This window comes from Thermobia domestica, chromosome 13, assembly GCF_964235325.1.
Source record: "Thermobia domestica chromosome 13, izTheDome1.hap1.1, whole genome shotgun sequence".
NCBI classification, from domain to species: domain Eukaryota; kingdom Metazoa; phylum Arthropoda; class Insecta; order Zygentoma; family Lepismatidae; genus Thermobia; species Thermobia domestica.
This window is the reverse complement of record NC_137466.1, coordinates 86,408,395-86,652,187: the sequence shown is the minus strand read 5'-3', so window position 1 is coordinate 86,652,187 and position 243,793 is coordinate 86,408,395. Positions and strand designations below refer to the sequence as shown.

Below are 243,793 nucleotides of genomic sequence, written 5' to 3'. Positions count from 1 at the left end.
CAACCCTGACATCCCTTGCCATTCCAACATTATGTCATAACCCCGACTGCCAAAAAAGAAGGAAAATAAACAATACAACTGTTCAATAAAATTTCCATTAAAATGACACATGTGCTACTTACTCACTAATGCAGGTAAATGTCATTAAGTGTTTTAAAATACTCAATGTTATTATGAAAGTTGTATTTTATTATTTAGGCCTAGACATATTTAAATACACTCTATACCTCCGTGTGCGGGGGCTGATGGTGGAAGACGGAACACCAACATTCACCTGTACTTGAGCGTGGTGGGGGAAAAAACTTCTTCTTTTTCCTATCCTTTTATGTGAAACAGAGAATAGTCCTAATATGTACCCATATATTTGTTATTCACCTTTTGTCGTTACAAGAGGTCTTACAGAGCTTTTACCTCCAACTGTATGAAGACTATTCTGTACTTCCATGTGATGTTCTGGTAGCTCTATCTCCTAAACCCCTGGAGCTTCGCACCTAAAACTTCACTGAAATACTGATCACATTTAGTACTACTTTCTCATATGTGTCTCAGTCAGCAACTCGATTCACCCAAACGTAAGGTTTACTTGTTAGTGAACCATCCTAACCCTTCTCCTTCCCTGCAGGTTAAGTATCAAAAAACATTGTAACACGTTTTTAATTATTTTAAATGAAAAGTCTTAATACCGCATTTCATGTCTCTAACCTTAAGAGATTCTGAGATATGGACATCTTATAATAATAATAATAATAATAATAATAATAATAATAATAATAATAATAATAATAATAATAATAATAATAATAATAATAATAATAATAATAATAATAATAATAATAATTGTAATTCCCACCACTTTTCCTTCCACAAACTTTTCTTCTCGGTCACGGATCAAAAACTACTGAAATATGTGTCTAATTATTTTAAATGGAAAATCCATTTACCAAATTTAATGTTTCTAACCTTTAGAAATTCCAAGATATGGACTTTCTACTATAATAATTGCCACCACTATTTCTCGTTGAATTTCCAAAAATTCCTTATTAGTGATATCCCACGTCACAAATTTTATGCACTGCCAAAATTTTTAATTTTTTAGCTAGGGTGGTTTGGCTAAGGCGTTGATCAGTCAGTCAGTCAGTCATACAAAGATAGGTATTTTACATATAAAAATTAAGGTAAGTAAAGGTTGTTAGGTTTGCGAATTTAATTATAACATTAATCGTACATACAGCTAAATAATTCTCTTTTTACGAGACCTTGATATTCAGAATAACTTGAATCACTCTTTCTATTCCAGTCTTTTCTGTGACCAGTTATTGATTTTAGTTCTTGGTCCACAGTTTACTATATTTGGAGTAGAGCTGTTCACAATATTTCGCGTGAGGACTTCTCTCATCCGTTAGACAAGGAATGGACCTTGTTGGTTGTGCACTAGACTTTTTTGTTTTTGAGAAAAATACTTATATTAACCAATTTTAGAATATGTAATCACTACCTTACAATGTCAACGGCATTTAAATTTCTAGTATAATATTTATTTCGTTCCAATAATTCTCATAAAAATGGAATTTGTTAGTTTAACATTGAAAGCTGAATTATTTTAACTACAAAATGCTTCAGATTTTTTAAAAAATGTATTTCTCTTCGCGTGACTGTGGAATATTTAATCATTATATTCATAAATGCGTATTAAATATTCCCATCCTTGAGGCTTTAGTTCCCAAATACCTTTGTCGTGATGTGTTTGCTTCTTCTTTAGCCACTTGTTGAAATCACCTGTTTAAGATAAGTTCTTGCGAAGAGATCGATGGCTCTTAGCAGAATATTTCTATTCACATCGTTCTGAAATTCTAAAAATAATTGTACTGTTCATTAATACAATGTATAAAATGTAATGGTGTAGGAAAACAAACCTAATATATATACATTACTGGGCATTAAAAATAATTATACCACCAAGAAGGAGATGAGGTGACAGCAGCAAATATGGCTATATGCTAATCATAAATGCCCAGAATGACTGCAATACGTTATTGGGATTAGTACTTAGAGCTGTGTATATTTGTTTATATGTTAATTGTAAATACTTGAAAGTGGGAACTTTGTTTTAACAAAATACTATTAACCGTTATCTTTGTGTCAGCATTTCTTATGGGAAACCTAATAAAGATATTTAACATTGCACAGGTTACTCTTCGATTCATAGTGACTTGAGAAATTTAACTTAAATTTCTAATCACACAATACTATTATACGAAAATTGCAAACAACAAGAAAGATGTGTGTCAGTGGACCACAAATTCATTACATTAGTATTCAGAAATGATTACTATTTCAGAACTGTACATCACGAACCTTGATGTATCACTATGGCGTAAAGCTTGCACGTGCTAGTGTCGAAACATCTATACATCCTGTGACACTGAATCAAACAGGTGTTCCATGTGTTTCTCATGAATACGCAAAGGGAATTTTAGGTTCTAACCCCTTGAAGCAAGATGTTATGCAAAAAATAAACATTCATCATATCGTAATATAACTCCCCGATTTTAGAATTCGTTTAAATGTTTTTTTTTTTTTTTTTTTTTTTTTTGTAATTTTAAATTTTGAAAAAGTAAATAAATAAAATAAAATAAAGGTAAGACAGATTGAATGAAGCAACATACGGATAAATCAAGTTTTTCCCATGTTTTGCACTCGACTCATTCTGTCTTTTCATTTTATTTATTTACCGGTATTATTTTAAATAGGAATTTTCAACAATAAATATCAAGCTAAGCTCAACAATTCTAACTAATCTCTAGGCAACATAAACTCATAGCAAAATCAAAAATTTTGCTAAAACAATCAGTTCAATGTTCAATTGAGGCACCAACACAGACAGAAAATACGAAAATCAGCTTTGGCGTCCATACGCTGAATATTTCCATGGAAACCGCTGGACGAAACCGATCGCGACCCGCGAAGATGGATCGGAAAAAATACTGACAATCGACCAATATCGAATAAGGTATAGCACGAGGGAACTCTCGGCAATTATATCACCGTTGCTTCTTTCGTTAGTGTTTCAAATCGACTCCGCTCCAGGATATTTACAGAACAATTTTCATTACGACCTCCAGGATGTTAGAAGTCCTTAGTTCGAGTCACGGAATTTGCACACCTCTCTTTTGATGCTCAACTCTCAGTCTTTTTGCAGTGACGCTGAGAGCTCGGGACACCGCCAGACTGCAAAGAAGGACCAAGTGATCCACTTTCGCCTCTTTGCTAGCCTATGGATGTCTAGCACCTCTGGACTTTCACAGTGCAACACCGATTAGAATTGTGGATGGCTGTAACTTGGACTATGACAGTGTTCAGTGAATTTAATACATTTATGTGCGTACTATTTACTTGACCACGGAACGGAATACTGCGATACACGTGAGTAAGCAAAGCAACTTAATACACATTGTACTGCCATTTCCTGATCGTCTTAACTTTAAGTTCCCTAAACTATGTTCGAATTCTCTCGAAGGAAATTGTTAAGTTTAGACTATTTATCTTAAAAATCTCTTGATATGGGTCATTCCATGTCAAATTAAATAGAGCACTGTGCTTCAATGTCTCAGATTCTCTTAAATTTTTTTCATTCATACATACCAATGAAATTATGCTAAATTAATTTTTTCCGATTTCTTTTGGATGAGAAATAGCCCGGGGAGAAATTTTTGAAAAATGTGAATTTTGCTTCAATTTCATTTTCCGGCACTCAGCATCATGGAACTAAAATTACTATAACTTCCCTATTTTTGAAGTTATTGGGCTCATCCTGGTGTCAAATGAAAGCTTAATTTTTGCTCTTTCTGTAGATCTTAAGTAATCTTGCAGAAAGTTACACTGTCAAACATTAATGGGCATACAAAGCAAATTTTAGGGGTTTTTACAAATTGTGCCGTTGCTCAAAAGTTACAACTAAGAAACTTTTGAAACTTTTTTTGTACATTCAGCTTAACACGTAAATCGTATGGTTAAAAAAATAAAGAGGGTGTTTTTCGTATTTTTGTAATTATTATTTTTTATATATTTTACATGTACGGAAATATATAGTTTTAAGTTTTGTTACAAATTGTCATTGCTCGTAAGTTACAACTACGAAACTTTTGAAACTTTTTAAATAGAACCATCTTAGCACATACATGATATGGTTAAAAAATAAAAAGGATGCTTTTGGTATTATTATTATTATTATTATTATTATTATTAATATTATTATTGTTATTGTTATTATTATTGGTATTTAACATGTATGGAAATATACAGTTTTAAGTTTTGTTACAAATTGTGTCATTGCTCGTAAATTACAACTGTGAAACTTTTGAAACCTTTTTTATAGGATTATTTTAGCACATACATGATATCGTTAAAAATAAAAAGTGTGCTTTTGATATTTTTGTAATTATTATTTTGTACGTCAGAGTGCAATTCATGAATAGCTCTGGGCCTTCTATACTCTACTGACCAGAAAATGAAGACTTTTGTTGGATACCTTTTGAAAATATCATCAGGGAAGTTCTGTTCCATCTCTTACAAGCCAATCAGCCCGGACTGACGAAACTCAAAGCAAAATTAAAAGAAGACATATTATCTTCAATGAAAAGAATGAGCTGTGAAATATAGGACACAACATTTTGTATGCATATCTATGTAATTCTTAGAAGTATTACTGGTATGTATGTTTATTGTTTTCATCTATGTACATAGTCTATTATTTCTTATTTCTGTTGATAGGGTTTGTAAACATCACTCAACCCCTTACATTGCTAGGCCTATATTTTCCATTCACAAACCGCAAGATTATTACAAATAAACGTATCAATTTTTGTTATTTAATCATATCTAGTAAGTGCAAACTAATCCTATAAAAAGTTACAAAAGTTTGATAGTTGTAAGCGATGGTACAATTGGGAAAAAAGTTGAAAGTCATAAAGTACAAAAATATAATATTATGGTAATATCAAAACTACACATTACACCAGTTCTATTTTTAAGCATACCTAATATTTACTAAGATGATTATTAGAAAAAAATTTAAAGTGTAACAGTTGTCACTTCAGAGTAGGGATGGCCAAAATTTTCCGAAATTGGAAATTTCACTTTCCGGAATTTTTCCGAATTCCAGATTTTTCCGAAATCGGAATTTTTCCGAATTCCGAAACTTTTCCGATTTTACTTTTCGGAATCCGGAAAGTAAAAATTCCGGAATTGGCCATCACTATTTCAGAGGAAAGGCATAATCTGTTAACAGTAAATAAGTATATTTCTGTACATTTAAAACACAAATAATAATAATAATAATTGCAAAAATACCAAAAGCACTCTTTTTATTTTTTAACCATATCATGTGTGATAAAATGATTCTATAAAAAGAAGCTTCAAAAGTGTCATAGTTCTAACTTATGAGCAATGACACAATTTGTAACAAAACTTAAAACTGTATATTTCCGTACACGTAAAATTTAAAAAAAAAAAAAAAAAATACAAAAATACCAAAAGCACCCTTTTTATCTTTTAATCATATCATTTATGTGCTAAGATAATTCTATTTAAAAAGTTTCAAAAGTTTCATGGGTGTAACTTTTGAGCAACGGCATAATTTGCAAAAAAAAACCTAAAATTTGCTTTGTATGCCCATTAATGTTTGGCAGTGTAACTTTCTGCAAGGTTACTGAAGATATACGGAAATAGCAAAAGTTAAGCTTTCATTTGACACCTGGATGAGCCCAATAACTTAAAAAATAAGGGAGTTATGGTAATTTTAGTTTCATGATGCTGAGTGCCGGAAAGTGAAATTGAAGCAAAATTCACATTTTTCAAAAATTTCTCCCCGGCCCATTTCTCATCCAAAAATCGGAAAAAATTAATTTAGCATAATTACATTGGTATTAATGTGTGAATAAAATTTGAAGAGAATCTGAGACATTGAAGCACAGTGCTCTAGGTGATTTGACATGGAATGACCCCATATATTAAATTGCGTAATCACTCGGGAGCCAGCCATTACATACCTCCTTCTAGTGGGGCCTACTGATTCGATACCTAATCATGTGTTTAGAGTTATTTGAATACTATTTTAGCCATTTCTGTCCTTCTAATCATTTCAAATCTCTTAGCCCGGTAACGATACTGATACTAACAGATTTTGGTCGGGGTCTTTTACCTCTCTTCTTAAGATAAAGGAAAACGTAGGAGAGAAAGCGCCCCATGTGGTGGAGGCTTACCGAATTGATACGCACCACAATCCTCCCGTGATTATGTGTTCAATGTGCTAAAGCTTTACAGATTTTCATTCTTCTGAAATTGATTCCTAGCACCCACGGAAGCCATTCTATATAGTACTTGCACTGTGCCAACCAGAAAGATATTGGTTCTCACCCTCTTCCGCTTTGCGTACATGGATTCTGATGCACCGTTTTTGAAAGAGTTTCGCTTCACGACAATTGTCGGTGATTGCTATCCTTTATATGTAAATACAAGTATTTAGTTGGCGATGTGCATTCTATGTAATTAAATGATACGCCATTGACACTATGAATAGTATAGATTAGGAGTTCTAGTTTTATCCTTAAATACTGGTACCAAAAAAAAAAAAAAAAACACTGAAACACGTATTTAATTATTTTAAATGAAAGTTCCAATTACCAAATTTTATGTGTCTAACCTTAAAGGATTCCGAGATATTGACGCATTATTATAATAACTGTAACCCCCATTTCACCTCACCCCCTTCCACGTCAAATTTCCAAAAATTCTTACTTAGCGGTGTTGAATGCTATTTCTCTCGCCGCATTTCCAAAGTACAGTTATCATTTCGTAATATTAATCGAGATAAACTTATTTTTCCCCTATTCTACGTAAGATGAGCCTAAAATTTCAAGCTTCAAAATTTCGCAACAGCCCATTACTGCAAAAATATTAAGATTCCGAATATGTTTATGTATATACATACGTATGCGTTCTCTTAAGAGATTGTAATATTTGATATGTCGCTCAAGGGAGATGTCCTTCAAAGAATTTCCAGTAACAGAAGGACTGTTTACAATTGCCTCTCACTTAACGCAGTGTAATTTTTTGTACGAATTCCATTCCTTTGCATCAACGCTGTAGTAGCTTTACACTCACACACCCATTCCTGGGGCAACCACCAGGAAGGATCAGCTCCCTTATTACTTCCAAAATGTTCTCATCTAGAAGGCAAATTCATCTAAAGAAATGACATCTCTCCTTCCACTTTTAGTTTTTAGCACACGAGTACCTCATTAGACAGCTATTTTATATACGTAGATGTTTATAGGCGAGTATTGAGAACATCCTTCGGGGATCTACGAGTATCATTTTTCTCTTTCTTGCGGTACATGCAACCGAAGCGAGAATATCCGAGCGAAGGAATGTTAACATGCACTGCTTCTTTTAAGGCCATACTTCTTTTCTTATTAAGTAATGAAAACTATGTAAAACTGATTTGTTTTTCCCCCGATGGAATATTTCTTGAAAATCTACTTCTTCATCTGTCTCGTGTCGAGTCCAGTAATCCTAACATCTGAAGCTGTGTAAGGGAAATTGGAATGTTTAGTATTGAGAACACAAAGATAAATATGGACTCCCTCGTGGCTACATGGGAAGCGCGGGATGCCCAGGTTCGATATCCGGTGAAAGTTCATGTAATACGAATCTTACATTAAGTCCCAGATCTACATCTCATACAGTCTCACTAGGGAAGTACTAGAAGTGGTACGCGGGGATCTGCATGTGTTATATATCGTTGGAAAGGTCACAACAAGTACACCTCACATGTGAAATATCTCGCTTGAATGGGGTCTGTATTGGGCGTGGCGAACAGTTGAAGATCAGAACAAAGTACTCTCCGAAATACCAGAAACCGTGAACAAAATAGGAAGTTATAATGTAATTCTTTTGAGACATTGTGTATATATAGGTTTAAAAGGTAGCTGAATACGAATCTGACATTAAATGTTTACAAATCAAAATGGCGGACATAAATTACAAAACAACAAGCTATAGATATGAAATTGGGTTGCTAGTTTGAATCGGATACCAAAAGTGTAAAATTCAAAATGACTGATAAAACATGACGGACAAAATGTTAAAAAAAAAAAAAAAAAAAACGCTATGGAACTGAAAGCAGGTAGGTAGAGGTTTTCGTGATCGCTGAGTACGAATTCAGTGTTAAAAGTGTAAAATGCAATATGACGGACCCAATGTGGCGGATGAAAAGTGCAATACACACACACACACACACACACATATGTTATTCTTACACATGTAGTAGAAAATACCTATAGTAGATAACGGGGCAAGTAGGGACAGGTGATCTTTTACATTAAACAGAGAGCATGTTTTGCTATACAATCATGCCAAAATTGAGGCACGGAATGCAGAACAGGTTTTGTTACTCACATGAAAGTTTAATGATACGAACAAATTGCAATTATAGAGAATAATTATTTTACTACCAAATCCCTTCCTTGCCTCTGAAGAAATAGCGGGAATCGGCATGTATTATATATCGTTGAAAAGCTTGCATCGAGTACATTTTACATCTGTAACATCTTGCTTGAATGCCGCCTGGGGGGTACGTTGCGATTATTTGCAGATATCATCAAGATCCGAACAATAACAGTGAAAAGTACGCGTTGGAGTTTGAAACATCGTTAAGCTTCCAGAACTGTCTTTCCGGTTTAAAATTATGCCCGTGTATACTTGTAAGTCATGTGTATGACAAATATCCACTCTCATGTGTAGGGATGGTACCGACATCGAGACTAGTCTCAATTTTGTCTTTGTCTCGTCTCTAATTCGATATCGAGATGTGCTTTTCCAAATCGAGACGGAGTCCAGGCTCGTTTCAATACACATTCTGTACTGTTGCACTTTTTATCCACTATATTGGACCGTCATATTGCATTTTGCACTTTTAACATTGGATTCGTACTCCGCGACCATGAAAACTTCTACCTACCCCTTTCAGTTCCATAGCAATGTTTTGCATATTGTCCGCCATTTTGAATTTTACACTTTTGGTATCCGATTCATACACAGCAACATTTAATATCTCTATATACCCAATTTCAGATCCATAGCTTTTTTTTTTTTTTTTTTTTTTGTAATTTGTGTCCGCCATGTTGGACCCGCCATTTTGATTTGTAAACATTTGATGTCAGATTCGTACTCAGCTACCTTTTAAACCTATGTATACAACGTCTCAAAACAATTACATCATAACTTCGTATTTTCTGGTATTTCCGAGCGTGCCTTATTCTGATCTTCAAATGTTCGCCACGCCCCCTACAGGCCCCATTCAAGCGAGATATTTCACATGTAAGGTATACTTGGTGTGACCTTTCCAACGATATATAACACATGCAGATCCCCGCGTACACTTCTAGTACTTCCCTAGTCAGTGCTGAACGGGACACTAAATTCGAAATCAATCAACAAAGAATGATAAATATAATAAAAGATAAGTGGAAATAATCAGTGGAATAAAATATGAGACTTGAGAAAAAAAACTACATGTAAACGTCGTTTGCCTATGACCAAAGGTGCCTACTTTAACATAAACTTATTCAACCTCACTCTGACGACATAACTACGACATCGAGCTAAATCGACCTTACACTCATATCATTTCGCTATCACGCTCACATCACCAGTTTGACATCACGTTCGCTCAATTTCATCCTCACGCCATTTGGAAATCACGCTCACATTATTTTGACATCGCGCTTAGTCGACCTTACATCCATTAACATCTTTCCGACATCACAATCACTCAAGCTCACGCTCACAACACCATTTCACCATTACAGTTACTGGACCCCACACACACAACATCATTTAGACATCACTCTCACAACATTCTTTGGTCATCACGCTCTCTGAACCTTACACACACTGTGTGTGGTTGAAATCGGGTGAGCGTGAGATTTGAACTCGTGAACAACGACCTCATGTGTTCGGACACCTTCGCCTACGATAGAACCAATATGATGCGATTGGAATCGTCTGCGCGTTATTTTTTTCTACGGATCTGAAAGTAGGTCGCTAATTTGAAGAAGAGCACACACTGGGAGTGATAAAAAGCGAAGCTTTGAGGAGAATATTTGGTACAGGTCCGTAGCAAGAACATTAAGACAGGGGGATAACTTGAATTCACTTTATAGCTTCTTTATATATATATATTAAAGCATGCCTACTTGCACAAGACAAAACCATGTGTAACTTTCATCAATAGAAAAAAGAAATAAATTAGCACAATAAATAAAATACTAATTAAGACAAAACACTTGAATTTGCTAAAGCAATAAATAATTAAATCAATTTGTCCTTCAGCATTGCAAAGGATCGTTGTTAAGTCAAAGACAGAAGCATCCACAATAAAACAACTGAAATATGCAAAGTTGCAAAAAATTGTCCTTCGTGTAATTATTCTTCTTCTGTCTAAGACTGAACATTAATTGAATTAATCATTGCGAAAAGGCCATATGTCCATCCCCACCACATTTTCATTTTAGTGCAAAGTCGAGATGTAAGAAGAAATGCGCATCCCCTGTGAAAAGACGAATTGTATGGGACATTGTTGCATATCCTACACTGTTACCTCAATATAATCGATGCCACTGTACACGTCGATTTTGGTTTGGTGGATATATGGCCTTTTCGAAGTAAACACAGTCGATACACTTGTTATTGACTATTGTGTTTTATTAAAAAAAAAATACCGTTTAAATTCCTACGCATTACGCGCCTATAGTGTTATTAATATAAAGGACTTCAAAAACTTTACTTACGTTTTCTGTCTTCAATTTTCTGTTCTGAATTGACATTCAAAAAATGCACAACGTACATGTTACACCACAGGAAACCAAATCACGCTCGAAAACAACAGATATGCCTCCTATGCATTGGCACATTGCAGAGTGCCGCCACGTGCTTAGTTTTTGTGCTGTAAACAGTTGAAAAACAAACGGCGTTATTGTATCCCTGGCGTTATTGTAGCCAGTTACCCTATATTTATTTATTTTTTTTTAAATATAATTCAAAATTTGACTTACTATAACCCTCAAACCGAAAGCCTATGCACTGTATTATGTATTCCACACGCTCACACAAGCACGAATCAAATTAACAATAAAATTAACTCTTGACACTTTCTCCAGTCAGATAAACAATGAACCGAAAATACTAAAATGTTAAATTATTTTCTCTGTTTCGCCTCACAATCAAATTTGAACTTTTATTTTATTAATTTATTTATTTTGCTTGCAGCTTATGAGAATTTCTTGAATATTTTATTTTTTCTGGACGTATTTATTTGTCTGAACCAGCGTCATTTTAGATTTTGTCATTGGTGAGGCAAGATTGTCCATCGATATCATAAGTGTTTCACATTTATATTACTATGTTAGTATACAGGGTGTTTCAAAACAACACCGACAACGTTTGGGAGATGATTCCTGATACCAAGATTAAACAAATAGTATAGACCAACTTGGGTGCACAAATGCTTCCTTTCGGAGTTATAGGCTGCCGAAAACATGGAAAAATGAACTTTAGAGGCCCATGGCTCCAAAACTATGGGACCTACAGTAGTCGGATCAAGACTTCACTTAGGAACTAGTATGAGCTCTAACCAAATATCCAACTTTCAGAATCCTAGGAACTATTTTTAGGGAGGGAGTTTGGCTACGGGCATATAATCTGAAGTACTCACAAACTACCTCTATAAAAATAGTTGCGGAAGTACCACAGGATTCTGAAAGTCGGATATTTGGATAGGGCACATACCAGTTCCTAAGTGAAGTCTTGACCCGACTATGATAGGTTCCATAGTTTTGGAGCTATGGACCTTCAAAGTTAAGTTTTTCGTGTTTTCGGCAGTCTCCGAAAGGAAGCATTTGTGCACCCAGGTTGGTCTATACTTTTTGTTCTATCTTGGTGTCAGGAATTACCTTCCAAACGTTGTCGGTGTTGTTTCGAAACACCCTGTACAATTGGTTAAAAAGCATGGTCCCTCCCTTGACCCCTCCTAATGAAACTCCTAATTTCTCTAAATTTCAGAGTGGGCTGAAGGTGGTCGCAAGGGAGCCTAAGCTGCCTTCGCTAACTTTTCTAGTTCATTCAGAGATGTAAAGGTTGTAGTATGCTTTATTTCTTTACTTTTTGTATGAAAAAAATCAGCAGAGTAGCTTTCTAAACAGCTTGCTCAGACGATTTTCTCGAAAACGACTCTAGTGCTTTTGTTTCTATCCCATAGATAATTACAGTAAAACCTGTCTTCAACGGACCCTTTATTAAACGGAAAACTGTCTTAAACGGAAATATTTCACGGTCCCATGAATTTTGGAGAACAAAACGTGTAAAAGTCACTTCATTAAGCGGAAACTGTGTTACGCGGACAACGGAAAGAAAAATAAACATTTAACAGAAAATTCTGAGTTCCGGACTACAGCGTTTAGACATTCTGTGAGACACATACATTACACTGTCTGCGATAAAATGTTCGTTCTTTTGCTAAATATTTCTGGACAGTGTTGACCTTCCCCAACCACTACTCATATTCACCCCCACAAATTGTCCTTAATCCCCGCAACTTAATCAAGAATCATACGGAATGTCGGAAAGAAGAAAACAAGATAGAGGAAGAAGAGTAATACGATATTGAGTTCGAAGAAGAGTGTAAAATAAATACATATCAAGATGCTCTCAGAAGTTTAAAGGAACTGCAAAAATTTTGCTTTACGGAAAAATGATTCTGATTCACTTACTATAATTTTTCAGGCTAAAGTATATGCGGAAAGTCAAACAGCCAAAAAATAAAGAAAACGTGTGCATAGTATATTTTGTATTCATTTTAATTTTTTGTGTATTTATTCGTAGAAGAAAGAAGTACTGTAATCGAACAATGTACATACAGCAATATATTTTCTCAGTATGCCCCTTTATAAGCATGTATTTTTTTTTTTAAGAAAAAGAAAGAAAGAAAGGAAAGATCTACCTCCACTAAGCGGAAACCTGACTTTAACGGAAATTTTTGCAAGTCCCGCTCGATTCCGTTAAAGACAGGTTTCACTGTATTTGTTTTACTTCCGTACAATATGTCTCATAATTCACTTAAAAAGAGCGAAAAAGAGAGAGAGAAAACTTAAGAAAAGATAGTTTACTGGTGGTAATAAGATTCTATAGAAGCTGTCAAGCATTGCCAGTGCTCCACGTAGTTCTTCCCTTGTTGCGACAGCGCTAGAAGGGATAACACATACCATAGAAGTGATAACACCATCTACTCATCCATACATTAGGTACTGTACGTAGTTGCGAAACGGCAGCAAGTTTGTTGAGTGTGCCACACCATAGCCAGCAAAAATTTATTCATCAGATCTAGTAATTGTTACCGTACCATTGTTCCAATATAAGGTGAGCGAGTTGTAAGAAAAAGAGTAACAACATTATCATTACATTAGTTTCAAACACACTTCATTCAAATCTTTCCTCTTATAATAGTTAAAATTGGGAGAGTAGGCCAGTTTGAACTGCCAGAAGCTTTGCATTCACTGTAGGATCGGATTTTAAAAAAAGTAGAAGTGCCATCTGTACCAGGAGAAGGAACTTGGTTTGTATGACATGATATTTTCTCAATTAATATTGAAACAAGAAATAATAGTATACTTCTGCCACTTCCGGTTTTAATAGAGAGATTGGAGTGGAGCTGGAATATATCATCATCATCATCATCATCATCATCATCATCATCATAGGCATTCTGCCTTTATTGGCAGGTCACTTGCCGCAGCTGAGAGGCTTCCATGCTCCACGGTCCTCCGCTAATTTCTTCGTCTTCGCGTATGATCTTGCTGTTTTTATATTATCCATTAATTGTAGTCTCCTTCGCCCCCTCCCTCTTTTTCCCCTCCACCATACCCTCTAGCTCGTCTCCTCATGATACAATCTCTTCTTAGGCAATGTCCCAACCAGTTTTTCTTCCTCTTCCTAATAATATCTAAAAGTGTTTTTTTCTCACCCACCATTTCTAACAGTCTCTCATTCGTTTTCCGCTCGACCCAACTAATTCTTTCCATTCTTCTCCACACCCACATTTCGAAGGCTTCCAGTCGATTTTCATCACCTTTACGTAATGTCTACGTTTCCGCCCCATACAGTACACCACTCCACACGAAGCATTTTATGAGTCTTTTTCTCAACTCTTTATTCAAAGTCCCACAAAACAGACTTTTCTTCCTCCTAAAGGCTTCTTTCGCCATTCCTATTCTTGCTTTTATTTCACGTTCGCACTTCATGTGGAATATATTGTTGACACATTTTATTGATTTTAGAAAGCTGTATCTCGCTACCTATTATTGTTTTTACTCAACGCGATCAACGTTAAAATAGGGAGTGGTTATTTTTGCTACTTATGGCTTGAATAGAAGTCAAAAGCTCTGTATTCACTTGTTTGATAAAATCGCACAGCTAATCAACTTTCTGTAGTTGCAACTAATTCGAAGCTAGTAAGCCGAATCATATCGATGAATTGTGTTCAATTATTTCAACCAAAATTGAATGCTTCTTGTCGATTCAAAATGACTGGCAATTCTAAAAGTGTCTAAGCGGAAAGTAATTGGAACAATTTGCTGTGTTGTAACAGAATAATTAAGGGGCGAAATCAATATACCAGTGACAAGAGAAAATAAAATAGTGTTGGGTAAGAGAATGTATATTAAAGATACAGTATTTAAGAGCATCATATAATCTGGTGAAATAATTTTCAGTAGAGGATCCTTGTGTAGGTTTAATCACTAGTCATGGTTTCACAGTGATAACTCTAAACTTGTAAACATAAAATACACATTCCCTACATAATAGAGAAATACTCCGCTGGTTGAAATTAATATGTTACACAGTTGTATTTCCCGTCTCCTTTACCTAACCGGCATAATCGTGGGACGTAAAACTCAGATTTCATTTCGTTTTTTTTTTTTAACAGTTGTCTTTCATATGACACTCATCTTAACCATACTATACCACTTATAACATAAAATACTGCTTATCTATTGAAAAATGTTCCGCCAGTGGAAATCAATATCCTATTAATCTTCTTTCATTTATACTCAACTTATTTTAACGATAAAATTATCATTTTCATGAAGTCTAGTGTAAACTTGCACTATACCATGTATTAAGAAATCATTAAATAATGAAAAATCTTATGATTTTTTTTTCAAATTGACATCATTTCGTAAAATTGCAAAGTTCTTTGGTAGGATGATCATTAGTAAGTAGAAACCGTGCAGTTCCAAATTAGATATACATGGGTCAATCCATGCAAAGTGATCGAGAAAAAAGAAAATTTGCCGCTCGACCTTTTCAAAAAAATCTAATTCTTTCATGAATGTTTAACCTATATCAGGGTACTTCAAAAAACACAGTTAATTATTTTTTACAACATCGCATGGCGACGCAGTTGCCTCCATTTTGCGTTTTTTTTTTTTTCGATTTTAGGCATTTACGTTGTTTTGAATATCTCAACATTTATTTGTCCTACCAAATTGAAAACTGCTGGGCTTCTCCAACTCGTGCAGAGCTAAAACTTTTATCTCTTAACATTTTTGCCTAAAACCACTTGAAGGGAGTGAAATCAGGGTTTACAGTAGCAACATTTTTGGACATTGAAAATATATTTGGGAAGAAACAACTGACGTAGAGGTCTGAATTTATGTGTGTATGTAGTCCGGGGTCATAAGTTAATATACAAAAATTTACAGACCTATAGCTTCTCCCAAGGGCCTGAAAAAATCGTAAAGTTGGGGAATTATGCCAATTTAGCATGTTTCATTGTACAATATCTCCAATGGGCCTGGATGAAAAAATCTGAAATTTTGGGAATACTTAGTCCTTTAGTATACACTATTACACACAACAAAGCGTGTTTTGTGTTTTTGAGCAGAAGGGGGTCAAAGTATTAAGTAATAACGTTCATACTCTAGTACAGCGTTTCCCAACCTTTCTCAACTCGCGGCACATTGCAGGTGTAACTTGAATTCTCGCGGCACACTCATATAGATATTATTATTATTATTATTTTATTACTTGTAAATATAAAATACAGTGGTATTTTTTTTCTGTGATTACTGATATCCTTTTCACAGAGAAGAAAGCTCGATCAGTGGTTTTACCCCGTGGTAAATAATTATGCTTATTTTTCATTCTAATTTAAAAATAGAAAACAATTGCAATGAAATAAAAAGAACTCATGTTTTTAAAAATATGCTTTCTTTTTCGAAAACTGTATCCAACCTTTTACTAAGAACGAAGATCACTAAATAAGGAACTAACAAACAAATCTCTTTTACTTTTAAAACACAGATGTAGGTAATTTGTATGCATGTTTGCATTGCAAAAGGATTGAATGATATTTTAAAATTTCAAGTTACGAAATAGTCTGCAACAATAATAAAGCGATAATGGTCATAACAATAATAAATACTTTTTTTTCAACATTAAAAATGTACAGAAAAGTAATTCAGCATGAAACAAAATTGTAGATTTATAGTAGAGGTTCATGTGAAATACAAATATACATTGTTTCCAATGTCTTGCAATTTGATTGCTATAGAATTAATAATTTTGTTTGGATCTCCTCGCGGCACAACAGCGGCCCATTCGCGGCACACCAGTGTGCCGCGTCATACCGGTTGGAAAACGCTGCTCTAGTAGGTGTTTTGTTCATAAATTCAACTGAAAATTTATTGTGAAGTAAAATAAAGTATGTTGAATGGTTAGTCCAGTCAAGGCTCTCAAGCTCGTTTCTTTTCTCTAGCTGTAACACTGTCGTATCACACCCACAGTATCACTGATGAAGAATCCCGCTATCAGCAGAAGGCGAGGAAAGAAAAATGCACACTTGAGAAAAAAGTCCTTAAGTACTCCTTGCTCTTGCTGTTTGCTATATCAATGATATTCAATCATGTCTATTCTTGTTTTAGCTGTCAGCTCATGCAGGAGATTGTTGTCCTTTCGTTTGATCTACATTCCCAAGTCAGTGTTCAGAGCGAGTAAGTAATCACAGACTTGGGAATATAGATCCAACGAAAGGACAACAGTTTTTTTCAGGCCCTTGGGAGGAGCTATATGTCTGTAAATTTTTGTATATTAACTTACGACCCCGCACTACGATAAATCCAGACCTCTACGTCAGTTATTTCCTCTTCGCGAACATATTTTCAATGTCCAAAAATGTTGCTACTGTAGACCCTGATTTCACCCCCTTCAAGTGGTTTTAGGAAAAAATGTTAAGAGATCAAATTTTAGCTCTGCACGAGTTCGAGAAGTCTAGCAATTTTTAATTTGGTAGGGCAAATACATGCTGAGATATTCAAAACAACGTAAACGCCTAAAATCGAGAAAAAGCAAAATGGCGCCAGCCGTTGTGTAGCCATGGGAAATTATAGAAAATAATTAATTGTGGTTTTGAAGTACCCTGATATAGGATAAACATTTATGAAAAAAATAGATTTTTTGGAGATGGTGGAGCGGCACATGCTTGATCACTTAGAATGGATTGGCTCACATACTTAGAATCATAATATATTCATTTCTTTCAACAGTCGATACGTCTGGAAAATGGCGAATCAATTACGAATACTGCGTCATCATCTGAATGCAATGTGTGAAGTGCTATGAATTCCTGTTGCTATAGAGATTTAAAGAAAAATAGGTAGATCTCTTGCAAATATTTGCCAAGGTGAGAGATAAGATTTGAATTCGTTACTACACTTTGTACCTGTTTTATAAAGCAATATCTTGAATGTTTAGAGCATGGTTACATCACATGATATTAGAAATTAAATGATAAAGTAGTTACGAAGAATTCATAATAGAATTGTACACTAGATTTAATTCGTTTTATCCTTGAAAGCGTGTTAAAAGTGAAATGTTATCTTGTATTAATAAAAAGACAATCACGCCAGAGTCAATCAATATCAGAGTAATTTGTTCAAGTACAAGCGTACCGATAAGTTATCAGTAAACAATGGTCAATATGTTAATGGTATGCCGTTAATCGTATGTGTTGATCGTTTTATATATCATTGATGACGTGCAAGGAACGGTATATATATATATATATATACAATAAGGTATGCTTACCGTTATGTTTATTGGGCCGTAATAAGTCAAAGCTATAGAACTCTAGGCAAAATGGGTGTAAACCCATTAAATGTCATTCGTCTACTTGCCGCCAATTTTGCTATGGTAAACATACCAGAACCACCTCCAAACGGGGCAGAGACATACGTTGCAAACTATCTCCGGGAATTGATCAAGGACGCTGCAGATAGAGCCATGCGAATATATAACAAAGCCGTTACTGTACACTTTAACTTGGATGAGGATGCCATCACCGACTTTGGAAAATTGGATGAAACTTACGACGAATATGTGCGAAGGAGAGCATCGGGAACCTGCAGTGATATGAGTGGCAAGTCTGTGGACTTGGAATACAAGAAGAAACAGTTGAATTATGGAAGAGTGGAAAATGAAAGAGATTGTCGTTCCAGTTCGTTATGCGAAACTACAAGAGAGTACTGTAAATTCCTGAAAATAGTCTCACTGTTGGGTTAACCAAGTCTCTTCACCGCTGGAACACGCAAAAACAAATTGCGTGAGGTGTCGCTTATTGTGCTTCAAAACTTTCAAACAACCGTCGGTGCACATTTACCGCTGCATGACGTAGACTTGCAGCATTGGACTCTCCAGGCAAGTCAGCAGCGTAACCTCGCTTCGTTTACGGCCTCAAAAACGTGGTAGTGGGCATTTAAGCTGGTGCATAATAATGCTTCACGTAAAGTGACCAAACTTATAGCTAAATTCCCACTGTGAGTTGCTAGTTATGGCCTTGCTAAAAGATGTCATATTGCCCTATGTTCACATTTTAGAGTGGTGTTTAGCACCTTTCATTCCGCACTTTGGCCGATCTAAAAACACGTATGTTCTACTTTTGATTCCTTTATTCACTTCAGGAGTTTCAAGCAAATTCCCATTCTGCGTTGCTAGTTATGGCCTTGCTCAAATATATCATATTGCTCTATGTTCGCAATTTAGGGATTGTTTATCCCCTTCAACCCCCACGTTGGCCGATATTAAAAAAATATATATGTCCTACTTTTGATTCCTTTGTTACTGCAGGAGTTTTAAGCAAATCGACATTGTGCGTTGCTAGTTATGGCTTTGCTAAAAGGTGCCACATTGCCCTATGTTCGTTCTTTAGAGTTATGTTTACCCCCCTTCATTCCCCACGTTGGCCGATCTAAAAAAAAACACGTATGTCATACTTTTGATTCCTTTATACACTCCAGGTATTTCAAACAAATTTCCATTGTGTGTTGCTAGTTATGGCCTTGCTAAAAAGTATCATATTGCCATATCTTCGCACTTTAGGCGGTGTTTATCCCCTTCAACCCCACGTTGGCCGATATTAAAAAAAAAACACACATGTCCTACTTTTGATTCCTTTATTCAGTCCAGGAGTTTCAAGTAAATCGAAGTGTGACACTTGGAAAACCCTGCTGATAAGTATAAACTCCCCATAAGAGAAAGAGAGAGAGAGATTATATATATTCTTAGGACAATAAGTCAAAAGCAAAAAACAAAAAAAAAAAAATTTAGCTATCTGCTTATTGCTTTAGTTGTATGTAGATCAGTATTGAAACTGGAATTTCTAGTGGATTTCTTGCATTACAGGCTTTATTATAGGGTTAACGATAGCGATAAAATGTATTCTTGAAACATTTGATCAACCAAACGAAACCGCTTCTCGCTATCTATTACTATTTTTGTTCTATAGTGATCAATGTTAAAATCGGAAATGCTTGATTTCTACCCCTTCGGGTGGATGGACCACCTCCATGAACAAACTTAATCCCTGGGGCCGCGGTGGCTCAGTGGTAGAGCGTTCACCTCTGGTGCATGGAATCGCGGGTTCAAACCCTACTCCCACCAAGTGAACTTTGTGGTGGACAAACACAGTGTGCGTGGGTTTCCTCCTGGTTCTCCCGTTTTCACCATTTCATTCATTTCTCATTATCACCGTCTCCTTTAGCCTAACCGGCATAACCGTGTGACGTAATACCCAAAAATTTCATTTCATTTTCAAACTTAATCCTTTACTTTTGATCCTTAACATCCTGTCCAAAATTAATAGTGATCCATCAAGTAGTTCTTGACATTATTGTTCTCCCTGATGGACTTCCGCACGGGGTAGAATGAATACAGAAAAGAATTTTGATGAACCAAACTCCATTAAAAATTTGTAGTTAGTTTTGCGAGTTATTGTCGGGCACCACAAACTCGCACCCTTTTGCGTACGTAGTTGCTGTTTCGAAGTGCGAAGACACCAATAATCCGGAGGTTGAGCTCTGTAACTCTGGTTTTCGCAGAAACAGCTCTAATGATTTTTTCATATTTCATAACTGAATATTTAATTAATTTGAAAAGTGCAACGAATCATTCGTATAGTTCAAAGATGTTTATTTACGAATCCTATTATTTTGCATGTTTCCTTTTGTTTAGAAAGAAGGCTGTTCTACTGATTTCTCTTTAGGACGAAATTTTATGAAATCATCTATTAAAATTTTCTTTGTATTTCATAAACAATTCAGTTACAGCTCTATATTATCGTATGTTTCTATTGAACAAAAGGGAGGAAGAAAAATTAGAGCTTATAATCCTCAAGATAGACGAAGAGTAATTGTAATTTAATTCTTAAAATATATAGTTGAACCTAAAATACCTGTCTGCTGGTAAAATGTCTTCCAGTTGGCAACGTTAATATGATAATGGAGAGGTTGATATGCTTCCATATATACTGTTTTGAAGTGTTCGCTTACCTATGGCATTTTGTCTTTCCACCGGAGGTTGTTTTCTACATATGAGGACTAGAACTCTCCACAGTTTCACGATAGCGCTCATTCCACTGGAGAAAATTTTCTTTGTATATCAATACGCATTCCAGAGGCCGAAAAGGCCGTAAGGAGCCAGATGTACTCCTTACGAGAAGAGCTACGGTGTTTCAGAAGTCCAAAGGCGCTGGTATTTTGACTCTTCTCTGACGGAAGAGCTATAGTTGTGGTCCTAGCTTCCATTCGTTTGTAAAATGCTAGTGGCAATTTAGTTGTGTGCTTGGATACCTTCCCTGACGTAGTTCTATCCCGATAATGAGCGTTCCATACATTGTGGAAATTTCCTTGTAAATATCCTCCAAAACACGTTCCTGATAATTCCGAGCATTGATCTGCATCTTGTTAGAAACGTGGCGTAATTTTAATGTTCCCTATAACAAAGTTCCAGACACAACTATGAAAACACGTGGATAACTTTCGATGTACTGACAAACGAAGTTGCTTCAAGGCTGTACATCGACACTTCAATACGTAACTGCTCGAATCTTTCAGTCAGTCAATTTCAAATTTATTTATCTTCTCTAGTGGAAAAAGGTATTAGATGTGGGGTATATTGACTAGAGTTTGCTCTTATGGCTTGTTTCAAGTGGTGAAGGGGAAAGAAGGCAGAGGTTACTGGATGTGGAGTCTTCCCGATGTTCGGAAATACACAAGTTGGATGGTCCTTTTAAGAACCGCGTGGCTGTCCAGTCTTCCTTCAAGAAAAACAACGTAGAGCACAGCAGAAATCTGCCAAGAATCAACCAGCCAACTCAAGTAAAACTACATCTTCTAACCTCACCTCTTCCAAGGACTTTCCACCACTTCCAGCAAAAGTTCCTCCAACATCTCAAAGGCCAACTACCCGTCAAGACTCAATCGCTGACAGCAACTCATCATCACCATCCGAGCAGACAAATTCTACCTCTGACTCTCCCTCAGAGATGACTAACACGTTAAAAGAAGTTCTTCAACTATTTAAGGATCTTAATCTTAAAAAGATATTCACAAAAATCAGGACCGGCCTGCAGAAAATCCGAACCACCTCCGATCACTTTGAGAAACTTACCATAGTTGCTGAAATCCTCATGGACATCCTTGACAATGGCAGCGACTAATTCAGTAAGGCATCACCTGAGGATAGCGTATTGGAACGCCGAAGGAATCAGAACACAAACTATGGAATTCTCCAAATTCTTAACCTACCATCAGGTTGACATCGCTCTTCTACAGGAAACTTTTCTAACACCGGCAATCCAATTTAAAGTCAGGAACTACACCGTCATCCGCACGGATCGACCAACTCCTAAAGGCGGCACGGCCATTCTTCTCAAGCATCACATTCCATATGAAGAAGTTCCCGCTCCACTCCTGGACACCCTGGAAGTTACAATAATAAAAATACTTACGCCTCAAGATCCACTCTTCCTAGTATCTGCCTATAAATCACCGCCCAAGAAGCTCAACGTTGCAGACCTACAAAAACTCCGACAACTGGGGCATCACGTATTAATCGCTGGCGATCTTAATGCAAAACACCATTCCTGGAACTCCAGGGTGAGGAATAGGACAGGAATTACCTTAGAAGCGAACCTTCACCACCTTGATCTTCTCGCCACAGCTCCAACTGAACCGACCCATTTTCCACGATACCTAGGCAATCCGGATATATTGGACATGGTACTAACAGCCAATGTAACAATCACATCAGCTCCAACTTCCATCTCCGAACTAAACTCAGATCACAATCCAGTTCTATTGGAAATCCAGCATACTCACGCTCCACCAACCAGACGTCTCCCACTCATCACTACAGTCAACTGGGATGAATACCGACAACTGCTCCACGATACTCTCGACACCCGTATTCCAGTTTCTTCACCTGCGCTCATTGACCAAGCGGTTCAACAACTTACGTCTTCAATCAACAGCGTCTACATACGTTCAACTCACAAGACCACCTCTGCTGATCAACCTTCGACTTCACCTGACGAACAACGAACACGGGCTTTACTTTTCCTGAAGAACTGGGCACGTCACCAATGGCAGCGTTTGCGTCATCCAGTCTACAAACATATTTACAACCGTCTACAACAGAAAATCAAGAAACGACTTCTACGCCTACACTACCAACAATGGGATGACAAACTCAAATCTCTTCCTTCAGCATCCAAGGACTTCTGGAGACTGACTCGTGCTCTCACGAAATCCAAATTCCAGCACGTCCAACCGCTTCATGGCCCGAACGGCTTAGTCTTCGACCATCAGGATAAAGCACAGGTCTTTGCCCTACAACTCTACGACCAATTTCAACCCAACGCTGATCCGGCAGATGAACGTACCATCCGACAAGTTCGCCGCTTCCTTCATCAACCATTGCCTGCCCTCCCTCTTCCAGCGCATCAACTATGTACTCCCAGGGAAGTCACTCATATACTGAAGCGCCTCAACCCAACGAAGGCCGCCGGTCCTGATCACATAGCTGCAGCAGCTCTCAAAAATGCTCCACGGAAGTTAGCCATCATACTGTGCAGGATTTTTAACGCCATGCTCCTCACAGGCCACTTTCCTCCATCCTGGAAAATCGCAACCATCTGCATGATACCGAAACCAGGGAAGAATCAGTTATTCCCTCAAAATTACCGGCCAATCAGCCTCCTTTCTCACTTAAGTAAGATAATAGAACGCCTTCTATATGCAAGATTACTCAAATTCACTCAGGATAACCACCTTCTTCCCAATCATCAATTTGGCTTTCAGCCAATGTTCAGCACCACAGCACAGCTTACGAGAGTAGTGGAACAACTTATCCAGAATCTCAACAATCGCTCTCCGTCCATAGCAGTGTTTATTGATGTGGAGAAAGCATTTGACCGCGTATGGCATGGCGGCCTCCTCTACAAGCTTCACCACCTGGGATTTCCCTCATATTACCTTGCACTTGTGGACTCCTTCCTTCATGACCGCAGATTCCAAGTCCGATATCAATCCTCAATATCATCAGTCTACACCATAGAAGCAGGCGTCCCTCAAGGATCATGTTTATCACCACTACTTTATTTACTATATACTGCTGATCTTCCGACAACAGCACACACCACCATCGCCACTTTTGCAGATGATACTGCCTTCATCGCATCAAACAGAAATCTCCGTTTTACGACCTTATGGATGCAACGCCAGCTGGATCTTCTTGCTGCCTGGACGACCAAATGGCGCATCAAGATTAACCCTGATAAAACGCTTGTCCTATACTTCTCTAAATCTCAGCGACCACCTCCTCTCCAACTTTTCTTTGATAATCATCAACTACCTCAAGCCAACCAAGTCCGGTACCTAGGAATCACGTTGGATCGAAAACTCACATTTAAACAGCACATTCATCAAGTCACCGGCAAAGCACAACAGAGACTTCAAGAATTGACATGCTTGCTACGTTCCTCTAGTTTTCCACTGGAAACCAAAATCCTTATCTACAAGCAACTCATCCGACCGATGCTCCTATATGCTCATCCTGCCTGGCAACATGCCGCCAAGATGCATAGACGCAAATTACAGATTCTCCAAAACCAGGCCATCAGACTCATCACTGGCCACAGTCGAGATACCTCGATCCTGCAGCTTCATGAAGATACGGGACTACCTTATCTGCAAGATCTGATGACTGTCTACTCACGAAAGTTCTGGTTCCAACTACAGGCTTCACCTCATGCTTCCCTCAACAACATTGGCACCATTCCAGCTACTCGACACATTTATGCTCGTCCTCAACCTCCAAATTAACTTGGGCATTATCAACTAGAAGCTATGCATTCCAGTCAACGTCTCAAGATCTAAAACCTGAACCTGACTATACTCACTAAACAAAAAAAAAAAAAAAAAAAAAATTCGTGGTGGAAGTCGCGACGGTTGCACTTCCCTTTTCACATCCTATGCACTCCAACTCAAATGCTCTTACTTTACATACGAGGCAGGGGTTTCCGACGAAACCCGGTACTCACGCACTCACTTTGTCAAATACTGTCAGGTCAGGTCAGGGATATTTTTTGATTGTGATAAAAACTCTTCTGACTGAAGTTGAAACTATTGGATACGTAAGGGAAGCAAGAGTTTCTAAGATTGTGTTTTTTTCTGTGTTGGAGTTGGAAGCTGATGCAATAACCTCCGTTGTTTGTAGTATGATCCTCAATTGTGAGTGGAATTTTTTCTTGTGTCAGTACAAAATAGCCTGATGGTATAAGTGGACATCATCCGGAAAGGTTGACGTAGTAAGATCGAGGTTGTGCAGGCGATGATCTACTCGACGCCGGAATTGGCAATGTATTCTGCAATAAAGTACATGGTCTAGATGATAAACTTCTTGGTGTGTGATATGATCATCAGCCTGTTTTTGTTCTTGACGTGATGCTTTAAGCTGACTTCTAAAGTAAAGTACGATCTGGTGCATTAGTTTGGTCTACTTCGGGCACTGTAGTAGAATTCTGAGGTTGTTGACTTTTGTGCCTCTGAAAAGGACCTCTTTGATTCTGTGCTGGTTGTATAATGCAGCATCTAAAAATACTCTAGGAGTCTTGGAGAGTTGACATTTCAAATGTCTTAGTGGTCACCTGCTTGTGCCAATCCGGTGATAGCTGCACGTAGCACGAACATTTTTGATGAGCCTTCGGTCGCAAGGGAAATCGTTGAGCTCACAACATCTGTAGCAGACCGGTTTGCTATCGCATTGAGAGGTCAGAGGACCATATTGACATTATATCCAGCATAGTTTAGATTGAGGAGTACTAAGTGCAGATAATTTGTGATGTTTCCCGTTGACTGTATATTCATAACCAATAAGAGTGGTGACTTGGTTTGGATTGTCAGTGAAGAGCCGCAGTAGTTTTGTTGGATCTTGAAATGACATGATTAGAGTCCCATTCTGAGAGTGAATGCCCTGTAGCCGGAGTTGTTCCCATGTTACTTCAATTGATACTGTTGTTCCCATGTTAGTTCAATTGATACTGTTGTTCCCCTGTTAGTTCAATTGATACTGTAGGGTCAACACCTTCAATTACGCAAGTGAAGGTACCATGCTTTTTCTTATGACAATTTGATGTTAGGTCCTGTCCTGCTTGATCCGTCCGAATGACCTAGAAGTCAAATTCAATACTTTGAGAGTGGACAACAAAAGTAGTTGAAAATGAAATGAAATCTTTAAGTTTTACGCCCTACGATTATGCCGGTTAGGCTAAAGGAGACGGTGATGATGAGAGATGAGCGAAATGGTGGAATGAAGAAAGTGGGAGGAAACGGGAGAACCCCGAAAAAACCCACGAGCACGGTATTTGTCCAGCACAAAGTTCCCACGATGCGAGCTGAGATCGAACCAGGGACCCCAAGCACCGGAGGTGAACGCTCTACCATTGAGCCACCGCACCCTCACAAAAGTAGTTGAGTCTTCGCTATATCTTGAAATGTAATTCCCGAGAATTCTGAATGATAAAATATATACTCCATGGGAAAACCGCAGGTTCTTTGTAAAACAAGATGTAAGTGCTGATTCTGTTACCATATGTGAATTCATATGCTTTACGCAAACAGTGCAGTATTTTCGCTCCGTACGGCTACTAGTAGTTTGAGTCTCAGTAACATGTTGTGAAGATATTATGCTTTCCGAGATCTTCTGGAAGATATGATGCGGAGTATGTAACTCCAGTGAAATTACAAGTTTCGTCTTTTTCGGGATTTTCCCTTTCGCTGACCGTTTTTCTTAACCATTTTGCTGATTGAAAGAATAACGTTCATTTACTTGAACATCCCACTGCGGATTCGTCAAATCGAACCTTTTCATAATCGTCAAATATATCTACATCTCGTCTGCGGGGATCACAAACTTTCAACGATCGCCTACGAAGTGGTGCTCGTACAGAGTAGTTGGTTCTCAGATGTACGACATGCTAAGCTTTCACAACATAGAAATTCGCTTTACAGACCTCCATGAGACGTAGTGTTTTGTGAATGGCATAGTGACAGATTGGCTGGAACACACGGAAGTGGGTACCATTGTGTATGAATTCTTCGATACCCTCAAATGTCTTAATTCCACATACTGGTGTTGCCTGCTTCACTAGCATCAGTTTCTTATATGGCTTGGTTGGTGATATAACAAACCCGTTTCTTGGCACTGTTTAAGTATGCTGCAGTAACTGAAATGTGCATCGGAAAGTGCTGCAATGTAGCTTTCCCAGATTTGATTCACTTTCGGCGCCATTTGAATTTGCAGCTAACATGTCGTGAATACTACTTTGTCGTCTACAGACTACTTTGTTAGCGATATATCACATACTACTGCTTCGTTGTGCATTTTTCACGTTCTTGCGCTGCCCCTTTAATGTGAAGCCGAAGAAAATATCGTACATTATTAGTTCTTATTGTATCTAGTCCTTGTGCTAGACAAGTTTTCAGTCTTAACTATTAAGTTGAATGAGGTTATGAAATAGATGAATTAACTGTAAGATTCATCCACCATCGTTCATCATTACGTATCATTTTATAACTCTTTATATTAAAATTACTATATTATAAAACAGTTATTTATAATAAAAATCAGTGACGGGTTATTGAAATCTAAGTCTGCTCCTGAAAATATAGAACTTCAATTGAGGTTAAGAAGAAATGGAAATAAAAATGAACAAAAGAAGAGTAATTCATTACAATCAAGGATGTTATAAATAGAGGATCTGCCCATATGTATCTATTAAATCTGCCCATCCTATTAAATCGGTGAAGCCAAAAAGCAACCGAGCATCGGCACGTCTGATTGGCTACTCTCGTTTCTACCATCGTCTGATTGGCTACTTTCGTTTCCGCCATGATTGTTGGCTCAAAACATTGCGAACCTATTGTGCGGAGTGGGCAGAGTAGGAGTGGCGAAACTGTGATGTATGGATTCAAAATTTTGTTGTAAGAGCAGATCCTCTATTTTATAAGCTCCTTGATTAAAATAGTACTTGAAAGAAGACTCTTTCACAGAAGTAATGCTCCTGGAAGTAGAAACTAAATACATGGTTCTGATTGGTTGACGTTATCCATTTCTCGTCACGTAGCGTACATAGAGCAGAAATCTAACGCTTGCTATTCTCGGCCTTCGTGGTCCAGCGTAAGTTATTAGCGCGCCAGGTTAGTAATGGCAAAAGCTTTTGGCATGGGTTCAAACTCGGCCCAAGGACTTTTTTATTCTTTAAATTTTCATAACAATCTTTCATTTAAATAAGATGAAAATAGCAAAAAGTTATTTACTTACGTTACGCTATACGGATCCATAGTATAAGTAGTAACAGTAGAAGGAGGAGGAGGAGGAGGAGAAGGAATAGGAGTAGCAGGAGTAATAGTAATAGTACTAGTAGTAGTACAACGATATTGTCTATCTTTGTAAATACTTTCTGAGTATTGTTTATAGTTATGGGCAAGAGTGTTATGTTCAAGGCACAAGCACTTAAGAAGAAGAAGAAGGAAGATATAAAGATATAATTTATATGTTTGTATCTAATTAAAATATTTGATAATTTGGTTGTTATGACGACTTATTTATCTTTTTGATGTTGTCATGGCAATGTAGAAAGAATAGAACGAAGTATCATATTGTGTAGATTGATTGTATGAAATGGTAATGTAACAATACGATATATTTTGAAAGTAAATACATATCCAAAAGTGAATAACTGTGTTATGCAATTCAGGATAATTTCGTGATCCGTATAAAATATACATTAATAATGAGGGAAAGTAACGTAACGAAAATAATTAACGTTACAATAGGAACAGATTAGAGCCCTGAAGGGTTCGTTTTCTTCCGTCTTGACCTCTATGATATAAATTTAACCTCAGCTGCTTCCTTGTGACCAACTTAAAACAGCTGGCTAGGGTAGCACTTAAAACAGCTGATTAGTGTTGCGCGCGAAAAAAAAAAATACTTCCAGGAGTATTACTCTTCCAAAAGGGTCGCCTTGAAAGAATCGAAAGACTATCTATTATATTGAGACTGAGTGGGGGCATAGTTTACACTGTGATGGTGATCATTTCCCAATTAATTTTACAACTAATTTATTTTCTTATTCAGATTTAGAAATACAATTAGGATTTAAGTCGAAATTACAAAAGATAAATGGAAAATTAAATTGAAATCAATACAAATATATAATTGAAAAAGTTTCTAGTTCCTTATCGGAATATATAAATAATCATCCTTCACAAATATTCTCTTTCATTAACAGTTTCAACGCTTACCAACTCTACTGCAGTTGCACATTTTCAACATTCGAAAAAAGAAAGACCAAATTAAGTAAAAACCCGTATGGTGGAATCATTTGTCAACAAAGCATAAACATTACGCAAAAGGTTTTTCACACTTTTGTTAATAATCCATAGAATAATACAAAGCACTAGAGAGAGAATTGGCACTAAGTTTGAGATAAACTTTCCCCTAGAACTTCACGTCAGCGAACTCTGGAGTTTTTGGGAACAGTACACAAAATATATATCTAATTCGGATAGACCTTTATATCTTCGCAAGTTAAATTGGATAGACGAATTTCATCAAAACTTATCGCCACCTTTTGTTAATAATTCACGTCTTCTATTACAGAAAAAAAAAACTTTTACATAATCAAAACCCTGTTTTAGAACAAGATTTTACAATGGGAGAATTACAAATTATAATTTAAAATATAACAAAATCAACTTCACTGGGATAGATGGTACAGGGGTGCCCACAAGGGGGGGGGCTATGATGCAAACTGCGTCATTGAAATATTTGGGGGGGTTAGAAACCTATATAAATATGTTTGAGGGGGGTGTAAAAATAAATCGAAAAGAATTTTTTCATGGAAGAACACCTACGGATAGACAATTGGGGGGGGGGTTGCGTCGTGGATATAAGGGGGACACTACTGAGATGGTATAACATTCCCACCACAAAAATTTATCAATAAGATGTCTCAAAATACTTCTACAATATTTTAATAACATATGGAATATCAGTGTTATTCCATTAGAATGGAAAAAGTTATTAGTTATCCAAATCCCAAAAACAAAATAGTCTGTTGGCATAGCAGAGAATTTTCACCCGATTTCATTACTTCATGCGCATATAATTTTTTTGAAAATCTCATACCCAATCGTTTAAATCGGTTTTTAGGATTCAATCAAATTCTGCATAACAACATCACTGGTTTCAGAAGAAAGAAAAAAAAAAAACATTTCCACCTTTGATGCTTTAGCTTCAGTAATATTTAGGCCTATATCTATTATGCTTTTTATACAAGACCATATATTTTAGCAATTATCATTGACATACAAAAAGCATATGACTCAGTAATTTTGGAAATACTCATCAACAAATTAGATAATTTAAATATACCAGGTATAATTATTCGCATAATACATAATACATTAATTAATAGAAAAATTTATATAAAAATGCCGATTCTTATAATATTTATCGTACCATATCATTAGGTCTCCACCGAGGTAGCAAATTAAATCCCAAATTTTTCAACATATATATCAATGATTTATTTAAACTAAACACTGTATCAATTCAATTAGTTTCATTTGCGGACTATATATTAATGCATACGCTGGCAACTAACTTGGAGATTGTAAAAAAGAAGCTAGAACTTTTCCTTCAATCAGTATCTCATTGGATTCAACAAAATGGACGACAAATAAATTTAAAAAAAAAAAAAAGTTTATCATTTTTCATGAAGGAGATCTGTATCTATAACAACAATTAATATTCAAAATATTCAATTATCGAACAAATCTCATATCAAACATTTATGATTATTTCTAGAAAAAAATGAACTGGAATCAACATTTACGTTACCTTTCGAAGGAAGCTATTCAATTTTTAAGACTTTTTCAGTGCATAGCATCTAATAAATATAGTATCAATCCTTTTAGTCTAATAGCTATCCTAAAACAAAGTGTAATGGCTAAGTTTATGTATGAAGGAATGTTGTATTCTAACAATACAAATCAATTTTATAAACGATTAGAAAACATCATCTATGATTTACTTGAAATTATTTTTTCACAACCAAGATTTTGTCCAAAGCAAGTAATTTTAGAACAAACCAATTCACCACCATTAATTCTCTTTTTGAAAGATCTCCTGAAAGATTCAATTTATCAAGATTTAGTCGCACTTTTTCACTAATGATTAGTAAGGTACAATATACTGAAAACTTATTTAATAATATAAAAAATGATATACTTCAATAACCGACCGTAGATATAACATATTTTTTTCATGTATTTGTACAGATTCTATCAGCGTGCACCAAACATTGAAAAATACTCATTGGAATGAAAAAGTTACTTGGGCCATTTTAAACATAAAATATCTCCTTCAAACACTACATGACAAGAATTGCATCATATAGTTCTTTTTTATGCGCTCTCACGTTGGTGTAGAATATGGGGATCATATTGATCATGATGCTAAAGCTGCGAGTAAAGAAGGAAAATCATGATATAAAAAATCCTTTTCGAAATAATTACTATATCACAGACAGGCACTTTCTAATTGCAATATATCGCTGGCAACAAAATAACAAGTCGAATCCAAACCAATCTTACTGGAAAATAATAGCAAAGCATTCCCATAAACCCAGGGATTTTATAAATCATTGGTCAAGAAAAGAAATAATCACACATTATAGAATCCTTTTTGGTACCGCGCTTACTCCAGTTAAATTATTCCAGATCAAGAGAAACGATACTTACCACTATTGGTGTGATAAGGGCATAATCACCTTTTATTTGATGTAGCTATTTACAACACCAGGGATTAATAGCTATTTCTTCAAAAGTTAAATCAAATTCTTGGCTTGGGTCCATTTTCTTATAAATATATCATGGCAAGCTATAATTGGAAAGCAATTCGTAGTATGATTCAATTTCTTCCCCTCAATGGCATAAGCTTATAAAAAATGAATTAATAGAAATAACCTATTAAAAACATAAAAAGGAATATTAATTCTTTGAATAAAAAATCCTTGTTATGTTCAATACTGTTGAAGACAATTCTGTACCAAGGTAGAAAATCTGATAAATATGTCTAAGTGAGTTACCCGAAATATTCCTTCACCAGAAGATTGGAATCTAAGTGAAAATAATTGTTTGATACTGCCTAATAAATTCAACACTTATAGCCTACTAAGACTATTTCTAAGTCGGAGGCAATCCCTTTAACACTGTTAATAGTGAAGAAGAAAGACGAAGAATCAAAAGATATTTTGAAATCTATGACACCCATGATGTAAAAGTGAAAAATACAATTCTTTTGTATCAGAAATAATGGAGAATAACAATAGGGTAATTAATTAGTGCGTAGGCAAAGTTTAAGGCAATAGTAGACTTGATTGACCAAATATTATAATTCTTTCATGATCTCGGGATAATTTTGGAACTGGGGGACCACAATCAGATAAAATCACCATGTTTACAGGAGAAATGAATTGATGTTACATAATTGTAATTACTAAGTACTAACCTAACCTAGCCTAAACCGTCAGAAACGCAGAAAATATAGGAAGATAATACAAATTTTAAGCAAAGAATCTCGCTCCCAAATCCAAATATCCTAAACTAAACTAACCAAACTAACCTATCCTACCTAAACCATCATAAAATACAGCAAGAAAGCACGAAATTTAAGCAAAGAATTTTGGCCCCCCAGTTCTAAAAATATGCCCTTGATCTCTATTCTTCCGTAAAACACTGCATTGACCGACATAACATTACATTTATTAAGAACATATCAAGCTCAGGGAGAGTATTTCAAACATGGCTATGCACACAATGTTTAACAAAAATTGTCTTTAAACTCGAGTACTATTAGGCACTTTTTGTTTCTACTAGGTATAGGTGAAGTTTAGGTCACTGGCTCTGAATATGTATAATTTGAATATAAAACTGACATACGACTCGTATAAACTCATATTCTATTAGTGCTAGTGACTTTCCATTTTGCTAAGTATCTATCCACTAGGGGATTTGCTTCACAACGTGTTTGAAAACGTAGCAGCTGGAGTGGCCTATAGGGAACTGAGTCAAACAAATAGCACAGGAGGTTAGGCATTGAAAGCATTGAGGCTGAAATATTGGGGCATTGGGTCTTTTCCTTAGGTATATTGAACACTTTTAAAATTCAGAGAAAAATTCATTAAAATATTCGTATTATAAAAACAAAACATTTTAATCTGTGCGTAATGGTAATTACTAATAGTTAACAATATTTCTAATGGGTGTCGCTATCTGCCTGTCTTCCTGATCCCAATAGATAAGCTAGCTGCAGCGAGTGGGATGCTTGGGAGAAACAATGACTTCACTTGAACTATTTTTAGTCATTGCTGTTTGTTGTACGCTACTTTCCTTCACTTTCATGTAGAATTATAGAATATGAGAGTTTTAACGCGTCACGAGACACAATTTGACAAAAAGGGTTGACCATAAGGGTTACCTATCAATCATAAGTATTTATTAATTATTACAGAATTACTAGTTTTCTTTTCTTTTTCTTTTTTTTTCTTTCTTTTTTTTTTTTTTTTTTTTTTTTTTTGTATGACCAAGAATTTACCCGCTGCTCGTCTCTGCTTACGAATGTTTATTAGGTTCAGAAGTCCTTGTAAAATATACATATATTAGTTTGACGTCTCACGATTATGCATCTAGGTCAAAGGAGACAGTGATGATGATGATAATGAATGAAGTGATGGAATGCAGAAAGTGCAAGAATACAGAAGAACCCACGCACAATGTGTTCGTCCAACATAAATACCAGTTGATGTAAGCTGGGTTCGAACCGAGGACCGATGAACGAGAGGTGTGCCCTAACATTGAGTCACCATGGTCTTATTGTAAAATAGGGTCTATAGTTTTTCAATATAAATATAATTTATCATTGAAAGATATGCAAACAAAAGTGTTGTCAATTTCAAGAGGTTAAAAGCAGGATCGTCTTAATGCATGAGCCTCATGAACACTTGTGCGGGGACCCCACCAGCATAGAAGCCCCATACTAATCTATGTATATCAAGTGACTTCCTGTGAGTGGTTGTCATAGAAGTCCCCGCATATTGGTTTCCAAAGAGCCATAATCCTGTTAAGACGGCCCTGGTTGAAGGGAATTGCCAACGGTTTGGACTACAGTCCCAAATGCAGCATGTTAGACTGAAGATTTGATTTCATTTTCCTACGATCAGCAGGGAGTAGGGGAAGTTTCAAATTGTTTCTCACGTTCGATGTTAATAGGCTCTGGAATATATTTCATACCAGCCTTCGTAAAAATTGCGGAACGTAACGTAACACAAACCATGCAAAAATAAATTATAACGGCTATACTATTATCTCAAACTAAAACGCAGATTTTCCAATACAGTGACGCAAACCGTTATGAAATGAAGCCTCCTACCTTCGTAACCTCTACGAATACTAATAGTTAGTATGGTTGTGATTTGGAAATTGGAAAAAAACAAAGTTGAAAAATATGTTGGCTCAACGTATCTCAAAGTGTATGCCACACATCAACTAGCTATCATTTATCCATCAGTTTCAACTTGGTATTCCCAATCACAATTTTGTTTCTTTGATAGGGCTTATGTTGGCAAATGTTCGGCGAAGCGACCAATTAAATATAGAGCCAACATTGGTAGTTGAATAGTGTACCATTTCCCACTGTTGGACCTACTGTCTGCTGCTAGAAGGCGGGGAAGCTGAGACGATATGAGGATTAAAGTTAGACACTGCCGGCCAACACCAAGAAGGAGACACCGTAGGAAATCCAAATTAGGAAGAATATGTAGAGCATGGTAGAATAAACAATTGATTAGCATAATCATGAAGCAGCAGGGCGCTGGGTATGCAATCTACATGCCGTCCAGAGCATTAGTTCATGTGTACACGAACGTTGTGTAACATGAATGTTCATACGGTCAAAATATGCCTTGTCGTCGAAGGCGGGAGTCCTTCCGGAATGTTTTGGCCTTTGATATCGGACGAATAGTAGCGTATTGCGAGTGTAGTTTATCCTTCCGCCACATTGATGCCCGTACTACACGGCGTGTAGCTACAGTACAGTGCAAATGGACTCCATGTCTCTATGACGACACTACGTAGCGAAACGCATGGTTCTATCGACCACTCCATACCACAGATTGCGAGGACAGACGGCTTATTTCTATGGCTCTGGTGATCAAACAGTGACATTTCGTACACTGGACAAGCACTGGAAGCTGTTTGTTTATTGCAACACAACAAGTGTAATGCCCAATTACAGTATTGCATATAAAATCATCAATCTTATATAACAGTCCAATACAAAGATAATTTTAAGTATATTTGTTTTAAAATGTATTCTTTTGTTTACCGGTTTTCATCACATTGCATACAATTCTTCTAAAACATTTTTACTCATTTCAAAGGGCATGGGTGGATAAGAATAGTGAAATGGCCCCAGATGAATCTTGGGACGACAAGTGGGTTGTATGTAGGTACCCCCAAGATACGTTAATCCCTCATGTTTCAAACCTCAACTTATTGGTTCATGAAAAATGGCGCAAAATCGGGAAAGTGAGAATAATTTATTTCTCAAGAAAGACTCGATCGATTTTGTTCAAACTTGAATGTATGTATAGGTGTATACAAGGCCTTGTTTAAATAATTTAAGATCCCACCACCACCATTTCTCCCCCTCAAAAATTCGATTCAATATTTTGTACCCCTTTTTACCTATGATGGTCTGCGAGCACAATTATAAAAAAATAGGTTTTAGACGTCGCATTAATTTTAGAATAACATATATTTTTTTCAAAATTGTATCACGGGTACGCCATGGTCAAAATTGTTCAAAACCAACCATACCGCACCCATAAGGGGCAATTGCAAAAAGAACAGCTATTGACGTAGTTTTTGCATATTCGCTACGTGAATAAATGAGAAATCACACCTAAAAAGCGCCAAACTCACTGAGACTCCATTTTATAGTCTGTGCCTTCCACATCCTCATTTTGGACCGAAGTGAAACTGTTGATGTTGGTGCCTTTTTTCAAATGAATCAAGGAGCCTGAACATGAATATGAGGTATATAATGCCTCACCATAAGGCGTATTTATATTCATATGGCAATCGATACTGTATGAACCATATCATTCATCAGCGTTTTTACGAAGCTGGTCTATTCAATATGGAAGTATATACGAATTGGAGCACAATCCGGTTATGTGAGTTGATCTATATTATACAGATTTGTCTGTGGAATGAAATAAACCATTTTTAGATCAGAGGGACACTTTCAGATTTTAGTGGGGAAACTCGGTCTTCTCACTGGCTTAAGTTAAGAAAATATTATGGAGATACAAGAATTACTCAAATCAACGCGTGACTCAGATAATCGAAGCGTAGTACAAGCACTGATAGTGTTTTTATTCAAGCAAAGGTTGGTAATTCTATTAATAAGAAACTGATATTCTCAATTTTAGGACCACATGACAATCAGACAGTGTCTCATTATACGCAGCAAATAGTTTCTTCCTTCCAGAAAGATATTTTACCTGTCCATTTGGGCTATTCAGCGCTTACAAGGGAGAAATTGATTTCCCGTTATAGATCACCCATTGCTAAAACGCTGTATGAACATACTGCACACAAATTAATTATTATATGTGATGGGACTTACACATATCATTAGAAAAGTACAAACAATGAGTATCAAAGAAAGTCATTGTTGCACCATTTTTTATTACCTTTGTTATAGAAGATATTTAACGAAAATCTAGAATCCAGCGCAAAAAATTGAGCAAAATATTCGATCACGATAACATTCGTGTGGTCATAAATGAAAACAGTGACGAGGACAGAAGTACCTAGGTACATACTACAATGTTGTTTTCATCCTTATTTTTTTTTACACATTGAAATATTTGTACTTCTTAACCATTTGCCAGTTTTCCACTACTCCACGACTTGTGGAATGCAAGAAGAAAATAGGTATATCTGAAATATACTGTATAAAAGCATCTTCTCAAGCAATAGTGGCTTTCATATCCTCCTCACCCAGGACCTACGAGATACACTACAAAAAGGTTACGTTACATTGTGTTGTTGATGGTTATTCTCTTTCCAGCTAAGCTGATTTCACTTTGATTGTTTTACGTGAACAGTCACATTGAAACTTCAGGCATCCACAATTGGGGTACTTACGAGGATCTAATGATAACTTGAACCTCATATTCATGTTCAGACTCCTTGATTCATATGAAAAAAGACATTAATATCAACAGTTTCACTTCGGTCCAAAATGAGGATGGGAACGACACAGGCTATCAAATGGGGCCTCAGTGAGTATGGCACTTTTCAGGTGTGATTTCTGATTCATTCACGTAGCGAATATGCAAAAACTATGTCAATAGCTGTTCTTTTTGCAGTTGCCCCTTATACGTGGGATATGGTTGGTTTTGGACAATTTTGACCATGGCGTACCCATGATACAATTTTGAAAAAATATATGTTATTCTAGGGTTAATGCGACACCTAAAACCTATTTTTTCATAATTGTGCTCGCAGATCATCATAGGTAAAAAGGGGTACAAAATATTGAATCGAATTTTTGAGGAGGAGAAATAGTGGTGGTGGGATCTTAAATTATTTAAACGAAGGCCTTGTATACACCTATACATACATTTAAGTTTGAACAAAATCGATCGAGTCATTCTTGAGAAATAAATTATTCTCTTTTCCCATTTTGTGCCATTTTTCATGAACCAGTGGGAGCTGAGGTTTGAAACATGAGGGATTAACGTATCTTGAGGATACCTACATACCACCCAATTGTCCTCCCAGGATTCATCTGGGGCTATTTCATTATACTTATCCACCCATGCCCTATATCAATGTCTGAAGCTACTGATAACCTATATATTATCGTAGGAAGCACTTTTTTGCCATCTAAGGTGTTTATATAGAATATCGTTTCAAATCTTCGTGCAGTAAAATGTAATGCGATTGCTAGTCAAGTTCTGAATGTTGGAACATGTAATATTACATAGAATTTAACTCATAGAGTCGATGTTATTAATAATAATTTTATAATAATAAATCATAGAGATTTCTTCTTTTTTTTTCAATGTTAAGATATTGACGTTACTTATTAATTTTCTATATGACGTATATCCAGGATACAGGCCTGTTTTCCTGTACATTGATAATTTTAAAACTTTACAGTGAATAGTTTCTATCATTTTATAATATTTTTCAGTATTCGTACGCCAAATAACACATACATATTCTAAATGTGATATAACGTAGGCAAAATATAACTTCAGAAGTGTCGATTGATTGTAAGAAGATCTTTACTAAAATGTGAAATGAACTCAAGATATTTGTACGCCCTATTCGCGTGTTTTTGATATCAGGAGTGAATATTAGTTTTCAGTAGAAAAATTACTCCTAAACCATATCATTTTAGGTATTTGAATGTTTATTCTATCTATAGAGTAGTCACGAGTTATATATTTTTATTTTCTAGTACAAGAAAAGTGTTTACATTTGAGTGAATTTAACGTTAATTTATTGATGTCACACCATGTCTTTCCTCTTTATAAATCAAATTGTTGTTTTATGCGGTCATCAATTGACTTTATTCTAGCATATAACTTCAGATAGCAAGTAACTGCGAATAATAATGTACGGACATTTTTACATCGCCAAGCCAGGATGACACCTGGAGTTACGGTGTTGAGTGTCATTGGATTCCGTGCACGTTTGTGCCTCTTCCCTATTGAGAGACATTTGAGAAGCCAACGCTATTGACGAGAAACTACGCAGAATTAAACACGCCCTCATCTGTTCTACACTTCCTAACTGGATACACTGTTGCTTCGCTGTCTTAGCCGAAGAAATCCCTTGTCCTTTCGTCGATTAAAGACGTCTCGTGAATGATTGTACACTTTGCAATAATTGCGACAGCTAACGCCGTGAAGCTAGGACACCCAATATACATCTTATCCCATAATCGTGTCTGGTAAACAGACCCCTATCTATCCTCCTTTCGTCTCTCCCATACTAAAATCAACTAACAAAACAAGCGCAATTCTAATTTCAAACTACACATGTATTAATATCGATAAAATGAAAGAATTAAACCGAGACGAAACAAGATTCATAAGTTGATGTAAGGAGAAACTTAAAACACAAACAATGAAAAATTGAAACCAATGGATGTCTATTACACAGAGGGTTAGAAACGGGGAAGAGAGAGAGAATGTTCAAAAGTACGCGAATAATAATAATAATAATAATAATAATAATAATAATAATAATAATAATAATAATAATAATAATAATAATAATAATAATAATAATAATAGTAGTAGTAGTAGTAGTAGTAGTAGTAAATATTCATCTTCACAGCAGAGTTGTGAATTATTATTATTATTATTATTATTATTATTATTATTATTATTATTATTATTATTATTATTATTATTATTATTATTATTATTATTATTATTATTATTGGCGTTTTTTGAACATGCATGGCGAAATTACTGCATAATATGTTTTATTTCCGTATTTTTTCCCTGGATTGCATGTTATTTCCTTTATTAGTGGGTACTAATTTTTCTCCAGGTCGTCGAATATATGAATTTCGTTGTGCACTTTGGTGTAAATATTCTTACAGGAAGAAGCCGATTCGTTCCAAAGATCAGCGTTGAAGTAAGTAAGATTTGGCTTGTAGTTTCATGCATCATGATAGTGTAGGGGTAACGTAATGGACTTACAAATAGTACAGCTGTTCAACATAGGTTCAAATCCTTTTTTTACAAAGTGATTGTGAAGAATCGACTTCTCATACTAGATGAGCAATACTTAAGAATATTGAAGCAAACACCTATATCATGATAGAGATGATTTACGAATGTTGATTGGGAAAGGGTAAGGGAATTACCAGGACATTTGAAACATCTCATTGATCTGCTGTATGCGCTTTTCGTGTTATCGTTCTCAGAAAGAAACACTACACCATTTGTTAAACAAAGAAAACTATGGAGACACCATGCTGTTTTTTTCGGTGCAGTGGTGGTATCGTGGTAGCCTTCCAAGTGGAAAACCTCGGTTCGATTCCCCGTCAGGTAAGATAATTTTCCGCATAAAATAATGGTTGCTAAAAGAGATTCATCAACTGTTAGAGAACTTTCAAGCCATCACTGGCGAGAATTCGAGTAAACAATGTGTGCGTTCTTCATCATACACTGTAATGATAAGTATGTTTCATATTTATATTCGTCTCTCTCTCTCTCTCTCTGTCTTTCTTGACGTTTCCCTATCTTGTCTTTACATATTTCTCTTCTCCCTCCCCTCCCTCCCTCTCTCTCTCTCACACACACACAAACACACACTTTATATGCGTGTGTGTGTTTCAAAATTAAAACGGAACAAGAGCCCGATCGACCTGGTTTGGAAAATCTAATTAACTGAGAACTTCGGGGTCGTGTTTTTCGTGCTCTGGGGATAACATCTCCAGTTCTGGTTATCTCTGAAAGAAATATTGTTTAAACCCAAGGGAATAAGTAATCTCTTTTTTATCCTTTGGGTTACCGAGTCTCAATTGAATCATCGGGTCACTACGGGTTAGAATCCTCGACACGATGACCTGTTTCTCTAGCGTGTTCATTCTATCTGTGCGAATTACAACGTTATATCCGCAATAGATGAAATCGACACTGAATGTTCGGAACGGATAAATCTTCGGAGAAGACTAGAAAACGGCTCTTTGGTTATTTGAAAACAAGATTTTATTATACTAGTTCGGCACAAAATTTGTCTCCATCATATAATTCAATGTGTTTTACTCATGTTTGAAATTTGGAACATACAAGGTTTGCTGCATCAATATGGAACATTCAATTTTCCTTTTCAAATTTTCATTGTGATTTCAGAGTTTGGACTTTTAATATAGGGTGTTTCAGATAGAAATTTAGCAGTAAAATAGCACTCATTTATTTTTTCTTTCTTTTTCTTTTCTTTTTCTTTCTTTCTTTCTTTCTTTCTTTTTTTTGTTCAGTTTGCATTAGTAGTCTGGAATGGAAGATATGACCTACGCTAGCTACTGGGTTTATTATAATGTATTTTGAATCAGTACGTCCAATGAACACTACCGAATTTGCTACCGAACCACGCGGAAACGAAGCATGTGTGTTAAAGTTTTGACATTATCCTAGATGTGTCTCGGAAACCTACATTTCTACTAGAAATTGGGTATGTTATTCTTTTTGAAAGTGGCTTAATGAATGTTTCACGCGTCTACTATATATTCGAATAGTCCTAAAGAAATATATAAAAACAAACGTTACTTCTATATTACTGTTGGATTTCTGGAAACGGAGCTCTATTATATTAGGTTCGTTTCTTACTACGTTTAAATTCCACGCTTTTATCTGTTCAGCCTTTTATTTTTCTTCTTCTCTCCTCTTCTCTCTCTCTGCCTCATTTCTGAACCTCTGTGTAGTAGAAATCCATTGGTTTCAATTTTTCATTGTTTGTGTTTAAGTTTCTCCCTACATCAACTTATGAATATTATTTCGTCTCGGTTTAATTCTTTCATTTTATCGATACTAATACATGTGTAGTTTGAAATTAGAATTGCGCTCATTTTGTTAGCTGATTTTAGAATGGGAGAGAGGAAAGGAGGATAGAGAGGGGGTCTCCTTACCAGAGACGATTATGGGACAAGAAGGTATATATTGGGTTGCCTAGCTTCACGGCGTTAGCTGTCGCAATTTTTTAGATGCAAAGTGTACAACACCCATCACACCTACGAACTCTGCCAGCTTCAGTTGATGAATTGTGGCTTTGTGTCGAGGAGGCATACCCAAGGAGGATATCCACGGACTCATATTCTCGCTACACCCCCGTATTGCAGTAGTTCTGTTCGCCCATAGTGATCTTATAGGCTACTGATCATCGCCAGTTTTGGTTCGCTATCGTCACATTATCACGTGTCGCAGAGAAAAAGTTTAATCTTTTTTTTTTTTTATCTCATCAGGTTTCTGTTTGCAACTTTGACGCTATTTTGTCCCCTTAGTGTTGCATTTTTGATGCCGAACAGTGTATTTATTTATAGCCAAGTTCATTTCACTACGAAAAAAGCCTACGAGATTTCCGGGTTTCGTTGTAATTTGTGCCCTGTTTTTCGGTCAAAAGAAAATACTGTAATCTTTTTTTTTATTGTAGTTAATCACATAATTGATCTATTCTTGCGGATAGAATAACAATATTAACATTTTTGTAAACAAATAAATTAGATTCAAACTGTAATTATAAAATGGGTATAATTACAAAGGGTGTTCAAAAAGTTTTGCACAGTGGTCTCTATGTTTTTTCATTTGTTGCAGGAGGAGAATGTTTTTTTTTTGTGAACATAATTGGAACATTTAGATATATACTGAGCCTACTCAATGTAGCCTCCATCAGCTGTGACGCATCTGGTCCAACGATCTTTCCATGATGTAAATGCACTTTGGTAAAATTCTGGGGATTGACTTTTACACCATCGCTTGACACAGGACATAAGATCTTTCTCACTATCAAATGTTTTACCGCACAGGTGGGCCTTCAGACGACTAAAGAGGAAAAAGTCAGACGGAGCCAAGTCCAGAACGTAGGGAGGATGAGGAACAATTTTCCAACCAATTTTCGTGATTTTCTCCTGCGTCACAAGGGCTGAATAGGGTTTGGCATTGTCATTGTGTAGTCTGATGAGCTTACCCTGAAGCTGTGGTCTGTGGGTCTTGATGGCACGTCGCAACTTGTCCAATAACAAACAGTAACGGTCCTTGTTAATTGCGGAGCCATGTTCCAAAAAGTCAATGAAAATGACACCAAACTGATCTCAGAAGAAGGAGGCCATCACCTTTCGGCCTGCTGCTCGTGAAAGTCTTGGTTTCTTCTTCCGAGGGGAACCCGGATGACGCCACTCCATGGATTGGGCTTTGCTCTCAGGTTCGGACAAAAACAACCGTGTTTCATCCTGGGTAATGACGCCGTCAAAACATTGTTTCCACTCTTCAGTAAAGGTCGTCATGAGATCCTCGCACACATCCTTCCTCATCTTTCTCATTTCTCCTGTAAATAATCTAGGCATCCAACGTGCACAGATTTTTCTGTACTCTAGTGACAAACCAGTCATTTCAGCAAGCTGTCGTGTCGTCACACATCTGTCATTTTGGATGCTTTGATTAGTGGTCTCCTTATTCACATCACTCACTACCGTCGATGGTCTACCGCATCGTGTATTGTCCAGTAGAGAGAAATCACCTTCTTTAAACCTCTGCAACCACCGCTGGATACTGCTGCGATCCAATGTGTCCTCCCCATAAACAGGGAGCAACTTCCTGTGAATCGATGTGGCAGAGTCATCGTCGGTCTTGAAGAGGAACTCCATCACCGACCGTTGTCGCAACCTGACATCTACTTCACGGTCCATTATGGCTCACCTGTAAATAAAAGAAAATACTTTTATATACCAACTTATAGCTAAATGTTCCAAATATTTTCACAAAAAAATTCATTCTTCTCCTGCTACAAATAAAAGAATTAGAGACCACTGTGCAAAACTCTTTGAACACCCTTTGTATATATGCTTTGTTGCCGTAGTAGTTAGTCTATACTCCTAATCAACATCGAAACATTTTGCTTGATTTATTTACTTATTCATTTTCAGTTTTCAAGTACTGAAATATCGCTAAGAACTCCACCGAGTTCTGAACATATCATAGTGCATAAGATGACACTAAGACCCTCATCTATAATAAGTGAAACTGAGGAGGATGAGGAAGAGTTTACCTTCTGGTATCCGCCAATGACTGTATGTGATGAGGAACAAGACAATACTGAAGAAGGGTATGAATCGGTAAGTCATTTCCTTAAATGTCTAAAGGTAAGTACTAAACTATTTTCCTACAGTCGCATTTTTAGTTCATTTTTTCAGACTTCCAAACTATGCTATACGTAAGTGTCTGAAGTCTTATAAAACGACTTCGTCCGTCCGTCTATTCGTCTGTCAACAGATACCAGTGCAAAGACGGTAAGAGATATCGAGATGTATGTGTGTGTTTTTTAATCGATTCAACGTATCAGATGAGGAAAATGGGTTTATGTACCTCGTTCCACAACGTTTCACCTCCAACTAAAATAAGGTCAACAGAATTTGTGTCTACACCTGGAGATATGTCTTCCTTTAATTTCTTTATAGCAATTTTTATTTCTGATCGATTATGCTCTGGAATATACGGTTCTGCTGTATTCATTTCATTTTCTCCATGAATATTATTTTTTGGCTGTGTGTTAATCAATCTCCATCTATTCAAGATACTATCCATATCCGTGAGAATTGTTCCCGTATACAGGGTGTTTCAAAACAACACCAACAACGTTTGGGAGGTAATTCCTGATACCAAGATAAGACTAAAAGTATAGACCAACCTGGGTGCACAAATACTTCCTTCCGGAGTTATAGGCTGCCGAAAACATGAAAAAATGAACTTTAAAGGTTCATATCTTCAAAACCCTGGTCAAGACTTCACTTAGGAACTAATATGTGCGCTATCCGAAAATACATGTTTCAGAATCCTGCAACAAGTTTTATGGGTACTCACGTAACAATTTTTATAGAGGCAGTTTGGCTATGGGCATATAATTTGAAGCACTCACCAACAACCTCTATAAAAATTGTTGCGGAAGTACGGCACGATTTTGAAACATGATATTTGGATATGGCAAATACTAGTTACTAAATAAAGTCTCGACCCGATTACGGTAGGTCCCATAGTTTCGGAGCTATAGGCCTTTAAAGTTCAGTTTTTCATGTTTTCTGCAACCTATAACTCCGAAAAGAAGCAATTGTGTACCCAGGTTAGTCTATACTTTTCATCTTATCTTGGTGTGAGGAATCACCTCCTTGTCGGTATTGTTTTGAAACATCCTGTATAATTGCAAGGTCGATAATCTTTCTTAAATTCGTTGATGACTTTATATACATGTCCCGAATGTTTTTATTATCATCTTCAAGTTCAACAACTTATCTTGCAAAAAAATCATTTGTCTTTGTTCCCAAAAGTTTTTAAAGTTTCCCGAGTGATGATAACAAAATTTTGTGCAGTTATATCATTCGGATTTTGTAGTCAACGCTATTTCGCCTGTTTTTTCTTTTCTGTTAGTTTACTTGCATTCCTGATCGAACCATGGTTTCATGTATTTTCGAGTGCTCCAATTTTTATTTTGCTGAAATTTTAATGCTATCCCTAATTTTAACCCAACTATCCTCGACATTAGCACATTTCGGACTTTGTAAAACCGAAAATCTATTCGGCATTTCAATCTAAAATCCCTTTTTCGCCTGGCTCTCCTCTAATTTCTTTAAATTAAATCTCTCCGCTTTTAAATGTTGAATGTTTCTTATTTTCAGTGATCCCTCTCTGTCTCTGTTATAATCGCTGCTACCAGATAGTGGTCAGTATCAGTCAGCTCCTCTAAACGAACGAATATCTATTATACAGAGCGTTCAAAAAGTCTCTATACACCCGAATTGTCACATATTCAAAGCAACGAGAAAATTATTTTACTCAAAATTTATTATATTTTATGGCATAAAAGCACTATGTACAAGGCGTAGCATATACACACACATTCTAACACACATTTTCACAGCAAATGTTGGAAATGTCCCCCATGAGCCTCCAAACATGCTTGCACACGTTTCTTCTTGTTCTCAAATACTCTCACAAGTTGTTCATGTGGAATGCTATGAGCAAAATCTCGAATAGCTGTTTCAAGTTCTTGTAGCGTGTGGGGGTTCACTTTATAAACAGAATTCTTTGCATTACCCCAGAAGTAAAAATCCGGAGGAGACAAGTTAGGAGACCGAGGTGGCCACAATCCCTTTGAAATTATTCGATCTCCAAACACCTCTTGCAGTAATCTCATGGATTGACGAGCTGTATGTGCTGTAGCGCCATCTTGTTTTATCCAAGCATTACGAATTCGTTTTCCGTTAGTTCTCCCATGAACTGGTGAATAATTTCACAATAACGAGTTGAATCTATTGTTTGTCTGAAAAATATGGGGCCGACTATTCTTCTTCTAGATATTGCAATCCACGCCCCTACCTTCTGGTCATGCAGAGGAACTTCATGTATGACATGTGGGTTTTCTGCACACCACAAACATGAGTTCTGGGCATTGACGTAACCTGATAAATGGAACCAGGCCTCATCAGTAAAAATAAATAAATAAATAAATAAATAAATAAAATTAAAAAAAATAAAAACATTATCCAAAACATCGTCAGACTTGTCCATAACAAACTTAATATTCGTTGTTTCAAAGTTAACACCATTGTTTCAGAGACCGCTAACTAGATGCGACAATCACTTCAACGTCACTTTGTCGACTGGAATCTAAGAAAGGAACTTCACGCAAGGCGATATTATAGCAGTGTTGCAAACCTTCGCATAAAATTTTATTTCATGTGACTTTGAATGCGACTTTGACTTGCCACGATTCAGGTGTATAGAAACTTTTTGAACGCTCTGTTGTAGATTGCCTTCTGAAACGCAATCAATTAGATTTTGGTTTTCCATCTGGTGAGGTCCAAGTATATTTATGAACGTCATGATGTGGAGATTTTGTACTCTTCACGATAAACCTTTATAGCCATTGAAAAGTTCACAAGTCTAAAGTCGTTGTCATTACATTCCTTATGCAGATTTTCGTTCACTATCATCGATTTAACGATATTCTCTTACCCTACCTTCGGATTGAAATTCCCGAATAGAATTTTCATATGGTATCGCGGGAGTAGGTCAAATACGCGTTCTACTTCTTCGTAAAAATTGTCTTTATATCGTCATCTTTATCTTCTGTTGGAGCAGGTACATTTAAAACAATAATATCATACCACTGGCCCTTAAGAGTAATAAAAGAAAGTCTATCATTAACGAATTTAACCCGCTTAATTACTGATATTTGTTTGTGAACGAAAAACCCTGTTCCTAATTGGTGATTTTTATTTTCTTCCCAACAAAAGAACGTAAAATTTCTGGACTTGACTTCTCCCTTTTCTTCCCATCTAACTTCCTGAACTCCTACTAGGTTTATCCTATATTTCTCAAACTCATTCGTTTCGGATTTTAATGCGCCTGCTCTATAAAGACTTCTTACATTTCATGTTTCAAATCTCATGTTCATTTTACTTTGTTGAGGTCGTGTCAAGTTAGCAGTACTGGTCCTAGGGTTCTATGAATATCTCTGAACATTTTTTTTTTTTTTTTACAGGATGAGGTTGTTAGCCTCACGCCAAATCCCCAAGCTGGAGGACCACCCCTTGTCGTCAGTCTGCAACTGCTTATTCAATATATTCGCAGCTAACCTTTTTTTTTTTTTTTATCTAAAGACCTTTTGCTCGACCCGCAACCTGTGAACGCACCATGCCATGGTGACAGGAACCCACATTAATGGTCTTATTTTGTATAGAGAGATATTCCCAAAACTTCATCGTTTCAATGAATTTTCTTGGAGTTCTCCAGTTTAATTCCATTTTTTCTTTCATTTCACCATTTCGTCAATTATATCATCATCGTCTCTCTTAGTCTCGGAGCATATGCGAGAAACATTAAACCAAAAGTTCTCATAATAATTAATTTTCATTAATTATTCACGTCCTTCTGCCTATAGAGCGTAATCGTGGAACGAAAAACTGAAAAAAAAATGTTTGTCCTTGTAAGCGTTAACAACGCAAAAATTTGCTACTCATTAGCGAATATGGTGAATAAGCGACAAATTCTATCAATTTAATAGTGAATTATGACGGTTAGTTCCATACCTGCTTCTCACAAATGATTTATCTCATCTTGTATTATTAGTTTCTTTACACTTCAACGAGTTTCATGCGTTAATTCAATGACTAGTTGTTTCAATGGATAACGTCTCTTTTGCTTCAAGACACATGCAATGGAAGTGTGGATTGGGAATTTGATGTACTAAACGTGTTTGCAAGACAAGACTTGAAGCTGTCTCATGTTAAAAAGTTGTCACGAAAGTGATGTCTCGTCTCGAATAGTGCTTCTGCTTTTTCTTGGAAGAGTTCTGTCTCGTCTCGTTTCTCATCATTCTCTTTCGTCTCGTCCAGTAGACAACTCTATTTCCAACAAACTGTTCTTTATTTATTCAGTTTTTGATATGATTTGATTGGCTATTTTAGTACAAATTACAACTATTATTATTATTATTATTATTATTATTATTATTATTATTATTATTATTATTATTATTATTATTATTATTATTTTAATAAAGTATGAAATGTCTCAGTATTTTTAGGCTTGCAACTGATTGTCTTAATTTTGTTTTGTATTTTCAGTAAATACTGTATGGATTTGTCTTATATATATATATATATTGCATCTTTTTAAATCAAATTGTAAGAACTTTTTAAATTCTGAACAGATATACATGTTTGTTTCTTATTTTTATTGTATTTCTGAAGGTCATTTTTGTAAAGTTTAGAAGGTGTTATTTGTAAGATCCTTTTATGTTTTGTTAGGTTTTTATTTTCTCGTCTTTTATTTTTTTTATCATCTTTTCTTTTCTCCTATGCTTAATTCCTTCTTTACTACGGATACTGCTCTTTTTTTATCTTGGTCATGCATTTTTTATTTGTTTCATATGTAGTCTTCATTTTTGTCTATGCTTATTTTATTTCCGTCATTATTACTAGCCTTATGAGTCAGTGTATTTTACTTGATGTGTTTAACTTAGAAATATTTATTTTCAATTTGTAATAGCAGCTACATAATGTCTTTCTGAACTTTTTCTCTCTTTTAATATTTTGTAAACTGTTATAACTACATGGTAAATAATAATCTATTTTTGTATTTTATGCTGTATACTCATTCTATATGGTATACCTTTTCAATATACATGTTAATTATGCTTTTTTTTTACTATTGCTATTTTTGTATTTCCCAGTTTGTAACAAATACTGCATGTTTTTATGTTATTTTTCTGAACTAATATTTTATCCATTTCACCTATTTTTGTATGATCAGTTGTATGCTGTTAATTCTATTTGCATACGCCCTATGCTTGTAAAAACATTTTCCTTTGGGGCACTTGCGGCTGTAATGCTGTTTGCTTACAATAAACATATTTCAAAGGTTTCAAACATTATTATTATTATTATTATTATTATTATTATTATTATTATTATTATTATTATTATTATTATTATTATTATTATTATTACATTTTATTTAATTCTTTTTGTTTTGTCTCTTCCCAGGACACTCATATTAGCGTTAAATCTACGTCTACGATTTCCCTTCCCTCTCCTACTGGTGGTGAAAATAGATTGCGGCTGGAACCATCACAAAAAGCATTAATCTTGCCTCAAGTTCGTGAAATTTTGCGTTCAACAACCGAGGATAAAGTACCAGAACCAGACAATGCTTTACTTAGTCTAGAAAACTGGATAAAGTTCAGAAAGAGGTTACAGAATGCTTTGAGTAGTAAGTACTGGTTGCTTTCAAAAATGTTTACCGAATCTCAATTCTGTATGTTACTTGTATTTTGCATTAATAGAGGTATAATATTATGACTCCCTTTCACCTTTCACCTTTGAGTGCAGAACATGTAAAATTAAGCATATGGAAGTTAATATAATTTTTGTTTACTATTGCACCAAAAGGAGAAAATAGTATTTTAACCAATCTCATAACTATAACAAATGTGATGTATTATTATTATTATTATTATTATTATTATTATTATTATTATTATTATTATTATTATTATTATTATTATTATTATTATTATTATTGGTCATAGGTATAGTAGGTCTACGCAGATTCTAATTTAGCATTCATAACATTTCTATCGGCACCAACATTTGCAAGTAGTAAAATAATAGATACTGTATATGTAATTTATTTATTAGACTGTATAACAATATGGTTCCAAAATTAGTCTCTATCATAATAATTGTATATAGATATCTTGTAGTTGCAAACGTAGGAAACCAGTATAATTTCAATCCATTGTATACAAGTGAAAAGAATCTTGTTGGTGATCGCACCACGAGAAATCAGCTAAACTGTTTGAAATGAATTTTGGATGTACTTATCATGCACAGGACTCAAGCTGAGTTTCTACCATGTTATTTTGATTAAAATACTGTACATATCCTAAAGGGGGAGCGCGGGTCAAATATATGAGAAAAATTTGAATATCTCATGACCCTGTCAACTTAAGAAAATGAAACCTGGTATATAAATTCTCCATTAAAAATAAGTAAACTCACTCTCTAGCGTTTTTGAGAATTTCTGTTTTATGGGGGAACGAGGGCACTTTTTAATAATTTCTTTCTTAACATTGAAAGCAATGTTGCCTGTTGTTTGTAATCACATCACAGGGAAACATTTGAACAGTTTGAATTTAATTTTGGAACATAGTACTTACCTTTAGTTAAGCTTTTATCATGCTACTTTGGTCTAGATTGATTTAATGAAACCCTTCAGTACTGTTTGATTCGGGCAACAGATAAATACGTATTTAATCGAAATTCGGTTCAGTTTGATGAACCTGCAAGCAAAAATAAAAATCAATAAACAATGAAAAAGAACTGAAATAATGAATATGAATCCAGTCTTCGCTCAGGAGCGTCATGTGGGGCTTTGGACGGGGGGCATTTTCTCCCTCCCTGATCTTCAGATTTGTTTCTGTTTTAATCAATAGGCAGAGACGTACGCAGGGGTAGTTCCTGGGGGTCCGGACCCCCCGAAAATTTCGACTTTTGTGTAAATTTAGCCCAATTTCAGGGGCGATTTTAGGAATTTGAATATAAAATACACTCATATTGAGTTTGGACCACTCCCGAAATAAATTCCTGCGTACGTTACTGGCATTAGGATAATAATATACCAACCAGAAACATGAAAATGTATTTACATCGGGAGTATTGTCCTACCTCCGCAAACAAAATCTGAAATGACGCTCCCCGGGTTCAATTCCCGGCGGGAGCTCATGCGGTTCGGATTCCACGTTAATCAGTAGGTCCACGTCTGATATGGCCTCGCTGCTGAAAGGGGTGTTAAACTCAAAATCAACTCAACTCAACTAAAATGACGCTGCTGTCTTTACCTATTGTTAAAGTCAATTATAAGTATTCTTTTAAAATCTAATTAAACTATTCTCTATTCTGACAAAATATTTTTTGATATAATTACTGGAATGTATGCATACATTTTTTTAAAAGGAAAATTGGGTGGTAAAGAACCACGGATGTTGGTGATGAATCGGCTGGAAGAAAATTTAGAAATGGATTTAGAGAAGGAAGAACTTCAACGTACAAAATATTTGTTACCGCCTAACACAACTCTTGTAAGTTTCTTAAACACTTTCAACTAAGTTATATAATTAACAATTTATTATTAAACAGAAAGAAATGCAACTTAAAACTACAGAGTCCACCAGAAAAATGTGTACACTTTTTGTCATCCTTTATCAGGATACAGGCATTGACAATTGTTCTGAAATTTAAGAATGTTGTAGTATGTTTTTTCACCTAACAGATGTCGGCACTGTCAATTGTTTATAGTTAAAATTATGTTGTAGTACGGTTTATCGCTCAACAGATGTCGGTACTGTCAGCACGGTTAATGAGATAAGAAAATGGCAGGTGTACACTTGATGTTCGAACAGTGTAAGTACGTTTTGAAGTATTTTATCAGGTTTGAGAATGCTATCGAAGTGCTACGTCAGTGGAAAGGGGAGTTTGGTACTGAACCACCAATCCACCTAACAATCAAACGCATTGTTGACAAGTTTGAGGCACATGGAACGATTACAGAGGCATATGCATCGATCTCCATTGATACATTGACCGCTGTAGCTGCAGCGATTGCTCGTCGTTCTGTTAGGTGTTTGGCCGTCAACGGCCATTTTGAATATCTAATGTAAACATATGCTTACTTGAAGGTTTGTAACACATGTTTGAACAACAATTAAATGTAATTAAGAAATATGATATATAGTTTTTTTCTTAAACAGTGTATACGTTTTTCTGGCGGACTCTGTGGTTCCAAGATGCACACAAGAAATGAAAGAAAAATAATTAATTAATGGTGTTGAGACAAGCGCCATCTTTGTCCCAGACAGCATGCTTGCTTGTCGCAAGCTTGCCTGTCGCTTTATTTGATTTTATTTTACTTTCGCTTATACAGAAAAGCTTATTTTTGTTTAGCGCAAGCTGTAGTGCAGGCAACCCAAGCTTCAATTGCGAGACATTTTTTTTTAAATTGAATTAAAAAACCAGCGCGCGTTTCATTTTCAGTGTTCTCAAAAACCACGTGACTCTGACCTCTTAACTTTCGGCGCCAAGGTAGTGTTCGCGTTTTTAGCGTCTTTTTAGTATTTACCTTGAATAAACGACAAAATTTAATTATTTTTTTAATTTTGCCGTCTAGTGCTCTAGTCTCAATTATAATGCCGCTCTTTATTTCGTCATATTTCGGTAACAATGAGGCATAACGAATTTGGTATTTATGTATAAAGCATCAATGTGAACTTGGATGGCAGCAGATTTGAGCCTACTTATTTCGCGAAAGAATACAGAACTGTTTTAGACATTTTAATATGAACTTAAAGTTTAACTTACAGTATAAACTTTATCTGAATGCTGTTTTCCAAGTTTAAACATTTTTCTGTTTTATGTAAAAAGGTAGAAGGGATCCCGCTTAGAGCTTATGAAAATCTGGTTTCCGTTAAATTGGCTGGTATTGCAGTATGTTGTGTATTTTGGTTGGTCCCCTGATGAAAAGTCTTAATGGGCACAAAGCCCGAACCACCCCACGTTTTTGAGATAGCTGCTGATAATTATCGTCCCTTAAAGGCATCGCTCCCTCGTAAACTGAAAATAATAATTAGTTCAACATTTTATCTATGAGGTATGAACGAGTCTCACTAGGGTGTACTAGGGTTTTTGGGATCGCTGAGTTCGTATCCGAGATCGGTTAATATTTATCACGTCAGGTTCAATATCATTTGAAGGTCAAAGTGAGAGGGAACGTTGCAAAAACCTGAATAAAAAGTACATGAATATTTTTTAAGTCGTTGGATCCGATTATGTAATTTCCTTGACCCGACAATGTCGTAGTAGTCATTTCGAGGTCAAACTTGAAAAACGGTCGGAAAAATTCATAGATAGGTTTTCAGGGTAGCTTGTTCCGAATCCGAGGTCGGTGTTAATCGAATTTAATAATAATATTGTTCATTTAGTTTTCCAGTCAGTCATTTGCAGTGTCTTCTTTTCCAATATAGATTTGTTCTGCATCTTACGTCTCATCATTTTGAACTTCAACCTCCAGTGTTTCACTTCTTTCCATCGTTGTCCACATTACGATTACCAGCATCTTGTATGTATTCCAGTAGAGCTCGACTAAGGTAAACGCGCCGGATTTCGACAGGTTAAGGACCTTTTTCAAAATCAATTGCCTATTGTGACCATAATATTGATCGGTGTTGGCCCATTTTCTTCCCTTGAAATGTACAGTCTCTACTAATACTAAAAGTTACTTCAAGGCTCAAATGCTAATGTTAAATTTTTTTTATGAAACTGGAACTCGCCAATGGAACCCGAATTCGACACACTTCACCTGGTTTCGACAGTTGCGGTATCTGAATTCGACACCTTCAATTATATCCATGTAAAATATTAAGTCGGCATTATTAGTAGTAGTAATCTCTTCTCAGCTTCAAATATTGTTTTATTATTATGCAGAAATTATCAGACGGGCGAAAGAACACAACTTAAATTTTCTGAACTGAGTAGTTATTTCGATGATTCTCTATTCGACATGCTGGAAACCTGATTTCGACATTCCATGTCGAACTGAGGTTACAACTATCGGAGAATTATGCAACAAATAGCTTTATGAAAGACTTTGAACATACTTGTACGTTTAGATATTCAGTTAAAATTATATTTGGAATACTGAGCATGAATTCGACAACCTTGTCGAAATCCGGTTCACGTTACAAATAAAGGCTCGTGTTTTCGACAACCTCCCGTTCATGTTACATCACAACCTTTGTCCTCACAGAAGAAAATAAAACGCACTGATTGAAACTCCTTTACAACATTAAAGTACCACTATTTGCTTGAAGCAAACCTAACTTTAATAAAAGTCTTACGAAAATAACCTGCCGTCTTATGTTTTCCTTAAGATTATGTGTTTTTTCTCGAAGAGTGTGTCACACACACAACAATGTACTTCTTTTGTCCATACATATGACTCATCTACTGTAACCGTATTTCTGACACGAGAAAAGACACTCCCATAATGTTGCCACTTCTATTCACGATTGCAGGGATGACATCTTACGCTTATTTCACAACATTTAAACACAGGTATGTCGAATTCGGGTGCCTGTCGAATTCAGGCGCGTTTACCTTAGGGTATTTTATTTGTTGTTGATGTCTAGCCCATCCTAAAAAATAGTTCACTGGTTACATGTGCACAACAACCTAATGCCCTAGCATCGGACTTACAAGTACCGTAATACCCTAATATCGGACAATTTTCTACTTCCATGGCCGGCAATTCGTCATCATTCGCTGCAAAGCGCATCCAAAGCTCATATCGAGTAGCGTTTCTAAATCTTGAAATGATTCTAAAACGTAACAATCCTGGCTCAAACCCATTTCTATCAAGTGAAAAATATCATTACTTTTATGGTCTAAATAAGCTTGTATTTACGAAGGTGCTAGTTCAATCTGATAAGGGAATGGGCGATGCAAAAAGGTACGGAGATACCCGACTTGCAACACACTAAACTCTACAGTTGAATGAGTACAAAAGTCGGTCAGGCAGGAAAATGTGTTAGAAAAACAAATGGAAGGAATTCTATGGGTGGCCCTGACAATAGCTGAGAGAGTCTCGCTGACGTACCAACTACCCACTCCGATATACACCAAAGATGCCGTGCTTTTCTGCTGGGAAGCCTCTGCGAGATGCGTCGTCGACGAGCTCTATTCAGGTCATAGCTTATCTATACGTAATGCTTTACGGTGCCGCTCTTATTGCCGTTTGTCCGCGGAAAGGCACTCGCGAACTAGTGACGACTTGAGGAACTATCCCACTACTTCATGCTTCCGACGAAGGGAAAGGGAATAAAGTAGATAACGTAGACATACATATTTTTAGAGTCAGTGATCTGAAAACGTTGCAGTAAGGATGATTGCGATTCTTTCAAAGTTTTTTCAGCTACCCTAGAACTCTAGATCTTTTTTTAGATTTTTCCGACGGTTTTTCAGGTTTGATCATTAAATGACCCTGCTGTGATCTTGAAATGACCTTGTCGGGTCAAGGAAATGACATAATCGGATCCAGCTACTCAAAAAACATTCATGTACTTTTTGTTCATATTTTGTTCATATAACGTTCCCTCTCGATTTGACCTTCAAATGATATTGAACCTGACATGATAGATGTTAACCGACTTTGGATTCGGAATCAGCGATCCCAAAAATCCTAGTATACCTTAGTGAGACTCGTTCATACTGCTGTGCTTTTGCTTCAATTATTGGACATGCTGTGGGAAAATTTATATCTCATAGATATTTTTGATGTGCTCAAGGATTGTGGCATGGATTTAGTCAGACTATCAATATGTAGGATTTCTTACAGTTTTGTTTTGTCTTAATTTGCTTGCCGCAAGCTTGCATCTGGCTTGTTTGGAGTCTCTTTCGCTTACATTTACAAAATGAAATGAAATCTTTAAGTTTTACGTCCCACGGTTATGCCGGTTAGGCTAAAGGAGACGGTGATGATGAGAGATGAGTGAAATGGTGGACTGAAGAAAGTGGAAGGAAACGGGAGAACCCCGAGAAAACCCACGAGCACGGTGTTTGTCCACCACAAAGTTCATTTGTCGGGGGCTGGGATCGAACCCGGGACCCCAAGCTGAACGCTCTACCACTGAGTCACCGCGCCCCCTCGCTTGCATTTACCTTAATCAGGCTTGCCATTGGTGAGTTTCGCTTATACTTGGCTGGCGTTTGAGATAATTTAAGTTGCGTTTCATTTGTGAAGATAAGCTTGCAGCAATCCTTGCCCTGATGTAACTAACTAGCTTAACACAAGCTTGTAGCAAGCAAATTAGCTTGCATAGTTGAGCTTACGGCTAGTCAATTGAGCTGCAACGGCAAGTTTGGTGCAACTTTGTAGCACGTTTAAATTGCTGGCTGGGTGTTTTTCACATCATTGTTTTATGTGTGGAATCATTCTTCATTTTTTTTCTTTTTTTTAAGTAAACGATGCATTTAATAATGGGATTTTACCGTTTTCTTCTCGGCTCTATTTAAATGTCGTCTGCTTTCTCAAAACTATTTATTACAAATATACGCAGGACCATATTTAATATTTTGCCACCTCGGGCCATTTTAAAAAATAGCCTTTTTCATATCAATAAATATCAGTATAGAAACTTCGGGACGGAGGTGTAAATAATCAGTACAGCATTTAAGTGCATTGGAAAACGTGAAAACTCCAAGTAACTCTCGAAGTTAGTCAATAATGGTAAAATCTTGAAATTACGATCAAAGAATATGATGTCAAGAATGAAAAAAGAGAAATAATGAATATAAATTCGTATCTAAAATATGACTTGCCACTTCTGAGACAAATAGACTTATGTTAATGTGTCTTCAAAATGTAAAAACTCGTGTCATGTCAATTACATATATTGTATATAATAAATTTCTAAAATTTCCTGAACCGAAATATGAAAAATAAAGTCAGAGAAAATTTGCTGCCCCGAGCCACTGCCCATGTTAGCCCATGTGTAATAGCACAAAATTTAATTTTCACAAAGTAAGACATTTAAATAGATCAGAAGATGAAATCATTAAAATGAAACCGCCGTTCGCATATTTGCGGATCCCAAACGTTTCAGATATCCTCTGATCTGATTGGTCGATACAGATACGATATCACGAGACATGATCTACATATAGCACAAAGTAAACGGCAAATGTCGACTCTGGTAGCCGAGTGGACAAGCGCAATAAGCTAGTAAAGAAAGTGTTTTTGGCGTGGGTTCAAATCCTGCCTACGGACAGTTTCTTTACTACTTTTAAAAATTTTTATAACACTTCTTTCGTTAAAATGAGATTAAAAATAATATTCAAAAAGTGATTTACCGATCATTTTAAAAAAATATTCATTAAAATAAGTTTGTCCTTGTACTATATAGATCCACAGCAAATGTAGTAGTAGTAGTACTGTAGTACGTTTGCCCTTGTACTATATAGATCCACAGCTAATGTAGTAGTAGTTGTAGTAGTAGTGGTAGTACTAGTAGGAACGGGTTAGAAGCCCCGCAGGGGTTGTTTGGGTTCTGTTCTCGACATCAAATTGGCAAGAATGCTGAAACGTTTGGGATCGGCAAAAATGCCCGCCGTTCATTTTAACAGGTTGACCGCCATGAGACCCAAAATTGGGTCTGAACTCTGAAGTAATGCTCTTCGTGAAGTTGCGATACCCAGTTTTGGATTTCACCATAAAAATGGTTGAGGCCTTGATACCCCATTATGTGGGAAAAGCATATTTGTTAATGTGTGAAAAACATTTGTTTTGGCTCATGAATGTTGCCTCGTTCTTGTAGCCTGGCCTCACGAAGTACGTAGTAGTTGCTCATACCTCATAGAAAAGGATGAGCCACCTAATGATGACCTATCTTCAATCATATTTCTCACACACAGTTTGACTCCAGCAGACAGTCAACCTAAGGAAAGAGAAATATAGATTACTTCCTCATATAAGTCAACCAGCTGTAAAACAAAGACGGCGAAACAGAGTTTGCACCAAAAGTTTTGTTCCATTAACTACATTTTTATATATTAATAATAGCTTTCTCTGTATTGAAGAATTCTGATGTTCTTTGTGTCTTTTAGGTCAGAGGTTCTTAATATGAGGTACGTGCTGGACCGTTCATGAAAAAGTGAAAAATAATTAGTCAATGATGGGAAAGCTATTTTAATATTGTAAGACCAGGATTCGATTCCTGGCGGGAGTTCATGTGGTTCAGATCCCACGATGAGATGCAGATCCACGTCTCTCATATCACTTCGGTGCTGAAAGGAATACTAAACTCAAAGCCAACCAACTTTAATGTCTGTAGGCCTACAGGGTGTGTATGAACTATACAAACAAGCTTCAAGAGGTGATTCCTCACATCAAAATAAAAGGAAATATTCATTTGGACTTTTGGAGAAAAGTAATAGTTTCAGATCGCCAAAAATCGTGGAAAAGCTATACATTTGAAGCTTTACGCGTTATTTCGTATTCAATAAAGCGAGGAGTGGCGGCTACATCACCATAAAAATAATTATACATACCCTATCCAAAACTGATGCTCCTCCGTGGCTAAGCGGTTAGCAAACGCGCCTTTGGCGTGAGAGGCCCGGGTTCGATTCCTGGCGGGAACTCATGTGGTTCGGATTCCACGTTAATCAGTAGGTCCACGTCTCATATATCCTCGCTGCTGAAAGAGACGTTAAATTCAAACTCAACCTATCTAAAACTGCATACTTCAACTTTTCCTATGTCTAATGGGTGCACAAGAGATCCTCTTAAGAGCATTAGCACTAGCGTCTATTACCTATCAGTTAATAACTTTGAATATTGTTTTTCTTCTTCGGTATTTTCTTGTGTACCTTAGTGTGATACCCGACACCTTTTGTTTCAATGAAAAAAGAGTAATATGTTACTGTAGTAAGTGTTTCCTTGTGTAGTTTCCCGGTCACGGTCATCCAGTAAAATTGAAAAGAAAATGTACCAGACATTCGGTAGGTTTGGTAAATATGCAGAGAGTACAACGGCATTATAACAAATTTAAGAACGGCAATGAAGCTTTTTAGGATACATCACATGTTGGCTGTCCAAGTCATAGACAATGAGGCACCTAATGTCGCTATTAAGCTCAATAATGACAAAATATGTGAGTCATTAAGAAAAACATTCAATTTCAATGTAGAAACCGTTGGCCAACAACTCCAGAAGATTGCGCAACGCTACAAAGTTAGATTATGAATCCCGCTTGGACTGCGGTACAGAAAGCAACACGAGCAAATGCTTGTTTCTTTATTGTCTCGTTGGTTGGAGAATCCGTTTCTGAATACAGTGCTAAGAGCGTGCGTGCGTTGAGAAGTGAGTACACCTCGATACTCTGTATGTCACCATCATTGGCTTGTAACACACGAAAATTCAAAAAAAAAAAAAAAAAAAAAAAAACTACATAAAAAAAGTTCTACTCTGTGTTTGATGGACACATCGGAGTATATTGCATCACAAACTGGTACCACCTGACTAGACGATCAAGGCATTTTATACTTACAGCAATTGGAAAGTGTAAATGTAAAATCAAGGACCGAAGAGCAAGTTCTTCTGAATCACAGTTACATGTTGATAAGGTTACCTCACAAGTGATACCCTTACCCAACTTACTTAAGAAATGGTAATACAATCCCAATGTCCGCTAGACATTGTGCTGTTAGATTACTAATTGTTCCATTCGTTAGATAGCCATTCAGGGACAACTTTGCTCCACATTCCGCTGTGTTCTGTTGAATCCATACCCTACTCGAGTATTAGAGAGGTTATTGCTACTAATGGAATTATTTCTGGTTTTCAAGGTATGACTTACTCCATTTATCGCCTTTCTCTTTGTAAAGCTGAAATTCGTCATACATTTTATTTGGAGGAGGAGAGTACTTAACGCAATATTGAATGTTCTACTTAAGAAAATAGCTATGATTCAAAGTTCGCTAATGAAAAAAGAGAAAAGCAAGAAGCTTTATAGATATTACTAGAGATTTAAAATGACAACACCAATGAGTTGAGACGTGGTAGTTGTGGGCAGTGAGCTTACCGCAAATCATTCCAAATTCGGTCTTCCTCACGTCCCCCGAATCCTGATTACCCACTTTATTTTCAGATGTGTTGTAGTGTGGTCATAAAGCATAAGATGTCCCTATAGTAAAGCCTGGGGTCAACCCAGACGACTTGCTCTAAGCCCCGCTTAACATCTCTTAAACTCTCCTCGAGTTCTCACTTTAATTCCTGTTTGCAGTGAGAATGCAAGGCACACGTGCTGCGTCGCTGAGCTCCACATCTTTCATTCTCTGTATATTCTGCAATTTTAGTGAATATGATATCGGCTTCTTGCTGTCGTACTTAAAATATTCAGAAGTATATATAGATAGTATATACAGTTGTAAAAAATGGAAACACTTGAAAAAAAATGAAACTGACTCGATAAATACCACATGAGTCCGCAGAATAGATCAGTTTCAGCGTGACATGAAGCCATATAAGTCATAAATGGGTTCTAGAGGAATATTGTACAATTCTTTGGACAGTGTAGGGTTCAGTTCCGTCAGCCAGTATAGGAGAGGATATTTGCTCCAGAACTGTGCACAGATGTTCAATAATGCTGAGACGTGGGGATTGGGTCCCACTGGATAAGTAGCTCATTCCGATGATAGTTGAATCGCTCCTGAACAGCTCCAGCAGTGTGAATTGTCGCATTGTCATCTTGGAAAGCTGTGGTTAGATGGAAACATCATTTGGACAATAGGTTCTCGTGGTCACCAAAAATGTCCATATAAGCTTATAGTAATCGCAGGACTAACTGCGTATGGCAACCAGAAAATTGCAGCTCATAGCATCACAGAGCCACCGCTATATTTCACGGCAGGGAGGAAACAATTTGGAGCAAAAACTTCATTATGCCTGCCATACATAAATACAGTCTGTATTTAAAATAAAGTGAAAGAAAACTCATTCCAGTTTCCAATTACCGACTTTTCACTTTGCATATTGTCAGCACCATTTTCTTCGGCTAAAGCATGATTGGTGTAATTTAGCAACCCTTGTCGGACTGATTGTCGCAATAGGCTGTTCTAAATGTGGATTTAGTATGGTCGTCACTTTTGCCATATTTGCTCTACAGTCTTTGCTGATAATGGATGAACCAAATAATTTTGTCACTTTCTCTAGCAGCCTCAGTGTAAGGTTCCAAAAGGCACATTTTTCGGTTCTAAATAAAACGTCTGCTTTGTAAACAAAGCATAAGCCAGTCTATGTTTCACTTTATTCCCTTAAAAATACTTTTCGTTACCTGCCTTATCGTTAATCTATTTGCACTTCAAATCACATTCTTCTATACATTTAAACAAAAAGTGTCATTTTCTCTTTCATTGTAACATTAATTCGTCAACACAAAACATAACCATTGTAAGTTACATATGTAGCTCATAGCTTTTTGAACCCACCGGAAATAAATGATACCGGAAGAACTGCTTGAAATGCGTCATGCTTTATTAATCCTTTCACTTCATTCTTCGGTGTTCTCTGTTACTGAAGCTTCTCTTCTATTCACTATTACTCTTGGCCGAGATGCCGTGAGTTCTGTAGGCTGTATCACCTTAAACACCCCTCCTTGCGACATATCTAACAATCGAGGGTCCCTCTTGGCTACACTATATAATTAAGTACCGCGTCTTTGGCGCGGGAGATCCAGGTTCGATCCTTGGCGGGAAATCGTGTGGTTCGGACCCCATGTTAAAGTGTAGGTCCACGTCTTATATAACAACACTGCCGAACGGGACGCTAAACTCCAAACTCAAACATCTAACACACAGAGCACCTTAGACACACTTGCCCCAACTAACCGAACACCCACAATTTTAACTCTTTTCTCCAATTTTTATCACCACCATCTACCCAATCAAACACACGCCTGCTTTCTACTCTACTGACGTACTACACGATTCCTAATACACTACTAACAACGGCTAGGCCATGCATCTTATGTGTTGGAAACTGCACGTGTTTCCATTATTTTGATAACCATCTGTATATTGAACTAGTTACCACATCATAAAAGGATAATATTGAAGACCAAATTTGTTATTTAATTGAAGACAATTTCCTTTAAATTCTTTAATATACTGTAGACACTTTTTTTTATGTGTAGCATATATTAAAAAAAGAAGAAAAGAAAGAAAAGGGAATGAAAAACTTCAAACGAATATGGATGTGATTCCGCTCATAAGTTTACAAGAATTTCTATTTATTTCACCTATTAATTGGTTTCTTTGCAATGATTTTAAATAACAACCAGCAGGCATAAATAATAATGTTACTATTACATCTTAACCTAATATTTTGTTTCACAGGACGACGTTAATTTTTTCAAGCTTCCGTTAAAATCAAAGGAGATTCACGGTGAAGAAGCAAGTCCTATATTCGCAACACTTACAAAGAGATATTTGGGAAATCCTCCCGATATGGAATATTTGAAGACTCCTGTCCCTGTACTGAAAGAGCAAGGTAGTAATTTGTCACTTTTAATTATTTCATTATCACACATGCAATAAGTAAAAGGTACGGACTACCGTACTAAACACTTACTCGCTCTCCTTTCTTAAATTAAATAATATCATGTTGCAGTTATTACTAAAATATTTTATTGTTGATAAAATATTTATTTTGGAAATTATGAACAAAATTATATTAGACGTTTTTGTTCAACTCCATCTGAAGAAATCTACTCCAAACTCGCCTCTTTCCATTCTTGAGAAAATTATCTGAAGAAAGTCGCCCCTAACTGTAAACTACCAACTGTGGATTTCATCATGGAAATTACTTATGCTATATTGTAAAGATAGTAATGAAATATTTATTTTTACGAATTATGTAGCCGCCATGTTAGAGAGTAGTTAGTGAAACATTAAGTTTTGAAATATGAACAAAGTCGTTATGAAAACCGTCCCCCAAGAGAAAACTGATATTTTTAAAGAACAATATCTTATACCATATTTTAGACCAATTAATGTAATAGTTAGAACCTTTTCGAGAAAATACCATTTTAAAAAAATACCCTCCAGTAAACTACCTTTATTTTGGAGCATAGGAAAAAATGTAATAAAACTGCAAAATTTAAATTTAAAATTTGGGCCGGATACGGTGAACGGTATGGCTTCTGTAGAGATGTGTACGTACATCAAGATGAATGGATAGGCATCGAAAAATTCCAATATGTAGGGACAATGAAACATGAAAGTCTATTGGAATCTGGAATTCAGTTTTATCAGGATCATCCTAGTCTCTTTTCTACTATCGTTTATTGAAAGTATAATAATTATATATTTTGTACAATTATTTTAAATATTGTTAATTATTATAGAGAATATACTGACATACACTGGATGGTGGTAGCTCAGTAGTAGAGTGCTCATTTCTAGTGTGTGAGGTTCCTATATGTTCCCAACTCGTGCCAAACGGTTTGCAAACACCGAGTACTACGTGGGTTTCTCCTCATGGTTCTACCGTTCTCTCCCACTTTCTTTATTCTGTCATTTCATTCATTATTATCAACACCGTTTTCCTTAGCCTTGGTGCATAATTGTAGGACGTTAAACTAAAAAAAAAAAAAAAAATCAGTGCCATATACAGAGTTCTATCAAGAAGATTTCAAGCTTCCATGTTTCTTTCAGAGGATATATATATATATATATATATATATATATATATATATATATATATATACACCTAATCTTGTTAAAGATGGGTTTTAAATCCGGAAACTGTTCTTTGCGTACGACACTGAGATATTTTATATAGTCTCTACACTATTCTATAGTTCTATTTGATACGATGTTTTATAGCTTTGATTTTAAGACGTGTACTACTGACAAATTAAATATATGCCTTAAGTACCTACCAATGTATGTTCATACCAATCTGATTTCTATTTATTTATTTATTCTTACTTGATGTTTTGCTTATGAGTTATGACTATTACCTGCTTCTGATGACTGACGATATAAAATGCGAACTTTTGCTGTTGGATTGTAATTATGTACTATTCAGTAAAATATATTTTTGTTAGGTTTACTTTGTATATGTGAACACACGCGTAACGCGACTGCATATTTACAAAATTTTGTGTGTTTGTTATTACGCGATTATTATTATTCTTATAATGTTTTATATTAATTTCAGGGCTTGGCTGGACAATAAAACCGAAAAAGAAATGGCCTCGATCGAAGTACATGGTGCAGAGACAAGTTGAGATGAGAGAAAAGTTGAAAGCTGTTGTAGAACATAGACCGGTAAGATCTTTTAGTCGATGAAATGATTACTGTTTCTAGTCAAATGAAATAATTACTGTCTCTTAACCCTTCAAGCCAGGAGCACGAGTATATATTCACCATTTAAATGCCTACCTTTTGGGCAGGATTCCTGACAGAATATTATTTAAATACCGCCAGTAGAGTTGGGATTTAAATACAGATTCCAAGATTTAAAAATCTGTTGGCCAGTCTCCCGCTTCATATATTTACATACATTATTACACACATTACAAATTGGGAACATTTATTTCTCCTCTTGTTTCCCTATATTCTTATGTAAGTCGGTCAGTATACTATCTAATACCATGCCTTCCTCTTCTTCATCTAGCTAAGATCTTTCCTGAATTTGTTTCTTAATATTGCAAATCCCTAGTCATCCTCGCTAACTTGCATTTGTTCTGTAATCCCTAGACCACATAGTTCATTTGGTACATGTCTTCAATGTATCCCTCTTACAGTGTATGAGTTCATGTCTGCCATGGTTGATATATAAAAAAAAAAAAAAAAAAAAAAAAAAAAAAAAAAAAGAAAGGAAATAGGCATTAACTTTCCCTCAAAGTGCTAACGGATCTAAAAGAGACGTTTGGTGGGTTGGATCATCTGGAAGATGAACATAGACTCGAAATACAAAATTTTACATCAAAACAGAATCGAGTAGAGCAATTTACTATATACCCAATAAACTAGGATAGGTATATATAACTTTCAATAAACGATATGAATGATTTGTTGGTAGCATTTATGCATTGTATGCTCCAATACTTTGTAAATAGCATAGCGTGAAGTGATCAATGTAGGCTAAGAAAGGTAAGAGAAGAAAAGTTTTTGACCAGTTTCTTTAATTTCTGTTTATACTAGGATATGACTCTGAACAATAGAAAAGAAAGAAAAACGGTACACAATTGTATTTTTTTTTTTTTAAACAGTAGGGAACTGTTCCCGTATTTCGAGCACTTAGAACGTAAACGCTATATCAACTACTGTGTATAGCATACTTGAATGATACAGATACGTGTCAGTTAAAGCCTTACAAGGACGTCTACAATTGTATAATTTGTAGGGAACTCTATTAAACTAATGTTAGTTGGAGGTGGCGGAGAAATGTTTCTTTGTGTATCGCAAAATTAACTGAGTTTACAAAGAAAATATAGCTCTACTACTCTCCCAATGAATCCTTTACTGCTTCAGAGTTTAGAAGCTAAGGCTTTCAATGCTTAAAGATTTTCAAATTAAAATTCCATACATACTCTGTGTCTACTTGAAAAACGTCATTGCGAAAGAGTGATCTCAAATCTTAACACTTGAAATGTAAACAATCTTTGGTGTACCATTGATAAAGGTCCCGTTATGCATGTTCTCCAAATACCATAACACATTTCCAAATTTACAGAGCCCTAATAGCTTATACCTTGTATAACTGTCATTTCTTGCTCTGCAATGTTCTTAAGATGGATTGTTGATTAAATGTCAGTTTAGAGGGAAGACCTACTACTGCAATTAGGACTCTTAATAAGCACATCATTTATGGGTACTTTCTTCCTTACTACAATACATCCATTCTGCAGTCCTTCATGGAGGTCCTAATTTGAAAGATTTAACTGCGCCATCTGGATGACAGAACGTAAGTGCACTGAATTCTGCTGTGGTAACCTTGGTGTTTTCAAATTACTCTACAGTATTATTTCAATCGATATTCATAGATATCTCCCTTAACATCAATTGTCGAGTTTAAAATACAGCCCTAAATATCCCATTTTGTTTCTTAGCAACTTCTAAACAATTAAGTATAGATTAAAAAACGTCAGTTTTTCTTTAATTTTCGTCGACATTGCTATGTAACATTGATATATAAATTATGTGATCAAAAGTATCCAGACGCCCCCGAGTAGTACTTTTCGGTGTCGTGATACCACCTGTCCCGTGGAAGATACGGATAACAGAATGGGTTGTTTCGTCATGTTTATGAACATCTAACGTTGTTAGGTGATGGGGTGTCACAAGTGTATCAAGTCGACGTGGGAGATTTCAGCTTCTGAAGTCTTCTTCCGATATCATAATAAAGTGGAAACATGACGGTATATTCCACAGGTCAAAAGCGACCAATCAAGGTTCTCTGAGAAACCTTCAACCACCGTCTCTGAGGAATTACACAATTCCTTATGCATACCTATTGGCATTTCAGTAGAAAAAAGAAAGAAAGAAAAAAGAGTGAGTGTAAAGATTCCCTGGTGAACGAGATCCACCGGCTTGTGTAGTATCAATCTACGTTGTAAAATGAAATTTGGAGGTGGAGCATAATAGTGTGGCCCTGGTAGGATAGACTTATTGTTGGTCTACAGGGCAATGTCACTACAGAGGTCTACAAAGACAGTCCAACCGCTTTTTCCTGCCTACCAGCGAAAACAAGTTCGGGGACGATCATTGTGAATAATGCCAGAATACTCGGCTGTTGTCTTACAACAACAACGCACCAGTAATGGAATGATCTGCTCAAAATTCGAGTTTCGTTCCCTGCCAAGAATGGACTGCTATTACTCAGAAAACCTTTTGCCATCTGATCGAAATTATGCTTGCAAGAATTGAGGCTGGCGTAAAGGAAAAGAGTAGTCCATCCAGATACAGAAGTTTCACGTCCATGGTAACGAAGTTTGAAATCATCTCACCATAAGAAAAACCATGACGCCACCAGCGATTTTGTTCCCTGTCTTGCAGCAATGGACCTGCAGCGGAGTTTATATTCCAGGAGACTGCGTTGAGAAACACTTTGGTCCAAACGATTCCATTCCTCCTGGCAAGCTTTCCCGCAAAAATCCATGAGAGAAGCATCGGGTATTTAACACGAATGTGTGTAAAGTTTGTTGCATGAATTACTATTTCCCGTGCCATCCGATCCACCCGTATGACTAGATGCCTTGTCCTGGTGGATGACAACATGAGATAGATATGTCGCTATCATAGAGAGAAGGAATATCATAGTAGAGTGGCTCCATAATGTTCTTCTGGTAGTAGGCAACATTGTTTTCAGCCTTTTTGTCCACTCTCCGCAATGGAAGTGTGCCGTTATAGCAGTAACCCCAACAACCATGCACCCATTTACGTACCCAACCGACTTCTGAACAGTAACGTAGCGTGAAGTTTTGAAATGGGTAGGCTGGAACTAGATTCGTAGCTAGAGAGTGGCTAGGAGGGGCCCAATCCCCTGAAACTTGCAATTTTTGTTGTATGTATATATGAGTGTAAAGTGAATTTAAGTTACCCCCCCCCCAAAAAAAATATCCCGCCCTTATTTAAACGATCACGTCTTAGTGTTTTGACTACGCTGTAATACTTGATAGAAAAATGCTAATTCATGCAATATATTTTTGATACAATGCAAGAAAAAGTATAAGAGTGGTTCTGCTTCATATTTCCCTTACACATACGGTTTCCTTACATATGCAATACTCGCATATCACACATACACTGTATTACTGTTTCAAAGAAACAGATAAAAATGGATAGCTATAGGACGATCTTAAGTGTAACTTCCCCAAATCATAGACAAACTTAAGCACTTCACCCACAACAACACATATCAGCATACTAATGGAAAACAGTGGAGCAGTAGCTCACAGTCAATTGATGATTTTTACAGAAAAAGCTATTTTAGATTGAAAGTATGAAAAAAAAAAAAAAGAAACTATAAATCATCTGAGGTCTTCTTCAGTATCGATCTTCGAAAAACTTGCGGATAGCAACGCAACGCAACGCAAAAAATACAACATAACTTATATGTCAATTATCAAAAACTAAAATGTAAATTATACGCTGTGATCACGCAAACCAGTACGCAATAAGGTCCCTGATGAATTAATACTATTCATAACAACATAACATTTTTATTCTCTCTGTCTCTCTCTCTCTCTCTCTCTCTCTCTTTTCTTGGTCAAAACTCGTTACTGAATGTGAGCTTCTAAATTTTTTATAGTCTCTGTTCTATACTTTCTTCCAAGACCTCATCCTGTCGCTTTTGTTTCGCCAAACACCCGAAAGGCTAGCCTTTCGTCAACATTCGTCCACTTTCGTTGCATCATGTTGAATTTGTGTATAGCTCAAGAAGTTTTCGTCTGCTGAGGGTGGCGGGAAAGTGATTGTCACCGCCCCATTTTCCTAATTCCATGAGAGAAGCGGAAGGCTAGCCGCCGATAGCCTTCAATGCGTTCTTGCAGAAGCTTCGCTTCAATTCGCTTGATGTTTAAACAGCGTATTATAAAATAAATCCATTTTAATAAAATTAATTGTATCAATATTCAAAAGCAACATTTGAGGCTGATGTATAAATAAATGGATAGGCTAAGCCTTATAGCCTTAATGGACACTACGTCCCTGCTTCTGAAATCATGTGGATGATAGTAGATGGCCCTTTTTCTGGCCACATCCCAACAGATACACCCAATCTTCATCCAGTGGCAATACATACTTCGAACGGTTACCAGCCAGATGGCGTTCGTAGTCCTTTCGGCTGTTGGTTTTCCTTTCCTAGACATGGGAAGCACCCAGCTTATGAACTTGAACCTTGTGCTTCCACACGAGTTGTAAATCTTGGCTTATGATGCGATTTACAGTTGCGGGAAAACATTGTTCTGCATGTGCAGTAGCTCTTTGAGTTACTGGGTTTTCACGTCGCACCAGGGAGCTCACTTTAAGTACAACAACGGGGGGACGCATAGGCTTCCGATACCACTTTGACTAGTTCCAGCAACAGGTACAGTGCACGCTTTTCCGTGATTCAATACTGCGTTGATGACCTTCTTTGACACATGAAATACTTTCGTCTTACACTGTTTAATTTTCTAGCTATAACTATAACCAACGTCGAAAAGGGCACTGATGTACCACTTCCAGAAGACTGGGATTCTCATGTGACCACTCACGCACACACGATCCCTCGTCTTTGCAAGTCAATACACAATACTTTCGCATTACCAGGTCTGGTTGCTCTCTGCTGTGAACATGTCTGCTTCCTGGTATTCGAAATCTTTTCCATGAACGTGAAACGATCTGTCTGGAGTGAATACTTTTGTTGTTCTAAGCCTAACTATGAAAGAAGTAACTGAGCGTTCAAGAATAGTGCCACATATCAACATAATATCCTGACAAGTCAAAACACTTTGCCTATCGATATTCAAGTCTGTTAGTGCCCCTACTAACAAAGGATTTGTTGAAGCCGTCGAGAATGTTATTTACGGCATGCATGATATAATCGGTATCAAAATAAACACTTTCTAACTTGTTTTTAAAGTTTTGGAGCAGATGAAAGCCGTAAGGTGCTAAATCAGACGAATGAGGTGAATGAATACCAACTTTAAGCTGCAATCGTGAATTGGTGTCATAGCAACAACCAACTTGTGGCTAGGGTTAATGTTCTGACAAAAAATGACACCTTTTGTCATTTTGTCATGACGCTTCTGCCGAACATGATTGCGCAGCTTTTGTATGAGGTTTGTAAAATAATTCCCATTTACTGTTTGCCTCTTTGAAGAATAATATGTCATCATCATCACTCCATCCGAATCTCAAAATTCAATAGCTATTCCCTTCCCTACTGAGGGCACTGATTTGGGCTATTTTGAAGGTAAAGATGAGACGTATTTCCACTGCTTGGAACTGTTTTAACTTTGGTTGGCAATGGTAAACCCACATCTCATTTAATGTTTTGAATCGAGCCAGAAAGGAATCTGGATATGCTCGGTAAAACTTAAAATTATCTCTTGAATTATATTGCAGTTGATCATCTTCTGGTCGGGTGTTAAAAGCTTGGGTACCATCTCGCTGAAACTTTTCTCATTCCCACACGCTGAATAATTCTGTTACGCTTGCAGTTTACAAGTCCACTTTATTTGTCTCAAAATCTGCCTAATGGTCAATCGGCGATCATTTATGACACATTCATCTACTTGGCCAATAATTTCCTTTGTCAGTACTTCAACTGATCTCCCTGATCGAAACTTATATTCTATGCTAGTTTTCCCCTCCTCAATTTAGCTGCCCATTTCTTCGTTGTGTCATAAGAAGGAGTACTATTATCTAATGTAGTAACCATGTCGGCATGGATATCCTAAAACCTTAACCATTCCTTATGCAGATATTCAATAACATCTCTTATCTTCAGTTTCTCTATTTGGTCAACTGCAATCGCTCATCTTACTGTCTTTCTTTTCCTACAAAACCATAGAAGAAATAGTTATTAAGACCAATTATTTTAACATTTTAACTAGGTATTCTTTTATGCTTATATAATATTTGATTTGAATTTAATAATTCTTGCAGGAGATGGATGACCTTTGCATAGTAGGAAAGGGACCATCAAAACCAGAGCCTACCTTAGCAGAACTGAAAGGAAGTGGGCAACTTATGGTTCCTATAATTCGTTTAATACCTCCAAAGGAACCTGTGGGAAAAATCTCGTATACAGGAGACCATTTTGACCCTGATCATTGTGTTCGTTTGAAAGTTAACGAGAAACTGATCGAAGCTGACTCTGAGTGTGAGAACATTAAGGTTCGTAAACATATCTGGTGTGATTAAGTTAAACGTTCCTTTTCAAAATCGAGAAAATCCGAAGTAATGTAACTTACTATTTGATATAAGGGATGATCCCACTTTTTTTAAAAAAATATCTTTTCGAAAACTGATTTTTTTAATGAAAAATGAAAACTGAAGTTTTTTTTCTACAAACGGAAAAAGCAAACTTTTTTTTTTTAGAAAAACGGAAAACGAAAAGTTTTCCGAGAAACGGAAAACAAAAAGATCTTTCGAAAAACGAAAAATGGATAGTTTTTGTAAAAAAAAAAAAAAAAAAAAAAAACTGAATTCGTTTCAGTTGTTAAGACTTCGAAACAGAACTATGTATAATAAGTATAAAAAGTTTCATAGATTAGATATGTTCGTCTGTCTGTCTAACTTTCCGCTCGTTAGTCGACAGGCATCAGCTCAAAAGCGGTAAGAAATAGCGAGAAGTGCAGTTTCGGAACACGAATAGATTCATCTAGTCCATTTGCCTTTTATTTGATCCGGAAGTAGCAGAGATCTATCGCTTTCGGTTACATTGTTGATCAACACAGAGTACGACGCGTTTTCCAGAACCAATTCAATATCCAAAGAATGTATTCAATTTTCACCTTTATTACACTCTCAGATTATGCTATGCATAAGCGTCTGAAGTCGTATATAACGGCTTTGTTCGTTCATCTGTCGACAGATACCAGAGCAATGACGGTAACAAATATCGAGAAGCGTTTCTTGCAGTCGATTCAGAGTCCCAACAATAGGTTCCTTCTACTCCATTCTTCCTCTTCTCCTCGGTTTGGGTACAAAACCTCGCCTGGCCAAAACCTCGCGGGACAAAATATCGCGGGGTCAAAACCTCGCCTGGCCAAAACCTCGCCACCCAAAACCTCGCCACCCAAAATCTTGCCGGGCCAAAATCTCACCTTGCCAAAACCTCATCTTCCAAAACCTCGCGCCCCAAAATATCGCCATACCCAAAATCTCGCCTGACCAGAACCTCGTTGTAATGATCTCGCGACACAGAATCTCGCCTGGTCTGAATTAAGCGAGACGTAGTGTTGCCTGGGAAGAAATGTCGTCAGGATAAAACTTTTTCTCGACGATTTCTTCAATGTAGAATGTTCTATATATTACTATATATATATATTTAGTAATAACACATAATTACATTAAAATAATGACAAGAAAAATTCTAATGCATGCTTTGGAAATCTATATATATAAAAATGAAATGACTATGTTTGGTACATTATACCTCTTGAACCATCCTACCGATCTCAATCAAATTTTCAACATAGATGTGATTCGAGCCTAGGACGTCTTTTATAATTTCACTTTGTCGGCATAACAAAAGGGAGGGGGAGTGGGATATATATATATACACAGAGCTTTAGCTAGAGATTTCAGCGCCCGGGGCGAAGTACAATTCGGCGCCTCTACTCTCACAACACCAAGCTCTTCCTTTCTTTTTTTATTTTTACTTATAACAAAAGCAGTAGATATTGTTATACTACACTGAATTTTTATTAAGCTGCAGGCGAGATTTTGGCCCACGAGGTTTTAGCGGCGAGGTTTTGGCCACGCGATGTTTTAGATGGCGAGGTTTTGGCCCGGCGATATTTTGTCCCGCGAGGTTTTGGGCGGCGAGGTTTTGGCCACGCGAGGTTTTGGCCCGGCGTGATTTTGTCCCGCGAGGTTTTGGGCGGCAAGGCTTAGGCCACGCGATATTTTGGGCGGCGAGGGTTTGGCCACGCGAGGTTTTAGCCGGCAAGATTTTGGGAGGCGATGTTTCGGCCGCGAGATTTTGTCCGTATCCCCTTCTCCTCTATTCAAGCCGAAAGTGGTTCAAATTACCAATTTCTGGTTTCAATTTTTATCACTATAGAACGAAATCTCTTACATATAGCGAGAAGCGATTTATTGCAAACAATTTAGCTTCTTAGGACACCATATTATGACTATCCACAACACTCTACCAAAACAGGAAATGGTTTATATTTACTATTATCTCCAGTTTTAACACTGATTTACATAGAGCAAAAACTGTAAGAGATGTCGAGATTTTTTTTTTTTTTTTTATCGATTCAGCTTCCAAAAAAAGGTTCAATTTTCTCCATTAACCATCTACTCAAACCGAAGTTGTTCAAATTTACCATTTTCGGTTTCAACGTTAATCACCATAGAACAAAAATAGTAATAGATAGCCACAAACGATTTTTTCAATCGATACAGCGTCTCAAGAGTAGCCTATATATCATCACAACCGACAACACTATCAAAACCAGAAGTGGTTGAATTGACTAGTAGGCCTACTTCGAGTTCAATACTGATTTTCATAGAGCAATAACTAGGACCCAGAAGTTGAGGAAAAATCCTCTTTTTTACGAGTGCCCGAAGACGAGGCTTAACATAGTATATATTCATTTTGGGTCATTGTAGGCCAGAAAATTTTGGATTTTATTTGTCCCTTTTTGCTTTTTCCGGCGTTTTTTTATTTATTGGTCTTTTTTAAACTTTTCAAAGGTCTTAACGTTTTTTAATTTTTATTTTGCATTTCATCTTTCGACAATAAATTTACTATAAATTAACTCGAAACACCACCACCTCTTAAACATCTTTTCTTTAGTAAAGAAAATTCAAAAGATAAGACATTCTTCAACGACTGGACTGATAAGACCAGATCTGCAACAATCACGAGTCAGATAAGGAGGCGTAACAATGTCCTCGAGCAAGGAGGGTGAGGGTGGGGAAGTTTTCTTATTTTAGTTTGTACTTCAGTTTGTGACAGTGTTGTCACACTTGGTACAATTGTACCAAATTCATCCCTTTTTGTCATTCATCGACCCGTTGGTACCACGCTGGCATTTTCAGCCCCTTTTGTGGAAAAGTTGGTACAATTCTACCCAATTCAGCACTATTTAGCAAATACTTGTCACATTTTCAAAAGTGTCAATACTATTATCCTCCTTCGGTCGTAAAATAAGCAAGAATAAGGTGCAATAATTTATATTTTAACACACGAACTCGGATATGATTGACTTGTTCCACGTTTTATATATTTTTTTCATATATGACCATAATATCGTTTTGGTTTATTGGTCACTTTGAAATAGAGGCGCGTTTGGTTTCTTATAATATATACCAAAGATGGTAACTGTTTTCCCTTTTAATTCGCGGCCTCTGTTATACTCCCTACATGCGGGAGAAGTATCATCTACTTCCACGGTTGTTCGGGGTCCTCTTATTTGGATGTTTCTGGAAAATAATTTTTGAAAAGAGTACTTTCTTGATTTTGACTTTTGGAGGGGGGAAGTGTTCTAGAACTTTACCTCTTTTAGTTTCGTGTTATAAAGCCATGCATTACATTGGTATAAAATAATGAATTCAGCCCTTTTTGTTTCGATTTGGTACTCTTTTTCAGCCCACTCCAGAGCTAAGACTGTGGCAACACTGGTTTGTGGAAGAAGGACAGACCGTTAACCTATCAGAAGCTTGTATTTCTTGAGCATTGTATTCATTAAATATGTAATTCTAATTAAACTGGGTCTAACTTTTTTAAAGTCCTTTTTCTTAGATTTCAGGCCTTTTTTATAGATATTTTTAGATCTTTTTATAGGTTCTCTTTAGGCAATTTTTAGGTCTTCAACTTCCGAGCTCTAGCATTAACTAAGAAAAATTGAGATGTGGTTTTATACAATCAATTAAGCGTCACAACAATAGGTTCTATCCCCTCCCTTAACCCTCTGTTCAAATCGGAAGTGGTTCAAATTAACGATTACAAGTTTCAACCTTTATCGCAACAGAATAAAAATGGTAACACATGGTGTCCAATATACTATGCAACCCGGAGTTTTGGATAGTAGAACTTTTGAACCTGAAGTGATACACAAATAATGGTTATACAAAAATGAAGCCTTGTTCATGCAGGGTTATTAATATTTTTATGGAGCATAACGGACGGGACACATACTGGACTTGGTTCGCAACTGTCAAATAGGTAGTGTAAATTTCTGCGAATTGTTAAGAAGTTTACAAATATTAAGTATAGTACAAGGCGTCTTAATCTTTCAACTACTGCCACACAAGATATTGTGTCAATTTGGGTTTTTAGACATGAGTTCTGCTTGATTGATTAACCATAGTGAAGCAAATGGACGGGATAATTTGTCCTATGCCTCAAAAGCCATATTTTATATATATATATATATATATATATATACTACGTTATATTTTGCAATACGTTTTACAATATGCGTGATATGAACATACTTTTATTGGTGTAACGTTATTTGAAAGTAATAGCATAGGCGGAGCTATGGGGGGCATTGCCCCCCTAACTTTTTGGCAAAGAATAAAGAATGTCACCTATAAGATCCTTCAATTATCATTTGTATTTACCGTTCCCCCCCAGCAGATAAAAGGTCTGCCCCCCATTTGTGTTGTACCAGTAAGAAGCATTTGTGTTGTACGTATAATGTGAAAAAATAATAATGAAATTATTTCGGGGAGAGCTTGAGCTCGATAGCCTCCTAAATGCGCCACTAACCAAAACATATTTATTTGTAAATTACACTTCATAATGTTACTAAATACTTATATTCATTGCATTGTTCACATAGAATAATATCATGATGATGGAGCAAACTTTTCAGTGCTGTATCTTAGTTACATAAGTTACACGTTATCTAGGTTCTCACCAGGCGAGATTGTAGGCCGCGAGATTTTGGTTGAGATGTTCCACCCGCAAATCATCATTAGATCAAGTATTAATTAACTCTGTTGTGATGGATGGTCAACTACAAAATAGAAGTAGTCCTATGCACGAATGTGGATATATGGACTAATATAGGAGCTTTCTGTGTATATATTTTTATTCATTCAATGCGATTTGTGATCATTCCAATTTGCGACAAGGTTCATGTATCAGCCAAATTTGATTGAGAATTTGATAATATTCCTCAGCTGAAAATAATAATTCCAGTTTGCGACCAACTGGTAATTTGTTCTTTAAATGAATCAGGAGAGTAGAAGTGATACACGTTACCAGATATTTTTCAATAAAATTATGAAGTGTTATGAACTACATAGGGGAAACAAGGATAAACATCTCTTTGTTCAAAAGTGACGGAATTGTAGATTCCTAAGATGTAACGTAACGTTGATCAGGAAACTGAATCAAAATATACTATATAACACAACACACACACCTACACACACACACACACACACACACACACACACACACATACATACATACATACATATATATATATATATATATATATATATATATATATATATATATATATAATTCTGCTCTATTTTGATAATTCTGTAAATCAGGTTTTCAGTCAAAATCAACTGAAAAATATTTCACTTGCTTATCCTTGGAATACCAATATCGGATCCAAATGATCTTGACCCTCAGAAATATTGTAATATTTATTTATTTATTTTGTATAGGCCTATTACTGTTATACACACTCATGATATGCCATGACTTGTTCTTTCATTTTCCCAGATATTTCTTTTAAAGTTTTATTTTTTTAAGTTGCATCCCTTATTTTGGAAAGCAAAATATTGATGATAATGCTTTTTGTTTTGCGTTTCCTCTGACGTGTCTCCTTTTTTCACCGCGCAAGGATCAATATTTAGATTAAAAAATGGTTGAAATAAGAAAATAGGGAAAGAGCACCCTGTTTGACAAGAAGACTTATTGCAAAATACTGTACAAGTAAAAAGATGTGTAGGTAGATAAGATTTTCTCATTTCTGACAGTAGCCAGTCTTGCCTCCCGCAAGCTTTTGTTCTTGCGACCATATGATCAGGTTGTCAACTAACATAAAGGAGCAGTTCGAGTTAAAAACAAGTTTGGTGCAATAGAAAGAGAAACAAAAAATAAGAGACCCGTATTTTTTTATATCTTGATAGGCCGTCTCGTTCAGCTTCTACAGGCATTTGTTTTTGATGAATCGTAAATGGTGACGTCATTGGTGGGACGCGAGAAACTCAATGTGAGTCAGCAACCACTCCCTTGTACGCAGCTGATAAACCTTTAATAGTGCATTGGATTTAATAGATTGTGTTTTGGATTTGTTAGCAGTCTTGCTCTGTGTTGATTTCTTGAGGGAAGTTTCTGTTAGTTGTTTTTCCTATAGCATTAGTATAAAAAAGAGTAGAGAGAGAGAGCAGTATTTACGTTTGTTGTGCGAAACAGTGTTTCTTCCAGACATGTTTTTAGGGTGGCACTGTCTCCCGGAGCTCTGAGAGATTCCCCCGGAGGAGACCAAAATAATACGTCTATAATGTAATAAATATAATAGTACTGTGTAAAAATAATGTGCCTCTCCGAATAATGTGTCCCCCCCCGGAATTTTTTTTTTCCTGAAAGAAACACTAGTGTGAAGTAGAAAACACATGTTAGTACAGCGCGTGCTGTATCTGTGAAGTGAAGTAGAAATGCCTAACACCTGCTGTGTTTTCGGTTGTAATTCTTGTGCAATTAAAGCTGAGGACGTAAAGTATCTTTTCTTACGTTTCTAAGTTATGAGAAATCACCAGATCGATATAAATCATGGCCCAAGAAAATCAATGAAAAAAAAAGAAAGAAACCAAATAAAATCACTCGTGTTCCAAACATCTTGAAGAGCTTGTCTTCGAGAAGTCAAGTTTACTGAAAGAAAAGTTAATGCCAGTGGCGGATCTAGGCTGGAGCCGGGGGCCTAGGCCCCCCAGTTTTTGAGTGACAAAATTGATTTAAGCTATTATTTAGATATTTTTGAAAGTTTTTAGTAAACATGATATACATATCATAGTCTGGGTTCTGACTCCCCCCCCCTGAGTTTTTACCGTCTAGATCCACTTCTGGCTAATGCCAGGATAATTATTTACACGCAAACTGATGAAGAATGCTGTTCCAACTATATTATTGAAAGGTTTAAAATCCGAGCCATTGAACAAGCACCGATCTATGTCCAGTTACCAACATACAAATATTGTACAAGACGCAATTGATGGTTGTAGTCAAGACGAAGCATTAGAGAGTAATAGAGACGATGTCACTCATGATTCTGAAGATATTGCTTTAGAAATAAGCTATACAATATGAATTAGGGAGTGAAATATACCGGCTTGTAGAAGGAAGCAGTGACGATGACTGTTCCTCAAGACATTGATCCATCGTTTAATTTCTCTGTATCATGTGACAATGATGATGAAACGGGTGATGAGAGTTGTTCCGTGGACAGCTTCGAGAATAAAAGAAATTTAACCGGTGAAGTGTTTTTCGTATTCTGGCAAACTTTACAGATGTTATTTCATTTTTGCCTCATATGTTACGCTCCTGTACATACCTTGAAGCACAAAATTATAAGGTCAGCGTTAAAAATTGCAACAAAACGTGAAAATGAACATACTTATGTTTGTGAATCGGAAGAATGATTAAAGAAAAAGTACTTAGGTGTTGCAGCAATCTCGTCCGCCATCTATTTACATATGAAGGGTAAGCGGAAAAAAGAAGGAATGTCACAAAACTGCATTGTCGAGAAAACTGCGATTTAATATTGAAAACCGCGTAAGAAGAATAGGGTTAGTTACAACTTTTGCCCCTTTTTACATGGACATTTTTACATCTACGTATGCATGGCATATACAGTCAAATAGTACCAAGAGTCACCAACAGATAGGACAAAGCACCCGAAAAAGCACATACATGGACATTCCTTGTTTTTTCCCCTTACCCTTCATATTAGTTTCGATTTTTTTTTTTTTTTTTGAAACGCTGAACTCATGCTTTATAGGATATGTTTTATAATATAAAAACGTTTGTACAGCCCACCATCAGATATCATTTTCTATATGCAGATGATATTTGTAAGTCTTTGCAATCAGTTCTGGAAAAGGAAACCGCACTTAGAACGTGCCACCGCACCTCTCACAAACGAAATGCTTGGCACTGTGTAGTATGTAAGCCTGCTCTCGCTCCTTGACCACCAATGACGTCATCACAAAATCTTTCTTCCTCTTTTACTCGCTAACGACTGAACGTATCGCGATCAAACAAACACCATTCCTTTTAGAATTTTCAACTCTACAAATGGAAATGAATTGTAAAAAATGCATTTCTAAGTCGAACTGCTCCTATAACTTCAAAGATATGCAATCTCCGCATTTTTAGATAAACGATCTTATCTCACTTCGTAACTTGTTTCCCTCCCCTACCAACTTTTTGAAGATCAGTGAGGAACAATGGTGTGAATGGATCAGGTATCTGCACCTCCACGAACAGGAAAAGAAAGCCTGCTTACAACGCTGTCATATTTACTTATAAAAAGTACTATAAGACCTAGTTTAAAAATAAAAAGTGAACATGTAGTATTGGGGTAGATTAACATCTGGAGAAATTTTGAACTGTATAAGACAAATAGTTTTCATAATACTTTGGAAAGAAGTTCATCATGTTATGATATAGGGATTGATGATCTCAGCTGAAAACGTTAGACACGGCTGTAATGGCTCTACGAAGCGTATCATTCAAAACATCTTTAACAAAATGTTTATTCAAAGAATGGAGATCTTCTAATTATTGTCACTTGCTACACAATAAAACGTTATATGTTGCAGTAGAACAGACTTGTTACAAGTACTCATGTATAGGAGTGAACATGGATGTGATTGAAGTGAAAGAACTTACATGTCAACAGAATGAAGCAGATACGAGGATCATTTGGCATATTTTTCACATGACTCGTTACAGCGAAGAAAAGAAATGTTTTGGTGCGAGCAACCGATTCCGATATTTTAGTGTTAATGATCTATCACAAAAAAAAAAAAAAAAAAAAAAAAACCTTAAAGAATGCACAATTATGGCTTCAATGTAGTTTATCTTCAAACAACTCTAGAAGGTATATCAACATCACAAACATAGCAAAAGAAATAGAAGTGAAATAGCTGACAGCCTTCACTGATTCAGATTACACTGCTGCTTTTAGCAGACAAGGAAAAATCAAACCATTTAACATTCACACAAAAATCATGACACACCAAAGAATTTTGGCTAAATTGGGAGAATCCGTCTTGGTGGATGAATTTTTATTGTCTGGTGCAGAGACATTTGTGTGTTGTATGTATGGCCATCCTTCGTACACCTCCGTGTCAGAAGTGAGATACAATATTTTTAAAAAGAAAACGTCTCCTATGTTAAGAAGTAAACCGTTGTCAAAACTTGGATCTGTTGATCCTACTCTTCTTCCTCCGACAAAAGCTGCTTTGGAACAAAAAATAAAGCGGGGCAATGTCGTATCCTGGATATGCAAATCTCTGTAACCCTCTCGAAGACACTGACCCAACTTGTCATGGATCTAACTTAGAAAACGGAAAATAACAAATTAAGTGGTATGAAGGGCCTATGTCACCTGACATTCTTCCGCCGGAAAATGATGATACTTCTGAAAGTGAGGATGAAGTTGCTTCAACAGGCTGTGATAATGACAGACTCTGGATTATGGGTAGTAAGACTGGTGTAAAAAATGCTTAAAGCGGAACGCAAGATCGAATTTTACATTGTTTCTGATACCTATTGTAATGTACAACATTAGTATTAAGTTTACTTAATCAGTAGAAGAATATTACATTACAGTACTTACAAAAGCATATTCAGAAGTCTAGGCACAAAATGTGCCTATTACAGAATGAACAAACTTCACATAAAAATATTTCATTTCTTTGTTACTTAATCTTTATTTATGATTGTATTACATTGCAAATCCATATTAGTAAATTAAAGACGTTAATATTCACTTATGAAGCAAGAGAGCGAGAACATATTTTATTTACCCCCAAGTTTCCCATAAACTTTGTTATGTGCTTAAGATTTTCCACAGCCTACATCGTTCTTCCCTACAACATGTATTGATCAAGATTTTAGCTTCGAGAAAAAGGCTATAACTGCAATTACTATCGCTTTGTCAATCCAAAAGCCATATTTCATTCTCCACAATATTAGGAATTTTTTGTGCTTTCATAAATCTTACTTCCCTAACGTTTTAAGAGTTGTTGGGTTTAAAACATTCACTATGTTACAAAAAATCGCAAATGTAACTTTTAGGCTAAATATCAGGAAGACTATTGGAGCTATGAAATATATTGATATAACACAAATCATAGGCTACTTCATTACGAGCATTTACAAAAAAGAACTATTCTCCACGACGCTTCATTGTAGAATTATATTTGTTTAAATAAAGTATCACACGTTGGCGCGACAGCCATATTGATGACGCCATTATTCGGATCCCCACCACTCACCAACCTCGAGAGAAACCTTTCTGAAGACTATAAACTATGTGAAATATTAAACATTTACCAAAGATGTTTCAGAGCGATTTATAGATAGACCACCTTGAGAAAGGATCTGTCTTGCACGAGGGCCACTGAGTCAATAATTAGCAAGCAAGCAAGCAGTCATCCAGCGAGCGTAGTTAGGTCTACGGGTTAGTTAGGAAGACACGGGCCTAAAACAGAAAATTATTTATAACTTCCACAAATATCCCCTAATCCTATCCTTCACGACATTATTAAATACTCCACAATAGTAGAAACTTTAAATGTTTTCATGAATTTTATTCACTTAACAGTTCAAATGTTTTGAACTTAGAACATTCATTATGTTACAAAAAGATCGTAAAATATAACTTTCGGGCTAAAATCAGGAAGACTATTGGAGCTATGAAACATATTGGTATGATACAACCCAAATTCTACTTCATAACGAGCATTTAGAAAAAAGAACAATTCTATACGACGCTTGTTGTAGAATTATATTTGTTTAAGTAAAGTATCACACGTTGGCACAACAGCCATATTGATGACGTCATTACTCGAATCCCCACCACTCACCAACCTTGAGAGAAATCTTTCTCAAGACTATAGACTATGTGAAATCTTAAACACTTAACAAAGTTTGTGGTAAACTTGGAATAAATAAAACCGGTCTACGCGTTTTGTTTTGTATAATATTAGAGGTCAAGAATACAACACCATATGATACATAAAATTAAATTATTCATTCAATTTTTAAGATATAGTGATGAAATGGATATCGTTGGAAAACTCAAATTATGCTTTATCACGTTTCTTTCGTATCGTTTTTTTCATATCTATAATAGTTTCATAGTTATTAGCCAATAAATGTTTACAGTAACACGAATAAAACTAAATTTTGAGCGAATTATGCGCCATATTTAAAGATGGCGGCAATGAAAATAAACGGGAGTGGTATCAAGTTTTAGACACATTTATTATCTTCAATTTGATAAATGAACGAAGTTTCTACCTTCATTGAGTGGAAAGTTATCCTCAGTTAAGAATTGTGCTATGAATTCCAGCGGCAGTCATGTTGATTAGTCATTACTCTGACCCCTACCACTCACCAACGTTAAGAAAAGCCTTTCTGAAGACTGTAGGTTATCGGTAATCTTAGACACATAACAAAGCTTATGGTAAACTTGGGGCAAACAAAAGTGTGCTATCTCTTGGTCCGTTAGGACTTATTCTAGTATTTAGTAGTTCTTAGTTACTTGTTGTACAGTATATACCTTTATATTTTCTTTTTTTTTTTTAAAAAAAAACATAAATTCTACATCGTTTGTTGTATAGCTGTATGCTATATTAAGTACTAATTAAATTTGAAATTAAATTTAGGATCCCATGTGGGAACTCACCTTCGAAGCCAATGAAAAGAAGATATGTTACAGGACAGTAAAATTTGAGAATGTGGGATCAATAGCGATTAAATATTGGTGGATTGTGATGAAGATAAAGCCCAAATTTCTTTTTGCAAGGAATTGTAAACTCGAATCGAAGTTTTTCTACGATAAAAATACTAGTGAGTTCTTGATTATGTTAGTAAATCAGATTGAAGTAATGATGCAATACTTTTTTTTTTTAATTTAGACTTAGGTATTTAAACCAAATTGCTTGACTAACAAAAAACGTATTAGTTTAGTCCTATTTAGCACTTTCTCTATTTAAGATGTGCTATGAAATATTAAATTATTCCTTCACAGAATTGCCATAGAGTAATATTGATTTTCCTAGATGTTGGCACTTGCTTACTAGAAATTAGAAGAGGCAACAAGTACGGTAAAATTACGTAAACTAGAGAGATGCATTATACGCAATGAACATTGGTGAAAATTGCCAAGCCTTTGTTATGATTGCAAAGTGTAGCATTAAAGTGTGTCTCAATGTGCTACAATATTCTTTATCAGTGTATATATAGGGTATCCATAGAGTCCGTTGCCACCCCGTGTATCTTTGAAACGACTGCGAATATGAGCAAACGCAAAAACACGTACTTTATTATTGTGAGGGGCTTGAATTTTGAGCTATAAAAGGTCCATCCCAGACATCCCTATATAGTGCTACGTGGAATCAACTTGAAAATTTCAAATGGCAAAGGGAGTCGAGTAATATATCGTTGGAGAGGTCTCGACAAGAGAAACATTTTGCCAATTTAGATGTCAGCAACCTAGCAAATTCAGAACTTACAGCAACAGTTCTTTTGTCAAGCCCGTTCAAACTACTCTACCCCTTTTGCCATTTGAAATGCTCAAGTTTACCCCATTAAGTTTGGAGGCTCTGGAGGGGAACTTTTCTAGCACAATTTCAACCTTTTAAAATAATGACGTACGAGTTATTGCGTTTTCTCATATTCACAGTCGTTTCGAAGACACACGGGGTGGTAACGGACTGTATGGTCACGAAATGTGAACCCTTGCCATTTTGGATGGGGTCAACATAGCGATTGAATCTTTCAGCAAAATATTTCTCTTGTCAAGACCTTTCCAACTATATGTTACTCGATTCCCTTTACCATTTGAAATTTTCAAGTTGACCCCATGCACGATATAGGGTGTTTGGGTTGGATCTTTTATAGCTCAAAATTCAAGCCGCTCACAATAATGACGGGCGTGTTTTTGCGTTTGCTCATATTCGAAGTCGTTTCGAAGATACACGGGGTGGTAGCGGCTTTATGGGTTGTATCCAGTGTGTGTGTTTTTAACTTGAGACTGCTACAAAATATATATAACTTTTGTCATAAGGTTGATTTCAGAGATACAATTATATTTAGTAATGTTCTATAGTGTAGAAGTTATTTTTCCTTCAGATTTTATATTACCTGGTCAGATTCAAGAATTCGTATTCTATTTCAAATCGAATGTTGCTGGTGTTTATCAACAAACATTGATTTTGAAGTCTGAACCACCATTATGCCGAAGTAAAGAAATGCATTTATTATTGTGGGGTATTACTGACCCCATTGATGAATTCAAAGAAGCAAGAGAACATTTGAAGGTAAGTTTAAGAATACGTGTATACTAAAATAACTCATATTTTAAAGATTTGAAAAAGCTTCCTTAAAAAAAGTAAATAAAACTCATCTCAACTCAAAGTCATACTTTAGAAATACATAATGATCATACTTTAGAAATAAATGCAAATAAAGAATTCAAAATACTCAACTGTTTGTTGATATCTGAATATCTAATGTTCTGAATATCCAATGTTTAAAACCAATGAAATTCTATGGCTCAACTGAATATCTTTTTAACAATATCACTCAACGAGACAAATATATTTTACACTGAAATCTATTATGTTTACCACCTGTTCAATTTGGCTGTATGTCTGTGAAAACATCGAATCATATGAATATAAATGTTAACTACAATTAGTCTTCAACCAGCCCACTTGCAGAAGTTGGACATTTCCCGAGGAATCAAGCGTATGATCAAGCTCAAGTACTTTTCTCCGTGTTTGACGATAAGACCATGATAATTTCAAGCTAAGCTAAGGACAATTTTCACAGCCTCTATTACACTTACTAGAGGTAGCCTTAACAATTTCTCAATTTAACAGTGATAGCATAAGCATCTTTATTAGAGTATCATCATCATCATCATAGGTATTCTACCTTTATTGGCAGGTCACTTGCCGCAGCTGAGAAGCTTCCCTGCTCCACGGTCCTCCGCTAACTTATTCGTCTTCGCGTATGATCTTGCTGTTTTTATATCATCTATTAATTGTAGTCTCCTTCGCCCCCTCCCTCTTTCCCGCTACCATACCCTCTAGGATGTCCCTCATGATACAATCTCTTCTTAGGCAATGTACGAACCAGTTTCTCTTCCTCTTCCTAATAATATCTAAGTGTTCTTTTCTCACCCACCATTTCTAACACTCTCTCAGTCGTTTTCCACTCGACCCAACTAATTCTTTCCATTCTTCTCCACACCCACATTTCGAATGCTTCCAGTCGATTTTCATCACCTTTACGTAATGTCCACGTTTCCGCCCCATACAGATTATTAGAGTATAAAAATATATAATTAAAAATAAGCTTATTTTTAAGTATCTGTTATGTTGGCTGTTTTATGTTTTCCTTTATTACACTATTATTCCTTTATTACACTAATTTATTTCTCTACCTCTTTATTCATTTAGTTTTTTTTTTTAAATAAATTGGGCAATAATAACGCAGTGGTGCAAGGGGTCATTGGTTTACCCCAGTTCATGTGAGTTCACAACAGCATATCCGTTTGTTTTCTCTGAGATATATAATTTTCTCTAACTTTTTCATTTCTCGAATTGTTCCGTCATCATCCATTTACGCTTATCATACAGTCTCCTTTACAGTAGACTGAAATGTTAATTTAATTTTACTTTTTGAATATGAAATCTACTTTAAATTAAGTCATAAGTAAGGATAAGAATAATCAGATAATAAAGTTGAACACAGCTTTGTAGTTTTTTTTTTTTTCTCTCTTTTTTAACTGAAGTTAATTCATATACTCGAAGTGCATTCATCGCGTTCTTTCTGTACTGTTATGGATTCATTCATAACAATCATTAACTGTCGAATTTTCGCTTCCTTAGCTGTCAGCGTGTCAGTACTGTAGGATATCCGAACTGGAAGCCCCTTAAAATGCTATGTTTACGAATTATAATATATTAACGTACATAGTTGTTAACTATGTAACAAATTCTTATTCATTTAGTCTCATTAAATCTCTTTTTCTTTGCCTGTGCATTGATAATGGTGACAGTAAAAGCAGAGAAAATTCAACGATTGATAATTTCTTTAAGAATAAAAACAATCCGCAACATTGTAGAAAATAGTAAGGTGAGTATCTTCTGAATTTATTTATAAAGAACTCTTCAAACGGCTTACATTGACAATAAAATCTAATTCATTCTTTGAAGAAATAAAGTAACCAGCTTACGATAAAATTCTCAAAAGAAGAGCATATTTATTTATATCTGAGCTTTAAATCAGAAAGCTATATCCATTTTCAGGTATATATGAAAAGTAGGGTTTCTGTATTTAAAAAAAAAATATATATATATATATATACCGTATATATAGTGTAAATAATATGGAACAATTTTCCGTCACAATTACATGGTAATATAAAGGATTATTTGGTCCTTATATTTTCTGTGAAAACATATTTTATTCGGCATTTTGGAGACATATGAAATAATTAAAGTAATTTCGATTCATAGCAGATCAGTGCCATATCAAGTAAGTCGTGCTTAATTGTTACCGTGTCCAATACAGGCCTTACTCATTTTCGATGAGTTAAATGTAAGGATTTCCTCTGAAAATGCGATTATATAAAATTTTAGCTAGACATTTAAAAGTTTTCTACCCAACAAAACTGTTACTTTCGATTTCTTATATTTCTTCATCAACACCAGGGTTGGGGAGAGATTTTTATGCACACCCTGTTTGAGCGCAGATGATTTAATGCAACTAAAAATGTTCATCTACTGTGACGCGTAGAAAAAAGGAGAAAAAAGACATGTTTCCGGTTCACAATATTAGGTTATTAGTACAAATACAATTCCACCAAAGAGTGTCATTCCAAAGGTCAAAAAATCTTGGACTCTACAATATCTGGGTTAATTAAAATAGACAGCGTCTGTAGCCACACTGTTGTCATCATTCAGCCAACGATTTGATTTCGTAGCGAAAGAAGTCTGGAGTGTGTGCAATGCGAAATCCTCAACCACATGTTGCACCGCCTCATCGTCAGGGAGATCTTCCTTCCCAAGAAGTACTCGGGATGCTGGAAGAGATGGAAGGGAGTGGGAGAGACTCCAGAAGAAAACGGAGGTGTTCCATACTACAACTCGTGGAGGGTCTGCAACGTCTTTTGAGTGAACTTTTCGCGTGCATTGCCATGCCTTTTGAATATTTCTGTATGCTTGCAGATAAAATTACGGTGCATTTCTTGCGAGTTCAGTACTGTAACAATCCTCAGTGGTGGTTTCACTTCGACGGAGGAAAGATATTCTGGTTTAACCACACCATATATCACTACACCAGAAACATTTGCTGTCATTGAGAAGATTATCAAATACTATATAGGCTAGTATACTTAGTTTTTTTCTTTTCTTTCTTCTTCTTCTTTTTTAATCATGAACAATAAAACTTAATATTTTATAAACCGCTGGGTAAGAAACAAGGAAAAAGTTTAGATTGAAATGAAAATATAACTTAATACCTAGAAACATTGCTTTAAAAAAAAATAAATAAATAAATAAAAAACTTCAACATGAAATTAGCAACAAAATTGGTTATTTATCAATAAATTCTCCCGTGAGGAAATAAAGCACTCTCCATACGTATCGGAACAATAAGCTAGTTCCCTCTTCAGTGGTAATGTAACAAGGATGAAAATGGATGAGAAAAAAGGTTTGAAAAAGGGAATACATACCACAGAATAGATAAATATAACGTGGAGAATGCAAAAATACCACGAGCATAGCACAGTTCGAAAGAATGCGCTGAGTTAAAGGAAGCGTGATGTCTACCTTACGTCAATATTGTCAGATCCAAAATATATATCGAAAGTAGGTAATCAAGTTCTATCAATATTGCCAATATCTAAATTTAAAGCTGGTTTATATTTGTGAATAAAGAATGATTCTTAACTCTCGCGTTGTTTCTTTGTTTTTGCTGAACTTATCACATTAACCTGCTTTATATTGTGTGAATGTTGTTTTACGCACCAATCCCGACATGCCCTCTTCTTGTGACTTTTTCAACTCATCCGTTTTTATTCTTGTTATCTTACCTAGCTTGTTCCGATACGTGTGGAGAGTGCTTAGTTTACTCATGGGAGGCTTTATTAATATTTTTTTTTTTTTTTTTTTTTTTTTTTTTTGCTAATTTGAATAATCCTTTAATGCGCCTACATAATAACTTCAGCATGAAGTATTTAACTTTAATGTGACATAAAATTGTGATTTTTATAATTATTCCTTTCTAGAAAAGCATTGAGAGACAAACAAGCACAGACTTAGTGAACAGCATTGTTGAAGAGATTTTTATCCAAGCTCGTTCTGCACCCCCTAAAGAGCCACCCTATCCATCACATTTTATGGAGAAAGAAGTGTTCGAACATAGAAATCCAGGTTATTACTATCATCCAACTGTGGTAGACACACTGCGTAATACATATAAATCAGCCACATCGGATAAAGAAAAAAAGAAATGGGATCTTCAGTTATCAACATTAAGAGAAGTAAATATTTATAACTTAATTATTTTTTATTTTATTTGTTATATTTGTTAATCTTTTGTTGATTATTATTATTAGGAATTATATTTCTAGGCATTCGGCAACTATGATCTTTTAAGCCTGTTACGTATGAGGGATGACGTCCCTTGGAGATGACACTACCCAGGAAAGCGGGGGAGGAAGGAAGCTGCCTCAAACCTTTATGTTAGGTACCCTTCCGATATTTGACTGTATGAATGAGGGAAACCCAAGAAAAACCTCACTTGTGAAGACTGGTCTGAAAAGACTTTTTCGCCTTTCCGACCGAATGTACCACATTAATTTATTTGAATATAAACAGAATTGATTTTCGAAGTACATTCAAAGTAAAACAATTGTATTCATTTGATTCATATTAAACGCACATAAACTATATTTCGTTACATCGAATCTGGTAGGAGACCAAAACAATCTCTCATCTCGATGCTCTCTTGTTTGAAATCTTCAAAATGTAGCCCACGTGAATGTTTATACCATATCTAAATATGCTCCATATGACCATACATAAAAATAGAGCTATAACTTCTATATTATCACATACATATTTTTTAAAAAATCTCCTTACATTATATTGTAAAATTGAGGTAAGTAATACATCTTAGTAACGTAATTGTAAATGCAATTGAATTTTGTTCATTCAGATGATACAGTCAAGAATTGTGGGCAGATATTAGGATAGCAAATCATGCCTAATAGATGGATGACGGCATTGCAAGCAAAGACGAAATTAAAAAATTATAGGCTATTTAATGAAATCAAACAATAATTTCATCCCAACTCTAATAACATCCCATTGCATCCCAACAATATGACTCTAATAATCATAACTTGAGTTTATAGGATATAATCACTATTTAAAATAATAGATTTTAACAAATGCAGCTAAAGCAGTAAATACTGTATAATCTGTACACTAATTCTCTGTTTGTCTGTAAGCAACAATTAAAATAGAAGCGCGTAACAACAATGCAGTGTTAGTAATCAACAATAAACACAATTAACTAATGAAAGTAATGTATCAGCAACAATATAGTTGCTTTCTGTTTAAATAATCAATTTTGCAATTTCTACTTTCTATTTTTCATTCTTCAAAAGCTGTCACCTGGAAACTTCAAGAATCTGGCCTGCACTTCTTTTAAGAGTAAGAAAATACATAGTTGTGATGATTGAACTTGTTTAAAAAAAAAAAAAGAAAAAAAAAAAAAGCAAGTGTTCCTTGAAAGGCATCAAGCATACTTGTTGCAGGTGGAAAGTTTAACTTTAAATAATATTGAACATTCCAAGAATTTTGCTTTCTGATGGAACTGGTGATCTGCTTTCCATCTTGTGACAGCAAAAAGGAGGAGAAGAGAGGAACTCTTTCGGCTACCTATCAGGTTAGAAGGAATAGATCATATAAACAACGTAGCAACAACAAAAATAATCCTCATTTATATTTGTGTTTGTCATCTCATTTCAATTTTTTCCTAGTTTTCATTCAATCCATCGCTTTCTTAAAGTAAATTTTAAAAAAATTAAGATAAGGAATAACGGAACATAAAAAATTAACTCAATGAACTCATATTTTACAAACTCCAAGGGGTTGAATGAGAGTTAGAACAAATTAAATACGGGAAGGTTATTTGATAGTCAATTTCGTCGACGCATAAGCTGTCGTCGATAGTAGTTAAGGCAATTTAAGAGAAAGAGTTTAACTATTTTTTACTTATTTGTTTCTATACAATTCACCTTCTACGATTTCCTTAAACCAATCCTCTTTGTATTCATAAAAAAACAGAAGAAACAATTACATGGTACATTCTTTACTGAGACACAATTGCCTTTAATCAATAAAGTTGGCATTACTTGTAGTAAACGAACTTAACAAAATATTGCGATATTTTAGTCAATACCTGTAAACAGAATATGCAAAATAAAAGGCAACAATAAAAGAATAAAAGTGCGTATTTTGATGTGGTTCAGCTGAACATCTTTTGAGGTGTTAACGTTGACAATGATATTAATAATGAAGTCTTAAATGTTTGCAAAACTAAACTTTTTCTTTTTTTTCTTTTTTTTTAATACAGAATCAACGGATCACTATCTATCACTAATTCGAAAATGCTAGAACACGTTAATACCAGTGGCGTATAGTGGTTTGCTGGCTTGGGCTACCACTCACTTTATAACACCTTTGTATTATTATTATTATTATTATTAATAATAATAATAATAATAATAATAATAATAGCTCTTCTTCTTTGGAGTAATGAGTAATTGCTAGGGAGCCTAGTTTCCCTCTAGTTACGCCTATACTCTTCCTACTGGTCTGGTTGCTATCGCGCGTGCCTTTAATAGACATAATCCCGGGTTCAATGCTCGGAGAAGAGTGTTGAACGCATTACAATGGTTCATAATCTACCTTAGCCTGTCGGTCCATGTCTCATGTAGGCTCGGTGCTACAAAGGGACACTTCTATCGAACAAACAAACAAATAATAATAATACATAAAAATATGTAGTAGTTTACAAATAATACTGCTATAAATCAATTACTTAACTATTCATATTTGATTTCTAAGGATCTTGTTCGGTACAAAAATGCCTTGATGACTTCATCGTTAGGGTTATAGTTTGACTACTTCCGAAGTTTCTGAAGAAATGATTTTTTAATCGGTATTACTGCTAAACCAGATAAATGTCCCTGTGTCTGAGTTGATCGACAATAAGAGTTTATCCTTTTCAGCGCAGGAAACTTTCTTTCTACAGATCCTGACATAGCAATCACAATTATTGTCAGAATTAACGCAGATAACTTAACTTCAGAGGCCACTTGATTTAACTTTTTGTGGTAAATAGTTGACAATATTCCATGAACTGGTTTGTTCGAGAATCCTAGGCTTCTGCTTAATATATTACACTTCACTCATTTTTCAGTCGGATTTCATCAAAATGATTGCCGTAAGACTTTAACAATGTGTTTAATGCTTTTTGGTAAAATTCCCTTTAGCCTACAAATAAAGAAATGTTGAGACTCCAAAAGATGTGTGAATTAAAGTATAATCAGAAAACCTATCATTAATTTCCACATACACTCGACCTAGTATGTTGTAATATAGTTGTTTGTAGTGAACTTTATCATTTCCTTTCCTTGCTTTTAATGGCAATTTGCTGTACTGCCCGAAAACCTTGCAGTTTCCGTATCATTGCAAATGGAAGGAAATCTATTATGTTTGTACTCAATTATAGTATCACCTCTTGTAAACAATATGCTACGTCAAGGGTTATGGTTTGAAAAATATTGACGCAAACCGCTACAGAACAAGGTTCAATATGTCCCTCGTTCCCAGAGACCTCAAAATGCGCTGTCATTACTCGTATAACTTTCCGTTGCTCTTCGTTCACCCCTAAAAAAACGATTTCTCTCGAGGCAACTGGTCCTATCTTGCAAGCCGTTCGTACTTTGCGTGTGTAGTTGGAGCGAAGGGGAATGCGCTCATAGCTACACGATTCTTGCTGAAGCAATAACGAGTAGAGGTTTCTGTTGTGTTGCAATGTCGAAGATCTCAAGAATGCGAAACAGACTGCGCACAAAGAAGCATGTAGATGTTCCTAAATTAATAGTTCTCAGAAAATTGTATCATTGAAAGAAGATACTGAAGTATAAAATTATTAATATACAAAATAAATTAGTTTATAATATAATAACTTTATTTTGTAATATTCTAGGGCTACCGCCGGTAGGCCCGGTAGCCAACAAAATACAACACTGATTAATACAGACTTTTTTTTATATATTCTATATAATTTCTTACTATGTATAGTTATTTCAGCAATAATGTCAAAATATTTCCCTGGGACATATTATTATTTAGGGAATACTCAACAATAGTACTAAATGGAAATGATTAGTGTTTATTTTTATTTATTTATTTATTTATTTAATCTAAATGTGCAATGTCATGCTTCCTTATCTTTCACAAAATGATACAGGGAATACGCATTTGCTCTACCAGTTTCTTTTCTTACACACACAAATAATTAAATTCTGTCATTCTATCTATAACAAAATATCATAATATCCAAGTGTGTTCTATAGACTTACGGAGTGTTTTCTATAAAACAAAACGCACATAGTATTTCTCGTTCTGTTTTGTCTTTATTTTAAAATAAGGTGACCTAATTTAGAAAATTAAAAAAAAAAAAAAAAAAAAAGACACTCGGTAAACTGGCATAATTTTACAGTCCACCCTCCTAGGTGTACGAAAGGTAGTCGTTGATAGGTTTTTATTGATAGCAATGAAAAAGAAGAATTCTAGACTTTTAGTTATTTTACCTTATTCAAATTTTAATTTTTAGATTACCTTCTAATATTTAATAGGAACCAAGATTACGGGCATCGATTGTCTCTTGAATGACATTTTTTTATGACTGAATTTCGTGTAGATTTTAACACATACTATAGTATATGCTTAGTAGTTACTGCAAGCCAAAAACGCTTTTTTCAAAGGGACTTTTGTATCGTTTGCATTTTTCTTGGGACACCGGGTGGCTTTCCGAAGAAAAGGAAAATCCCGTTAAAAATAGGACGTCTGGTTACCCTATCTTAGATGTAACAGGTTACTTGTTCCATTGTTAACTTTTATTTTTCAGTATATATTGTGGAGTATACTTAAGACATAAGAGTTTTTACAAGGGGCACGGACGAAATCTACAAGATTTTGACTCAGTCTTTAACGTAATCTTAAATTATGATTTGATTGTTGTAGTAATTGTGTCTGTTGGACGTAGTTCAACGTACAGATGAGAAACATGATATCGACAAGGAATCCTCAACGTCAAATAAATATTTGATGTTAAGTTACGTACACGTTTATATGTTCATGGTGCGCATGAGCAGTTACCTCATTTTTATCAGAAAGGCAAACTGCAAACCTAGTGAGTTTGGTGTTTATATGTTGAAATAGAAACTTTCCTCTATTTTGGTCCCTGCTTCAGTAGCATAGCTACAACTTCCTCAACTATAAGCAAACTTACGAGACAACGCCGCCCTGATGAGGTATCTGGAAAGTTATATTTTGAATTTTTATTTTCGTCAGAAACGAGTTATCAATTTAAAATAAATATTTTATAAGGTTAACTTCAATATTAGAAATTTGCTGTTTCATAAAAGAAGTAATAGACTCGTACTTTGTAACTAGATAAAATTTTGCCAGAAAAGTACTAGTTCAAGGGATGACTAGTTAAAACTTTCTTATGTGTAGTTGGTTATAAATTATGCAATTTTTTTGCTTAATAGGCATTTCACCTGCCAGGTGATTGTTAGGATGCTTGTCATTCTAGCTTTGGAATTATGTATAATTTTAATAAAAATTATGTCTGACCAAACCAAGTACTTATTGTTACTAACCTTTGTTACGGTTTAGACAATATATTATTGCCTTTATCATACACATGTCATTATGTGCTTGATGAAGGCAAGATATATTGCTGAAATAGTAACACTTACTGGTAATAATAATTATTTCATTTCGTCTGATTTTATTTTCTCGATGTTATAGTTTGTCAATGTGTGTTTGATTACTGTCGCGTTTCTTTTCTTGTTCCAACTTTAAAATTCAATCATGGAATCTTAACTATATATAAAACTACATGAACTGACATAAATTAAAGGGGTACTTCCGGTTGACGTGAAAAGTTGAAATTTGGCATGATTGTAGTTTTCAGGAAGTAACCGACAGGAAAATTGCCAAACGTGAATATTTTTAATTTTTAGGGGTCTAAAGAGGGGTTGAAGAATATCCTCATGTCATTTAAATGGGTCTTTTTTTAGACCTATAATCTTTAAAAGTTTTAGGTACTTGGAATTAGAATAAAAACTTGAAATTCGGTATGCATGTACGTTTTCGTTAGCACTACTTAAGTTAAAAAAAAAAAAAAAGATTTTATAGGGAACTGAAAAATCTTTTCCATGTTATTTATATGGGACACCTTTTACACCCTAAAATTATTGGGCAGTTCTTGTAGAGCTACAATGATTAAATTTGACATGATCACAGCTTTTTGGGACAAGCCCACTGGAAAATTGCCAAAACTTAATATTTTTAATTTTTAGGGGGTCTAAAGAGGAGATGAAGAAATTCCCCATGTCATTTAAATGGGCTTTTTTGGACCTATAATCTCATATTTTAGGTACTTTGAATTGGAATTCAAACTTGAAATTCGGTATGCTTGTACGTTTTTGGCAGCGTTACCTAAGTGAATCAGTAAAAATAAAAAAATCCATCTTTAGAGTGGTTTTATGCGGAACGGAAAAATCTTTGTTATTTATGTGGAACGTCTTCTACACCCCAAAATGTTTAGGCACTTCCGGCAGGATTAGAATGATGAAATTTGGCATGATTGTAGCCTTTCAGAACTAACCGACAGGAAAATTGCCAAAAGTGAATATTTTTAATTTTTAAGGGGTCTAAAGGGGGATGACGAAATTCCCATGTTATTTAAATGGGTATTTTCTTAGGATACAAAATCTTATCTTTTAGATAGTTGAAACAGGAAAAGAAACGATAGAATTGTGGGTACAAAAGGTGCGAGGAAGTAGGCCGAGCAAAGGCGAGAGTATGGGGGCGAAGGCCCCGGCTTGGCAAAAGAGCAAGTTCGCGGAATTCACTGTTGATGCAAAGGCCGATACATAAGAGATGCGAGGACGTAGGCCGAACAAATGAAGCTAACCAAAGGCTAGTTTTTATATATAACTGAAAGTTAATAATGGATTAAAATATATAATATATACTAACAGTCCTAAGGTTTTCACTTACTACAGATTATAAAATAATATAGTTTGCAATATGAAAGGAGACTTATGAAAGTTGAGAAAGCTTCTCTGCTTAGTCATTGGATTCAAACACTAATAATAATAATAATAATGGTAAAAAGACATATGGTAATAAAATTTGCAAAAATATTATTTCTCGAGCGAAGAACATTTTATATAACGTGATTAACTTATCTTGAAATATAGAAGTTTACTCTAAAGTAACACAAAGACATTTTGGTAGTTAGTAGAGAGAGATAGCGCATTAAAAATGTGCTCAGTGACAAATTTCATCAACATCACAGATTTTTATTTGTTCATAGCTAAGTTTGTAGGCTTATATAATATACATAAGATATAATTTAGACATTATGCAATATTATAATTTATCATTTGTGTTCACTTTGTGTTATTTGTGGTCAGTTTTCTGAATTTTTGTGGTCCAATGAAATATTTTACAGGGATTTTTTTAGGAAGCTGAGAAGAATTATTGCAGAAAATTTTAAAATTAAAATTCTGCCTCTGCTGCTGCTAAAATATTGAAAACTTACCAACAGAGTATTAGAACTACTGCTCATATCTTAGCACATGATAGGTATCTGAAATGTATGACGTGATTTATTGTAATAAGAAGTATAATTGTGACAAATTAAAATAATTTACGTGTTTATTCTAATATAAACAACCCTCAAATCTAAGCACCCTTCAAAAAAGTTGTGTCGGTTTTGAGAATCCATTTATTTAGCGGGTAAAAGTACTCTATACATGATCATTACAGAAAATTCTCTCAATTACTAAACCAACGGCTCATCGTTGGTTGCAAAAAGTATCTTTCCAGGCAGAGTTACCAGTAATACATTCTGAAAAATATACTTAAAATTAAAGCACTGTTACATTTGAACCACGTTTTGTAAACTTGTTGGCTGTAACATTTTTACAGCAAAGTGTGGTTCATCTATTACAAAAATCAAACACAAAGCTGAAAAAAGAAGAATAAGCCAAATCTTTAAAAAAGAAATACAAGGGTTCTATCTATATTTCTACTATTTGTTCAGAAAGTATTATGTGGTTATAAGCATCTTTCACAAATTTTACCTCTAAATTTTTTTTTAAAAAAAAGTACGGTTATATTCGAGTAAATATGGCATTCGTGAAGCAGAAAATACTAGCACTTTTAGATCTTTTCAAATATTTACATGGGTATTTGGAAAAATTATGTTAAATATGCTAAATTTCTTAAAAAATCTAAATCACAAATAGAAAGATCAACTTTAAAAGTTTTATTATCTAGTCGAAACAAAAAGAGAAAATTGTATTAGATGGAGATCAAGAGAATTGAGTCGATACGATACGACATTGCACAACAAAATCAAGATTTTAGATACAAAATTAATGTAATAATTTTATAAAGATTTAAGTACTTCACAAGATTACCTGCTAACACTTATTCATCACCGATGTCTAATTCAAATGCTTTGTCCTTTAAATTTAAAAAAGAAGTTATATTTCTTTTCCAAAATAACCATAGACTTAAATTTATTTGATTTAAAACAAATCCTGAGATTTACAGAATATTTCATACTTGACTCAGTTGTAAGTACATTATTCTTTACTATATATTTGTTATTTATTTATTTATTTATTTATTTATTTATTTATTATCATTGTAGGCAATTCTTCAAATGGAAAAAGGTCCGCAACAAGAAGAATATGCCGATATTCTAAAGACCAACACTCACATTCTTTTATTTCCTCCTTACTCCGAGCCGTCAGAGGATAAAAGATATTATTTCGTGTATGTATCTAAAAAGTCTTATATATATATATATATATATATAAGACATAAGATTACTAGATGCTAATGTTGAATTAATGGGATACCTTATTATACAAAGAAAGACAAATTTGAACTTTCGGTGATGAAAAAAAAAAAAAATTAAAAAATAACCACAGATGTTTGAAATAACATATTTTATAAACTAATGTAATATAATGGCAACTTAAGGAACAAAACTGACGCATAATTACAAACATCCACTTGGAGTTGGATTTGACAATTGTTAAGTAACTGACGTACCAAGATTGGTCCAAGTGAATAATGTAATACATACAATTTGTCATATATAATAATGTATATGTTTCGTTTCAATTATAGTTGTTGAGGTAGAGGGCTCACTTCTGATGCTAGAGGGGCGTTGGTTTCATCCCAGTCAAATAAGCTTGTGAACAACACTTTGTCCATAGATTTTCTCCAGGTTTTCCTGTTCTCTTCCATATTCTCATTTCCCCAATTTCTTCATATGCATTCACTTTCATTAATCATGCATCTCCTTAAGCCCAAAGAACATAATCGTGAAACTTAAAACTAGAAATTTCATTCTTCATTTTTTATGTTGAACAAGAACAATGGTGTGTTTGTCTGAATGCGAATATACATGAAATTCGCAATGCGACAGCTTTTGCTGTTACGTATTGTGCTGTTTTTATTTCTTTGAATTCGGGTTTTAAGCTTTGATTATTTTAAGTTGTTTATAATGCAAACAACTAGAAACTGAATCATTCTGGAAGAGAAATTGAAAATATTATGCCAATTGCAAGGCATGATGTTGATAACTCTCGCTACGCTTATCATAGCTACGAAAATTTGTAGTACCGCTTGACCCTTATTATTATTATTGTATGCATTTTGAACTTATTTCCTGTCATTGTTTAGATTCTTCTTTTCTTATTCTCAGGTATAATCTGCTGTGTAGTTTGATGAACACAATTGCAGCTGAAGGTGAGGAACTTAAGGAATTGTTGGGAATACATCCACAAAAATCTTCACCAGATGTAAGTGAAAAGCAAGATAAGATGCCAAAGGATACAAAAACTGACAGGCGATCATTGTCACCAGCCAGCGCTCCAAAGAAAGGAAAGAAAACTGTAAGAATAGTTGGAGAATAAGTAAATATGTAAGAATAGAATAGAATAAATATTTGTTTTCAAAATATATTTGATATTTAAGTGTAAGATATACTATGTGAAATTATGGTAATTTGCATTATTAGTTGCGAGTTTCAGTATGGAATCAATTTACTTTCATTAATCAAACTTTAACATTACTGTAACTAGAAAAGTCAAATTGGTCAATAATGCTCTACATCAAGTAATTTATTCATTGTATCAAATATTATTCCAATGCCCTATCACTGGAATACCACTTCTCGTGAGATCAGTGAAGTCAAGCAATGGCGGATCCGATCAGAGGAAAGATGAGTGACAGTTCGTACTCACAGATAATGTTGGCATTGCGGTGTCTGTCCAGTGTTGTGAGGATAATTGCGGAGCAACTTGAAAGACAGAAGGAACAAACTTTTTTCTAGAAACCCAGCATTAATGGCGAGGGGAACCCATGTGCTGACTACATGTCACCTCAAAGACATGTGTTCTATAAGCCAGGAGTTTAGTTTTAGTTTATATAATTTATTATTATTATTATTATTATTATTATTATTATTATTATTATTATTATTATTATTATTATTATTATTATTATTATTATTATTATTATTATTATTATTACCTGAGTGAATTATAAAGTCGTGGCGACTTGTAATATTGATACATATGAAGCATGAGGCATATGTATTATATAACTTACGAAGCAGATTTAAAAGGAACTCTGCTCAAACCCTGTTCATGTACCTACTTCATCAGACATCTAAAAGTAACCTTATTAACAGTATGTAAAAATAACCTTATCAGTAATAACATCTCTGTGGCTTCATCACTCGAGATGAAAGTGTTAGAAAACTTGCTCTTTATGAGTATTTATGCCAAAATTGGAGAAAGAACTCAGTATAACAGTAATAATGAGGAAGAAATTTGTAACACAGATGGAAAAGGAATAGTGCGCCCCGCAACTACAAGAAAATGGTTCCATCGTTTTTGATCTTGATTGGTGGACTAGACCGACCTAGTCCACCAGCCAAAGATGGATGGCAGGTGACTACCACTGCGAACATAATGATCTGTGATGTTGAAAAAGATCCCTGTAACTAACTGTTGATTAGGTGAAATGGGCAGTGCCTCATAGATCTGCATTTTTGTTTCCTTTATCAGCAAGCCATCACTTCACCCTAGAGCAAGTTAAGCAGCATATCGCTGTTAAGAATTGCTGTTTAAGTTCACAGTCTGACAAATTTTGATGAAGAATGACTCAAGTAATGAGAAAGGATCTTCCTTCTCTAATAGGGGATCACAAATTACTGCAATCTGATGATGAAGCTCAGATAGTGGCTTAGAGCACAGTAATTATGATATGCGTGTATTTTAAAATTTCAAGCATTGTGTCCACTGGAAGTTTGTGACATGTCATCATGCAGTCAATAGAAATCTATATCCAGATCAACTGCCATGAGAAAACATAAATGACCGTGTGTAAATATATGTGTGTGAACGAAATCTTATGAAACAAAGTAAAGTACACATTTGAGAAGCAAAACTTATTCTCCACTCATTCAAAAAGATCAATTCCAGCATTGCTTGAATATTTGGTGTAAAACATGGTGTTGTGCGAGGGAGAAACATGAATTATGAAAAAGTAACGAGAAACGATTTGCAATCAATAAAATTTCAAGATCAAAGAGGAACACATTAATAGTAAAAGGAAGACGTTAGAATACAAAGGGAAAAAATATATTTTGAGAGACACAATTGAATATTTGATGAATAAGGAAAAGTTTTGAAATCAATGAAAACGTGAAATCTAGAATACGCGCATACACCAAGGATCGAAGCCAGAGCGTCGAGCACAGTAAGCGTGCATATTAATTATTCGTTTACTCGTAATGACGAAGAAGCGGGTAATTGTAGTGCGGGAAATTTCTCATGCCGTGGTAAGTACCATGCTATCGGTGGCAGAATACTTGATAATGATTAATTGAAACACTACACTTCAGATCTTTTGATTTTATTTTTAAATCCCACGTACTTTCTACAAACTATTTAGTCAGCTAAATGGTATGACTAATCTTACAGCGTTAATGTATTTATTCCGGAGAAAATAGTTTCGAAAGCCTCTGCTGCTTTCATTTTCAGTCACTCCAAGTACGAAAAACGACGAATACATTAAACTTAGATATTTCTGAGTCCATTATCAACATTATGTAGAACATTCGTACAAGTTACGATTCGATTATTTAGTTTAACTTTTGTTTTTTCAGTACAATTAAGTGATAGGCTTGTATATTGGCCAACATATCATATTTATGTGTTGTTTAATGTCAATTATGGACTCATAAATATGTGAATTTGGTGTATTCATTGTATGTCGTACTTAGAGTGACTGAGGATGGAAGCAGCAGCAGAATTCGAAAATATTTTCAACAGAATAAATACATTCGCACTGCAAGGTTAGTCATATCATTTAATTCAGATGCTTTCTATATCAACTATTATAATGTATTAATCTGTAGTCCATTCTTTTATATTCAGCATAAGATCTTCATTAAATTAGCATATCAATTATAAGGTATAAAAAACACGATTGCTACTAGCAACTATGCAACTCTTTATTTATTGTTTCATAGGAGAAAGGTAGCAGCTCAAAAAGTTTAAGGAAATCAACAGACTTTCAAATTAGTGACAAACCAGGAAGCATAGCATCATCTATAATAACTGATATACCAAATCCTCAGCAACAAGAGATGTTCAAGAAGGTTTTCTTTATCGAGGTAATTTACAGTAAATAAGTCCTTGCTAACTTTTATTTTCTGTTTTATTACTATATCATTTCACTATTATTGTATTCAGTTATTTATTGATTTTTAATTTTGATAAACTATATATTTCTTAAGTTTTTTTTTTTTTTTTTTTTTTTTTTTTTTTTTTTTTTTTTTTTTAAGGTTTTAGCTATTTACAAAGTTAAACAAAGCTCGCTTATGTAAGTGTACACTGTTAAATGAAGTTATTTAAGAGTAAGTTCACTTAAAAAAAGTATTTATCTTGAGAGTCACAATCAACTCACGCTCAGTTTTACACTCATTTGCAAGTGGCGGTCTTTACACGGGGTGAAGCAGCCAATAGACCGGGAATCCACGTATGAAAAGGCCCCGCGCTTCACAGTGTTACTCTTAACATTTACGACATTTATAGACAACAGATTATGCATTATTCGATAAAATTTTTAAGATTAATCTCAGAATAATGAAGCTCAGTTTTAGTTCTGTAAGTACCCCATCAGCAGAACCAACACATGCACCCTAAATAAAATAAAAAAATTCTAACTCGATTACTACTCACTTTATTCCAATTAAATATTCAGTATATTGTTGAGTCCCCTTACCCTTCAATTTATCGTGTCGTATTCATGTAGGCAGATGGATAAAGTTGTTAAAATTCAAATAGTATTTTCTGATCAGCCTTGCGCAAACGATAATTTTCTGAAACGGCATAGCAATATAAAACTAAAACAATATGTATTTTTCAATACTAGTTCAGATAGCTTTGCCATAAACAAAGAGTTCAAAAAACAGTATATTTTAGAGAGTTTATTTGCCATTGTTCATGTTCTAGTTTCACAGAATTTAGCATTCAGAGGTCATAGAGAACACCGATTTTAGTAATGACAAACAAGATGATTAATGATTATACTACCTCGAAAAAGAAGAAAAGAAAAAAAAACATTTAAAATAATAAAACTTATGGCAAGCAAAAGCAAAAATTTAATGAATAGTTGTTAAAAACAGGTATTATCCATTATTTTTAATTGTACTTGAGATATCGCTTGTGTTGACCAGTTGTCAGTGATATTGCGATTTGTAAACAAAGATATCGTTGAAATCGAAAATGATTCTATATTTACTTGACGTCATTTTGGCAGTGGGGGAGGGGGGGATTCTGTCTTCGACGTCTTTACTTTTGATGTAGTATCATGAAATCGGCGAAAGACCCCACGGGGCTTCCTAGCCATAAGTCCTGCAAAGGCTAAGGCGATCTCTGAATGATGCCATATTTAGTATTGCATCTGATCTTTTCTTTCTAGTTCGCATTCTTAGTTTCATCAATGCTTTAATTCTTGAATGCTTTTTAAAGATCAAGAAAAGAGAATATGAACTGACCATATATTAACAACATATGCCACAAGATCAAATTATACTTTTTATTTTCCTTTTTCTTCTCTTTATTATTATTATTATTATTATTATTATTATTATTATTATTATTATTATTATTATTATTATTATTATTATTATTATTATTATTATTATTATTATTATATTGATCGGGAGATTTATAATATCTCTTTACAACTTATAACTATTGTTGTGGGTCGGACAGAAATTTCTCTCAATACTCTTGGTTGCAATTTTATTTCTATTACTATGGAGCAACATGGAAATAATCCCATCCTAGTCTAAAGTCCATTACATTCAACAAAACAGACTCCTATTCAGTTCGTTAATTATGTTAATGACTTGCGAAGATATTACATAACTCAAGAACATAATCTTCGGAAAGAACCAAAACCATATCATATCTACTGAGATAAAAGCAATTATAACTAAACATAGGGTCTAGGTCAAAACTCCCACAGCCAAAACTCTCACAATCAAGAAATGTCAAAATGCCCACACAAATGGACAAATCTCCCAAATGCACGAACGGTCAAAACTCCCACAGCCAAAACCTCCACACTCAAGAAATGTCAAAACGGTCATAACTCCCAGACAAATGGACAAAACACCCACACATAACAACGGTCACAATCCCCACATAAATGGACAAAACTCCCACACAAATGGACAAAACTCCCACACACAGAAATTGTCACAACCACCACACAAATGGACTCCCACACAATCGGACAAATCTTCCACACTTTGCACTGATTCTGGTTGCACGTCTTGTAAGTTTCACACGTTGAAAATAATAAAAAGAAGTACAAGGTAGTTTTGACCGTTCGTGCATTTGGGAGATTTGTCCATTTTTGTGGGAATTAAGACCGGTTGTGTGGGCGTTTTGACATTTCTTGAGTGTGGGAGTTTTGGCTGTGGGAGTTTTGGCTGTGGGAGTTTTGTTCATTTGTGTGGCGGTTGTGACAATTTCTGCGTGTGGGAGTTTTGTCCAATTGTGTGGCGGATTTGTCCATTTATGTGGGGATTGTGACCGTTGCTATGTGTGGGAGTTTTGTCCATTTGTGTGGTAGTTATGACCGTTCGTGCATTTGGGAAATTTGTTCATTTGTGTGGGAGTTATGACCGATTGTGTGAGCGTTTTGACATTTTCTGAGTGTGGGAGTTTTTGCTGTGGGAGTTTTGACCTGCTCCCTATATCATTGGGCACTTCTCGATTTAACTAAAAATACGCTATTAGCAAGTCTTTGTTCAAAATTTGGATCTTTGTAACCGCTTTATAGATTCGTCATTAATAATGAATTCTTAAGATTTCGTTAATCTTTACAGAAGGAAGCTCTATTAAACTGTAAATTTAATGGTTACATCTAACGTTAAATAAATAATTTTCTGTCTGTACTTTCTTTGAATGGGCTACTTCTGTACTATATTTGGGGAATAAGAAGAAGTCAAATTATTCTAAAATCTTAATTTACTTTTCCCTATAATATACATCAAGATCAAATGGGAATAAAGCACATATGGAAAATAAAAGATAAATATTTATCGAAGAAATTCATTTATAAATCATTTCAATTTCGAATAGTTCACGTGAATTTGTAAACTGTATTCCAATACAATAATTTAACTTTAAAAGTTCTAAGCTTAGTTTGTGAATACAATATGCATACTACAAAGGGATATTTTATTATTTACTAAAGCACTTTATAAATATGTGGGTCTGAATACTTAGTTACACGAAAATTGAATTTAGATAAAATGTAACGTAAGAAGAAAATTAAACTTAATTGCTGGTTTTTAGGTATTCTTTAAATTTTATACAATAATGTAAATAAATAACATATATATATATATTAAAAATTGTTATAATTAAACTTAAAAGCTCCTTTTAAAAAAGTGCATGAATCACTTTTAAAAATAAAAAAAAAAAAAAAAAAAACTAAAGGTAAAGAAAGAAAGAAAGAAAAACAGGATATAGATCTTTATATTTGTTAATCCAGCTGATAAATATATTTTCATGTTATTGAAATTTAATATTCAACAGAAGAGTTTAATATATACAGGGTGTTGCAGGTAAAATGTTCAGTGCTTATAATTCAAACAGCTTAAGATAAAGGGATGAAACAGAAATGAGGTACAGATAAAGAGATGAGATTCGGAAATGTCATAAGGCGCATTAATTGGACCGTGCTGTTTTTTCTACAGGCCCTCTGCAGGGAACAGTGTGGGATTATTCAAAATTTTAAGCAGAAAGATGTGTCATTTGGTATATGAAGAAAATATCATGAAAAACCAAAAACTTTTGTATCATTTTTTTTTTTTGTGTGTGTGTGAAGGGAAAAAGGGGCACTGTTAACAAAATGGCTACCGACTGGAAGTGAGTTCTTGCAAGTTAGATAAAACGTCCAATGCTTATGAATCACAAACGACTAAAGATAAAAAGACGAAACAACGAAATGTCATAGGATGCATTAAGCGGAGTGTGTTGTTTATCCCACAGGGCTACCTTTCGTAGGGCATTGAGGGTCACTCGAGAATTTTGAATGGGAAGGTATGTTATTTGATATATTATTGAAAAGATCATAATAAAACAAACAACTTTTATTGGATCTTTGTTTTATTCGTGTAGAGAATTGTTAACGATTTGATTTTGATTTGATTTTCAGTTTAGCGTCTCTTTCAGCAGCGAAGTTATATGATATGTGGACCTACAACTTAACGTGGAATCCGAACCACATGAGTTCCCGCTGGAATCGAACTTGGGTCTCCCACGTCAAAGACAGGATCGTTAACAGAGTGGCCACATCATTTAAATGTGAATTCCTGCAGTCATATAAAATGTCCAATTCTTATAAATTACAAACAGATGAAGATAACAAGATGAAATATCAAGTGAAATAGGAAAATGTCATAGGGTGAATTTAATGGATTGTGTTGTTTGTCCCACATAGCCCTTTATCATGGGGCACTGAGTAGATGGAAAGGTATATCATTTAATATATCATTGAAAAGATCATGGAAAAACAAACAAATTTTATAGGATTTTTTCCTGTGGAGCACCATTTACGAAATGGCCACCATTTAAATATAAATTCGTGCAGAGTCAAACAAAACGTCCTGTCCTTATAAATTACAAATGACTAAAAATAAAGAAAAAATTAAATAAAATGAAATATTTCAGTATAATGTTCCACGGTTATCCCTTTTGGCCGAGAGAGACGGATGGTTAAGAAAATGACGGGGAATGAGAATGTGGAAGAAAATTGGAGTATCCGGAGAAAATCTACAGACACAATGTTGTCCATCACAAACTTACTTGGCCGGGGATTGAACCAGGGACCCCACATACTATAAGTAAGTTTTCTAGAACTGAGCCACTATGCCCCCCTTGTGAAGATAAAGAGATGAAACAAAAAGTGAGACAGAGAAGTGACATAGGGCGCATTAAATAAGCCATCCTTTTTTCCCACAGGGGTCTCTTGATGAGGCACTGAGGTGAATCGAAAATTTTAAAGGAGACGATATGTCATTTGGTTTATCATCGAAAATATAATAAAAAAACAAAACAAAAAAACTTTTGTAGAAAAATCCTTTTTTGTGTGACTCGCCGTTAACGAAATGGCCACCAAATGAATGAATGTAAGTTCTTGCAAGTCAGATAAAATGTCCAATGTTTATAAATCACAAACGGTTAAGGATAAAAAGATGAAGAAAAATGTCAGATAGAGAAATATCAAGGGGCGCATCAATGGAGCATGCAGTTTGTCTCACAGGGACACTTTTCATAGGATACTGAGGGTCACTCGATAAGTTTAAATGCGAAGACATGTGATCTGTTACATCAATGAAAGGATTATGAAAAAAAAAAAAAGAAAAAAAAAACTTCTTTAAGATTTTTGTGTGTGTGTGTTGGGCACCATTCATGAAATGACCACCATTCAAATATGAGCTTTTGTACAGTAGTTGTTAATACACGGTATAGAGGGGGTGGGGTGGGAAGACTCCAAAACCAAAACAAATAAGAAAATTCAGACTATTACGCACAAGTGTTCTGTGTAAAGATTAATTTCGCAAAGTGAAGCAGAAATTGATGTTCGTTTTTCATGACTTTTTCAATGATATACCAAATCTATAGCTTGTCATTTAAAACTTTCGAGTGACTTCCAGTGCTCCTTATTAGGGATCCTGTGGGGCAAATAACACCCTCCATTCAATGTACCCTACGACGTTTCCCTATCACACTTTTTATTTCATCTTTCTGACTTCATCCGTGTACAGTTTATAAGCATTAAGCGTTTGACTGTGCAAAGAACTCAAATGTAAGTGGTATGTCCATCTCGTAAATCTTTTAGTGACCTCCAGTACCCCATGATAGAAGACCTCTATGGACGAAACAGTATGGTTCATTAAATACACTCTATGACATTTCTCATTTCACTTTTTGTTTCATTTCTTTATCTGTAGCTATCTGTAATTTACAACCACTGAATGTTTTATCAGACTGTGCAAGAAATGTTGTTTTAAGGGTGTTCATTTCATAAACGGTGCTACACACTTACACACATACACACAAATAAACAAATCCTTTCAAAGTTGTTTCCATGATCTTTACAATGATGTATCAAATAACACACACTTCCACTTAAAAGTTTCTAGTGACGCCACAATACCTTATGATAGAATGTCCTGTTTGGCAAATAGTATAATCCATTAAATGTGTTCTATGACCCTTCCCTATATATTTTTTTTTTTGTTTTATGTTTTTATTTGTAATCCCATTTGTAATTTGTAAGCACTAAACATTTTATCTGACTATGCAAGAACTCACATTTAAATGGTGTGATGATTTTGTTAGCGTTGTTTCGCATGAAAAAATAAAAGAAAAGAAAAAAGCCTGTAAAAAGTTATTTGTTTTTTCATGTTACTTGCAATCATATTCCTTCACATTTAAAATTTTCGAGTGACTTCCCAGTGCCCCACGACAAGGACACATGTGGGAAAAACAGTACGGTCCATTCAATACATTCTATGAAAATCCCCTATGACGGTGCAAGAACTCAGACCTTAAATGGTAGCCATTTCGTAAACAATACCCCACACGAAAAAATGTTTTCTACAAAAATTGTTTATTTTTCCATAATCTTTTCAACGATACATCAAATGACATACCTTTCCATTTAAAAATTTTTAGTGATTCCTCAGTGCTCCATGAAAAGTGGACCTGAGAAAAAACAACACGGTTCATTCAATTCGCCTTATGACATTTCCTTATCTCACTTTTTGTCTGATTCCTTTATATTCAGCTGTTATGATTAATGAAAGTAAATGATTATGAAATAATTGATGGAATGCGAATGTGGGAGAAACCGGGAGAACCTTGAGAGCCTTCCAGGAAAATAGTAAATGCAAGGATTATATAGGAATCACAGGGATGTGGAGTTAATGCTAAATATAAACTTAACTTTTCAAATCTCGGACAATTCATCAGTTCGGTATACTGTAGAGAGAAAAGAAAGAAGAAAAAAAGGAAGAGAATGTTACTGTAGATAGAGACCAGGCTATGTAGAATATTATGAATATTAAACCTTTTTATCTTCTTTCTCTGTACTAATAAATTACTAACTTACGACCTTTTCAAAATGTTTTGCAGGTATATCATCATGTTTATGATACAATTGACAAAATAGCAGCATTGTTAGAAACTTTAGAGTAAGTATATTTTATTACTTAATAATACTAATTGTATTTTATAACTCAATGGAAATAGATAATTTCCTAATAATTATGCTTGTCAATTGACAACATTAGCGGTTATTATTGTTATTTTTTAATTGTAAGGAAATATGTAAAACTGAGCAAAGTAATAATTATAAATGAGCTGGTACAAATGAGCTGTTATACTTTAATATGTCTCACAGCCTCTGGTTTTATAAAGTTGAAAGCATTCCTGCACTGAGAAATATAGTTTTCGTATATAAAAATTACGGTGATGTAGAAAAATACCACCTTTGCTAAAATTGTTACGTATCCAGCTGTGAAATATGGTAAATGGATATGAAAATCTGTGCAATCTTTCAGTTTAACACTTCACGATTATGGCCTTTGATGATGGAAAAATCGGTAAAATGAGAATGTGAGAGAAAACGGTAGCAAACCGAGAATACCCACGAATACGATGTTGCTCATCACAAACTTACTTGGCCGGGGACCGAACCAGGGACCTCACGCACCAGAGTAAGAGCGTTTGTTTTCACGCTTCATAAATTGAAATTTTGACCTCAAGACTGGATCATATTGGTCTATCAATTGAAAATGAAATAAAACTAAATGAAATCTTTCAGTTTTACCTTCCACGATTATGTCCTTTACCTTCCACGATAGGTTAAATGAGACATATGATTGAGACAAGTGAATGATTATGGAAAACTCGGTGGAATGAGAATGTGGGAGGAAGTGGAAGCATCCTGAGAAAACCCACGGACATGATATTGTCCACCACAAGCTTATTTGGTCGGGGATTGAACCAGGAACCTCACGTACCAGAGGTAAGCGCGTTTGTTTTCACCTAGCATCACCTAGTTTTCACTAGCTTAAAGTATCACGAATCTGTTGTGTATAACACATATTCAGGTTAATATAATCAATGTGTAAATTTCTACTATGTAGTGATTAAGGTAGTTTGTAGCTATATCATGTATTCGAACCATTTGTAGAGTATGTATTCTTGTACTTAATGTATGAAAAAGAATGAAAATAAAATAATCATTACAATTATGAATTGCTATTGAAAACCCAAATTTAATTCCTGGAGGAGGAGCTTATATGGTTCATGTGGTTCGGATTCCATACTTAGATATAGATCCAAATCTGTATAGTTTCAGTATTTAAAAGGATGTTAAACTACAAACCAATTAAACGACTGATGATATACAATTCCCTTGTAGACCATTCAGAACATAATGTGGCTGACGAAGACGCTGATATGTTGCCGGAACTATAACACAATTCAATAATATATTTAATATTCAAGTATAGTTTTTGGTGAGAGCTATACTTATCTGAATAAGGATTCATACAAAGCTAAAATATAAATTTTCAATCCCGAATGCTGTTAAGTAATGATGTAATTAATAAAAGGCTAAAAGCTACGTGATTTATGATTGAATTTTTGTATCAATATGCAATCTCCACTTAAAGGCATACATCATCAAAGTATTCTTTGAACAAAAGCATTGTAAACAATTTCGATATAAATAGACGAATTTGAGTACATCTTTCTTCTTAACGTAGTAAGAACTTAATTCTCTTTATTATACGGAAAATTACGCTAAATTGGTCGAATCGTTCTTAAATTATTAAGGAAACGATACACAAAAAGAGGTATGCTATTAGTCGACATATAGAATTATTGTAACATAAATAAAATGTTGCTTTCACACGCTACTTACATTTCTTTTATTATTTCCAAAGAATCTCTTGCCATTAATTTAATATATTTCTGCTAAACATATATACTATCTATGCGTACTGTAGCTACAGGATTCCATTAAATAACTTAGAAGGTAAAAGGACCTTACCTTGTATCCGAGAAGTAAAAGCTTCTCCATACAGTTTTATGCTGTCTGATATCATCTTTAATATCTTCAACTTCGGTTACTTGATTGGTAACATATAGGTGCATTGCTTCCTTCTGTGGAGATCTTTTTCTTAAGAAAAATAAGTAAGTTTAATTCTCATTTCCAAGAGTTGTACTAAACGTAGACTCTTGAAAAAATACTTTAAAAGGGGAGAGATGAGTTTCACTTTCTTGAAAATGGAATTGTCTTTCTCCATGCACTCGTAACAAAGATGTGAAAAGATTATGAAAAAGTTTGAATACGTGAAAAAGAGAAAATATGTGAAAAAAAACTTAGTTTAACACTAGTTTACTTTTTCAGGTATCTACAAAATTGAAAGTAGACTAGAGCAGTTTGAGAGAAGTTACTTTTTACGCGATAATTATTTATGTAGCACGATATTTTCCTGAATTTTAAGAAAGTTGGTTGTTTAAAGGTATTGGTTGGTTGATTGGTTGTTGTAACAATTTATGTGGCAACTGATACTTATTCTGTTAATAAGTGAATAAGTAAAAATATTCCAGTGAATAAGTCAACGGATAAAAACTTCAGTAATCCCTGCAGTAAGAAATTAAAATTCTTTCTCTATCCTTAGCCCCATTATATTTCTATTTTCTTAGATAAAAAAGTGTATTTTAGAGAGATACATCTCTCGTTTTGAGTCAGAAATGAAACGTGAAGAAAGATTTACAACTGTCAAATAGACATTCATAAGAAACATTATATAGATAATTGAATATGAGCTATATAACTTAATGAAATTTACTGAATAATGCGCATCTAAAAGTATGAGTAAATGTAACAAAATATTGTATATTGTTTTATTTTCCTTCTGTCAACTGATAACAACTTTCTTTTTATTTTGTAGGGAAGAAGGCAAATATCATCCAAAAGAAAATATTTAAGATGCAAACGTGAATTTGTTAGTTGGTTTCCAATAGAATTCACAGGTAAACAACGATTTATTTAGTTATAATGACAGAAATAGTAATATGTAGAGAAGATGCTTAAGCATGCTATTTTCTTGATGATTATGTGGCATTAATTTTTTTTACATGAATTCGTAGTATTGTCTTTAATCCATACAAATTTGTTTTGTAAAGTATGATTATTGTTTTATAATATAGTTACGAATTTATATAGGATCAGAAGATATTTTAAGTTTTATGCTGCTGTCGTTGGTAACATTCTATCCTTCTTGATCAATGCACCAACCTCACTTTTGGAAAATGCTTTTGATTTTTCATTCCCTTATGTTTTTTAATTATTTTTTTTTAATTTCTAAGTATTTGGTCACAATGTATCTATGCTGCTATCTCCACCTTGCATCTTTTTAGTGTATGGGGCTAACACATTTACGCATCTGCTTCTGTTGCTATCTTTTCAAGCATTTGAGTACTTTTCTATTCTGCTGGTGTTGTGTATGTTTCTTGGGTTAGGATATGACCCAAACTCATTTATTTTTTCTTTTATTCCCCGCATTTTCTTCTATAACTCTATTCTTATCCACTTCTCTGTTCTTCAGTCTTCCTCCACTTTATCTGCCCTTCCTTTTCTTAATTTTCCTCTTGTTCATTTTCTTAAAAAAAAAAAAAAATTCTTGTCCAAAACTTCTCGTAAGGTCGTCCACTGTTCCATGATTTTTCAAGTCAATACCAATTAAATCTCTTTTTCCTTCTCATATTCTCTAACGTGACGTCACAAGACTTATGACACTCCCTTATAAGATTGTATTATCCCAAACGATAACTCTTGAACGAAAGCGTTTTTTTTTTTTTTTGTTTGTTTGTTTTTTTGTTTTTTAAATTCTGTCTAGATTGCAATAGACAGCTATAGTGATTATATCTATTAACGAAGTCATTGGAGAATAGTTAGAGGGTAATTAAATAATGACTTTCTATAACGCCAGATTGTTAGATCAATAGAGGATTATGATATGATGTTTGCCTTTCTAGTGGATATGTAGTTATGAAATAGTTGTTTAGGTTAATGGTACATGATATGAGATTATGAATATAAGAGCTACATAATATAATGTAGTAGAATATAAATATATTTCGACTAAGATATGGAAGTTATGAACTTCTTGAAGGAAGTTCTTGAAGGAAGTTATGAAGTTCTTGAAAGAAGGAACTTGTGACACTACCTGTATATAAGATAGAGATTCAAAGCTTCATCGTAGTTTATTTGTGATTATGATAATAATATTTTAGAATTGAAAATAAACTAATAATATTTAATTGTGTAGGCGTTTACTATTTTATCATATCAATTAGTGACGAGTTATCCTCAACTACAGAAGCAGGACAAGGTGAACTATAAATTACACTGCAGAGCAGACGCTGAAAATTACATACAGAGATCACAGGTTAGAAGTACACAATGGTTTATACTCATTAGGTGTTTGATTAAAGTTATATGTAATCTCAAGATGACCATCCTACAAGGAAAAGCCCAGTTTTACGAATGTAATCTATGTTGTAAAATGTGTACGTAACTGCTAATCGAAGTGCATATTGTCCTCTCCGTCATAGAGTAGAGCTTTGCCCATATATATTAAAGGCTTCAGCGACAAATGGAAAACGGGAATTCCAAAACCAATATCCAGAAAAGCCCAGGAAAACAGAACTACTGAAATATCACCTTTTACTTCAAATTACAAGGTATCTCAATCAATTCATTTGAGATTGAATCTGAATTACCATAACAAGATAAGCATGTTAATGATACTACATAGCACGATATCTAGTGAAGTTATTTTATCTCATCCTAAACAACCGCTAGTTTCAGGAAAGTTAACATTTCGCTAAAGGAAGAAGGGCAAAAAACACAGTTGCAAGCAGAAGGAACACCAATAGAAGCAGCTACATAAGGTATCGGTAGATTTCGTCGTTCTGCTTTTGGGTATTATACCTGTATTAATATAAACCACACTGAGTATTAATAATTACATTGGGAATTAATAGTAATGTGGTTACAGAAGTGTTACGTTACGAATACGCTCCATACAACGTCCATTGTAATATTGTTGAATGTAATAATTATGTTGGTTTGTACTTGGACTTGAATTCAGGTGAAGTATGATCTGAAAATAGCGTAATAAGCACTACAAGAAGGTAATTAAATGAAGAATAAGATTATAGCAGACGGCATTATGTCTAAGAGTATACTATAGATCGGAAAGTATAATACAATAAAAATTACGACTGTATCAACATGCTTGTATGATTAAGCATAATCCGAACTTAGAATAGTGACAGCTCTCTTCACCCAACAAGTACATTTTTAAGTCTATAAGAAGGTAGACATAATACGAGAATACCAAGATAAGAGCTACATAATATATTATAATAGAATAATAAATATGTTTCGATTAAGGTATGGAAGTTACGAAAATGTATGTTTAAAGTGGTGGACTAGAGATATGTCTCACTTTTGTAAATATAGATTTGCCCAATTTTAATGTGGAGTTTCTTTCACCCGTAATTTTGTCTTATTTCTTTGAAAACTTCGCAACTATGAATTATAATTTTACTTCGATAGAAGCTTTTAATTCATATATATATATATACAGAGATTATTAGTTTCGTTGCATCTCGTACAGTTTAAACAGTACTGATTATAATATTTAGTAAGCATAAAAGTTAGGTATAAAATTTCCTTCAAGTTAGTTCCCTTACCTTTGAATATTTGTAGCCAGTAAAGATCTAAACAACACACAAATTGTAGCTTCCTTTTATGGCAAAAGCACAAGAAATTAGACAGACCAAGAAAAAGATAAATAATTATTAAATGTACTATTAAATTGTCTTTGAAATCTATATACCCTAATCTTTATCTGCTTCCTTCCAGTAAGGCTGATTGGTTATCTTCAATGCAATTCTTTATTGTGTTCTGAAAGCTTCCAGGGCAAAATGAATTTTGGATAGCTCTTTTCGACACTATTTCCAATTTTAAAAATAAGCCTAAAGGTATTCACTGAAAGTAAGAGCAATATCCAAACAATAAAAATATTATTTTCTTATGTATAAAATATATTTTATTAATACATCACAATTATTTGTTCTATCACAATGTTACCCTTAGGTACAGACTAATTTCAAATCAATTGTCGTAATATAATCCCGTATTCTTTCAGCAATTCTTACGAATTATTATGTACACATATTATTGACAAAACATACATTATTTAATAAGTATGAAATATATTCACACAATATGCACATGATAGCTGACTTTTAATATATACAAAAACATTAGATACTTACACAGAACATAGTTGTAAAATTGGCACAACCTAAAGTAAGCATACGAAACGAACATTTTAAATATCTATATTACATATTTTAAGAAACAAAATGTTTTCCCTGAAATACAGTATAACTATGATCAAGTCTAAATTTAATTCCAAATTTAAATAAAAATTACATCTGGAATGTATGGTACGTATAATTAAGATCACACTAAAACAAATAAAAATATGGTTATTTTGTATAGAACTTGTCATTTTTACATGACTAACGTAGTAACTGTACACAACTAAATACTGTATATAAAAAAATCTTAATCTAAAATACTAACATATTATAATCTTAAAACATTTTTGTGTTTACTAGTTACTGAAGACTCTATTATGCTTAATATGCACATCTAATATTTATTACTTTGTAGAAAGTATAAACGTCATAGATAATACATTAAAAGTCCTTGTACTTGTGATACTTAAGGCTTGGTTGGTTTATGAACATAATTACATTGCGAATAACAGGAATTGTGTAAATTATTCAAATATTCTAAACTAAAATAATCCTACCCAGCAATCAGACATTAATCACTTATTCTTCTTATATTTTTTTCGATATAGAAAACAGAAATACTTGAGGTTACTGAGTAAACATACTTTAATACTGTGATTTGAAACAAAAAAAAAGTATTAAAAAATAAATTTGTATATATATATCTTGCTTTTCATATGTATAATATATATATATATATCTAAAAAGACACTTAATATATATAATATTAGTGACGTCTAACTTCATATAACGATACTTAATTAGTGTAAAATAGTACAGAATATACCGTTTCCGATTTATTATATCAGTTTTAGGATTTTTATAAATTTTTTTTTTTAATATTTTGTTGTTAGTTTCTTCATTTCTTGAAATAAATGTCAAGTTTGTATTACAGTTTCACCTCCTGTAGTTTATTTGTGTGCATACAAGTTGCAAATATAGAATTCTTGTAATATATAAATTATAATTTGTTGTGATATATGAACAAATGAAAGTTCATGCTGTTTGATTTTTGCTCCTTTTGTACATACTAAAACAAACAAAGAGTATGTATAAAATATATATAATCTATTGTTCTCTAATAATTAAATATATATAACCAAAAATATATTTCTTAAGGATGGTCCTAACATTGATTGGGTTTAGTTGCTACGGATATTCATAAACAAGTGTATTGTAATGAACAATTTATTCACCATCATCTCCAACAGATAACGTGAAATTGTGAACTTGTTTCGTGGTCAAGCAATTAGGGCTTGTTACTCAGAAAACAAGTGACATTTTTAAACTATTTCTTACAAATTTTGGATAATTGATTGCTTTTAATCTGCAATTCAGAATCTTATACAGCTCAACACGCAAATATAATTAGTATCACGGGCGTCTCTGGCGAGGAGGACAGGGGGGATGCGTGCCCCCCCCCCCAAATATTTTGAGTACGAGATAAATGGATCAATGTTGAAAGTATTTAGATCTATATGGAAGAAATAAAAACATAGAACAAATTAAAGTTATGTCTGTTCTTAAACATTAAATTAACGTGATTAGAATGTCCGCCTGACGTATGTCACTTTCAAAGAGGGGTTTTTTTTAAAGTTACGCTTCTTGGTTAGTCAAAGTAGTCTCGGCTGCAGGCACACAATTTTTTCATTGCTTAACCAGTAGATCTAACAATTGGTTTCCATGACGAAGGGAGACTGGAGAAGGGAAGGAAAGGATGTATAGAAAGTTTATCTGCGAATTAGGAAGGAGAATCTACAAAGACAGGGAAATGCACAATAGAAGCGAAGGTGACAAGAGAAATTTAAAAAAGATAGAGAAATTTGAATATTATATATATGAGTAAATTTCATGCGAATACTAGAAGGGCAGCAAGACTATGACAATATAGAAACTAAAGATAGAAATTAGTGTTTAATGAGCGAATTGAGTTTGAGGAAGATGGAAAGAATACATTGAGGAGCCGGATGATAGCAAGAATAAACTACATTTTAGACATTAATGGCCGTGTGCACCAACGAAGTTCAACTGTTGAACGAGGGTCATAACTAAGCTCGGTAAAAATGTCTGTTGCACCAACAACGTTCAAGGCTATGTCTCGGTCAAATGGTGGATAAACTTGGTTTTAGCTTGAACGGCCGAATTTGGGGGTTTAAACTTCGTTGATCAAGTCAGTCCGTTTACATTCAATAATGTCTTTGTATTTTTTCACTAATGAAATTACATTTCTCGTGTTCGGAAAAAGGTTTTGCTCGTGGTTTCATTATTTTTTCCATCACAATTACGATCACTGAAATCACACTACTCACAACTTTATACACACAATCTCGAAAGTCGAAAAGACCGGCACGCGGTATGCTTTCTTCATGTGTTACCTTGTTAAACCAAGATTAGAGACAAGAGACGACAGCCAATCAGAGTCGATTCAACAAATTGACTGAAGTTTACTTAAACGAGATATACTGAACTTCGACTTTCAATGGTGCAACAAAAGTCCTGGAACCACATTTAAACTTGAAAGTTTAATGTTGAACGCGTTTGAGTGAACGCTTGTTTCAACTTCGTTGTTGCACACGGCTATAAAACGGAAAACGAAGTAAACGAGGCAGATCATTGGACCAGTTCAAAAACATACAGCGAAATGAAAGACAAAATGATAGATAATATCAGGCACGTAGCCAAGGGAGGAGGGTCCGGGAGTCCGGACCTCCCCCTGCCCCTTCGAGACCAGAAATGAAAAAAATAAGGAAGGATGAAACAAAGCGAAATGAGAAAAAGAAAGATCAGTGTTAAAAATAAAAAAAAAAGGTACAGGAAGCTTTTAGTTACTCTTTCTTTCGAGGAGATTTGCATTACTTGCAATACATTATGGCGAGGTGAGCGAGATATCCTGGGAGAGTCAGGGAATTTGAAATTTCTAGAAAAGTTACGGAATTCTCAGAATTTCTCCTACTAGTCAGGCAGATTTCAAGTTTCCGAAAGCATAGTGACATTGTGTAACAGTGTTGACATTTTTTTATCATAATTTTTCGTCATTGCACCCTTGCAGTATCAAACATGGTATTTCAAAAACAATTTTCTACTGCTCCTTTAACCTGTCATTTGGAACCGACAGTAGCTGACGGAATAATAAAAACAAAATGTATGTGGAAAGAAAGTTCTGATAGCATTTGATTCAACAGAGAAAGGAACGCAAATATTGTAAAATATTTTACAAGACATTATTGAATATGTACTTTTTGTAATAGTGAATATGTACTTTTTATAATAGTTGAAGTCATAATGAAAGGAAAATTGTTATATTTGAATAAACAGAGGAAGGACGTAAATATTGTAAAATCTTTTTCAATACTTTTTTTTTATTATTTTACTCGAGATTTCTTCATAGTTTATTAAAATATGATACTTGCCAACATTTTACTGTCCTAACAAACCAATATATGTTGATAGTAAAGTAGTTTAGGTTGATCAAGCTCCTGGGCCATCAGAGTTTCATGTCACGGCTCCCCCCCTCCGTTACGAAATCCTGGCTAAATGAACCAATATATGTTCCAGTAAAATAGTTTAGAATGCTCGAGTCCCTGGTTTGATGACTACAGTATTTCATGTCACGGAACCTCCCCCCCCCCCCTTTCACGAAATCCTGGCTACGTGCCTGGATAATATACAGTTTGAGTTTATTAAGAATACAGAAGAAGAATGAAAATAAAAAAATCGAAATTCACAATCAAATCAAGTGTCATCGTAGGACTTCTTTCAGAGAGTTAAAATTTTGTTAGATAAAAAATCGAAATATATGAGGACTATAAAACTACACTGCTGCAAATGTGTTTAAGAGTACTGAGCAGGAATTCACCTTTAGAAATGTCAAGATGAAGAAATTACCTAAGAACCATTTATATATAAACTTAATTTTTTCGGCAGGTAGTCTACCAGTAATGATGAATTTTGTTGCTAAAGGTAGAAAGAGCGGATGCCATTAGTATAGTAGATTCCAGTTTACTCATAATTTTGACATAACTTTAGACGGGATCTACTAGCATTCTAGTCGTCCCCCCCCCCAATTTTAACATGCCAGAGACGCCCATGATTAGCATTATACTTTATATTACACATTGTCTTATAAAGAAGTATGTAAGCTATACCTCTCACAAGACTAATTAATTCAAAATCGGTCTATTGTAATCTGGTTACATCTTTCTTATAGCATGTTCACCCTTCTGGAGAGTAATTATCTGGAGATAAAAATAACTTAAATAAATTGATTATTCAGTTTCATGTACGAAAAAAAACAAACTAAGCAGCTGAACGTTTATTCTCATCACCTCTTTAGACTCTCATAGTTTGAACTTTTAAACATGATACATTACGCTATCTCTTTGTTATCAGAAACAAAAATAGGATAAAGTCTATTAAAATATTAAGACTTAGGATCTTTGATTTTTAACCATTGAAATTATATTAATTAGCAATCGTTTCAATAATCTTCTTACATCCAAAAATTCGCAAGTAATATTTTATGAATCATAACAAACCAATTAAATTGTATACTACTTACAAGTTTATTCCATTTGTTACATTCCTTTTATTTGTGGCATTTTGAAATTTTTAAGATCTCTTATCTAGGAAATTTTGGTAATTTATTACTTTTACTTAATTTTTAAATCTTCATAGGAGAAGCAGATTCATAGGATGATGTATTTCATCAGAGTTCTTATGGTTCGGATCCCACGTTAAGCTATAAGTCTATGTCCGGTAATTTAGTAACTGAAAGGCTATTAAACTGTAAAGAAACATATACTCTGTTTTCTCTTTTGTTCTGTTTTTTTTATTATTATTTATTTTCACAATGTTTAGGACAAATATTGCTCTGCAACTTTCAAACCAAAAATTTTAAAAAGGAGTAATTAGATTTGAAGATTTATTATTGCAGATATTTGCAATCCTGGTAAATTACGTTATAATTAATTAGTTGACAAAGAATTCATGTAATAAATACAATATTTAGAAAGCACTAATTACATTGTTTCACCGTAATTTTGTAAATGCTAGATCGCGTTGTATTTTTAATTTCCGTCATTATTCTTTGCTTTTCCTTGAAATTAAAAATTTCAAAAAAGAAGCAAATTAACCACAATGTATTTTTAATTATGAATATATTATTAATATTATTATCTTTATCATATTATTTTTAATTCTAATCACTCAATAACTATGATTAATTCGATTTTAAAACAACTGTTTCCTTCTAAAATGTTGCACTTTTCTATTTTTTAATTGACACTACGGTTTAAGTGATATATTATTCACACTTCCTTTCGAAAAAAAGTCCAAAACAACATTATACATACAACACAATATGAAATTTAAATTTAAAAATAATTGTCTATATTCAATGATATTCTAACTTAAATGAATTACAACGTATGAGATAAATACATAATACTAAGTTTTTTGGTATTGCACATGGCACATACACTCACACCCATACAAAACCCCAATAGAGGGCATTGAACAGAATAAAAGATACCGGAAAAACAACCCGGCTGCGTTTGTCTATCCACTGAGCAATTTCTTGTGGAGTCATCGTTGTAAATCCCTTCGGTTGGTTTGGAGTTGCACTTGTTGCAGGAACTGGGATAACCACACTGTGGCAATCATCACTATTTTGAGGAACAGTTGATAAGCTAGAGTCCATTGTGTTACATGAGTTGTATGGATCAGTGCGTATAGAGTCGATCGAATTCACAGTCAGCTGATTTTGTGAACTCTGAAATATTTTCATAAAGTTGTTAGTATTTACACCGATTTCACTGTTCATATTAAATTAAACCAGAGAAAACTAAAATTTATCCTAAGGCAAATTTTGTAATAATAATAATGAAACTGTTAGTGAATAAACAATATCTTTCATGACTAAAAAGTGAGCGTACGTATGGGCTAAAGGATTCTATATAAAACTATCTACTTTTCTACTACACTTTGAATAATGGAAAAGTATTTCTTAAACGAGTTATTTATTTAAGGTCTTTATGTTTTAGTAGTTATTCATTGTCACCTTTATGCTTTATATATTAATCAAACATTTTCTTGACAAGTACATTTCTGCAAAATTTCTACCGTAATTGTGGCGAAAAACGCAATAAACAACCTAAATCTAGATCTTTAGCAATGTAATGTGGTTAATTATTCAATGTTGAATTTAAGAAATCAAGGAACAAACAAATGCGAATAACGTGCTTCAATGATTGAAGTGAGACTATTTGCTAATAAGCCATATTGGTTTTGATAGTTTAGGAAAGCATGCCCCCACTAAAAAATATATTCCGACATTGAAAAGCAGGATGTGCATATGTCAGTGTGTAAATCAAGGGAAGAATGCCGTTTTTTTTATTTACCACTACTTCATCATTGATATGTCTTAGAAACTGTTAGGATATTATGTCGTCTCTGCTTCTGTTCACTCGAATATTTGCGTATATCAACTATAGTGTGTAACTATAATAGCTTCTAAAGTCTCAATAAAACCATTACGTTTTCAGTTTTGTTTCCAGAAAAGCACGTTGAGCAGGTAAATTAATATTCAAGAAGCAGAGTATATAGTACTTTACTGTAACTTACCTGTTGCAAGTAGAATTGTATATTATCCGTAGATCCACCATGTGAACCCTCTACTGTCGGCCATGATTGACATCTTTCCAAGTCAGTTTGTTTCCTTTTCATTTTTGGAGTTAGTGTTGACTTCAAAATGTATTTACTATTCACTTTCTTCAATTCTACATTTTTCCTGTTGGAAAGGGAAGAAAAGAAATCAAGACATTATCCATTCTTAATACATGGCTTGATCCTTAAACTATAAAAATACAGTACAGAGTAAACTATTTATTTTGTTTATTACTTATGGATCTAAAATAACTCTGAAGTAATGTAATCTTGTTTTTATTTAAAATAATGTATTCATTATTTTTGTATAAATACTGGTTTATATTTTTTGTAGGCAACAAACCTTTACCATTTCCTTGTGAAGGTTAACGAAAAGTTTCCTGACATTGATACAAACTTATTGCAAGTTCATTGGAAAGATGTTTAGAAGTAGGTATTAATTCAGAGTAATGGGTAAATAGATTACTACGAAGGTAAAAATCTTCGAGTAAATAAAACCGATTATAAAAAAGATACAGTTAAAATTTTAAATGATGATTGTCACAAAGACGCTCATGTTTATATATATTCAAGACCTTTCTCCTTCCGTTTTTTTTTAAAAAAAAAAATATTTTAGTTAACAGTTCATCTATAATGTTGAATGTCTTCAGAAGATTAGATAAGGGAAGATACATGTTATAACAAGTTTCAAATTATTCTTACTATTTAGAAGTCTTAAGCACGTGGACGGAGAATTTTTAGGTCAATTGCACAGTCAGTTGTATTAAATATTATCATTGTTCGTATTTTGGGGCAGTTTCACATAGTATCAAACATTGTCATAAAATGTTCAATGTTATTTAAATAATTATTGTGTTTATAATAATCAGTGTGTCTTGATGTATAAAAACTACAGAAGTTTAAGTAATGCATCAATTAATAAAAGAACAGCTAAACTTTAGCGAAATTGTATGTAAATAGGTGAAAGTTTATATCTTGACTGTCGTTATGATTGCATTTATTTTCTATTTATGATATTAAATATCATAGTTTGGTGCTCGTACAGATAAGTAAAATCTATTGGAGAGTTACTTGTGATCGGCCTTAAAAGTAGAATAACAGGAGCTCATAATTTTTACAATATGTAGGTTAATGGATAAAAGAAATAAAAGGAGGAAACAATGAACTGGTCCAAAATAAGGACGAGATCGTAACATATAAATTAAATACAAAAAATATATATCTATAAAAAGTATTTAATAAAAATTATTGAAGTTTCTTTTTTTCAGGTGTGAAAGAAGTATGTGATACAGATATGATGATATTAACACGTCAGAGATTTAGATGTTCTTCGTTTATATACTAGTAACATAAGTATCTTGTAGAACTTCTATAAGATATTATATTAAACATTTGTAAACTAAAAATAAAAGTTATTACATAATGATTGAGAACAATTATTTGTTCACATGAAGGATACTTACACAGAAAATTAATATATTTTATATAGTGCTTTCAAATAAAGGAATTCAAATATAAAAAACTTGACAAGTGTTGATTAATATCTTCTATTAACCATGCAATAAGTTGAAATATAAATTGAAATGTTATAAATTCAATTCATTGGCAAGCATAGGGATTTTCTTAAGAGTTTGGTAAATTCTAAGTTGGTTTTGAAAGTAAGGTGATTGGTTACTATTATGCTACAAATTTATATTATGTGGTAAGCAGTTTGATATAACAATAAAATCTAACTGGGAAAACTTCTCAGGAATACAATTGATTTTTTAAAAAATCAATTGTATATCAGAGGATACAAATATTTTCAAAAGATTTTGTTCTGACAACATATAACAGCCCTTATTAATCAAAGTATATATTCTATCTATACATTACATAAATGCTACTACGTGCTAAAGTCAATAAATAATTCAATAGATATACTTCGGACAATTTTTACTTTATTGAAATCTATCTGAAATTTAGTCATGAATTTCATATATTTCTAGTAGCTTACATATTGAACAAGATGTCATAACTTGTTTTACAATGTAAGACTCATAAATAATGTACATAGCATTGCCTGATAGATAGACTCACACATGGACACAGAGATGATAGAGAGATTTATTGAATCAAAACCATTTATATTGTCCCACAATACTAAAATTACCCTTTCTATTTATTTATTTTTTGATTTTTTTAAAAACAAAATCTAGGATGATAGTTGTTTTTCTAAATCTCACAATAGCTAAAAGTATCAAAGTTTTACGGAAAAATATCAAAGAACATAACTTGGATTGTTCGCGGATTTTAAATTGGGAGTTGTGTGATTGCAAAGCTTGTTGCTATTATCGACGGTTCTGTAGACTGAAGTCTACTATTTATTTCATTTAAGTTGCTTATCAATTATCCTCACGACGCTAAGTGAAAGTAACAATTACCAGCACCATCTATTTTTTTTTAACGGTCATCCATCCAAGAATTATCTAGACGTAGCGCAGCTGGATTTCAGTAATCTTACGGTAGCAGATAGACAATGCGGTTAGACCGTTTGCTAAAGAATATAACTTCACTGTCTTAAGTAAGTTTAAAAGAACGCTTGACGAGTGGCTAATATTAGAAAATGTATATGTATAATGCTTGAAAATGTAATATTATATAAGGTAAATATTTATAAACGTGTAGAATTGTATTACAGTAGTTAATTGTGATACATAAGTAATATATCGAAAAATACCTCAGGAGGAAAGAAATCTATACATATACACAAAGGAATATTGTTTCTATATATTCCTAAATATTATTGAAATCGTAAATATTAAGACACATATCACATGTATTGTAGTCAGCTTAAAGATAATAGTAATATAGAAAACAAGGCAAACAAATATTCATCAAAATTATTTCGTAATATTTTAATGGGAGTAAATAGGAGATAATTGCATTCAATAATAAATGAGTTACTTAATCAGCGACACATCGTTTCTAGATACAGTATTTGAAACCAGAGCAGAATATGCAGTTTTTCTGGATGTTTGCTGATATTTTCTTAGAGTCCATTCATAATGTATTATGTCATTAATTGTATGTGTTATGGTCTTAATATTTTAAAATAAAATTAGCTTACCTCCTCCTCCAGATAATATTGACGAATGCAAATTCGACTAGAGAACCAAAGATAAATCCAGTACATACTATAAACCATATTTCCGTTGCTTTGATATAAGATACTTTTGGTAGAGAACTGCCAGTATTCCTTGTAAGTGTGATGAAAGTTAGCATTGTGCTAGTTCCTAGAAAATAAAGAGCATGAACGACTCTCTGAAGAGAAAATTTTCCCAAGATTTATCATGATGTTTATAACTTAACATTCAATTGTATAAATCTGGTAAATATTTATTAAGTTTATTACAAAAGAAATAGTGCTTACGTTTGCAATATTCAGTTAAATAATTAATTTGAATCTTCGCTTTGGCTTTTGATGTCACAAAGTGGATTTTCATTTACCAAAATTTTGAATTATGACTCAAAGAACGGAAATAACCAGGTATTGATGTAGTTCTTTTTTCTGTGAATATACAAATTTTGAATAATATAAGACAAACATCACCAAAATTTGTTTCTTTTGATAATTCAATGAAATACTTATCCTCGATATAAAACCTTATAGACCTGGTTTCTTACACATAAATATTTAAAAAGGTTCATTTTTAGATGTTCATACGAATTCAAGTGCTATTTCGAACTCAGTGAATATTTTATAACAATTTACAGAGATACACATTAGATCATTACTTTTAACTTCCAGCATTATGTCACAAATAGTAAAATTATTTTCCTTTGTTCTCCTGACATATTTCCCATATATGAAAAAAAAAAGATATTCGCTTCTAATACAAGGGAAATTCATTAAGCAAAGACAAGTTGAGATGAAAACCACATATAATTACATGTGTACATATGATTATATTTTTGTACGTAGAGATCATTATTTATAATGAAATTTTTCCGTAGCTCTACAAGCTTTTCTATTTTAGTAGAGAGAGAGAGAGAGAGAAAAAAAAACTACTAAGACAAAAAAGTCTCCAACACTGTATAAAAAAAAAAAAAAAACTTTTGTCAACTTGTGTTCATGAGCTAAATATCTTGGTCTTAATAAGGTACAATTTGTTCTTCCTTGTTCAATTATTCTCATACAACGTGTCAATCTTACATCACACTTGTCATCAGAAGTTTTGAAATAGTATTTCGTAAATATTTTTTTTAAATTTCCAATTTGCTGCCAAGATAACCCCCACCCTCATTTTTTTGAATCTTCTATATAGTATATACATACCAAGTGTAGTTCGACCAGGAACAGCATTTGGGTCTAGCCAGAATGCAACCCATGACACAACAACCAGAAGAATACTGGGCATAAAATAGTCCATAAGATAATGTCCAACTTCACGGGCTAGGTGGAATTTTACTGTCAGAGTGCTGAAATTTCCAGCTGGAAATTAAAAGTACAAACATAAAACGTATAGAAACATTATGAGATTTTTTAAAAACAGTTATAAAATGTTAATTGGTAGAATTAATCTGTATAGTCCAATGACTAGAAGAGCAATCGAAGCATAGGTGATATTTGTTTTGCTTAAAAGTAATACAGATTTGTCTGTTTCTGATCAACAGAAATAAAGAAAAAGCTTCTACAGATTTTATTTTATACTATCGCAACTTTTCAGAATTAATTTAACATATTGGTAATTATTGGTGAGTTGGCTACCAATTCTTTATCTTATTCTGTAATGTCATGACTTTGTTTCCTTGTATTGACTAACAGAACTTATAGAAGACATATTTCAAAATAAGAAAAGAACTCAACAAAGTCCAGCTGAAGACTGTTCAATATTTTGGATACATACACGACTATCCTTTTACGAGGAACATAGAGGCTTCTAATGCTTCTTCTATCAATATTAGTGGACTCCTTTAAACTTTTGTAACGTATTTTTTGAAGTGGCATCAGCTTAATGTACTAAATTTTATGTGAGGATAAAACAGGTTATATTATTGCCTCGTTAAATTCAAGTTTATGTAAGTGCACTTACAATAGAATTATCTGTTCTAAATAAATTAATTCCATTCCAGATAGATGAGAAAATTTTCTTCAACAATAATCTTTATGTAAGTACACTTACAATAGAATTATCTGTTCTAAATAAATTAATTTCCATTCCAGATAGATGAGAAAATTTTCTTCAACAATAATCTTTATGTAAGTACACTTACAATAGAATTATCTGTTCTAAATAAATTAATTTCCATTCCTGATAGATGAGAAAATTTTCTTCAACAATAATTTTGATGTAAGTGCACTTAGAATTATCTGTTCTAAATAAATTAATTTCCATTCCTGATAGATGAGAAAATTTTCTTAAACAATAATTTTGATGTAAGTGCACTTACAATAGAATTATCTGTTATAAATAGATTAATTTCCATTCCAGATAGATGAGACAATTCTCCTAGGCAATAGTCTTGATGTATCTTCGGAATTGGTATTAACATAAATTTGAATTTAATAGGGGAACAATATAATCGTGTTTTGTTTCCACATCAAATTCGGGACATTAAATCGATATCACTTCGAAAAATACGTCACAGAAATTTAAAGGATTTCACTGATCTTAATTGAGGGAACATTTGAAGACCCTTCTGCATAACGTGTATTAAGACTCTATGCTCCTTGTAAAAGGATACTCATGTATGTATAAAAAATATTGGACAGTATTCTGCTCTTTCCATGAATACAATTAGATGAGTTTTTAGTACATACATTTTGTGTGTAATATCTTAAAATATAAACATTAGCCTTCCTTTTAAGTTGAATCCATTTTTTGAAAAGAGATCGAACGTACCAAATTTTCCATAATAGCGTGCAATCGCTTTTTCTGAATCCATTATTGCACTTTCTTCTTGATCCTCCATTTCAACTGAGTAGGAAGATATGCTTGAGTTTGTCCATACTTTGATTAATCTGTATTCTGTCAGATCAAATTTTTTGTTTACGGTGACTGGTGAATCCTTTTCCCATGATAAAATCAGATCACTCGTGTTATATGTCCCTGAAAAAAGAAATATCAATAACTGACAAATAAGTGTATCATTTTACTTACTTGAAATTCTTATTCTTGAAAATATTTTTCACTTATCGGTTCTACTGTTACTGGAGCTTTGTTCACAGGGAATAAAAATAGGAGAAAAATAATAAAAAGGTCAAGGAAATAAATGCCGTGCACCATTTGACGTGTGACGGCAGCTATCGACAAGAAGTCTTTGCACTGCGCTATCCTGGTAAATTCATCCTTTTTAGTACTTGTCCTTCTACTTTTAGTCTCCGTGAACAAGGCTCCAGGGGAGAGGCTAAAGCTACGAAGAGTAAGATAGTTTCAGGAATCAGAATTTCAAATAAGTAAAACAGTACTTTAAATTCTTGAGCATGTTAGCATCTAAGTGTATTAAGGTTCATGTTAGTATAAATATTTTAAATATCAACCTTAATCGAAACCTCTTCAGTATGATTGCATAGTGTTCTATAGTGATACTCAGAGAGCTCGAAAGCTACATACTCGTCAGCAGACATGATAACTTTTGACTTTGTGAAGTATAGATATTTATTTATTTTATTATTATTTTTTTTTTATCCATTCCTTTGTACAGATTGAACTGCACCATGAAGACAATTGCCTAAGGTAAGGATACAAAATAAAGAATTCAATTGAGGAAGTAATGATCCAAACTGTTAGTTAAGAAAAATGAAAAAATAAATAAATAAATAAATAAATAAAATAATTTACATTGAGCGAGTACGATAGACCATAATATAATATAAAATAAAATAAAAATGAACTAGAATGATATAAAAATTGGTCTCCCGAATTCTATTTAATTTCTTTGGATAATCACTACTGATAAATTTGAACATTTATATATACCACCTAATATTTATTTTACGTGCCCACCAAATATTTATTTCACGTTTCAAATATTCAGATAGATTGTTATACAACGTAATACAACTTAAATATTAGGTGGGCACAATATCGCTTTACCCAAAACAAGTAACACGCTATATCTATATTTATATCTATCAATCTTACGATTATAACTTCAATCAGCTCTGGGAAAACACTCGTAAATTATTAAAATGGAGTAAACAAAATTGTATATACCCCATTTGAATCCGTTTGAAGACAGATTATTCGTAATTTGATGGCCCAAAGAGGTTAACGGCATGTTCCCACATACATTTGTGCCGACGTTGCCGAAACACAGCAAATTTCACAAGAAGATGCAGTTCTCTATATAATAAATATCACTGTTTCGTCTAAAAACTTTCTGAGACAAAAATAGAATATTGAAAATATAATACGTACGTATCACTCAATATTAATATGCTTCTATTTAGAACGGAATTTACTTGAAATAATAAGGACAAACACTTAAGATTAAATTACCATAACTCCCATGAAAAACCAGTTATTATACAAATGTTATTTTAAAGCTCTTCTCAACATTTTGTTACGTGCAATTAGATTAATAGAAGCATTTAGAATTTTACCAGGGCAGTCAATCAAAAAGTTCCCGGAACGTTGTAGTTTTGGCATTTGTGATACAAGACTCTTATACAGCACAGTTCTTAGGTTCTCTACTTATGAATTTGACATGTGTGAACAGGTTATAACAAGCAGTATACGAATAGTATAGCTGGACGGAACAGTGCAAGGTGATCAGTTGGCGCAATGTCGCAGTTCAAGCAACGCATAAACGTCAAGTTCATTTGCATATTGGGGAAATCTGCTTCGAAGACTTTGATAGCCTTAAAACAGTTTATGGGTACAGTGATAATGTTTTAAGGAAAAAAAAAAGTCTCAAAGGTACCCGTTTCGCCATTGTAGAAGATGATCTAAACCAAGGTGACGGCTGAACTTCGTAAGATACCGAAAGAGGACTTTCGTCTATGTTACCAGCAATGGAAGGACAGTGGAATAAATGTGTGTGTTCCAAAGAAGCCTACGTGGCAATAAAGAGCTCCAACAAAATTTCGGAAACTTTTTGACTGGCGTGGTATATATATCGGCCCTTTCTTTTGAAATACGCCTCGTATATATACATACAAGAAAATAAATGCCGTGCACCATTTGACGTGTGACGGCAGCTATCGACAAGATAGATTTAGATAGACATGTGTATATATGTCTATCTAACATGTACATGCATATATATATACACATGTATATATATTGTGCCTATCCTAAATATTGTCTTCTGATACTTCTGAGTATCATTGATGCCTTCATATAGAATTTACTTTTGTACTATTGATAATCCGTGTATTTATGTGCCTCCTAACGAAAGTACAAACCTTAGTAAATATCGGAAATGCATTATTTTGAAGAATACGTATATTACACTTCCAATTTAATGAAACAGAATGTTGATTGAATTCATTCTACTCTATAGAAAAAGTTTAAATTACTGGAATGTGCCTAATAGTCTACTGATTGAAAGATATACTAAATAGTAGTATACGAAGTATATATATATATATATATATATATATATATATATATATATATATATATACATGGGAAATATTTTGTGATTTAAAAGTATCTTTGATGAAGGTTGTAGCAATGTATATAATTTTACATATAATCATAGTACACAAAATGTAGCCACCATTTCTATAAATTAAATAAATTTTATCATGCAAAATTATGTAGTTAAAAATACGAAAATAATACATTTGCAAACTATATACATTTTCTAATCAGTATTTAGATTCTAAAATGTACAACTTACACGAAATTAGTACAGATTACAAAACTGCATAGCTAAAAATTACATAAATATTTCGCTTATGTATTTTAAATATTATAAACAACTGAATTATAGTTTATAATTACATAAAATGATACTTTCAAATATCTAAGATCAATATTAACAGACGAAAATCATATTCACGAAGAAATTAAATGTCGACTAAAAGCAGGGAATTTGTGATATTATTCAGTTCAAAATCTCTTGTCGCGAATTCTGTTGAGGAATTTGAAGCTTAAAATATATAAAACGATAATCATGCCTGTTGTTCTGTATGGTTGCGAAACATGGTCGCTTACTGTGAGAGAAGAACATAGTCTGAAAATATTTGAGAACAAGATCCTGAGACGATTATTCGGACTCAAGAGAAACGGGAATGGGGAATAGCGGAAACTTTATAACGACGACCTACGTAATTTATACAGTTTACCAAACATTGTTAGGGTCATCAAGTCTAGAAGGCTTAGGTGAGCAGGTCATGTAGCTAGGATGGAAGAAAGTAGAAACGCTTTCAAAGTCTTGACTGGAAGACCAATCGGAAAACGACCATTATGAAGACCTAGGCTCAGATGGAAGGACAATATTGAGATGGATCTCGCAAAGATAGGAATACAAAGTAGAAACTGAATCCAGTTGGCTAAGGATAGAAGTCAGTAGAGAGCTTTTGTGAACGCGGCATTGAACCTTCGGGTTCCATAAGTCATAGAGTTAGTTAGTTAATTAGTTAATTACATAAAGTATCAAATATACTCTACGCATTATATCCCAGTAGATAGGTAATTAATTACGTAATTTTCAAACTATAGAAACAATGCTTTTGCAATAATTATGAAGTGCATTAAAACCAAATGTTGTAAAAGAAGAGAAAATTAATGTGTGATAAATTTCTAATTATCATCGTTCTTTTCAATAACGAGTCAGCAAAGGTGAACAATTAGCCTTAACCTAGTAATTCTGATTAAACTTGACTTCCGAGGCTAGGAAATCCTAACTCAGGCTCTTCTTGGGTTTTTGCAGCTTGTTTAGACTAATGGCACATAGTAGTTTTAATGTATAGGTCATATAGCCTGTTTTTTAAATCTGTTTTTCATCGTTATGTTCTAGTATAAAATGACAGTCTAGGTGTACTTAAAACGTTTGAAATAAATAAGTTTCCATTTCAAGATAAATACGTATTTAGTTACGGAACATAGTAAGTTTAATCTTAAGTTGAATTGTATGTTTTATATTATTATTATTATTATTATTATTATTATTATTATTATTATTATTATTATTATTATTATTATTAATAATAATAATAATAATAATAATAATAATAATAATGGCTTCTAAAATATCCATGAGTGACAAGACACGGTATGTCTCTTCGTTTTACAATTATATGTAGTACTTTAAAATATGTTTAAATTATTATCCTTTCAGTTAATCTGAATTTCTATCAATGTTGTTCTACAATTTCCACATTTGGTAGAAAGTTTCATTTTACTATTATTTGTTTAAATCGTAAAATTCTAAATGCTTCTATTAATCTAATTGCACGTAACAAAATGCTGAAGAGAACTTTAAAATAACATGTGTATATTAACCGATTTTTTATGGGAGTTATTGTAATTTAATCTTAAGTGTTTGTCCTTTTTATTTCTAGTAAATTCCATTCTAAACGGAAGCATATTAGTATTGAGTGTACGTACGTATTATATTTTTAATATTCTATTTTTGTCTCAGAAAGTTTTTAGACGAAACGGTGATATTTATTACATAGAGAACTGTATCTTCTTGTGACATTCTCTGTGTTCCAGTAACGTTGGCACCAATGTATGTATAATATGGGAATGTGCCTGTAACCTCTTTGTGTCAATTTGTTACTAATAAACTGTCTTCAAATGAATTCAAGTGAAGTATGTTCAATTTTGTTCACTTTATTTTAATAAATTACGAGTGTGTGTTCCCAGAGGCGGCGGCAGTCATAATCGACTAAAATATGAAGACAACATTAAAATGAAAATTGTGTGATATATATAACAGGATATTTCAATCTGTAATATAATCTTAGAAATTGAAGAACTGAAGAAAAGATCATGCGTAATGCTGTTATTTGGGCACTCTCTCTTGAGTATACAAAATTCACTGTTTTAAAAGTACTTGCTTCACCTCGCAAGAATAAACCTTTCCATGCAAATATGGTTGTTTAATCAGTAGCAGCTATTTTATTTACAGTTCTATATATCTTGCAAAATTTACATTATCATGAGATTTTTTTTTTTTTAACATTAGGAAGATAAAGTTGTTTGTGCTTGGAGAATTGACTCTTAAATTCATCTCACAAGTCACTTTCTGTAATGTGTTTAATTCCCGAGCACAGTTTTTCAAGTAAGATATTCTTGAAGCAGTAGAGATATTTGCACGTGACTATATTTACTTTGCACACTTTAATTTGCACAGAATAAAAGTTCTTACTGATAACGATGTCATCGAAATTTTACGGCTTGCGCGTAAAAAGAAAAAAAAAAAAGTAGTTACTGAAGTATTAAGATGTGTTATACTTAGAACACAGGAAAAACATAAGGCAATAAACAGAAAAATAGGTTTTTGTTTTGGTAAGAGATAACATATAATCTCATTGAGATTGTAATTTTTTAATGTACTCTAAAATGCATGAACAATTTTGTGTGGATAAATTAATAATTTAAGTAGCTATTTTAAGTAAGAATAACATTTACATATATATACACACTTACAACTTTCTAATTCCAGAGGACAGTGTTGCTGATCAAATGGAAATTTTTGGAGATTCATACCACAGAATAACGTAACTTTCATTCTATAAAAAAAATCAAAAATAAAACTATAAGATTAAACACATAGAAGAAATATATATATGAGGCAGGCAATAAATATTAAGAAAAAGAAATATTAAAATAATTTATAATATTTCTAGTCACAAATACATGTTATATAATATCTTATAAACTAAATCTAAATGATTTCATGAAGGCATATTAGAAATTAGCAGTCACACGTACTTTGTTTAGGAAGGGATCTAGGAGGGCACAGTTAACCAATGAAGAAAGTGCAAAATTATAGGTAAACCCACTCCCTATAAAACGGAACAGTCAATAAAGAAAATGTGACAATATACACTTATTATAGCCTAGTATTTATTTGTGACAATATACACTTATTACAGCCTAGTATTTATTAATATTTCTATGTACAAGTTATGAGAAACATGTTAAAGGTATCTTACTTGTGCATAACACTAATAGTTTTATTTTCCCCTCTCCTCTGTACTTATATCAGGATAAGTTATAGGAACATACGCCAGGTTTCTCAAAAAGTGATAACGGCATCTAATTGCCAAGGATAAAATTATGTAGACAAATCTACATAATGACGCAGTCGTGTAGCGAATTCTATAGCATCGTAAAAGTGGTTAAGAATAAAAATGCCTAATCAATCTACATCGCATCCCTCATAATATAACAAAGCTGATTAATTCATAAGAAAGTATTGAATAATAAGAAGTATTTGAAAATTAACCATAGGAAGTTCTTTATTTCTACGCGGGGAATCAGTCCTGTGAGAGACTGATTTAGTACTGAAGAAAAAACAACTTTTAATTTGTATAATATATATTTTATATGTCTAGTTTTGGAGATAGTGTTGATACGTAAATAGATCTTTGTTTCACTTTATTCAAACAGGAGACCAAACTACCTGTGATATCAAGCCATAAAGTTATTTCCACTGATAATAGTATTCCATCTCCTAACCTGATGGCAAAACATCAGTGAAAGTAATTGCCATTCTTGTAGTAAGTACCTCTTGGCGCAGATAGAAGAAAATTCTCTGAAAATAACTCACGTTACTTTGAAAATAACTTCTGTTACGTGGTAGAGTGCGAAACTCTGGCGCTTTGGGTCCCTGGTTTGATGCCAGCTCTCATTACCTGCTGTATGTACAGTTTCTACGCACACTTTCAACTGTAGGATCCACACTTTTCCAATGGGCAGTCATGGATACATACGTGTTCCACAGATAAGTCTCTACATTCGGAGAATAATGTTATCTCATGTCGCCCGCTTGGTCTCGAAGCTACCAGATTAATGTAGCACACTACCAGATTACGAGATATATATTTTTTTAGGTGTATTCTTGGAACGCTGAACCCCATATCAAAAGTGATTCTTGGATCAAAAAATCACTTGTAGTATCTATTGTCAGTTTGATCTATTTTGGTCTGATCAGTACTGAAACTAGAAATGATATAGATTTCTATCACATCCGGTTTGAATAGACGCTTAATAGAGGAGATCGAATTTACTTGAGTACGACTTCCGGTTCCAATATTGATTTTCGTAGAGAGAAAAAAGTAAGATAACGGGAAATGTTTTTCTGATATGGACTCAACGTAACTAGAACATGTTCCATCTCCGACCCTACTCCTGCATCCAAATTGGAAATGATGAATGTACTAATACGTACTTCAGATTTCTATATTGAACCCCATAGATTGGGAAGTTAGCGTAGTTTTACAGTGTGAAACGAAAGATGACTTGTTTCATTGGACAGACATCCAGGTTATAGTCAAATTCCTGCTGAGTATACTGCAGCATATCACAGTAAACTGATACAATGACTTTTGCAATATGTATTCATTGAACATGCATGACAGGCTATAAGAATAGCTTGTAGACTTTATCATACCTCCAAAAGAAAGAAAAACATGGAAACAAATGAAGAAATTCAGTATCAGACAACCAATAGGAAGAAAATCTCTTCTTTCGGTCGACCGGTTTCAAACCCTTAACAATTGTAATCGGTAGAAGTATGTAGAATCACATATGGAGGCATAGAATCTTCCACATATTTGGTGTGGAATGTTTAATTCTTTGCTAATTCTGGTGGTGATTTCTGTGGACTTCGAGTGAACAAGCTCTCTGATGGGCTGCAGATGGGATGGGTTTTGCTGACAGATGCAACCTTTCCTTAAATTCACAATTGTAATTGCATTGTACATTAACAGATTGCAGTTAAAATTGTGGGCACAAAACGCTTTCTTGCCGTTAACAATTATTTCCGCTTAACTACACTGTGTAACTACATGAAGATTTACTAACTACTGAAAATTGTTTGAGTTTCTCTTTTTACTGATAGCATTCCTATGCATTTGAGTGTCATTTAATGTGGGTAAGAAGTGTCTCTAATCTGGAATATAGGCTAGTTGAGTTGAGTTGATTTTAACGTTCCCTTCAGCATCGAGGCTATATGAGACGTGGACCTACTGATTAACGTGGAATCCGAACCACATGAGCTTCCGCCGGCAATCGAACCCGGGCACGCCAAAGGCGCGTACGCTAACCGCTTAGCCACGAAGGAGCTCTGGAATATAGGCTAATTTGTTACCTAGGTATAATCCTATATGATTTAAACACCTCTATTATTGTTTAATTATGAGTGCATAGAAAAATATTTCATACCTGCTGGAGAGAAGAACTGTCCCGTCTGGCCTAACTGTTACAAGTACATCTTCTCGACTGGCTCCCATTATTCGAGAAACTCTTTCGTTTACTACATAGACATGGGGTGACCAAATACTCTCCAGAAGACGATGTTCTCCCATCACTCGTCGTACATCTGGTGCAATCGTATGATAGCTAAGTCGATCGTCTCGCCAGCGAAATCGTAGTAGGATTTGTGCTGTGAATTGCTGAAAAGAAATAATTTAAAACGATTACGATTGTCTAATGACATGTGATTATTCAAGTCTGAATCGAAGTATCTTAATAGGTAAATATTGTAGTATGTCGTGTGCACTATGCACAAGTTGATTTTGTTTTTATTGGGATTCTATTCCTTACTATGTTATATCTTTTGCGCAGATCATCATAATTTAAATAATTATAATCAGTGGCGCACGCAGAAGTTTGTCGAGGGTGCTGGTTCAAATTCCGAAGTTTATATAATTTCAGTTATTTGTATACATGGTAAATAAGTTCATTTTTGCATAGTAAATGCTCATTTTGCATAATGTGTTTCTCAAGAAAAGGTTAAAACTTCGAACACTCCGTTGTTTACACCACTAGTTATCAATTAGTTTCATTCTTATTTTGGAGGACGTGCTGGCTAAGTGGTAAAGCGCTTACATCTGGTGCGTAGGAAACCTGATTCAATTTCCTGCCAAGTTAGTTCGTGGTAGACAACATCGTGTCCGTGGACTTTCTCTCGTTTCCTCCCACCTTATCACTCCACCGATTCTTCCATCCTCATTCGCTTGCTTTAGTCATCCGTCTCTCTTAACCTAAAGAGCGTAATCATGGGACATTAAATTGAAAGATTTCGCTTCATTTTTCCCTTTCTTCTTTACTGGACGATGTTTATTTAGAAGTCTGGGAAAATATGCTGCCTTTATTACCAACGATCATTGAGAGAAACTTATATAAGCACTTTGATTTTACTTCATTTGTATGTGCTAAGGGCTACCAGACGTCCCGATTTAGCCGGGATAGCTCCGATTTACATTTGTCCCCAGAAATTGTTCGGAATTCGAAATGGTTTCCGGTTTCCTTCCAAAACATCAGTCATTCGTGCGATCCCGCTTTTGTTAATTACCGATATTCAAGTGACAGAAAGGGGGCGCGGTGGCTCAGTGGTAGAGCGTTCACCTCCGGTGCTTGGGGTCCCTGGTTCGATCCCAGTACGCGCCGCGTGGCCTTAGTGGTGGACAAGCACCGTGCCAGTGGGTTTTCTCGGGGTTCTCCCGTTTCCTCCCACTTTCTTCATTTCACTCATCTCTCATCATCACCGTCTCCTTTAGCCTAACCGGCATAATCGTGGGACGTAAAACTTAAAGATTTCATTTTTTCAAATGACAGAAATAATTTGCTCTCTTATCATACACTTCGGTGAGTGCTAAACGATTATTTAATTACTTGTGATGCTTCAGCAATGAGCAAGTGCATAACCACAATGAGTAAACTAAATTTTAGTACGCCGCTGAGACACTGAAGAGGGCTCGTCAGCTGTGCGGGCCCTCCACGTCTGATCGTTCTTACCACCCATAAACAACTGACTGCAATTCACACTTACAGCTTCCAAATCACTAGCAGCATGTCATCTGTCTGTCATTCACAGTGGCCGTTGTACTGGGACCTTTAAAATGAGATAATCATGCCCTCTACAGACACATTTTATAGTGTGGATTTCGTTCGAATGGGGCGATATATGCTTGGGATGGAATTTATCGAAAAATCTGTTTTCCTATTTTCGTAAATTTCATTTTCCTATTTTTCGTTTATTCGAAAAAGTTTCCGTTCTTCGAAAATATTTTTCGTTTTTCATTTTTCGAAAAATTCGTTTTTCGATGATTTTTCGTTTTGTGACGATTTTTTGTTTTGCAATAATTTTTCGTTTCTCGATGATTTTTCGTTTTTCGAAAAGTTTTCGGAATTGGTGGAATGATGATGTGGGAGGAAAGGGAGTACCACGAGAGAAAAAACAAGGACACGATGTTGTCTGCCACGAACTTACTTAGTCGGGGATCCCATGCACAAGAGGTAAGCGTTCTGCCACTGAGCCACTGTGCGCCCTTGGGTTTGAATTTAATGAAAGGATGCCTACTATTGACGAAATTCATTTAATCACGACCAAAATTAGTATGGTTATAAACCGCGATGTATTTAGTACGCACGTTAAATATTAGGCTATGGTGTGTGAGATTTTGGTTTCAGAGTTATTGCTCATCAAATTTGAGTTTTAACTTAGTGATATCAAGAAATTTCACTTACCCGGGATGTACTTAAACTTGAACCCATGGGGGTGATGTATATATTTCCTGAATGCTTGGGTCAAGGTAAGATCAAAACCGGTTAATGAAATTGCGGAGGTCTCATGCATTCCGCTTGAGGGCAGCATTTTACTCGTTTTTATTAAAATCTTTAAGCGTGTCTATAAAGCCCATTGCAACCCCGAAAAATCTGAAACGGTGAGAGTATGAAAACAGAAAAAAAAAAATGCCTTTCATCATTTCAAAAGTACAACGTATCAAAGCAAAATAAATTGTCCCAGGGTCCCAGACAGGGTTCAACTCAAAATTTTTAAATTTTTAAATTGCACATCGTATGGAAGTTGGTGTTAAATGAAAGAAGACAAATTTGGTCTCGACTCTCTACGATAAGCCTGTGCAAAATAGCGGTGGGTGAAAATATCAACACAATCTTCATTGCAGAGTCTGTGGCCACTCGTATGGATCTGAAACGGTGGGATAGGTGTAAAACAAAAACACGGATATGTCATTATTTCAAAAGTAAAACAAAAGTCATTATTTCAAAGTTAAAAAAAAATGTTCCAGGGTCCCTTGCAGGGTCCCAGACGGGGTCCAGCTCAAAATGTTGAAATGGGAAAGGGATTCAAGTTGAGTATTGTATGAAAGCTGATGTTAAGTGAAAGATAAAACAAGTCTCGACTCTTGATGATAAGCCTGTGCAAAATGGCGGTGGGTCAAAATGTCAACACAAGCGTCATTGAAAAGTTTATGCCCACTCCTATTAATCTGAAACGGTGAGACAGGTGTTAAAAAAATAGAAAGTTTCAACACGCATTTGATTAAACTCAAACGATTGTCATCTATGGACATGCACTGTGAACCTTATATTCGTAAAGCTTTCTTGAAACCAGCCTTTCTTGGTAGTTTGATACTGAAACAATCACGCATTTGTAGTCACGTACGAAAGATGCGCAGTTCTGACCAACATATATTTAAATGTAACGTCATCACTATGCACGTGCTTGCCAGTGAACAATAGTGACTTCAATTCCTTTCTTGAACCTTTAAAAAGTAAAAGGAGAAAAATAAGTTCCAATGAAGAAGGGACCTCTGAGAGGATGTATACCCATGACACCGTATGTATTATGAAATGTCAAAGTATTAATTGGAAAAAAGATGCATATTCTAACCCTAGTCGAAATCCTAACCCTAATAATTAGATTAGAAAGTACAATCACTATAAAATGTCTTAAAAGTGAAATCGCTTAAGAAAAATATATTTTTTAAAAATAAATAAATTCTAAAAACATACACTCTACATTGCAAGTACAATCATACATTCACAAACCTTCAGCCTTTCTTCTACTTCGTACCTCTGGCCAAGGAGGTTTTTTTAATGGTGGAGTCACTTAAGCGATAACAAGTTGACAAATTATATTTGCCATTTAACATGCTCTTTTGTATTTCTATGGTACTAAAATAGTTGCTATGAAAGACTAATACCGATTGTTTCTAAGATTAGTCTAATTTAATGATGGGACAACACATTAACAATGATATAAAATACATTGTTACTAATTGTATTTTTGGTTGTGTTACAGTTCAGAGAAAAGAGAACAATGCTTTGAGAGAATAACTGCAACAATTGTTATAGATAGAGATGGCCATATTTTTTGGAAAATACCTGTGCATTTAAAAAAAAAACATTTTTTTCTAAAAAATGAAAAAGTTTTCGAAAAGCAAAATCCGAAAATTTTGAAACTAAAATTGAAAACATTTTCCGAAAAGAAAGAAAAAAAACGGAAAATTTTTCGTAAAACCTACACACCGAATGCATTTAAGTTAAGACTTTCAAACTATACTATGCAAAGTATAGCCTATAAAGTCCTAAAGAACGACTATCTTCATTTGTTGACAGGTGTCAGAGCAGAAACGGTAAGAAATAGCGAAGAGCGAGTTTTCCAACACGAATAGGTTCACTTAATTCATTGACCTTCTATATTAATCCGGAAGTGGTAGAAAGATATCACGTCCAGTTACGTCATTGATCACCATAGAGCAAATAAACAACAATGAGCAATTTATAAGGATCGATTCAGTATACTAACGAGGAAGCCGATTCAAGTATGACACGAAATTTTGGACGTGTTTATGAGCAAACGAACTGCTTTTGTGTACAATTAAACCTATTAGAGGGAAAAACCCTAGATCTCAATCGTTCCGGAGATATAGAGTAATAAGGTGAAGGTTGGTGCTCCGATATGTTGCGAATTTTCGGCTATGTTGTGAGTGAATATGTTTGAAAATTGCATTGAAACGTTAAGAAAGATGCACCAGTATGGAATAAAAGTGGTGTTGAATTTGAGGTGAGTGGCGTAGCTTTTACCGGGGCCGGAAAAAGAAGGAGCTTAAGGAATAACAAACGTCATTGACACGAAGAACAAAATTGTATGTATTACATGCTAATATATCATGTCGTTAGTTCGTAGAAAATGTGATATGAAAATGTATTAATTACATTGCCAAAGGAACTGAGACGTTACTGTGTGAACAAAAATTGAATGTTATATTCTGTGCAAAAGTGTTATAGAGAAACGAATTAAATAATATGAGTCATAAACACATGTTGTTGCAAATGTAAGTACGGCAGTGTGTAGTTGTGTGACATATATTAAAACACAATGTATGGATCAATAAGCAAAAATAATATCTTCAACTTAAGACACGAAAACCGGTACGGCTTATATACTGTATATCATGTACAGTCCGCAGCAAAAAACCTGCAACATGCGGATGAAAGTTTATTGTAAAACGACGAAGTCTTTTGCTCCAAAATAAGTATGCAGGCGAGGACGCCGAGGTTTCTCCTGGCTTGATTCGTGCCACTTAGACGTTATGTTGATTCCCTGCGCTGTTAGCCGTAGTTTCCCAATAAACTTACATGCTCATGTTGCAGTTTTTTTTCGCGGACTGTACATTTCCGATCGGTTAATAATTGTAGAAATTATAAATGTTTGGAAAGTTCGGACGGCCACCTTTCTTTTTTTCTTGCATTTTTCATCGTATTTGACTGATTTATTTGATTCAACGTACCAAGAAACCTGAACCTAAATCCTGACACGCCTATTTCAGGCAACAATGGAACTCCGGTATTTTCGCCTTCCCAGTCCAAAACGTTCTTCCTCTAGAATTTTTTATGGACTCTTCGGTTTTGTAATCCTCATGTCTAAGGCGACGTATTACTACAGTTTCCTGGATGAAGGAATTGTTCATTTTTAAGACTCGTTTACCTGTACTAACGCTAAAAATTCAGAAATTCGCAAAATATCGGAGCACCAACCTTCCCCTTATTCTTCTATATCTCCGGAACGGTTGAGATAATGGGTTTAATTGTACACAAAAGCACTTCATTTGCTCATAAACTCGTCCCCAATTTCGTGTCACACTTGAATCGGTTTCCTCGTAAGAATAAATACTGCAGGAATCAAACCACTTCTGGGTTCAATATTCATCTCCATAGAGCAAAATTGGTAAGTGATAGTGAGAAATGATTTTTTAAATGGATTTAGAGTCTAAATGCATAAATGACATCTTCACCATCACCTTTATCCTTTCTTCAACTTCGAAGCGACATAAATCAACTACTTCAGATTCCAATGTTGATCGCCATAGAGGAAAAACGGTAATATATAGTAAGATGCAATTTACCACAACCAATTCAGTGTCCCAAGAATATATTCAATATTTACCATTATTTCTCTACTAATACGGTAAGTGGTAGAAACGTACTAGCACTTCCAGTTCCACTTGTAAATACCATATAGCATTTCCATATAGCGAGATATAATTTTTTGATATAAATTCAGCATCCCAAAAACGCCATTTCGATCTTTATCCCTCTATGTAAACCGGAAGTGGTGAGAAACTACGTATTCAGTTTCAACACTAATCGTTATAGTGAAAAAACGATAGCGAGAAGCAGTTTTTGATATGGATACTGTGTCACAACAGTAGTTTCCGTCTCTGTTTTTTTCACTCTATTGCAAATGGAAGTGGCAGAAACTTACTACCACATCCGGTTATAACATTGATTTTCATAGAACAAGAAAGTCAATATGAAGTGACAATCGTTTCTTTAATATATAAATTCATAATCCGAAGTAAAGACTTCAAGCCCTCCCTGTTGGTCAGTGGTTCTCAACCATTTTTGACTGACAACACACTTTACTGAAAATCTAGGACAACGCGACGCATTTGTTTGATATTTTTATTAGTAATAATAATAATAATATAAATTATAATAGTGTAACCCTATAAATTTTTATAATGTAATGACTGTAAGTAGTACTGAGCATTATTACTGCCGATGGAGGCGATGACTGGTTACCGTACAATCTGTCTCAAAGTTGATTTTAACTAATTATTATTAAATTCTTCATGATTTTTAAATTCTAAAATTTCGTAACACACCAATGTGTCGGTTGAGTACTGCTGGTCTAGTCACTAGCGTGTGCTCCTTTAATGCACCTGACTTTGGGTTCAATTCCCAGTGGGAAGACATTAAACGCATTAGTGCATTTGCACATGATACCGGTAATGCCGGCGATAACCTCAGTTTCAATGTAATCAAATCCTAGCTTGCACACCTACCGGCATTGCCGGAAGCGGCAATGCTGCTAGGAAGGCCCCGACAATGCCGGCGTTGCGTTGCCCCTGGCATCGGCTTTCTTACGGTAAGGCTTTTATGTCGGTGGTGTATAAAGCATTGCCAGCGTTATAAAATCATGGTTGAATTGATATCTCACCAACATATTTTTCAAATCATTCTATCGAATTAATTTCTTGAATATTCTTAGGAGAAACTGGTGAACTTAGTAGATGAATACATTTTTGAGCTAACGCCTTGTCGAGATCAGTAATACAGCATGGATTACATTTTAAGGGGCAAAGTCTGTTATTTTATTTAGGAATGAAAGTCCTTCGTATCTTTGCTTTTCTACGTTTTAATAATCGTGGAACGAATTTGTTTTAATAATCTAGAATCAATATTAACAGAGGAAAATCATATTCATGAAGAAATTAAATGTCGACTAAAAGCAGGGAATTCGTGTTACTATTCGGTTCAAAATCTCTTGTCGTCGCGAATCCTGTCAAGGAATTTGAAACTTAAAACATACAAAACGATAATCATGCCTGTTGTTCTGTATGGTTGCAAAACATGATCGCTTACTTTGAAGGAAGAACATAGACTGAAAGTATTTGAGAACAAGATCCTGAGACGAACATTCGGACCCAAGAGGAACGGGAATGGGGAATGGCGGAAACTTCATAACGAGGAACTACATAATTTATACGGTTTATCCAACATTGTTAGGGTCATCAAGTCTAGGAGGCTTAGGTGCGCGGGTCATGTAGCTAAAATGGAAGAAAGTTGAGACGCTTTCAAAGTCTTGACTGGAAGACCAATTGGAAAACGACCATTAGGAAGACCTAGGCGCAGATGGGAGGACAATATTAAGATGGATCTGGCAGAGCTTGGAATAAAAAGTAGAAACTGGATGCAGTTAGCTAAGGATAGAAGTCAGTGGAGAGCTTTTGTGAACGCAGCATTGGACCTCCGGGTTCCATAGGTCATAGAGTTAGTTAGTTAGTTAATAATTGTGGAAGTAAGTGATCAAGCACAAAAAACTACAGTATTTTCGTGAAAGATTACGGAAATCATACTTTGTTCGTTACTTGGTATAAATGTCAAATATACAACAAAAAGCTTTGCTCATCAGTTTTTATTAAGTATTCTGCCTTTCGGCAGGTCCTGGGACTAATGAGGATTTTTTTTTTCAATTTTAGATTTTGGCCTGGAAATATTTCTTCCATTTTTGTTGATCTTCAGCTTCTTCTTTTAACTCTCAATAATTTCTCCTATCTTTCAAATCATCGATCAGCTGTGTTCTTCTTCCTATTCCTCGCTTCCCTTCCATCTTTCCTTCTATGGCGGTGTGAAGACAATTTCTTCGCAAGATGTGTCCAATCCAATTGGCCTTTCTACGAAGGATGGTGGCTAGAAGTGCCCTCTTTTCTTATATCCGTTTTAAAACATCGTTTGTTGCTCTCTCTGTCCATTTTATCTTCTCCATCTTCCTCCAACACCACATTTCGAAGCTCTGTAAATATTTCCTATCTAACTTTCGTAATGTCCAAGTCTCTGAACCATACTGTCCAATGCTCCATATATAGCACTTGACAAACTTCTTAAGTCCAATATTGAGCCTGCTAGTTAAGAGTTTTATTGTTGAATGCTTCTTTAGTTGTGGCAATTCTTGATCTGATCTCTTTGGTGCAGTAAGCGTCTCTCGTCAAAATACTTCCCAGACACTTGAAATTATCGACCTCTTCGAGTTCTCTTTGTTCTACTCTGATCCGTAAGGGCGTGTTTCCACGTGATATTCTCATGGCTTTCGACTTTTCGATGTTAATTTCCATTCCATACAGTTTTGCAGTGTCAACTATTTTGTCAATCATCTCCTGTAGTCCTCCTTCGGTTTTAGCTATTATAACCGCATTATCTGCAAACCTGATCTTGTTAATGATCTGCCCTCCAATCTTGAAATCTCCAATTCCCATTAATGCTTCCTTCATTGAACATTCACTGTAAATGTTGAATAATTGGGGCGACAAACTACATCCTTGTCTGACTCCTCTTCCAATCTCCATACTATTGGTTTCTCCTTCATTCAAGCGCAGCTTCATTCGTTGTCCTGTGTACATGTTTTGAGATATTAATTATACCCTAGCAAGACGAAGGTATTAATGTTGAAATAACACTCTTAACAGTGGTAGACAAATTGAGTTGTTTTAGCACAATCATTTTTGCTGGGAAGGATAAAACAATGAGAGTCACTGCACACAAGGTAGACTACACACGCTCTCTAGTTTTGGTAATTGCCGACAGAGTGCGGTCGAATGTGCAGCGTAGACGTTGGAGAAAAGTGAAGTGGTTGTGTGCACGTTCGTCTGTTGTTACACATTACCGACGCATAAACTAATGTAAATCTGATATTTTGCCTTCATATTTTTTCACCTTACAGAAAAATCACATTTCACTGTAAATTACTACATTATTGTAAGTGGTTGAGATCTGCCAGAACAAAATGAAGTGAAATGAAATGAAATTTTTGAGTCTTATGTCCCACGATTATCCCGGCTAGGCTAAAGGAGACGGTGATGATGAGAAATGAATGAAATGGTGGAATGAAGAAAGTAGGAGGAAACGGGAGAACCCCGAGGAAACCCACGATGTTTGTCCACCACAAAGTTCACTTGGCGGAAGCAGGGTTTGAACTCGGGACCCCAAGCACATTTGCTAGAACAATAAGTACTGCTCGGAATGTTATCAGTTTAGTATAGCCATCTTGGTTCTCAACATCAAGGAGTCACAAGGTGCTGCGTCTCTCCTGTACTGAATGGGAGAGACTCAGTCATGAATTCCGGTACATATGCCGCACATTTCTCATTGGGGACACACGCCGCACAGAATGAATTTAGGCTTATGATTTGAGATTAATTATGAAACACTATCATTGAGGTTATATATGCGTTATGTTGCATATGAAAACTAAATAGGCCTACATATGTTTATGTGTTCGTTATGTAGTATCATTTGTGTTTTTATTTTAAACAATACGCATGAAAATAATGCAAATATATTTTATTTTCACCTATACGTTAAGTCTAATTGAAAATGCTAAAAGTTTACAAAAGAAAAGCAAGGGGTAAAACCCCGTGGACAGTGAGACCGAGAGAGATCAAAAGAAACAATTGCAAAAATACTGGCCGGAGATATTTCATTTCGGGAAGCAGAAAGGTACTGTGGGGTACTAGTATAAAGTAGTAAACGGAGAATGGACACCGGCGTAAAGAACGCCCCACCCTACACGTAGTTTCTGTAAATAGTTGTTAATATGAATTATTGATAGGCCTAACTTAACGAGGATACTAACAATAAGTCCCATCTCCCATGGTGCACATGTTACATTAAGGTAACGGCCAGGTAAACACCAATAAATCCATCGTTTTTCACGCAGTCTTGAACCAGAAAATGAAGTAAGGGCAGTAGAAGTGTAGAACACATCAAAAACCACGGTGATGCTTAATTTTACCCTGATAAAAAAGTTGTTAGGAGATTGTCCTATGGATTTATCGTTACTTTAAATATCAAACATAAATTTAACAACGAGAAAATAGAAGGTTATAATTTGCTTTTGTCTTTTCTGAGACGACATCCTGTCCTGAAAATTTCGCAAAGCACAGAGTTTGTCTACGCCAAAGGGTTTAACCAACGAAGCAGCAGAAAACTTATATGATATTATAGAGGGAGAGATAACAAAACATGAACTTGAAGACAAGCCACGAAATATACAAAATATAGATGAGACCGGAGTGTAATTGATAAATAAGGTTGGCAAAGTCATAACACAAAATTGTGTAGAAGTAGTGACTACTGGCGAGAAAGGAGAAAAAGTGAGTTTGGTTGCGTGTTGTTCGGCTAATGGGAGATTTCATCCTCCTGCATTAATTTGCTAAGGAAAAAACTTGAAACCAGAGTTCCAAGATGGATTCCCTCCAGGTCCCAAGTGTATTGTCTGTCAAACAAATAAATGCATGTTTTCCGCGGGATAGTATCTTGCCCCTTGCTGCAATGAAAATAAAATACTACACATTACCCCATATCATTTCGATAGTAGCTTCTTTTTGCTCATCAGTTAAAACAGTATTCCTGGGCATCGTGGCCAAAAATGTATTTGCTTTTACGTGCATTGCACGCAGAACACAAAGAGTGAAAAGGAAACAAGAAAAAATACAATGCGATGTAAAGTGCTTGGACTCTTTTGACTCTGCGTGACTTACGCTTGCTTTGCTAGCAGGGCTTGATGGTGTAATCGGTAACACCGTGAACGCATGTTCCCGGGGTACTCAGATCGATTCCCCCTGAAGACATACTTCTTACTTTCTTTAGAACAATAGAAGTTTTTTTTATTATTATTATTACACAGTCATCCGTGAAAGGGAAATTGTGTAGAAACACAACAGTGACCATTTATTTTATTATTATTATTATTATTATTATTATTATTATTATTATTATTATTATTATTATTATTATTATTATTATTATTATTATTATTATTATTATTATTAGAATGAGAAAAGAAGGGTAGAAAAAGACACATAGTCTAAGCTATTGATAGGAACAGAAGAGAGATATTTTATGTCAGATTCTTTTTAGGTTTACACATGAACGTAATATTTCATTTATGAATTGACAGATAGAATTATTATTTTATGAGAACAAGAAATGGAGTATAAATATTTGTTAGCTGGTAGCAGTAATGAATTTTGTTTCGTCCTTCTTCTAGATAGATTGAGTTGATATTGAGTTTTACGTCCCTTTCAGCAGCAAGACTATATGAGACGGACCTACTGATTAACGTGGAATCCAAACCACATGAGCTCCTGCCAGGAATCGAACCCGTGTCTTTTTCTAGATAGGAAGGTGAGGTGACACCTTGAATAGAATCGTTCATGTGACTAGAGTTGTAAGTTCGATCACTATTTGTAATTTGTGTTATTCCTTTAATGCTTTATCAACGTTGCATGTAGCGTTAAAGTTAATAATAACTTGTTGGCGAAATCACGTGTAAAATTGGAAGAGCGAGTTAGTTCTGTAAATTCACACACAGATCGAGGTAACGAAGCCAGAGTAATGTGCGTATGTCTCTTGAACAAAGAAATCAGTTTCTCTGCTCTGGCCATCCCCCCTCGTAGAGTATTCGATAGCAAGGTGGTCTGAAGATCTTTTAGTACACGGATGGATTCCCGCGCACGCAGAAACTTGTTTAACTCTTGAGCACAAGTGGAAATGGCCAAAAACAACGAATCGAGACGCATGAAGTTTAGAGCTAACAAGTAAGACCGAACCAAAGGTATGGGTCATTACGTGATTTGTTTAAAGAAACAATAAAATAAAGGAAAGTTGATTTGTCTGTGTCTAGGAATGGGGTATAAATAAAAGAAGAAACTACACTTCTGTCCAGAATTTCTGTTGCATGTCTTTCAAAATTACATAAATAGAAATAACTATCTTTCTTATGATAGAAAATGTTAAATGTCTTCTTATAAATATACAGAAAAAAGAAACCACAGACTTCCAAAATATATTTCTGTAAAAAATTAAGAAATAAAAAATAAGGAAAGAAATCTTCGAAACTCATCACCAAATTCTAAGTTCAATTTTCGTAAGCGTGGCAATCGCGCGGCGAATTTACAGAGATGTGGAATTTTATGCTTTATTAGAATACAACGTAAATCTTTCATAATGTTAGTTACTATACATATTGCACAGCTCTAATAATAACAGATATTAAACATTTTATACGTAAACAATCACATAAAAGGAAATAAGCCACTAAATATGCGAAGCGATCAGGCAGTTTGTGGTAGTGATTTTCTAATATGCGTTTACTAAGAAAATGAACCTTAACATACCTTAGTAGAGTAGACGGTTAGCGCACGCTCCCCCAAATATGTTGTTTTTATCCAAGATCATCAGTTCGAATCCCATATACTACGCTGCTTTTTTGAAAAGCTTGATTCTGTCAAGTTCTTAAACAGCAATGTTTTGTTCTAATAATATTGCTTAGTATTATCGTCTTCATTCTAATTTATTTGAATATTTCCTAATAATCTAGATTACGTCCTTTAAATAAAGTATTACAACAATCAAGAACTTTATAAAAAGAAGAAACTTCATTTCTAATCATTATCCTAACCGGAAGAAACATAAAAATATTTGAAATAGTAATTAACATATGACTAAACTTTAATGAAACATTAATAAAATAAAACATTTACTCCGAATAATCTCTGCAAGTAATTTGTAGAAAATGGACAGAAATAATGAACATAAACTATTAGTTGTCATTAAAAGTGTAGTAGCGATAGTTCTAAACCCTAGTAGAATATTCAGTCTTTGCTTCATGAAAATAATAAACATTCTAAACCCAAGTAGAATATTCAGTCTTTGCTTCATGAATATAATAAACATCTTACAAAAATAATAATCTTTTGGCTGTATCGTAAATATTTTAGTAAATAAATAAATAAAATACATATGAATAATTTAATCACCGTGACTCGATAGCTGATTGCGAGGGTGAAGATAATGAATATTATTACTAACTGTTACAAAACTAGGGGCCGCAGTATCCCAGTGGAAGCCGGTGGGTGTAGCTGAACAGCCTGTGGTGTTAGACTGTAGTATTGTCGACGGTTCGAGCGGTTCGGCTCACGGCCCAGTCACCACCGAGCCGAACCGAGAAGTGAGCCGAGCCCACACCTCACCCTACCGAGCCGGCTCGAGCCAATGGTTTACATGAGCTTAGCCGAACATAGCCAATGGCTCACCTGAGTCGAGCCGATGGCTCATCGCAACCGAGCCGAGCCGGTGGCTCATCGCAGCGAGCCGGCTCGAGCCGATGGCTCACTTAAGCTGAGCCGACCGAGCCGGCTCGAGCTGTTGGCTCAGTTGAACCGAGCCCAGCCGGTTGACATAATTATTAGACTGACGATCGTGAGGTTTTCGAGTCCTTCTGTATTAGGAAGAGAAGCTGGATTTTGCCCCTTGCTTATAAAAAGAACGAAAAACATTTTTCATTAACTTATTGTCTACGGTTTAAACTGCAAGTAACTGGTCATATTTTTTCGCGATAATGTGAATACAAAAGTGTGTACAATTTCCTTTTCTAGGATGACTGGATAATTTTAAAAAACTTCTATTGTTGGAAAGAAAATAAAAAAGTATGTGTTCAGGTGGAATCGATCTGAAGACCCCTTGAACATGAGCCCACGGTGTTACTGATTAGACCATCAAGCTCTGGTTGCAAGAAATGCGCTACATTGAGTGATTTGTCAAAAGAGTCCAATCACTTTACATCGCATTGTATTTTTCCTTTTTCCTTTTTATTGCGTTCACTCTTTGTGTTTTTCGTACAATGCACGAAAAAGCAAATACATTTTTCGCCACGATGCCCAGGAATACTGTTTAACTGATCAGCAAATAGGAACCTACTGGCGAAATGATATGGCGTAATGTGTAGTATTCTATTTTCATAGTGGGGCCCCGGTGGGTCTGTGGTAGAGCGTTCACCTCTGCTGCTTGGGATCCCGGGTTCGATCACGGCCCCCGCCAAGTGGACTTTGTGGTGGACAAACACCATGTGCGAGGGTTTCCTGGGGGTTCTCCCGTTTCTTCCCACTTTCCTCATTCCACCATTTCATTCATTATTCATCATCACCGTCTCCTTTAGCCTAACCGGCATAATTGTGGGGCGTAAAACTCAAATATTTCATTTCATTTCATTTATTTTCATAGCACCCGCGGAAAACATGCATTTATTTGTTTGACAGACAATACACGACTTAGTAGTCTGCATATATTAATAATGACATATTTTTAAGTGGTTTAGTGAACTGCTTTTGACCTTTAAAGCACATGGACGTAATATTCTGATACTCGATGAATATTGTGCACATTTTTCTTCCATTGTCCTTCTTGAGCTAGCTGAACAGAACGACGTTATGTTACTCTATCTACTATGCAAACTTATAGCTACTAGATATATCTGTAGCTACTAGATGAATCTACTACTAAATAGATCCTTTCAAAACTGTCAACGATACTGCACTGAATAACATCCCAGCTGCAAGATAATGCTTTATCAGGTCAGTTCATATTTTGTGAGACGTAGAACAAATCTGCCTACGTGAGAAACTGCTTCAGGTCTTCGGAGATTTTCCCTATGAACAGATAAGCTCTTCTAGATTACTTCCTTTTTATTTCAGATAATTTGGAACCTAGGCCTATTCCAGGCATTAGATCTTCAAAACCAGAAACTAGACCTAACGTTGCAGGATCTTTTTAGCTGGAACAACAATCTTGCTTTAGCAAGGACAGCACCGAGCCTGAACCACAGGAATCCCTTCAAAACTTATGACAACATGTTCTCCCCCAAAATTCAGAGAAGTAAAATCAAGAAAGGGTATGAAACATCGTGCAATAGCATTAAGCTCTGCGAAAAACATGGACGGACTAAAAACAAAGGTGAAATACAATAGAACTACAAAACCTAAAAATCTTAGGGCTACGTGTCATAAGAGGACAACGGAGTGGACAAGTTGTATCCGAAAGTAACGATGAATTTACTTTTCATAGCAACAATGATGAAGCTAGTTCAAGTGCAATATTTAAGTTATATAAGGTCAAGAAAACTAGCCATGATAAGCAAACGGATAGCTGCAAGGAATGTGGTGGTTTACCAGGAAACCAGAAAAACAAGTGATTTGTTATGCTGTGCTATATGCAAATTATGGTCGCATGATGACTGCACACTTTCCATATATTTTATGTCGATTGCAAAGACAGAAAAAAAACAAATACGTTTTTATTTAGGCCATTATCATAATATGTTTTGTTGGCCTATAGGTCTGAATGTTTTTGTACTTCTGTAGGCTACAATAATAATTAAATAAGTAACCTAAGTTCATTGAGTAGACTGCTTATTGTGATAACTAGGTAGCCTAGTTCATTGACTATGACATACCGAGTTGGTTTCATTGTTTTCCGGTATGACTTTTCGATTCTAGTAAAATTGGCCGAAAGTTAGCTTACGGTTTATTTTTCAACTTTTTATTTTTTTAGTTAAAATAGGAACTGAATATTGCATTTGATTTTCTAATTTTTACTTTATGGTTTCAACTAGCATATATTACCCGCTTCGCTGGGTTGAAATGAAAATTTAAGTGCACAAATCCGTATCTCATATGTTTAGTACCCGTGAAATACGCTGTTTTCGTTTTAAATGGTATCAATTTAAACAGCTCCGGAAGATCATTAATCATCTCGGCGACCCCGAACACCATGGATTCGACACTAATATTGGTCTCGATCATATATATATATATATATATATATATATATATATATATATATATATATATATATATATATATATATATATATATCCCATGTTGCAGGCCATGGCATCGGAAGTGTCACCGTTCATCTCAGCGACCCCCAAAAATGTGAATTCAGCACGAATATCGGTCAATTTCGATCATTTTTAAATATATCTTCCTCCTCTTCGCCCAAGTTGCGGGGTTGAATTTGAATTTAAACGGGATCGAAAGTATCACTGTTCACCTAAGCGACCCAGAAAACTATAAATTCGACACTGATAGTGACCATTTTCGATCATTTTTATATATCTCTTTCTCCCATTCTCCCTAGTGGTGGGGCTGATTTTGGATTTAAACCGTATCGAAAATGTCATTTTCGTCTGAATGATCCCGAAAACTATGGATTAGACACTAATATTGGTCATTTTCGATCATTATTATATATAGCTCACCCTCACCCTCCTCCGTGCTGCGGCACAGGGCATCAGAATTGTCACTGTTAATCTCAGTTACTCCTAAAACTATGGATTCGACATAAATATTAGTCATTTTCGATCATTATTAAATGGTTACCCCCTCCCCTATGTTGTACCCTCCCCCCAGTACCCCAATTATCAGGGCTGGATTTGGATTGAAACAGCATCTGAACTGTTTCTCTCATCGACCCCGAAAACTATGAATTCAAGACTAATATCGGTTATTTTTGATCATTTTTAAACTCCCCCTCCCCCTACCCTACGTTGCATGGTCAAAGTGAATAGCGTAAAGTAATCCCTGTCCCTAAACTCATGTATGTTGAAAATTTGATTGAGATCGGTCGGGTGGTTCAAGAGTGATAAAGTCACAAAGGCAGTCATTTTAATTTTATTTTTTTTTTTTACATATATTTCCTCCTCCTCCTCCCCTAGGTTGGCTTGTCAAAGTGAAACGATACAAAACACCCAATGCCCGACCCTCATATATGTTGAAAATTTGATCGAGATTGATTGGGTGGTTCAAAAGTTATTAGGTTTTGTTAGTTTTTATTTATATGTCCCCCTCTCCTCCTCCTCCCCTAGGATTTACCGTTAATATAGAATTACATAAATGTTTCCAGATCCGAACCTGATGTATCTTGAAAATTTGATTGAGATCGGTCGGATAGTTCAAGAGTTATTAAGTTACAAAAATAGTCACTTTTAGTCTTATATAAATTGATTTTTATATATCTACCCCTCCTTCTCCTCCCCTACGTTGCTCCGTCAAATTTAAATCATAAAAACGATGCCAGGCCTGAACCTGATCTATGTTGAAAATTTGATCACGATCGGTCGAGTGGTTCAGGAGTTAAGTTTTATTTATTTTTAATACCCTCTCCCCCCTCAGTTCTACCATCAAAGTGAATAGCCTAAAACCAGCCCAGCCTCAAACCTCATCCATGTTACAAATTTGATCGAGATCGGTCGGGCGCTTCAGGAGATTTAGAGTCACAAACCTAGTGATTTTCAATTTTATTTATATAGATAACAACGAAGGTACTCTGCATTCGACAGGCAAGTAAAATGTAAAATACATAGCTTTACTTTCTCCAAACTTCATTAACGAACAGGATGTTTTAAAAATGCAATTGTAGCATAGGTCTAGGTACAGGAATCAGTTTTAGTCTGCTTTTATGATGCGCGGCGTATCATACTTATAGGTGCGGATAGTCACCATAGTATACGGCAGCGTTTCCCAACTGGTGTGCCGCGAATGGACCGCTGGTGTGCCGCGAGGGGATCGAAACAAAATTATTAATTCTCTAGCAACCAAATTGCAAGACAGGAAAAAAATGTAGCCTATATTTTTATATTTCACATTGCTATGAATTTCTACCATGGAAAAAAAATACTGTAATTGTAATATATTATTCTACATCTATAACTATGTAGCAGACAGTATTTCGACTCGTACACATTTCCACGGTTAGCTGCTATGTTACACTTCAATTGAGAGTCATACTAACACCGAGAAATGGTAGCACTTGTACGGTATGCGTCAAGTGAATGTTCGTAGAACACTCATTTGCACTTGAATGACAGAACAACACTTTGTTCGACAGCTTTGTTTTGACTTCGACGCATCGCAAGCTGTGTAATTGCAATAATATTCACCGGTTATGGTTAAAACAGCAAAGTTAAAAATACAAAACATTTGTTTGTACGTTCGTTATTTAGTGAACTTCGTTCTTAGTGAAAGGTTGGATACAGTTTTCGAAAAAGAAAGCGTATTTTAAAAAATCTGAGTTCTGTATTTCATTGCAATTGTTTTCTATTTTAAAATTAGAATAAAAAATAAGCATAATGAATTAGCATAGGAGAAAACCAGTAATCGAGCCTTTCATCTCTGTGATAAGGAGATCAGTAATTACAGAAAAAAATACCATGGTATTTTATATTTGCAAATAATAATAATAATAATAATAATAATAATAATAATAATAATAATAATAATAATAATAATATCTATAAGTGTGCCGCGAGAATTCAAGTTGCATCCGTAGTGTGCCGCAAGTTGAAAAAGTTGGGAAACGCTGGTATACGGCATAGACGCCGCGATGTAATATTTTACACAAAAAATTCTAACATCTAAGTGATGGATGATCAAAATATAACTTTTAGTGTGTTTTTCGGAAACATGGCTGGTCACTATATAAATTAGGTATCTTCCTTTAGTTTTAAGTGCATCATTGGACTTAAAATATTCATCTTTAAAAATGTGCGCCATCTCTCCCTGTTTTACCCTATGTATAAACTGTTGCTGTGCTTTTGGATTGCTCTATTGATAACAGTATCATGTGAATGGCTTATTTTGACAAAATAGATATTTCAAATCAGTCTGTTCTATGACATTCTGCAGACACGTTCAATTGTCTCTCTTTTTCTCCCCCACTTTTTTTGTCATTGACCCTATTACTAAAAAGAACAAAAAGAACACTTGTACAGAAGAAGCTGTACATTTGAGCTGTTGATCCAGCTGTGTATTCGGATATGTAAATCCACCTATTGTCGATCGACGATTGAACTCAAGGCTTGTCATCAACCTTATGTTTTCTTTCACGCACAAGGTTATTATGTACGGTCAAAAGAACTATTTTCGTCAATATACGTGAACGATATAATAAGTAGGTCAAATTACGTATAGGTTATAACATGTTCCATTGACTATAGAAATGCAATAATATCTAATACACTAAAATAACTGGTACTTATAAACTGTGCACTATTGCACTTACATCTAATTTAGAAGAATAATTAGAATAAATAACTACTATCTAGTCCACTCTGTATTTGATTATGAAACAACTTGTTACGGTATTATCAGTCTTAATTTTTTTTACTTCTATCAGCAATCAATTTATATTGGTTTGGCTATATAAAGGCAAGAAGCATATCTATGTAAGTACGCAAGGTGCGCCCATAAAGAAACCGAATTTTTACGAAAACAGTCAACTCTGTTTAAAATGTTATCGTAGGATGACGACACTGTAAAAACCTTTGTCTAATCTTCCCGTTAGTCCCGTTAGTTAATCTTCCCGGTTTAATGCAGTTTGCATCTGGGTTAGCCTGCAACAAGTGCATGTAGTGTGAAGTTGCCGTACAAAACACGTGCGTTGGAATACAAGAATGCGTCATAAATCTTGCAATATCCTGGTACACAACATACCTGTATTTATTATACTGCAATGAAACCAGAGTAACATTCAAAGTATACCCTTTCGTGTTGGATTGGCTGCAGTCATTGGCGGATTAAACCAAACGTCTTAGGGGGGGGCTCTTTATTGTAGAGTGGGATATTTTCCCCGAAATCCCCCCCCAAAAGAAAAAGAAAGGTAAAACGGATTCAGGAAAAGAGGGTGAAAGATATAATTGCTACGGAATTTTCGTCACAATGCCCCCTCCCCGAAAAGATATTCTGTCTGCAGGCCTGGTCGTGGCTATGCCTTATTAAATATTACGCTAGTAAAAATATCAGGTTAAACATATTTTAGAACGCTCATAATGTTTCTGTATTTTAGTAAAATGAATTAAACAAAAGGACAAAAGAACTTACAAGTTACAACGCAAAACACGCTTTTCGGCGAATACCACACAAAGCGTATTTGTCGATATAATATTGTCGCGATCTACGACAATGTCCCTATGAAATTTAAAAGTGCTAGTCCATTCAGCCGCTTTTCGCCAGAACGAGATCGCAACCATGTTTTCAGTCCGTACAATGTGGATGAAGCTCGTTCTGCACTGGCCACGCTTGAATGCAGGGTTACAAATTTAGTTGATGTAGAGTTAAACGTCCTTTTCAGCAGCGAGGCTATATGAGACCTACTGATTAACGTGGAATCCGTACCACAGGGTTACAAGTATGCACAGCAGTTTTCGAATAGTCACATGAAGATCTTCGTCGCTGGTGGTTAAGGCCTCCAACGCAGTCCGTGATAGAGTTCCACCTTCTTCTTTAATTCTCTTCCATTTAGAAATGCAGATTGCAAATTCAGAACTAAAGAGGGAAAACAGCATTTTTTCTTGAGTTCCGATAATTTTGTAAAATCCTTCTGCTAGAACGCGGAAGTTGTTGCTCAGAGTTTAGTCAGTTGTGCGTGTTGACAATAGAATGTTGACTCCGTATACATTTAAAACTTCCTGCGCAAGACGAGTTTTGAGGTCTTCTACAACCGACTCTATCAACGGAATGTAGACAGTTCTCCAGTAGTAAGATGTCGTGTCATCTGCCCTGAAGTTCGTACGATGTATTGTCTTTGGGTGAGATGAGGAGTTTGAATCTACACGTCGACACCGGCAACCATTCTGGATGTTGCTTCGAAAGTTACCTTGAATTCTTTGCTGTTTGAACGCTTCTTGTTTAATGCTGCGATAGTGTCCTGAATGGCATCGGACGTTGCGTTCATGTCTAAATCTGTCTTCTGCAAAAGTCGATTAAGGGGAAGGTTATCGTGAGAACATCCTGAAGACACGTAATAGTTACGATAAACTCGCTGTCGTGCATGGCAGAAGAAAGTGCCCATGCTTTGGTTGCTGTATCTAACTCGGATCATTTGGAGCACACTGTAGAACCTCACTTATTTATTGAAATTTTACGTGAAATTGTAACACCGCGTCGTTCCGTTCAACCCATCTCGTTTCACACAATGTCTCCAACTGGCCACTGACCATAAGCTTAAGGACAGTATTACGTTTTGACGATGCGGTGAAAAACGCAATGATCTCTTTCGTTGTTCCCAGACAGTTCCTCATGCACTGTACTGACGACGACCTGGAGATGGACAAGTTGAGGCTGTAACAGCAATATGAACAGTGCAGCGCGTTTGAAGCCTCCTTCTGGATCTCCTGCACTGCCCGGCGACTTTGAGAGGTCGTGACGGCGCAACCATCTGTACCAATACCAACGCAGTTTTTCGGGTCGAGTAAGAAGTCTCGTAGCAAAGATAGAACAATTTCTCCAATTTTCCCCCCAGTCAGTGAGAGTTCGGGCGGTTCTGCGTCTTCGAATTCCGAGCTCGAACCACAGACCTCACCTTTCAGCTCTGCTGATCGAGGATCAATGAAACCGAAGCAATCTTCTCTTATTTCACCCATGTGTTCGTACCTTAGAATCAAAGACAGCTGAGATGTGTGCGAAACGACCGTAGTCTCATCAAACATAATAGAATGAAACTGATCCTCTCGCACTCGATTGACAATTTTGCAGACGTGATTTCTCATCCCCAACCCTCAATGAGGGCATTTTGTGTGATTTCATTGGCAAAAATGGTCCTTTTCGGTGCTTTCTTCCAGTGATTCTTAAAGAGATCGTCACTACAAGCCATTCTAAATTTGAGCAATTCTCGAAAATTGCCCTCGTTGAACTTAGTTTCTGCACTGTCACCATCTGAGGTCCAATTATCGGCACACGCACCGTCCCTGTGCAAGGACGCCGATCCTGGGGGCCGGGCCCCCCAAATCTCAAGTGTGCCTCCCTATTATATTTATGAATATACAATATTTGACATAATTTGAATGCAATTTGTCTTAAAATCCTCATATATATACATTCTGGATCTGAATGGCCCCCCAAATTTTCGGAGAAATCGGCGCCCTTGTCGTGTGGCTTTGAGAAGCAATGCCTTGCCTTCCAAGGGATATCACATTTCCCAACATTAATTTCAGTTTGTCGCGATTTTGGATGACTTGTCTTCTTGACGAGTTGACTTGATTCTTGACTGATTTCACTGGTTCCCAGTAGTTTTTAAGAAACACTTTTCGACCTCAAGAGCGTTAATGTGATATTGTGCCTTGTTGTGAGTTTCTAAAATACCGTAGAAAGTAGCGAATTTATTCAAAGTTTTAATCTCAAGAGTTTGGAGAGGCACGTTTCTTCGATAGCCCCTCCCCCCACCCCAAAACCCGTTGCAAAAAGTGAGCAATATTTACAAAAAAAGATCCCTCTTCTTATAGGAAAGAACCAGCCATCGATAGTTTTCCAGATGTTCTGGCCTCAAGTAACATCGTCCTTCTTCCTGAGATTTATCTGATATTATGACTCGAATTATCGTTAGCGTAAACGCGGCATGCTAAACGGAGACTATTTTTAAATAGAATTTAAAGAATTAACCCTCTTTTGAAATAATGCAAGAACGATCCCAAACTTTCGTTCGTGTGGCGGTAAGCTACGAGCGGCAGTGTGTGTAATTTTAATATTTTTGAGGGCTCTTGGGGGGGGGCGATCGCCCCCCTCGCCCCCTCCTTTAATCCGCCCCTGGCTGCAGTTATCTTCCTGTCAGTTCCTCGTTTCAACATCGATACCATGTCTTGTCACTAGAGACAAAGAAGTTAATCACTGCTGTTTCTACCTCCTGGTAGTTGATGAAGCAACATGATTTCAGAAAGTGCACCATGGACCAAAACATGTAGTAATCCGAAGGGGCGTGGTCAGGACTATATGCCGAGTGTAGCATCAGTTTGATGGCATCAATTTTCTGCTGCATTTTTATTGCTTTTTTCAAGCCAAGTGTGTTTTTGCGTTATCCTGTTGCAGTAGGAAGTGCTTTCGGTTCGCCAATACAGGACATTTTTTGGCGTAGTGTAGCACACATCTGCTTCAACTGTTCGGAATAAAAGTCGGCACTGATGGTACGACCGTTAGGAGCAAGCTCGAAGTGAATTACTCCCTCGTAGTTGTTATCATACACAGAGCATGACTTTGTGCACGAAACGGTCCTGTTTGACGACGTGTTTTATAAGTTGACCCTTGCTCAACCACTGTTTTAGCACATTCGGATTCGGAAAAAAAATATCCACTTGTAATCGTCACAATCTGTCTCAGGAAGCCCACATCGCGCGGAATTTACACACATCCACTCTGCTTTGGGATTGAGATGGGGCCAAATCATGTGGTACAATGCAGCAGCTTTTGATGGTTTTCCTGAATTCGTGAAGGTAACGTACTACAGTAAACTGGCATACCCCGAGTTAGTTTGACAATTGTTGTGTGTTGGTGGATGATTTTTTCTCAATGTCATATGATCTCAGAATCTCTTACTTTGGTAAGATCGGGCCTCGCTTGACCTTCGACGTTTTCTTAACCTACACAGAATTTCTGGAACCGATGATTGGCGTGCGGTTGTTCACTATACCTTTTCCTTTCTCATGACAAATGTTTTGGTTGCTGCCACAGTGTTATGGCCGAGTTCGAACTCATAAACTAACAGTTCACGTATCAGATGTTGTTGAGCCCTTCTTGCCACTGCCACTAAAAAACTGAAGATACTGCCAAAGTGGCAGCCTCCGTGTTAAATAGTCCGCTGCCCACACTATCCCTTGGACCCTTTTGACTTTGCACTTACAAGAGATTACGAAGTATATATGCGTCTACTTTTTGCGTTATGTAAATATTGCAGCACTTATAACTCACCTTTGTAGAACAACATCCTAAAATAAAATTTTGTTACAAATTGGATAAACCTTTTCAGAAACGCTGCATATGGTGTGGACCTGTATGGTGATGCAGCATTATCAAGAACTCAGGTGTGCCAATAGTACAACAATTTCAAATATGGAATGTTAAGAAATGTTGAGGATAACCCAAGGTCAGAAATCCCTTGAACGTCAAGGACTGAGGAAAATATGAAGAGATTTCGTACATTGGTGGGAGCTAATAGACATGTAAATATCTATGCAACATCAACAATGCTTTGGGGAAACAGAAAAATTTAGGTTAATTTTAAGCAAGAAACTGAAAAGAGGAAAGTGTGTGCTTGTTTTGCAAAATGCCTCGCATATTTCGCAGAACACCAAAAAGACAATACGAAAGACTACGTTGAGGATTTGGGGAAATAACTTCCTGAACTGCATCGCGCCGGCTATGAAACATGAAGTTCAATAGTTTCGCACGAAGACTCCACATTATATGCACTTTTGCACACTTAGCCACGAAATAGGGCCCGGCCTATTACCGCACCAAATAGGACTAGCTCAGGAGAGTAATGCTGCCGGAAGTAGGAACGGAAAACACATTTTTGATTGGTTGGCGTTATCTATATCTTGCCACGTTGCATTCAAATAGCAAAATTCAGACGATTGTTGTTGTCGGTCCTCGTGGACGAGTCGGCTAGCGTCATATGCTAGTAATAAAAATCTCTTTTTGCGTGAGTTCAAACCCGGCCCAAGGAAAGTTTTTTAAACATTTTTTTAACATTTTTATAACACTTTTTAAATTAAAATAATACGAAAATAATACTCAAAAATGTGATTTACTTACTTTTGTGCAGTTAAGTAGTAGTAGTAGTAGGAACGGGTTAGAAGCCCATCAGGGCCATTTTTGTTGCCCTTGTACTCCATGATATAAGGCTCGTTTTGTTCCCCTTGTACTAAATGATATAGATTTTGTGACCAACTTAAAACAACTGACTAGGATAGCGCGTAAAACAGCTGGCTAGAGTAGCGCGCGAAAAAACGTACTTCCTGGAGTATTACTCTCCCAAGCGGGTCGTCACCAAATGACTTATTTCTCTCCTCAGAAATGAAGCGTCCACTCAGAGGACGCCATTTTTAACAATAGGGATGACGTTATTTCTGAGGTTGAACTGTGGTTTTAAAGCCAAATTGCATACTTTTACTAGGCATGGTGACTACGCTAGGCATGGTGACTACGTAGAGAAGGACTAATATAATCTTAATTATCAAAGTTCTCCGGACTGGATTTCTTCTACGTGATTGCACCAACTTTTTGATATTTTCTCGTAGAAAAATTGAAATTTACATTGTATGCCTCCTTTTCACTAGAAAATAGTTAAGCTGTTTGAAATAAATTTTGAATATAGGGTCGATTTGGGTTTTATTGCATTCTATTATATTTATTTTCATCGTTTATCATACACGTTAAACAAGTCAGAAAACAATATGTATGTATATAGGTTTATACATATAAATCTTGCACACGATACTTAGCTAAAATAGAAACTCAATTTTCTTTATTCTGATTAAAGTACGTATTCTAAGAGGTTGACTTTTTTGGGGGGTAGCAAGGTTTTTTGAACAAAACTGTACCTTTAAAATGTTTTTCGTAAACTTCATTTTTCCCGTGCTAAGAACGGACATTCTGCTAATTATTATTATTATTATTATTATTATTATTATTATTATTATTATTATTATTATTATTATTATTATTATTAATAATAATAATAATAATAATAATAATAATAATAATAATAATAATAATAATAATAATAATAATAATAATAATAATAATAATAATGTCAACAGCTGAAAACTGAAGGTTGACATAATTTGTAATATTTCTATTAATAACGAACTGTTGTATTCATGTGTTGAATACCAATATCTCAAGAAATCTGCAATCATAGTTTATTAACAACAAAGGAAAGTAGAAGTAATGCAAACTTTCCTTAATTATTTATGGCTTATCCGTTCTGTCTGTAAAGATATGAAGCACAACACAATAGTTCCTGATAATATATATATTTTTTAAAGTATCAGCAAATGATAACGGTTTAAATCACCATGGGAAATGTTTATTAGAAGTCATATATAATCATTTCGTTATATTCTTTTTCTCTTATTCGTAAGCGAGAAGTCCAATGGCACGTGATTAAATTTATGCTTACATGGTGTTGAAAGCTTTCACACGTGCAGCGAAATAATTGACTATAAAGTACCTTACGCTTAACAGTTTCATTGTGTGCTTTTTGTATTACTCTTGAATTTTATTGTGATTCATATAACAATTGATCATTCAAATGTCTGTTTTATATACCTTGCCTGGGAAAATTTAATTTCTTGGCAATTCACCGTACTGTAATGATAGTATATGGAAATTAATCTATGGTATATGGTATATGGTAAAACAATAATAATACTAAGTGAAGAAAATGCTTGATAAGAACATTTTCAACTTCTGATATTATATAATGATTTTTAGTTTGCTTTCTTTCGGCTAGAAAAAGAAATTATATATAAAAAATAACTATCACGAAACTGACATTCTTTGTAAACTATGGTGTTTACCGAAATTTTGATACTACTTTTTCCCCGTTATTTATAAGATTAAAATAATAAATCTGATTGACTTTTTACTTTTTTAAATTGTAATTATTTTTAGTGTTTTTCTTTAGACAAAGAGACTGTATCTTTTTTTAAAAAAAATAATTGAATATTCCATGATTATAGCCTTTAGGCTAAAGGAAACGGACGGTTAGGCCAATGAAAGTGAAGATTATTAAAGTAATGGTGGAGTGAGAATGTGGGAGGAAACGAGAGAACCCCGAGGTAACTTATGAACACGATGTTATCCATTACAAATTCATATAGCCTAGAATCGTACCAGGGAACCGTCTCACCAGTGCTGAGCGCTTTTATCACAGAGCAACTTTTTATTTTTAATATAGGCTACCTTTCGTTTCGTATTTTTTTATTATTTATTCGTTAGGTTTCATGCGTACCTTTCTGAAACATTTAATTGGTAAATAAGTAGTTTCCTAAGAGTGTACCATTGGATTACCACAACTCACTAATCAAATATTGCATATTACAATACATTGCTGCAATAATACCCAGGAGAAGAGATATTGAGTTCCAGAACTTTCAAAAAGTCTCAGTTTTACATAGGAAAGACTTACATTTTTAATTTCTCTAATAATTTTTTTTTTATATTTAACCCAATAACGTTTTCCAATGTTTCCTGGCTATAGTGTTGGTCAAATTGATAATTCTCACGAAGTTTGGGGAGCAATTACTTTTAAACGTCTTTCTAGTAGAAGATGTACGTATTTACTATCCACTGAAAGATCTACTTACCAGACTCTGAGCCTCAATAGATCCGATGAAATAAACGTATACTCTGGCTGTAACTTGCAGTGGTCCATTGAAAATACCTGGCCTCGACCACTTATCATAACGACAAGGATCTGTTAGCCTTTCAATTATCTCTGTGTTGCTTAAATTAAGAGATTGTGCCAGTGAAGGGCACTCTGCAGATCTGAAAAAAAAATATGTGTAATAAATTATTTTTTAAAGACACTTTTAAAGAAAATGTTAAAGATAGCATGAACACAATAAACGTTAACAAAGTCACGTTTAAATATTCCTTCACTTTTTAAAGCAGGGGATTTTAGGGGTAATAATATTCTATCATGGAGTTATCATATGACAGACTAAAAAAAGGGGGGGTCTTTTTAGATTTCACGAAAAGATTTATATTAATCAACAAATTTCTTGATAGCATAGCGAGAAAATATAAATTATACTACTTTTATTTATTTATTTATTTATTTATTTTAGATTTCTCAATAAGCTTATATCACTCTACAAACCTCTTAATAATATAGCGTGAAAATATAATTCACACAACTAAACTTTTACATTAGATTATGGAAATATGAAGTTTTTTCTCTTACACTTACAATTGGATGGGTTGTATTTCCTTGGAAACTGAACATTGCAGTAATATTAACTTTAACAATTATTTACAAATATACGAATATTACAAATCTTAAAGTTGAAACAGTTCTGCATATCTTTAAACAAAAAACATGTACCCATTTTCTTGAAATCCCACTCTGACCATTTTTTAGGCTCGAGAAAGAGGACAAACCCAAGTAAAAGACAGCGTTTGGTGGTAGCCCTGATCCTATCGTAAATTCAATTTGCTTAACTGCGCACACACATATATATAGGGCCTATATTACATCAATATTTTACTTTGAGTATATCTCAAACATAAGCAATTTCACTTTTTTCACTTGAGTTTGTAGAATTTCTCTTTAAATTAACGTAAATTGTAACTATTAGTTACTACTGGAAGGTTGTTCACGACGGTAATAGTCGAGTTTCACTTGCCTTTCGAAACATTGCTGACTACACTGGGACCTGTTCTTGATAACAGGATAAGTTGGTTACGATTCGAGGAACGATGAAGCTAGAAGTGACAGCCTTCTGGGAAGAGTTCACTTTTGTGGATTTTTTTTACCACCAATTATAGTCACTCAGCAATAATGAAGCGGTGCAAAGAAGAGGATTTAATCGTCAGCAATGTTGGTATGGGTATCATCATCCGACGATGTGCCCAACAGGCTGTGCAGTACCAGTGATACCAACCTGTGGGAAATTTCCATTTTGTGGGATTTTTGACGTTAATTACTCGAAATAGAATAAAGGGAATTTTCGTAGAAATTGGAAAGATATTTGAGATTTTCCCCTATATGTATAATCCATGCCAACGAAATTCACAACGAGGGCGAAATAGGCATAAAGAGTCATCAATAATTTTGTCAACGTTGTCACTGTTGCCAACTTTCAGTCCGAAGGTTTTTTTTTTTTTTTTTTCATCAGCAAACCCATGCTATGAGGTGTAACTTAATCATATATGATTCTTAAAAATCAAGTACCAAGAAACGAAATTTGTGCTCTGTTATTTGAAGAAAGAAGAAAAAACAATGAAAGAAAGTAAAATATCAAACGAGAGACAATCAATTTGCAAACGTTCCACGCGACATACGTCCGAGAAGTTGGCCCCCCCCCCCCATTGAAGCACTAATGATCTCTTCTAGTGCAATCGTTAGTGCTTCGTTAGTGCTTCTTAGAAGACCAACTCCCAACATTAGTGCTTCAAGAGTTTGGACGCTAGAAGCAAAAAACTTTTGGGGGAGCCAACTTCACGTTAGCCCCCCCCCAGAAAGCACTAACGATTAAATCTAGTGGAATCGTTAGTGCATCGTTAGTGCTTCCAGAAAACACGAATAGTTTCGTTAGTGCTTCACAATTAGTGTGGCTATAGCCAGTTATATGTCACGAAATTCCCATAAGGAATACATGGGGAATTTTTAATTGGCTCAAATTCCCAACAAATTCAAAAGCGCTAATGACCTCTTCTAGTGCAATCGTTAGTGCCTCGTTAGTGCTTCTTAGAAAATCAACTCCCAACATTAGTGCTTCAATAGTTTGGACGCTAGAAGCAAAAAACTTTGGGGGGGGCCAACTTCACGTTAGCCCCCCCAGAAAGCATTAACGATTAAACGTAGTGGAATCGTTAGTGCATCGTTAGTGCTTCCAGAAAACACGAATAGTTTCGTTAGTGCTTCACAATTAGTGTGGCTATAGCCAGTTATATGTCACGAAATTCCCATAAGGAATACATGGGGAATTTTTAATTGGCTCAAATTCCCAACAAATTCAAAAGCGCTAATGACCTCTTCTAGTGCAATCGTTAGTGCTTCGTTAGTGCTTCTCAGAAAACCAACTCCCAACATTAGTGCTTCAAGAGTTTGGACGCTAGAAGCAAAAAAAAAAAAAAAAAAACCTGTGGGGTGGGGCCAACTTCACGTTAGCCTCCCCAGAAAGCACTAACGATTAAACCTAGTGCAATCGTTAGTGCATCATTAGTGCTTCTAGAAAACACTAATGTTTTCGTTAGTGCTTTATTATTAGTGTAGATATGGCAAATTGTGTGTGACGAAAGTCACGTAAGATAAACATTGGGAATTTTTTATTGGGTCAAATTCCCACCAAATTCAAATGCGCTAACGATATCTTCTAGTGCAATCGTTAGTGCTTCTTAGAACACCAACTCCCAATATTAGTGCTTCAATAGTTTGGACGCTAGAAGCAAAAAACTTTAGGGGGCAACTTAACTTTAGCTCCCCCTCAGAAAGCGCTAACGATTAAACATAGTGCAATCGTTAGTGGATCGTTAGTGCTTCCAGAAAACACTAATGTTTTCGTTAGTGCTTCACTATTAATTTGGCTTTGGCGAATTACATGTCACGAAACGCCTGTAAGGAATACATGCGGAATCTTTCATTGGGACAGATTCCCGCCAAATTCTAAAACGCTAATGATATCTTTTAGTGCAATCGTTAGTGCTTTGTTAGTGCTTCTTAGAACACCAAGTCGAAACATTAGTGCTGCAATAGTTGGGACGCTAGAAGGAAAAAACTTTTGGGGTGCAACTTCACGTTAGCCCCCCAGGAAACACTAACGATTAAACCTAGTGCCATTGTTAGTGCTTCCAGAAAACATTAATGGTTTTGTTTTGCTTTACTATTAGTATAGATGTGCCCACTTATATGTTACAAATATGTCCAAACTCACGAGGTCGGCGCTCACGAGTTCGAAACTTACGCTAACTCGACCTCAACCTCACGAAGTGAGCGTGAGATAAGACTGGTGATGTGAGCGTGAGGTTGAGTGAGCTCTGGGTGAGACGGGTGATGTGAGCGTGAGGTCAGACTGGTGATGTGAGCGTGAGGTCAGACTGATGATGCGAACGTGAGGTTGAGTGAGCGTGAGGTCAGGCTGGTGATGTGAGCGTGAGGTCGAAATGAGTTTGTGAGTTCAGGTCGAAATTAATTTTTTGAGCGTGAGCTTGAGTGAGGTTAGGTCAAAGTGGTCACCTCTGTTTACGAAACTCCCATAAACACATGGGGAATATTTCACTGGGACTAATTCCCGACAAACTCAAAAGAGCTAATGATATCTTTAATACAATCTGTAGTGCTTCGTTAGTGCTTCCTACAGTAGTGACTCTTAGCACTAGTGCTGCAATAGTTTGGTCTCTAAAAGCAAAAAAAAAAAAAAAAAAAAAATTCAAGGAATTTTTTTTTTTTTTTTTTTTTTTTTTTTTACTCCTAGCATCCAAACTAATGAAGCATTAATGTTCAGATTTCGTGCTCTAAGAAGTATTAACGATTGCACTAGAAGAGATCATTAGTGCTTTTGAATTTAGCGGAAGTTTAACTCAACGAAAAATTCCCAATGTTTTTCTTACGTGAGTTTCGTCACTAATAATGAAGCACTAACGAGACTATTAGTGTTTTCTAGTACCACCAACAATGTATTATCAATTGCACTAGGTTTGATTGTTAGTGCTTTCTGGGGGGCTAACTTCACGTTTGTCTATGAAACTTTTTTGCTTTCAGTGACCAACTATTGCAGCACTAGTGTTAAGAGTCACTGCTCTAGGAAACACTAACGAAGCACTAAAGATTGTATTAAAGATATCATTAGCTCTTTTGAGTTTGTCGGGAATTAGTCCCAGTGAAATATTCCCCATGTGTTTATGGGAGTTTCGTAAACAGAGGTGACCACTTTGACCTAACCTCACTCAAGCTCACGCTCAAAAAATTAATTTCGACCTGAACTCACAAACTCATTTCGACCTAATGCTCACACAACATTACGCTCACATCACCAGCCTGACCTCACGCTCAAATAACCAGCCTGACCTCACGCTCACTCAACCTCACGTTCGCATCATCAGTCTGACCTCACGCTCACATCACCAGTCTGACCTCACGCTCACCTCACCCGTCTCACCTAGAGCTTACTCAACCTCACGCTCACATCACCAGCCTTATCTCACGCTCACTTCGTGAGGTTGAGGTCGAGTTAGCGTAAGTTTCGAACTCGTGAGCGCCGACCTCGTGAGTTTGGACATCTTTGTGACATATAAGTGGGCACATCTACACTAATAGTAAAGCAAAACAAAACCATTAGTGTTTTCTGGAAGCACTAACGATGCACTAACGATTGCACCAGGTTTAATCGTTAGTGTTACCTGGGGGGCTAACGTGAAGTTGCACTCCAAAAGTTTTTTCCTTCTTGCGTCCCAACTATTGCAGCACTAATGTTTCGATTTGGTGTTCTAAGAAGCACTAACAAAGCACTAACGATTGCACTAAAAGATATCATTAGCGTTTTAGAATTTGGCGGGAATTTGTCCCAATGAAAAATTCCGCATGTATTCCTTACAGGCGTTTCGTGACATGTAATTCGCCAAAGCCAAATTAATAGTGAAGCACTAACGAAAACATTAGTGTTTTCTGGAAGCACTAACGATCCACTAACGATTGCACTATGTTTAATCGTTAGTGCTTTCTGAGGAGGAGCTAAAGTTAAGTTGCCCCCTAAAATTTTTTGCTTCTAGCGTCCAAACTATTGAAGCACTAATATTGGGAGTTGGTGTTCTAAGAAGCACTAACGATTGCACTAGAAGATATGGTTAGCGCATTTGAATTTGGTGGGAATTTGACCCAATAAAAAATTCCCAATGTTTATCTTACGTGACTTTCGTCACACACAATTTGCCATATCTACACTAATAATAAAGCACTAACGAAAACATTAGTGTTATCTAGAAGCACTAATGATGCACTAACGATTGCACTACGTTTAATCGTTAGTGCTTTCTGGGGGGGCTAACGTGAAGTTGGCCCCACCCCACAGGTTTTTTTTTGCTTCTAGCGTCCAAACTCTTGAAGCACTAATGTTGGGAGTTGGTTTTCTGAGAAGCACTAACGAAGCACTAACGATTGCACTAGAAGAGGTCATTAGCGCTTTTGAATTTGTTGGGAATTTGAGCCAATTAAAAATTCCCCATGTATTCCTTATGGGAATTTCGTGACATATAACTGGCTATAGCCACACTAATTGTGAAGCACTAACGAAACTATTCGTGTTTTCTGGAAGTACTAACGATGCACTAACGATTCCACTACGTTTAATCGTTAGTGCTTTCTGGGGGGGTGGGGCTAACGTGAAGTTGGCCCTCCAAAGTTTTTTACTTCTAGCGTCCAAACTCTTGAAGCACTAATGTTGGGAGTTGGTTTTCTAAGAAGCACTAACGAAGCACTAACGATTGCACTAGAAGAGGTCATTAGCGCTTTTGAATTTGTTGGGAATTTGAGCCAATTAAAAATTCCCCATGTATTCCTTATGGGAATTTCGTGACATATAACTGGCTATAGCCACACTAATTGTGAAGCACTAACGAAACTATTCGTGTTTTCTGGAAGCACTAACGATGCACTAACGATTCCACTACGTTTAATCGTTAGTGCTTTCTGGGGGGGGCTAACGTGAAGTTGGCCCCCCCCCAAAGTTTTTTGCTTCTAGCGTCCAAACTATTGAAGCACTAATGTTGGGAGTTGGTTTTCTAAGAAGCACTAACGAAGCACTAACGATTGCACTAGAAGAGGCCATTAGCGCTTTTGAATTTCTTGGAAATTTGAGCCAATTAAAAATTCCCCATGTATTCCTTATGGGAATTTCGTGACATATAACTGGCTATAGCCACACTAATTGTGAAGCACTAACGAAACTATTCGTGTTTTCTGGAAGCACTAACGATGCACTAACGATTCCACTAGGTTTAATTGTTAGTGCTTTCTGGGGGGGGGCTAACGTGAAGTTGCCCCCCCCCCAAAGTTTTTTGCTTCTAGCGTCCAAACTCTTGAAGCACTAATGTTGGGAGTTGGTTTTCTAAGAAGCACTAACGAAGCACTAACGATTGCACTAGAAGAGATCATAAGTGCTTCAATGGGGGGGGCCAACTTCTCGGACGTACGCGACATGTGGGAAGAACAAAACTTTTCCAGTATCATTCGGCCCAGTATAAAATGATGGTACAAAGATGTGGGCTGCATTCCTAACAACATAAAAAATATATATATATTTGTTCTCGATTAAGGAAAATAGTTATTGACGAACTATTTTATAAATGTAGAAGATTGAAATTTATTGATAATTTACCCAGAGATCGAAAAGAGTAACATGTGACATACACAAGTCTCTATATTAGGGATGGGCAAGAGCATTTCGAGCGAGTTTTCATTGAAACTCGACTCGACTCGAAACAGACATCTTTGAGCTCGACTCGAGAACTCGGCTTGAAAAATTTCATCCAATTCGACTCGAGTTTCAAGTCGAGTCGAGCCAAATCGAGCCAAATGCTGTGTGTAGTTTCAAGTACTTTCTTCAAGTATCCTACATAGACAATATAATTATATTATTATTATTATTATTATTATTATTATTATTATTATTATTATTATTATTATTATTATTATTATTATTATTATTATAACAACACCGTGTATAAACATGAAAGATAGGTGGTTTGTATCTGAATGCTAAAAACTAGTTGACTGCTGACCTCGGTAGTCGTGAAGTCTAGGAGGCAAAGACATCGTTCACAAGGTTCTGGGCTTGAGTTCCAGAGGAGCAAGTATCCGGGCTCGAACCAAAAATCGTTAAAAGTTAGAGGGTGCCGGCCACACATGTTCAAAACTGCTTGGTCCGGGTTTAGTGTTCTCAACGGCTCGAGCGGTTCGGCTAACAGCTCATTCCCTATCGAGCCGAGCCAACAGCTCACCCACCCAAACCGACACGAGCCGAAATAAACCGAGCTGATGGCTCACCCCAACCGAGCCGGTTCGAGGCGGCGGCTCACCTGAGCCATGTCAGTGCCTCATCTCAATCAAGCCGGCTCGAGCTGTTCTCTCAGTTGAATCGAGCTAAACCGGTTAACACCCCTACACGGGTTGGGCTTCTGCTTAGGCTCAAAACTTCTACCGGGCAGGTCTCAGCCTTGGTGGTGAGAACTACAGCACATACTTATGACTACAGTATATATGACATTTGAGGCTGTCTCGTTATAAAAATCCATTGTCGCCCTGTTAATCGAGACGAGACGAGATGCGAGCAGTGTCTCACCTCGTAAGCAACACTAGAAATATTCCACATTACTGCTTACATTTCCCATAGCTTTCGCTTTCAGGTCTAAGCAGGCAATGATTTCAAAACGAGTTAAAACGAGCTAAACGAGAGAGCCAATTTTTAAACTCGACTCGACTCGAAACTCGACCTCAAAACAGTGACTCGGCTCGGAACTCGACTCGAGAAAATTGCCTTTGAATTCGAGTCGAGTCGAGTTTTAGCTCGATTCGTGCCCATCCCTACAAGTCTCATTTTCACATATTAGTATTAGTATTAATACAGCGTGGGAAATTAAGATGCAAAATGGGATTTTTGCCTCACGAGATCGGATTTTACAGCGTTTCAAGTTAGCATCACTGTACGGTACATGGTCGGCCGGAAATTGTGAGGAGAATACGATCCCATCCCACTCGAAACCCCAGCCCGCCATTATGACAGCAGTGATACAGAGAGTAATGACCCTCCCTACCGGATCTACGAAATTTCCACGGAGCATATCTCCGATAGTGCACAAATTGGATTACCAGTAGGCCTATTTTCGAAATACTACTTTCACCTCCTGGGTATTGAAATTCCCTTCCGGTGAAAATCTAAAATCATCATACAGGACAATCTCCCAACGCAGAGAAGTTTAATCATACGACACTATGTCTCAAAAGGAACAACATCCAACATCATCCAGAAGAACCTCGCATTGGAAGCGTGGATACTACCTCGACAGAGCGCACACTAAGGAGAAGTTCACAAATTTTAGAAGACTGTATGAAACATATCTTGCAGCGACACGTGGAAATGTGTATATACCCTGGATGAGAGGTGTCTCTACCAAGATGGGACCAACAAAGTTTTTTATCGATTTTCTACCGTCCACCAGACCATAAGAGCTGTTCTGACTCTTTGTACTGGAGTGCAGGAAAAAGTTTTCCATGGGATTTGTGATCGTGACGAGATATTGCAGTTGGAGAACGTTGCCCAAGTGTCTTCAAGTCTTGCAACACCAAAGTCAACACAGCTTACTTCCAGAATAACGTGATGAACTTTCTGTATCATTCCCCACCCATACGGTGACGTCCTTAATCATACCGTTCGGTCATCCCAGGCGTTCTACGCAAGAAAGGCAGAAGAGACGGGTTCATTTTCATCCATTCCTATGAAATCTCATTACACCTCATTAATGGATTACTGTAAGTACTTAAACAGATATTTGCTCGTACGTTGCAGGATCTTCGAAAAATTGCCCAAAGTGGTATGGCGAGACATTTCACTTCCCATTCTGCATAGGAGTTTGCTGCAGTGGAAACTACGCTGCCAGGCGATTGTTCGATCCCTTGACTATCATATCGAACGCAATCAGTAACGGAGAGAGTGAATCTAGTAACCAGGTGATTCAAAATTGACTGCTTCCATCGTGAACAATCCTCTGTATCCCTTGGATCCATTTATTCTTGAAACCGAGTTTTACAGTTTCACTTTATGAAATAGACAATCTTTATCGTGAAAGGTTAAATCAAGAATGGTTTTCATTTTCACTTTTTGTGGTTAATTTTATGTTACGTGTTTTTTAAAAAGAAGAAAAATCTATTAAGGCCTCCTATGGGGCCATTATTAGAAACGTGTGTGTCGTCGTTAGGAGGAGAAGACAAAACAACAACAGATACAATCTGGTGGTTAACAGTGTATTTCTTTGGTACACACAGTACATAAACAAGGCATCTGTCGCAGCAGAATAAAAAATATCAATTACTATTTGGCAACAAACTTCTTCTTTTTAAGCATCAACAAAACTCGTTTTTTGACTATTTTCTCTAAAACTGTACATGAGAATTTTGTTTCGCATGTCATTTTGTTTAGTTCGATATATTCATCGACCGATATAGTGTCATCTTTGGATAATACAGTTAAACAATAATTAAAGTTTAAGAGTCAATAATATCATTATATCTCCTTAACTATACTGTATACTATCATCTTGCTAGGATCATAATGAAAAGCTTTATGACTATATATTTCAGGATCAGATTTATCCTAACAGGTAGCATGGTTATCGTATACCATCAATTTTTGTTTAACAAAAGATATTTTTCTCAGAAACTCATGATAATTCCCACTAATGCTGTAAATTCGAATAATTCGTTATTCTAATATCCGAATAATGGATTCTTCGAACATTCGTTATTCGGATAATGGATTCTTCGAACATTCGTTATTCGAATAATGGATTCTTCGAACATTCTTTATTCGAATAATGGATTCTTCGAATATTTGTTATTCGAATAATGGATTCTTCGAATATTTGTTATGCGAATAATGAATTCTTCGAACATACGTTATTCGAATAATGTATTCTTCGAATATTCGTTATTCGAATAATTGATTCTTCGAATATTCGTAATTCGAATAATGTATTCTTCGAATATTCGTGATTCGAATAATGTATTCTTCGAATATTCGTGATTCGAATAATGGATTCTTCAAATATTCGTTATTCGAATAATTATTCGGATAGTGAATAATTACTGAAACAATCTTTCGGATAACGAATAACTATGCGCATAATTGTTCGAATATTGAAAATAAATATTCGGATATTGAAATAACAGCAGACAAATTATTCAAATAACGAGTATTCGAATAATTTTAACACATATTTGAACATGTTTTTCGTTACAGGCTATTAATATTGTAGAATTTATTCATTTACATACTTTTAAATGCATCCTGAGAAGAAGTATGCGTGATAGAATTTTGGAAAGAAGCTGTCAGGGCTTATATTAAAAAGTAACACCTCAGCATTCATTTGATGAGACCGAGGAAGAACACATGAAATATCCTTTTAGGATTGTCGGCTAGATTCGAACTAGAACCTTCTGAATGCAAAGCAAGAGCGCTGATTGTTCATCTATGCATCCTCAGCAACTTTAAAATGACTGTTCTTATTCATTTGCGCAATCAATTTAAGTCTTTCCATTTATTTATATGTGTTTATATACGTCTACATAAAACATTTTGATAAAATAGCACGTTTAAGTCTTTACGAGTATTTTCCTTGTGGATATTAAATATGCAATGATTATTATTCCTTTTTATAGAATTTCAATGTACGTACTGCTCCGGTATTTACCGTTTTGAAAATGGAGAAGACCAATACGTTTGGAGTTTACCGAGACTATACGAAATGAAATCAGCTGCTTCAAATGGAACTCTGGCTAAGGGGTATACAAAAGGACTCAGGCACCCCTGAACTTTCTGTTGTTTGTGAAGATAAATACTGTACATATCTGAGTCCAAGACAAGTTTTTTTTTTTCTCCGTAATTTCGTTCCCAAAAGTATGTGTTATTTGCTTTCATGATACATGTTGTGACATTTTTCTTCCCTAAATACATTTACTATCTTTCATTAAGCTCTAACTTTACCCTCTTTCTTGCCTACCGCTTATCCTTGAAAATTTACAGATTGAGTGCAAACTTGGACTGAGTGGACCTTCTTTAGTAATGAAGATGATGAAGACGTGTATTTGATTTGATTTTTAGTATGGTTTTATAGTTGAGAAAATATCCAGTATGAACTGTAAATGTATTTTATTTAATCCTTTGTTTTTTTTAAAAAAAAAAATTCGAGTCGTCTTGGATTCAAAAATATACTATATATATATATTTAAAAATTAGTTATGAATTTTTGTGGATTTGTTGTGGGGACGAATATAGAACTCAATTTAAAAGTTCAGTATTTCCGATCCATTGTTTCTCCTAGAAAAAATGACAGAGATAGTTTTTATTTTTTGTTTTATTTATTTATTTTAACTCGATTGCTTTGATATTATGAACGATTCTGTCCTTATTTTCTTGGCAACGATTTCTCGTATTGCTGGGGGCACGTTGGCTCATTGGTAGAGCGTTTGCCTCTGGTGAGCGAGGTTCGATCCTCCTACCAAGTAAGTTTGTAGTGAAGAACATTGTATTCGTGAGTTTTCTCTGGGTACTCCCGTTTCCTTTCACATTTTCATTCCACCAATTCACTTGCCTTAATCATCCTCCCTTAGCCTTAAGGGCATAAACATTAAACTAAAAAAAAAAATCATTTTATTTCATTTTCCATGCATCGCTGAAGAGCAGATGTATTTAGTGATGTAGAAAATAGTTGGAGGAAAGTTAAACAGAGTTTACTTGACACACTCAACCATAACATTGGCAAGATGGAATGAGCACCAAGAAAACCATGGATATCTGAAGCGATGCTTGAGAAGATGGGCAAACTCAGAAGGGCCAGAACCACGGACATCAAAGAATACAGAAGGCTAGATAATGAATTGAGAAGAGAGACCGATAAAGCCAAAGAAAAATACGTAGAATAGACATGTGAAGAAAGAATGGAACTTCAACAGATGTGATCTGATGTATCAGAAAGCATAATAATTAGGAGGGAAAGCTAACAAATGCATACACATGTTTGGAATTGAAGATCAACAAGTTCATGTAGTTAATGACCATCAAAGAATTTTTAGACTTTGGGAGGAATACATTAAAGATCTGTATGACCAGAAGAACCGTCCCAACGATATTACGACCGAAGCAGAGGAAGAAGTGGATGATGAAGGAAAAGGACCCAGTGTGCTGAAAGTGAAGTAGTACAAACCATCAAGGACATGCGAAGGAGGAAGGCCACTGTAGACAACACATACCAGCAGATTTGCTCAAGGCATTAGGAGACAATGCAATGAAAGTTCTGACTACACTTATTAACAAGATCTACCTCAATAGAGAGTAGACAAAGAATTTTCTTAATGTTATAGTGACTGCATTACTCAAGTAAAAGGAAGCAAAGAAGTGCAGTGACCACAGAACAATTAGCCTTATTTCCTACACTGGAAAGATTATTGCGCTCATACTGAACAGACGGTTGGAAAGTAAGATAGTAAAGATGTTGAACGAAGACCAATTTGAATTCCGGAAGGAAAAAGGCACCAGAGATGCCATTGGGTTGATAATTATATCTCAGAACGAGTTCTGGACATAAAGGAAGAGTTGTGTTTGTGCTTCATGAACTGGCAAAAAAGCTTTCAACAGGGTCAATTGGACGAAACTTCTGCAAACACTTTAAGAAATTGGGGTCAACTGGAGAGACCGACGGCTCATTCGCAACCTGTACACGAGAAAAGGAGTCAAGTTGCACTTGAATGAAGGAGAAACCAATAGTGTGGAGATAAAGATTGGAGGAGGAGTCTGTCAAGGATGTAGTATGTCGCTCCAATTATTCAACATTTACAGTGAATATTTAACGAAGGAAGCATTAATGGAAATTGGAGACTTCAAGATTGGAGCCCAGATCATTAACAACATCAGGTATGTAGATGATACAGTTTATTATAGATGGAACCGAAGAAATACTACAGGAGATGATTGACAAAATAGTTCACACTGGAAAACGACATGGAATGGAAATCAACATCGAAAAATCGGAATTCGTGAAAATATCCAGTGGAAATGCTCCCTTGCGGGTAGGAGTAGAACAAAGAGTATTTGAAGAGGTCGATCATTTAAAATATCTGGGAAGTATTTTGACGAAAGACGCTTACTGCACCAAAGAGATCAGGTCGAAAATTGCCGTAGCCAAAGAAGCATTCAACAAGAAAAGGTCACTCTTAACTAGCAGCTTTAATATTAGACTAAAGAAGAAATTGGTCAAGTGCAGAGACTTGGACATTACTGAAGTTAGAGAAGAAATATTTAGAGCATGGGCGTCTCTGGCGGGGGGACGCGTCCCCCCAATATTCATAAGTGACATAATCTAACATTCCGCTGAGATACTAGCAGTTAGATCATTTCCTTTGATGTCCCCCCCCCCCCCACAAATTTTACATGCCAGAGACGCCAATGATTTAGAGAGCTTCAAAATGTGGTGTCAGAGGAAGATGGAGAAGATAAAATATACAGAAAGAATAACAAACGAAGATGTTTTAAAGAAGAAAAAAAAGAGGACGATTCTAGCCACCATTCTTCGTAGAAAGGCCAATTGGATTGGACACATCTTGCGAAGAAATTGTCTTCTTCATACAGTCATAGAAGGAAAGATGAAAGGAAAGCGAGGAATAGGAAGAAGAACACAAGTGATCGATGATTTGAAAAATAGAAGAAAATATTGGGAGTAAGCTGAAAATCGAGAAACATTTCCAGGCCCAAACTGAAAATTAAGAAGAAAAGAGAAAAAACTCATTAGTCCCAGGACCTTCCAAAAGGCAGAATACTTAATAATAATAATAATAATAATAATAATAATAATAATAATAATAATAATAATAATAATAATAATATCCAAAATGTGTTTTGTCTGAAAAAGTATTTCATTTACGTATCGCGCTAATCTGGTTGGTCCGGTAGGCCCTATTTATTTCTTTTTTCTTTCCGTGGAAGTTCCTATAATGGTTTTGTCCTCTGCGGGTAAGCATGCTTGATGTTCACTTCGTAGAACTATGTATTCATTTTATAATCAATTTTCAGAATCTGAAAATCACATTCAATTATGTAATTTTTCAACGTGTTTCAATGTTTCTATTAAGAAAAATCGTATTTTATAATAATAGCATATATGTCGTAAGAAATTATGAATGTAATTTGAACTCAAGTAATCCTCCCTAGCCCCCTGTGTTTGTGTTCTGACTACGGACCTTTTAAGTTTGAATGACCATTCGATTCCTGACTTCCCAATTCGAAATGTACACTAAAATAAAATGTTTATTTATCCATCGGTTGGAAATAACATAATCAAGTTATCACTTGTAGATATGAATAAATAATGAGCATATGTGACGTAAAATTCGAACATCTGCATACCTAGTTACCCATCTACTTCCTAATGCATATTAGATTCAAATCAAGTCACTGGTTTTGTTTGTTGAGAGTTATACAAACCAGCAGCATGGCGCCATTGCTCTATCTATGTTGTGCTAAGTCTCTCGCGAACATGACAATTGTTGTAAGTAGCAACGTTTATATTACGTGATGTGGTATATTGCGAATAAAACCTAATCTGTTAGACAACATTTGCTGGTGTAAAATTGGAAGCAATGTAGCGCTTCAGTAAATCTGGGCGTCCGGCCACTAAGCTATGACTTCAGTTCATGTAAACACTTCCCAGAATTCCTGCGAGAAAAAAAAAATGTGTAGGTGAATAGCTAAGGTTCATAGCACAGTACTATGCATTGTTTTCTGGCTTCATACACAATTCAAGGCTTTCAAGAGGAAAATGAGTACCGGTATCGCTTTGTTTCCTCCACTTTGTTTTCTTCTAAAAATAAATGGTCGTTATTTATAGTTCAACTATTTACTAATTGTTTATCTAAATCTGTAATCTGTAACAAGCTAGCTAGTGGCCCATATTCCTGGATAAGACTTGCTATTAATTTTTCTGTCATTTATTTATTTTATGACTGTGTTTAGACCTAGAATGACTCAACATATTGTTATTCTGTTCTGTAATAGTTTACGCATATTTATTATGTAATTTTGTTGTTATTCGAATACAACTGTCCCTAGTCCTGCAGACCAAACCTTTATTTGTTGCAAAATAATTTCAAGGACCCCTTATATTGTTAAAAGGGCAAAGCGAAGAATTTTGTTTGAGCACATAAAGTAAGGAGTCTTATCTTTAGATATAATGCTAGGTCCATCTTCCTTTTACTTTATCTTAAATATGAGCTTTTAAAATGACTAGCTTTCGCCCTTGAATTTCCTCCAATTTGTCGCGTGCTACAGCCAATGAACCATCTTTTTTTTTTTTTTTTTTTTTTTTGCCCAGCAGGAGGTTGTTGGAAGTTCCTGAAGATAAAATAGATAATGAGAATAACAAAAGGAAGGTTGATTGTTGTTTTCCTTACCAACCTCTTCTTTCAAAATTAACAACAGCTAAAAGTAATATCTTCGTTATGTGACCAGTTTTCTGTTATTAACTTTAAACTAGGTTAAGTATTAACGAAGACAACTTTATTTTGCTGTTGTTCACAAATGTCGCAGAAGTGTAATTAAGCTAATGTTTTTAGAACGTGTTTTGCTGCGAAAGCTGAGTAGATAATTGCTCAATTCAACTTTATCTCATCCTAAATGAGTGACAGAACAAAAGGCCAACTTTTGATCACTGATCTATATTTTCTAACCTAAGTAGCATCGGTGGCTTGTATACATATTTCCAAGATACAAACATCATCGGGAACCGTCCCGATTCTGTCGGGACTGTGCCGATTTCTGATTTATTTGTCCCGCGTCCCGACCGGACACTCGTTGGGACGCATCTTGTCCCGATTTATCGATTTTCAAAGTTAGTTAATATTTTACTGGGCCAAAGACTTTGTATTATGATAGCCAAAGAATAAGATTTGGCAATATCTAAGGATTTAGTAATTGACCATACTTTTTGTCATTAATTCCTTCCCAATGTTATGCACTCATTTGTGATAATATATATATATATATATATATATATATATATATATATAGTTTTCTCTCTAAATGTTGTTTATATTAAATAAATCCCAGTTGTTTTGGTTTGAAATTGTTGCATATATTGCTCATACTTAGTGGTGAGCAATGGGTGGGAAAATAATAATAATAATAATAATAATAATAATAATAATAATAATAATAATAATAATAATAATAATAATAATAAGGTGCCGTATTCATTCAGGTTCGTGTTATTCAGCTGATTATTTACATTGTTTTCAACGACTCGCCTTACGTGTAGTCGTCTCCAATGGGAGGGGGTGCCAACACTGTCCCGACCTTATTTTTTCTTAAGGAAAGTTGGCATATTCACATTTAATTTTCTGCCTCTTATTTTTATTTATTTCCAGAGAAAAGGGAATGGAAAATGCAAAGGTGTTTAACACAAACAAACCGAGAATATAGACACGTGAGGAGAAGATCAAATAAGTGATGAAGAATGAAGTAAACTTCACTCGCAACTGCAGTGCATTTTTAATAGCAATACAAATATAGATAAATCTCGTGATTTTTACCTCAACAGCTTTAACATAACTCAACAGATGACAGCGTATATGTAAACAACATTAAGATAAAGAACATAAGCTCAGTGTAAAGTACTTCATGAAACAATACCAAGTTAATTGATGTTATTAACTTAGTACTTAACATGAAGAAAGTCTTTCTTTTCGCAGATTTTCAGTTTATTTTAAACAGTTGTAATCCAAACTCTCAGTGAGTTACGTAAGATGGTTGGTATACGCAAGAAAGTTCTGCACCTCTTCCGATGTCTTTATATATAAATATACAGTACCCCAAATGCTTTGCGAACAATTTAAAGTATAAATTTAGAATCTAGATGCTGCGCATATATTCTGTATAAGATCGTTACTGTATTAGAGTTGCTTTAACCACTACATTGCGATCTGGTTTGTTGTATTACTGTGAAACTACTTGAAGGCTAGGAAGTTTGCCTTGAGCCTAGTATTTGACAGTCGGTGTAGATTTTGGCGTAGCTGAGCTGTGGTTATTAACGGAGCTCGCCTGACGGTCAGGAGCTGTCTGGGATGCTCGAAAGAGCTAGGACAGTAGCGTATAACGAATAGAGCATGCTGATTGGCCCTGGTGCAATTAGAACAACCGTATTCTGCTGTAAAACGAGCCCCACAAAGCTTTCAGATAGGTTGAAGGACAGGATTGAAACAACGTCATAAATATACGATGCAATCCAGAAACGAATGAGATGTGTAACTTGCTATCTCCACATTAAAATGCTAGATAAGTATTCAGTATGGCGAATGCCAACACATGCTTATTTACACATATACAGACACGCACATAACGTCAGGCACTTCTTGATTGACGGTAAGACAGAAACGGCCCTGACCGCTGAACATCACTAGCCGCCACTGTAGTCTCTCCCGACACCACTCAAGACACTCTCAGTGGGGGATAAGCGTGCGGAAACGTAGGCCTACATACAACAATTGACTATGTCTTGGACACAAACAGAGCATTCATGCACCCCTCTTTTAATGATAACACGAACATTAAATACAGTAATATATTGAAGAAGACCTACGTTCCCGAAGAAATTGTAAACCTTATGAAGAAGTTAATGAAAGCCAGGGGCGGATCCAGGACCGACTTCTGGGGGGGGGGCGGTGGGTTGTCATAATGCAACTTTTAAGGGCTCCAAACTCTGGGACAGATTTTATTTATATATATAAAGTAAGAAAGTTTCCTCTTCTGGGGGGGGGGCGATCGCCCCCCCCCCTGGATCCGCCCCTGATGAAAGCAAGGAAATATTGTCTTCAAAATGGCCTTGGTTTAAGTTTAATCTTGTGGTAGCCGACCCACCTCAACGTTTATCATCATCATTACCTGTAGTTTTAGAAGTTATTTTCGGATCAAGGAAGTTGCTCATTATTATCTAATAAAATACATTTGTAAAGCAATAATGCTATAACGACTGTATATGCCGAATGCATTTCTATTGTTTATAAGTATTCAAGGAAGATCCTAAATAAATAAAACACATGTGTAGAGAATGTGACACCTTCATAAAGCACAGTAGATGTATCTGAAATGTAGTTGCAGAGGAACATTTGTGATCTTGGAACAGTTTTTCTGCTATTGTTTACTTTCCCACGTGGAGACTTTGATGAATAAGGTGGGTGGGATTTCCCGGCAGTTGTGCGACTAGAAACACACAAATGGAATATATGAGTAATAATAGAAAACAGTGTGGTATGTCAGTGTACTAAGACGTTGAAAAATTACATGCGCACATATGCGTGTTATTGAAAGTGCATATATTCTTTCTTCTTCATATGACGGTGTCATGGGCACCGTTTCTAGATCATATGTCAAACATCAGAAGTAGCAGGTTGTTCGGAATCATAAGGAAACTAGGACTGAAAATGAGGCTAAATTGTCTCTGAACATAGCTACCCAAAGATGCAACGTGGGTATAACAAGAGGTATTTGTAAAAACACGAGAACATTTTGTATCTAACGAACTCGATGGTTTGAGAAATCAGGATGTTCATTGTAGCAGATGTTAACGCCCGCTTGCGTATTCTAGTCTGTATAAACCAATCCAGTTAGGATTGTCACTAATCTATTCCCAATACTGAGAAAAATCGTATGTGGCGTACCTAAAAACGTAGGTTGCATGTGTAAATATTTTCTACTGTAGTTTTTGGACTTAACGTACAGTTAACGCATAACTGACAAACTATATTTTATACGTACTTTCGGTATAAGTGTTCCGAATAAGCGTACTTTCCATACGAACGAAAGAACTGTATATAGGCGGTCAGGATCTCACATACAGATGGACGTATGCAACATACGTAGGGTCTATACGTATATAATATAAGGAAAACTGTTAGATGTCAGACATCTTGCAATGGCATGATGTAACATTTAAGTGAGAAAAAGGGTAGTGCATATGTAGGATATGGATAATGTATGCTCCGTACTGATTTCTGTAGTAAACATAAGGATACCGTATATTTGTACAATATACCGCTGTCCGGATAACGGATTTTTCTCAGTGAAGGATTTACCATTATCCTATTCTCCCATCATCTTGGCCTCTTCAATGGTCCTTTTCTGACTTTTCCAAATAGCTATCTGTGAGCTCTGAGCATATTTCCCATTGTGAACCACATGTCTATTCTATTCACCTTAGACACCTTGTTCACACTAGTTCGGTACGAGTGCATAGGCCTATCCTAAACTTTAAATTTTCTCTACTGGTCTAGTAGCTGAGCTTGTGGTAATGGCCGAGTGCAAGTGGTCTTGGGTGTTCGGCTATTCCTTGGGGATTCAAGTCCCTCCTAAGAGCATAATCGGATTTTTAACTGTCCTGGATATGTTTGTGTTTCTGTCCCTGTTTATGTAAAAGATGCACAAGATGACCAAGAAGGCAAATATCCCGCTTGAGGCGAATTGAGGCTAGCACATATACTTCTGGTGGATGTGGTCCGTATTTAATTCCAAGTGGACGCATTAAGGTGATTTAGATTCCATCTTCAATTGTAGGTCATGTCTTATACCGTATAGTCTTGCTACTAAAAAGGGATGCAAAACTTGAACCAACAAATAACAATATTCTGAATTTCCTTATTACTTATTGGTTTTCTCAGTTTGTTTAGACCTTGCTTTTTGCATAATGTATTTTTGCATTATCCTTATGCATAATGTATTTAGCATCATCCTCGGTTTGTTTATCTTTCTTTTCGCATCATATGTTTTCCAGAAGATCTTGTATTCATTGTTACATTTATCACCTTTCCCACATCTGTGACTCACAAACATTATTTTATGAAATTCTACTTTTAACCCTTTTAGGATTTTTGGTAACTTTTGTTACCATGGCGTAGTATCATCTTTGACCGCTTATTTAGGTTCTATAACAGGTATTTAATCTGTTTTTTTTTTCTATTGATCAAGTCAAGAATGGACCAAAGAACACCCCAGATGCATTTTGGAACTGGATGGTCAATTTGGCGGCGCCAAGTGGAGGCGGAGGGGCGTACTTGTTATACTTTTGAAACTTTGCATACGAATAGTACCTTTGGTTATTTCTCAATGTTTTTTTAGATTCCTACGCAAAACCAGGGCCGGACCAGAGGGGCGCAAGTGTTTCGACGGAGTAATTTTTTCAGAAAAATCCGGTTTTTTCCGATTTAAGTGAATGATACGGACATGTGAGTGATACCGTTCAAAAGTACTTGTTATACTGAAGAAAATACATTTAAACCATGATTCTAGGCCAAATAGTAATGACGCAGTAATTTTTTATAATATGCATATAGTATATGAAGAAATGAGTCACCTTGAGACTTTCAAACATTTCTCCCGACCTTAGTTTTCAAGACACAAGACTAAAATTTCATACACATATGATGTACATAGCAACGTATTCTTTTAGAATATTCAGACCCCTACATGAACCCAGGCCTAGGCTAGAGGGGCGCAAAATTTTCAAAAACATTTTTTTTTTCGAAAAATCTCCTGGTTTTACCCAATTTTCCCGTTTCTGGTATATAATACGAACAAGCGAGTAGTAGATAAAAAAAAATAAATAAAATGAAGTATGAACCATGATCCTACGATAAATAGCAATGAAGTAGTAGCTGTTTGAGTGAAAGTTTAAAATTTACCTAAAAAAGTGGAAATCCTAAAAGGGTTAATTTCTTTAACAGTATTCGCGACGACGACGGAAGACATTTTACACAGCAACATAACTTATTAATCTACTTTTTGTTTACTTTTTTGTTACACCTTAAGTTGTTATTTATTTATTTATTTATTTAATTATTTCCTCTATATTATTATTATTATTATTATTATTATTATTATTATTATTATTATTAATTATTATTATTATTATTATTATTATTAGTAGTAGTAGTAGTAGTAGTAGTAGTAGTAGTAGTAGTAATAGTAGTAGTAGTAGTATATTTCCATTGGTTTCGCAAGTACGGATTCAGTTGTTATCATACACTGTGCTTTTCCTTATATTCAAATCTTACCTAAACCGATTTCTGTACAAAGAAAAATATCCCACCAGTTGTCATAAAAAGCTGTTTTCCGCCACGAAAGAGAGGATTTTCGGAAGAGGGAAGCAATAGCTTGACAATAACTTTAAACATATCTGATTCTTCTTCTTTAACAGTATTTTTCAGTTTCATTATTGGTACAATGGTTGGAGTCGAATGTGCAGTATTAAAGCACAGGTCTGTAAGTCGAAAGGAAAACTGGAATTGGAGCTATGATAGACACGTTGCCAGCTGAGTGACCTATTCTTATTCATACAACACAATAGTACAGTACGATCTGTCAATTTTAAAAAAATTAGACAATAAAAATAACGAAGTGAACGTAATCCATTCCGTCGTTCCCGATGATTATCTTTTCGAGTATTGTACCGTCAGCGACAAAAGTAGTTAAACCGCTAATTGTTATAACTCCATTAGATCAGGTCCAGTACTTTTGCTGGCATCAAAAACGCCTGGGCAGATGCAACTCAACTTACACGTAACTTTACAAGCAGTTGGTAAGTCTGTGGGACAGCGAAACAGGCTTATGCTGCACAATTGAGAAAAATAAATAAATAAATAAATAAAAACTTTAAAATTGATCTCTATTGTCTGGAGCATGTTGTCCAATGAGTGCCATATATCAAAGACATTATATATTATTTGACAACATACTACATATGAGAAGAAAGAAAACGTTGATCATAAATAAGTTAGAAAATGATTAAGTAAACTGAAAATATCACACCTGAAACAATTGAAGGAAAAAAGTTTTGTAAATCTTTGTCTCCATTCATGGTCCTACTCCAATCCTCCGTTATTCTCGTCCTTGCAGCATTTCTTTCTTTTTTCACAGCAGATCTTGTCTATCTCAGTGAATATAAATTGAAATTGAAATTGAAGCATGTTAAAAAGTTTTGACATGTCGAGATTCGAACTTGGATCTTCTGCTTCGAAATCCAATGAGTTAACCACTGATTTACGTTAATCTTCCTTGAGTTTACACAAAAACTGTTAGCTTGTTAAAATACTTTCATGTAAGTCTAGACGAGCCATAGTTAATTTTCTCCATGAAATTTTACTATTTAGGTAATTGTTGTAATTCTATTATTCCTTTTTTTTATTGTTGACGATCAGAACATTGCTTTACGATTCATCCGTTTCCATTTCATGTATTGTGAAAAAAAAAGTACAATAGCTTAGTCAATAAGGCATCTGTCGACCGATTGGACGATCTGGGTTCGAATTCTGATATGTGTGGAAACCTTTTGTAATTCTATCTGCATTCCAATGGGGCTCTGAAACTCGCTCGACTGCTTCAAAATGAAATGTGCCAGAGGAAGATGTTGGACACAAGTTTGAAAACGTGGAATTGTTTAGTAACTACGACAAAACTATAACAAATTGCATGAAGAAGCGAAAAAAAAAATGGATATAAGTGAATGAAATTGTTGTTGTCAGACTTGGGTTATTCATGTAATTACTATCTATTGCTTAGTGATGTCTATCGATTGCTATAGGCTATGTCTCATATTTGGATATATTTCTTTTTGGATCAAAAGATCTAATATATTTCAATCAAAAATTTTCTTGTACGCCTGATATCTGGAGAACAGTGTAGCCAAACCCAAACTATCAATTAACTCAGGATGATGTGCTTATTCCGTAGAAAATACGAAAACTCGATTTAGAGGTCGTTCAAAAATTTTATGGCTCCTGATCCAAAAACTAATTATTGGCCAAGATCGCAATCTTTTTATGCATTTTCAGATCATTTCTAAAATTATTGGTCAAGATCGCATCTTCTGATCAAGTGGCTCTCAATCTTTCCGATAACACAGACCCCCTGTTTATTCGGAAAGTAATGTGAAATTTCACATTGTACTGAAAAATATACTAATTAAATTAACACTAACAAGAAAAAGATTTAAAAAATAATGCAATAAGTAATTTATTGTAATGATACATGATTGTTTCCTAGTGAGCAAAATTTCAATTGAAAATACAGTAGCTAACTTTCAAAACCGAAAATCAGTTTTTTTAAAAAGGAAATTCACTTGATAAACAATATCTTGAAATGTAGGGACTAATGAGAGAAATGAAATTCTTTCTGTTCTTCCATAATTGCATTGAAACCCGGAATAAGTTTTGTCACCATCAATCTTAGGTCCGATTCCACATTAAGACGATTTCGCTTTAAGGTTTTAATATTGCAAAGAGCGGAAAAGGCCTGCTCACATAAGTAAGTGCTAGGGAAAGGCATCAAATATTGCACTGCCCTTTTAGACAACTCTTCATACTCACAGGGCAGAAATTTAGTAAAGTAGGAAAACATTTAAGTTCACAAATGTAGGTATAATTTCTAATTGCTTTCTTTTTAGTAACTGAAAAAAATACTTCTTGCATAACAGTTGTGAGTTCCATTTTATTTACAACGCATTTCAATTTTTAGACTTCGCGGTCCCCCTGGCTAGATCCCATGGATCCACTTTGAGAATTACTGTTCTGATCCATTTTTTGGAACATTCTTAAAATTCTCGTTTCGTGTTAATAATGTAGAATTTATACCATAATATTGACAATATAATAAACGTTTCCATGCACTTATATATAGCTTTTGCATCAATAAGAAAACATAATTGACTGAACCAAAGCAAAACAATAAACCCAGATGAACGGAACTCGGAGTTCCAATGTCGTTGAACGTAGCCTGTCCCAAACAGCAATATTTATTCTTTAGACGATGCTACTTGCTCACCTAATTTCGTTCAGATCTGGCCAATCATTACCGAGAAATAAAGCACGATATAGATGGCGTGTCGAGCCGAGGTCCCTGACTGAGCCTGAGCACCAAATATACAATTTTCATTCATTTTGCCAGGAATTATTTGCCAACCAAACTTGGTTCAGATCCGGCCAGAAGTTACCTAGAGATAAAATACCACACACACTGGACGAACACTATGGCTTCTGTATCCTTGGGATTAAATAAAGCCGAAACGGATATTCAGCTATGAATCCTTTCTCATGAAACACGTGTTTCATTTAAATACGTAAAGCAACACCAGGAACACCTCAAAGGATGTATCTGTGGAAAGTAAAACTCGATTTTAACGTGATTCCCCAGTTGAAACACTTTGATTCTACTGATCATTATAGGTCTTTGTTTCATTAACATTTTCCGACTTGCAAATATAGAAATTCAAAATAACCTTGCATAGAATTCTTTAGCATACAAACTCTTCTATGCGTATCTAAACAGATATACAGTATCTTACTTTTAGACTTCCAAACTATTTATGCTATACATTAATATCGGAAGCTTTACAGAACGGCTTGGTAAGATATTGAGAATCGTTTTCTCTTTTTTCTTTTAAAATTGATTGGGGTCACAAGAGTAGGTTCAATCCTCTATTCAGATTGGAAGTGGTAGAAATCGATTTCATTTCCGGTTTCAAAATTGATTCCTATATAACAAAAACGGTAATAGATAGTGACTTAGTGACAAGATGTTTTTTCTGGAATTGAATAGTTTGGTTTTCGAACAAAAATGTTGAAAGTAATTATTTCTTTACAATGTATTCCAATAAATTTTTAAAACAGGTGTTTTGATGAAGATCAAATACAACGATATGTTCCCAAAATTTTGAAATTGCCAATTCTATTAGCGAAGGTAATAGTCATGTTCTCATTTTGTCACACCTCTGGTGCTTGGGGTCCCGGGTTCGATCCCAGCCCCCACCAAGTGAACTTTATGGTGGACAAACACCGTGTGCGTGGGTTTTCTCGGGGTTCTCCAGTTTCCTCCCACTTTCTTCATTCTACCATTTCATTCATTACTCATCATCACCGTCTCCTTTAGCCTAACCGGCATACCCGTGGGACGTAAAACTCAAAGATTTCATTTTTTTTTTTCATTTTGTCACTTGAACGAGAAAAGATCTCGCTTGAAACTCAGGAATAAACTTATCAGTTCGTTATAAGTGAAATTAATCTCTAATGTGCAGTATGATATAGTGTTAATCAGATTCAAAAAAAAAAAAAAACTGTGAGGACTATACATAACAATAGTAAACTATTAAATGAAAGCTGTTAATGTCAAAACTTTATTACTCTTACCTTATAGAAGTAGCGTTCTTCGTCAGAACCCTTGTATGCTCATTTTTAGAGACCTGCAGCTCCCTTGAATGGGAAGTGCAAAAACGATGTTAAAAATAATAGCATATCTTAAGTCAAATGAATATATATATATATAGTCGTGCAACATTGTTTTAGTGATAGTATTTTATTTTGTGCAACTTTAGGTCTTATGAAAGCATTAAATTAAGGAAAATACATAATTAATATTTTTAAAATATATGTTTTATAATTTATCTTTCAATATTTTCTTTTTGTAAAATTTTTCGATTTTACGTCATATTGATACACTCACCATTTCCTGCCTTTCTGTTTGAATAGTTTTCAAATGTGATGTTTCTTATACGTGTTAGTAAAAAATACATTACTGTATGTTGGCGCTGTAGTGTAATATTTGTTTTTTTATATTATATTCTGTAGTGGTAAAATTGAGTAATTGTAATTTTTAAATCCACGATGAGTTACTGCTTTATGGTTCCAGCGCACAGTAACCAGTAATCGTCAATTAGTTTTCTATTTTAATCATCCTCAATTGTTAAAATTTAGTTTAATTAATGTTATGAATACTCTAAAACCGTCTGCAGAAGATAGGAGAAATTATAGTAGCATTATTTATATAAATAAAAGTATTTTCTAAATATAATGATGTTTGACATTTAACTCCTCCTAGATCGTTGCATTGATTATGATGATGTTTAGTACATGAGTGGACCTAGCCTAACTTTGGTTTTAAATACATTTCGGGAAGGAGAAAAGGGATGCCATGAAAAAATAATTGAGCACGATCTTTGTTAGTATCCAATCCATAATTTTCGGAGTACCTGAGATGCATAGTGATACTGTCAATATCATTTCCCGTGCGAAGAGCGGGTATTTCAGCGAGTACAACATACAATTATATTGTTAATATCCTCATAATGATTGAATCATTAATTCCAAATAATATTATATTCTTTGAAAGTAACACAAAATCTGTATTTAAAAAAAAAAAAAAAAGATCGTTCTACCTACTGTGAAGTTATTGTTGGCAAGTAATGAATTGTACAGGGAAGTAAGGACATTTACAATTATAATTATATATATACTTCCAAAGTCTATGTGAAAGTTCGTAATGCCGTATGAATGAGATGCAACGAATTCTCTTTGAACATAGTCATTTGGGTCTCAATTCATTTATTCTTATACAAGGCAAGTCAAAATGATGGACTCAATTTCGGAAACTAATTCTGTGTAACCTAATAAGCACATGTTATTGTGAGACACGCGTTTCGATAGGTTAACTTCTGAAGTTTAACTTCCATGAAGAGTTTCCACTTTCTACCGCTAAGAGTTATCAGCGAGCAGTTTAAGGAAAATGGCATTGATTGGAGAACAGAGATCTTTCTGTGTGCTTGATTATCATGTAAACAAATCTGTGATTAAAGTGTACAAGGGCATTTCCGTACCAAATATCGGAAAGACCCAACTACGGAGAAGACCATTGGTAAGTGATATGAACATTTCAGAGATTCGGGCCGTGCATCACAGCAGCTGTTACTGATATTGGCCGCAACCTGGAACACAAAGTTTGGCAGGAGATAGACTATCGGCTTGATGTGTGCCGTGTTACGCAAGGTGCTTACATATCTACTAGAATAGTGTCATATGTTTGAAGCAAACTTTGACAGTTTACCTTTCTTAGCACAAGTCTCACGGTCAGAATAACACATGTTTATTAGATCTCACAGAATGCATTTTTGAAATCGGGTCCATCATTTTGACTTGCAGTGTATTTGAAATAATGGCTATCTCGAAACCAACATAAATAATAATATTATTAGAACTAGTGAGCTCAATACTATCGTGGAGAAATTTTGTCCATCATTGACTTTTAAACTAGACCTTTTTTGTAAGCACATACTGCATTATAATATGGCTAATCAACTTCCTCATTATTTCTTTTCTTATGCCAGAAATTAACGTTTAACAGGTTTATTCCATGTGCTTTCATTCTAAATAGTAATGAGAGCATTATCTGTTTTTTTATTTTTTTCTTTCTTCTAGGTTAAGTAAGTTAAACCCCAACTTTGTCGGCTGTTAACTGGGAAATCAAAGTCCGCACACCCAACAATATTTCATATGCGTACTTAACCTCATCAAAGTCGTCAATGTCTGCCACCATTCCAAATTTGATGAGTGTCATCGATTACGTGTGATGTACAGTTTATTGTCCTGATTGAATTATTCTTTTTAGAAAAAAGAAAAAATGAAATTAAGGACGAAAATAATATTCTTTTTGTACTGTACTTTTTCAGTAAAATTACAAAAAAAAAAAAACAGTGACAAATATGAGTACCATTACATGGTATGCTAAATTACAATATAACATAAAAAATAGGGTTGATCTATTAATGTAATAATGAGTGATTAGATAAATAGCTCTAAACTTTCTCGCTTCTATTTATTAAAATAAACAATCATCTAGCAGTTATTCTATAACATTTATGGAATTTAAAAAAAGTTTATAATAGGCGTTTCTGAAAAAATCCGGAAGAAAACATACCCAAAGTAAAGAACCCCTTTGTGGATTTTTAAATGAGAAATGGCATACATACCATATTATAGGGTTGTTACTGAAATATTTATGAAACATGACAAAAATCACCTGAGCGGTTTTCAAGGAAAGAATAAAGTATTCCCCGTGTATTGTATTTTGTCAGGAAAAATGACTTACACCATGTTATAAGGAGTTAATGAAATTACTGAAATACCATGAATTGAAAAAATTATTTTTGCACTCTAAAGGTATCAGATTTTTCCTCTTCAACCTCAATTATCTAATCTTTGTATTGAACAAACTTCCAATTAATTATTAAGATTTTTGTTTTACTGATGCCAATATGTACTCTATGGGGTGGAAAAATGGACATTACGCAAAAGCGATACAAAAAAAAAAAAGGAGGCTTTCGAAATATGGGCATGGAAAAAAGGAGACAATTAGCTCGTTGAACGGAAAACGAATGAGGTGTTATAAATAGTAGCAGTAGGGGAGAAAAGAAGAATTTTAAATGTAATTAAGAGAAGGAAGAGGAACTGCTTGGGATATTGACTGAGGAGAAACTGTATTATAAGGACGTGCTAGAGGATATGGTGGAAGGTATTAAAACAGAAAATTGCTGCATCAAGACGAAGAGACAAGCTGAGGACCATCGTACATCGAAGTTTCTCAGTTGCAGCTAAGTGACCTACCAATAATGACATAATAGCTATGATAATGGTTATGATGATGATATGTTTAGCAATATTGGTAAAAAAGAGAGAATAATATATAATAATAATAATTATAATCAAACAGGTTTAATAAAGTTCGAAATATTTCGAATTTGCTGCTACTTTAATGGAAACAGTTCTTGCGCTTCGTTCTTATGCACTGATAAAATATGTTTTTTTTCTACTCCTGAAATGTTTCTGTTTTTCATTTTTATTGCCACTTTATTCTTCGATTCTGTACATAGTTTGCATAACCCAAAGGGATTCCCCCTTCATTTCCAGCAACAACTTCGAAGTACGGATGAAATTTACTTTTTCCGCTCGTTAGTTGCGTTTTTTATTTTGCAAATTTCTCCGAACTGGACGTTTGTGGCGTTTCGTCAGCGGACTGCCTCTGAAGGATAAAAACTAATTCCTCTTTTGCTATATTTATATCAGGGGACGAGCCTATAAACTTTACCAGCTCGAAAGTCAAAGGTTCAATTCCAGATAACACACCTGTAGAATAGTGTATGATTCCCCGATAAGTAATCCTTATTGTTTAAAAATGCAGAAATGCATCATAATCCAGAACTAATGACGCATTTCTCTGTGTGCAACAAGCTTGGATTAGAATGACACCTGTGTGGCCTGGAAACGAGTAATAACTACAGAAAACGCGAATAACCGATTCAGAAAACGACATACTGTAGCTATATGCTACAGGGGCAGATCAACTCACACAGTTTGCATAAACTACTGGGAACACATTCACTCCTGCAGCATTTTACTGAAGCCAAGAAATTCAAGTGAAATATGTAATGATTTTTCCCCTTTTTATATTCTATAAAAAAATCTAGTAGTACCGGTACTTACGCAAGACTCTTGCGCAAGAATCTTATAGTCTTGCAGGTATGGTCTTAGTCTTGGTCTTGGCCTTGCATGCAAGACTCTTGCATAAACTGCAAGACCAAGACCCTCGTGCTCATCACTATAAATATGTCGCATGTAGAAAAACTTCAAGTCCCAACCCAGATTGAAGATTGTTTCTTTTGTTGACAAAACAACATGTGGACGAGCATTGTGATGCAACAGTATAACCTGTCATGTTCCTTGACCAGTAAAAGTGTATCTTGAATTTTTCGCTCAAACGGAGCAATTGATCGGTGCAGCGTCTCAATCTTTTTTGCCACAGACGTTCGTTTTAAGGACGGAAATTGATGACGAGAATTTATCCACGATTTTCAACGTTTAGAGTTATTGTAGTAAACTCATTTTTCATCTCCTGCTGCGATTTTTCACAGAAAGACTTTCGTTTATGGCAAACAAGAAGTAACACGCAAGTGTTCAGACGACACTCTATATTGCATTCTATAAGCTCGTGTAGGATAGATACATTTGCCTACTTTCTGGATATTACCAAGTGCGTGCAGACATTTAACGATTGTAGAATATTCGACTCTAAGTTACTCATACAGTTCCTAAATTAATTGGCACGGATCTTCTTCGAAAAGCGCTGCCAGATCATCGTTTTCTAATCCTTGAAGTCTTCTATTTCTTTGCCTGTCTTCCAGATCGAAATCTTCCTTCTTGCACTTGATAAACCATTCTCTCACCGTACTTGCATCAATACCATCCTCCTTATACGCTTCGTCGATCACTCTTTTGGCTTCTGCGGCTGACTTTCCAAGGTTGAAAAGGAAAAGCATGCAATGTTGAACGTGTATCTTGCCGGCAACCATGACAAATTAACTATGAACTTGTTTTATCGAGAAACAAAGCTATGTAACAATACCTTGGATTGTTACTCCCTTTCCTCAGATTGTTTATAGAAGCTTCTGAAAGGTAGCACTTAAAATTTATGCGCACATCTATTTACATCCGGACGGACGGACAGACATCCAAAAATCCCTTTTTCGGCTTGTAGGGTCTATGTAAGATAATCTATGTCTATGTAAGATAGCCTATGTAAGATAGGTAATTGATTTTAAAAAGTTAGCGTATTGAATTGTATAGATGTCGGGGAGATAGGCCGACTATAGCGCTGTTGTGGCAATCCACAGAACTATATCTATTCGAAATTTACGTCACGAGTTATAAGCTTCAATTGTGAAGCTGAAATCAAACTGTTCTTAACAAAAATCTGTAATAACGAGATTAGTGAAAAGTGTTTGTATATATAATTTTGGATATAATTGTTATCTTAAAGCAATTGTTCGTGAAACTAGAAAAGGCAAAATTAATATTGTGGTATGATACCAGTCAAGAATTGTATTGGTGATTTTTTTTTTTTTTTTGTTAAAATTTATGTATTATTCTTGAAATTAGTGGTTAAATAGGTTTTCAATAGATTGAATACGTATTATATCCTGGTTTTCATGATTGAACTTGCTTCTAATGGACCTTGCCTTGTAAAGATCAATTAGTTAAATGCTCGAAATATCAATCATATTAGGAGATTGCTTTTGTTTATCAAATTTAAATTGGATAATTTGTTAAATTACTCGATTTTTTCGAAATAGTTACACTGTTGTTGTTCTTTATAAATTTGAGAAAAATTGTAATTAAATCGCATTATTTAGAACATTGCTTTATCATTTCACCTTTTAATAGTGACCCATAGGTTGTGATTTTCGATTTAGATCTTTAAGCATATATAACTATTCTGAAAGGATCAATTGTTCTATGCAATTCTAACAATTTCTGCCAGAAAATTATTTGTGGAGGGAGGTATTCATTACTCCTCGGCCAGTGACATTGCGGTATTGGATCGCCATTACTTAACGCACGTTACAAATTCGATTTTTTTTTTACTGTCACCATACTTTCTTTTTTTCCAATCGTCACTCGAAGTTTAAGAAAAGTGATCAATACTTCTTTTGTTACGTCTTGTTATTAAACAACAACGTGGTAGCAGTAGTTACCAATAGTTTGCTGCAATTTTAATGGATTTTTATCTTTAGAGAGTGTTCTTTGCATAATTTGGAAGAGACAGTGTTTTGTAGAGGTATCATAACTACTGCATGAAATCAGAACAATATTGACGAAAAACCAATGACAAATAATTGATTTCGAAGGAAGCTCGAAGCTATCTTGGCTAAACTTGACCCAATTGGTTGTGTGACAGCGAATATGAAACATATAGCCTATACACGATACATCAATTACCTCAAGTAAACAATTTCTTGAAGGCACATGTTAATTTGACCTTAGCCATGAAATATTCAATTAGATACGATAGGAAAAGACAAGAGGTAAAATCTGTAATTATATGTCAAATGAAGTATACTGAATATGTGTGCTTGTTTATGATAGGATGAGTGTAAACATCAGTTGCGTAGTCATACGTACAATTCAAATGAAGTGGATGCAGAAACATGAAATATAATTAATAATATAAATATTCAACGAATAGAGGAAGAGAAATTTCGACTAATACAAGACACAGAGGTCCAAGCTCTTACATTTCGAGATGTAATACTTTCTCATTTAATTAAAGACAAAATATAATTCCCCACGGATGACCGTGAATTTATTAAAGACGTGTTACGCAATACATACAGTATAGTCATGAATTTTTAAGACTCTTCTTCGCCTTTAGATGAGGTAGATGAAACAAGTTATAAGTTAGAGATATTCTCCATATGCATTTCACAATGTATGTATTTATAATGTTACTTTCATGCACGTGTTACACGTGAGCATAGTCTTTTGTCAGTTATGGCAAATCACGTATCTCCTTAAGACTAAACACACTAGTGAAATGTGTCATTCTTTTTACATTTGGTGAAATAACCCTTTGAAGTATTACTTATTATATGTACTAGTTATTGCACCCAGTGATGTTATTCTAATTTTTTAACAACCGGTTCTGTATATATACACACATATACATACATATCATACAATGTGAATTCAATTTTTTACAATGAAAATTCGCGCATCAAATCCGTTTCCAAGGTTAAGGCTATGAACATTCCGTCTTTCGGTGATTATTCCTCAATGGTATGTCCGACTGGAAAATGCGAATCTTTACGACACTCAGCGCGCACTCTCAAACCACCATCTTAACTTTGATTAAAAACGGTCCAAGTATCTTAGAGGAGTATGCGGACAAACGAATGCCTAAGTTGAGTAAAGGAGAATTTCGCTCCAATGATCCTCTTGATTAAAATGCATATAAATTTCAAACTCGAAGTGTGGATTTAATTGTAAATTTTAAACTACATGAAGACATTTTAAACTTGTGTTATTTAAAAACAATACACTAAAACTCATTATGTTGGAAATAAAACAAATTCATTATTTTAAATTAATTGTCGAAAGTAGCAGTTTAGATTTCACATTTCTCTCTCAGAAACAATTTTCATACATTGAATTGTTTCTTTGTTATGTTTGTGTGTATGTGTATGTTTTCTTGCCTTAATGCATATAAATGCCGTGTTTTGAGCATGGGCGGGTTTAGGAATTGTCTACTGTGGGAGCGGACCTTCCGGGTGTTTGTAATACCCCATAGTCGAGCGGAAGACCGGGAATTTTCCCGCAGGAAATTATTAATATCCTCATTCGGTTTTTGAGCATTTTCCTGTATAATTCTCTATAATACAACGTGTTTTTTTCTTTCAGAAAGCTGGAGAAGATCAAAGTATCTCCATGCCCCTTCCCCTTCCACGTTACTACAGAGAAAGCTCTGCAATGGTTTTTAGTCATTATGTAAATAAAAATGCAATCTTTTAGACAACATACCCTCACTGCATTTCAACATTTAGGTAGCCAGTATGTCAAGTCAAAATCGTAATAAAACATACCACCTCTGTTTTTTTTTTTTCACTTCGAGCACTGGCGTACGCGTCTTTGGCGAGGGAGAACCGCGTTTGGTTCCCGACGAGAGCTGACGTGAGTAGGATCCCACGTTAAGCTATGGGTTAATATCTCATTAGCTTCGTTGCTGAAACGGACGATAAAGTCAAAGAAAATCCAAATGAATTTCCAGTAGAATGTAGTCTTACCTAACACACAGGGAATAAATATTAACAAAACATTCATTTATTATAAAAATTGTTCTGATAACTAACCACACAAAGTCCATGGATAACTTGGAATCAAACTCAGAACTTGCGCTCCAAGTAATTGCTCTATTGATACACATTTGCCTATAATAAAGTAAAGAAGTTTATGGAAATGCTTTCAATATTTTATTTTATAGTATACCTTTTGTCAAAATTCACGTTCACCAAACTAACATTTTAAAAAAATGAAATTAAAATTAAAACAATACAGGTGGGAGACAAAGTACTTTGAAATAGTAAGCTCTTTCTAATTGGATTGAGGGGGTGAGCGTAACAGTGGTCTACCCCACATTTTTAAAAATGGAGAAAAATCAAGTTAAAGTTAAACACATGTGCTTTTTGTATAATATACCAAAAGCAACCACAAGTGGTTGGATGTGTCATACATTCTACATATATATATTGTACAAAAAACACATGTGTTTAAGTTTAACTTGATTTTTCTCCAATTTTTAAAAATGTGGGGTAGACCACTGTTGTGTTCACCTTCTCAATTAAAGTCAATGTTTTTTTGAACTTTGAAAATTGATGTTTAATGTCCAAGGTTCCACGTTGAAATCATTTCTGTTTATAACTTCTGAACTTCTTTGTAAACTCACACTTAAGTGTTTTGAATTAAAAAATGATTTCCTTTGAGCACTCGGTATAATGACTTTTGTAGACGGTACCACATAAACAAGTTCGCGGAATTAATGCAGTCCTACACAATCCATATCTTTAAGGCATTTTTTCCCTTTATGAACAACACCTGTGAGTGAAAAACACACTATTCATGTATATGTAATACCGACCAAACACAAGTTTACGAGAAAATTCTTTTTCTCGCTTGGGAAAGCAAAGAGCAAATTTCACTCAATGAGAAACCAATGCGAAAACCGAATTATCTCCAACATTACTAAAATAACTTTCTTACTACGTTTCATCAGATTCGTTTTCGGTAATTAGAAGAGTTATTGCAATTTTCCATCACTTGAGTCATTTCCTCCTCAAGGCAAAATAATGAACTGTGAAGATAATTTCATTTAATTTCTTCTTCAATTATTTTTATTACGTTCTGTCTCTGAATAAGTCAAGCGCTTTTTCCTTCTTTTTATTGTTGCTTTACAAGATCACTCATGTTCTGTTATTCTTTTGCAGTCACAGAATAAAGAACAATTGAGTGTGGAAACTATTTTCAGTATGAGCCACAGAGCAAGTCCTATCTTTTTTTTTTTTTTTTTCCCTATGAATGAGGCAAAGCTGATTGATAACTAGGAAATCAACTAAATTTAGAACGCATTACCGAAAGCGGTGTGATAGAAAAGAAAATTGATCACTCTTTAAAAACTTGGTTACTTTAGTTAATTAGGCTACACATCTATGGAACTTCAAGTATGTATATTACTCACAAAAATGAGGTGAGGTCACATATTACAAAGTACATCATTGATGATGATGATGATGATGATGATTATTATTATTATTATTATTATTATTATTATTATTATTATTATTATTATTAACTTTCTGGTTTTCGGCAGGTCCTGACTTTGTGGTGGACAAACATCGTGTGCGTGCGTTTTCTCGGGGATCTCCCGTTTCCTCCCATTTTCTTCATTCCACCATTTCATTCATTTCTCATCATCACCGTCTCCTTTAGCCTAACCGGGATAAACGTGGGACGCAAAACTAAAGATTTCATTCCATTTCATTTCTATTAGCTGTTTAATGGGCTTATTGTAAAGCTCTAAACTATTGAGTTAAACTTTCTCAATTCACCCAATTATTTATTTCTCGTCTAAACATTTCCCTCAAAACTTGGTTTCTAATAGCATTAACTTTTGTTCTTTCCTTAAAGTTAACGTTCAACTTTAACAACATGATAGTGCATAAAGGACAACATTATACTTTTCTCTATACGTATTTCCACATTTTAGACTCCCAGGCTATGCTAAGAGTAAAGTGTAAGAAGTCTAATAGAGCAATCCGTGCGTCCGTCTGGCCACTAACAGCTATCAGAGCAATAAATGATAACAGATGTAGGTACAAAAGTGTCCAGTACTGCTTTAGCACGTTTACTGTGTACATATCTCTCAGAGTGTTGTAATCAAAACTACAACACTCTGAGAGATATGTTCACAGTAAACGTGCTAAAGCAGTACTGGACACTTTTGTATACGTTCGTTCCCCGAAATATTGTTCGTAATCTGATTCTGAACGCTGTAGTTGTGAAGCAAGTTAAGGTTTTAAATCCAGATGAGGCACAAACACAGACATAATTATGCACAAATGTATTGTTGAGAAAAATGTGCCAACGAAAATTCCAAATTAAATCATGTTTACAGCAAATGCTTGCATCATTAACCAGAATTAAATTTAATTAATTGTAAATTAATATATCTATTTTCTATCTCCCGTGTAACAAACTGTTTTGTAGTATATCTTTTTGTGGGTGTAGCCTTGAATTCAATTCCCGGTGGGTATTTATTCATGTATGTCCTATGTATTTCGAAGTACATAATCGTGTGCATTATTGCATAGATACAAATATGCCATCTGATCTTTCGTGGGTTGATATCGCCACTTCTTATTTCAGTGTATATTAATGAAATCATCCTTTATAATCCCACATATTCGTTCTTAAGTTGTAATATGATGTCATATAATTTTACTTTTAAAATTTATTTCTTTCAAGAAAAAGTGAAAGTTGTACTTCATTAAGCTAAAAGTTACACTTTATCCATTTCCTTAAATGCAAGTAAAATTTTAACTTTGAAGGTGGCTCAAGAAAAATCTACAGAGTGTCTCAAAAGTATAGAATCAACAATTTCCTTCATTGTCCGGCTGTGGCGAAAGTAAATTGAAGGAGTTCTTTTCTCACAAGTCCATACGTTTCTTTATTAGCATGTGGAATCTAACCATCTTTCTTGGAATGAAAAAGTTATGAGCAGTGCACGCATTCAACCCAAGCAAGTGAAGTTGTGCGCCAGTAAGCAACTTGTTTTCTCAGACGTAGTCTATTGTGTGTTCCAATTTCTTCTCTCTCGAAAATCTTCAGATGAAGTACAATTTTTTTGTTGTGCTACGCAAGAACCCTTTATTGCATGAATAGATATTAAGGTGATAGGATAAAAGGGAAGCAATGGAATAAGTTGTGCAACGAAGCGCGCTTCACTTCAGTATTTCTTTTCTTCTTCTTCTTTTTTTAAAAAAGAGTGAGGGGCTGCCATAGTGCGACCAGCCGACATAGGATGTGCCGTAAAAAAATGTGTGTTTAAAAGAAACAAGTAAATTGCGCTTCATCTCCCCACCCTTCAATTGGTTCAGTTGAGTCGCTTTGTAGATTTATCTGAAGATTTACAGATGTTTCATAGCGAATCAGAAATTAAGAATTTATAATATGATCTACAAATTATTTTATTGATAAATACATCGTTATATAAATATGTTAAATTTCCAATCGTCTCTTTGCAGCAATATTCGTACATTTAGTAATTTGTACACTCAAAAGACAATTATACAACTTACAAATCCAAATATGTATTATTATTATTATTATTATTATTATTATTATTATTATAACATTCGTAAAGCTTGTATGAATAGTATTATGATAATTAGGTATACTAAAAATTTGATTGTTTCGCTAGGTTTGAAAACCACCGCACACCACTGGCTATGGGATTCCGAAAGTATAGAATATACGGTTTAGGTGTTCTATTATGTATGATGAATTAAACAAATATAGACAAATCATTTTATTACGTTAAAGAAACATTTTATAAAATATTTCTTGCGCAGAAAATCCCTTTTTTTTTTTTTTTTTAATGCAGACCAGTTTCGTAATGAATTTAGAAGCAGATAGATAATGAATTTAGGAGGGATGCATTAGTCCTATATTCATCAACCAAATGTTAATAAAATAACAAGATTGACTGGATTTGTGTATCATTAATAAAGGGAATTGTTTTGAAGTATATTATTTCACAATTCTTGCTTGCCCTGTAAACACTTTCTTTTAACTGCATCAGTGTTATACCATCTGCATCAATAAGAGAGAGTGTGTGTGTGTGTGTCTGTGGCTGTGTTCTGGGTACTGTAGTTCTCTCGAGCTGGAACTCAAGAAATTAGAGTCCGTGAAGAATATCTTAGAATCTGTGGAAGTCAAGAAATAAAAACCCATCCTAAGGTTTATATGCATATTTTCAGTTCATTTCAGTAACAGATTTCATAATTCATTAACATACATTAGTGAAGATATTTGAAAGGTCCAAGGCAGATAAATAGGAAGTTCTAATTCGATACTTTTACTAGAAATTTGAGTATTACTATCTGAACTTACTTAGTAATAAGGTAATTGCGCTGTAATTGGAAATCCCTATTCCAATCAACGATATTTTATTATTTCCATCGGGGTAATGCAGATATGTCAATGATCATAAAACACATATTGTACTATTCTCCCTAGCAAACTTTAGTCCTATCATAGACTATGATACAATTATAGTTTGAAAGTGCTGATTCCAATAATACATCACAATGTCGAACAGTTTAGCTCCAGTATAACATTCTTACGCCATTCTACACAGCCTATAAGTCTCCCAATCTATTTTACTTGTTACTCTTTTCTAAACCTTTAAACTACACGGTTTCTCGTCAGTTTTTAGTATACCACATGTGTATTTTACACGAGAACATACGGTAAATTCGATTTTAGACGTGGCTCTACCTGGTGGGTTTTGACGCTCTCTAGATGAAGAATTTCTGCCATATAGTGTCAGATTTGTATATAAACTATATTTGTCATATAAACTATTTACATCAATGGATACTTCACATTATTACTAGTAAATGCATCATAGATTGGAATAATTCAATGAAACCAGAATTACACAAAAATTTTCAGAAGGTGGAAATTACAACCCCTCCTTTGAAATCAAAAATAATGATTATTAATGTCAAAATTCAAATAATCACACATTCAAATATTCTAATAATATACTTATATATTCCTGGAATTTTCAAAAGAAATATTTGAATAACTGTTCGAACTATTTATTTGATTAACAAATGATTTTGCTCGAAAATAATTATTGCCATAATTATAACAGTATTACTTAACAGATTGTATAAACTAACTGGTTACCTAAATTACAATGAAAAATAGTTGAATGTTAAAAGAAATTTTATATATATATATATACTTCAAACCTAGCTTTCAATATAATAACTAGTTAAGTAAATAAATAATAGAAATGACGAAATAATATCATCAATCCCATAATGCAATTCTCTTACTTCAGTAGTAGACCGCGGTGGCTTATCGGTAGAGTTCTCATTTCTGGTGCATGGGATTCCTGGTTCTGGTTCAATCCCAGGTCGGGTCAAGTGGACCTTGTGTAAAAAATCGTGAGCGTGGATTTTCTCAGGGTTCTTCCTTTTCCTCCTTCTTTCTTCATTCCAACATTTCATTCATTCTCGTCATTACAGTCTCCTTTAGCTTCGATGCATAATCGTGCATTCATTTCTTAATTCAGTAATAAAATATATATAGTTACGTTCTATCTATTGAATTGTACTAATATCTTTTTTTTTTTTTTTTTTTTTTTAAGTATACACATGCTTAAATCAGTAAAGAGAAATCAAGATACTCACATTTGAACAAAATTTTGCAGTAGAACGAAAGAGAGAAAAATACAAAGATGGAAATGATCGTTGTGGAAACCACGCACCATGCTTTCTGCGAAAACGTTGGTTCGCTGGACCCTTGAACACTTCGTCAACAACAAGTACACTTTACAAGTACGCGCTTGTCACCTATCCACCTACAGCCAACCACAGCCAGCTACACAGTGATGTCACCAGATCGCTTAAAAGAACTCACTGTGTTCTGCACTCATACATACACACCACCCCCAACAGGTACAGGAACACCCATCACACATACATAAATATATATAGCATAATGAGAAACCTAGCTCACTCTCAGCATTTAATGATATCACACACCGAGAAGTTCTGACAAGGAAATGGGGAGGAGGGAACAGGAGGGAAGCAAGGATTGCCTTTGAAAAGGCAAAATCATTGTTTGTACATTGAAAGTATGTGCAAGGAAGCTGCGGAGCAAGATGATAAGTATATTGATGAGTATAAAACGGAAGAATGTCATCTCATGTCATTGAAATATACGCGGCAGGAAATAGCACTTATTCAACGGTGGGATCTATAAAATCTGTTTTTTCTTTCTGCTTTCTACACTACAAAAAATTAAATTTTTACTAGGAAATTAAGCTTATATGTCCTTCATTTCTTTTTGTATATATATATATATATATATATATATATATATATATATATATATATATATATATATATATAGTGTTCGAAGTGGGGAAAAAAGCACAGGCGGTATGTTTTATTACAATTTTCACTTGACATACCATCTAGCTAAATGTTGAGATATAGTGAGGGTATATTGCCTAAAAGGTTGTATTTCCATTTACATAATGACTCAAAACCATGGTAGAACTCCTCCGTAGTTACGGGGAAAGGGAGCATGGAGAGGCTTTGCCCCCGCCCTCAACTTTCCGAGAAAATTTTTTAAAAAAAATCTCCTTATGTTGTATTATAGAAAATTATATACGAAAATGCTCAAAAACCGAGTTTTTTTATGAACAATTTTTAAACAATTTTTCGCGGGACAACTGCGGGACTCCCACTCTACTAAGGGTATTCCAGACTCCCGGAAGGTCCACCCCCTCCATAGTAAGCAACCCCTAAATCCGCTAATGATCAAATTTTCAGATTTGAATGCACCCAAAATTCCCTTCCCACTTGTATATACATGAGAACAACCAAATCCACCATTATTGTATGTCAGCCACATATATTAGTTAAGTTTGGCTTCACATTGTGCTTTAGTAAGATAATAAGGAAATGCAGCAAAAACCATGTCATGAGGGTTAATGTCTTGATAAATGAATTTATTGGGGAAGAGTGTAAGAGAGTTGCTTTTATAGTTTCACTTAAAACTTCTCCATATTGAAAACAGTTAATTTTCATTAACTAACAATATTAGATTGAATTAAAAGCGAGATAATAACACAGCACACATATTCACAGTGTTATCTAATTATTAGAAAGACGCAAAAATCCTTTTTAATAAAACATATTTTTTTTTTTTTACTGGATAAACTACATCTTTTTTTCCTCGTAAATACCGGAGTCAGTTACGTATTTCTTTATCATTGTAGGGGAAAAGAAGTCCCGACCGGGGCCGGTTTTACCGTATGTCCTACGCGTGCATTTGCACGAGGCGGAAAGTTTCGAGGGGGGCAAAATCTGTCATAACTATATTATTTAAAATAAGTATTTTTTTGTGGAAAAAGATTTCATGATGATGGTAATTAAATTTATTAAACTGACCAATGTGATTACTACAGTCGTAAATCATGTTTAGGTTGCATTAGTTTAAGGTACATGGACAGTGTTAAAGCAAATGGTCAAACAAATCCCAGCATGAATTGCTTGATTGTTGTCAAATACAAGAATTCAATTCTCGAACAGTAGCGAACACCTGTTCCATTTAGTTAGTTATGACAATTTTGATATGAAAACTAGTCTTGTCTTTGTCACCAAGTCCCTTATTATTGAAAGCAGAAACAAGTTTTTTTTTTTTAAAAAATTTTAACAAGTGTAGAAGAAAAATCAAAAAATAAAGATAAAAGAGCTAGTTGTACTGGAATTACAACCTGATGTATTGAGATTGAAGCTCGATATTGAATTCTATAAAGAGGATTACCATCTTTCCTTTGCAGGCGTGTTTGCTATACCTTTCACTAACATAATAGATTATTAAGAAAAAACAAACACAATGAGATTGTATTTTTAGTAATAATGTAAGTAAAAGGCTAATAGTCGGGTGCACCGACATTGCGCAAATTTTCCCACGCTTATCTGTTGACACAGATAAAGCCTTAATGAGCAGGCAACAAAATTGGAAATTGCGAAAAAAATCTTGTGCAACGTTGCCATCATTACCATAAGTATATCGACTAATAAAAACAGTCACCAAAATGCAAGTCGTTTTAACAAAAAAAAAAAAAAAAATACAAAGTAATGGATAACAATAGCATTTTCAGTCATCTATATTATATGTGTGCAATGGCGTCGTTAGAGAGGGTGACTGGGGAATGTGTCCCAGTCATTCATTTTCCGTATCATATCTAACTGTAAGATTAAAACTGTAAGAATATAGTTATTGAAAGCAAATAGTTTTGAAATACTGTAAGGAAAACAAACATATATAAAATAAACAATATATATAAATATTTCTAGAAGTTCTCTTGAAATATCGTGAACAGACGTTCGACCAATCAGAAATAAAGATTTGTCTATATCTTCCAGTTTTGGCCAATCAGAAACAAGCACTTGTATACATATTTCAGGTGTGTCTACCACATATCTTAATAACTATCCTTTCACCTTTCTATAAATGATACTTAGATTTGCATTTGCGTCTTAGTTGTTCTTAGGTGCTGTGAGAAACATTTGTTATATATTACCTAGGTATTATCGTATAAATTGTTACAAGAATGAGTGGTCAGTGTATTAGAGATAAATAGGGCCCCTTGGCAAGAAAGCTCGCCCCCTTGAGTGATGCAGCAACTTATATCTACGTGTACCTCCTACATGCAGTTAGAATTCTAAAGCAGCATGTCGAATGTTGTGTCTCGCCGCGGTTTTCAACGAACTTAAAGAGTTCTGGTTTGGCCAATGGCCACCAATTAATATTGCTACCAAAGTGTTTACCATCCTCTTAGGTATTGATTAAGACCAATATCGTCTCTCTATGAATTACCGTTCCCATGATATTGGCCAAAAATGGCCGATTTCCAGAGATTTAAGGAGCATTATTTGAGGAACCGTAAGTCATAGAGAGGTCATATTGGTGTTGGTCAATATCTAAAAGGGTGGTAAATATTTTGGTAGCAAATAGTAACCGGTGGCCACTGTGCAACTGGCCATCAATTAATATCAGTACGAAAATGTTTAATGTTCTATTAGGGATTAACACTGATATCATCTCTCTATGACTTACCGTTCCCGTGATACTGACTAAAAAAGTTCGAATTTCTAGATATTTAAGCAGTCATATCTCGAGAACTATAAGTCATAAAGAGATGATATTTTGTTAATTTTTGCGAGAAAGAGAAGAGGGTGCGGATAAAAAGATTTACCTTTACATCTAGGAACAATTACAGCTATCCTTCCCGCTAGATCTCTCCATTCTTTTAAAGTTCGTTCTGGCAATGCTCTTAGAGCATTCTCAACTGTTTTATCCTGAAGATATTTACCGGACAGTGTACATTAGAAAGGTTTTGGACCTGAAATTGGTTTGTGGGCCTGAAAAGGGCCTCAGTTCTTTAATTACTGTGTATTTGCTTCACTCCCAGAGAGATAACAAAGCGTTTCCGTTAGCCGACTGTCGGCAAAGCGTGTTCAACGTATATGGCCAGAGCAAATGTTGAAAACATTCTCAAGATGGGTGCTGGTCCCTCCTTTGTTTGGACACGAATGAGGTTCGTGAACTGTACGTTTTGCTGTTTTAATGCATCTCTGATGTTATCTATGTTGGTTGTGGTTGGAACACCTTCTTCAGGAAAGCAATGCATCTCAGCAATTCTTCTCTGCAAAGCTTATTCTTCTCCGTTGTGCACTCTCCCAAATGTCACCAGCAACTGTATGTCAGACCTCCTCAGGTTCTGTTAAAACCCCGAACGAATTGCGGATATAATAAACCAATAATAGAACAAGCCAATGAGGAACGAGAATCACAACGAGCCAATCAGGATCGAGAATTAATCGCAAGTTTTAGTGAGGAGGGTAATATAAACAGGAAGCAATAAACTGGAGAAACATAAGTGAAACTTTCAGAATGGAGTTTACATTGACGAAAACAGAAAAAGGTGTACCTTGTGTATTAATGGGAGGCTTTAAGTATCGTTTCTTTCGCCAAGGAAAAAAAGGCTCAAATTGGAGGTAAGTTAATGTAGTACATAATTTTTGCATGTATATAAGCCTATAGCTTGCTAAGTTATGCAAAGCCTACATTAGTATTTTCAGTAGTCAGCTTGACCTATATTTTAGTAAGTTCTGTAAGCCTATATTAGTATTTATGCTAGTCAATAGGATCCATATATACTTTGTTAAAAGATGTAACACACTATTAGTATTAATGTCGGGAAGTTGGACCTATATTTTGTTAAGTGATGTAACCTATATTAATATTTATGCCATTCAGTTGCTTCTATACTTTGTTAAGTAATGGAAAGTTACATTAATATCCATGTCAGTCAGTTGGGTCTATATTTTGTTAAAATATGTGTCTAGTCCCTATTTTAATATTTATGCCAGGCAATTTGTCCTATACTTTCGTAAGTGAATAAGTAAGCCTGCATTAGTATTTATGTCAGTCAATTGGACCTATACTTTGTTAAAAGGTGATGGAAGATATAACATTTTTGCCAGTGAAATAGTGAATACATTTTTCTTTAAATAGTAAGTTTAGAACACGTGATACGATTTAATTATTATTTCCTTTCTTTCAGATGTACTAAGAAAAGCTGTAATGCTAGTATAACAATGGATGAAAATACAAGTGAAGTTTTAGAAAGGAAAGATATTCATAATCATTGTGAAGATGAAGATGGTGTTCAACGGCATTTTCTTAGAGAGAATTGTAAGCGACGAGCCACTGAACAATTGAACGAGAAGCCAAATAAAATTATAAGGCAGGAAGTTTCAAAATTGGAACATCATGACACACTTGATCATAAAGAAATTAAAAGATGCCGAGACGTTATTTATAAAAATCGAAGAAAGGTGACTCCTCGTCTACCCAGAAACACCGTAGAGGCTATACAGCAAATGGTTCAGAAGCAGGATGATATAGCAATTGACGGAGAAAGATTCATCTTTGTTGATGATGAAGCTAATATAATTCTTTTCACGTGTAAGAAAAATATCGAGTAAGTATAATTTCATTTATAACCATTAACTTTGAAATGAGTTTCATTTACAGCATCAAGAAGTAGAATAGGAAGTAGTTGCTTGAACAGAAAAGTTCCTTTTTCCGTCTTATTTCCAAATTATAGTAAAATAGTTTTTTTTTTTTTTTTTGATTCTCACAAAATATATCGTAACATAGCATTTCACCTAACGATATGACACTACAGTCTTGTTTACTATTTTCTTTTCTGACACTAATCTTATTTTCTTTTCAGTTTTCTGTGTGAGTTCAGCGGGTTAGAAGTATTTGCAGATGGAACTTTCACTTATGCTCCTAAGCATTTCACACAGTTATATACAATACATGCATATAAAAATGGATATTATCTACCTCTATGTTTTGCATTTTTGCCGAAGAAAGACAAGAATACGTATGTGGCCATGTGGAAGATGATAAGAAACTTAGACAGTAGATTCGACTTGAAAATCATTTACGTTGATTTTGAAACAGCTGCTCACGAAGCCATCAAGAATGTGTTTCCAAATTGTGACATTCGTGGCTGCAGATTCCATTTGGGACAAACATGGTGGCGGAGGATTCAAGCCGACAATGATCTGCGACAAGCATATATGGATCCAAAATCTGAACTAGGTATTATTGATATTATTATGGTCTATTATTCTTTATTATTAATTTAATAATACCATGTGGACTTTGTTTTGTTATATATTAATACAGAATACAGTTGAAAATAGAATCTTATTCTGTTTGACTGAAGAATCTTAATTCAGTCACCATTCTTAAAAGCAAATAAACTGCTGTTCTAATAATGTACGAAATGAAGAAATTATAAAGCCAACAGTAAGATCCATCAATTTCACTACTTTCCCAATGCTTGCTTATTCTAACAAATTATTATTATTATTATTATTATTATTATTATTATTATTATTATTATTATTATTATTATTATTATTATTATTATTATTATTATTATTATTATTATTGCTTTTCTTACAGGTTCATGGATAAAGGCATTTTTTGGGTTGCCATATTTACATCCAACAGAAGTATCAGATGCCTTTACTCAACTAATATCAATGACGCCGGATGATACAGGGCATAAATTTTCCGATTACGTCCTAGAAAACTACATAGAAGACGGTTGCAAGTAAGTAGCTTCCTTTTGAATTTCATCTATAGTAGCACATGCTTCAATAACTCTTAATACTGCAAAAACTGTTGTCCTAGTTTGAACACAACATTAATGGTTGTGCTGATATGGTATTTTCTCTCAATGCAACTTAATTATAGTGAAATTTTCTTCTGTCTTCATGTAAGACGTAGATTAAAATGCAGGTTTTGATAGTTGTAAACAAATTACGGACCAAGACTATAAATATTTCTTGAATCTAGTGTTATAAATGTTTTAGTGTTTTATATAAATTGTCAATAATTGTGTGCATGAACTAAGGATCTTTTTATTTTATTAATTTTAGGTATCCACCTGTCATGTGGGCGTCTATACCATCCACGATGCGTCGGACGACAAATGGACCAGAAGCTTTTCACAGACATTATAATAGTCAATTTTACTTCCCTGCTCCTGATATTCATACGGTGATTTCTGCTTTGTTAGAGATCCAAACGGAAACTGCCATGAAAATAACGTCCATATTAAAAGGAATTTCAAAGGCCCAAAGACCAGCAGAAGTCAAAAGGAGCGAGTTTGTCATGAGGAAGTATGCTGAGTTCAGGAATTCGCAGAGAAACTATGAGAAGGCACGTATGACATTTTTAAAAGCTGTAGGATTTAAATTTCAAGCATTCAAACTGTAAAATGAAATTTTCTGTAAATAAGTATGTTGCTTTGTAAATATTAGAATGCAATAAAATATATCTCATAAAGGAATAGCTTTATACATTTCATTTCGATGCAAAATTTCACACAATTCCTTAAATCCTGTTGTTGGCAACGTCGCGGCGGAAATTTGCGCAATTTCAGCACTTTCTGCTCCTCGTTAATAAGACATAAATTACTTAGATTATCAACGATCTAATCTTTAGAAAAATTTGCGCAATGTCGTTGCACCGTAATAGTCACCGCAAGAAACAGAACACATCACTAGGAAGTACTTTCGAAAAACATCGTCTTCATCTTCAGCCTAGGCACACTTCGAAAAGGATTTAAACCATAGGAAAAAAATTGTGGATAGGTAAAATTGGATAAAAAGAATTTTAAATTTGCGAAGCAAAAATCTTCTTGTCACTAGAAATAGACGAGACTATCTTTGCCCATTGTAATTATTTTTAGAAAGTGGGGGAACGGCACAGATACTTTCTGGAAGTGGGGGACGACGTCCACCGAGCTTCCCTTCACTTTTACCCCTGTCATTGGGTAATAATCACCGAAAAACGGACAGTCCATAGATTTAGCATTGGAAAAGCATTTGGCTCGCGAATTCTCATAGTAAGCAATAGAATTTTTAGCATTAGAAATAGGGAGAAGCCCTTTTCGTTTTTTTTTTTTTTTTTTTTTTTCGAACAATTTTCCAAAGCCATTATGCTTGTCGCTAATTGTCAAATTCAACTATTTGCATGTAATGTTCGCTCACAAAAACAACTAGTATACTAAAAGAAATCTTTAAAGTAGATCACTTCGCTCCAAATTTGCAATTAATGCCTCCTAGTTATATTTTATTCAACTCCTTTTTTACATTTATAAATATCATAATTGTCCCTTATAATCAAACTCAATACTGAGGGCACAAAAATCGATTTTTCGGTTTTCGGAAAAAGGGAAGGAAGGAAGAGCCATGGAAGTTATTAAACAATAGTTTCGTATATTGTGATTTATAGCGAGGGCTAAGCTCAAATCACGCACCCAAAATATTTCTAGTGATTTTGCGTACTTTTCTTTGGACGTTTGGCAACTCAATGAAAGTATCTTTTACGTGCTTTACGAAACAAGTGTATGTTACGGTTTTCAGTTTACATATTGAGATTTGCCCAAATCTGATTATCACTGCTTTGAAGAATATCTCTGGTAGCTCTATGCTCTTGCAATAAAAGTAATCCACCTGACTAAATAATTTACGTATTTCACTTAGCTACATTTCACTACACTATTTGTTGGTCTCACCACGTCGATCTTATGAGAGTAAGACAATCCCTCAATGAACGAAATTCCCAATTCCGAAAAAAAAGAACAGTTCACTTTGGACAAACTCCACAATTGACAATCGACTCCACACACCCTCCCCCGAATGCGAAAATGGTCAAATCTCCCAACCTCCATTACGGGTAAATCCTGCAAACGCGAACATAAATTAAAACCACAACTTTCATTTTCGACAAATTCCCCAACTATCATTTTGAACGACAAATTCCCCAATGCCCGAGTAACTAGATTGTATAGTAAACAGGCATAAGAGTAAAGAAGAAATATTTGCGAAGTTGAAATAAAAAGTGAACAGTATAATGGAAGAAAAATCAATAAAAATCATCGCTCAGTTAAGAGGAGATTTTGATGAGGTAAGCAATCAGTTACTAGAGCATAAATCGTTACTTGTGGTGCATATGAAAAAAAAAAAGTTATTCATTTTAGGAAAACCGAGGAGAATGTAGCAGTAGGATGGAAATGTTCAATAAATTGTACATGCTCTTACTTTGTATGAGATAATCTGTTTGGAATTATGTGTTGAGTTTAATGAAGTTGTAATTGTGTTTAAAAATGAATGTTGTTATTATTTATTGAAGTTTAGTGTAATTTTCTGCACCTACGTTACGTTAGATATGGACCTGCAGTTTAATCTAATTTGAAAAAATGATTTTTTTTATAATAGTTAGATAGTTACCAATTGGTTTACAGTCCAAGAGTTTCCTATGTTGTTAATGCATTTGTACCTAATGCAAATTAATTACCTTCCAAAATTAGTTGAAACAAAAGAAAAATTACTATAAACTGGAAAAAAATCATAATACTGCATCAATGGAAAAGATCAATTACATAATCTTCAATAGACTAATAAAATATGTCACATACGACATCACTTTACGCATATAAAGGAGCACCTTGAGTCACCAAATTTTGCACACAGATTTTCACCAGATCTAAGCGCGTACAAATCCAGCTTTTCGCTTTTCGACTTGGTTGAAATTTACGGAGGCAGAGTGAAAGTGTATCCGAAAATGTATACAAGTTTCTCGCGGTTTTTTAAAAAGTCTTGTGTGTATGAAACCCACGTTACATATCGATTGTGCGGGCTTCCATAACAGTCGAGGATAAATGCCCGAATAATAGACTTCTTTTCTTTATATTCAGATCAAGTATTAAGACCCGACAACGGCGGATGCTTACAGCTAGCACTACAATAACCATATTAGATTTTTCTTTTTCCCCCTACAAAACATGTGCCGTCGTAAAAATATATTCATGATACCAGAACAACATACGCCTTTTTTGCATACGTCAAATAGCTTAATCATAAGTGATTCGTGACTTCCAGAAACTATTTTTCCCTTTTGTGTCTCCCCCCATTCTTCGTAAACACTTAACAATTACTTTTATTTTAATCTTCGCTAATCGTATTTAGATGTGTCGTAAGCAAAAATATACACAACTATCGCTGAAGCTTTTACCACACCGGATATGGTAATTCAGTACATTTATTGGCAAATAAGTTTTTCTTATGAGAAAAGAAAGTAACAAAATAACAATAATAATAAATATAAAAAAAAACAGATCCATAATTTAAAGCTATAATACTTATTGTCATAGCTATGACAATTGATGGATGAATGAATGAACATCTTATTATAATCGAAGTAATTACACTAGGAGATTATTATTATTATTTCGGTACTGAGAGTTTCGTCGAAACCATTGCAATGAAATGTGGCAGTCCCTTTCGAGGCTTATTTGTCGCACGAATCAAATAAGAATGCTCAACATGTGGACAAGGCTGAAGTCTCATATCATCCAGCATTTCCTGATGAGATGTGAACTGTTCCCTGAAATATACAAACAATTTCAACAATAAGTGTTGCCAACGAAATCATTTCTCTTAGTTCAACACCACAGATTTATGTCCTTTAGCCTAAGGGAGATGGGTGATTAAGGCTAATAAATCATGATGGAAAAAGGAATGAGAATCTGGGAGGAAAAAGGAGTATCCCGAGAAAACCTCCCTCCATGCTGCGGAGGTAAGCTTTCTACAACTGAGCCACCGTGCACCACAGTCTTGTCAAAGGTTTACAACGTTATCCCACTGAAAGGTTTAAGAGTCACTAGACATAGATATAAAATATAAAAGTGGTAAATTTATGCAATATCCTCATTGGTTTCTTTGTATATCTATTTTAGTATATGTTTCACTGACTAAAAAATCCAAATTTCTTTGGTAGATATTCACTTGTTGCATTAGATCCTGAAAGTTTAATAAAGTGGCAAATAGGTATGTGCGACGTCTCCTTTTAATATTTGATACATACCATTATTTACTCTCTCAATTACACTCGCATTGTCTTTACGTATATCTTCCAGCTTGTTTAAATCTGGATTGAATTAATCCAATGATTCATTTATAGCTATTTCAATCAATGGGCATCACAAAGTAAGAGTTAAGCCTATCTAAGAGTTAAAAGAACTATGAGTTACGCTAAGAATTAAAACATATAGAGAGAACTAAGAGTTAAGCCTCGTAATTTCAGTTTTTCTATGCTTAATTCGTACATCGCACAGGATGACACTTCTATTCTTTCTTTTTAAAAAAAGGAAAAGCAGGACTCTCCTCCATTGTGGACGGTATCAGAATCATAACGGAGGTCGTTAAGATAAAACTAATTTGTTTGCATCAGGCGGAATTTTCAAGACGAGCTGCTAGGTTTTCGTATGGTAGTAACTACCAGAAGTCCATGCTCTCCGCGCGGGAGAATAATGTTTATGTAAAACCTTTGGAAGTAAGAAAATGTGTGAAATATATAATGAGTAATACCTCCAATATTACCCTTATCAATTCTCAGGCCAGCTGGCATGCTCGCTCTTAACATGGGAAGAATAAGCAGCTTCGGATTTCCGATTAGGCAAACAAGGCAAAATGCCTAGGGTCGGAGAACTCACGGGGGCCCCAAAATAAAAAAAAAAAAATCAACATTTGGAACAATTCTTTTTTAAAATTATTATTCTAATTTTTAATGTTTTGTTTGGTTTGGTACATTTCAAATTCATCTAAAATAATAAACCTAAACGTTGTTAAAACGAAACACTAAACACAAAGTGTTAAAATCAGGATGCGTTGCGTAAAATCATCTACTAAACTTCTGATCCAACGTTCGCTACAACTGACAGATCAAGAACACGCTTACTCATGGACAGTGTTGTACAAATTTCAATTGAATTAACAATTAACAATCAATCTGTAAATTTAATTGTTAATTGCAATTAACAATTGAAGTAAGTAATGGTTAATTGTTAATTGCAGTTGGCTATTAATAATGGAGAATCAATTGCAATTAATCAATCGATTGAAAGTAATTGCAGTGAAAAGTAATTGCATTTGAATTCAGTAAATCAATTCAATTGAAATTAATTAGCAATTAATTCAATTGCAATTGATTTCCACAGCAATTACTTTCAATTGATTTTCACTGATTAATATTCAACACTGTGGGGCAATGAAAACTTTAGCTACGACCAATTGACTCACCGCCCATCGTGACCCACGACCCACCATGATCCACTCTGACCCACCACCCACCATGAACCACTCTCACCCACTGTGACCCACAGACCCATTGTTATCAACTCTGACCCATGATTCACGCCCTCTTCTCTACTGACTAAAGAGTTTAAACTTGTAATAAAACAAGTCTATGAAATTATCACTCATCGGAGTTTCACTTTTCTCGTCTCGTCTCATAAATTTAATAGGTTTTGTCTCGTCTCAATCCTCGAAGACTTCTTTCGCTCTTGTCTCGAAATTTTATTGCTCAGTTTTGATAATTTATGTAAAAAAAATGCCCTAATTTTTTCCTTAATTTCATCTGGAAGTAATCCCAACCGTTCCCGTCACAATTGGTCCACGAATAGTGTGATATAAGAACATTTAAACCATACTTATTATTGGAGTTAATGGATAATGATTTGCATATTTTAAACATAGATAAATGTTCATTGCTTTCGCATCGTCATTTTATCAATTTGTAAGTTTTTTTTTTTTTTTTTTTTTTTTTTTTTTTTTTTTTTTTACATATGAATCATGTAACACTAGAACAGTGTTTGAGATCAAGACTTCGGTGAATGAATCTTGCCCACACGGGACTCGATAAATTTCTCGTCTTGAAAACCAGAAAATAATTGTTCTTTCTTGCGTCGCCTCGAATTTAGAAAGGTACTTCTCGTGTGGTTTTCGAGATTATAATCAAGACGAGACCAGCTAGAACGTTTCGAATTGCTAAAATTTAAATACACCACAAATGTCGAATAATATCGAGTTTTTGCTTTTCTCACGCCATAGTGAAACATTTTCCAGTATAAACTGCCAAAGCGCTTGTAGAAATGTTAGTTTCAAATTCAAATTAACAAGTATCTCTGGCACTTTCATTCAAAAAGTCAATGCTTTGGGAGTTCGTTCAACAATACGACTACAGTTACGAACATTTTACGATTTTTTTTATCTGTGATAATTTAGGTTAGAACTTCCTATGAAGTATTTCTGGTTATAATTTCGATTCAAACGTTATCATAACCAGTGGCGTATCGGAGGGGGAAGCTTGAGAACCAGTAAGAAGCATTTGTGTTGTACGTATAATGCAATATATATATATATATATATATATATATATATATATATATATATATATATATATATGAAGAAATTATTTCGGGAGGCTTGAGCCCGATAGCCTCCTGAATGCGCCACTAATCAAAACATATTTGTGATAATTATTAGGGCCTAAATGTAAATTACCCTTCATAATATTACTAAATACATATGTTCATTGCATTGTTCACATAGAACAATATCATGGTAATAAAGCAAACTTTTCAGTGCTGTATCTCACAAAGTTACATGAGGTATACGTTATCCAGGTTTTCACCAGACGAGATTGTAGGCCGCGAGATTTTGGTTGAGATTTTTCACCATCAAATCATCAACAGATCAAATATTAACTCTGTTGTAATGGTCAACTACAAAATAAAAGTATGCATGAATGTGGATATATGGACTAATAAGCTTTCTGTGATAATATATATTTGTTGATTCCGTGCGATTTGTGATCATTCCAATTTGCGACAAGATTCATGTGTCGGCCAAATTTGATTGAGAGTTTGATAAGATTCCTTATTCGAAAATAATAATTCCAGTTTGCGACAAACTGGTAATTGGTTCTTTAAATGAATTAGAAGAGTAGAAGTGATACACGTTGCCAGATACTCTTCACTAAAATTATGAAGTGTTATGAAGTACCTAGGGAATAGAACAAGAATAAACATCTTTTTGTTCAAAAGTGACGTAATTGTAGATTCCTAAGATAACTCAAATTTGCAATTGTTTTGAATGTTTCATTTTATTTAACTATGCACTAATAATTTCCCTCTAATTTTGACATACATTTTATTTTATTTGTAAATACATTTTTGTTCAAAAAAGCAGTTTTTGTGTACAAATGTCCCGTGCGTACCGCTGAGAATTGCCCATTTATTTATTTTGTATAGGCCTATTACTGTTACGCACACACATGAAATGCCATGATTTGTTCTTTCATCTTCCCAGATATTTCATTTAAAGTTGTAACTTTTATTTTTTTAAAGTTACATTCTTTATTTTGGAAAGCAAAATATTGATGATAATGCTTTTAGTTTTGAGTTTCCTCTGACGTGTCTCCTTTTTTCACCGCGCAAGAATCAAGATTTAGGATCAAAAATGATTGAAATAGGAAAATAGGGAAAGTGACCCTGTTTGACAAGAAGACTTGTTACAAAATACAAGTAGAAAGATGTGTAGGTAGATAAGGTTGTCTCATTTCTGACAACAGCTAGTTTTGCCTCCCGCAACCTTTTCTTCTTCCGACCATATGATCAAGTTGTCAATCAACATAACTTCGAAGATAGGCATTCTCGGAATTTTTAGATGAACAATCTTATCTCATTTCGTAACTTGTTTTCCTCTCCTACCAACTTTTTGAAAATCAGTGAGGAACAATGGTGTGAATGGATCAGGTATCTGCACCTATACGAACAAGAAAAGAAACCCTGCTTATGTGCTCTCCAGCGCTGTCATATTTATTTGTAAAAAATAATATTAATGAACTGTAAGAGCTAGATTAAAAATAAAAAAGTGAACATGTAGTATTGGGATAGGTTAACATCTGGGGAAATTTTGAACTGCATAAGGCAAATAGTTTTCATAATACTTTGGAAAGAAGTTCACCATGTTATTATATAGGGATTGATGATCTCAGCTGAAAACGTTAGACACGGCCTTAACAAGCCATATCTCAGGAACCATAAGTTATAGAGTTATAGACCAATATCATCTCTCTATGGCTTACCGTCCCCGTGATATTGGCCAAAAATAGTTCCGATTTTGGGACATTATGGAGCCATATCTCGGGAATCGTAAGTCATAGAGAGATCATATTGGTGTTGATCAATACCTAAGAAGATGGTGAACATTTTGGTACCAAATGGTAACAGGTAACCACTGTTTAACTGGCTACTGGCCAACTGGCCACCGTTTCCCAGTATTGGCCAAAAAAGTTCTAATTTCGGGAGATTTAAGGAGCCATATCTCGGGAACCGTAAGTCATAGAGAGATTATATTTTGCGAACTTTTGAGGGAAACAGAAGAAGGTGCAGATAAAGAGATTTACTTTTACATGTTGGAACAATCACAGTTATCCTTCCCGCTCCATCTCTCCATTCTTTTTAAGTTCGTTCTGGAAATGCTCTTGGAGCATTCTCAACTGGTTTTATATTTCAATCGGCCCAGCCGTTGCATGTTAACCGCATTTAAACTGTCTATTTCGTCCTGTCTGTCGTCTTCTGAGGCACAGTTCTACAATCAAACGTTTCATCCAGTCCAGTGGATGTACTATACATATCTTTACAAGTTAAGTGAATTGAATTGAATTGAATTGAATTCTTTATCGTTGTAGAGTGAAGTCAACGTTCTTGTTTCACATTGCTGGTGTCTGGTGTATAAAGTGTTTCCATCGTGTCCAAGTGCAAGTGTTCTTTTCACGAGAAATATTCAGTTTGATATTGCCACCGACGCTAATAACCATGACGCAGAGAAAATCTTCCTGTTAATTGTTCTACTCAGTATACTTTACAACAAAAAAATGTCATCACCTTAAAATTGCTTAAACTAGATTCGTAAAAAATGGAACAGCCTGTGAAATAAGCAATTACTGCTTTAATACGGCCCATTAGAAGAAAATAATATTGATAATTGTAAGCGCATTGCATTCTATGGTTACAATGCAAATTCAAACTTTGATGGTATTCGATGTACAGGTACAAACAATGTGTTCGCAAAATTAAAGAGTGAATTGAATCCATATGTTTTGGGTGTCAGATGGCCAGCTCATATTCTTCAATAATGCGGCGAAGACAGCAGCTGATGTTTTGACTGTAGATGTGGAGATTGTTATAATTAAACTTTTCAATTACTTTTCTATGCATACTGTAAGCACGGAGCGTCTTAAAGAGTTTTGAGAGTTTGTAGATCTATAATACTGCACATTGTTGTCACATACAAAATCTAGATAGTTATCTTTCTTTGCAGTAGAGAGGGTATTGACACTTCGATGCACTTAAATCATTTTTCCTCTCAGAAGAAAAAGCACCAAAAGTAGGGTGGGCCCAAAAAAACTTTTTTTTTTTTAATTTCGATTGGCCGGGTTGCAGAAAAGTTGCCTCGTGTTAGTGGTAGTCAAAACACAAAATTTGGATTTTTTTGGTCAACCCCTTCCTTTGCCTCACGGGACTTGAAGATTTTTATAGCTGCGGCTATGCAACCCGCACGACACTACAAAGAAAATTGTGGTGCACAGCTACAACCTTTGGTTCTTTTTCACACTGAAGTATTCTGAGGCTGAATACAAAACGCAAGATAAGTGAGATGCGATATTGTTCCTATGTGGTTAAAAAATGTAATCAAGGAGACGAAAAATTGTATTTTTATGTTTCAATTTATGTTCTTCAAAGCGTGAAAAATATGTTTTCAACCTTACATTACAGATTTTTTTCACGTATATCGTAAACAATTTCTTTTAGACCTGTTTATATTATAAAGAAAATTTTAAACAAGTAATCTGATATCAAGTAATTTTCAAATCGACTGTGCTATAATAGAAAATATATTACCTACAACGTTGTACACGACTATAATAATAATAATAATAATAATAATAATAATAATAATAATAATAATAATAATAATAATAATAATAATAATAATAATAATAATAATACGTAAAGCACTGTTTTATAATAAGTCGGAAACATTGTAATTTTATACACAGTCCAGAAGCCTGCGTGTTTCTGCGCTGGCCTGACCTGACAAAATAGTGTTAAAAGATTTGAGTAATGATCAGCAATATCTTTTGGACTTGTTGAGCCATTTCCGAAAGTCTGTGTCCGCCAGACCTTCTGAAGGAAAAGCCTAGACCAATTGTCATGTTCCGATGGTTGGTGACAGGTTCTTGCATTCTCCGATTATATATTTTCACCGAAGATCAAGAAGAAGCATTTCGTTGGCTTGCACAGTATATTAGCAAAGTATTTACACAAGTTTGGTTTGAAATAAAGCGAAATTCTTCTCTCTCTCACCAACGGGACCCGACACTTGTGGCTACTCGCTCGATCTGCATCATTTTTTCCATTGGAATTAAGAAGAATCCTGTATATTGTGATTAACTGCAGCGTTTACTTTGCTCATCTGGAAAACTTGTTGTTGGCAATGATCACAACCAGAACATCCAAGTTTTAAGATGGAGAAATTTTTAAGAAAGTATCGACAAAGATAGAGATCAAGTTTTTCGTGAATTTGTTCCGAAAGTAAACTTAGACGCAAGTAAATATCATGAGCTGATAGATTGTTTCTCAACGGACATCACCACGCCACCATTAACAAGAGAATTTTCTTCGAACCAGATAGAAGAAAATGTTAGAGCGGTGGCTACAGCTTCTAAGGAAATTAGATGTTTTCCGTGCCATAGGCAAGCGGTGGAGAGGATGATAAATCTAGTTACAAAAGCGTCAGCATTAGTGTGTGGAGCGGATCAAAGAGAAGGCTTTCTTATGGCAAAATTAGAGTTTCGAAGAAAAAATGCAAAAATTGAACTCCAAGCAGGACTATCAAATGTAAATGAGCCAAAAACGGAAGCAAGTGGGTGGGCGAATGGAACTCCATTTGCAGCCACCTCCTCGTGATTGGTTCTGGGGAGTTTCGGAGTGTATGTGAAAAGGAAACTAAGAGATACAATGGAAGATTTATCAACAATTTTTCATGACCTTTATTCATAATGTGTTTTGAAAATATCAATACAATTTCTTCGTCTAATTGATTATAATTTTTAACCACATAGGGACAATATTGCATCTCACTTTTATCTTTCGTTTTATGTTCAGCCTCAGAATGCTTCAGTGTGAAAAAGAACCAAAGGTTATAGCTGTGCACCACAATTTTCTTCGTAGTGTCGTGCCGGTTGCATAGCTGGAGCTTTATCCTCCTGGCGCCCAGAGGAAATCACAACATGAAACACGAGGAATCTTAAGTGCTATCCAATTGCACAACATAAGGCGCTTCTGCTATTGTTTGTCTGACGGAAGCACAATTTGAAGTGTAGAAATTACCCTACAAAAGATATTAACTCAGCAAAGCTCGATATATCCGCAGGAACGAACCGGCCTTCAAGTCCCACGAGGCAAAGGAAGGGGTTGACCCAAAAAATCCAAATTTTGTGTGTTCGCTACCACTAACACGAGGCAACTTTTCCGCAACCCGGCCAATCGAAATTCCAAAAAAAGTTTTTTTTCGGACCACCCTAACCAAAAGTTTTAAGAACCCTCTTTGAAAATCCGCTAAGTGAACCATATCTGTGGTTTGTACACAGCCAGATAAGTGTGTTCAATAGACAAACAGGCTTTTACAAAGTACCGAATATCTCGGTAAATACTTGACTAATTAATCTCAAATAAACGTGACAATGCCCCTTATGACGTACTGATTTGCTCTATGATTTTAGAAAGTAGTGTACTAGGGACCGTTTCCAAGTTATTGCACTATTTCCAAACTCAACTTTTCTCTCTTCTGTTATGTTTAATTGATCTTTCTAAACCTGAAGTCATCTGAAAGAGTTTGTACCAGTATTTAATTTAATGGACACAAATAGTTACACTACTTTGTTCCTTGTGTGTGTAAAAGGCGTTTAAATGTGACACATGTTTAACGCTATCTCTCAAAAAGTATACAACAATGATCTGCGAGTGTCATCTTTTTCGTCTTTGTTTTCATTGCTGGTTCGAATTGTTAAATTAAATTTAGGTCATTCCATTTAAAAAACATAACTTAATATTGGGTTGGCAACACTGTTTATCTGGTGATGTTACCCAATATATGAATATATATTATATGAATATATATAATGTTTGATTGTAGGTTGTTTATTAGTTCTTGATTCTTTTGCTATATGTGTGCACAAAATACAGTAAAATATATTTTAAATCACTTCCTCTATAAAAAGAAAATATAATATAAAAAGAAAAATGCTTACCATTTTTTACTTTATATTGCGTGTTACTCACCCTGTAGTTATTCTAGAGAGGTGCCACATAGCGAATTTGAAAGGTGATGGAGTGACCTTTCCAGCAATATGCAATACGTGGCAGTGGTATCTTTGGAAGAGAAGTTATTGAGGGATATCTGGAATCAGTGTTGCCATTCAGTTTCTTTATATAACCTTAACTCTCTTAAATTTCCGTCAATAGCTTCCTTTCCAAAGACAACACTGCCACGTGCTGCATACCGTTGGAAAGGTCATTCTATCACCTTTCAATTCCGCTATTTCTTACCTCTGGAAAATTGTTTCAGGGTGAACAATACGCAATAAAGTCAGAAATGGTTCACAACCTATAGTTTTCAAACCGTTGAGATTAGGACCTATGTTCATATGAACTTTTTTGCGTAGAATCACTCATACTACAATTTCCCAAAATATTGTCCCTTCCTCCTGGGACACCCTGTATATATAATTTCTTACCCGAAGTTATTTTAAATTTATTCCAAACCCCAAATAATAAGTGAAGCACGTTGACTCAGTGATAGAGCACTTACTTCTGATATATGGGGTCCCTGGTTCGATCCCCGGACAAATAAGTTTATGGTGGACAACATTGTGTTTGTGGGTTTACTCGGGGTACTCCTGTTTCCTCCCACTTTTCATTCCACCAATTCTTCCATCCATATTCACTAGCTTTAATCATCACCTCTCTTAGCCTAAAGGGCATAATCATAGGAAGTTAAACTGAAAGGTTTCATTTCATTTCAAAGTCACATAATAAATTATAAAATAATTCGAATTCAATTCCAGTTTTAACATATTTTATAATCCATAAAATGATATATTTTTTACTAATTGTTTTGGTAGCAGTTAAGTATTAAAGACAAAAATATTGAGTTATATATTCAAATATATTTCGTTTCGTGAATCATAAATTATTTCCATAACGTTCAAAAGGGACATTGGATGTTTGTATTATTCGCGTGTAAACTTTAAAAGTTGTTTATACACCGGAGACTTGCGTCAGAAAGAGAGACAACAAACCACGAGATTAATGAGATGACAGACTTTGCATAGAAGCAAATTTATTAACTAAGATCAGGAGACAACACGAGCATGATTCGGAATGCAAATATTTTTCTTTCTGAAAAACCAAGCCTACTGCAGATTATTTGCAGAGCTGACCAGAATATCTTGTTGATCTAATTATATTGATACTTTTTTGTTTAATTTATGAGACAACCAAATACATACAATTGCATAATCAATTGTTGATGTAAACATAAACACAGCAAAATTATATTAATATGCAATGTATTACGAGAAAATTATTCATATATGCTTGCAAATGCAGGAAATAAAATCTACGCAGTTCGTCAGTGATTATCAGTACACACGAACTACTGAAAAAACTAGAGGATAACCTTGTAGATCATCCTATTTGTATCGTGATTTATACTTATTAACTTCACCATCAATTTATCATTCAAATAAAAGAGTCACCAACGCATCTTATTTTTTGTTTGGAAAACTTACTCGGTGCCAGTAGCTTGGCCCTGGAATTCAACTGCCTTGAAGGCGAAATAGTATGGGGGGGGGGACAGGGCCGCCCATAAATTTCATGAGCTCCCAGACAAGTTTTCTGTGAGGGTCTCCAAACATTTGTGAAACTCCCACCGAATGATCTATAATACATTATTATTATTATTATTATTATTATTATTATTATTATTATTATTATTATTATTATTATTATTATTATTATTATTATTATTATTACTAGTAGTAGTAGTAGTAGTAGACATTGAGCTATATTCTATTTGATAAGGTTTTATTCTATTATATGGTTACATAGATGAGTATAGGAGGCAATTGTTTCATAAGACATGGGAATATTGATGCTCTCTTTCAAATTTTGGGAGGAATACATGGGACCATCCTCTTAAATTGGGAATTGTCAAAAAATAAAAATTTTACAAAAACAAAACAAACATTTTTAAACATTGATCCAAAAAGATCAAACTAAGCATTTTAAATACATTTTTTTGAAAAAATGTAAACAACAAATGTTAAAAAAGATTCAAATGAAAATTTTAAAACAAAAATTTACGAAAAGTATTTGAAAAATGTATGAACCAAATTTTTTTGAAAAAAAAAACTTTTATAAAATGTATACGAAAATTTTCAAAATGAAAAAAAAGCAAAACAATGTCAAAAAATATTTAAAAAATCAAGCAGTGATCAAAATTTTTTTCAAACTAAAAGTCTGAAACAAAATTCTTGAAAAGCTTGCAAAAATTGAAGAAAAACTTCAAAATAATATCCAGTCACTCAGTCAGAAACCGAAGGTTTTTCACTCGCTTTGGTAATGAATAGATTTTTTTAAAAGCTTTTACTGGTACTTTATCCATTGAAAGAGTATGTGGGGGGAGGGGGATACAAGAGAAGTAGCATCTCTAAAATAATGAAGCTTTTGAGAAGAGAAGAGTCTTTTGCTGAGGCTGGTGTGCAACGTCTTTTTGGGCCGTCAAGGAGTTTTTAAAATATTATTATCATTTATTAAATCTATACTTTGAGACAAGGAGACTTAGAATTTGGGGTTAAGATAGGTTGAAATTTTTTGTTCTTATACATACACAAAATTGACTAAACGTGTGTGTGTTTTTTTTAATGTTTTGGGAGTGTCAACGGGTGTGTGTTCACGGTATTCTTCTTTTGCAGGCCTTTTTGTTGCATTGTTTTCTATTCTCTTTTTAAAATTTTTTCTTTGTTTATTTTCTTATTTATTCGGTATGGTATTTTTCGGGATGTTTTAATCTACTTCTGTGTTCTCTTTGTAACAATTTTTGTTGCATATTTTTCTTTTGTATTCTTCTCTTTAATCTGTGTTCTTTGTTTATTTGTTTTCTTGTATTCTTCTGTTGTTTCTGTTATTGTGTCATTTGTGGATGTTCTAAATGTTGTATGTGTTTTATGCTGGAGCCATTAGGCTTGTCAGTATGTTCGTGTGATCTTCATTTTGGATATCTTCTTTTGTGTAGTATACTTCAATAAAGTCAATTTTTAGAATTTTTATGTCTATATTTTGTATTGAGTCTTTTAATTTCTTCCTTTATATGAGCGAGTCCTGTCGTTTTATACAGCTGCTGCTTTTCTGCTTGCAACGTATTGAGCGTGATTCATATAAAGTATCTTTCTGCTTTGGGTATTTCATCAATATTGTTGAAGCTATAATATATATTTGATGTCCATATAGCAGTATAGAGCGCATGAGAATATTGTATATATACACTTTGTTTTTAGTACTGAAGATTGAGTAGTGGAGTTTTTTATTTTTTTTTTTTTTGTCTGTTTGTTTCTGCTGTGATTGCTTTGGTCCTTTATTTGATATTCTTGATGTGGTCCGTTAATCTATCAAATGCGATTCCTAGATACTTCGCATTTTTGCTTGGAAATATATGATATCCTAACATGATTGGTTTGTCTAGGTCTCTTATGGATCTGATTCTAGATTGATAGAAGAATAGTATTTGCGATTTCTTAGAGTTTATTTATAAGCTCCGATTTTCACATCATTTACTAAGTCATTTTATTCTTTTTAGAGTCTAATTCTTATTGTATGTATTAGTAGGGAGGGGAGAGGTTCAAAAAGTACTGTCATCTGCGAAAAATCCAAGTTTATATTTTGAATTGTGTGTGGTAGGCGTGTCACTTACATACAGTATGGTGGGGGTAGAGTTGAACCTTGTGGCACTCCTTTTTGGATTGGTACATTTTCTGAAGTGTCTTTTCCTATTAGTACTTTTGTGTTTCATTACTGTAGAAAGTTGTGAATCCAGCTTATTGTTATCATGGGTAATTTCATGTTTAGTTTCACTGTGAGGCCGTCATGCCATATGACATCGAAGGTGTTTGAGAGATCCATGAATAGGGGCTCTTCTCTTTGATTGTGAAGTATTGCTTTTTATATGTCGTTCGTTGGTCTGACAAGCTGATTTATTGTAGAGAGTCCGGGTCTGAATCTTTTGACGTAGTGTAAGCTGTTTGCTTTCTTCAGCTCGGTTCCAAAGATAATTTGCCACCAATAACCTTAGATTATGATATGTGACTAGAAATCCTAAGTTCGAATGTGAGTAGAGATCAACCAATTAGATTCTCCTAATGGCTTTAGGCTATAAGTCACGTTAAGTTTTAAAGTGTGAAGTTGTTTTATGTCAATTGATTTTAATTATTATCTATCAAGATTCAAGTCCTAACTTTACAAGTTTTACTTTGAACACACAAAATATATATGTGAATGTGACGTCAGAACAAATGAATCAGATTATCAAAATATCGTATGCTCTGTTTTATGTTGCAGACTCCTAGATTAAAAAACTAAGTTAGCTTTGGAGACAAGAAATATGCAGATGTAACGTCAGAGCTTTATCTTGTTAAACACTAATCTCTCTCTCTCTCTCTCTCTCTCTCTCTCTATATATATATATATATATATATATATATATATATATATATATATATATATATATATATATATATATATAGATAGATAGATAGATAGATAGATAGATATATGTCAATGTATTACAAAGTGCACGTGAAACACTTTACTTTTCAAATACACATGAGTACGTCATAAGACTTCATCTAAGACGATTAACACCAAGAAAATTACCTCTAAGTTCGTAACTACCAAATATGGTTCCTAAATTTAGAGAGGTATGTGGATCAGATGTATATGCTTCCTATATTTTTTTAATCAATGGAATTTTGAAATTTGAAAAGCGACCCTTACTTGATAATTTGGTTGGTAACACCCTTTAGCTATCCTCCCAATACTATCGCGTAGATTCCCTAAGGAGACTGTAAGCAAGAAGGATTTTATGTTTTGTAATGGACCTTAGTTTTTTTCAACAATGTCCTCACCAGGGTCTCTTCCTGTTTTTAACTACATGTAAAATTGATCGTTTCTCCCCTACAATTTCTAACACTTCATTCATTTTCCGTTTGATCTAGCTAATTTTCTCCATTTTCCTCCACAGCCACATTTCGGAAGCGTTTAGTTTTTTTTTTTTTTTTATATCGCTCCTCTTCCATAATGCATAAATTTATGAATAATAGAGCACAGTATTTTTCAGGAAATATTTTATGAGTATTTTTCTTAACTTTTTATTCAAATATACCTTCTCTCTTCCAAATATTTTTTCACCATTGCTATCCTTGTCTTTAATTCACGTTTGCATTTCAAACCTTCATTAGAGTCAAGTCCTCAAAACCTGATCGGCTTATAAAGAGGATCAAAGTAAGAAAAGTGACATGTGTAACAAATTGTTGGCACTCCTGTGTTCCTGTGCCTAGCCTTATCGAGGCGTTGCAGGCCATTTGAATGAATTCCTCCGTCACAAGTGGGCGTGTGGTGGCGTCCATTGCATAGAGAATCGTAAAGTTTCAGCGTCCATTGTTAGACCAAAAGTTGCTTTCGAAAGAACACTAGAAGATAAACATAAGGTTCTGCTGTAAGTATTTTTTACTCAAACTGAACCATATTTTAGTTTTTCATTAAGACAACCATTGTGCAACAATTGATGAAATTCAGTAACACCTTGTCTTTCTTGTTAACTGCTCACAGCTGAATGTTATGTGAAAGGTTACGTCTTGTAAACAGGATCATTGATAGAATGGTCCCATAATGTGGATCAGTAAAAAGCATTGTTTCTCTTGCGAAACACAAATACTTTCATTTTAAAATATAATTTATTTATTTCAATGTTGATCAGTTGTATGGATTTGTAATTAAATACGTCAGGATTTAGTGTTATTTTTAGTAGAAAAACATCGTTCTCTTCGTAATAAACTACACATAAAAACATTTTCGCACTACATGCTAGATAACAAATTGATAACGTATTTAATTTCATATTCCCCCTTCCCCACTAATACTTCTAGGTATGGGCTAGGAACATCCGTGGTCAGAAGTTCATGGTGCCCGATGAAGACTGTGTTAGTGCCCGAGGAAAAAAGACATTCCTTTCTGGAAAGTTCTTTGTTTCAGGAAAGCTTAAGAAGAAATGATCCAATGCAGCCTTGTGTAACACATGGTTCCATGATAACTTTGTTGGTGATAGCTGAACAATGCTTTGTTCCAGAAAAGCTTAAGAATAAATGATTGTAGATTCTAGGAAATGATGCCATTATAGATTGAGTTACTTATTACTGCTTGCTTTCCATTTATTATTCGTTTAGATTCTTTTTCTTTTTTTGATTTTTCTCCTGTTAGAAATGGGTTATGATCCACTTAGCAGGACATAAGATCCACTTTAGAAGACATATTGCTAAATATCTTGTTTTCGTACATGTTCCATTTTTTATTTATTATACGAGGGTCGGCTGATAAATTCTCGGCCCGACCCCGTTCCGAATATACTACCCTGATGTAATTGATGTCATGTGAAATGTTGATCTTTTATATGTTTAAGTATCAAATTTCACGATTCTACCATGAACGGTTTTTATTTTACAGGTAATTGAATGAACCATGGCGGAGCCAGATGTCAAATTTACCAAAGAGGAGTCGTGAGGTGTAATGAAGTTCTTCTTCCCGCAACAGAAGTCGCTCAAGGAAATCCATGGTTGCATGCTAAACACATTGGGTAGACAGTGCCCTTCATACTCCACTCTGTGAAGAAATGGTGTGCGAACTTCAAGCGTGGTGAATTTTCAACAGAAGATGGTGACAGGTGTGGCAGGCCAGTGTCAGTGTCAACTCCGGAAAAAGTGGACCAGATTCATGACCTGATTTTGAGCAACAGACGGATTTCGCTTCAGGAGATAGATGACAAAGTGCACATATCCAAAGAACGTGTTTGGTCAATAATCCATGATCAATTGGACATGCGCAAGTTTTCTGCGAAATGGATTCCGAAATGTTTGAACGCGGATCAGAAACGCGAATGTGTGAGATCATCGCAGGTGATTTTACGGCATTTTGCGAACTCTAAGGACGATTTTTTGAATCGGCTTGTTACCCAGGATGAAACGTGGTTGGATTAGTTTGATCCTGTAATGCTCCACTTTGTTCTTCCGGTACATCGATCAGCCATTCCGTCGACCGTAGGCGACGTTATGACAATTGAACCATTTGGCCCTTGCATGTAGACTGAGTCGCCACCACGAATAAAAACCATGGAAAGATTTTGTATTTTAGATCCAAGTTCGGTGATGAAGATGTAAATGCAGTCATGAAGATTTCTCAATCACACCGCACGGGACTAGATAACTACCGTGACTGACGATATGAAAAATACAGTCATTGGAAAAACATTCAAATTCTCAGAAATTAAATATAAGTAAGAAGACAAAATCTTGTTTTAGCCTGTTTATAAAGATGAGTAATTAAAACATCAAACATAGAATTAACTGTAGATAGGAGAATATAATTGAGTAGCGAATACCAATATTACATATAGGCCTACATTGAATTTCCTCGTACATATTTTATAGTATGATCAATTGGTAAGTTTTTTTTTTTATTTCATGTTTTCATATGAAATCGCAGACCAGACGAATTAACCTACTTGTAGTTAAAACTGCGTAATATGTATTTTAAATATTATGTCTATGAATAGTGTTTATATAATGATGCAGTACATATATTGGTCTTGTTCCGATAGTTCATGATATCTACATATAGATAGATTACCAAGCGGTAGAAACCAGCACCATGTTATTTATAATGATATGAAAATTCTTCTTTCAGCTTCCGTACATGTCCTGTTTCAGTTAGCATCGTCTGGTTACAACAGTTCAGCAAAGACAATATTTTCCACACGGGACACATGTATTTACTATATAATAATAGCATCATTTTATTTACTCTTTAATACATATATATTTAAATTATTATCATAATCTCGTATTTTAAATCAAGCCTTCTGCCTATGTTGTAAATATACTTACCTCGTTGCCAAATAGACAAGACATGACTTCAAAACTGCACAGAGAAGTGTTTGGGTAGTCTGAATTTACAACTTAAATAGAAATAAGCAGTGCTGTGTTGCTATGCGCTATGGATATCACCTCACTAATCAGAAATATTATGCTGATAAATTGTCATAGATCTTTCTGACAGTAAATATTACACCAATGAAATATATAGTAGGTTGAATACCATCCGGACTAGCTTCCATATTGACCAAAAGATTATTATAAAATACTAGAATTTGGCTAATGATTATTTCTTAATTCATGAAGTTAAATTTTCATTTATTTGGCGGCATAGCAAGGAGTGGAAGGTCTTAAGCCCCCAGAAGAAACTCTTTAGTTAGCCATACTCGTTATTTTCTTGCTCTCCATGATCAAAATAATATCTTCTGTATTTTAATTAATAATTATCTAGAATAGCTGCTGTGAGAACTAATTAATTATTTATGGATACATATTACCAGATTAAAATATCGTAGATCCTTATTTTCGTACGTCTGCAATTCCAAATGACATATTTTAATCACATATTTTATGAGAATATTAACCTTTAAAAAAAAAAAAAATCTTGCGTTTCTGTTTGAAGTATATTATATCTTTTCTTTTGTATCAAATTAATTATCTTTCTTCTTCTTGTTCCGAGAAAGAAATCTATTTCGCTAATTAGTAATTATAAATTAAGCCATATCTTTCACGGTACAGATATATAATATACGGTATCGCATTTAAAATAAATTAACAATGTAACTCGTAATATTGCTTGGTGCAGGTCTAGAATAGGTTAACATTTTAATAAAACATATAAATTCCAACTTTGAAGAAAATTAAATTTGTATGAAATGTAATCACAAACAATAAACAAGAAACAAGTAAATAAAATATAAACAGAGCTGTTGTGGCCAGTTGCGGGGCCTAACAATCCGGAAACCAAACAGCAGTCATGCGATTGCGCCACTTAGGATCTCCAAGGCCCAAAAAATTAAAAGCACAAAAATCCGCAGGGAAGGTGCTTGCCTCAATATTCTGGGATAAGGATGGTGTTTACCTCTCATACTACCTTCCAAAGGGCCAAACCATAACTGCAGAGTATTACTGCAGCCTGCTGGCTAAGGTAAATGACGCTATTAAAGAAAAACGCCGGGGAAAGTTGACACGAGGTGTCTTGTTCTTGCAGGACATTGCTCCCGCCCACAAGGCTGGCAGAACAATGGATTTTCTGAGGGACATAGGGTTTCAGTGCACTGACCACCCACCTTACTCGCCAGATCTTGCCTTTTCTGATTATTATCTGTTTCCAAAACTTAAAACAGCACCGAAAGGACAGAAATTTCACAGTGATAACAGCTGCGGAACAGTCTTTTTTTTTTTTTTTTTTTTTGCAGACCTTGAGAAATCATTTTGTTGTTGTTGTTTTTGGAGGGGTTGGAGAAGTTGCAGCATCGAAGTGCCAAGTGTGTTGACCTTCGAGGGGACTATGTTGAATAGCCTCACACTTACATGCCTGCAGCTCAAGTCCTTCTGGGTCGGGCCGAGAACTTATCAGCCCACCCTCGTACATTTGTGTTTAATTAGAAATGAACAAAACTCTGTTTTCAATAAATAATGAACCTTTCTATCGTAGGAGTGGGAAATTTGCTTATTTGTATGTTTCCTTCTGAGTCGCAGCTTTTTCTCTTGAAAGTGATCCGGTTTTGAGGACTTGGCTATAATAGTATTACCGAACTATCGAAAACTAGCCACCTGTTCTAGTATCTTCCTTCCTATTTCTAAATTTGATAACGATCACTTCGTTCCAATCACCATTGCTTTGCTTTCTTTTATATTCATTCAATTTTCTTCCTTGTCGAACTGCACTTTCATTTAATTTCTTCGCTCTAATTTCATCTTCAATTCTCACATTTACTTAGTTCCTTATGAGTCTTAAATTTTTCCATTCCAATATACCCTTCCTTACATAAACACGACTTACATTTCTATCTATTTTTCTATAAACTATCATCGATTACTCTTAATATTCGAAATAACAGCATTTCTTGTAAGACTTCTTAACTATAAACGAAAGTTTCTCAACATCAGTATTTATTCTTCTACTATGCAATGCCGTTTAGTATTCGGAACATAAGTTTTACTGCGTTCAATATGAAATTAGTAGTCTCAATCAGCACTAACTGCAACATAGTATTAGTGGCGAAGCGTGCTGTAAAAAATGGGTAGACAGACACAAACACGGTTTTTCAAATGGGAATAGATGCAAGTGATATATTAAATTCATGTAGAATTTTCTTGGAAATCCACTAGTGTAATTAATTTTACCGTAACTGGTACCGTTTGGAAGATATTGCATACTAAATCCCTCCAGGCACTTCGCGAATAGACATTTTAGAGTAATATCAGTTAAGGTAACGATGTTGACAAATCAAAACAATTTCTAACTGCAAGAAAACTGTAGGCAGTGGCGTATTTAAGAGGGGGCTACCGGGCTTAAGCCTCCCCCAAAAATTTTATTTCTTATCTTAAAGTAAATGAAATATCTTGCAGAATTTTCACATTTCCAGGAATAAAGTTGCAAAACCCCCGAAACAAAATCGTAAATACGCCACTGGCTGTAGGTATAAACAAACTCGTTACAATATTGGTGTTATAATCTTATTACATTTCTGTGAGTGATTGTTATTACTTTCATTTTATACCGTAACAAGGAGGTATTCTATTACGGTCAAAATGCCTAATGTAAATGAAGATACGACCAGATTTGGGTGAAGACCTACCATTTCCGTATTAATGCATGTGTGTATGTATGTTTTAAGTTGAGGGAATATTTCGTCACCAATAAATCGTTTAAAAGATTACATATACACATGGGGAACTGTACAAATATCTATTTTTTTCAACATTCGTGAAGTACCTGACATTTAACATGCAATACCTTGCAAACGGTACAAGCTACGTTAAAATTAACAACACCAATGAATTTCCGAGAAAATTTTATATGAAATCAATGTATCACATGCACCTATTCCCATTTGAAAAACCGAAAGTTGAATCCAATATGGCGGCCCGGGTGGGTAACACGTGTCAGAGAAGCAGTACTTGATCTAGTTTGTTTTGCATATACCCACATTCATGTCCAGTTATATCTAAAGAAACTAAAAGCAATTTTGTGACCGAGCTTTATAGTAGTGCTTGACTAAATTCCGGATATATGAAGGCCCATAAATATGCAAATTACGCGTATGGGAAGCTAAAATTAGTACAATACACATTGGGCCGCGGAGAACTTTGCATTCGAATCAATTTTACACGAATCCCGAGGGGACACTTCGCGAATGTACTGTACACCTTGTCTCAAAAAGGTTGAGCGCATTCTTTATTGCTGTTTCGAGGCAAAAATTTTCTAAGTCCAACTTCGGGTATCTTCGGGAAAAAGTAAACCAGGTTCGAACCTCGAAGCCAACCTTTGCAATCGGGAAAAATCTTGCAGATGTGTTTTTCTTCTTTTAAATATAATAAGATTTGTTACCAATTATATATAAAAAAGCAACATTGATTGAAATGCTTAATGATACAATATTTCGAAACTGTATTAATGCCAGCACATGCTTGTTTGTCATTTTGCTCTCCATACTTAATGGAATATTTAGATACGTAAACGAATCTTTCCATATGTAAAAGAATGGTGAAAGTTAAGACATAGAACATTATTCTCTCCTGAGTACTAAAATAAAAGTCAAAGTAGAACAAAAACAGCGTTTGCAGTGGATATGAATGTAATTATTATCTCAAATACCGCTATATATCGCTAGAAGTATTATTCGTGGAGCGCTTGTGTTAGCTCAGTGGTACGCAGTTGGATTTCAAATCATAAGGTCGAGGGTTCGATTCCCATCTGAGTCAGTTTTTTTTATGAAATTCTATTTTCCGCAATGCATGAAAAATTATATAAAATAATTACATTAAAATACATCAGTTGTATATATATAACATATAATCATTGCAGAACATAGTGATTATTATGTTTAAAATATAACAGGTGTTCACAGTACGTTGATATTCTATGATATATGTGAATGTTAAATACAAATTAAGAAAATAATATCATCGCAATAAATAAATTATGTAGTGTATTTATTTGCAGCTATTTGTCATATAGGGGTTACTTCTGAACATTCGTATTACAGCATGTCATTGATATTCTTGAAAAATTATCCGAGGCATAAAAAGAGGGTATAAACAGAGAATCCAAAGTCGGAACGCTCGCAAGAAATTCATGAACCCCAAAAGTCACGTGAGCAGACTGGAATTGTCCTTATGAAGCTGCCACAGCAGAAGGTCTTTACATAGATTTTCAATTCAATACCTGATATATACTTTTGCAATGTGGAAGTGGTAATGCCTTTGGTCGCTCTCTCTCACTTTCTCGCTCGCTCACTCTGTATTTATATATATGAAAGTGGATGTATGTGTGTGTTTCGACATAATTTTGATATGTCTAGAGCAATTTTAACCATATTTCTTACAATCTGGAAAAGAGTACTGTCGGGATATATATCAAAAATGCTAGAAAAGGATAGATATTAGTATCGAATCCATAGTTTCTTGGTCGCTTAGGTAAACAGTTCTACTTTCAATTCAAGTCCAATTAAGCTCCCATTAGCACCCAGGGTGGTTACGTAGCGACAAAAAAATATCGAAATCAATCAATATTAGAGTCGAAGCGTAAGTTTTCAGTGCCGCATTTCCCATTAGTCCAACCAGGCCCGTGTCTAGAGGGCAACATATTTGAAGAGCGCAAAGTTTAAAATTTTAATTTTTTTTCGTATGAAAAAGTTAAAAAAATCGAGAGCAAATATACTATTTCATGAGCAGTCCTCTTTTACTATTCTAATATATTTAATGATAGCATAAGAAATCTGAAAATAATTCAGAACATGTTTCCCATTTATTTTTTGTTCCGTAATTGTAGCTGTAGCATCTAGTGAGTGGTATTTAACTGCAATAAGTTCACTAATTAAGCATATTCGAATTAAGTTTTATTTGTAAGTTAGGGATCAAGGGACGGAGAAATGTGTAGTTATTGGGGGCGCCGAGAGCAAAAGTGCGTAGGGACGCCGAGCTTCTAAATGCAGCACTGTTCGCTAAATTAATTGGTAGAAATTTTAATGCCATTTAAGACCATATTTAGTGCTAGCAGTGGCAGTATCCGTTTGCTGTCCTAGGAGGAATGAAAGGGACTGACATCAAAATTATAAAAAAAGACCTACATTAGTGTCGACTCTATAATTTTGGGGGTCTCTTAGGTAAAGATTGGAACTTCAGATGCCATGTAAGTTAAACCCTCATTAACACAATGAAGGAGTTTGTAAAATTTGTGACATGTAGAAATAATTGAAAATAACCAATGTTAGTATACAACCCATATCTTTCGTGGTCGCCAAGTTCATTGGGAGCAGTTCTGATGACCTTTAAGTTTAAGTTCAACTTCCAATAAGAGTAAGATCCCCCAGCACATCTAATAAGGAGAGCGTAGTTCTGGAATGTCTGGGGCAACCTTTACCAAACTTGGGGGACATATTACTTTCAATCTAAGAAGAAAATATTGTAGTAGTATGAAGTTATGGAAGTTGGGAGGTGTGACATGTAAACATAATGTAAAACGACTGATCTTAGTGTTTTATCCATAATTTTCTCGGTCGTTGAGATGGATAGTGATGCTCCCAATGGAGGTTACATCCAAATTCATCCCCATCTTCACAGGATGATGGCCTGGGAGAGCTAAAAATAAAATCTCAAAAATTACTTAAATATTTGTCGAATTCATAGTTTTCGGGGTGAGAAAGCGTTTCTAATAACTTTGGAAGGTAATTTGTACCCACGTCAAGATGGGCTTTTTAATCATATCAATTTCTCATCTTAAGAAGAAATTACCATTACAATTATGATATTAAGCCAACCTTCGCAATCGATGAAAAAATTATGTGGATGTATGTTTCGTCTTTTAAATGAAACAAGACATGTTAAAATCAAAGATGGAGTGGGTCAGTGGGTCGGTTGGTAAGTGGGTGAAATGGGTCAATATTTGTGAGTGGATCAGTGGATTGTGGGTCAAAAGGACGTGACCTACTGCGAAACACCACTCACCGTGACTCACACTGGCCCACCCGGTGGCCACCCTTTTAGATCAAAGATATTTCGTCCAAAGAACATTTCGTCCAGAGACATTTAATCCAAAGACATTTGGTCCAAAGGACAATTCGTCCAAATGACATTTAGTCCAAAATACAATTGGTCCAAAGGACATTTCGTCCAGGGATGTTTAGTTCAAAGCATATTTCGTCCAAAGAACATTTGGTCCGGTAACGCTTGGGGGTCAAGGGTTTGTTTCTATTAGAAGAGTAAAAGTGATTCATATAACATTATGACTCAGTAGCTTGTTATTTCTAAAGGAAATTTGAAATAGAGATTTATTCCGCAATTTTCATTTTGATAGAACAAATAATATATTCAGAAAAACGTAAACGCCTGAAAACAGCATGGCCGAACAACAGGAGTGAAGGAAAGGATGTAGTGTGAAGTATGTTGCTGTAATAACTGCTAACATGACATCTAAAATTTTCATGTTGTGAATGAAATAGTTCTAAAATAAGTACCGGTAACTAAAATTAATGGAGTTTAAATTTGAGTAAGTTAAATATTAGGTATTCAAACCCTTGTGTTAGAAAAGTGAAAAATTATGTGTCAAGTATCTTTGAAGAAATACTGAGAATAGAAAAATACACATGTGTGAAATATATTCTTAGTGTCCAAAGATAATACTCTTAAACAGTCACATTCTTGGCTGGAACATTGTGAAAAGTGATTGACAAATATAAGATGAAAGTTGGAACATTTCGTGTAGAATATACGTATCTTTTCAGGTTAACCACAAGTCTGGTTTCTATTTTTAGACTATTGATAGTGTGTAACTTCGGCAGACGTTTCTACATAATTAGTGAGTTCTATGACAAACCAGAATTGTTAACTTGTCTTGTATTTTTATTTCAGTGTTACTCCTTATGCAAATATAGTATATACTTTTGCTTTCATATTAATTTTCTCGGTACAGCACAGTACATTTAAGATATCCATTGCAAAGTCTCAAACCAAATACAAGATTCACATGACCATGCGGAGGCAATGTTGTCCGCAAATGAAGAGGGAGTATGCTCTTCAAAGGGTTGTTTATCATTTTGGGAGGTGAATTCCTTAACCAACGAAGCTACAACTGTATTTCTGCGAAGCTAAAACTGTATTTTTGTAAAATTATTAATGAAAGCAAAGAAAGGTGGCCGAAAGGCAAGAAGAAGTGGACCGAAATGAATGAAATCGTGCACAAATATTGTAGACGAAAAATGAGGGAATACGGGTTTCGTGTTTTTCTAGAAAGAATGGTTGGGTAGGGCGCGGACCTCTCCAAACCTTTGCTCATGAAATATCAAAAGTGCTAGTAACAGTATGTCAGAAGTGAGTAAATTTACATGAAGAATTGCAACGAAACTTTGTGTATGGACAATATGCAAAAAATAAATGAACACGGGTTTTTTATTTTCTGCGAAAAAAGGGTTATAGGGTGCAAAAACTCCCACCCAAAGTTTTGAAAGTTGAAGCCCGAAAGCCAAGAAGAAGTGGACCGAAGTGAATGAAATTGTATGTAGATATTGGATACGTAAAATAAGGCCTTTCGTGTTTCACAAGTGTCTCCATCTGATTTCTTCAAATTTGGCAGATCAACAACAAGCACAAACAGTATAGTGTATTTTATAGCATTTAGGAGGCACCTTTAACCCTTACAATGTTTTTCCGCATAAACAAAAACACGTGTCGATTAATTTCCTGTTTGCTGTTGATGTGCCAAATTTGAAGCAAAACGGATAGGGATACTTCAGAAACACGAAAGACCTTATTTTACATAGGGTCTCTAAAATGTCTACCCACAATTTGCTTTGGTCCACTACTTCCTGCGCTATTACGGTAATATTTACTTTTTTTCGGAGAAGGCCTAGGCCCCAACACTGTTTTCCGCACAAATTAAAACACGTTTCGTTTATTGTTTTGCGAATTGTCCCTATACGAGGTTTCGTTGCAATTCTCCATACTCTTTAAGAACCTCTGACGTATAATTATTTGCACTTTTGACATTTCGTAATCAACAGTTTAAAAGGTCCGTGATAAGGAGTGCGATTTAAGTAAAGAGAACTTTGAATGTTTGTAATAACTTTTTTATTTCTTGAGAAATCACAGCACATTTTAATATAATAAACAAATGATATCTGAAGAAAGAAATAGTTTACTATTTGCTGCTGTAGACACCCTTGCGGCCGATTTCTCGAAGTTTGAACCGGAACTTCCGGAAATGGGCTTGTCCATTACATTTTGCCACTTCTTTTGATATTTTTGACCAATTATATTTGCATATTTTTCACATCCTTGATGAAAGTATGCCTTTTTAGTAATTTCACGTTTAACTAGAGCCCAGAAATGCTCAATGGGTCTAGCCAGAGGAACTTTCGGCGCATTCTCGTTTTTGCTTCCAAATTCCTTGCCAGCGTCAGTAAGCGCGTTGCGCACTTTTTCATATAATGTAAGGATGGCATATCGGGCCAAAACACAATGTTATGTCCGGTGAATTCTTTTCGTATCCATGGAATTAAAACCTTTTCAATGTACTCTAAATAGCGGTCGCCGTTGATTGTCCCACTTCGAACAACAGCACGCGAAACTTTGCCCTTTGCCGCGATCTCTTGCTAGTTCAAAAACTTTTTCGTATACCTGTTTTTAGGTTTTACGAACTTATTAGGATAAACCTGACGTTTATCAATGTGTACATACTTGGAGACAGGCGCAAACGCTAAGTTATGGTGACAGTAAGTTTCATCATCCTCGATCACAATCTTGTTCACGAACTTCTTGTCGGAGAGTTTGCGGCAGTTGGTCTTAGCGCGCTTCTTCTGTTCGTCTGTGTAAAATGGTATACTTTTTCATGTTTCAACCTTGAATCTTTGTTCTCTCTTGATTTTCCTTACACTGAATTCAGAAATTTGATACTTTAGTCCTAAAAAACGGTTTGACAAGTTTGGGTTCTTCAAGAATTCTTGTCTAATCGCACTTTTCATATTTTGTGCACATTTTGAAATTGGGTGACCAGATTTCTTCTCTCTTGATGTTTCACCAGTCTCCACATAATTTTACAACTTCCTATGCACTGTACTATAAGGATATTCATACTTAAAATTGTTTAAAGCAGCCGTAAAATCAGTCGGGCACTGGTTCATGTAGAATTGGATAAGCCGCTCATGGAAAGCCTTGGCTTGTTCGGCTGTCATTCTCTTCCCGTTCATATCTACGCTGTCACATTTTGTATGCATTCGTGAGAAACTATAAAGAGCAAAGAGTGAAACTTTCATTGAGATCGAGTGAGCTGTTTTCGTTTTATGCATGCTTTTTGCCAGTAACCTTAACTTAAATCGCACTCCTTATACGCAACCGTTTTTTTTAAAGGAAAATACGAAATCCAATTACCTCAATTTACGTCTAAAATATCTGTGCACAGTTTCATTCAATTCGGTACACTTCTTCTTGCCTTTGAGGCCTCAAATTTCAAAATTTTTGGTGGGGGATTTTGTCCCTTAAAACCGTTTTTCCTCAGAAAATAAACTCGCATTCGTTTATTTTTTGCGTATTGTCCCTACACAATATGTCGTTCCAATTCTTCATGTCCTTTAAGCACTTCTGACATACTGTTATTCGCACTTTTGATGTTTCACGATCAAAGTTTTGTAGGGGTCTGTGTCCCACCCAAACCTTTTTCTTTTTTTCAGGAAAATACGAAACCAGTATTCCCTCATTTTATGTCTACAATATCTCTGCACAATTTCATTCACTTTGGTTCATTTCTTGTGACCTTTCGGGCCTCAAGTTTCAAACTTTTGGATGGGCGCTTTTGCCCCCTAAAACCGTTCTTTCGCAGAAAATAAAAAAAACGTATTTATTTATTTTTTGCATATTGTCCCTACTCAAAGTTTCGTTGCAATTCTTCATGTTCTTTACACACATCTGACATACTGTTATTAGTACTTTTGATATTTCGTGATCAAAGGTTTGGAGGGGTCTGTGTCCCACGTAACCATTTTTTCCAGGAAAATACGAAACACGTATTCCCTCATTTTACGTCTGCAATATCTGTGCACAATTTCGTTCACTTCGGTCCACCTCTTCTTGCCTTTCGGACGTCAACTTTCAAAATTTTGAGTAGGGGCTTTTGCCCCCCTAAAACCACTTTCCCGCAGAAAAACACGTATTCGTTTATTTTGTGTGTAGTATCTACCTGCCTATTTTTTCAAAATCAGAGTGTTACACTTGGGAGGTATTACTTGTGAGTCATAATGTTATATGCATCACTTTTACTCTTCTAATAGAAGCAAACCCTTGACCCCCAAGCGTTACCGGACCAAATGTTCTTTGGACGAAATGTGCTTTAAACTAAACATCCCTGGACGAAATGTCCCTTGGACCAATTGTCTTTTGGACGAAATGCCCTTTGGACCAAATATCTTTTGGACCAATTGTGTTTTGAACGAAATGTCCTTTAGACCAATTGTCTTTTGCACCAATTGTGTTTTGGACGAAATGTCCTTTGGACCAAATGTCCCTGGACCAAATGTGTTTGGGCTAAATGTCTCTGGACGAAAATCCTTTGGACGAAATATCTTTGGACGAAACGACCCCCAACTACCCACCGTCCCATTCTGTTCTGCGCATTGTAGACAGCATCTTCTGAACACTGGTGAGCTTGTCTACGTTTTACTTTCAATATCTCCATTTTTCTTCTTCTGAATCTCCATTTCTAATGAAAAAAGCTCAGGCATTTTTGGATTTTGATATTTGCAATTGTAAGAGTGGCAATAGCAATAGGAGTTCAATTTTAAGATACAGCTTGTGAGCTTTTAGAGGAGCTAACTGCTGGAAAAAAATTTTGAATCACCTGTAATATATGAATTATTATACCTAGTATAAAAAACTGAAAGTAACTATGTCTGCGTGATTATCACGGTCAAATTGCAAAGTCAAATGAAATGACATTTGGTATATAATCAGGCCGCAATCCCAACTGGGAAGTTATCATACGCATATCACTTTCATTATAACACATATCCTTAGTGGGGAGTAGGTGTCCGAATTTTTGCGAAAAACTGAGTATCTTACAAGCCGTTCAACTTAGAGAGCTTAAATTCAGTATATAACTCTTTACTAAAAATAAACAGAACGTGTCCCGGTATTTTTTAAAATGTGTTTTATGAGCGGGGGGGGGGATTTTCTATATATTTGAAATTGGTAGTGGGTTGATTTGTAAAAATTATCGAAAACGATTGATATTAGTTGAGAAACTAATTGAGGAATGAAAACTACAGTCCTTTGCATTTTATATCCACTGCTTTCTAATATAATACTTGCTGAAGCTGGTGTTTAATATATGGATCGTTCAGAGCATAAGGCAATCAAACCATAAAGTTGTGGGAAAAATAGACATAACATTTGTATTCCAAGCTTAATTTCATGAGCATTTTAAATTAGTACGGCATGCTTAATTATATGGAAAACTAGTTTTTCTTTCTTTTCTTCTTACGTTGGTCTACTTTATCTTGATTTGATACTTTCAAATTTCATCCTGTTTTCTACTGAAATGTATATGTAAGCCAAGAAAGAAATAATTATATATGATAAATTTAAATTCATCTTAATTTGGAAGATGAGAAACACTTTACCATTGTATATCGTAAAGGTCAGATCCACCGGTATTGTAACAGAGCGGTGCTTGAGCGATTGACGGTAGAAATTCAAACTCCGATAAGTGAAAATTTCACAGTCTTGTTTTATTTCAAGTGTAACCTCTTTAGTCAATGGAGAGAAGGACGTGGATCATGGGTCAGAGTTGATTACGTTGGTGGGTCGGAGTTGGTCACAATGGTTCAGAGTGGTTCATAGTTGGTTGTGGGTCAATTCTGTATTCTACCATTAATTTCATAATTCGCAATCACCCTGTCCTTTAGCTTAAAGACACAATCGTGGAACGTAGAATTTAATATCAGTGATGTAATAAACCCATAATGGGTCGCTTCTTGTTTTACCTTGGTGCATTATACTTTTGCAATGGTAAGACAAGTGTTTACCTCTTCTGGGTAGTTTCACAGTTTCACATTTGTAGAGGTGGTCAAGGAGTTTTCAATGAAGGATTTATTACCATCTTGAACGCTCGCTATTTTGCACAAGTTAGCATAAAGACTCGGGACTCTTACCATTTTTTTTAAATTTTAGTAATACTTTTAAATGACATACTACTTGATTCCCCTTACCATTTTCAAATTCTGAGTTGCACCCCTCCTGAGACCCACCGGGGAACCTTGGGGCAAATCTTTTTCCTCGGCACGGGGTACCTTTGAAATTATAAAATACATGTTTTCCGGTGTTGACATCTGTTTCATCGTTTCAGACTTTTATTAGTGTCAACGGGCTTCGTGGACACCATGCTTCTTTATTCTCTTAGTTTTCAGATACAAGCCCCCATGTCGTAAGCGTCAGTGGGCCACCGATGCGCAACTGGCGACATTTCGCCAAAAGTTGGTGATCCCGCAGCTACGATCCGTGGTGGCCCCACTTCGGTTTTGAAAATTATACCACCAGCGGCAGAGACTCAACGAAACGCCAACGAACCACAAAATTTCTCCCCCAAAATATGCTAAATCGCCCATATGCTTGATTTGTTTATATTGAGGTGAGTGTAAAAAACACTAGGGGAAAAAAAGCAAGTATCCCAAGGTGGGTGCGAACCTTCAACCTTAAGTTTACTTGCCGCATATTCTTCTGACTTCGCCATGGAAACGATGCTGAAAATCTCGCTTGTAGAAGGATAAATTATTGAGGTCTTAATTTAGCCAATCAAACAAATCCCTCTATCTCGAGTTCTGTGAGATGGTACTGTTAACCGTTTCGAGATTTATTGCTTTCTGGTGGGGTACTATCTATGTGCAAAATTTGAGAAAATCGCCGACGCGCACCTTCGGAAACTCTCCTCTTTAGTGCAATGTTGACAAGAGATGGTGTGGGTCAATGAAACCTTGATCCACAAAATACTGACCCACTACACATCGTGACCCACAATGACTCAACACCCAACGTGACCCATTCACCCACCATGACCCACTCTGACCCACCACCAACTATAAACAACTCTGAACCATTGTGACCAACTCCGACCCACTAAAATACATCGTCATTAAGTTTGATCCATTATCCACGTCATCCTCTCTACTGACTTAAGAGGTTATATTTGTAATAAACCAATTTTTTCCAACAGTTAGCTCCTCTAAAAACTCATAGCCTGCATCTCAAAAGCCAAGCAGTAAGTCCTATTGCCATTGTTACAACTGGAAATATCAAAATCCAAAAGAGCCTGAACTTCTTTCTTCATTACAACCAAATGAAAAAAAGAAGAAAAATGGAGGTCTTGAAAGTAAAACGTAGACAAAGTTGCCAGTGTTCAGAAAATGTTATCTAGAAGGCACTGAGCAGAATGGGTTGGTGGGTCAATGGGTCAGTGTGAGTCACAGTTATGGTGTTTCGCAGTGGGTCACGCCTTGCTGGCCTACGATCCACTGACCCACTCATAAATCTTGACCCATTTGACCCACCGACCAACTCAATCTCTGATTTTACATTTAGTATATAATTTAAAAGACGAAACATACATCTACACAATTTTTTTCTCGATTGCGAAGGCTAGCTTGATACATATACTAGTTGAGATGGTAATTTCTTCTTAAGGTGAGAAATTGATATGATTAAAGAGCCCATCTTGAAGCGGTTACAAACTACATTCCAAAGTTATTAGAAACGTTTTCGCGACCCTAGAAAACTATTACTTCGACAAATATTTAAGTAAGTTTTTACATTTTATTAATCATATCTCCAAGCCCCTCATCCTGTAAAGATGAGGATGAATTTGGATATATCGCCATTGAGTGCCTCACTACTCATCTCAACGACCGAGAAACAATGGATAACACTCTACAATCAGTCATTTTACACTATTTTTACATGCCACTCTTCCCAACTTCAATCCCTTGAGGTATCTGAATTCCACAATATTTTTTTCCTTAGATTGAAAGTAATATGTCTCCCATGTTAGGTAAAAGTTGCTCCAGACGTTCCGGAGTTTCGCTGGAATATACACGTATACATACATCAAAACATTTAGAGCTGTGTGAGCAATGCTTTTAATGTTGCTCCTGTAAATTCAAAATCCAGGAGACATAGTTGCTCATACCAAAACGTGGTATTAAATGACATTGTGTTTGTAACAGTGTCACGAACTCAAACTATGGATTTGACACTAATCTCAGTCACTTGAGACATTTCATTTTTCATCATTTATCGCCCGCCATA

At 34.9% G+C, this 243,793-nt stretch overlaps 2 protein-coding genes across 4 annotated transcripts; one reads left to right on the top strand and one right to left on the bottom strand.

Moving 5' to 3' along the window:
• The first annotated feature begins 2,863 nt into the window (after positions 1-2,863).
• On the top strand, positions 2,864-122,420 carry LOC145668293 (MYCBP-associated protein-like). Of its 3 annotated transcripts, none has more exons than XR_014128006.1 (17): positions 2,864-3,423; positions 43,753-43,941; positions 49,369-49,594; positions 51,340-51,464; positions 62,326-62,479; positions 64,154-64,263; positions 70,594-70,824; positions 82,534-82,717; positions 84,002-84,189; positions 88,170-88,424; positions 96,923-97,047; positions 97,988-98,177; positions 100,826-100,969; positions 108,021-108,079; positions 110,855-110,936; positions 121,279-121,373; positions 122,213-122,420. XR_014128006.1 is itself a non-coding variant. In XM_081736020.1 (16 exons), exons 1-15 carry the CDS (start codon positions 32,331-32,333, stop codon positions 110,889-110,891), a joined length of 2,235 nt encoding a protein of 744 aa, XP_081592146.1. In that variant the 5' UTR covers positions 32,213-32,330; the 3' UTR covers positions 110,892-110,936; positions 122,213-122,420. The 3 variants fall into 3 exon arrangements, 1 of the variants encoding a protein (XP_081592146.1); XR_014128005.1 differs by lacking the exon at positions 2,864-3,423 and adding an exon at positions 32,213-32,348; XM_081736020.1 differs by lacking the exons at positions 2,864-3,423; positions 121,279-121,373 and adding an exon at positions 32,213-32,348.
• Positions 113,833-202,390, bottom strand: LOC145668295 (pH-sensitive chloride channel 2-like). The gene is made up of 9 exons (XM_081736021.1): positions 202,192-202,390; positions 162,903-163,083; positions 135,278-135,507; positions 132,536-132,618; positions 126,830-127,036; positions 125,263-125,418; positions 124,054-124,219; positions 120,903-121,068; positions 113,833-120,051 (listed from the first exon to the last, which is right to left on the bottom strand). Exons 1-9 carry the CDS (start codon positions 202,269-202,271, stop codon positions 119,761-119,763), a joined length of 1,560 nt encoding a protein of 519 aa, XP_081592147.1. The 5' UTR covers positions 202,272-202,390; the 3' UTR covers positions 113,833-119,760.
• Positions 202,391-243,793: the final 41,403 nt, after the last annotated feature.

What these genes read in the sequence shown, in the direction of transcription:
- LOC145668293 (XM_081736020.1), top strand. An exon ending in AGAAGGTTTTCTTTATCGAG is followed by an intron (nt 100,970 to 108,020) that starts GTAATTTACAGT and finishes AATGTTTTGCAG; the next exon opens with GTATATCATCATGTTTATGA. An exon ending in GCATTGTTAGAAACTTTAGA is followed by an intron (nt 108,080 to 110,854) that starts GTAAGTATATTT and finishes TTTATTTTGTAG; the next exon opens with GGAAGAAGGCAAATATCATC.
- LOC145668295 (XM_081736021.1), bottom strand. Translation starts at nt 202,271, where the DNA reads ATGGTGCGTGGTTTCCACAACGATCATTTCCATCTTTGTATTTTTCTC. An exon ending in CTGCAAAATTTTGTTCAAAT is followed by an intron (nt 163,084 to 202,191) that starts GTGAGTATCTTG and finishes TTTTTTTTTCAG; the next exon opens with ATCTGCAGAGTGCCCTTCAC. An exon ending in TCCTCTGGAATTAGAAAGTT is followed by an intron (nt 127,037 to 132,535) that starts GTAAGTGTGTAT and finishes TTCTTTTTTCAG; the next exon opens with GGACATATAACACGAGTGAT.